The sequence below is a fragment of the Boleophthalmus pectinirostris genome, unplaced genomic scaffold (assembly GCF_026225935.1).
Source record: "Boleophthalmus pectinirostris isolate CB_2022bp ecotype Guang Dong unplaced genomic scaffold, ASM2622593v1 HiC_scaffold_3, whole genome shotgun sequence".
Lineage (NCBI taxonomy): Eukaryota > Metazoa > Chordata > Actinopteri > Gobiiformes > Gobiidae > Boleophthalmus > Boleophthalmus pectinirostris.
The window spans coordinates 28,086,126-28,329,918 of record NW_026571299.1 but is presented as its reverse complement, the minus strand read 5'-3'; the positions used below and the strand labels follow the sequence as shown (position 1 = coordinate 28,329,918).

The window sequence follows — 243,793 nt, the reverse complement described above, 5'->3', positions numbered from 1 at the left end:
AAATATTTTGTTAATGTTGTCATAATAGTACAATTACTAACAAACTCCATTTTGAATACCTCATACTCAATACCGATTCTGATACCACGATGATAATAAAAAACTTTACAGCTCTTACAGCTCTTACTTTACAGCAAAAGTCACAGTGAATGTGACTTTTTTGTTCTGACATCTCCTCAAATGAGTGTTTTACTTTGATACTAGTTTTAGTATCAATTAGCCTCTGATTTCCAATACTTTTGACAACTTTAATCAAGGTCATACAAATGTATCACAAATGATTTTTTAATAGATTTTTTTTACAACAATTATTAGAGCCCAGACTTTGAAAGATGACGACAATGAAAGAAAAAGTAGAGACATATATATATTTTCCCTTTTACAGCACATAGTAGTTAGTAATGTTCCAGCTCAGCCTGTTCATTCTGCAGTACAAGGACAACTGCAGCAGACACAAAACTAATGTAGCCCTGTTCCAAAGTTTACGTCCCATATGGAAGACATTACCCCCTCCTCATGAAATGGTGCTGAAAATCTCATCTGCCAACATGGTTTTACCTGAGGAAGTCCTGCGTTCTGCCTTCTAAAAGTGACACGAGAAAAGAGGAGAGAGAGACAGGATTGAATTTATGATTTATTCTTCCCGTACGGCTACAACTGTGTACGTGCAGCAGGAGGTGGAGGAGCAGAAGTAGTAGGACTAGTTGTAATAGAAGCGAGTACAGTGCAAGTAGCCATAGTGGTAGTATTAGTGTCAATATAGTAATTATTAGCAGAAACATAGTAGGCCTAGACTAGCTGTAGTAGCATTTACAGTAGTAATATATATAGTATAGTATAGTATAGTATAGTATAGTATAGTTTAGTATAGTACATGGTATAGAGCAAGTAGTGGTAGTAGAAGTACCAGTAGTGGTAGTATTAGTGTCAATAGTTGTAGTAAGTATTTGTAGAAGCATAGTAAGCCTAGACTAGTAGTAGTAGTAGTAGTAGTAGTAGTAGTAGTAGTAGTTGTAGTTGTAGTTGTAGTTGTTGTTGTTGTTGTAGTAGTTGTTGTTGTTTTTGTAGCAACAGCAGGTATAATGCAAAAAGTAGTAGAACAACAATAATGGTAGTAGTCAATAGTTAAGTATTTGTAGAAACATAGTATGACTAGACTTGTAGCTGGCCTGAGTCATCAGAGGTATAATACTCCCTACGACAGAAGCATAACCAGGCACTGGACCAGACTGTGTCTAAACTGGATTAGACTGTTTTGACGTGCCTCTGCTTCCAACTCTCAGACTACTTGAATTTATCCTACAACAGTAGTGTAGTGTCATAGTGGTAGTTAGTAGTAGTAGTAGTAGTAGTAGTAGTAGTAGTAGTAGTAGTAGTAGTAGTAGTAGTAGAAGCAGCAGTACATGGTAGAAAGAAAACACAAAAGAGGAAATTACGCTGGAAGCTGGAGTACATGTTAAGATTTCTCCTTCACACATGTTCACAGCATGTTTCATTGTTTACATTTTTAAGACAAAAGCAATTTAGTTAGCGCTAAGGGAAAGTATAGCACAGGAGTTTACGTCTGCGCAGTATCAGTACTTGTAGTCGTAGTAGTCGCAGGAAGAATACAAGTACAAGCAGCACTACTAGCTGGGAATGTATATAATCAATAAGATAGAGTAATGGCTACAGCTCAGTGGTAGTAGCAACAGTAGTAGTAGTAATAGTACTATAGAAGCACAAATAGTGGAGGTCATAAGTTGTAGTAATAATATAATAGTAGTTGTAGTAACAATAGTTATTCTTTCAATAGTTATAATAATGGATGTAGCAGAGACAGCACGCAGTTTGTAGTTGTAGTGGCAGTAGTAGAAAAAGCTTATAATAACAGTAGTAGTAGAAGTATTATAAAATATGAATGTAACAGTAGAGTAACAGTAGTAAAAGTATCAGTTGTAATAGTACTAGTCGTAATAGTAGTAATAGTAGTAGTAAATATATGAGGCGTGTGGTAAGATAAATGGTGCGAGTCAGAGGCAGTAGTCCAGGATCTGAAAGTGTTGAGTGTCACTAGACCATAGAGGAATGTGAGTGGAACGGCCAAAGAACCTCAAAAAGAACTGAGTACAAAATAGAGGAAGCTCAGCGGGCTTATATAAAGACTCATTTATTATCAAAACTAAAATAATACAAAAGATTATGTAATTAAGTAAAACAAATGAGAAATAACACAATTCTTGTAAACAGCTTAGCTGTAAATATATTTTGGTTTGATGTATAGAAGTGATGACACATTTATCTATTGTATAACTTCAACTGAGTATAATTTCAGGTGTTTCATGTTTAATTGTTATTTTTTAAATATGTCTCATGCTGTTGCAAAATTCTGAAATTTCTGAAATATCAGAAATTCTCCACTTCATCTTGGAAAACCTGCTTTTTTTGTTTGTTTTTGTTTAACTTTTAACTTTTATGCTTTTAAATCTTTGTGAATGAAAATGAATCACTAATGAATAAATCATAAATTTCCCTAAAATATGAATTCTCTATTTTGTACATGAAATGTAATAAATGTTTTAAAGTGATAGTATCCCAAAAATACATATTGTTTTCCTGTTAAAACATGACAGGCCCTACCACTGAAATGTGCTTAGCCCATACGCTGTTGGTAATACACTTCTGTCTATAAACAACAACAACAAATATCCCACAATAATGTTGTACCTCATAGGCTCGCAGTAGATGCTCAGCACCTGTTTATCTAATACATAACACTTATAACAATTATTGTAGAATCGTAATACTGTCAAATATAAACAAAAGCAAAAAGGACAAGCTTAACGTCAAGTATAAAAAGTCGCATTTTCTTATGTTAATATTACAATGTAAAAAAGCACCCACAAATTAGAGAAGTTTGATCTTTGTAACAGAGTTTATGAGAGATTTTTGTCATTTTTGCTCACTGAAAATTCAATACAAAGAAATGCAATTGTGTCCAGCACAGATACAACAATAAGAACATGTAACAGAGCAACTGATGCAATGTTTCAACTTTTTGATCTAAGTTTATCCAGCTTTAGCTCTTATTACCAACATTTACCAATACTGCTTTTGGCAGCATTCACACTCAGGGCATGTGTGAATTTTGGATGTAATTGAGTGATTGGTGGTGGTTGGAAGAGCCGATGGTGCAGCCCTGCATCTGTCAGTCTACCCCAGGGCAGCTGTGGCAACAATAATAGCCTACCACCAGTGAGTATGGAATGAATAACTTTGAGTGTATTGAAAAGCACTATATAAGATGAATGCAGTATTACTCTATCCTTATATACATACTACTCTGCTGAATATAGTCCATCTGATCACTGTACACTTCTAAGTTTTTAGTTTCTTGTTGGGTCCCTTTTTGCTCGGTGAAGTTTTCTCCTCTCCAGTTGTATCCTGATCGGGGTGAGGCTGTGTGGAGTCGTAAATCTGTTTGAGATTGAGAGTCTGCTGATCCTTATTGTCCCTCTGGGCTTGCCGTAGCTGGCGTTTCAAGGTTTTCACTCTCTCTCTCAGATGGCCATTCGCTTTCTCCAAAACTCTGACTTGTTGGGTCAAATTCTGAACACGCTCCTCTTCTTCGAATAAAGCCTTTTGCACGGTAGAGCACAGCAACTGCAAGAAAAAAAAAATAAAAAATGAATTCCTGGATTCAAGCTCACTTTTACCTGGTGCCATTTTGGAGACAGTTGACCATTCAAAAGATATTATTATAATGTTATTAAATTGTCTTCATTCTGAAACCCATGGATAGTTACAGATTACTTGTTAAATATAATACCAGCATTTTAAAATAGAGCTATATTTAAACAGACAAATAAACAAATCTGTGAGTAATAACACAAAGAATATTTTGAACTTAGATTCTGATAGGTGTGGTGAAAAAAGCGAATAACAGATTTGTATAGGAATTATCTTCTTCTGGGGTTTGAATAATCAGCCTGCCAGTGAAGAGGAGAAGATGGAGAGGTTGAGGAGACTGATGGTACTACTGCTGGGGTGAAAATGACAGGAGACAGATTTAGAACAGATATATACTGCATGTTCATATAGTCCTTTTCCTTTTCCACCTTCAAGACACTCAAAGCACTTAAAATCAACGTTCACATACTGTGCACAGGCACTGGGGATGAGGTGGGCTTAATGTCTTGCACAAGGGCACAACAACAGTACTCATCTGAGGGAGCTGGAAAAGCATCGCTAACCTGCCAGTAGGTGAATATGACCTTATGTCTGGGGCGCCAATATTCAGATCATAGATTCTTTGGAGAGAGTGTCTGTATGAATAGCTTTAAAGACAATCAGTGAGAGGTAGGGGTGTAACGATATCCAAGTCTCACGATACGATATCGTCATGGTATGAACCTCACGATACGATATTTATTGCGATATCATGGGAAAGCTCACGATATGGTGGGGAGGCTCACGATTAGGCATGTTACAATATCCAAATCGCTTGGTACGATATTTTCATGATACACATCTCACGGTATAATATTTATTGTGATATTTTGTGGAGGCTAAACAACTACAACTGTTAATATGCTACTTTTTCCTCTTAAAATGCCTTGACAAGACTTAATCCCAAGAACTAAGACGTAAAAGTGTTTACAACTGTTATTTCTTCATGTAGTGTGCACTGAAATGGAGCAAAGGATCATGGTCTATGTAGTTTGATATACTGTAAAAGTTCCACGATATTATTGTGAGAACTTTCAGGATACAATATCAAATTTTTCGGTTATTGTTACATCCCTAGTGAGAGGTAAAGGCTGTGATTGGTTAACACATGGAAACATTTTTATATAGAATTTTGTACAATGATTCTTGTAAAACTGGCAGAAATAAAGGTAAGGCACAGTATTATTTTTTGTCTGATGCCTCATACCAGCTATCAAAGAGAGAACTGATAAACTTGATTGACAAGTTTTAATAAAATGAGAATAAATCAATACAAAATAAAGACGGATCTGCACATATCGTAACATTTTATATAGAATTTAGTACAATGATTCTTATAAAACTGGCAGATAAAAAGGTCTAGGTTTTCTTTTTTTTTTTCATCTGATGTCTCATGGCAGTTACCAAAGGAATTACTAATAAAGTTGATTGACAAGTTTTGATCCAATGAAAACAAATCAATTTAAAAAGTATACATAAATATGGATCCAGGTGATAGTTACGTATCTTTGACAGAGCATGAAGTGTATTTTATAAACCTTTAAATAGAGTGGAGGATCCCTGTCAGTGCACATTGTATTCACTGGGCCGATGTCAGACACAAAGTAACTTTTATCACATAAAACTGGACAGATTCTTGGAAAACCTGATTTCCTCTGGACGTGCACTTTGGGAATCCTCGCCGAGCTCCATCTCTGCCAAAAGCTGTAAGTCCTCTCAATCCACAAATGTGAAAATAAATGTGGTGTGTTTGTAGAGGTGTTACTGTAACTGTCCGTTTTACAGCTTCAATGGAGACATATTGGAGATTTTTTTTCATATTATTTTTATCTGGCATTTACTGACGATTTATTATGTGCAGATCATATTCCACATTTTGGTGATTTCCTGAGCAATCCGCCTTAAATTCAGCACTATACTATACATTTGCTTCTATTGCAAAACTTTAGTCTAATCTGATACTAATACCTTTAAAGTTACAACAGCAACTACCTATACTGCTACTACTCGGTTGGTCCTACTACTACTACTACTACTACTACCACCTTCATTTGCTTCTACTGCTACTACCTCAAATTGCTACTACTACTAACTTCAATTCCAACTACTACCTTCACCTGCTTCTACTACTACCTTAAATTGTGACTACTATTACCTTTAATTCCAACTACTACTATTAACTTCAAATGTTACTACTACTTCCTTCAGTTGTTACTACTACTACTACCTTCAACTGCAGCTACTACTACCTTCATTTCCAACTACTACTACCTTTAAGTGTTATTATTACTACTACTACTACTAACTTCAGCTGCAACTACTACTGCCTCAATTGTTACTACTACTTTCTTCAATTGTTACTACTCCTACTTTCAACTACAGCTACCAGTACCTTCAAGTGTTATTACTACTACTACTTTCAACTGCAACTACTACCTTCATTTCCAACTACTACTACCTTCAACTGTTACTACCACTTCCTTCAATTGTTACTACTACTATCTTCAAGTGTTATTACTACTACTACTACTTTCAGCTGCAACTACTACTGCCTCAATTCCAGCTACTACTACCTTCAATTCCAACTACTACTACTACCTTGAATTGTTACTACTACTTTCTTCAATTGTTACTACTCCTATCTTCAACTACAGCTACTACTACCACCTTCAAGTGTTATTACTTCTACTACTACCTTCAACTGCAACTACTACTACCTTCATTTCCAACTACTACTACCTTCAATTGTTACTACTACTTCCTTCAATTGTTACTACTCCTACTTTCAACTACAGCTACTACTACATTCAAATGTTATTACTACTACTACTACCTTCAATTCCACCTACTACTACCTTGACAAATAAAGGTAAACTCAACTACTCAATTACTACTACTACTATTACCTTCAAATATTACTGCTTCTACCATGTTACCTGTTTTTCAGGCAAATTATCAAGTCATGATTTGATTTTGTGAGAACATTTCCCCATCAAAATATATTTTCATTTGAATTGCATTATTGCTAACAACAGAGGACCACTTTCATAACAAAATCTTTCAAACTGCTTTTACTTTTAATGCCAATACTAATAATACCAATAATCCAAGTACCTCTACTTTTATAAAGAGGCATTAGTTTCAACAACAGGTTTTACTAATATTATGTATTTTCTGTATACTTTCTGTAGAAAAAAAGTACATGGTGCTAAAGCTTTATTATGAAACCTCTCCCCTCTCCTCCGCTCAGGGCATAGTCTGCTAACTGCATTACCACGGAAACATAAGCTGCTGACTCCTGACACATGTTCTCACTTAGGTCCCACTGAGATCCAAAAGACCAGAAACTTTATAATGCGGCGCTCCGAGCAGCTAGAGCCAGTTATGGTGAGGACACGCTGTCAGATACTACAACAGTCTTGGTTTTGTCAAGATAAGCCAGGACAAGGTTTGAATGTTGTGGTGAGATTTGGGAAGTGAGTCTAAAATGGTTTGTTTAGTTCATTAGTAACAGGTGCCTCGTAACCTGCAGCCACAGATGGTCGGCCTGTGCAGGTTTATAGAACCATTTGGGAGGGCGAAAATTTGAAGGTGGAAAATATTTGAGCTTTGAGGAGGTGAAATCCCACATGATCAGAAGTCTGAGCAAAGACAATTGTGAAATACAGTGGCACAGTACAGTGCCTGAGGTAGAGCAGTGGACTTACCAGAAGACAATGGTTTGATTACTGATCTGGCAAGTCAAACTCTACAGTATCTCCGGACCAGACCAGGGGAGTCTAAACTATGGGGCCAAATGCAGCCTTCTTGCCTTCTACTGAATTGGCAAAGTTAGATATACTCAATTATGATTTAAAAAAGAATGGTTAAAACCCTCAATAGCAAGTATTAACGGTGCGCCTGGTAACTTTTCACCTTTTTGTTTCTATAGATATGTCTTTGCTCTCCTTTGAATGTTCCACAGTATGACATTAAACGGCTCTACCTTACATTTATTCAATTACAGGTGGATTTATAGCTCAAAAATAAACAGGCATTCTGACTGTCAGCGGGGTCGCCTCCCCACTGATCTGACTTTGGCCCGGTTTGGTCTCCATGATGATACAACGGGTTGATGCCATAGTGTGAAACATTTCATACAATGCAATAATATCTCCATACTGAAAAGCAAGTGGCAGACCCTCCTCCAGAAAATGTTCCAGAATGCAACTTTAATGTAATGTTCCATGCAATCATTGTGTAGTGGCATGGATAAGGTAAAGGTACACTTCATTATCCCACCCCATAGTGAAATTTGTCATCTGCATTTGACCCATCCTGCAATACTACTGCTGTAGCAACCTGTCTGGAGCAGTGGGCACCACAGTGCAATGCTGAGGGACCCACCTTAAGCCAGGCTTGGTCAGGACTACCATAGATGGAAGATTTGACCATTTCCTGGAATGACCCTGGCTACCTTGGGAGTCAAACCTAGAAACCTCTTACTGTGAGGTGAGAGTGCTTGACACAGCTCCATCTGAATGATTCACAGTGTTGTTCTGAATCAAAAGGAGCTTCTAAATCCGACTTTCCTTTGTGACGAACCAAAGTATGTCCCAGTTGTGTGTCTCTTCTATTTGTGTTTTGATCTGCAGCCCTGGAAACCCCTGAACTGTACTCCAAATAAAAACCCCAAATGATTTTTCTTTCCCAAAATCCTATATTATTTTGTGACTACTTTTAGACACCTGGATTACCACACAATGATATCATGCAGTTAGATCAAGTGTTTGAGCTTTGGGGAGACAAATATGCAGGATTACTCAAGAGTGACTGAAACCAAACTCTCAGTATGTTTTATGATAACAAAACAGTATAACAGTCAGATCATAATATAATAGCCCCATTTTATCTTTTGACCCTTAAACTTGGCTCTGTGTGAGAACAACTGTCCCACTCCTCTTTCCAAACTAAATTAGAATCTGCACTGGGAACGAATATTTGAGTAATCACAAACATTCAGACACAATCACTGCCACATGCATGTTTAAGACAAGCTCATAAAGTCCATTAAGAAGAGAGGAAAAATGGTGTACAGCGCTAATGAAGCTGCTAGGCTTGGAAAGCATCCCTGCAGACAATGGAGCGCTTTAACTGCCACTATAAATGTCTCTTTTAAACCAATCTTGGAAAGAAAGTGGAGTGAGATTGAGTTACTTAATGCTATCTAATACACAGCAGGTTTTTTGTATTTTGAAGGAAATGCAAGATTAAGTGTTCAAATAAAATGAGATTGGAAACAGTGAGGTTGGATCGAGAAGAGTAAAAAGCTTAGCTATATTTTTACAATGAAAGAACAGACAGTACTTTATAAGTCATTTATTTATATTAGGCATTATATTGTGGCTAACGATAGGGAGGGGCTATACTGACAAAAATGTCAACCTGAAAAGTGCAATAATTTTTTCTGGTGAAGTGTCTGTCACATGCTTGTCTCTATGGAGAAGTTATTGCTTTGCATGCAATGCTCCAGAGTATGGCTAAAACCTGATCTATCTTGCAGGTGTTTATAATAGTAAAAATACCTTGAAATACATGCATTCTTACTGTGAGCAGGATCACTTCTCCTCTGGCCTGACCTGCAACTTGACCTGGTGGCACTACCTGCTTGTATCCACGGAGACTGATAAGATTAATTAGAGGGTATTGTGCAAACCTTTTTGGAGATTTCTATGTTATAAAGTTGTTCATGCATCAAAACCATGCATGCAGAGGTTTTAGATGTCATCCATGTATGTTTGAGTAATCTAGCAATCTTTCCCAGGCCTTATTTGAACCCTCCTCATGATCAGCTGTAAGACTGTGTCCAGTGCTCAGCTCACAAGCCTACATCATCCATGCTCCTACATGGACTCAAAAATTTGTGTCAAAAATGAAAATTAAACTTACTAACATTTACTAATGCAAATGTGTTTTCAGAACCTCAGAGAAGTGCAATGACCCCCTTCAATAGAACAGTGTGGAGCATTTCAGGCAAATACCATCTAAATAACATAACATATCCTGCAGGTGGGGGACCCTCCTAAACTGGCATATCGCTAGATTGATATGTGTGGCACTCTGAACTGAGTTCTATCAATCTGGGAACGACCCTCAGAAAATGCAGATCATCATGACGACTATTTGAATATGATTGGTTGAAGTGTCACAATAGCCAAACAAGTGAAAAAGTCAAACTTTTGTAACATCCATTTGAGAGAAAAGCACATCATCTTCCCTGTCCACAAATATCCTGTATTGATGCTATAGGCCTGTATTGTCTGTCGGCGTCTCCATATTTGTTTTGGTTAGTTTGGGTGCTTCACCTTTAGCTTCTGCAAAACCTCAGTGCTGTCATTGATCATTAGCACATCAGCTGCATTGAAAATGTGAACCTGACAAGCAGGAGTATCTTGAGAAGGATTCTGAGAGTTTGTGAAAAATATTGTCAGAATCCATATTGCTGTGCAGACTTAGGACCCTCCACCAGCAGTTATATAGTGCATGCTTAAACCCCTTGCATTGACCTGAGCTGCTCCTCTTTGTCCACTCCACTGGAATCACATTCTGTTTGTGTTTAGATCACAGGAGATGACATCAGGACACAGAGCGTTACAATGACGTCATAGCACAATTATAATCACCGTTTTGACCAAAAGAGTGGAACAAAACCTGCTTCATTTCATTTTATATGGACTCCACTGTTGATTGCTAACAGACAGAACGAGGAGATAAGGCCAAAAAGTTTAGATTCATTAAACAAGACAAGGCAAGACTGGAAGCCATTTGGAAGAGGAAACATACAAGAAATGCTAATTCTGCTCAAAATGTATTAGATTATGCATCAATCTATTTTTTTTAGAATATTTGGACAAAGAAGCCTAGTATGTAAAACATGCAATTATTGAAAACAAGTAGAATTGTTTGAGCCATCGTTTCCTTTCCAGACTGAAATAAAAGCCATGTAATATTTTCATTGCAAAAACTGTGAAGGGGCTTGCATCTCTACAAACCTGACTCTCAATTCTCCTTGCTTGCTTCCATGCAAATGCTGTTCCTTTGGCTATAATCTTCCACAATATAGCATAATGTGGCATCAGTTTAACATAGGCTAGAAAGTAAAAAACGTTAATTAGAAAGTAGTAAAGTTTTGAATTTGAATGAACAGAGCAGAGCTTTTACTGGATTACCACCTAATGGCATCGCATGGTGGAACAGTGAAGTGTTTTTAGATCTGAAGAGGGTGACAGCTTTAATGTGTGGGATTACTGAAAAGTGTGAATGAAACAAAACATAACTACAAGTATGTTTTCTTGACATAATGTGTAAAAGCTCAAAAAAGCACATCATATATGACCTTAAACCTCCTCTTTTGTTATTGAAATCAGCATGGCACATTGTTTGGAATACTCTGAACTGACCCCATAAATGTTGCAGTAACACATATTAGAGCTATAAAACGCCACGGTAACTAGCCTGGGGTGGTCACATGATCTCAATTATTTCCATATTAGGATGTTTTGGAGCAGAAGAAAGTAATCCACCAACTTCAAATAACAAGTCACTTCATCCCAGCCAATTGTGGTTGAATGTTTTGAAATTTTTCCGTTTAATCCTCGTCTGTGCTTTGACCGAAAAGCGTTTTATGGTTTCCATTTAATTTAAATATTTGGATTGTTTGGAAAAAGGAAGTGCTTTGAACAATCTATTTAAAACATGAATTCGCTACTCCATCAGACTCTCTACTCTACATCCTCTGCTCCATCTGCCCCTCTCGTCTGCATCCTCTGCTCCATCTGCCCCTCTCCTCTGCATCCTCTGCTTCCTCTGCCCCTCTCTTCTGCTCCTCTGCTCCATCAGACCCTCTCCTTTACTCCTATGACCCTTTACTCTACATCTTCAACTCTAACTCCTCTGTTATTGTAACTGTATTGTAGCTTCCTATTTTAGACCATATTTCCAGGACTTTTCACCACTCAAAAGAAAGGATTTTTTTGTTTTAAATTGTTAATTGCCATGGCAACGGTCATAAATTCTGAAACCTGTGGATCCTAAAAACCAAACAATATTTTCTTTTTGTCAGTATGGTCCACCCTAAAATGCAGCTTAGACTTCTACTGTTATATAATAATGATGAAAACAGTTACCCTGGTGTCCTCCTGTGCCTCCCACTCTGCAGTGAAGCTGTGGACCTGGGTCCCTTGGGTGCAGTTGGAGAATTGGAACAGACTGGAGAACATGCGGTGATTCTCTGGAACATCAGGGAAAATGGCATCCTGGAAGTTTACTCCATGAGGAAGGATGTTGTAATCCTCATCCATTCTGAATGAAAAAAAATCTGTCAATCAAATCATTACCAAAAGAAATGAATGCCTTGTACAAATAAATACAAAATAAATATTGGATAAACAATATTTTGAAATCAATAATGATCACGTCAACCTTTTATTTGCACAAGGGGGAGCTATCTTATTTTGTTTATTAGGCCTATTTGAACATTAGAATTAATGTTTTGTTTTATGAGAGGTACTAACTAACAAGGGCTTAAAGGTAAAGAAATGTAGAATGTCTATATTTCTTTACCTTTTAGCCCTTGTTGTGTTGTTGTGTTGTTGTGTTGTGTTAAATAAGAGAAGAATATTGACTGATTTAATTTGTTTCAAATGCTTACATCATAGTGGTTAACCTCAGATACACTTTTTTGTGGTGATCAGCATTGTTGGGTACAGTTTACTTGTATCTGAAGTCATCAGAGTTCCTCAGCCATCTCCCAGTTCACAAGGGGGAGTTTCCAGTCTCCAGGGAAGTTGATCAAGTCAGAGGTGAGAAGTATCACAGTTACCAATTACCTATAATGCCCCATTACTGCAGTTAGACTCACTCTGGGTCATAAGGTTAAAAATTCAGTCAGTGTAAATATAAATGTACTGCTATTGGTGGTTTTCACATTCTGAAATTTAATACTGTCAAACTTCCAACTGGGGGGAAGATACAGTTTTTTTTACTGATTGCAATGTATTTTGCCATGAAATATCCAAAAGGTAAATGCACAAATGTTGAAACTGAAAAACTCCCTATAATAAAGATAAATCTGTATATTATTCTTCAGTATTCATTTTAGCTGCCCTCATCTGTATTAAATATTATTGGCCTACAGAATGCTTTAATGTCATCTGAAATCCAGAGGCAGGGCTTTTCAATTCTGCCGTTTCAGCTGAAAATCAATGGACCTATTTCTATTATTAGGCAATTTTAGATCAGTATTTTGATTTACAATGAACAAAGTGTAAAATAATGACATCTGCAGGTTTTAATAATGCAGAACAGAATAACATGTGTCCTCTTTAAGACTCTGCTCCAGTCACAGCATTTATTTTTATGTCAGGCTGGTTTTGACCTTCAGGTTCCCTCCGCTCTGTCTCACTGTGTATCAACAAACGCACGCCACACACTTCATCCACGATCAGGACGAGACTGGGCCAGGACTCCCCCGGGACCCCAGATGAGCTCCAGATGTGCATGGTCCAAGGTCTAAACCAGAACTAAACCAGGACTAATCCAGAACAAAACCAGGATTTGACAAGGACAAGACTATAAAATTTTATATCACCTCAGAAAGTCTACAGTAATCCAAATCAAAATCACGTCTGAACTCGGACTAAACCAAAAAGGACAGGACTATAGAAATATAACACCACAAAAAGCACCACATTAAATTTATTATAATACAGGACTAAATCAGAAAACAGAACTAAACGGGGACTAATCCAGGACTAAAAGAGGATTTAACAACATCAAAAAGAAACCAAGAGAAACCAAAAAGGACAGGACTATAAAACCAACACAACCCCATAAAAAACACCATATTAAATGTATTATAATCCAAAACCAAATCAGATCTAAATTCAGACTAAACCAGAAGACTAATCCAGGACTAAACCAGGATTTAAGGACAGGATAGTAAAACCAATATAACCCCATAATATAACCACCACATTAACTATATAATAAACTAGAATCCACAAAATCAGATCTGAACTAAGGCTAAACCAAGTCTAATCCAGTTCTAAATCAGGATTCAAAAGGAAAACTATAAAAACCATATAACCCCATAAAATAAACCACCCTATTGAATTTAAAAAATATCCACGAAAAATATGATCTGAACTCGGACTAAACCAGGTCAAAACCACTAATTCAGGGCAAAACCAGGTTTAAACAAGGACAGGACTATAAAACCCATATAACACCATAAAACAAACCCACAAAATCAGGTCTGAACTTGGACAAAACCAGGTCTAACCCCTAGTCTAAATAAGCACAAGAACTAAAACCAGGATTTACCAAGGTCTACACTAGAATTATGCCAAAACTACAAAAAAACATATTATAGAGGACTGAATTTGGGGTTTATTCAATGGTTTAGTTCTCAATGGGGTCCAGATGCGCTGGTTTTGAGGCCCCCCCATCACCCTTTCTTTCTCTTTTTCCTCTCTCTCCCTCTTTCATTCTCTGTCTCTCTCTCTTACTCCTCTTTATTTCTCTCTTCTCTCTCTCCTTCTTTCTCCCTCAATCTCTCTCTCTTTCTGAACACACGCTTTACATTAGAAACGGATAAACGGAACATTCAGAAATCCCATTGAATCTTTGGCTTGTAACTCATTGGAGCCCCGAGACATGGGCAAGTCAAAAAAAAGTTCATTCTATTCTTAAAAAAATGTGTTTAGGGTGCACTATGCGCTAACTTTTTGGTTGGGGGTCCATCACCAATTTGGTTCTATGGAGATGCCATTGCTCTGTCTGGAATGTTCCACAGTATGACACTAAACAGCTCTACCTTGGTGGTTTCATGGCTCAAAAATACCTAAACAGGAATTCTGACTGTGAGGTCTCTTCTCCACAGATCTGACCTGTAACTTGCAGGGGTTACAGGTCAGAGCCCCCCCCCCCCGCACCATAACTCTTAATTTAAGCAAAGAGACTTGTAATTCCATATATATTGTGATGCTCCACAATATTATTGACGATACGATATCATGATATTTCGGTTATTGTTACATCCCTAATAACTTGGTCTGGTCTCCATGAAGATAGAAAAGTTTAATGTCATACTATGAAACATTTGATTCAAAGCAAAAACATTTCCATAGAGAAAAACATCTGACAGACACTCAAAAAGTTACACAATGCACTTTTAAATGAAGGCTAAACCAGGATTTAACCAGGTCTAAACTAAAGATATCCAATGCATGTCAATAGCCACACATTGAACAAAATACAGAATACATATTGCATAGTGCTTTTGTGCTCTATAGTTATAATTCAATTCAATTCAATCTTTATTAAGAACACATGATATCTGGTTCATAGTATAAAAAAAAAAAATAATAAAAAAAACAATAGTAAGAATAAAAAGATAAATACAGTGCATGTTATAACATATACAGACAAGACCGCCAGTGTCTCCACAGCTTAGAGGTGAATCTGACAGAGCTCCTCACAGGACACACTAGAGCTTCAATGATTTGATTACTCAGATTCACAGCTCTACACATAAATGAATAAATACAACACCTGATTATGACAGCACAGGGTCTCACATCACAATTTACAAACATTTCACTGGCGCTACAAAACCTTCAACTTTCAATAATATTCTCAAAGAGTCGTTATACGCCACTGTCAAACTCTGCAAACTCTTTTTCTTATAGTTACGCCAAAGATGCGCAGTATACAAAGGTGAGCAAAAACATTTAATGCAATTTTGACATCACTGGAGCACATAGAGAACTTACAGACAAGCATACTGGCCTGGCCAGAAAGCTTACACTGCTGCCTGTACATGTCTCTATCATCTGAGAGGTCACTGGTGACATAATGTCCAAGATATTTAACCTCATCTGTGAGTTGGAGGGCACTCCCGCACAGAGAGAAAACAGGAAAGGACAACTTTTTGTCCTCTTTTGTTTTAACAATCATTGCGTGACTTTTCTGAGCATTGTACTTAATGTCATATTCAAAGCCATACTGAGAACAGATATTTAAAAGCTGCTGCAGACCTGCACTGTAAGGACACAGCAGTACTAGGTCATCTGCATACATTAAATGATTATACAGATAATCACCAACAAAACATCCAATTTTACATTAATTCAGCTGCACAGACAGGTCATCAACATAGATATTAAACAGAAGGGGAGACAGGATTCCACCCTGGCGAACTCCATTACTGACCCTAAAAGAGTCAGAAGTAGAATCACCCCATTTCACCTGCATGGACTGACAGGTATACCAGAAAATAAGTATTCTAATGAGGTACCCTGGAACACCTCGGTTTGTTAATTTGTTGAATAGTTTCCCATGATTAATCCAATCAAATGCTTTAGAAGCATCTAAAAAACACATGAATATAGTGAACCCCTGGGAATTATATTTATCCAACATCTCCTTCAGTGCAAAGATACATGTGTCAGTGCCATGACCATGCTTAAAGCCAAACTGATTAGCTGTAGTGTACAGGTATGGCTCAAGTCTGGTTAACAGAATCCTCTCTAGCACCTTTGACAATGAGCTAGTGCTATTGGCCGATAATTGTTAATGTCACTAAGTTTACTCATTTTATTTTTGACAACAGGAACCAAAACAATAGACAGGAGAGACTCTGGCAAGAGGCCATGGACCAGGAACCCAGTAAAGCAGATGGCTAGGAGTGGATACAGCTTAGCACTAGCAAACTTCAGGTGTTCAGATGTCACCTGGTCTATCCCACTGGATTTGTTATTCTTTAGTCTACGGACAGCATCAAATACCTCTTGTGGAGTAACTATAACCCCTAACTATAATGTTAGTGTTTTCCTCTAAACTGGATATAACAAAAGTTTAATGTTTCAGTTTGTTCCACTGTTGTGATTAAAACAGTCCAAAGAGCTGCACCTGTGAGTCTGGGCCAGGTCAGCTATAATCACAAATGTATAAAATATTCCGCTACGTGTCATGTATGCTACTGGTGCACATGTAGTGCTGAAGCTCCAGCGTGCACTTCTTGCATAAGTAAGGCTTCTGTTTCCCCTGAACATGTGTCTTTAAAACAACAGAGGATCGTTCCCATTCAAAAGCCCCCAGGGAGTTCAGCTCTGAGCTATTCTGGTGATGGATCGAGAGCGTTTTAGCTCCAGACAAAAGTTCATGGACTTTTTTCTAAAAATAGTGAAAATGGTGAGAACTTTCTGATCGTTAGTTAAATAAAGAGTCTGCCATCTTCTTGTCTTTGTCAATATTCTATTGCATTTAAAGTTCCACCATAGGGCAATTTATCCATGAACACAAGCAGGTGATGCCATTCCCAATTATAGATCATAACTGTGGAGAGGTGAGACTCCTCACAACAAGAATACATGTTTTTGAAGATATTTTGATAATATATTTTCGCAATTACAAACACCTGTAAATAGGAATTCATTGAATTTTAATTTTGATTCTGTCATTTCTAATCATCAAAGATCATCTTGGTTGTTTTTATTTTAATGGTCTACAGTCAGTTAGTAAAAAACATTTCATATTTTTTGTGAAAAATGCCAATGATTAAAGTCTGTATCATTTATGTTCATAGTAATATGGGGAAGATTAGGGATGTAACAATAATAGGAAATATCGTGATATCGAATCGTCAGGGTTCTCACAATAATATCGTGAACCATCACAATATATCGAATCAAAAGTCTCTTTGCTTAAATGAAGAGTTATGATGCAGCAATAGACAAAAAGACAGAGGGAACTACATAAACCATGATCCTTTGTTCCATTTCAGTGTAGACTACAAGGAGAAATAACAGCTCTAAGCAGTCTTAGTCCTTTGGATTAAGTCATGTCAAGGCATTTTAAGAGGGAAAAAGTAGCGTATTAATAATTTTGTTAGCCTCCAAATATCGCAATAAATATCGTACCGTGAGATGTATATCGTAAAAACATTGTACTGAGAAATTTGGATATTGTTATATCCCTAATCATGAGCCTTCCCACCATATCGTGAGATTTCCCACGATATCGCAATACATATCGTATCGTGAGGTTCATACCGTGACGATATTGTATTGTGAGACTTGGAAATAGTTACACCCCTAGGGATGATGCTAACTGTAGGCTCTGCTCTGTCTAAAGCTCTGTTACTCAACCATGAAGAACTGATTTATTTGGAACTACAACAGTTGAGCTGTACAGTTGAACAAGTCCCTCTTAAATAAAATTACAGTCACAAATAGCCAGCATTAACAGTTTTTCAGTTAGTTACTCTCACCTTTTTGGTTTAAAGGTGCATTGTGTAACTTTTCTGGTGGAAGGACACTTACATGCTTTTCTTCATGGAGATGTTTTTGCTTTGTCTGGAATGTTTCATTGTATAATATTAAACCTTTCTATCTTCATGAAAACCAAACCAGACCAAGTTACAGGTCAGATCTGTGGAGAGGAAATCCAGCACACAGTCAGAATGCTTGTTTTTCTAAATATTTTTGAACTATAAAAGGTAAATCTGTTTAATGTCATACGGTGGAATATTCCAGGCAGAGCAATGACATAACCATACAAATAAGCAGGTGATGGACCCCCAACCAAAAAGTTACAGAGTACATCTTCAACATCTAACACCTAAACAAGACTGTGAACTCTCTTACATTGATTACAGACCCCTGAAAATGTGTTGTTTAAATCCATTTTATTTGCTTTATTTCTTTTCATACTTCTGGAAACTTATCAGGTTGTTTTCTAATGTGTATATTTTGTCACCGTGGTAACTGCTGAACATTCCTTCAAAGATACACATGCAGTCACCTCAGCGTGATGTCACATCAAAGTATCATTAAATCCATGCTATTAAAACACTGATGCTCTCCTCCTTAGTCTTTCCCCCACAACAGCTTGGCCCCAGAGTTTAATTTTTCAGTCTGACAAAGATACAAAGTGTGGGAACCATTATCTCGTCTCTGTTCAACATAATTATCTCTTAATTGTCGTCTGCTCAGTGTTTGGCTCTTATCTCAGGATGTTTTCTGTCAAAGTCTCATTTAAAAACAGAGAGGGCATCCAACTGTTAACTACAGAGCAGACAAACTCATCCCCGGAGCAATGGCAGTCAAAATAATGAGTCTAAACAGGTCCAGAATATAATGGATGATGAGATAAAAAGAAAACATGATGCACTTGGAGAGGAAAACACATGCATTTTTTTAACGATACACTATGTATTTTCGTCACCTGCTTGTCTCTGTGGGGATTATTGCTTTGCCTGGAATATCTCACAATATGGCACTAAACATATCTCAGTTGAGACAAGCATGGTGGAAAAAGGACAAGTTACAGGTCAGGTCTGCGGAGAGGCAAGCCCACTCACAGTAAGAGACAATGTTTTTCAAGGTATTTTTCAGCAATAAAAACATGTCTAATTGAATAAAAGCAAAGTAGATAAATTTTATGCCATACTGTAGAATAATTTGGGATACTAAAACGTGAATAGATTAAGATTTTACTTGACAATAATTCCAATGAAAGACAGGAGATATATCAAACAACTGATAATATCGCAATTATTGTTTTAAAGATTTGCCGAATAAGAATATGGAGTAACTAAAAATGACCTGAAAAAGAAACAGAAGTTTTATCTTCCAAACAAAAGTGATACTTTTGCCCGTTTGTGGTTAATTTTTAAGACAGGCTGGTGCCATCTAATGCCTCCGCTCAATTTCATTTCCCTCCAGTGACTAGATCAGGAATCAGAATACACTAGCCCAGGCATGTCCAAACTATGGCCTGTGGACCAAATGCGGCCCTCAGACAAATTTTTCTTGGCCCTCGGGCTTCCAGGTGAACTGGTCCAAATTACCTTGCATCAATTAAAAATCCACTTTTTACTGCAAGTTTTTTTTGAAAATCTACCTTGATATAGCTAATATTTAATGTTTAGTGTGCGGTTTTCAGGATCTTAGCATGAATAAAGACTGATGGCTCATTCTAACGTGTTAAACATGCACATATTTCAATTATTCACTGTATTCAGCACCAGTCTACGACCCTCAATCAGCCCTCTGCTTCGTCTGTGTTTAGATATGTGGCCCTAGATGAAAACATTTTGGACACCCCTGCACGAAACCGGCCAGTCAGCGAAGAGCTGTGAAGCCATGACGTCAAACTCCAGCACCTGTCTGGGTCCCTTTTGTGGTACAGCACAACAATAAACAAAGTGGTCAAGATGAATGTAAACGAAGCCATACATTCTGTGTTGGCAACGATTCCCAAGATCGAGGATTTAAAGGAGAATGTTTGGTGAATTTTATCAAGGGGAAAGATGGTATTACCCTTCTTCCTACAGGATTTGGTGCATTATGTACGTCACAACCAAATAGCAGCGATGGGTTAAATTTTTAAAAAAGTACCCGCCTACTGTCGAGCAAACAAATCCTAATACTGCAAGGTTTCCACAAAGTGAAACCGGCTGATGAATCAGACTAGTTAATTTTGTGATGCATTCACATTTTGAACACTTGGTAAAAACTGTAAATGTCACATTTTTATACAGCACTTTTCCACCTTCAGAGCACTGAAGGAATCACTTACCCATTCACACACATATTCATACACCAGTGTACACAGACACTGGGGGTGAGATGGGTTAAGTGTCTTGCTCAAGGACACAATGACAGCATTCATCTGTGGGAGCTGGAATCGCACTACCAACCTGTGGGTCAACGGATCTGACTGCTCAACCAATGATGTTTTATGCCGCCAACCTTTGCATCACTGAACAATCACTCCAACTAAGCATTTTCCAAATGCACTTATTGCTTAACAAGATAAGGCAAAAAAAATTTAAGATATTCATTTTTGTCAATAACACCCATCCCTAACTGACAGTGATTTGACCTTTCAGCCCCTGGGTCTATAAAGCAATGGCCTGTAGAAATTAAAATGTATATATATTGAATCAAGTCTAAGAACCATATACATTACTTATTTCCCCATATTGTTTTATCCTTATCTGTCATTATAGCAGCTCCAGGCAGCAGACCTGTCAGCACCATTCTTTTTATAGACCCGTACACTGGTGTCTGAGCTGGAGGGGAAACAAAAGGTGGTCTGCGTCTGGCTCTGTAATTATCCCGCCGTGGAATGCAATCGTTTCCTGCATCATTTCTGTCCAACACACTTTAAACATGAACCTTGGCCATCTCATGGTTCTGAAACTGGAGACTGAAAAAGTGTGGCATAATTTAGGCCAGGAATAGCAGAGGGTTTGTGATGAGAGGAGCCGAGAGCGTGGGAGGATATGGTCAATCCCAAAGTTTCAGAAAAGTGCTGACGACTTCAACTGGGGACCACTTTTCAAACAGTACATTATTCGGTTTTGAAACTATTGGACATTTTGGTATTTCACAATAGGCTGAATAAGGTAAAGTAATATCTGTGGAAATAAACTAAATGTTACACTGTTGTATTTTTCCTTTCTTTTAATGGTACTATATTATGCTAAACTGACTCTTTAAACCTTGTTGAAATGTTTTTACCTCATCAAAAACATAGAGTTGTTTTGTTTCATTCACACATAGCTGAGGAACCCTTTATTATTAGTCTGTCCACATTTCCAAACTTCAAAATGCTCTGTTCCACCTTGTGATATCATGGAGTGGGAGTTTTCAAGTTACCAGCTAAAGTTTACCTAAGTTCAATAGAGATTGATTCTAGTGAAGGTGCATGGAGTTAAAAAACACAGTAGAGCACTTCCTGTATTACCTCATGAGAAGTGGAACATGTCCAAATGAAACAAAACACAACTCCAGGTATGTTTGGGATGGGGAAACAATATTATAGGATAGATCAGAAAATAGCGTCATAAACTTTCTTCATAGAAAAATTACTCCACTTTTTTTTTTTAACTTATACTACATGAAATACCATACAATGTCCAAAATCTGTTAAAAAATCTTAATAATGCAGTATATCAGATCTGTAAAGATGTGGTTTCCTCTTCAAGATGCTCTGTCTAAATTTTCTGTTGGGGTTTTCCGTCAGCTGCTTGCTTGTCTCTGTGGAGATGATATAGCTTTTACATGTAATGTTCCACAGAGTATGGCATTAAACTTCTGCCACTTGTATGTATTCAATTACAGGTGTTTTGTTGTTGTTGTTTGTTTGTTTGTTTGTTTATGTCATTTAAAAATCCTTTGGCAAACATGCATTCTTACTGTAGTCACATGTGATGGAAATTTATACTGTGGAAAGAATTCTCTCAATCTGTCTTTGTGTAAATTAATGTGATTTCCTGAGGCCAGACAAGTCATTAACATGTGTAAAGACTCATCAGACACAACTGTCTCCACCTTCAGCCCTTCGTTGTCTTAGCTGTTTTCAAATGTATGTTAAGTTGACTAAAATCAGCCTCTGAAACAAAAGTCACTCTGCTTTGATATGTAAGTAAGTTGTATTTCTGTATAAAAACTCAGACAACAGAGACTCGGGGCAAATGTGGTAGGGACATACTGCTGGTGAGGAGAGGCTGAGGGTCTCTGGCCAGGGCAGGCTTAGGCCCTGTCCATATCTAGCCTGATTCATCAGCCTGTTTCACTTCGTAGAAACCATCTGACCTCGCAGTATTAGAATTTGTTTGCTCAACGGTAGGCAGGTACTTTTCATCATTTAACCAATCGCTTCTATTTGGCAGTCACTTATGTAATGCGCCACTGACGGGGCTAAATGGTATATTAATCTTTTCCCAAATCCCGATTTAACCAATCGCTGCTATTTGGTTGTATGTAATGCGTCAAATTCCGTAGGAAGAAGGGCAATAACGTCTTTCCCCTTGATGAAATTCACCAAACATTCTCTTTATTCCTGCTTTAAATCCTCGATCTCGGGAATTGTTGCCAACACAGAATGTATGGCTCTTCGCTGATTGGCTGATGCCCAAACTCGCACTTCAGAGGCTTTTGCCAACCGTCTAGTGTATTTTGATTCCTGACCTAGTTGCTGGAGAGGAGTGAAATTGAGCAGAGGCACAAGGTGGAGCCAGCCTGGCTAGTCCATATCTGCTCTAACAAGAATAAATCTTTGTCTGTATTTCAAAAACGAATCAGGCTTCGCGAATGGATAAATTATTTATCATCAAGAGATACATAATTTTTTTCCACAACACACATCTCCATAGATCTGTGTGGCCTCCATGGAGATAGAAGTTACATAGTGCACCTTTAACATATTGTACAGCAGTTATATTCATGTTTCAGTGCTTTCTGTATTTCTTCCATAAATGTAGTGCAGCCTGTTCATGTCCTCTCTACACCTTAATTGCATGAGACAGATGAGAGAAAACAAGGGTTAGTTCTGCCTCAAATCCAGGGCATTTTCAAAGTGAGTTTTTGCTCCTGGGGCTGATACCTCCACATCAACCTTTGGGGAAACTTTAAATATGCTGATTTTTTTTCTTTTCTGGGAACCACCGCCTCATCTGTAAACCATTAGGGTCCAGTAACATGCAGAACGCCATGCAAAACTAGCCAAACTGTAATTGTTTTATGCACTTTAAATATAGGCCCTATTTGGACCAGATTTAGAGTTATTCTGGGTATGCTTTGTGTATAGTCCTGGTTCAGTCCTGGTTCAGTCCTTGTTTAGTCTTGGCTCAATCCTGGTTTAGTCCTGGTTTATTCTTGGTTCAGTCCTGTTTCAGTCTTGGTTCAATCTTGGTTCAGTCTTGGTTCAGTCCTGGTTCAGTTCTGGTTGATGAAGACTGAAGATTTAGTTAAATCTTTGTTTAGTACTTTTTCAGTCTAAAATTGGTCAGTACTGTAGCCAAATTGCAAAGATGCTGTTTAAACCCATTTTAGTCCTGCTTTATTTTTTTCTATATTGGTCCTGGTTAAAGTCCTACATTTAGTCCTGGTTTAGTCCAGGTTTAGACTCAGTTTAAGGTAACTATTTTTTCTTGGTTTAGTCCTTGTTAGACCCTTTTTTATACACTACATTCATAGTTTCTGCTTAGTCCTGGTTTAGTTTTGCTTTAATCCAGCCCTCAGTTAGTCCACTATTTAATTACATCGTCACTATTTTTAACCCTATAACCAAATAATCAATCATAATTAATTACATTATAGGAACTTTTTAGGATATAGGTGTGCAGTGACTTGTATGCAGTACAAGTATTTACAGTATTAATATTCATGTTTGGGTGAAAAGAATGTTGTCAGTGAATCATGTCAATATCTTCTGAAACAATGGGATGGGGCTGTCCTCATGTGCTCTGGAGTCGAGCTGTGAGACAAAACTTTCACTGCCAAAGTCTAGTTTCTAAAAAGCCAAGTGGATTCAGAGCCAGTGTCTTTTTTTTTCTAATGTTATTTCAATGAATGAGTGTTGTTTGATTTGGTTAAAAATTGTGCTAAATGGGAGGAATAGGCTAGTTAATACTAAAAGATGACTTAGCATTTAGATTCAGTAAGATCATAGAAAGGTCGATGGATGATGTGACAAAACTGCAGAAAAACAGAAAAGCACTAAAATAATTGTTTAATTACTAACTATCTCTAATTATAATGTTATAATGTGTAACCCACGTGGCATTGCCCAATTCCACATTAATGAAATTAAAATATGGTCTGATCCTATGAAAAACTAAAGTCATTCCATGTATATATTTTTTTATTTACATTTTCTCCTATAACAGTAATAGTAGATAGATTTATTTTGGATCATTAAATGGTCTGTCTGTTGGTGTTTTACAGGCTCAATGTGATGATGTCATACTTCCAGTTGGGGGGGGGGGGATTACTATTGATTACATTGTACTTTGTCATGAAATATCAGACAAATTCACAAATGTTAATCCTGATCATTTCTATTACTTAGTAGACCCAAGAAATCGCCATATTACAAACCACCTGCATTAAATTGTATTGGCCTATATAATGTTGTGATGTCATCTACCCATGGGCCTAGTCTTACAGCAAAGTTTTGGAAAATAATTACTCAAATGCCCTCTATTGTTCATTCAAATCTGTTTTTCTGTGTTTCTTCTTTTCATCTAGATTGCATGCACCAAAGTCACCAAATAGGCCAAAAGTTAATTGCTAACTCTGTTACCTTTTGCGTAATTGTGAAGGCTTATATATATTATCTTCAGTTATCATTTTATTTAATTTAAAATCAAAGATCTGTCACTTAAGGACTCACTTGAGAAAGAAGTAGTAGCTGTTGTTCTCCGTGACGCTGTAGGAGAAGCAGGGGAAGTACCCGAGCCCTGTCACGTTAAACCGGGATCCCGCGGGCATCTCCAGCATGCTGCCCCACGCCTGGTCACACAGCAGCTCAATCTCTGCAGAGTACAACAAATCTGTGTCGTGTTGCCATGGAAGATAGTTATACACGCTGTACGTCTCCTTGTGCAGCGCTAAAACTTTGGCAAAGACGATGATTTCAGCCAGCTCGGCACGGCACGACTCGGTTTGGGGTCTCCAGTCGTGCGGGAGCTGACAACCCCAGCTCCCATGCACCACAGCCGGGAAAAGAGCCAGGAGAAGAGCTGGTAAAGTCCACATCATTATCCGATAAGAGAAGAGACGTTTGGAGCGAAGGGGTCCAGTGCGCAACGGAGCTGGAGACGGATGGAGGATGAGGAGACAAAGGCAAAAAGATGCAATGTTTTACTTACAACATCTTGCTTCAAAATTGGCTTTATTCCAGACAATTTTAAAGTGCGAAACATAAACGAACTAAAGTAAAGTGTCCCCAAAAGTCTATGCGCCCTAACTCCCTTGTTCTTCGACTGTGCGCCCTCCTCCACTCCACTACCCGTGATTAGTGGATTCAGTCATTCAACGCAGCATCCCTGAAAGAACGAAGGTGAAGTAAAAAGTACAAAAAAAAAAAAAAAAAGCTAAATCAAAGAAAAGAAAATGTAGCATAAGGTTGAAAAGGTTTAAATGCGGGTTTACGCATATGTCTCTTTAATTTCTTCAAGTTAATGAACAGAGAAGCCAGCGCAAACAATAAACCAGCAAGTAACAAGACGTGGTCAGTGTCGCCCCCAAGTGGCAATATTTATGCGGTTGTTAGTTGTTTGCCTTGCCAAAGCCAAATCCAGCAGCTCTGGCATATAAGATCATCAAATACAACACAATTATAGATGCTTTATATCTAGACTGGAGTGCAATTAAACGCGATGAAAACACTATCTCTTTTCTGAGTATGGTTGGATAGTCTACTTGGCAACATCTTCCCACTGGATGTTAGAGGCAAAGTGGATAATTGGTGTTTTTCTTTGCCGAGACATCGTAGCATCCCTTGTCATTTTATACAATGCATGATGTCCTTTAGACAAAATGTGACAGACAGGATTTATTGTTAAATTTTATTACAAATTAAAGAAAAAAATATATACTTTTGTAGGCCAAGAGTGTTTATTTATTGAGCATAAACGTAACCTATAAACGACCAGGCAAAGTAAGAAATTAGTCAATGTTCTCAAGGTTGCCTAAATGCCTAGGCATTAATTCACCCAACTCATATACTCTCCATCGGACTACAATAAATACAACATACAGTAGACCGCTAGATATAGGGCCAGTGGCGCAATGGATAACGCGTCTGACTACGGATCAGAAGATTCTAGGTTCGACTCCTGGCTGGCTCGATCTTTTTTGTAACCTACCTTCGAAAACTGAAGGAGTTTCTAGATTAAATTTATGTATTTCTTTATTTTTGTTAATTTATTTCAAAATAAGCACGTGTAAGCAAGCATATATTTCCACATTCATCACATATTTTCAAACTTCTGTTTTTAAGCCTGTATTATATTTTTAGTGGGTTAACTGATCAGTGAGCTCATCATGCTAGGCTAGTTATGCTACATTATCCTCGTGCACGTTGACATAATCCCCATTACTTGAGGGCCTACACAGGAAATCTTAGAAATCAAGCAGGTAAATTGTCAGACTTTCAATGCTGGATAAGTGACCTGAATTACTGAGTGTGTCGAAGTAGCGAAAACATTTATTTTTATTTCTACAATATTAATTCTCACCTTCAATACAGTCAAACGTGACTTGTTCAACTTCAATGCAATCAGTGGATGCAATGTGTTGTGGGGTTGGTAACAGGAACAGAACTATAGTGCAAATTCTGAGTGCCTGAACTTGTGTGTATTGTGCTGTATGAGGGTCCTAAACAAGAAGACACTTGTTCCTACCTACTGCCAAAAAAAAAGTCATTAAGATTCATGTGTCCTTTTCAAAAATCAGGAACATTTGTAGGTGTGGCTTTCTCAGGTGACAAACAGAAGAAGAGAGTGGACCTCAACTCTGCTGGACCATTCACGTGTACTAGTTACTACTAATACTACTGCTAGTGCTACTACTACAATAAATATTACACTAGAACCACTATTACAAGACAATATGGTTCTATTAATTCTAACTGAAATGCTGTTAATTACCTACATTTGTGAAGGAGGTACATTTTGGCAATTCAAGCTTCTTGTTATTTTATTTGCTTGGTTGACTGAGGATATTTGCTTATATCTACTTAGTATTGGTTTATTATCATTTAGAAATAACCATGTTTTTGGCCTTGTTTTTTCCAGCTCTGATCAAAAAGTCCTCTGCATCTGACTTCCTTCAGACCAAACGTGAGAGGCGAGATGCGGAGTGTTATTTTGGTGACTGCAGCAGAGAGAGCAGTGAAGTGGACGAGATGCTCAACACTGGTCCAGACTATGTGAGTAATACAATAGTGTTTATTTAACAAACCCTCAAATGGAATTAAAATATCTCAAAACCAAACAATACTTTTTAAAAATTCATTTTTTTAATTTTGGCCCTTCAGCAGAATAAAAATACCTCAATGTTAAAGAAAAACACTTAAGATGATCAAAGACTCCATTGGCTGCAGAAATGTACAGTTTGTTTAAATAACCTGTACAAAAAAAGAAAAATGTGGCTTGCTGCAAGTGTTCCAAACAGTGAAAACAAGAAGAGAGTGCTCTTGGAAAAAAAGAAACGAAATCCAGGCAATCTAGAAAAGTAAAAGTGGTACAAAGAAAAGTAAGGTATATTCAGATTCATGCTTAATTCTAGCTAAGTCCTAATGAAGATCTTTTAAGTATACTATTCCATGTGTGACTTTTACTTTTTACTTTTCTGGAGTGTCTGGTTTTCTTTTGGCTAGGGTTTAAAAGCCTGTTGACCCATTTAAAAAAAATTTTTTTTTTTATATTGAGTATAGTTTAGCAATTTGTTGGTCATTCATGCATGTCTATTATTCTTACATTATTACTCTATATTTTATGGAAAAAGAAATCTCCCACACACTGTCTCACTCTTTTTCATGTCATTTATTACTTGCAACATTTTAGTCGATTACCTTTGTCAGGTATGTCAGCTGTATATTGTATGTTGCAAAAGAAAATGTCATTGGACAATTTAAATTGAATTTAAATTTAAAACATGTTTATTATGTTTCACCTCTCATCCAAGTAGCTTCTTTAGTTCTGACAGGATGACTGAAGAAGCTGCTTGAAATGGTGAAACATATTCACTCTCAGAAATCTTTATCCAGTTGACAGAAGTACAACTTCTTTTGCCATGGAATTATACCTTGACAACTGGAGGATTATACTGACATAATTTCTGCAAAACACAACCTAAGCAATCCGATTTTTTTCCAGCTCCCTAACCATGATGAAAAAGCCTATTCCTATTTAAATTATGCTGGCATTCAAATTAAATGCATTCAAATTGTTTGAAATAATAAGTACACAAATATTCAACATTGTTTTAAATATTTTCATTTATTACAACTATTGCTCCTGTCACACCTGCTAATATCATAATGTGTCATAATGTATCACTACAATCTAAGAAGTCTTGAGTAAAATTTTTAGCATATACCCGTAAAAAATACTTTCTACCTCTGAGTCATCTGTTTTGATAGAATTAGTCATCTGTAATGTCCAATCAAAGTGCAAAATATCTTGTGAATCTCAGTGTTAAGTAGTTTTCTGGCTCCAACCCAAAGCTGCAGTGATGACCTTTTAAGAGTGAGATGTTTTCAGGTGAAAGTGAAACTCAATCACTCGAGTCTAAAGACATTTACTTTGAGCCTGCATTCCTCCAGTCTGAGCAGGTCTGTGGGGAGGGCATTAGCACCAAAGTGGACAATATCAGGTAACCAAGAGAGAATACAGGAGACTTGTGCAAGATTTCAGTGTGTTTTTGTTTAATGTTTATTCATAGATTTACATAATACCTGCTAATGACCAGATTTTGCACAGTAGGGGAGACAAGATAACAGCTGAATAGCATGGGGGGGATGCACACTCCACTCAGAGATCAGGAGTCTAACCCACAACCTCCTTACTGAGAGGAGAAGACAGGATAAATCACTAATCACTACTCCCACTGACCTGACACATTGAGGAAATCATGGACACGCCCCTGACATTCCTGACTCCTCGTAGGGCCAGTGGCGCAATGGATAACGCGTCTGACTACGGATCAGAAGATTCTAGGTTCGACTCCTGGCTGGCTCGATCTTTTCCTCTCTGACAAGCCAATTTTACTCACATTTTCCCAATTCTTCCTTAATACACAAGTTACCAACATTTTGAAACTCTTAAACTAGCCTGTCCCAAAATCACTGACAAAATAGTTACAATATTGTCATTGATTACAGGAAGAGGCATCAGATGTACAGTATGAAGGACATGAAAGCCAAAACATGATTGTAAGTACAGATGTTAACAGGTTTTTTGTGGTTTCATTAACACTTCAACAAAAGAGGTGGGGGAAGTAGCATTGACTGTATATAAATGGACAAAGCTAGCCGCCACGTTCCAAATAGGAAGTGAGCATGCAGGTGCTTCTGGCCCCATTGAAACCGTCACCCCTCTCTCTGTAACTGCTGCTGTCAGGCTCATCATTTTGGTCTTAAAATGTTTGTATTAACCCGCTCTACATTATCCTGGTGTTTTTTTTCCTGCTATTTTGTCTATAAATAAATCCCAATTAGTAGTATAGAACTTTGCTCCAAATTCACTCTTATAACAGCTAGCCTTGTGAGCTTCATTTGAATGTAACCAAACTCTATGGGTGATGTCACATTCCCTTAGTCCACTTATTTATACAATCTATGGGAAGTAGTAAAAACTCAAGTAAGACTCCCATTACTTAATTTCTGAAGTACAAGTACAAAAGTGTTTCAGGAAAAATAAATTACTTCCTTTATATTGTGGTAACTTGTTTCCAGGAGGAGACTTCAGATGTATCGGATAATGGAGATGCAGACCCAAACACAGATGAAAACGATGGGCAGATATCTGTAAATGTAAGAAGACTGAAAGATTTTTACTATCTTTACTTTCTATATTTATTTGCAGTTTAAAAAAGCTGGATGCAGTCAAACTTCACAAGTCTAAGCAAATAACTTGTTATATAACAGAAAAAATACAATATTGTGTTATACTATTAGAGTATTTTATTAAAGAAATAAAATGTTGTTTGCAGGTGGAGATATTTACAGATATTTACACTCATGATCCTGTTGCTGGTGAAAAAGTGAATGGACATGATGGACAGAAAGTGCATGTAAGAATAGATTTGCTGTTTTCTATTTTCTGTTTGTTAACCTTTATTATTCCCACAGCAACAGATTTGTGTAGGCCTATATAGTTATTTTTAGTTTTTATGTAGTGAGACAGGAGATAGTTGTAAAGGAAACATTATGAACAACAGCACCCATTTGTGTGTACTTGCAGCATGTTGAGCTTGGAGCTGTGGATGGATCTGGGATGTGAAGGCAGAAGCTGACCACAGACAATTAAGAAGAGAAGAAAATTTTGCCTCCTAGAACAACAATTCTAGTATATGTTTTATCAAATCCTTTAAAAATAATTATTATATTTATCCAGTACAACTACTGCATTATTTATTACCATCAGCTAACATAACACAGTTAGCACATAGAATGAAAGACTTTTTATGTGGATTTAGTGCTATTACTATCTCATTATTTAAGTGGTCAAACATTACTATGTTCATATGTATGTATGTATGTCTTTTTATGTGTTTTTACACAATTACACATTTCATTCAAGTATATAAACAGTGTATTAACAGGTGATTACCATATGTGCCCAATAATGTGGGACAAATAAAGGTGTTCTTATGTTATATTTGTCAGGAATAAAATTTATGTTATTTGAGGGAAACAAGCTACAAATTGGCTGCTATGTCACTTGCTGTTGACACTTTTGTACATTTAGTAAGTGGGAAAAATAGTGCCCATTCGAAGACGGCCTTGTTTTGTGACATCATAGATGTACACTGACCTCTAGCGGCGGTACCCAGGGTTACAGTAATTAATTAATATAAAATGTTGATAAATAGATACACATATTAAAACATAATTTAACAAACAGCAAAATGAACAGATTTTTTTGTTTGTTTTGTATTTTGATATCTCAAGAACAGAATACTAACAACAGTACTTTCAATAGTCAGTACAAGAGGTTCTATGGTGCCTTTGTAACACATAGGAACCTGCACTTGTACTCGCCGCTAAATTTAATATTATTTCACGAGTGATAATTCAGACTCCTACAGTTACATTGTGAGATATATAAGAATACGGATATATAATTTATAGTGTTATTTAAAGGACACTGTTACTCACTAGAACAACATTTTAAAATCATAAAACGGGTTTTGAATTGCCTGCAAGTGTTTGAATTTCCAACATCCTTGAAGCCGGCGCCGACAGCCTTTTACCTCAGCTTTAGCATTAGCTCTGTCAACGAACATTAGAGTTGCGTCGTCTGCTAGAAAAAATATTCCACAATGTAAGTATATGTTTCATTGCAAGTACTTTATGTAGGCAGGGTATGTTTTCATAAATGCAAGGTCGTATGCGTTAGTTTCTGCGTAGTTTCATTGCACTAAATCTGGAAAAAAGCAACGCCCCAAACTTTACATTCAACAAGTGCTAGTTAGCGTTCATAGCGTAAAGGCTAAAGCTAAGCTAAAAGTTATATTTTTAGATTTTCACGCAATCGGTTGTCTGCCAATGTAGTCAATACAGATGACTCTGAAGGTGTGTACAAGTTAAACATAATGTCATGTCATATTTTCTTTAATATTCAAAATAGTTCAATAGTCGGAAACTTCGGCTAAGGCTAGTTGGTTAGCATCTTATCTAGCCCCATTTACTCTTTGATTTACTAGCTTCCTCTACAAAAGGCGTTTATTAGGTCATGATCTTATTAGCTTTTGATCTGAAATAGTCGTGTAATGTCCTAATAAGCTATTTTTTAGAACTTTGATTCATTGTGGTGAAGCTTGTTCTAGTTAGACGCTTAAAACAGGAAACGGTCAATGGAAAACTGACTCAACTAAGTTAGCGGTGTAGTTGTTTCACGTTATATTCTCAAATAGTGATTCTGATTACTCATATAGTAGCTCTCAGACCATATTTATTCATTTGATCATTTCATTTATTATTTAAAGACAAAATGTGTAGTATAATCATTACATTTTAACAGGGATGATGCATTAGGCGTAAAGTCACATTTAACGTTACGCCACGTTACCTTGTGATTTTATGATTAAACCCAATTACTATTATAATAGTTTTGTTGACATTTCTAATTCATTGTATCCTTTTTCCCTACGTATTTTCTAATGGTCTTGACTGAGGTCACACCACCACAATCAGACAACTTCTGTAATGTTATAATGTTATTGTCGGGACCGAGACATTTATTAACAGTAAAATTAGTAAAATCGGTTCTAAAATTGATCTCGCATACATTTTTATACCATCGGATAAATTTAAAGTCTCTGCTACTGATATCACTGACTGTGGTTATGTGTTTACAATCGTCTTTAAAAAGTAGAACATATTGTATTATAGTCCAGATAAATAGAAATCCTTTTTTAATTATTTATTTATTTATTTATTTATTAATTTACAAATGTTAAAATTAGAATTTTTGTAAACTTTGCCACAGCTTAAAATGTGAAGGATAAAGATAAATTAATGCTACAGCAGCAGGACTGGTATTGGAAATTATATTCATAATGAAAAAAAGTATTAATATTAGTAAGTAGTAGTAGTGTCTTGAATTACAATGTTCTACTTTTACTTTACTACTGTGCAATGAATCACTACTGTGAAAAGAATGTATAACCTGTATTTAACTGTATTACATAAACCAAACCAAATGTGTTTTAAATGACATGTCTCCTGTCATCCTGTAGATGATCAGTTTTCATGGCCTGATTTCTCCTCCACACATTCTCACGTCACGCATTCTCATGTGCTTTTTTTTTTTATTATTCTTTCATACTCGGGCAGTGTACACTTATTTGTAACAGATGTAGATAATAAAACTACAAAACAAAAGAAAAGATAAAAAGTAAATCTTTTGTTTTATAAAAAAAAAAATAAATAAATAAAAAAAATAAAAATAGAAGGGCAGCATTCTCCGTTGCTTTTGCTGCACAAATGTACAGGAAACAGGAAACAGGGGTGTGTGCTTTTGGACCTTAGGAGGGTCTCGGGATCTGAAGGAGGTGGAGGTGAATGTTGAAGCACTTCCTCAGTCTAAACAAATCCAGGAGGAATGTCGTGAGATTCTTTAGCAGAGGAGAAATATTAGCACGGACTCAAAGAGCTAATGCAGGGATCATGTGATCTCAGAGAGGGGGTAGAGGTGGGATTTGTAGTAGATCTCATAAAAATGGGCAAAGTATGATTTCATTAGTTTAAAACAGTCAAACTAGTCTAAAAAATCATTGTGTTTATGAGTCATAATTGAAATAATGGTTATCTGATACCATTATTATGCTGTCACAAGATAACCTGTAGAGGAAGTATACAGGACTGAAGAAGAAAAGTCTTTTGGTTAATCTATTTTTTTAAATGCATGTTTAATCATGCATTTTATGAAACTGCATCCTTCCTCTGTTTAATACAGGAATCTGCCTAATCTGTACAGCATTGGCATTTATTAAGGGTGGGCAAAATACATAAATGCCACACGATTATGGATCCATGATGTTGGATCCTAGACAAGATGAGATTTAGACTTTGCAAAATGTTATATACGTGTGCAATCCCTCAGTCACCCAGGTTGCTAGAACCTAAATGTTGCTCAGTGCTCACACATTATTTTCCGTTATACAACATTAAATACCAATTATTTAAAAATGCGTACTTCAAGACTTTTTAAACACAAGCACTATTCATATAAATGTTGAGCAGTTACTAAATCTTCTTTATTGCATAATTTTGTGAAATGAGACATGGCATTGCTAAATGTCCTGTTATGATCCAACCTAAATCTTTAAACTCCTTGCTCCATACATCTGAGTTATGAAGAAGGCTAAGTGTGATTACTCAAACCTTTTCATATGAAACTAAATATAACTATGCATTGTTCTGAGAAATCAGGCAAAAATTATTTTTTTTTCCTGATTAATTTACCACATTGTTCAATTAAACACCAATAAATATGACTTTCAATCTTAATTTTATGAAGAAAAACTTGAGTCAGTGCTATGTAACACATAAATAGTTAAAATGCTCTTAATCCCTGAGGACTGGCTGTTTGGCTTGCTAAGTAAAACTCCTTAAACTGATTATTTGAAACAACAGAATCTCATTTTCATTCTAAATTTGTTGAATTGCACCTCCTGAACTTCAAATGTGTTTGATAAGACAATATTATAATAGACTCTTAAAAAGTAAAATTGGCATCATCAAATTAAATACATCAATCAACAAAACATGTGTAACTGTAAAAGTTTTTCTCTTAAAGTTTCAGTTTTCCTTCTTGCTTACTTTATGTGGTTCTGGATTGCATTTCTCTCAAAACCTGGACATAGGTCTTAGTTAAGTCCAGCCCTTTTCTATGAGGCCCATGATACGACAGCAGCTGTTCAAATACTGGGTGGAGTGAGCTTTTTGTTGTTGGCAGCAGCTCTTTGTAATAAGTTCTCTTTATGAACTTATTACAAATGCTCTAATGACTGGTCCTAAATGGTGTTTGCATCATTGTTATTGTTTTGTTTTCAGACAGAACAATGTGCCAGTGTCCCTCTCTTGAATGTGAACAGGAGCGCTGACTAGAGAATAGGACAAAAGAAAATTTCCCTTTTGCTCTTTCCAGTTTTATTATTGTGCTATTAAAAACAAGTGGCTTTCAATTAGGGCTAGGAATCACAGGGTAACTCACAAGTTGATACAATACACAATACGATATGATATTATCACGATATGGTGATAAATGTGGTAATTAATATATTAAAGAACAAAATACATTAACAACAGTATTTCTTTGCAAAGCCACTACCTGCTCAGAGTTCATATGAAATACTGTACACCCCTTTCAATCATTTAAACAATGAATATGTATTGCATAAACAAGTTTCCTTTCTCTAAACAGTAAACAAGCTACAAAACTGTAAAAAGGTGCTATAGTTATATCAGTACTGCAGCCCACAATTTCAATACTGTATCACTACATTTATTATGCTGAGTTATCTTAATATTTTTGCACGCCATTACCTTCAATGTCCTCAACATGAACAATACAGACTTCTAATCAGTGTCACTTCACATGAAAATAGTCCGATTTAAAAACATTTTAAAAACATTTTAAAAGTCTGAACTCTGCTTCAAACCACATGCTTTTACTGACAGAGAACTGTAGACCACTCCATTAAAAATTTGATTAACCGACCAGCCAGAAAGGCTGATTTCAAACTCAATAAGATAATGATAAAAGGGCGAATTAGGGATTTTTCTGACAAACTTTGTGATTGTGATTAAATTTATGATAGGATTCTGTTCAACGTTCACATTTTTCAAGAATTTGCAAGAAGACTGAACTGATGAACAATTACAATCATTGTGGTACTTTACCGCCTTTCTGATTTGTCGTCCGTTCAAATTGTCCATTGTCCATATAGATTTTGATATGATATTAATTATTAATTGAGCAGCTCTAGGGGGAATTAATAGTTATGGAGGAATGTTAAATTTGTTCAATTTCTTTCTCGACCCCTCTATTCTGTGTTTCACATGTTTGATATTTCTGATGCTTTCTCGTGGTCTCCCTCAGGTCTGCTCCAGCTCCAGAAAACCCTGCTGCAGCGTCCAGCAACAGACGCCTCCAGCAGACACAGGCCCAGGTTGACGAGGTGAGTCACAGTGCACTGATTTAGGGATGCATGATCTGGTACTGGTATCGAATATCAGCACTGATCCTGAAAAAAATGCTGACTTGAATATCAGCTTCCAAATATCTGTTCAGCCCATATTCCGATTGGTCATAGAAATCAATGTGATAAGACTATTTGTTTTTACTGGTCTGGTTCTGCAGCTGAGAGACTAATAAGAACTACATAACACATTTGGATGAGTTGTGTCTGTTATCATTATAAAGGAAATAAAAGCTGTTTTCGGTGGTATCGATTGTTATCAAGTATTGGCAGAATCAAAATCTGTATTAGAACCGAAAAGGATGGTGATCGGTGCATCCCATACTCACACATTATAATGTTTTTACTGTGGACCTAAAATTGTAATTATAATGAAATATGTCATAATTTAAGCTTAATGTAATTCCTTTTCACACCAAATGCCACCAAAACTATATCTGGATTCAAATAGGTATTTTTGAATAACCACTTTTCCAGCAGATGGCATGTTGTCACCAATTATAGTATTTCTTTTGTGTGCAAAGGGTGCCATCAGTATTTGCTAAATTATAATCACATGAACCTGCAAATTCCGAGGATGTTAGACTGTAGTCCTGTAGATGGCATTGTTGAGCTGTAGTGAAAACGTTTTGAAGAATGACATTTGAACTAAAGCAATAAACACTGAATTACAGTTTTTAACACTAGATTAATAGATTTTTTTTAAGTACAAAGTTTACAATTACAAATACATTGTTTTATTTTTTTGTCAATGATATAATATTCAAATTTTGCATATCTTCAAAACACCATTTGCAGTATTATCAACTTGATGTCCAACTATAACTCAATTTCCTTTGTGTATTTTGAGTATATAGCGCACCTAGACTGAGAACCTTTGGTATTGTCCAGCTCAAATGTGCCCCTATATGAACTCACTTCCCATAGCATAAACAGGCAGTTTGTCCTCACTGACCCTGTGTCCTAGAACATTTCTTCGTGCCCATCCCCCTCTACTCACATACCCCTCTCGATCTGTCGCTCTGAGGCTGAAAACCTGTTGTGAAGTCTTGTTATTTGACATGAGGACTTTGTTATGTTATGTTATGTCTCATGCAGGTTTGTGTTGTCACAATACTATTTCAAATTGATTTCACTACCAAGGAAAAGATACTCGGTACCCATTTTGATTCATCAATGATTATAATAAATAACAAATTTTATAGAAAACTGTTTTTCTTGGCAGTTCCAAGGTAGTTCAACGGACTTATTACTAAGTAATCAGTGTAAACAATAGGCCCTAGGGTGTGTTAGTTTCAGTGTAGTTTTCCTAGGGGTGGTTGTAATGAAAAGCACCACGTTTTGTGTAAACTTTGGATTAATAAGGTAAATAAATAAAATTAATTCACACTTCACTGTGATTAGTTAATTCCAGCTGTCACTCGCTCAGAGCCTTTCAGAGCCTTGTTTTGAGCAAATGGTTGCATTAAAGAGTCATAGGGAATCAGCATATAAAAAAAAAAGATCGCCACTGAGATCATAATTACATTTTTATCGTCATATCTCCCAACCCTTCAGATGGATATAAGGCAGGGACTCTCCAAGCCCTCTCAAGTAGCTTGCTATATTTGATGAGTGGCCAAACATATTTACTCAAAAAATGTTATAATATTGGAAAGATAATCCAAAGCGGACCAAAAATATCACCAGATACCATATTACGCCGAAAGGTAGTGGTGAACTTGAAAGTTACCACTACATGCATCACAAGGTGCAACAGGATGTTTTGTAGACCAACTAATAATAAAGGATTAATCAAACGTGTGATTGAAACACTACTCCAGGTTTTGTTTTTGAAGAGGTAACAACATTATAACATGACTTGCAGTGCTCAAGAGTGAATTTCACATAACAAAAGACCTTTTAAGATTAAGGACCACAGTAGCTTAGTAGTAGCAATAAGCATAGTAGTCAGAACTTTGTTAATGTTTATACAACTATTTATTAATGTTTTATTCTGTATAAATGTGTTTAAATATTTAGTCATTAACGTTTGTTTTGTTTGACCTGTTGCAATCCAAATGCACTCTTGTTAGTCTTGGTTTAGTTCTGGTAAAGTCCTGTTTTTGGCCTAGTTTTTGTAGTTGAGTATCCCTCCCTACACTCTGAGATCACTCTTGCATAACAGCATCGGCATTACAGTAATATGTCCACCATCAATACTTAAACTCCTACACCCTTCTTTCTCTCCTCTCCTCTCCACTCCTCTTTCCCTCACCCCTTCTCTCTCTCTCTCTCTCTCTGTCTCTCTCTCTGTCTCTCTCTCTCTGTCTCTCTCTCTCTGTCTCTCTCTCTGTCTCTCTCTCTCTCTCTCTCTCTCTCTGTCTCCCCCTCTCTCTGTCTCCCCATTCTTGTTGTTGGCCTAATCCTGTACTTACACGGCTCAGCTTCAATACAAATGTTGCCTACTTTTCTATTACACACATAGCCCCACCCACTGAGGGACTTTAACCTGAATGGAGCATTCCGATTTGCCGAGAGAGCTTTATGTAATCTCTATGGTTATGCAATGAAGGCATGAACCAAACGACCAAATGAGAGCGCGCGAGAGGGAGAGCTAGAGAGAGAGAGCTAGAGAGAGAGAGCTAGAGAGAGAGAGAGAGAGAGCTAGAGAGAGAGAGCTAGAGAGAGAGAGCTAGAGAGAGAGAGCTAGAGAGAGAGAGAGAGAGAGAGAGAGAGAGAGAGAGAGAGAGAGAGAGAGAGAGAGAGAGAGAGAGAGAGAGAGAGAGGGAGGGAGAGGAAAAAAAAGGGGAGGGAGAGAGTGTTAGTAGATCAGTGGAACATGTAGGGCATCACTGAAAAGGCTACTGGGCGACAACGTGACTGCTGGAGAATGTTTTATGAATCATTTTAGATTTATGTTTATATTTTTTGAATATTTTTATCAAATAATTTTATATTCTAATTAAACCAACTAACTGTCAAGATTCTCCCATTGAAAATAAAGTTTTGTTTTAAACTTGCCTGACATTGTTGCAGTTTGGTCGAGAATGACAACAGTGGAACAAGGCAACAGATCCAACTTTTGTTAAATCGTGTTAAGAGAAAATCAGGCAATTGCCTCCATAAATGTACAGAGCACTTCACTTCGCACGTTTTTCCAAAACAAAATAAACTGTGTCCGAATGTCCATATTATTCTCTACTTACGGCACTTTAGGAGTCACGCCATTTTTAGTGGTGTTTGAATGTCCAGTTGATGAAAAAGTAGTGCACTCAAAATTTCCCACAATGTACCTTGAAAAGTAGTGGATATCTGTGGTCACTAGATTGTCAATATAGACCACAATTCTTTGCAAGCCAGAAAAACAACAGCGACATATATTTAACTGGACACAAAATGACTGAAGCAGATAGAAGTGCTGGTTTATTGCCCTGTTGATTTTGATTATGAAAATAACACTCTTAAATATGTAGTTGTGTGAAGGTGCTAGCAGTTGCCGCTTTCCTTAGCATGAGGTGTTAAAAAGACAGGTCATTTGCACATCTCAGATAAAAAAGCAAATTATCCAGTCCTCTGGGATTGGTTTGAACCACTGGTTAACCGGGCAATCACTACAGTGGGAGCTGGGTCAGATGGTTTCTCTGGAGTTTGTGAAAACAAATATGACAAGAATTCATCTTGATGCCTAGTTCAGCATTAAATGACAGCTACACTGAGATATCCCTGCAGATAGGGCTTGTGTTTAATGCAGTGTGTATGTCTAACCTGCTCCTCTTGTTTCAGGTGGTGGATATAATGCGTGTGAATGTGGATAAGGTTTTGGAGCGAGATCAAAAGCTGTCGGAGCTGGACGACCGAGCGGACGCACTTCAGGCCGGAGCGTCACAGTTTGAGACCAGCGCCGCCAAACTCAAGAGGAAGTACTGGTGGAAGAACTGCAAGGTCAGTGCATTTAAACTCCAGCAATAATGACAGTGAGTACAAATGAATGATATATATCGGTTTTAATATAGGTATCATCTGAATGAAAAACTAAATATGCTAATATTTTGTCTTGTATCTGTATGCCCATGTGTCATTCCCTGTTTGTCCTCCATGCATCAGATTTGTCTTTTTGATGAGACTAATGAGTAAAAATGTAAATAGAAGAGCAATTGCGCTAAAAATATGGAAAATAATTTAATATCTTGGATAAATATGTTTTTGTTTATAGTTAATTTATTTCTATTTAATCTATATAGTACAAAAATATATTAAAAAATACTTTTATTTGCCTTGTCATGGCTTTAAAAAGATAAATATCGTATCTGCAATGATCATTTATTGGTCATATTAAGCAACTGTCAAGTATTGGTATCAGTGGGGAAAAAAATCCATATCAGATATCAATAATGAGTGTCCTAGGATTAAATGACACAAGATAGGCTACCAGTCTGTGGCCTCTGGGCAACACATGTGGTTAATAGTTATTTGAACAGTCTAGTCATGGGTTTTAGCTTCATGTCGTATGTATAAATTGTAATTGGACATTGCTAATCCACTAGCTGCCGTATTTCAAATAGGAAGTGATTATGGGCGTGCTTCCTGCTCCACTGACTTCAATTCACTTTGTCTCTCTCCATAAAAAGGTCCTTATTTTGTTCTTGAAATGTTCGTATTAACCCGCTCTACATGATCCTCGTGGTTTTATTTCATTATTTTGTCCGTAAATTACTTTTTAGAACTTACTGGAACTCTGCTTCAAATTATAAGAGACGGAGACACAGAGAATTGGGCAGCATTAAAAAAAAATCTGGTATTGAATATCAGCATTAAGTAAAGATATCAGTTGATACAAGTCAGCTATGCTCCAAGCTTCTGCCTCCTGCCTCACTTTCCTTACTCGTGGCTAATGAGTTTTTCATGTTCATTTTTGAGGAGCTTAGAAGGGACAGTTTTCCGAGGGCGGTGCTCTTTCACTCTCATATGCTTTTGTCGGTTGCTGAGGAAACACTAACCATCTGTTTGTAACTCAATATTTTCAGCAGAAACTATTTCAGAAGTTGCTTATAGTAGTTTTTCCAAGCTTAATGTTCTTTTGGTAAAACATCTTGCAAGTAATTTAGAGAAATGCAGACAACGGACAGGCCTTCATTTGGTTTGAGAATTTGTAAAAAGCCTTTATTTTATGAGGGCAGTTTGTACTTCAATCAGTCACCCCTGATGTGAAAATCATGCAGATTCCAGAATTCCCATTTCTCAAATTTGAGCAAACAACTTGATGCTGTGTTCATGAAAAAGCGATTTGCCCAACGCCAGATGAGAGCAGCAAAGCATCCAGACTTTATAGCATTCTACAAGGCCATATTTTAATAGACATAAGGGAAGCTAAAATTAATACTGTTATATTATGCTATTTTGTGATCAAAGTTATACTGTTGTTTCTTTCTTAAAACACAATTTTCTCACAATTTTTTAACATAGACTCTGCATATTTAGGCTGAGTTCTTCTCTCTAACACAAAACACTTTGTTCTACCATCCCTACTGGACAAGACATACAGCTTCATTGCATTACAGACAACAGAGCGTTTTGAGCTTTGGGGATGTAGACAGACTCATAATTAAGTGTACTCAAACATGTGTGAATTAAGCAAAACACAACTAAAGTTACATTATAACATGGCTTAAAGTAAATTTTGCATAATATCTGCCCTTGTAAAATGTATTTTTATTGTTGTTGTAATGCAGTGAGTTCTTGGATCTACTCTGTAATAGAAATGTTCAGGTTCAACATTTGTGTCTATACTTTCTGGATATTTCATGCCAAAGCACAATGTAATTAAATAGGAAAAAACTGCCTCTTGATTTGTCTGGCAGTATGACATCATCACGTTTTAGAATGAAAAACACTTGTTTGGGGATGGTTTTAGATGAACATTTTGTAAAATGTGTTTGGGCATCTTGGATCACACTTATAACTCCTAACATAACAATGCTAACACAGTTGTTTTAAAAGGCCAGTATCAGGCTAATTTCAGATTTTAATGTTTCGTCATCACAAACAGACCTGGAGTTGTTATTTTTTTTAATGTTTAACCCACAAACCCCTCATATTTGGGCTGAGTTCTTCTCTCAAATATAAAACACTCCACATTACCACATGACATGACAAGGTGGAACAGAATGCTCTACTGTGTTTTTAAGCTCCATACCAGAGTCCTGCACGGGTCCATTTTTGGAGACCTGCACCGACCTTGCACCCACCAGTGCAGTACAGCACCACACCTGCCCGTTAACCCGTGATTATATCAAAGTTAAATCCGCACCCACCAGGACCCGTTAACATTCCACTCATTAACCTCTGGGTCAGCGCATTATTCTGACAGCCCAATAGTCCAAAACTAAACCAGGCCTGGACCTATGCTGTGTTATTAGCGGATTATAAATATATACACGCCACAACCGCCAAGCCAATCGACTGAACCTGGACTGAACCTGGACTGAACCTGGACTGAACCTGGACTGAACCTGGACTGAACCTGGACTAAACCTGGACTAAACCAGGACTAAACCAGGACTAAACCAGGACTAAACCAGGACTAAACCAGGACTAAACCAGGACTAAACCAGGACTAAACCAGGAGTGCAGCCGCCGAGCCAGTCACCACCTCTGATGGGTTTTATGTAATAAATATACTTGAGTTACTCTCTCAGCCTGGTGTGCCATCGTTCCGGGAAAAGACTGGGAAATGGCACTTGTTTCCAGGGCAACAATCCTCCCGGGCGCGTGTTAAGTATTTTTCTCCCATTTGTCGTTCATTGGATTCACCTGACCCGCCTGTGTGTTATCACTACCCACCTGTAAAATTCCAGAACGTTTAAGACTGCCCGTTTCAGCAACTATTTGTTGGTACCCGACCCGGTGCAGGACTCTCCTCCATACACCTTCACTAGAATCATTTGGGTAACTTCAGCCGTGGAATTGCCAATCTCTACTGAACAAAAGGTCAAAGGTTGAACACTACCTTTTCATGACATCACAAGGTGGAACAAAGCATTTTGAGCATTGGAGATGTAGACAGACTAATAATAAAGGGTTGCTCAAACCTGTGTAAATGAAACGAAACACAACTTCAGGTGTGTTTTTGAGGAGATAACAACATTAAAACATGGCTTAAAAGCTAAATTTGCATATTAATATCTAATTTTTATTTTTATTTCTATTTTTTTTTTTCCTTGACAGATGTGGGCCATCCTGATAGTTGTAATTCTGATCATCGTCATCATCATTATCAGTGAGTATATTTGATATGACTTGAGTTTTTCTTTACATTTTATATCATAATTGGCATGCTATTACTTAAAATTATAACTGGTTTAGAACCAGGTACAAACATTTAAACAAAAATGCATGTGCTCTACTGTACGTCATTATTAATTCCAGCCAGGCTTCTGATCGTTTTTAATTTCCTTTTTTGTTTTTCAGTCTATAATTACACATAAACTCCACCAGGATGCTAACGACAAGTTGGGAGTCAAAATTCATCATTGGACACATGATCACTGCCCAGCCCCCATTTCCTCTATGGGGTCTTCATTTCCTTTAATTTGAGATTGCTTTGTGTACAACCATTTTCATATTGACTAAACATTTAATCCTAAATGTATAACCAAAGAACATTTTGAATTTCTAGGTAATCATTTTATTTTAAAACTATATCTAAATAAACAGTTTACGCTAAGCAATATTTTCATGTACACAATGCAGTTTCAATACTAGGAATGCCTAATTGTAAATTCTCATAATATTTTTCTTTGCATATTAAATATTTGCCTTAAATATGTTCAGTAGTTAAAGAGAAGTGCCTTGGGTGAAATGCTGTTTTCAAACAAAAATTGTGCATAAAAAATAATTTTCTTAAGTGCCAATTTTAACAAAAACTGGCACAAATTCAGGTTTATTTCATTGCAATTTTTAAAGTTTGTTGCTATGGAGAGGTTATTGCTTTGCCTGGAATGTTCCACAATATCCTTCTTTCATTTTTATTTTTATTACAAAGAATAGCATGACTTCTTACTGTGACTTGGCCTAATGGTGTCTTTATGGATATAGTTTAATGCTATGCTGTGGAACATTCTACGGAAAGCAGTAACCTCTCCATGTCGACAAGCAGGTGATGGACCTTCCACCTTAAAAGTTACATAGTGCCACTTTAAAAATTATTGTAGACAAAATGTGCCTTTTATGTGTTTGGATTTGTTAACAATGATATGAGTTTTATTATCAGAACTGTAAAGCTGTCTTTGCATTTGAATTGGAAGTGCCTACAAAATTCCTGTGAAGTGCCATAAATTACAAATAGTAAAAATCTTAACATATTTCACCATTGTTTATATCATTAATAGCTTTGCCTTAATCACAATTGGGCATACAGAAAACCTTTGTATACCAGTCTTGCATTGTTCTTCACTCCACCTCCTGCCCAAGGAACATGCCAATGACCCTTCCTTCAGCCCCAAAACTAAACTGTACTATTTTTTTTCCCCCACTTTAAGCTTTTATCCATTATCTATTATCTATCCTTACCCAAAGCTGAAAACACCAAGCACATTCTTATTTCAGTTTCCAAAGTGCCTCTTAACTCATTGTTTTAGCCTCATCTGAACTGCCTCACTCCTTGATGCACCAGCAGAAGCTAATTTCTTGCTCTCTGCTAGAACCATTTTGTTTTACATGCTCAGAAATCAGGGCTGAATTACTTTTACTTGTTTTTGCATACACACATTCATTTGAAATGTAAAACATGAAATTCCAATCCAAATGCCAGAGTAAAATCTATACTATAAAACAATTTAGAGACTGCTTATATGGATTAACAGCAGAATTGTGCTCAGTGCTTCTTGTATTTTTATTTCTAAGTTTAGAATGATTAAACTAATGAGTACTGATAGTAGTTCTAGTAGTAATATATTGTGTAGTTTTGCATGTTTGCTGCTTTGCTTTCCGGATGTACAGAACGTATGTGAGTAATGACAGTGCCTCAAACACTGGATGATTTCTGTTTCTTCCAAAAATAATGAAGTATGTTTTTGGTTTTTAACTTTGTATAATTTTAACCATTGCTTAATATTGTTTGTCAGTGTTTTTGCCATACACACGAGTTGAATTTTACTTTATAATATCTTAGAATTAAAAGTTATTGTAAGTCTATGGTCTTCTCACTGGTAAAATTGCATTTGGCTAAAATGCAATTTAATTCTTACAGTCTTTTGGTTCAATAAATAAATCTTTTCACTCAGTGTGTGTGTTTTTATGTAGTTAAGCCCACTGTAGCGGTGGTAGTAACAAAGGTAATGTAATAGTCTCCAGGGTCTTTTCCCAGTGGGACATGCCTGGAACACCTCCCCAGGGAGCCAGGTGTTCAGGAGACTTCCAGAGCAAATTCAGAGCCACCTCAATTGGTTCCTGTCCACATGGGGGAGCATTGGCTCTATTCCGAGCTCCTCTTGGAGCCCTCTTGGAACCTTGCCATGCTTTTGTTGTGTTTGCAGCTATTTGGACTCCAGCCAAAGACACATTTCTGTAACAATAAGCCAATTCTAATTCTGTCTTGTCAATTAAACTTGTCTTCTTGTCCACTCAAAACGTGTCAAAAACATTTTGATTAAGATGTCTTAATCTTTTAGGATTTCATCTCACGATCCGGATAATAAAAAGCAACGCTGTGCAGTTTTTCATGCACAAGTTGCTCGCTGTCTGTGCACCACCGGGACAGCCCCCTGCAGATAGCGGCTCCCGGCTCATCTGTGGCCGACGTGAGGTAACATCGACTGGACTGGGATGAGTCAGAAGCTGCGCAGTCTTCACACGGAGCGGGTTTTAAGTTCTGTGTAGTCTCACTAAAACCTAGGCATTTCGTCCGAGTGGGAGTGGTTCAACCAGTAGGTCGCTGAATTTGATGAATTAAAATAAATAAAATAGCTAAATAATAAAATCCAAGATGATATGTTTAAGGACAGGTTTAGAAATAAAGTTTAGATTAGTTTGTTTGTATTAATTGTAAGTTAACTACTCTTTAAAACAGGCAGTTATTCTTCTTTGCCTCATTTAAACTAATTTAAAGTAAGTAATTTAAAATTGTAATTTCCCCTTTTGTTTGCATTATGGCTTTTTATTGGCTGCAGAATCGGAAATGAATTACTTTTACCGCTCTTTAATCAAAGCATTATGTAAATCATGCAATCTAACATAAATATAAAAGATAAGAGACCCCATCAATGGTGCTATAATGTTGCAACCACTCAATGCATTAAAGTAAGGCAAACAACAGAATTGAAAAGAAAAAAAAAAGGTGAGATGATGATTTCTAAAATATGTTCAAAACGAGCTAAATAATGTATAATGGGGCTTTTAATACATTCCTATTTTTAATCGCACTTTTTTTTCTCTATATATTTAGCCCAAATGCCCCTCCCCGGTTGAAATGCCTGGGTTTTGGACTGCCCCATGTGTTGTGGCTGTGTTGTGTAACATGTAAATCCACGTGAGCCACTGACCGCACCGCCGTGCCAAACCCCACCCACTCACACCTTTTCCGCAAATCACAGCCCTTCTTTGAGTGACGTCAGACCAATCAGCGTGCAGCGGGAGTGTCAATCATATGGCGGTCTCACGTTGCATGAATGTGTCCTACGCGTAGGAATTGGTGATTTTAGCGACGTGGCTACTGACTTTATCGCATTTAATTGCAAATCTGACATCGTTCGGATACGTGTAAAGTTTGGGAATTGTTGCGGACACACCTGCGCTGTTTAAAAGGTAAATCGCGCTTTGATTATTGGTGTTTTTTGTCGTTCTTGACTAGCTATTTCGAGCTTGTTGGCTAGCTAACTATACCTCGCCCAGTCAATGTATGCACTTGAATAAATGCAACTTATTTCCATCTAATCTCAAGTATTGTAGCATGCTTTGTGACACTTTTAGCCTGATCGGTAGCTGGACTTTTAAATATTTTTTGTTCATTTAGTTAGCACGCGGAGTTGTAGGCTAGTATGCATGGTTATGGTTGCTAGTGTTAGCTTACTACATAACATGTCAGAAGTGAAGGGACTTTCTACAACAAGGGAGAGAACTTAACTTATTTGTTACGTATTGTATTTATTGTCGATTCCCACTTAATAAAACCATTGTATTTGTGAAATCGGGAACAGTCTGTACTTTTTTTTGTTGTTGTTGTTACAGGTATTTTTAAATCTGGTGTGTGTATTTTCACGTTCACGGGTTGAGTGACTGCGAAATTTCGGGTTTAATTTGGTCGATTGTTTTGCTTAAATGCCTATTGTTTAACCAAGACTGTGTTATATAAACGCTTTAAGACGCATATTAGTTTCATAGTTGTTTGTTTAGATTATGCAAGTGTGAGAAAATGCCTTCTCCTTATCTGTGTGCATTGCTTTGTGCGTAGTCGTAAACTCAACTAGTTTCTGTGAGTACGCATGCCGCCATTTGTTTATTAACCTTTTTAAGGCTTTTTATGACCAAAACTCAGTCAATGCATATGAAACTAACTTGACTTATCATTCTTTTTCACTTATAGTAGCGTATTTATCTGTCTACATTTCTTATCTTTAGGTTCCTTCTATTATTGAACACATTGCGAAAGAAAGGACTCACTTTGTCCTCATCTGACCCCATGCTTGTTATTTTACCACATATTACTTTTTTGTGTGTGTGTCAGTCTGCAATCCAGTGTTTGAGGTCATCCAAACCATACATTTAGCTATGACATATTTACAGTCACCTAGTGGTTTATATCACTGGAGTGAACTTGTTGTTGTTGTTGTTGTTGTTTTAACTAGTTTTCTGGAATAGCTGGGTCTTGGATGATATCACAACATTCCTTTGGCCAACTGATCAGGTTCAGCACCTTTTCCCTTTTGAAATTTCTAATGAAAATACTGTGAAATCAATTGAGAAATCAGTATGGAAATCTGGCCCTTCTCCCCCAGAATTTAAATTGTATTGTATTATAGATATTTTTTTATTTTTATTATTTTGGCAGAGAGCCCAATGAGAGTACTAGACCTTTTCATGGCTGCCCAGACTATAGAGACAGAATGGTATTAACTGTACAAGACCATTTCAAAACATAAAAAATGGGTGCGACTATACATGTCACACCTGCACCTGTTTATGGGAAGATGACCTCATCACATCGTTCCACAATCTGTAAACTACCAATTAATTCATTCTTTAATTACTTGGCTGCAGAACTACTTTATGCAAGTCATTAACAAATACATCCAGTATACATTATTCATTTTACTACTAATTAACCATGCAGAGTGTTTTTGTTTGTTTACATTGCATTGTATTCTCTAGCATGTTATGCATCCTATTCAGATACAGATTTTGTTGTAGTTTTTTTCTGTTTTAGTTTGCTCTGTTTATTGAACTTTATCACATTTTTAGGAGACCATGTTTTGGTCTATAATAGTGTTATTCATCATGATACAAAGATTTTAAACTATTCAAAAGAAAAGGCTCGATACGCTCTACTCTACTCTCTAAGGACGGACGATAGAATGTAATTTTCAGCACAAAGTCATAGTTACCATGCGGTGTACTGGTGTTGATAAAGTTAAAAATTACACTCATACTGTCAAAGTTTGTAATGTTTATGGATTTTTTTTCAATATCTATACCTGCTAAATTGAGTATTTTAAAGATTAATTTAGGTATCTATATTTAGTAGTTTAGTCATTACAATATATTTTTCATAATTATCCAAACCGCACATCGGCCTAGATTATCCAAAATGGTTATTACACAACTACATAAACTTACATTTTTATTTTCCTGTTTAACTAGTTCACACTGTTCACTAGCAGTTGGACCAATCCTATGCATTCCTTATGTGCTAAGGGAGCATTGCCCTTGAAGCCTATAGAAGCGGCTGGTTACATTGGGTTATTGAGTTCACTGTGAATGGGGGAAGGGATACGTTACCATCACATGAACGTTAGGCTTGTTGCTGTCACTATTCCTGCTACATACGTGCCTGGGTATTTGCTTCTCCCAGAATAAAGGAATATGGGCTAAGGAGCTATTATTATTGTTGCTTCACTTTTGGTATGTATTTTGGTCCATCTGTAATGTATGTAATGTGCAGTAGTTGTATAATCTGGTAGTGGTTGCTTGAGGATATGGTCTGTTTTTTTTTTTTTTTATTGCAATTGGTTGACCAGTATGTAATAGTATAGGCGGTTGTAGAAGTAATTGTAGTAATACGTGTTTTTTGGTGCAGATTGGTGAATCTATTTTTTCTTTTCAATGTTTGTTTTTTTCAGATAGGACATAATGTTTTTGTTTTTTTTTCTTCAATGTTGGCATGGACTTAGTGGTGGTGGTTGTTGTTGGAGTGGTAGTAGTGGTAAAATGGAGGATCTAATTTCAGTTTTGGTGTCTATTTGGATAATGGAATTGTTTTGTCTTGCATTGTAAGCATTATGTAGTAGTAACTGGTAATTGTGGTTCCTTTACTCACACGCAGAGTTATGAGTATTTTGACCCGATTTGCCCTCTTAAAGCGCAGTCGCAGCAGCAGTAGTTGTAGTTGTAGTAAGCAATTACAGTGGTGAGAAGACATGCATGTGGAAACATGCTATGTTGAAGTATTATTTTTTTAATAGAATTATGACAATGACTTTAACATGAAGTAAATAAATGCATTTGTTTTTAAGAACTATTCACATGTTACCATTTCAATTCTTGGCTTCTGAAGACTTGTGATATATTTAGGCCCACCTCTTCTGAACAAAAACAGTCCAAATTTGCAGAAATGTGGAAATGGCAAACAGGATTGAAACTTTGTTGTTTTTCTCCATTTTAATTAGCAAAAATGGGGAAACACATTTATTCATCAGGGAAATGAATTTGACAGCTTCTAGTCTGAACTCTATGCTCTTTAATTCTCTCTATAGCTCCATCTCAGGCACCTCCCCCAAGCAGAAACCTGCATGGAAAAAAAGGTTATACTGGAATGAATTTTATGTATAGTGAGTGTGCTGGAGTTATATACTTACGTGTGACTGTTGCAGTTCTTTTCCCTGTCCTGTATTTATCTGACATCAACCTCCGGCCGCGGGCTCCGGCTGCGGGCTCCGGCTGCGGGCTCCGGCTGCGGGCTCCGCTGCGGCTGCGGGCTCCGGCTGCGGGCTCCGGCTGCGGGCTCCGGCGCGGGCTCCGGCTGCGGGCTCCGGCTGCGGGCTCCGGCTGCGGCTCCCGCGGGCGATTAATCGCACGAACTCATACGATTAATCGCGATTTTAAAAAATTATTTTTGCCCAGCCCTACTTTTTATTAACCCATGCTGCATCCGGCGTCAATGGGTTAATGGAAACACTTGTTGTTTGACGTTGGACATGCTTCACACATCACACATTACCCTGCAAACATATGTTTCATTAGAATTGCTGGTGCACAATATAAGCTGCAGAATATGACCTGAACATGTGAGAAGGGATGACTGGTGGATATCAAGAGTCATTCAGACTAAAGCTAATTACTTTGTTAGATATTTTCTTTCACTAATAAACCGACCACAGATTGGTTCAAGGTGTAAGCTCAGTGACTGAAAAGGGATGTATTTCAAAGAGCCCCCATACCAGTGTGTGATACTAACATTTCAAACTTGATTTTGGTACTGAGACTCTGTATTGAATATTGATTCTGATGCCATGTTGATAATAAAAAAATAAAAAAAAGCACAATTCACACAATAGAATGTGTGATTTTCACCATTAGATCATAGTGTTTTTTTTTTTATATTACATCTGTTCTGTATATATATGTTTTTATTTTACTGCCAGAACTAAATAAATCAAAATCACATTATACTTGTTCTGATAGAGCTCATGATCCGCTTAAAGCTATTCAGGAAAGGTCCATTTGTGTCCTGTGAATGTGACTTTTTAGTATTAGTTTTAGTATCAATTAGAATCTGATTTTTGATCCTTTTGACAACCCCAGTCTGACCATATCCAAACTCAGTGTAACGTCCGGTGCTCTACATGTGGGAAAAAGTACAAAATGGTGTAATTTGATTACAGATGCACTGTAACTTTTCTGGCAGAGGGTCAGCCACATGCTCGTATCCACAAAGATGTTTAATGTATTTCTTATTCTGTAAAGCACTTTGAATTACTTTGTGTACGAATTGTGCTATACAAATAAACTTGCCTTGCCTTGCCTGTTGTTTTGCCTTTAATGTTCTACAGTATGGCAATAAATGAATCTGTCTCCCTGAAGACAGAGTGCACCACACCAGGCCAAATAGGGCATTGGGATTTTGGTTTTCTGACAAGTGTTGAGATTTATGTTTTCTGTTCAAACTTATCGTAAATTTTATTTATTTTTTTTGTAATTTCTTCTATCAACTGACAAACTATCCGTTTGCATATTATATCAAATGAATGTTAGTCCATATCCAAACTACAGGGTTAGCATTTTTTATGCAGTATAAAAGGGGTTATTGTCTGTGGTATTATGGTACTTAAATTGGAGCATTTGCTAATCGCATCCATTCATATTTCATATTAGATTGCAATGTATCTTGTAGCCCTTAAGCCAATTTACAGGCCAGATCTGTGGAGAGATAAGAATGGCCTTATGTTATGCTTAATAGTTGCTTCTCGAGAACACATTGGAATATTCATCCATCTGTGGAGATCGGGTCCAGTCTGTTCTTTTGAGGTTCAGTGTTAGCCTATTGACTTTATACTGAAATCGCCAAATGCTTCACTCAGGTCTTGTTATGTAATAAGTCTGCTGCACCAGTCACAGAGCAGAGGATGCTCAACGCTGCCAGAACTAGAGATGGATTATTAAAATATTGAGAATGTTGTGAAATTGCTTGAAAATATGCAACATTTGTTTATAGTGAAGTGCTATTAGTTGACTCATTATTTTGTTTATTTACTGAACGGCACAAGGGTGTGAGTTCAATAAGCACATTTTTACCTATGAATGCACTTTGCTAGTACTTTTCTATATTTCAGTAGTTTCTGCATGAACTCCCTGCAGTTGTAGGTGTGTGAGTGCAGTTTGGATGTACCTGGTTACTTTATAGTTTTGAGAGATTTTGCCATGCCCCTTTTTTAGTCGACTAATTAAAGATAAGACATGTCCTGTCGATCAGTCAGCCAACAGTTTGCTCAGTTACAGCCCTACTGCAAAAAGAGTCGATTTTAAAAAATGGCAAATAAAATAAGGCTACAGGGTAGGGCTGTCGTGTCCATGCGGAGTGGAGCTCTATGCCGGTCCTTTTGCCTGCGGTCACCTGATGGTCTACGCAGGCGCACCTTAACCCAGGACTAACCCAGGACTAACCCAGGACTAACCCAGGACTAACCCAGGACTAACCCAGGACTAACCCAGGTACGGGCAGTGATGGGTGGAATGTTAACGGGTCCGGGCGGGTCTCTAAAAAATGGACCCGTGCAGGACTCTGGGTCGGGTCACTTTGGTCAAGTGCGGTGATCGCGCTGGGCCTCTTAGTACCGCAGTGATTCATTTTTGCGGTTATCGTGACAGCCCTACTACAGGGTAATATTTGTGCACTTTTTGGGGGTAATTTTACTGTCAATTTTAGGGGTGCAACGATATCCAAGTCTCACGATACGATATCAGTGGTATGAACCTCACGGTACAATATTTATTGCGATATCGTAGGAAAGCTCATGAATTGGTGGAGAGGCTCACGATTTGGAATGTAATATCCAAATGTCTCTGTATGACATTTTCTTGATATACATCTCACGGTACGATATTTATTGAGATATTTTTTGGAGCCTAATAAAGCTGTTAATATGCTACTTTTTCTTCTTAAAATGCCTTGACTTAAGACTTAATCCAAAGAACTATTATCTTATAACTGTTATTTCTTCTTGTAATCTACATTGAAATGGAGCAAAGGATCATGGTCTATGTAGTTCCCTCTGTCTTTTTTTTTAGCTATTGCTGCACTGTAAATCTTAATTTAAGCAAAGAGACTTGTAGTTTGATATATTGTCATGGACCACGATATTATTGTGAGAACTTTGATGATACAATATCACAATATTTCGGTTATTGTTACATCCCTTGTCACTTTATAAATGTGTGATACTTAAGCACATTTCTGTAGGACTGATGTATTTTTGAATATAACGATAACAATACTGAGGCAATACAAGAGATTAATTTGTTAATATAACCCATCTTTGGAAAGTAGGCAGTATGTTCGCAGAGTACTGGCTAATGCGTTCTTGGCCTCCTTTTTACTGCAATTAGTACACAATGGAATTTTTTCATCAAGACAATGCTAACAACTAGCATGCTAACAGTGCATCTGCCTTTACTTTACTGTAGTACATTTTAATATTTAACATAAGGCTGAACGATCGGGGAAAGATGTTTGATTGCAATTTTTTAGATTTGATTTTACGATTTTTATATTTTAACAATAAGATTCTGTTTTAAACTTGACATTTTACACATTTTCAGAAGAATTGACAAACTAATACTAATGTTTGTACAAATCTCAACTACAGAGTTAGTGGTTTTATGAAGAATAAAACAGGATATATTGTTAGTGGGGGAGATTATGGTACTTCAAAAATGGCAACTTTTGTGATTTGCTAATGCATACAGTTATACTATGGCGATTCATCTTGAAGCCCTCATTTAACTTTTTTTCTTTCTGTTTCCAGGTCCCCCTCAGCCCCCCTCCTTATAATGGCACGGCTGTACTGGTGGCTGCTGAACATATGAAGACCAAAACCCACTTCTCAGTCATTACCTAAAAAAATAAAAAGATCATGTGTGACCAGAGCGCAGAAATGGCGAGCGGGGACGGAGGGCTGGACGGGGAAGATCCGAATATCACCGGAGAGAAGAGTGGGTCACCCAGGCAACAGCAAGAACAGGAAGAGAATACGGCAAATGGAGGAGATGATGAGGAAATGACCAGCGGATCACATGACCTCTCTTCTTCGGCCAATCATAGTCCAGGAAGCATGACTGGGTCAACTTCAGCATCAACGTCAACAAAGAGGTGAGTGTTCTGATTTACATTGGCGCCCCTAGTGAAATCTAAAACGATTAACTTTGTGCTGTAGTTTTCGAGACGCAAGACACGACTAAGCAGTTTTCAAGCAAGTGATGAATAGACTAAAGAAAGAAGAAAAACTAAGGAGCATTAATGAGTGTGAGAACTGAACTCGAGGGGCAGATCTTTTACTTCCCATTTTGGAGCCCATCCTCCTGACTAGGGATGTAAAAATATCAAATTTTAGTTCAAAGCAGGAAAAAACTGAGGCACTCAAAAAGTACAAAATAATTAAAAGGCTTTAATACCACATGACAGATAAAGTTAAAATCACGCCAACACATTTCAGCCCTTCGGCCTTCATCAGGTCAAAATTTTAATGATATGATTATTTTCACAATACAGAAGATATTTTAACATAAATGTGTAATAGCTAAATTGTGTAGTCAAGTTCAAAAATTTTCACAGGATTTTTCTTCATGTGCACAATCTGGCTCAAGCTCTTATCCTATCCCGAATGAAATTTTTCATTACAATTCTGGTATATAATGACATTGACAGATAAAAAATATGCATATCTTGGAATTGAAATTATTTATATTTATTTAAAATAATTTATTTGTTGTTCAGTTATATTGTGACTTATACAATCACAATCATTGATTCACCAAATAATCTTGACGTCCTGGCAGTTAGACATATTATTTTCCACATCACTTAAACCTCACTGTTATTGCTGTTGTCATGAACGATTTAACACAGCTATTATAAACACTGTGTTAACAATAACCTTGTTAAATATTTTTGGGCTAAAACTTCTGGGCAAATATGAGCAAATAAAGTTGTAACACCTAGCATATGCAGTTTAAGTTTGTCAAGAAGAGACTGTATTAGAACTGTAACATTGTGTAACACATGGTGTATTTTATGGTTCTTCTGACTCTGTCCTCCACTCCTCTGTCCTTCAGCAGCAGTGAGGCGGCCGGGCGAGGGCAGGCACACAGGGAGGTGATGATCACTGTGGCTGAGATGAAGAAGAGACTTCCTTCTGACAAACGCAGCCGCAGTAAAGCTTCCACTGTGGAGGCTCTGCACTATGCCCTCAACTGTGTCAAACAAGTACAAGGTACTACTCACTTACATGCACAAAAACTCACCATTATCAGACTTCTGACTAAATTGTAAAATTATTAAAATGACATTCAAACCACACAATCTGTGTAATTGGAGAGCCCATGATCAGAAAATCACATTCCGCACATCTAGTATTTTCAAGATTTCAAACTGTGAACAATTAAAACGCAACACTCAATTAACACCACTAAGAGTTTAAATAACCACTAAGGTATTCAGAGTGCCACTAGATGTAATCCTGGAAATTTATCAGGTCTGATTTGTGGATGAACATGGTCTAAATTTAGATGAAACCATAATAAGCTAGTTCTAAATAAAGGACTAAAACATGACTATATTTGCTTACTGATTTATTCAAACTGCAGATATCCCCCATGTCACCAGAGTGTAACTTCAAGCATTAATTACCCACTTTTGCTTGCACCTGAAATCCAAGGATGAGTCCATTCAATTCAGTGACAATGACATTTTCCATACACACCTGTACAGTCTAAAGTTCTACAACATTAGTACTTTAATACATAGACTATCATCTACTTAAATATGTGAGTTACTTCATCACAAAGTATCATCTTTTATTTCTCTAGCCAACAGTGAATACTACAAGCTGCTGATGCGTAATGGTCAAGACGAGAGGCAAACAGCCACAGTGTGTACTCTGGAGGAGCTGGAGAGAGTCACTTCTGAACACACTCTAAAGAACACGGTACAGAACCAACTAAAATCAAGTCTACATAAGCTCAGCTTTTACTGTTTACATTTAGTCTGCTATTATACTGTACTAATGTTGTTTTCACACGTTACTGCACTTTGTGGATCAACCCCAGTACGTACTAGATTTAGTTATGTTTACTTTGTCCTTTTTCACATACACCACATTTTATTCACCGCAAACATGCACCATGTGCCACGTGAGGCATCAGCTGATCTCCAAACTTCGTATGACAACGCGCTTCAGACAGCTCCATGCACACACGCTTGCCGATACAACTTTTCTTTCACCTGTGGCTGAATACACTGTGAGGACTGTATGCTGGTGGTAGAGGAGAGAAAGCTTTTTGAACCACAGACTGACTCAGGCTTATCGGTGCACAAACAGGCAGGAGACAAGTCCACCGATATTAACTTTCTTCAAATTTCCTGGTCAGTTGAATGTGTCAAACAGCAACTCTGCGGTGCCGATTCCTTTTAAATAGGCCTATATTTTCCAAGCTTTTTTTTTTTTTACCAAATTCCAAGCACTGCTACCTGCACTGCTACACGGCCACTGCAATTTGCATAGAACAGCCCAAAGTAGTGACAGTGTGAAAACAACCTTAGTTACATCTCATTTGGATACAAAACAAGAGGCCTCTGAAAGTCCTTATTTATCTGGAGTTTGACAGCCTCTCCCGTACGTATGCATAGGGCAGGACAGAACAGAGTAAATCAGGATGTTGATACAGTCAATTATCCAGGTGGGATCCGTTGCCAAACACAAATTAAATGCAATTTCTATGAAACGCTATGGATGCATTGATAATTTCAATTTGATATTTTTCCAGTAGATTTCAGTCCTGCTATTAATAATAAAGGACAGATATTTTTCAGAGGCCTATTGTTGCTGTCCATATGGCTCCTTTGGTTTACATTTACTGCAGTGTACAGTGTGTGAGAGCCTGCCCCGCTGTGTGATTGCTGTGTGTGCGTCTCTTTTGCTTCCCCCACAGGACTCGTTTGTAGTGGTCTTCTCTCTGGCCACCTGCCGCGTGCTCTATGCCTCAGAGCAGGCTCCCAGCATCCTTTGCTGCAAGAGGAAGTTCCTGGAGTCGGCGAAGTTTGTCGAGCTGCTTTTCCATCAAGATGTGAATGTGTTCTACTCTCACACAGCCCAGCCACACCTGCCACCATGGAGCAACTCCCATACAGGTGAGAGAGAGAGAGAGAGAGAGAGAGAGAGGCAGAGAGAAGGATGGAGGGAGAGAGAGAGACACAGACAGACGAAGATGAAGATAAATAAATGGGAGAGCTGGAGAGAGGATGAAGAGAATGGATAAGGGAGGGATTGCAAGGGGATGGGGTAAAGGGGCACTTGACAATTTACTAGCTGGACTCTCCAACCTTTTAAACAAGGTAAAACATGCTGCAATATAGGAATGGGTGATATTGGCTCCAATATTGGTGGAGTTTAACTGATATTATTAATTTTCACATTTGTAAAACAAAAAATTAAAAAGATTATTTGTGACTTTTTTTTTTTTTTTTTTTTTTTTTTTTAGAAACTGAAAAAAATCTGTCAGCAGTTAAATGTGATATTGCACAATTTATTGAGCTTTACTCATTCCTCTTCTGTTTGTATCTGCAGCTGGAGTCTTGTTCGACTGTGCTCAGGTCAAGTCCTTCTTCTGCAGAATCAGGTCAGTACTTTTCTGTGCCAAGTATTGACTTGCAAATGGATTTTTGTGAAGGTAAATTCCTAGGGCTGCATGATATACCGAGACGATATACCATCTGCATTTCCACATCTATTATAATGTATTTGGTATGTTGGTTGGAAAGCCTAATTTCTGTGAAGTATTGTTTGTCTTTTGCATAATTCTTTCACATTCTACACAAATTAAATCTGTCTATAGTGTAAAGATGCAAGACTGACATGTTTTAAATGTGCCCAGTAACAATTATTATTTGAAAAACTGACTCGCAGATTAAATTATACTAAGACTGGATGAATTTGTAATGACATTGAATCATTTTCTACAAACCAGCTCCTAGGGACTCTAAATCACAGATGAGGTGTGCTGTTGGGTGTTTGTAACTAGATTAGATTTGATTGTATTAGACTCAATCAATAGTTAAGTAGCATGAAGTACAAGAAGTACTCCAGCTGCAGTGGTTATAAAATGGGGGTAGGGGGTACAGTGTAATACTGTGAAGCAAGTACTAGTAGTAAAGTATATATATTTTTAAAATCTAATATCTAGAGATAAAGAGGGACAAAATTCATATTACTCACTGTATAATGCCTTGGCTTATCAGTCCAGTTTTTTCCTATTTTTAACTTTTGTAATTTCAGAATTAAGTTCACAGTGCATTTTAAAAAATCCAGGAGAATTAACATTTGAGAGCAGGTCACAGCTAAACTAATACAAGAGTCACATTCATTACAGAACATGTTTGTGGAAGTCTAAACTGCAGGTTTCAGATACAGTAAAATTCAATAAATTATGTTTTGTTGTTTGAAGAGGCCATTACATTGCCGTAAATGACAGCAGTCTTTACATTTAGGGGTGTCAAATTATCGCGTTAATTGCGATTAATTAATTACAGTCATATTTAGCGCGTTATGTTTTTTAATCGCGTTAATCTCATTTTTAATCTCTAACTTTAGTGTTTCTGTATGCGAGTTGCTTTATTATAAAACCTGTTTTTATGTGTTGTTGGGACAACAACACACACACACACACACACACACAAAAAAACACATTTATAATTTTTTTTATTTCGGTAATTCCACTCATTGCCGGAAACCCACACAAAACGCGCGCACTAAGAGCGATGTGAATGTCATGTTAACGTTGGCGGCGTCAGTCGCACAGTGGACGAGGTCGTAGAGCCAGTAGAACAGAGTCATCGTCATTAACCTGAGAACGCGCGGACCACGTTTCCTTCCGTAGTTACTGCACGGACACCGACGTGCTCCCGTGAGCCGCGTGTGGATTGTGTTTTCTCGCGTACGCTGCGTAAACCGCGCTTCCTCCTGTGCGCCTCTAAACCAGAACTAACACCAAGACTAAAACCAGGACTTGTCTAAACCAGAACTAAAACTAGAACTAAAACTAGAACTAAAACTAGAACTAAAACTAGAACTAAACCTAGAACTAAACCAGGTCTAAACCAGGTCTAAACCAGGTCTAAACCAGGTCTAAACCAGGTCTAAACCAGGTCTAAACCAGAACTAAAACCAGAACTAAAACCAGTGATCTCATATATAAAGCATTTCTCTATCAATAATATTTTTAATATGGTTAAGGAAAGACTGGACTTTTTATTGTCTTTAAGTAGACAAAAGTTATTATGTTCAGATTTCCTCGTCTTTGCTACTTTACAGCAAACAGTTTCTTATTCATGGAGACTTGGGCTCAACAGCCAATTTGGAGAGATTTGTTAAACAATAAATGACTTTATATATTTTTTGTTCTATATCAGTCTTTTGATCTGCCACAATAATGTAATAATGAATTTAAATGAAAATACATCAAATTGAAGGCTTTTCTCAGCAATTTTTAGGTGAGATTAAAATGAGATTAATTAGATTAATTAATTACAGATCATAATTAATTAATCTTTTTTTTTTATCGCATGACAGCACTATTTACATTATTTGTATATATATTATTATTATATAGTAATGTATTGTAATGTATTCATGGATCTATAGGCAGTCACACTTGCTTAGTTCACTTTTTTATACAGTTTATGTTTGTAATCAATAGTTGGGTAAATCTACAACCACAAGAATTGTTTAAACACTTTTAATAGAGCACACCTGACTTATTTTCTTTATGTAATTTCTTTAAAAGTTTATGGTATTCTTTTTGCATTATTTAAGATGAGGTAATTAAACCTGGTCACAAAAGTAACATTAGAATACTGTATTGTCTAATCTTTAGACAGCAATACAGTAATGTTTTAGACTACAGTGTTTTAGACTTTAAAACTTAGTGATGGGTAGATGAGGCCTCAAGGTGCGTGTAACACATTTCCAACACACTGTTGGTGTGTTCTATAACGCCATCTGGTGGTTTAAAAAAAACCCTGCTTCCTATGCAGAGGCATTGACACAGCGCAGGGCTTGTTTCATTCAGACATGTCAACACTCATTTGTGATAGTTGCAGTCTGATATTCCAACAAATGAAAGACCTGACCAAGAAGGTAATGCAATCTTGTGTCATTAAAGCAAATCGCAGCCTATTGTAGAATAAAGTACACGTATATGTGATACATGACAAGATGACGATGTTAAAATAATATAGTTATTTCAGTAAATCTGTGATGAGGTTCATGTGGGACTGATAAAAATGAGCCCACACTGAACAGGCCTATCTTCTGTTTCTCTGTGGTTCTGTCATGATGAACAGACACAGCGACAGATTTGAGCCTCGCGCTCCTCGCTCTAAACGAGCTGCCTCAGCGTTCCTGACACAAACAACACCAAATGATACAGTAGATGTATCGGTTATGTGACTTTTCTTAAAGCGATACACACAGCAACACAGCTCGACACAGGTGTGACTTGCTGAGCTCGACACATGTGTCGACTCGTTTGGCTCATCACTAGTGTAAGTCTGCAGAGGTCTGGCTGTCACAGACGTGCCATTTGCTCTGACTCAACCCTCTCCATTACAAATGCATCGTGGCTCATGTCTGGACCATGTGAAGCCGGGGTTTATTTGGCTCAAAATCCCACTTCAATAAATCGTCATTTTAAAGATGTTTTTAAAGTTTTTAAAATATAAAAATTACCGCATGTCAGGTCTTGCACTAGTTTTCAGACATACATTATTGATGTATTTTTCCCCATTATGATCTGGTATTAAATACAAATTCTCATTCTTGTCATAGTGCAGTTCTTTATCTGAAAAATGGTAACATGATTTGGATATGATTTGGAGACCACCGTAGTGTCCTTAATGAATGGGAAACACAAACACTGTGGCCACTTAACAATCCCAGTTGTTTAAGTAATCTGCCAAAAAAAATGCTCTTACAAAACCAGAACTACATTTGAAAAAAAGATTCAAAGGATCATGGCCAAACTATGCTTTGTTTATATTTGTTTGTTCTAGAGGAGGGAAGGATCGCGAAGGCGAGATGCGGTACAACCCATTCAGGATCACTCCGTATCTGCTGAAGGTGCAGGGGACTGGGGCGGAGGAGGAGGAGCCCTGCTGTTTGGCTCTGGCCGAAAGAATCATCTCTGGATATGAAGGTGAGACTGAGCAACTCTGCTTGTTCATGGACATGCTTTGCCTGTAATCAGTGCCATTAAAATATATTAACATTTTAAAATGCAGGATAGATAGATAAAGGTAGCGTCAACTTTTCTCCATGGAGATCAGGCCAAATTACAGGCTAGTGCAGAGGCGACTCTGCTCATGTAAAGAAAGCTTGTTTAATACCATAACATTCCAGACAAAAGTAATTACATCCCTTCTGAGACAAGCTTGTGGCACACCTTCCACAATAAAGTTACATGATTTTGAGTCAAAGTGGCACTGTCATTTATTCAATCTAAATGTTTTTCAGCTCCTCGTATCCCAATGGACAAGAGAATCTTCACCACCACTCACTCCCCTGGCTGTGTGTTCCTGGAAGTGGATGATCGGTCAGTTCTACATTAGTACTTGAATGGTTTGATATTTATAGTTCATTAGTTAATAATTTTAATTTCTGGTTTCAGAGCGGTGCCGTTGTTGGGTTACCTGCCTCAGGATCTGATCGGGACCTCTCTGCTCACCTCTATCCACCCAGATGACCGCCCACTCATGCTGTCTATGCACCGAAAAGGTACAAGCACAAAAAATAAGAGAAATATCCTTAATAAGAGATTTTTTTTTCCCCCCACATGTAGTTGTGCACAACTAGTTTTTGCTCATTGCAGATATGTTGTAAAATGTGGCTCTTGGTTAAATGTGTGCTGTATGAATCGAAATCATAAAAGTTTTTATACTCTAAATCAGGAAGTGAGATGTTGCTCTTAAAATTCCCATAATGGTAAAACCTGGCTAAACCCTTGTCTCCTGTGCACAGTGCTGAAGTATGCAGGGCAGCCTCCCTTTGAGCACTCCCCTATGCGTCTGCGCTGTCAGAATGGAGACTATGTGACCCTGGACACCAGCTGGTCCAGCTTCATCAATCCCTGGAGCCGTAAGGTTGCCTTCATCATCGGGCGCCACAAAGTCCGAACGTAAGCACCTCATCAATGTTTTCAATTCCTTTCACTTTTTGCTTTTGCAAAAACCTAACTGTTGATGCTTTAGTATGTTATGTTTTCACCCCAATTTACTATTAACCTGGCTCCTGCCAGATTAATGTGTGTCACTCTAATGTGTAGAACACAATTCAGTCTGGAACGGCTCTCACTGAAGGCGATCTGAAAACACAGAGCATCATGATGACTATTTAATTTTTCAGCTTGTTCTGCTGTTGAGGCACTTTAATCGGATTCAAACGTTTGTTATATCCAGTTGAGAGAAAAGCAGACATCTTTCCCTTCACAGCTGCTTACCGTCTGCTAGAGATGCGCAGATGGGCTGTTTTTTCATCCGCAACCGCGACACAAAACTCATCATCCGCCCGCTGTCCATTTTGCACCGAAGGTTTTCAAAACCGCACCCGCCCGCCATCCGCCGTTTGATTTTAGATTTTAGAACAATCATACAGCAAACAAACTAAGGAGCCTCGATAAAAATGCAAACTCTGTAGCTCATTCATTCCAGAATTCGCTCAGCGTGTATGTTTGCATTCTTAATTGTCCGTAACAACCCCAAACTTACCTGGTTTTCTTGCACAGCTAATTAATTGACAACGTTTTCCGACTAGGCTATTTTTGAACCTTCTTGCCTTCGTGTTGGATGTTGTTACATTCTGAACATTCTGCCATTGCACGATGTTATTTCAAAGTCATAGCCTCACTCCATCGGTCTTTCTTTAAGTTTTAAAAACCCCGAGTGGCAGTCTGCGCTATAATGTCTGCGTGTTTTAAAATATAACTGATATCGAAACAAAATGGACAGATCATCTCATCCAGATGAACCTTTATTGAAATCAGGAAATGCCCTCTTTATATGCCAATTGAAATAGGCAAGAAAAAATATGCATAACTAAATAAATATGGCCCTATAGCCACTTATGTGTTGGCAAACAGCTGAAATAAATTAGAAATAATAAAATAAACTGCATATAATATGTGCCTCGTAAACCTTAGGCTATCAATAACCCGACACAACCTTAACCTTCAGAACATAAAAACGAGGTCAAATGGGCTAATTAAGGATATGACGTACACTTCATACTACAAGCATAGACAATGAGACTCGTCTTTTCAGATGTAGGCAACAATACTAACAATAACTTTTTTTTTTTTTTTTTTTTTTTTAACTAGTTAAACCGCCACCCGCCCGAATTTAATTAAAATATAATTTTTCGTCACGTCATCCGCCCGACCCGCGGATTAACCGCGGATACCGTGGTTGTAACCGCAATCCGCGCATCTCTACCGTCTGCATGTTTTTCATACAAAAGAAATTGACAAAATTTGGCTGAAATGTGTCTGTCTGCATTGCCATGTTTGTTTTCATTCGTTGGAGTACTTCGCCCAGATAGATTTTCATAAGTTTGTGACCTCAAAAATATTGCGAGAATCCATCTTTTTTTTTTTACTATAATAAAGTGAAAAATATCAGGACTGCCCTGTTCTGGTTGTTTGGTAAATTTGAGTTTTGTATGGTACCATTTAAGGAACTCTTGAAAAATTGTAAAAGGTCTTATTGTCAATTTTTCAAGAATTCTTCAACTGCAATGCAATTTTACTGTACTAAACATGCTATACTATAAACATATAAATAACATATAAATGTTTATATTAACACACAATGCCAAGCTTTGTTTAGAAAAGCATGGTATGCGTAGTGCATCTTTTTTTTTTTAAGTTCTAACCAGAAAAATTGGTAGTTTATGCCTCACTGACTGTGTATAATATGTTGCATTTTGTTTTGTTTTTTATTAAAGGCTTTTTTTCTAAATTGTAGGAGTCCCCTGAATGAGGATGTGTTTGCTGCCCGTACAAATGATGATCTGGTCCCTTATGAAGAAATCAAAGATCTGCAGGCCAAGATCTACAAACTCTTTCTACAGGTAATATTTATTTTTAGATACACAAAGACAAATATCAGTTTACACAAGAGTTGCAGTTTAAAGTTTATTTAAATGGAATGAGAATTCTACAGATTACATTAAGCACATCTTATTTCCAAAGTTTTTAATACCATCTTTCTTGTCGCAAAGTATTTAAAAAGATAATTAAATATATATATATATATATATTTTTGATTTTTTTTTTTTTTTCTGTTTTAATCAGTGCAAAATTGGAATAGGTAAATGGATTGATACTTTGAATTTTCTTATATTTTTTTATTAAATACAAGACAAGTTCATCTCTTGCATAAATGTATTACTTAAATTTACATTGTTACAACATCTCTTCTTACCATGTTTTTTCTGAATATTCTTTAAAATACCATCTGCCTCTTTCCTGCTTAGCCTGTGCACAATAACGGCTCGAGTGGGTACGGGAGTCTGGGCAGTAACGGCTCTCATGAACATTACATCAGTGTGGCGTCTTCCAGCGACAGCAATGGAAACCTGTGGGAGGACTCTCACAGGGAGCCGGTGAGACTGTTACAGAAAGTACACTCAAAATAGTTGATCAGATTTGTATATTTTTGTCCCTTCTGCAAAGATTAAGAGTCTTATAATAATAATAATAATAATAATAATAATATAATATAATATTAAAAATAATTTGTGCCTTTTCAGTAGTAGGTTTTAATGATGGCTTCATCTGAAATAATCATGCAATTCATCGCATTCAGAGTGGAGAAAAAAAAGTTGCTCAGTGTCTCCCCGTTCTTTTCAAGCCAACAATTACAGTAGAAACACTTAATTTCCAACTGTGCATTTCAAATAAATATTTTTAAGGCTTTAACCTTCTGTGTCTTGTAGATGACGCTGCAGCAGCTGTGTGCAGATGTGAACCGGGTGAAGAGCTGGGGGCAGCAGGCTTATTTCGACTCCACCCATAAAGTCACAGTTCTTGGGAAACCAGCCACAGGTATTAAACATACAGACTGTTCTTTCATCAAAAGTTCATTTTGGTCTTGCTTCTTAACACAAACAAAAGGAAAGGACTAATTAAACAAGGGCTAGACTACAATTAAGAACCATCTATCCAAAGATGTGACATTGAGTTTAAAATTTTTATCTCCGTTGGGAAATTCACTCTAGGTAACTCATTATACAGTAAAGTGCAGATGGCAAGAGCATGTACATGTAGTCAGATATTAATATAAATTAATCAGATTTTTAATATTATTAAAGCAAAAGTATCTTCAACTCTAACTTTCTTTTGACTTGGGACCGATGTAAAGCGTAACCAGAAACGAACTCCAGATTTAAACAAGGACTAAACCTGGTTTTGACTCAGTAATATAATATTTTTAATTATAATTTTATTATAATTAGGGCTGGGCAAAAATTTTTAAAATTAATTGCATGAGTTCGAGTGTGATTAATTGCGATTAATCACATGTTATATGCAAAACCAATTAATGAATTAAAAAGTGGCATATAGCGCACTTTTTTCAAATGTAAACGAAAGAGCCACACATTTGTTGTGCAAACAGCATTTCTTTCAGAGGGGAACTCTCAGGGCCTTCAAGGTATTCAGTGAAGGCTCAAGAAAAAATACTGAATGAATTTTTGTAATACTAATACATTTTTTCAATATTTTTTATGCAGTGAGTAATAAACACTATACTACTAATAATTTCTAGATCATTGTTATAAACTTGGACTAATATTTCTTGGGAAACAAAGGGTTAATATAATGGAATGGAAATGGCCCAGTCACAATTTTTCTTCCAGTGGTATCTGGGTAAATCAGTGACTCCCCCTGCAGCACTGAACTAAAGAAACACCTGCAGGACCTTCGGTGGCCGGAACAAAGTTTGAGATGACAGTTGTCGGCGATAATTAATTTGTTAATGCTAAATTAACGCATTAGCATGCCCGGCCCTAATTATAATATATTATATTTATTTTATAATATATTTTAATAATATGATATATAATATATATATTATATTTATTTCATATTTATATGTATCTATTTTATTATAATATTATATTATAATATTATAATAGCAGCAAATCTGCCTCCTGCTACATCAAACGCTGAGGTTCGAGATCCAGAGGAGGGAAGGAAACAGGCCCACATCCCCTCCTACCAACAAATCAACTGTGTGGACAACATCATAAGGTCAATATCCTCCTCTGCTCCGTCTAACCCTCTCCTCTGCACCCTCTGCTCTGTCTAACCCTCTCCTCTGCGCCCTCTGCTCTGTCTAACCCTCTCCTCTGCGCCCTCTGCTCTGTCTAACCCTCTCCTCTGCGCCCTCTGCTCTGTCTAACCCTGTCCTCTGCACCCTCTGCTCTGTATGTCCCTCTCCTCTGCACCCTCTGCTCTGTATGTCCCTCTCCTCTGCACCCTCTGCTCTGTATGTCCCTCTCTTCTGCACCCTCTGCTCCATCTGACCTACTCCTCTGCACCCCCTGCATCCTTTTCTCTAAAATTGATGTTACTGTCCTGTCTGTAGGTATCTGGAGAGCTGTACTGGGTCTGCACTGAAAAGAAAGAATGAATCAAATTCTTTAGGCTCTTCGTCGTCCTCTACTTCAGAAGATGATAAACCTACAGGAACTGCTGACGCTGCTCAGGCCGCCTCTGATGGTAAAAGAACTATGTCACAACTGTCAGTTTCTAGTTAAAAGGTGCCATTTTGAACACATGTGGCAAATTTAATAGCAGAGCCCCTGCTGACCACTCTTCGACCACCTACACTCAGTGTGATTAATTAATTCACACTGGAGAGAAGACATGTGTCTGTCAGTTTGCCCCACAGCAGCTGTGACTACAGTGTCTTGCCCTTACTTAGGTATGTGACTGAAATATATAGTTAAAGGTGCTGTACCTTTTTATTTTCTTCTTAAAAATATAAACCCGTAACATCTTAGTTATTTATGATTAGTTTATAAGCAGTTTTCTAAACTTCTAGAAGCCACAGTGGAGTTTTGTCATCACAATAATGCTAACAAACATAAGCATGCTAACGGTGCACTTCATTATTAAATGCAGACAACAACCAGTGGCCTTACTTTTATCATTAGAGCTGCTTTTATATTATATCTGTAATGAAGCAAAATAAAATAGAACACAAAAGAAGGTACAGCCTTAAGATTTACTTTCAAATGCGCTTTAATACCGGAAAGCAAGTACTAATAGTACTATATTTTTTTTAAACAATATTTGTAATAGAAGGATTTGACTTGTATTTTCATAAATCTCTTCCCTTCTTTGTCCCCCCCCTCCCTCAGTGGTCCTGGACTCTGCTGTTTCGGTCACTCCCTCCGCCGCAGCAGTAGTGGGTGCTCCTCTCACAAATCTCTCATCTCTCTCCACTAAAGCCATGAGTGTGGTGTCCGTGACCAGTCAATGTTCCTACAGCAGCACCATAGTACATGTACCCCAGCCAGAGTCAGGTCAGTACTGTCGGTGTGGATACCGGGTCCATACTGGAAAATGTAATAGATCATGTATTGGTTCCCTGTCATCTTATATTCCGATTTAATTTAACACAGTACATTTTTTTTAATCAACTTTAACATACAAAATGGGTCTCATTTCGGTATGTATTTTTTCTAGGGATGGCCCTTTTTCTTATTTGCCTATGTTTACACATACATGTAACAAATTATTTTATAAATTTTGTTTTTGTTACGTTTACAAAAGTGAAAAGATCACAAATTGATAAAAATGTGTGGCCCTTGCTGTGGAATTAAAACTTAAATATTGGTATCTGTTAATGCTTAGAAATTCCTGATTTGTTGGCCAAGCCATGTGATAGAATTTGTCATCACTACCGAACCACTAGGTCATACATTAACATATGTGAAGAAAATTTTATGCTATTGTTTGTAGTGTGAGTTCACTAACAAATGTATGTGTAAAAATCCACACCTATGCCCCACAAGAAGTGCTTTACTTGGAGCAACAGCTAAAAAAACAAGAGGACCATTTAAGTATAGACAACAGCAGATGAAGTAGTTATTTAAATCTCACTCATCTGTTGCTCTCACAAATTATTTGACTAATATCCAGATACATTAAAGAGTCCATATAATACAATTTTCAGATCTATGTTATGTTTCCTCATCAAAAACATACCTGGAATTTATTTTGTTTCATTTACACAGGCTAAAAATTTGTGTGATTTATGTGTTAAACATGACTTTTTCTCTCAGACAGAACTCCCTGAACCACCTTGTGATGCCATGTGGTAATACAGGAAGTGCTTTACTGTGTTTTGAAACTATAGACCTTCACTAGAATCATTTTGGAAATTCCAAGGTTGAAATTGACAATCTCCACTAAACAAAACGTAAAAGGTATTTGATAACTTAAACTACCGCGTCATGACATCACAAGGTGGAACAGAGCATTTTGGGGTTTGGAGATGAAGATAAATAATAAAAGGTTACTCAGATGTGTGTTTTTATATTTGTATTTTTGAAGAGAAGGCAGCATTGTAACATGGTTTAAAGCTCACAAGAATCTGTTTTGTTCTAAAACAGAGAAATTAAAATGTCCTTTTATTGCACAAAATTTTCAGGTGGTGAAGTGAAACTGGGGTGGACTGTACAAGCGCAGCCAACCACAGTGCTGCTTTAATGTTGGTCATTTGGCGTTAATTATTACGGTCATAAACAAAGCAGATTTACAATTCTGTTAGCCTGTCCAAAATATTGTAATTGTGATGATACTATGAAAATTGGACATCATTACATCCATAGGTGTAACACTTGTTTGCTCTGGCTCCCCCCACAGAAGCCACAGCATTGGAGGATGCACCAATGGGCAGTGAGCCAACTGAAACAGCCCCACCCCCCACACGCCCCGCTCCCTCTACGGCCACGGAGGAGCGCCGGTTTGTGGGTCTGACCAAAGAGGTGCTGTCGGCTCACACACAGAAGGAGGAGCAGGAGTATGTGGATAGATTCAAACACAGGATCCTACAGAGTCCATACAGCTCCTATCTGCAACTGGACAACAGTTCCATGGCTCATTCACACCATCCAGGTATTAAGTCGTATATTATACTGTACTATATTATACTAAAAGATTTTAAAACATGTTTTTCTAATTATTCCTTGGTTTGGTGGGTAGTACCTGTGCTAAATATGCATCATAGTTCTACATCAGTTAAGTGGCAGTTTGTGGAGAAGAAAGCTGACAAAGTAGAGCTGACTTCTAAAATTGACTACTGAAATTTTGCATATTGATGATATGGGTAGAGATAAATTCTATAACTTGAGTATTTTTATTCACATTTTGTGAGTGTGTGGGATTTTTCTGTTGGCAAGCTGCACATGTAATGTGTTGCAGCTACAACTATACCATCTGACATATTTAAAAAAATCTTTTAAGTGGCTTCTAAGTGAGTGATTGGGCGCGCTCTTAAGTCTCCAATCCCATCAAAAAACGACTGCGACACCACCCGCAGCGCACGCAAACACGCACAGAGCAGACAGCGACCACACAGCGAAACACACTCACAGCCACACTCATCACTCCACGCCGACGAGGAATGGAACGGAGGAACCAACCGAAAAAGCGAGTGCAATGTGCCACTTCTAGCCACAACTGAACAACTGAGTCATTGCGAACACGCCAACAATCCAACGGTCCCAGACTCCACCCTCCCTACACGCCACAACTGAGCAAAGCCCAGAGTCACCATGAACGTGCCAAACAAAGTCCCACTGACCCATCTAACTGTTGTGTTTCGTTTAAAGTCGGGTGCTGTTTATTTCTGAAACAAGTTTGAAAATAGACCATTCAGTAACAGTGCGCCTTATAATCCAGAGTGCCCAATAGTGTGGAAAATATGGTAACTTGAGACATGACATGACAGAGTCAGACCAATATGAAGAGTGGGTGTTAGAAAGTCATTTTGAGAAATCAGGGAATCTGAATGTGTGTTTGCCTTTTTCTTTGGTACTGTTAATATGGAGATGTTTTTCCTTTTAGGTTAATGTCAGCACTGGTTTCTACGGCCCTATACTGGGTCGGCCTGGTGTCGCATCCTTTTGTTCTGTTTGGCCAGCTCATTAGGTCCAGCTTTGTTACTTTGTTTTAGGGCATAGGAGGGGTTTTTGGCATACTTAAAACTGACTCAAAACTTACAAACTCCACAATTTTTTTTTTTTTTTGCAACTTTATTTTTATTTGCTTAATAGAAAATATAAAAAAAAAAAGAAAAGAAAAGGTAACAACATAAAACAATAGAGAACATGAGGTATTGGGAGGAGTATTACCAGTGCAAAGAAAAATATGCATTGACCAACATTATAATTTCAGTGTCATAAAAGATTATTCAAATTCCATAGCTCCTAAATGAAATCCACTTCCCCCAGAGCTTCTTAAATTTAGTGGCCTTCAATCTGATGTTATGAGTTAACTTTTCCATGAGGTGAATATTCTCTACAATGTTTATCCATTGTCGTTGATTTGGAGCAACCGGGTTAAGCCAAAGTTTTGTAATGGCCTTTCTAGCTGCCGTCAATAAAATCTTTGTTAGATAAACGTCCTCCTTTTGTACATAATCTGCCATGTCTCCCAAGTACATAGCAGTGCATTTGTTGGGAATGTTGTATCCCAGGACTTTTTGAAGCAGTTTGTTGATTTCCAACCAGAAGACTTGGATCTTCGGGCAAGTCCAAAAGATGTGTGAGTGGTTTGCATCCAAGTGACCACAGTTCCTCCAACAAGCCTGTTGGATTCCAAGATGTTTACTTTTAATATGGGGTGTGATGAAGAATCTTATCAAGCATTTCCAATTAAATTCCCGCCACTGCTGTGAACTTGTACAAATTTGGAGTGATTTACACATTTGATACCAATGATCTTCTGTAATCAATATTCTTAACTCCTGTTCCCACTTTGTTTTCACATATAGTGAAGACACATTCAGATTCTCCATCAAACCATCATAAAGTTTTGACACAATCTTACTGTTTTTATTATGATGGGCACCACACATTATTTCAATAACTGGATTGACCTTGCCCAAAGACCTCTTCTTAATCTCTGTGTTGTAATAATGCCTTAATTGTAGGTATCTGAAGAAGTCCTGATTGTTTAGATTAAATGATTTTTTCAACTCCTGAAAGCTCTTTACCTCCTCATTTTTGATAATCAGGCAAAGAGCTGTTAAACCTCTGGCCATCCATTGTTTGAAAACAGAGTCATATATCCCGGGCCTAAAGTCCTTGTCTAGGGCTATCCATCTCAACATCCTCTGACTATTCTTTAGGTCTAATTGTTTCATTAGAGAGAACCACATTTCCAAAGAAAATATGGTTACCGGGTTAAGTTTAGTTTTAATTGTGTCAGGTATACTGTTCTCTCCTAGCAAAGTTTGGACAGCATAGCCCTGTATGTTGGTCTCAATGTTCTTCCACCCCGCAGAGTATGAATTATCACACCAGCGAACTAGAGGGCGCACTTGTGCAGCTTGAAAATATAGTTTTAAGTTTGGCAGAGCCATTCCACCTCTATTTTTGGGCAGCTGCAAAGTGGAAAAACGTATTCTTGCTTTTTTTCCACCCCATATGAATCTTGAAACCATTTTATCCCAAACTGCAAATTGCTGAGCATGAATTTCTATTGGGAGGGATTTATAAGTATAAGTATAGTAACCTAGGGAGTATATTCATTTTAATTACGCTTATCCTGCTACTAAAATCTAGTGGGTAAATTGACCATCTGCCCAAGTCGTTTCTGATAGTGTCAGTCAGAGGGTCATAATTTATTTTGGAGAGTGACTCGGGTCATTTTGGAATATTCACACCCAGATATTTTATAGATTTTGTTCTCCAATTAACATTAAATTCCTTTTGAATTTCCTCACTAGGTGAGTAATTGAATTTGATCAGTTGAGTCTTATCGATGTTCAACTTGTATCCAGAACATTCATGGATTTTTCTTATTACTTCCAAAAGCTTTGGGAGAGAATTGTCCAGGTCTCTCATGTATAACATGACATCGTCAGCAAACAGGCTAATTTTGTGTTCATTTTCCTGAATGAGTATACCTTTTATTCCATCCTCTTGCCGAATTGCCTGAGCTAATGGCTCAATGTACAGAGCGAAGAGGGTGGGGCTTAACCCACCCTGGTTCCTCTACTAAGGCAGAAGCGGTCTGACAGAGATCCATTTACTTTTATTCTAGCTGTAGGACCTTGATAAATTGTCTTAATGATTTTTATAGAGTTTTGGTAAAACCCAAATCTTTCTAACGTCTGGTATAAGAATTCCCATCCCACCCTATCGAAGGCCTTTTCCGCGTCCAAACTTATGAGGGCCGCGCTAAGATTACTGCTTTGTATTTTATGGAGTATATGGAGTGTTCTCCTAATATTGTCTTGGGTTTGTCTACCCGGCATGAATCCACATTGATCCTCATCAATCAACTCTGTAATGAATGATTCTAACCTTCTGGCAATAATTGAGGTATATAATTTGTAATCTATATTTAAAATTGAAATTGGCCTAAAATTGGAGCACTTCTCTCTGTCCTTCCCAGCCTTAGGTATTAAAGATTCAATCGCATCATTCCAGGATGGGGGAACCTGTCCCTCCTTTAATGTCCAGTTAAGAGATCTTAATATTGGGTTTAGTTTTTCACAAAATTTTCGGTACCATTCCGCTGGAAACCCGTCCCCACCTGGAGTTTTGTTGGCCTTCAGTCTTCCAATGGCCTTATTCAATTCCTCCATTGTGATTTCTTTGGTTATCATTTTGTTTTGGATCTCCCCGATACTGGGCAGGTCTAGTGAATATAAGAAATCTCTGATCAACTGTTTATCTACTGTCCCTTCTTGTGAATAGAGCCTCTGATAATATTCTTTAAGAATTTTCCCTATGATTTCAGGTTTAGTTCCCAAAAACATATGAGGGGGAAAGCCTCGCATTTATGGAGGGCCCCCTACTAGAATCAGCGAATAACTCAAATTGAGCTTCACTCATTCCAGTGTGCGTTATTAGCAACCCCAATGCAGAGCAATTAAACAAAGAATGAACAGTAACTTGAGGAAATAATTGGGTCTATTTAGAGACGGACAGTACCTATAGTTCCGGTGTATGGAGCTACACCGGTCTATGTTGAAACTCTTGAAGTCGGTCGCGCACTCGTTGGATGGCTCCGCTGTCACTTCGCCGTATATGCGCATGTTGGTTCTCCTTGCCCTCGATAGGGAGTCCTCTAGCTTATCTGTTAGCTTTTTCTGCTCCTCTATGGACTGTCTGAGAGCGCTGTAAGCCGTCGCAGCCCAAGTTTCAAGCCCCTGTACTCGATTCTCAACTTCGTCCAGACGCTTGTCGTGGTTCTGCACCGCTAGCTTGTTAGCCGTTAGCTGCTGGTTAGTTTCTTCTTTTAGTTTGTTAAGGTCTTCTTTCAACTCGCGTCTGAAATTATCTTTGAATTTGTTAAAGTCTGCTTTCAGATCTGTGCGGAGGTCCCTGATCTGTTTGCTGATATTTTTAATGCCCTCGTGAAGTGACTCTGTCTCGGTTGCCTCGTCATCTTCATCCGTGTTAGCATGTGCCTCGTCTTGTTCCTCCGAGTTTGACTGTTCTTTAGGTGCACGCATTTTTACCTTTTTCTTGGTCCCCCCGCGCATGCTTTCAAAGATATTAGTAACCGTCGAACTTGAATTTAAGGGGGAAAACTGCTCTGCCCTGAGGAGCTCAGGAATTAGTCAGCCATGTTGCTCCGCTGCCAACCGGAAGTCCCGAGACCAAACTCCACAATTTTTAACAATATTAAAACATTTTTCCCAGGGGACTACCTCCGACCATTCAGTGCTGGAGGGTTGAACCGCTCTCGAAGAGGGAAGCCCCGTCACAAGCGTCCCAAACCTCAGGGGTCTTCTGACAGTTACGCCTCTCCTGCCGGACCTCCACGTCGCCTCCCTGACTCCTCCTGGCCGTCCTCTGAATCCTCACAACCGCAGATGGTCCCCCCCTTTGGCCACACCACACAACTACAACCCCCATTCTTTCCTTTAATGTCGCACCAACCTACAGGTCCCACGGAACAAAATATTCGACCACAAAACGTGCAGCAACATCAAACTACAACTTTACCCACTCCTACAGTCTTTCAACCAGAGCAAAGTCAAATGAACTACAATTTCAATGTTATGCAGACTCCGAATATGCCGATTCAAATGGATACAATCCCAAATATTCACCCAAATTTCAGCAATATTCAACCAATTGCTCCTGCTCAGAGTATTAACCCTTATGTAGCACCTGTCATGGCTGTTCTGCTCCCCAATTACCCCACGTTTACCCCAGGATACCCCTCCATATACCCCATGTCCGCCCCCTCCATGCTGCCTCAGGCCCCCCTCACCATGACAGGTTTCAACCCAGCATCAGTGCCCTTCTCTCAACCTCCACTCTTCCAGAATCAGGGAGGACCGAACCAGGCTCCACCGCAGGTATGGAAGTCAAATAAAAATGGACAAGTGTACATTCACATTACATTACTAATTACAATTACTTACTACCAATATTATGAGGCAAGTGATTGACTGATTGCCCACTTTCATGAATAGGATAATAAATGTTTGAAAGCTTGCTAGGGGCTAATCAGCCTTGTGTAAGTATATATTTTTAAACTATAGGGTTAGAAATGTAATGTGATATTACTATTGTTTTTATTGGTGAAAAATTGCTATATGTGGTAACTAATGGTCACAATACCTATAACTTTATAAACCACCAAGTTTCTAAAATTAAAGTTCTGCTAAATGTTGCAATAACTTAGAAACTCTAGGTACGTACACATTAAAATGTTTTCCTAAATAAGTACAATGTGAAAATGTGCTTTAAATATAAAACCATTAATATTTGGTTAATCATGACACCCTCTCCGCCCTCTTACGTTCCTCTCCAAGGTGCCGCTGCTCTGTTCCCCCAGAGCGGGCTCCTCTGTGGGAGAGGAGGAAGAGACTACAGGGCCCAGACCTCTCTTCTCCAGCTCCAGGTCCAGTTCTCCTCTTCAGCTTAACCTTCTGCAGGAGGAGCTGCCCAAACCCAACGAGAGGCCGAATTCCAACCAGCTCAGTGAGAGCCTCCACGAGCAGATCAACAACCAGGTCAGAGGCACTATAAACTCTTTATATGACACAGGATTCAATTCAGTTTATTTGCAGTATAAAAAAAACACCTTGTAAAAAGGGTGTGGGAACCTCAGAGTGCACAGCATTCATTCATCCATTCAAATCCAGTCACACCATTAAAACATTATTTAGTGAAATGTATACAGTAATACTGCAGTAAGCACTTTATAAAGTGTGTGCTGTGGTTTAAAGTGATCATGGCCTGTGGGAAGGAACTTCTGCTGTGACGAGATGTAGTGCATTTAATGACACAGCTCTTGGGGTCAAAAAGACAGCTGTGTGCTGCCTGCCTTCTAGCTTTTTAACCTCCAAACCAAGCAAATGATGCACCAACCTTGCTTCAGTCTAGTCTAACTATAAGAAGCAGGGAGTTTACAGTCACAATAAGGTTGAGCGTTGTGAAAAGCTCGCTATAAACTCATTGTGAATAATTGTTAATAGGAATGCACTAGCAATCTCAACAAAATCAAGAAAAATGTTGGACCACTGCAAACCATTTAAAATGAACAATTTGCCCATTGTCCAATATTCAAAATTGTGTTCTCTCTATTTATATCTATGTCTATCGAGATATCACGATTGCACACCTACAGTATATATGCACCAGGGATTTAAAGGTGTGTTTGTGATCAAATAAAAATCATTCACACCTGTATGTGTTTCCAGGGCGATGGTCCGAGTGACTCTGGTAACCATGACGCTCAGTCCACTTCCTCGGAGCTGTTAGACCTGCTGCTCCAGGAGGACGCTCGCTCTGGCACTGGCTCCAATGCCTCGGGCTCTGGATCGGGAGAGTCTGGAGGTTCCCTAGGCTCTGGGTCCGGGAGCGGCTCTAACGGCACCTCTACCTCACACACTGGTACTAATACTCATGTTACTCTCATTGATTTGATTTCTGAGGTAACTGTTTTAAACCTTTACTTGTAATTGAGGATTATTCTAGCCATGTAATGGTAACTTGTAGGTTTTTAAATGTAGCTATTACAGAGTACATCTGAGATCCAAAACACTATTTCCCCGGCTTTGATTGTCCAGATTTGAGAGTGTATGATTTTAAAATGTCATTTTTAGCTTTTAAAATTTTAATTAAGTTAATTAATGTATTTATTTTACAAAAGACTGATCTAAAATTCCATAAAAGTTAACTAGTACTTTAGTAAAAGAAAACAACAATGTAGAACATTCAATTTAAAGTAGAATTTTAGAGCAGTATCTGTACTTTTTTCTATGATAATAAGCTGGTTTGTATAGTGAGGATTGATTGATCTTTACCATTCCTCACTTTTTTACTGAAGATTTTATCCAAAGTTCAATAACGTTTTCATGTTGTGCTGAATCTGTATCAACTTTCCATTAGCATTCAATTATTTCTCACCATTTTGTCTTCTTCTCGTTCTCAGGCAGCAGTAACAGTAGTAAGTACTTTGCCAGTAACGACTCTTCGGACACTTCTCGAAAAGTGCGAAAGAGCCAGGATGCTCCACCAGACCCTCATGGGTTTGAGTCCCGCGTGGAGAACTCTCTGTGGAGCATGATCCAACACACGCCTGAACACGTCATGATGACATACCAGATACACACCAGGTCAGAATATACAGTAGCCTTCAAATCTACCAGACATGCACCTTACACCTTACTTTACGCATTGCAGCAGCGGTTGTTTTAGTTTTGAGAATGCTTCATCAGTGGTAATCTAGACTGTTTTTTGTGATCAATGTTTCGGCTCCCATCCAGAAGCCATTTTCAACAGAACTGTCTTGAGCCACTAAGAATTAATCTTTTGTAGTTCAGATGTTTTCTGTGGCGCTCAATGGCAGAATATTACATTAATGATGGTGTATCAGTAAATTTTATATTTCAGTGAAAACACTTGTTAAAAATCAAGAGATTACTTCATGATAACATCCCAGATGTTGTACATTATATGTAGTCTTTCAATGGATAAATCACAGACAAACAAAAAAAAAAACATGTTAAGGAACAGTGCTAGTAAAGTGTTGTCAACATAATCATGGGATTAATTAGACTGACTTCAAGAAGTGCAATTTCATGAAATGTAACGTACTCTATATGTTTTTAAATACAGGGACCAGAATGAGGTTTTGGCAGAGGACCGGGAGAAGTTGAGGGCACTGCAGCCACTTCAGCCCTGGTTCAGTCAAGAGCAACGAGAGGAGCTCGCTGAGGTGCATCCATGGATCCAACAGCAGACCATACCCCAGGAGATAGACACACAGGTGAGACGAGACCTGGACCAGGACTAAACCAAGCCTGGAGCAGGTTAATACTGAGACTGGACCAGGACTGAACTAGGACACTACCTCGGGAGATGGACATACAGGTGAGAATTGGACCAGGACTAGAATTGGATTCTATCAGGACCATACAGCAGGATATGGCCAAAGACATGAGACTGCGACTGGAACTATACTGGAATTGATCCAGTACTATGCTGGTACTGAAACTGGGACTAGGCCAGAACTGAACAAGGACCCTACGCACAGGTCAGAAACTGGACCAATAATGAAAGCAGGACTAGATCAGGACCAGGATGAATCGACTCTTAACCATTAACTGCAGCAAGATTGACACATCATTTTCAAGTAACACCATTTTGCTTACTTTGCATTTTTTTAAGAAAAAACAAAAATGGAAAAACATGTAATTTGGGAAATTTTGTGCATGATTAGACGATACTAAACTTGGACTCTATAAGGACTAGGCCTGATCTAACCCAGCTCACTAATGAACTACATTCATACTAGACAATTTATGAATGCACCATCACTAAATGTCTTGTTGAATGTCGGGCTAAAACAAGTGAGTGTGAACCTTATTCTGTACTACCCCAGGTCTATATCTGTTTAACCAGCCTAAACTAGAACCAACTGACTTCATGAGCACTATATTTGATCTAACCTCCTTCTTCTCTCCCAGGGCTGTGTAAGTTGTAACTCCAGCGCTGCTCCAGGACCCCCCCTCTCACCTCACGTCATGGCCCCAGACAGCTCCTCCGTCCTGGACACTTCCTCCCAACCCGCCCCCCTCATCCAGGACTCCTCCGAGGACACATGAATCTCCAACCAATCATCCACTCAGCTTTATACCAGAAATCTGTCTTTTTCATGCGCACAGTGTCCCACTTCTGAACATGTGACATAATAAAAATGTTTTAACAGAGAAAGGCCGGCCATTCAGAGACTATTTATCAGAATCGACTGCCTTTTTGGGACCATGAATACCATACCTCTAAATGCTATTTAAAATGACCACATCCTCTTACCGTGAAGGAAGTCTTTTCAAAGTAAAGGTTTTCTTGGTAAGTTTTGTGGCTTTTATTTTGAAGCACTGTGGACAATCCCAGTCTTGTGTATATAAAATGACTGGAAGACAAAGGATTGTGCTGGCCAAGATGCGGCGAGATTTGCACGTTGTTGTAAAGTTTTGCTGACTTTTTGTGACCGATACTCAATAAACAGTTGCTGCTCATGTTTTATTCTGTTAAATATTTTAAATTTCAATTTTATTGTTAATGTTTGACTATATATTCTTTGCTCACTCATGAACAACAATGGAAATGTCAATCGTGCTACACAAATCTAACTATACAGCAAACAGCCAAAATATTATGACCATCGTGACTACTTTTTATAGGGGAGCAAGTGAATTTTTTGTCATCAAAGTTGTTAGAAGCGGAAAGGTGCACTATGTCATTTTTCTGTTTGAGGATTCGACACCTGCTTGTCCTCATGGAGATGAGCACTTTGCCTGGAATGTTCCACAGCATAGCATTAAACCTGTCTATTTGCATTTAGTTATGTTTTTATTGCTCAAAAATACATTGAAAACATGTATTCTTACTTGGAGAGTGGACTTCCCTCTCCACAGACCTGACCATACGCCATCTCCTACTTGATTACATAGCTATACAAGTTTATTGCCATCCAGTGGAGCATTTCAGGCAACGCAATAACCTCTCTGTGAAGACAAGAGGGTGACACACACTCAGTTACATAGCATATCTTTGAGAATGTTTGCTTGTTTGGTAAATTATGTCTTCACGCTTGGGTCAGAGCATCTCCCAAAACTGCAGCTCTTGTGGGGTGTTCCCAATGGTCAGTATTTATCTGTTAGAGGTACTGTAGACCTGGTTTGGACCTGGTTTAGCCTTGATTTAGCCCTGGTTTAGCCCTGGTTTAGTCTTGGTGATATGTAGCTCTTGAAGACTGTTTGATTAGTCCGACTTGTCTTGTTTTAGCTCACATGGTCATAATGTAAGGGCTTATTGCTGTATATAATCATAGTATTGTTTTCTACCTGGTCGAAAACCTCACTTGTTCACTTGGTGTAATTGTATCTTATTGGAACACCATCCCTTTAGACTGTGGCTGACAGAGGCTGTATAAATGTGAGGGCGAAAGATGTAAGCTCGCTGGCCATTTTATTAGGTCCTCTTCTAAGTCAAGAGTGATTAAACCTGGACTGAAAAGGACTGAACAAGGTCTAAGGGTCAGTTGTCATGATTTGGTCCTAAAAACCTTAAATACATTCTATACCTAATCTGGACTTAGTTTGTTTCTGTTCCAGTTCTGGTTTAGTTTTGAGTTTACTCTTGGTTTAGTACCAAATGTGAAAGTGTGAATGCACCTTTTTATTCTTTTTTTTTTTTCCCCCTCATTCTTGCTACTTAACCTGGACTAAAACTCAGCCCTGCCTTCATTATATCTGGACAATATTTTTCTTGTTCCTCCTTTGCTAAATTTATTCAATAGTCCCATTTAGAAACATTAGAACAAACGTACCTAAGAAAGTGGCCAGTGTTTTGACATTTGTTGCTCACTTTTCTTGTATTTTAATGAACTCCTTTCCTGTTTGTGCGAATGTGTGTGAGAGCTGCTTCCTTTCAAACTGTGTCCAAACAGGGTTTTCTACCGTTTTTAGAAATATAACACTACAATGTATTTTATATAGAAAATGTTCACAAAACCATTTCTTTGCAAATGTGTAAAAAGCCATTTTGGTTTCAATTCAGGGAGTGTTTTGTGACAAAGGAATGAATAAAATTATGTGACATTCAACAGATTTTTTATATTTTTTTACTTTATTAAATTTGTTCTTAACTATGCTGCGGGGTCAGTCACCTGCTTATCTCTATTCAGATTTTTATTGCGTTGTAATGTTACACAATATGGCATTATTAAACTGATCTATCTTGCATTTATTCTAATTACATGTCTTTTCATTGCTTGCTTGCCAACGATCTCACCTGTAACATGTCCTGTTAGTATTGCCTGGCTGTCTCCATGGAGATCGCCAGTCCAAGTTACAGGTCAGATCTGTGGAGAGGCGACCTAGCTCACAGTAAGAAGTCATGTTTTTGAATGTATGTATTTTTTGGAATAAAAAGCAAATGCCCAATCGATAAGATAAAGGCCATACTGTGGGGAACATTTCAGGCAAAGCAGTATAATCGCCATGGAGACAAGCTGAAAAGTTAACATAGTGCTCATTATAAGCAGGAGAAGTTGAAAATTGAATAGGATTATGAAGGCCTATTTACTTATAGATATTTTAATTTTGACCTTGTGCCTTTGTAGCCAATAGTTACAAGAAGCAGAGTTAATTGTAGGACTTTATAAGAACTACAACTTCACATACAACAAATAGTTAAAGAATGATTCAGGTTTAGTAACTACTTAATTAAAGAGTAATGTTAGAAGGGATTAATTTGAGGTTACAAAGCTTTAATCATTCATTAAAGGTCTTTTATTACACGGAATTGACTCTTCGTGATCTTTAAGCCATGGTATATTTTTTGTTACCTCATCAAAAACAGACCTGGAGTTGTGTTTTGTTTCATTCACACGTTAGAGTAACCTTTTTATTAGTCTGTCTACACCTCCAAAGCTCAAAATGCCCTCTTCCACCTTGTGATGTCATGAGTAATGTCATTATGGATAAACTCTAATTAAAATAAGGCAAATTAAAGTGGAATATACGTAATACAGATTCTCGGTTATGTTATGAAACAGATTCTTTAACCACGCCCACAGTTACAGCACTCCCAACAATGCTATGTCCACGTGTTGTTGACCTAGATGCAAACACAAGCTCCAAATGACTTCCAGGTGGCGCTAAGTGCACAGAAACAATGTGATGTGTCCTCATAAAGCGTTCCATTCATATTTTGGACATGTGGCAGCATAATTCAGCCTTTGTATGAAGCAAGCTTTATTTATTATGACAAAACACATAACAAAATAATAGACCAAATGCAAGGACAGAAATGCATATGACATGATTTACAGGCTTAGTTTAACAAGCATAACACCATAACTCATTGTTTCTCACTGTGGGACGCGTGCTCCTTCAGGATGTACTTAGAAAGCTCTTCAGTTTGTGGGTTTACCTAATTTAGAGTCCATTTCATCCACTTTTATGTCCTCCTTTTGACCATTTCTTGTTCAGGAATACTGTGGAAATGATGTAGTCCACTTTTAGACCTGGATTAAATCTGGATTAGACCTCTGAGAGGCCTGTTTATAGACTTGATTTAGACCTTGTGATACTCTGAAGGCCAAATTGTTTCTTGGTATGTTTCTTTTTCTGGTGTGAAAAATGTGAGAGCCACTGCCCTAACTTTAATCTCTAACTGTTAATTAAGTAATTAAATTCATGATTTATTAGATGTTCATGATGAATAATGAACCAAAAAAAAACAAAAAACTGTCCTGTAGATCATAAAAAAGATTTAAGATTTTTCAAAAGATTTATATTTTTCAAGAAAGCATTTTTATACGTAAACAAAAAAAAAAAATGTGCAAATTTGCATATATTTACAAAGTAGGATAACTTGTGTACAGCATAAAAATAGCAAGAACTCTGAACAATAATTCTGGCAAATAAAACATTGTTAGGACATTATAAAAATCAATTATAAAAATCAATTATGAAATTACAATAGGTCCCGTAGGCCTAAATCTATATTGGAAAATAGACTAAATGCTATTAAATAAACACTTAAACATATGCTGAAATTGTAGCATGTTTTCGAAAGCATACATTAAAAATCACCAATACGTTTTAATAAGTTTTTGCCTTTAACATCTTCGTTGCCCCAAAACATAATGAGAAATACCATTTACATATATAGTTTCAGCTTTAGTTAGCAGTTAGCATTAATGTTAACTTAGCAGTCTCTTTAGCAAAAAGATCTCAAACAATATTCGATGCACAATAAGTTCAAAAGCCTAGAGCAAAAGTCTTGGTTCAGTATTAACCATGTATCAGTTGTAATGCCTTTGTAACTTTCTCTGAGCTCCTCCAGGTGGTGCTCAAACCTTGTGGAGCCTGGTCTACAGTTAGTTTTAGCATGAGAAAAACTACATTGTCAAATCTCAAACAAACTGAAATTGTCCTGTAATTCTTGTGCAATTTATTTTTTTTGGTATTTTGCAGATTTTCAGTCTGTGGCGTTGTTTTGCCTCTGGACCAGCCAGCGACTCCAGATGTGTAATCATTTACGAAACTTTTCCATTTCTACATCAGAGAGGGAGGAAAAAACAAAAACAAGATACTCAAAAAAAAAAAAAAACAATAATACAAAATAAAAATACAAATCTCTATAAAACTATACAGATAAGAGCAACAATTTTTAAGGATAGAAAATTAGCAGAGAAATGCTCTATCTGTCTATTTAATTTTACATTTAGGGGAAGTTTTTCATGAAATATAATGGGAAAATATTTGTACCTTTGTCCAGGTCGATGACTTTAGGCTGTGAGTTCCTGTGGGCCTTCTCCTTCAGCAGGTTGTTTTTGTAATCTGGAATTAGAATGATCTCAGGTGATTAAAATCTTATGATGCATTATTTAATCACATTTGGAGAATCCATCTTTAAAAATAAGGCATATATAAAACATACAAAAATGATTCAGTCTTCATTTTGCCTATCCCTGCACTTACTTTTACTTGTGATTCTTTGCAAATAAATACATAAATAATACAAATCAGCTGCATGTTTGATCAGAAATCAGTGAATTTTTTGTTTAATATTTTGAAGTTGGTATAGAATAGAGTTGTGGTTTAAAATTAACAAAATGCTTTTCTTTCTTTCTTCTTTTTTTTTTTAACAAAGCATGTTTCCTTAAAGATACCATGTGTAATCAGACTGGCCAACCCACCCCTGTTGTATTCTCACATAACAGTACTAGACACTATCTACTGCATGTTACTTCAGACTGATAATGTGGCAGAAGAAGAGCAGAGAGCACAAGTGAGTCTGAACACAGGTGAGGGGTGAGAGAAGGGTTAGCAGGTTTCACATCTGCCATCTCCTGTTCAAATAATCAAGTAAACCTGCAGATGGGAGCTTTAAACTCACCAAACAGTGGCTCTTCTCTGATGGACACAGTGACCTCAGACACCTCCATCTCCAGCTCCTCTGAAGTGCTCTCACTTCGACTTGACCTGGAGACAAAAACAAGACAACAAACATTTAATAAGACAGCACTTAAGAAGGAGCATCAAAAAAATTGCTGTTGCCATAGATATCCACCACTAGATATTATTAGTATGATCGCTAGTATAGATCACTATCAGACTTTATATAAGAAGAAACCCAAGTAAATACATGTTTTTTGAAGGTGAACTAGTCAGATAAGTAGATTTTTGACCTGATATCGGAATGAGATGAGTGCACATTTATGTTACAGGGCTTACCGTGTTGAAGCTTGTGGATATGGCTCTGAAAGACCAAAAAATATAGATTTGGTTAGATACTTTGGCATTCATTTTTCAACAACAACTACCGTATTTTTCAGACTATAAGTCACTCTGGAATATAAGTCGCACCAGCCAATAAATGCATGATGAAGAAGAAAAAACATATATAAGTTGCACCAGACTTTAAGTCTCACATTTTGGGGGAAATTAATTTTATAAAATCAGAGACCAGAAACCGGTGTTTAATCTTGAAAGTCAAGTTCTAGTAATAACAATAGAACAGAGAACAACAGACCGTGAACGTCACATATGAACAGTTCTTCAGATAACTATAGCACAAACAACAGAACAGAACAAGTTTACCAAACTCTCCATCTCACTCCAAATCACTAAATCCATTCAATTCTTCATCCTCGGTGTCACTTCTGAGCAACTCAGTAACTTCCGGATGTAAACAGAGCGCCTCTTCCTCTACTGTGTAGCTGTCGTCAGACTCTGCATCAGTTCCAGTTAGAATTATTCCGGTCTTTCTGTATCCCAACAGGATGGTTTCGGTTGTCACTGAAGTTCAGGCTTTGTCGATCCGTCCAGTGACTTCCAGGAAAGTTGCATGCCGCCAACTTCCGATTGCCATGAAGCTGTGTTCTCCATCCTCGCTTTCCGCCAGTCTCTCACAAGTTTCTCACTCACTCCAAACTTTCTTTCTGCTGCTCGATTACCCTTTTCAGCTATATATGTATATATATTTCACTACTTGGAGCAGGACAGCTGCTCTTTCTGCAGGAAACATGCGCAGTAAAAAGTGAAGTGACAGTGGTACAGGAGTAATAGGAGCAGCAGATACTGGCACACAAGCCTAGAGTCTCTCACGGCTGTCAGTGTGAAAATTTTAATATATAAGTCGCACCGGAGTATAAGTCACAGGACACACCCAAATCATGAAAAAAAGTGTGACTTATAGTCCGAAAAATACGGTACAACTACTCCTACTATTGTCATTGTGATATTAATCTAAAGTCAATCTCAAAATATTTAGTATATTTACTAGTATTACTACTGCTACTACAACTGCTGCTACTACTCACCTTTCTTCTTCCGTCGGCGCGTGATGAGGATGATGATGAGCACAATGAAGGCCAGCAGTAAACATGAAGTGAGGGCGTATCCCACAGGAAGCAGGAAGTAGTGTTGCCGATCAGGTAGGATCACGTTTATGACCCGCGGAGGTTCAGCCTCTGTCGACCAAAAGGGAGAAAAACATCAGCTTTGAAATGATAACATGCAGTAACAGTAATACTCCAGGGAATACCAGGAGAAGCAGTGGGACAGCAGTGGCTCTAGTGAAAACCGTTGTTGTGTCTTTAGGCAAGACACTTCATCAACTCACCTTGCCTAGTATGAATGCGCTTACAGTTATCAGTTGCGAAAAGTGTCTGTAAAACATCTTTGAAATCTATAATAACTTATTCAATGTGAAAACCCAAAGTTAATGTGCTAAAAGATAATAATGTTATATAAGTTTTAAAAAGGATAAAAATAATACATTGAAATTTTGTCTTTCTACTGTTCCATCATACCAGGTTTCAAATGGTTTTATTAAATAGTCTTCAAAATGCCAAGCCACCTCAGTCACTTCCTGTTTAAGAGACACTAGTCTAAGTCTAATAATGACACAGTCTGAGTAATAGCTGGCATTTTACTGAAGAAAGAGAGAAACAGAGAGACGGAAAGAAAGAGGGGGAGATGAGGAGAGAAAAAGAGGGAGCGAGGGCACGAGGGGGAGGAGGAGGTGGGTGCAGCTGTGGACTCAGACATTTTTGAGACCCAAATGAAGTCCAGATCCGGTTTTGCTGAAATGTACTTTTCCTGGCACAAAAATAAAGAGATGAGACAGACCAGAGAGACAGAGAGAGAGAGAGAAAGAGAGAAAAAGAGAGACAGAGTGAGAGAGGAGGGGGATATCCAGAGTGGTGTACAGTCAAATGAAGCTGACAGAAACTTAAGTGAATATGTTGAGGAGTGGAAGATGGTAAAATTATTGCTTGTTGTGACTTACAAAAAGTATCCTGCTGTTTCAACCAGTATTAGAAGTACTAGGAGTTGTAGTAGTGGTTGTACTCATGCTAATAACAGTAGCAGCAAGTTAGTAGTACTTTTAAAGACAAAACTGATGAGTAATACTAGTGGTAGTAGTAGCAAATGTTATAGCAGATGTAGGGAGAGAGATATATAAAAAAAAATATATGGTAATACTGCAATTTTACTGAAGACATGCAAGATTAGAATTTCAAGAATTTTGTCCGTAAATAAAACTGTTACTAAATTACGGCAAAAACAGCTGATTTAAAGGACCCACATTATGCTGTTATAATTGTTGTTTCCACATCACAAACATACCTGGAGTTGTGTTTTATATATTCAGAGTTTTTTTTTTTCTCAAATTGAAAACACTCTGGTCCACCCTGTGATGTCATATGGTAATAAAGGAAGTGCTTTTAAACTCAATACGCCTTCACTTCTTTATCTCAATCATTTGGATAATTTCAGCCCTGGAATATATAATAAAATCTACTGAACAAAAGGTAAAAGGAGCTGTTAACTTGAAAACTACCACTTCATGACATCACAAAGTGGAAAAGAGCATTTTGAGTTTTGGAGATGTAGACAGGCTAATAATAAAGTGTTACTCAAACATGTGCGAATGAAACAACACAAACACCACGTATGTTTTCGATGAGGTAGCATTCTAACGTGACTCGAAGCTCACAAGAGTCAATTTTGTGTGAAATATAGGACCCTTAAAAATAATCTGTCTAGTGTAATCTCCCAAGTATGCAAGTAAGTGATCTTTCTGCACTTTTGTGGTCAAGTTAATGCTTCATTCACATTTTGATCCTCAACCAAGACTTTCATAGGCACATTCCTGATGCGTTTTGAAGTTATCCTTTGAATATTGTTACAGAGAGCAAAAACAGAAAAGAAAATTGAGATATACATTTTTCCCAGTATTGCTCACCCCTAAGCAGATGTTGTAGGTGAAGTGACAAACAATTCTATCTGTATATTTGTATCCAGGAATAACAGAGTCTGATAAAGTAATCAGTGTTGCTCAGAAGTAAGACTGTTAAAAATACATTTGTAGAATCCAAGACTATTGAAGTCTGTTCAAACTATTACTGTCTGAGCTGATTCTCTTGAAGGATTTAGGTCCAATTTATTGCACATGTCCTTCATACAACAGAAAGGACTCTCATGAGACAGTAGCAAAGTTTCTTCTGATTCTTGTTCTTGTCATCATTTTATTATCTATAAAATAAGGCAAAAAAGGTCAAAAGTCCTCAAGATGTCACCTATAAAGAGTGCCCAAATGATGTGTGCAAGTAAAGGGCTACTTACTTCTCCTTTAGACCTGCTTTTGTTCTGGTTTAGTCTGATCTAGCACTCTTTTACTTCTGGTCTAGAGATAGTTTAGTCCTGCTTTAGTCTTGATTTAGTCCAGGTTGTGCTAGTCCTGCTTTAGTCCTGTTTCAGGTTTATTTTAGTCCTGTTTCAGTCCTGATTTAGTCCAGTTTGTGCTATTTTAGTCCTGATTTACTCTTGATTTGGTCCTGGTTTAGCTCTGGTTTAGTTGTGTTTTAGTCTTGGTATTGTCCAGATTGTGCTATTTTAGTCCTGGTTTGGTCCTGGTTTAGTCTTGATTTGGTCCTGATTTAGCTCTGGTTTAGTCCTGCTTTAGTCTTGGTTTAGTCCAGGTTGTGCTACTTTAGTCCTGGTTTAGTCTTGTTTTAGTTTTAGTTTAGTCCTGTTTTAGTCCTGGTTTAGTCCAGTTTATGCTATTTTAGTCCTGGTTTAGACCCGGTTTAGTCTTGATTTGGTCCTGGTTTAGCTCTGGTTTAGTCATGTTTTAGTCTTGGTTTAGTCTTGGTGCTATTTTAGTCCTGTTTAAGTCCTGGTTTAGTCTTGATTTGGCCCTAGTTTAGCTCTAATCTAGTCGTGTTTTGATCTTGGTTTAGTCCAGGTTGTGCTGTCTTGATTGAGTCCCCCTCTTTGTATAGCGTGTGCCCAGATGTTGAACAGATGATGCATGCACGTGTGGAACTGAGATAGTCCTGGATTAGACCTGGTTTAGTCCTAGATTAGTTCTAGTTTAGTCCTCTTTTAGTCCTGGTTTAGATCCGGTTTTATCCTGATCTAACCCTTTTAGCATTTTTGGTCCTTATTTAGTATGGGTCCGGCCTTTTTTTAGTCCTCCTCTTTCCTACAGTATCTGCAAATGATGTGTGCCTGTGTGGAGCTGACGTAGTCCTGGTTTAGTATTGCTTTAATCGTGGTTCAGTCCTGGTCTAGTCCTGGTTTAGTTTTAGTCCTGGTTTAGTCCGTCTCTCTCCTTTAAGCCCATGCAGCTGCTGAACAGATGATGCGTGCATGTGGAGCTGAGGCAGTGGAAAAGACTGGACTGAATACAAACAAACCTGAGACTGGGGCTTTTAAAGAGGCAAAACACAGAGACAGACCAAACAGAAAATTTGGTTTCGACCTGGTTTAGTCCTGGATTAGACCTGGTTTAGACCTGGTTTAAACCTGGTTTAGTCCTGGTTTACCTCTCAAACACAATTGCTTGAGGGGCAGATGTTGAAGAAATACACTTAACCAAAAATATATTACGTAGGTCAAGGGTCATTCTTCTTCATGAACCCAGTCTAAATCATGTTCAGTCTTTAGTTCTGCTTAGTTTTAGTCTTTGTTTGGTCCAGTTTTAGTCCTGGTTAAGTCCTCGAGAATGTGAGATCAAACACAGAGGCCAGGGTGAAGAGAAGAAAGGAGAAGTTAAAAGTGACATGTAAAAATGTAATGCTGAAGCCAAATCAAACAGGGGTGGACTGAGCTACCAGGACAGAGAGATAAGAGCAAATCCTATACAATTACAATCTGGTAGCAGCAGCAGCAGCAGCAGTGGCACTAGTAGTAGTAGTAGTAGTAGTAATAGTAGTAGCAGTAGTAGTGGTAGTGTTTGTAGTAGTAGTAGTAGTATCAGTAGTAGAAGTAGTACTGGTAGTTGTAGAAGCAGTAGTAGCAGTTGCAACAGCAGCAGTAGCAGTAGCAGTAGTAGTAGTTGCAGTATTAATAGCAGCAGCACTAGTAGTAGTAGCAGTGGTAATAGTAGTAGCAGTAGTAGCAGCAGTGGTGGTAGTAGTTGTTGTAATAGTAGTAGCAGCCCTAGTAGTAATAGTAGTAGTAGTAGTAGTAGTAGTAGTAGTAGTTGTAACAGTAGCAGCAGCAGTAGTAGTAGTAGTAGTTGTAATAGTAGCAGCAGTAGTAGCAGAAGTAGTAGTGGCTGTTGTAATAGTAGCGGCAGCACTACTAGTAGTAGAAGTCATTGTAATAGTAGCAGCAGTTGCAGCAGCAGTAGTAGTAGTAGTGGTAGTAGTAGTAGTAGTACTAGTACTAGTACTAGTAGTAGTATTTGTTGTAATAGTAACAGCAGTATTAGTAGTAGTAGTAGCAACAACAGCAGTAGTAGTAGTAGCAGCACTAGTAGTAGAAGCAGTGGTAGTAGTAGTAGTAGTAGTAGTAGTAGCAGTAGTAGTTGTTGCTGTAGTGGTAGTAGTAGCAGCAGCAATAGAAAGTAGTAGAAGTAGTGGTAGTCATAATAGTAGCAACAGTAGTAGTAGCAGTGGTAGTAGTAGTGGTGCAGCCCATAGATTAAAACTGAGCTGGAGGTCCAGTGAAAATAATAAAATGGAAGAAAACAGGAAATAAAAACTGACATAAAATTCAGTGTCTTCTCTGTCAGCACCAGTGGGTTTTCCATTGAGATCACAAAGTGTTGGCATTGTTCAGGCACAAAAGGCGTCATTGTCGACAGTTGAAAGAAGTGTAAGCCGCAAGAGTAATGTGGCAATTTTTTGGTCCATTCCCTCACAAAAACGATAAGATTCAGCATTTGTGGATCATAAGTTTGGAAATGTCTTCAAAAGCAATGAATGCCCCATAGTTTTACAGTACAAGCCAATGAAGAATACAGCCAATCTATGGGTTTCAAAACGATGAACAAATGCCAAAGCCATATAAATTCAAAACATATATATTGCTTGAAAGGTGAAAAGACCTCAAAATGGCGCCTATAAACAGGAAACTGAAAACTATGACTGCGTGTGAAAGGAGCAGTAGTCAAACAAACAAAACTACATTGATTTTTTAAACTTGCCATGAGAGAAATCATGCCAAAAGGAGATAAGACTAAACCCCACACTCTCAGGGGAGGAACTGAAACTTGGGGTCACTAAATCTTGGAGGAAATAAATTAGTCACACACCACTTGCTAAATTACCCACAATTCCACAGTACAGTACGGTAATGAGTGGGAGAGATTAAGAGATTCAGAGGAAGTCGACTTGGCTCCTTCTCTCACCTCTCCCACCCTCTCTCTTTCTCTCCCTCCCTCTCTCTTTCTCTCTCTCTGACCTCTTTTCCTTCTCTCCCATTTCTTCTCTCTCTCTTTTAACCACAAATATCCCCTTATCTGAACTAAACAATTTCCCCACATTGGTACATGAATGTAATTCCGTGTGGCAATGTGGACTTGAGAGATGTGGACTTGACAATTTTGTCAACTTGAGACTTGAGTTAGAAAAAGGACTAATGGACTAAGATGTGGGACTTGGGACTTGGACTTGAGCTCTGTAATTGGAGATGGCTTCATGCTTCTCCCCAAAAAATTATTTTGTTCACTGTTTTCTGTTTATAGTTAAAGTACTTTTAATGCAAAACTTTAAAGAAAAAAACTGGAACATGTATGTTTCTCCCAAATTTACAAAAATATAAAATTGGTATAAATACTTGAAACTTAAAGACTTGGACTTGACTTGAACCTGTGGGCCATAGACTTGGGACTTAACTCTTCAAAAATGTGAAGGGAGATCCACTTCACTTGGCAGAGAGATAAATAGACTGATAGATCTGATTGCCAATATAACAGCTGGTCAATATGTTGGGCCGATATTTGGCCTTTTTAGTGTATTGGCTATCGACCTTAAATCTCCAGAACAGATCGATGCTTTGTTTTGACCCACCTGCTGCCTAAAAATACACAGAAAGCTTTATTTTAACACTTTAGTGTGAAGACATAACTACACAAAGCGTGACAGCATCATTCTCTTATAGTTTTGTGGTTAAAAAAAAGGGCTGTAACTGAGTTTGTTGTAAATTATGATTACAGAATTTGGACAATATAATCCTACCCGGCCCAACATATCGACCCAAATATATTGGCAGAGCTTATCGGTCATCGGTTTCACTGGATTCTAACCATCAGTATCAGCATCAGCCATGAAAAAAACCATCAGTCCTTCTCTAGTTTGAATCTATGGCAACAGCCCCAAATGACTCAATTAAATTAATAAACTCATATCTTTGGAAAGGGGAAAGGTCCTCACAGAATCTGTAAGAAATCATTGTCTGAAACCCATGAAAACTTTATATGTATTTTTATCCTTATTTCAAGTGAAAAATATTGACACGGCAAAACAAGGTCGAATTTTTTCAACTGGGCCAAGGTTTTTAGAGTGAAAATGTTTCGCCACTCATCGCTTCCAATTGTTTACAGTATGGACTATCTGTTATAATCTCATATGACTGTAACTTCTTCTTCTTGTCTCTCATATGACTGACTTTTAAAATTGTGTTTACAGCAACATGTTTAGAGTAAGTAAGTATAACTTGTTCCACTGGCCGCTCTTATGTCTGGAAAAGGAAGCACTGAAGACAAAACCAGACATTTCCCCAAAGACCCTCGACATTAAACTTGTTCAGATGTTTTCAAAGTGAAGAGTCTAAGAGGAGCGAGTCAGAGGTGAGTGGAGAGCAGGGAGGGACTCAAGTTCAGAGTGAAATGCGCTGACTGTGCAGAAGAAAATGTCAAACACACAAAAATGTTCAGAGAAAGCAGGTTTTTCCCACTGTAGAGAAACAAGAGGGTCAAGACATAAGCAACAACACATGTGCTTATTATAAAACTCACTTGCAAACCACATCAATACTGTGACAAAACTGTGACAAAATCTGGACTAAAGCCATTAAAAGCTTCCCGTAGTAGACATAAGTTACACTCTTTCCAAGTTGAATCAGACGAAAAGCAAAACATTATGCATTATGCTGCTAATGTGCTGCTAAGAAGCCATTTCAACATGATTTACTTCCAACAATTGCCATCAGAGGGCGTGATTTTCACAGCTGTGGACATTTCCAGGCAAAGCGATAACATCTCCATGGACGCAGAAGCAGAAGCAGAAAAGTTACACAGTGCTCCTTTATCTTGTATTAATGTGGCCCTTACCCTTGTCTTCGCTAGGCAAAGCTCGGGCTGCCTGTGTGGGCTGGACCACTGCAGGATCCACCCTGAGCTGGAACTGCCTCCTCTCGTGCAGACCGCAGTAGTGATGGTGAAGGTGACAGGAGTATAAGCCCTCGTCTGTAGGCTGCAAAAACAGAAGAATTTCAATGAATGTAATGATCTTTGAGTGTCCAAAAAAGCGTTATTTAAATCTGATCCATTATTATTATGTTTGTGCTTAAATTGATACAGGCCCATTTGAGGATTTTTTTTTAGCTTTGGTATCTGTTCAATATGTTGAAATCCACCAATATTGTTCTCTACATTGCTCTAGTCTTGGAAATAAATGAGCAATGAAACCAAAATAAAAAGACAACAAATTATATTACTACTATATTCCAGATGTAATTATTTGTACAAAAGTGAAAAGTACTCAACTACAAATACTTGTTGCCCTCACGATAGATATATGTATATGATAACAACATGCCAAGATGATCTAAATTGGACCGTCCCTCATAATCATACTGTGTCTATGTGGGAAATAATATCTGCGTTTTTGGAGGGTGGGAGTTGGAAAGTTGTGGTTAGAAGAATCTGAAAGCGAGACTTTGAAAGCAGTGGGTGGATCTCTTTCTCAAAACAACAGAGAGAAATATGCATAAATCATACTGAAAATGAGACCATATGAAAGTATACATTATAGGGTTATTATACATTCTATATTAAACAAAACTGGAAAAACTGTGCAGTGTAGCAGTTTATAGCAGACCTTCACCAAGGCACTGTCCCTCTCCTGCAATGTTAGAGGTTAGAATTCCTGTCTCACAGCAAAGCATGAGTCTTCTGTGTTGAGTTTGCATGTTCTGCCTGTGTATGAGTGTCAAAGAAGGTGTTACATCTTGGTTTAGTCCTAGTTTAGTAGGCAGATTTTGTTTTAGTACTATGTTCTAACTTTAATGTACATCTATGTTTCTGTTGTTAGAAACCTCTTAAAAAGCCTTAAACGGACAGTTCAGAACTTTGGACATAGGAGCTCATTTCCTAGTGAGCAAGAGTGTTGGAGACATGTGGTGACACTTTTTTTAAATATTCCATCTAGTCCTTGTATTTGCAGAGGTTGCTGGTGCTAGGCTAGTGCATGTCAATGGCCATAGTTATCCTGTCTTACCCACTCCACAAAACACCCAAAGCAAATCTATTATTACGCCAGACTGTCGATGTAAACGTCTGTGTTGATAGAATAATGTTTGAAATAAAACTAACCTTGCATCGCATAAATGGTCGCATGTCCAGGGACTATTTTCTCATATATCAGTCCGCAGCTGCCGAGCTTTCTATCAGGAAGTACAACTCACTGCTGCTGCTCAGACATAAATCCTTCAAATGCAACGTTGGTTTTACTTCTTAAATTATTCTATCGACACAGACATTCACATGGACAGTCTGGTGTAATAATAGATTTGCTTTGGGTGTTTTGTGGAGTGGGTAAGACTGTTTTCAGTGGCAGAATAACTATGGCCATTGACATGCACTAGCCTAGCACCAGAGACCTCTGCAAATACAAGGACTGGATGGAATATTTTAAAAAGTGTCTCCACACGTCTCCAACACTCTGGCTCACTAGGAAATGATGCCGTATGTCCAAAATTCCGAACTGTCCCTTCAAGTTAGCAAAGTTTCTGCAAGTTTAGCTCCTTTCCATATCTCTGTAATAGTTATCATAGCAACCAGTCTAAATATCCAGGATACTCTGATTCCTCATGTACACAGAGATGTGAGTGTCTTGGTTTCTCTGAGCACATGTATACACCAGATCCAGAATACTGTCATAACCAGGATAAGACTCATAATTGGAATAAGACTCATAACCAGGACAAGACTCATAACCAGGACGAGACTCATAACCAGGATAAGACTCATAACTGGGATACTCACGCACATGTAAACGCAATCAGTGTCATTTTGTTACAAATGGAAAAAGATGTGAAGCTAGCAATAGGAGGGGTCCACAGCATGCAGCGCTTTGTTGTGATGACGTTTGCAGCTTCGTCAGCTCCCACTGGATACCGCAGTTTTCTAACTCTGAGACCTCTGCTTATTTGCTTCATTTGTGCCAAATTTAACACATAGCCAAAATGCCTAGAATCAAGTATTATGTAAGAACAGACTGAGCTAGTGGGTACAGCTATTACAACCCCTTTCTCTTCCCAGGAAAATGCTTGTATTTTTGTTCAGTTATATTTTCCAAAAAACATTTAGTTAAATCTTTCTGGTGGAGGGCTGTCTTTTCTCCATGGCAATGTTATTGCTTTGTTTGGAATGTTTCACAGTATGGTATTAAACCTTTCTATCTTCATGGAGACCAAACTAGACCAAGTTACAGGTTAAATCTGTTATTGTTTTTTTTTTTTTTTGCTTATACCTTATACTGTGAGCAGGTCTGTGAGCCCACAGATCTGACCAATAACTTGGACTGTGGATTTTATTGCAATTAAAAGTTAGAAATTCACTTAAGAATGTAAAATGAATATTCAAGCTCAAAATGGCAAAAAAAAGCTAAAAAATAATGTTAAAAGTTGCATATTAAAAGTGCTTAACCACCTGCTAAATCAACTGTATACTAGCTATATTAAATGCTATATTTAATATATTTATATATTTCTTTAATTTGAACTACTCCACTCAGGGATGTCGGACTGGGCGGGTAAAGGGTACTGTTTACTCAGGGCCCAGTCCAGACAAGGGCCCCTCTAACATGATGGTTTAATTTTAGTTTTAGTACTAGTTTAGATTGGTTTAGTCTTGTGGTAGTTCTGGGTTAGAACTGGTTTGGTCTTGTGGTAGTTCTGCTTTAGACTTGGTTTAGTCCTGGTTTGATCTTACAAGGGTACTAGTTTAGATTGGTTAAGTCTTGTGGTAGTCCTACTTTAAACCTGATTTAGACTTGGTTCAATCTTAAGGTCGTCCTGGTTTAGACCTGGTTTAGTCCAGGTTTAGTCTCATGAGAGTACTTGTTTAGATTTGTTTGGTCTTGTTTAGATTTGTTTGGTCCTACTTTAGACTTGGTTTATTCCTGATTTAGACCTGGTTTAGTCTTGTGGTACTCCTACTTTAGACCTGCTCATACAACGCAACAACAACACACAGACATCCAGAGGCCACGCTTCCCTTCATGCACCTTTCTCACTTTTTTCACACCTGACCCGTTTTCATGCCTGACTACTGCAGCTTTGTTCACTTGTAGTCTTTTTCCCATTAAAGATAGCATGGTTGTTGTTGTTAACTTTTTCCAAGAATTTGTAATGTCTTCAAATAAAAACTAGGCTTCCCTGTGCCATGTTTGAGTTTAAAATGAAAGCATATGGTTGTTCTGTCCATGTGAGTGGTAGGGGCTCAGCTACAGATCTAGGAAACAGTAAAAAATGGCTTGAAGACTTTTACATATGTCTTCCGTGTTGAAAACTGAAAACATCTTCAGCACTGAGCCCAGAGAGCCATCAGATCCCTCTAGTTTACACTGAATTATGAACTCTATCTTTAACAATGCATCTCTGGAGTTAGTCTTAGATTTATGGAGATTTCTGTCTACAACCACAGCTCGGGGGACAGAGATCTGTTTCCTGGGAAGAGTTTATTGTATTTGTGTGATGATACGCTAGAAAAAAAATGCTTTTGCTGAAGTGTCTGTAGCTGCCAGTTGTTTTTCCAGATGTGGCAGTGATGAAAATACCAGATGTTTACAGACAGACTAATAATATGGCTTTACATGTGGACCACTGCTCACGTGTGTTAGCTGACTGGTAATATAGGGGAAAAAATTACACACATTTAGGGGTGGATGACAATCACAAAAATGAATCTCTTAATATCCTGGTGGGTGATGGTTTATGTTTTGCCAAAAAAAAGTGAATGGATTGTAAAATTAACCACCGTTTAACGAAGTGCAGATGTATCGCTTTCTACCCTTTAAAAATTTTACATTAGCTCTTTTTGGTTGGTGGTGTGATTCTAGCTCCCACAGATGAATGCTATTGTTGTGTTCTTGGAATGAGTGACATTTATAAAAACATGTTAATATATTGTTTTCAGCAAATATAGCATTTTCAAAAGAATAAAAGGTGACATGGTGATCTAAATATGTGATATGTATAGCAATGAAATACCCCCTCTTTAAAAAAAAAAACAGTGTTGTCTTCATATATACAAGGCTGTTTCTCACCTGTAGGTCTGAGATGGTGAGAGAGAAGTCCCCCTCTGAAAAGGCGAGGCTGCTGATGTTCATTTTGCGTCGCAGAAACAGTGGTCCATAGCTGCGCTGTTCTCCAGAGGCATACAGGTCCACCAGGCGATCTGCCCTGTCATGGAGCACTCCAGGAGACTGCCGGTCCCAATGTACCACCTGAGAGGAGAGACCAAGATAGACCAGAAATAGACCTGGTTTAGGCCTGGTTTAGATTTGGTTTAGACCTAGTTTAGACCTAGTTTAGACCTGCTTTAGACCTGATTTGGATCTGGTTTAGACCTTGTTTAGTCCTTGTTTAGACCTGGTTAAGACCTGGTTTATACTTGTTTGGAGTCTGGTTTATACCTGGTTTAGACCTGGTTTAGATCTGGTTTAGCCCTGGTTTAGACCTGGCTTAGATCTGGTTTAGACCTGCTTTAGACCTGATTTGGATTTGGTTTAGACCTTGTTTAGTCCTTGTTTAGACCTGGTTAAGACCTGGTTTATACTTGTTGGGAGTTTGGTTTAGACCTGGTTTAGACCTGTTTGGAAACTGTTTAGACCTGGTTTAGACCTGGTTTACACTTGGTTTAGACCTGGTTTACACCTGGTTAAGACCTGGTTTATACTTGTTTGGAATCTGGTTTAGACCTGGTTTAGACCTAGTTTAGACCTGCATTAGATCTGGTTTAGAGCTGTTTGGAGCCTGGTTTAGACCTGGACCTGGCTGATTGTTAAGTATGTGTGTCTACATCTATACTTTTGTCTTTATGTGTGAAAGTGTACAGTAGTAGTAGTAGTAGACCTCCTGACCTGCTGATCCTCCTCGTCAGTGCTCCAGTCGGTCCAAACGCTGCGTCTGTTGATGCAGGGCAGAACCACAGTGCTCCCCAGCAGCACCACAAACACAGCCTTCTGCCCGTCCCAGTACCTCTGCTCTTTACGCCCTGACACACAGACACAAACACACTCTCACTATGGACTGAAAAAGACTAAGAATATGTTTAAAGTACGTATGACAAGTTAGACTACACTCACTAAAGCACAGTAAACATAATTTAGGATTTTACAAAAAATCTTGTTCTAAAAAGTTTGTTCTATCTTTTATTTTCTTTATTTTGTTCAAGTTTATCATTTTACTTCCTGGTTGTGCATGCTCTGCAGATATGACCTATGTAGAGTAGAGTTTGCACATAACCCTGTTCTCGCAAAATGCAGGTCAACTCCCGGGTCAGGCTGTATGTGTGAATGGGACTTTGGATTCTCTTTGTTCTAAACATGACGAGAATATGTTTGATGAGTTAGTGATTATCTCCTTACGTGATTTGGTGACGTTGAGCTGGACCCTCACAGTCTCATACAGGTGACAGTACAGGTGGTGCAGGTTACACGAGTACAGCCCACGGTCATTCATCGTCACGTCTATGTTGGGAACAAAAAGCACAAAATTCAGTAAGTTATTCAGGAAAGTTATTGACTCAGTGTTGAGTTGGCACAGTATTGACAAATATGCCTACTGTAAGAAAACTGAGATTGAACTTAACTTAAGAACAAGAAGATAGTGTCTAAAATTATTTAAATATTTAGTTGTTTATTGAGATACTTCTCCATCAGGTTCAGAATTATGAGAAATTAAGATCTTGCCATAGCGATTAACAATTTAAAACAAAATATTATATCTTTTGAATGGGAAACACTGTTGCATATAACAAGAAGCTAACATATAGGCTTACTGATCTGAAGAATATTGGTATTTTAAGATTTGATAAAGATCTTATTAATTCATGGTTAATTGCTATTAATTGAAAAGGCCAGTTCCCATACCGGGAGTCGAACCCGGGCCGCCTGGGTGAAAACCAGGAATCCTAACCGCTAGACCATATGGGACCTGAGCCCCTGAGGGATTTCTCACTCTGTATAAAAGACAGTAGTGTAGAGGGGGGGTGGGGAAGGTCACATCAGGACTATAACAAGCCTGACACAAGAATAGCCCTAAACCAGGATTTAAATGATTCTCAAAAGGGGCTAAAGTTTGCAATTCATGATTAGAATCAATGGGTGATATCACTACATCTTGAATCTCTATAGTTCAAATTGAGCTGGAGGACAGCTAAGAATTCTGTTGAGGCATTTGCTGTGTAACTGTTAAATTGCAGATTTGTTGACGTGGTATATGGTTAGTATCTCTGTCATTACTGGGCCTATCCACATGAAACATAAACTGGTGCTAAATTCAACATTTTCTCTGGCAGTATAAATAAACAATGTTTAAAGAATGTTTTGGAAGATTCTGTATAACAATATAATTAAAACAAGAACGTAATACTTAACAATATACTAGTAAAGGAAAAATATTTTTTTGTCGTTAGGGTGTAGTTGCAGTGTGATGCAAAGCCTAGGGGAATACTCAAGACAAAATGGAGCTGCAAGATTAATTGCAATTGAATCAAAATCAAATTTGAAGGGACGCAATCAGCAAATCACAAATCTTTCTTTAAGTGCAATAATTTCCTCTACAAACAAAATATCTGTTTTTATTCTACATAAAAACTGCTAACACTGTAGTTTTGATCTGTACAAACATGTTCTGAAATGTGATTCTTGTATTAGTATGTCAGTTAATTTCAGTCTTCCAGTCAAATCTTCTGGACATATTTAAAATATCTTATTATTAAAACACAAATCACAAATATTTTCCCCAAAATAGTCCCAAATAGTCTTAGATTAACGACTAACTTGAGTAACAGAGCTTCAAACAGAGTAGTACTTTTAGTTAACTTCCCACCCCCAAAACACCAATAAAAGTACCGTAATAACTGAATCAAATGCCTTACCTTTGATGACAAGAGAGAAGTTCCCGTCCTTAAAAGCCTTCTTGCTGAGGCTGACCCTGCCCAGGTTGTACGAGTTGTAGATGCGCTGGTCTCCTCCAGGACCTGAGAACATGTCCACCACTCGCTCCATGACGTAGTCCGGACTGGCCCGGTACATGTCCCAGTGCAAAACCCTCTGCCTGTCCCGAATCCTGTCCCTGGTCCAAACCATACGGCCACTCACACACTGCAGTACCACCTTGGAACCAGCAGGGGCACTCATGTTGTAAGCTGCCACCACTAAACTACTGCTGCTGTCCGACTGGGCCCAAACTGGAAAATAGAGAATTAGGAGGTATTTTGGTTTACTTGAGACATTGGTAAGTCCAAGTTAAGACTAGTTTAGCCAATTTTAAATTATAGTATATAAACTGGAGCTGGAATATGTGTAGAGGAATGCAAATTTAGAAGGGTCAGATGGAGAAGATGATGCGGAGAAGAGGGTCAGATGGAGCAGAAGCTGCAGATAAGAGAAGAAATTCAGATGGAGCAGAGGATACAAAAGAGAGGGTCAGATGGAACAGAGGATCCAGAGAAGAGAAGAGGGTCAGATGGAGCAGAGGATGCAGAGGAGAGTATTTCATCAATGAATTAAGCTGTATTTTTGTAGTATATGAACTCAGTACTGATACTTACCTGCAGTGATGAGACATGCTACTGCAACTGTAAGAGAGAAGAGGTAAACACAGTAATGACTTAAACAGATTCAGACAAAGCCAGGTTTTAACATTTCCATTTGAAAACACCTCAGCTATGCACATGGTGTTATGGCAACACTGGAGACGTCACACTATTTTTACTTTTTACTTGTTTTCAAAGGTTTGTAACTGCAATGATCTAGTCCTACATGTGTCAACACAATGGTATATAAAAGTAGGCCAGATATTACACAGAGGTCAACAACATTTGGGACAGCTGGTCAATTCAACTTTCTATAGTTAAACTACAAAATGGATTGAGCTCAACTATCTTTTAAAGTACAACTGTTAAGCTTATTTTTAATTGAAAACTATATATGTAAGTAATTTTACATTTTTACATTTTATGGATCCCAAGAAGATCCAAAAAATTAAATTTACTTTTTAAAAACTCTTAAAAGCTATTTAAGACATTTCTCAAAACAAATATAATGTCAGGTATAGTATGTTTTATATCTGTTGTGGTCGTGTTTGTGTTTTTGGCTCATTTACTCATTAACTTACAAAATAAAAATGTACTTTTACTCCTGTTTTGGATCTTATCTCCTTACACTTCAAATCTAGGCCATAACTTGCCAGACATCAATCCATCATGAAGAAGAAGATAAAACTCAAATGAGATTAAAATAAAATACAACAACAGCCCTACTCAGTCATGGAGATTGTGCAGCTCAACCTGACAGAAAAATAAAACGTGTAGTTAAAGATGTTATCAGAAACAGGTCACTATTTCTTTAATGTCTTCCATGCATCTTGAACTAGGCTGATAAGCCAGTTTACTCTATCCTTTGGTGAACTTGTGACCCACTTTTTAAAATAATAAATCCAGCTAATAATTTAATATGAAAGAATAACAAAACTGCAAAGCTACTTACTGTGGATGAAAAGCAGAGTTTGCAAAATCATCTTTCCTCTTTCTGTCTTGCAAATAACGTTTTAAAAATCCCAAATAAACACGTGTCGTCCACTTTGTAAATGTCCTGAAAAATGCTTAAACATAAAACTAATTTGTTCACCCATTCGCCTTTGGTCTAAACGTTTCTATAGTTTCAGACAAAAGAAAGACACGTCGCGACAGTCAAGTGTGCAGGAGCGGGACCGAACCTAAACACAGCCCGGACAGAGCTCACTCCGCCCGAGTCCAGCTGCAACCCGACACCGGTACAGAACCACGGAACCGAAGCCCCCTCCCTCCTCTGCTCCACATGCATTCTTTATAATGAGAGAGAGGTAGAGAAGGAGGATAATTTCATCATATTTAAATACAGTTAGGTCTGTAAAATGTTTACGAGAAAGCTAAAATGGTTACATCATCCTTTAAATTGTTAATGGTCTGATAAACTTTGTCGTTGCTAATGTTAAATAAACTAGTTCTATAGCTCTGTTGTGCCCCCTAGAGGTCAAATCATGTATAGCGTTTTATGTTTTACTCTTTGCCAAGCTGTTCACTTTTGACGCACACTCTCCGGAATAGGACGGCAGAAATAATTACTGAAACAAGATATTGTGCAATTTTTAGTGGGAAACTTTTATTAAACAAGAAGGCAAAAATTAATTCACTTCAGTGTATTCGCTAAAAGGATGTAGTGTAATAGGCCATTTACACAGGCGACAGACTGATGGTGCTCATAGTTTACTTCAGAAACATGAGTAAGAGACTTGATCTAATCACTGTCATTACCTGCTCCTGCCGCGTGAAAAATGTAGTTCCCATACCGGGAGTCGAACCCGGGCCGCCTGGGTGAAAACCAGGAATCCTAACCGCTAGACCATATGGGACCTTTATACTTGCAGTAATTGTCTTTGGAGATGAAAATCAATGAATGTATTGATTTGTAAATATTTTGTATGATATAAAACAGTAACGATAATTAATTACTCATTGCATTTATATAGCACCATTCGAGACATCCAAAGCGCTTTACAGTTCATTATTTATTCATTCCTCACTTAGGGGTTCCATACTTTTGTAACCACAGCTGCCCTGGGGTAGACTGATGTAAGCGAGGCTGCCACCGGCTCCTTGCACACATTTATGCACACTCCACTTTCTTACTAGGCAAAGTGTGGGCGAAGTGTTTTGCCTAAGAACACAACAATAGTTTTTGCGGGTGGCACCCCACTGTGGCACCTGGAGTTTCCAGTGGTCTCCCATCCAAGTACTAACCAAGCCCAGTAAGAGCCGTTTGCTTTTATTTAACGTTAGCTATCTCCAATACTCATTCTGACAACAAAAAATACATAATATAAGTACATATGGCTTGGTCATATGACAAAATAAATGCTTTAGCCTTGTATAGATTTTTTATTTTATTTTTCCTTTTGTAAAAAAGTAAATATGGCTTTCAATAACGTAATAAACATACACAAGAAAGCCTTTAAATCAGTTCAAAATGTGTGTAGATCCCTCAGTCGTCCAGGTAGAATCCATGGCAAAGGATAAATTCAGTTTGTTCACTAAGCAAAGTTGATTTAGGTCCAAAACGTTTGGCAGCTCATCCAAGTGAAGAAGTATCATGGATGAGCTGCGAAATGTTTTCAACCTAAATAAAGGTTTGTCCAGTTGACAAAATGAATTTCTTCTTTGTCAGTAAATGTATCTTCCTCCAAAGTCTGAACTCTGCTCCAAACCACATGCTTTCTGACTGGGTCTGGACCTTTTGTTTTTAATAACTGTAAAGCATTTTGTGTAGCATTTTTGTATGTAAATTTTTTTTTGTAAATAAAGTTTGATTGATTGAAACACTAAAGAGGACATAAAAAAAAAAAAAAAAAAAACACTTTGTGCTACATTTCAGATGTATGAAAAGTGCTATACAAATAAAGTTTGATTGATTGATTTATATGTATATGTACAAGTCAAAATAAAATAGAAAAATAAGTAAGTAGTCTCCATGTCCAGAGATACGGTCGTCGAGATCCCCGCCTTTGACCACCGCCCAGAACTCCTTGCACCGGCCCCATATGGATCCTCCCACAGGTGGTGGGCCCACGGAAGGGCAGCCCCATGTCACTCCTTAGGGCTGTGGCACTTGCAGTCGAGCACCCACCCCAGGCCTGGCTCCAGGGTGGGGCCCCGGTGACACCAATCCAGGCGACGTATCTGGCCTTGTTGGTGCACTCAACATAGGGGCTTCTGAACCGTTCTTCGTCTGACCCATCCCCCAGGACCTGTTTGCCTTGGGTGACCCTACCAGGGGCATGAAGCCCTCGACAATATAGCTCCCGGGATCATTCGGACACTCAAACCTCTCCACCACGATAAGGTGACAGTTCAAGGAGGGGGTTCAAGAAGGAGAGGAGGCAGCTTAGGTGCTCGGGCATCTGTTCCGGATGCCTCCTGGGCACCTCCCTCGGGATTTGTTCTGGGAATGTCCCAGGACATGCTGGAGGGACTATGTCTCTCTGCTGGCCTGGGAATGCCTTGGGGTCCCCCCGGAGGAGTTGGAGGACGTGTCTGGGGTCAAGGAAGTCTGGGAGTCCCTGTTTAGACTGCTGCCCCTATGACCCGGCCCTGGATAAGAGGAAGAAAATGGATGGATACCTAAGTAATAAAATGTAAAACCTCTGCTATATACAAGAGGTCATAGGAAGACAGTACAACAAGGATATGATGATTGACAGGACATCGTTACATAAGGGTGACTTGTTGTACAGTTGTAGGGACTATTATCTGTTACATAAGGGTGGGTTGTTGTACAGTTGTAGGGAGTGTTATCTGTTACATAAGGGTGATTTGTTGTGCAGTTGTAGGGAGTATTATCTGTTACAAAAGGGTGGGTTTTTGTACAGTTGTAGGGAGTATTATCCGTTACATAAGGGTGAGTAGTTGTACAGTTGTATGGAGTATAGTATAAGTGTATCTGTCACTGTTTGAGCAGAGCTTTTACGAGCCTGTTGGAGAATGAGTTCCTCTGTCCCTTTATAGTCTGGTGCAGTGGGTGAGTTGTTGTACAGTTGCAGGGGGTATTATCTGTCCCACTATAGTCTGGTGCACAGAGCAGGAGTGAGCAGTTTGTCCAGTGTCCTCCTGTCCCTAAAAGTAACAAATGTCTTCAGCTCACAGCTGATCACGTGACCAGCTTTACGGATCAGTTTGTCAGTCTGCCCAGTGTCTCTTTCACTGGTGCTGCCCCTCCAGTAAACCACAGCCAAGTATAGGGTGCTGGCCACCACAGACTGGTAGAAGATCTCCATTGAAAGGGACATTCCTAAGCTTTCTCAAGAAATAGAGTCTACTCATGTCCTTTTTGTACACAGCATTACTGTTGTCCCTCCAGTCCAGTTTGCTGTACACCTGGACGCCAAGGTACTTGTAGCAGTCCACTAGTTCCATGTCAGGGTCCCGGATGGTGATGAGCTCTACTGATGTCCTCTTTCTTCTGAAGTCAGTCACCAGTTCCTTAGTCTTGTCAACGTTCAGGAACAGATGGTTTGCCTGGGACCATTGCACAAAGTTTGCAATCAGTGTCCTGTCCTCCAGCTCCTGTCCATCTCTGATGCACCCAACCACTGCAGAGTCATCACAGACCTGCTGTCAGGACCCGGAGCCGTACTGGAAAGCAGAGGTGTACAGAGTGAACAGAAACCGAAACAGGAATGTACCCTGGGGCTCCTACATTACTGACCACAGTATCAGACAGGATGCTCCCTGTCACACGTACTGAGGTCTGCTTGACAGGTTGTCAGTAATTCAGGAGACAATGGAGGAGCTGACACCCAACCTGAGCAGCTTCTCACTCATCAGAAAGGGCTGAACTGTGTTAAAGGCACTGGAGAAATCAAAAAACAATATCCTCACAGAGCCCTTAACACTATCCAGCTGTGAGTGAGCAGGCTGCAGAAGACAGATTACAGCATCTTCCATACCTAAATGGCACTGATAGACAAATTGCAGAGGATCCAGGGAAGGTGCCACCAGGGATCTGAGTTGAGCCAGAACAAGTCTCTCAAATACTTTCATACCAAGAGACGTCAAAGCAACTGGTCTGAAGTCATTAAGTCAAGATTGAATATACTTCTTGGGCACTGGCACAATGCAGGAGGTCTTCCACAGCACCAGTATCCTTACAAACTTCAGACTCAGGGTGAGGAGAAAGTGCAGGATCCCAGTGAGCTGTGCTGCACATGTCCTCAGCACACGAGGGTTGACTTGGTCTTAGATGAACTTTCTCCAGCTGTCTTCTCACCTGGGCAGGTAACAAAGACACTGGGCTGGGCTAGTTTGTCTCGTTTGCTGTGTCTGTCCCTTGAAAATACCAGATTTTGTGCCTCTGTTCTTCCAATGACATTAATTATATATTATAAATCAGATGATATGTCCCGACAGTTACTCTCTAAGCTACTCTTACGTAAATAATGCTTTTCCCTAAGACTTGTGGTGTTCCTTCCTCACCTTCCAAGAGCCTCTCATTTCTCAGCTTTGGCAGTCATATTTGATTACTGTGTTGGATATTGCAATAACACAACTGATTTAAAAAGTAAAACTGCTACTAGTTTGTGTATGAGCATCAGACAGAGACACAACACGACTCTGAGCGAAGAGAAAAGAGGCAGGGTTATCATCACATGAGCTAAAATCATCACTAAATGTAAGAAATCATGTGGAGAAATAAAGTAAATAATGTAAACAACAAAGTAGCAATCTGAATATTTTCTATGCAATTTTAATACTCCTTTCGGTATTGATACACCAATACTTCAGATTGATTTGCACAGCCCTACACAACAGTTTGATACAAAAAAAAAAAACTCTAAACATGTCATTTTAGCAGTGCAATAAATATTAAAACAGCTGATGAACAATGTTGGTAAGGTTTTGTCAGACTATGTCACATATTATGACTACTACAAAAAGTTTCAAAAGTACTCAAGTATTTACCAGACTGTTACAACACATATATTTATTGGTAATGGATTAAGATGATTCCATGTATTTGATTTTGGAAGATCGTATTATTTTTCTATGCAGCTAACCAAGTTAAGCCAGGTCACAATATTGTTTACTTTCAAATATATCAAAAACACTCTCTCATTAGCATATACAGTTCCGTCGTCATGGTACACGATGTGATGTCACATCACATCGGAGGTGTATAAGGGAGAGTTGTGTTCAGTTTGTCCACTTTCGTCCAGGACGGCAAACAGATAGCAGCATATCGCAAGCTCTCCTCAACTTTTACAAGTCATCAGCCCAAACAAAGCTTCATCTACCTGTTCACATCGGATACGTGGTAAGTAGTCGCTGTTAGTGGTCACTGTAACTCTGAAAACGAAACATAAATGAAAAAAAAATCACACTGGACTACTCTGTCAACATGTTTTGGTCAGTAATGTTGTTTCGACACATAATTCATGAGTTTTATGATTGTACTAATTGTTACTTCAAAATAATATGACTTAAGTACATGTACATAGTGTTTCAAGAAGTTATTCAAGTAAGAGTAAAAGGTATTTCTGAAAACTAGTTCACAAGTAAAGTTAATTTTAGAGTAAATGTTTCGACATAACATCTGATTTGCAAATTGTAGCTTGGAGTGATAAAATATTTCAAAATGCACATGGTGTATTCAAAGGCCAGATTGTAGACAGTGTTATTAAAACACCGTAAAACATGTCTATGTGTTGTAGTAGTTTAAAGTGCAAAATATGATCTGGACGTTAAGCACAGTACATGTTGGCACTTAAGTATGTTGAGTTTAAATGTATTTGTATGTTTTTACAGATATCCATGCACAACAGGACAATGAACTCAGAAGATAAGGTGCTGGATCATATGTCAGCCCAAATTGAAGCCATATTGGCAGACCATATCAACATGGACACTGATAGAACCACACAGTCCCCTGACTCTCCTGCCAAACCAGGGCCCTCTAGATCACACGGGCCTTCTCCGAGGAAAATCTTTTACTCTGCTCGAGACAGTCCTTACTCCAGACTGGAGAGCCCTCTGCAGGTGGCAAAACAGGCCAAAGGTGTAAGAAACTCACCTAAAGGCAGCACCCCAACGGCTTCTACATCAAAGGTAAACTCCCATCCCACACAGACAGTTAAAACATTATATCAACCTTAAAACTGTAGTTATGATGTGTTTTTTAACTCTAGAAATTATAATCCATTAAACAGTGCACCTTTAAGTTATGCAAATTTTTTTTTTTTAAGTATTTGTGTGTTTTTACAGATCCAAGAAATGAAAACGCCGCTTGAAGAGTTGGCAGAGTATGATGACGCGTTTATAGCTGAAATTGAAGCCATTTTGCATGACTTTATCAGAAAGACAACTGAGGACACATGGCCACAGGGTTCTCCAGCGAAACAGGGGCCCTCTCCATCGAAGGTAAACTCCCATCCCACACAAACAAGTTACACATAGAAACAGTGCTATTCAAACTTTTGCTAGGAATTTCTTTATATCAACCATAAAACAGTTGTAATAATGTGTTGGTAGATCATTTAAAGTGTTTTTTTTTTTTTTTCTGTAGGAGTTGGATCCTGTTACAGAGGAAGAGAAGGAGATGGCAGCTGAACTTGAAGCCATGATGAACGGCTTTTTAAGTGAGGACACTGAGAGCAACTCACGAGCACTGGACTCTCCAGCAACACCGGGGTCCTCCAGATCACACGGGCCTTCTCCAAGGAAAAACTTTTATTCTCCTCTAAACAATCCTTACTCCCGACCGGAGAGCCTTCTGGAGGTGGCAAAACAGGCCAACGGTGCAAGAAACTCGCCTAAAGCCAGTCCCCCTCCACCCTCTGCATCGCAGGTAAACTCCCATCCCACACAGACAGTCACACATAGGACACAGTGCTATTCAAACTTTAGCTGGCTTTCTTTACATCAGCCACAAAACAGTATGTGTTGGTAAATAATTTTTTTTCCCTAGAAGTTAACTTTTGGTGCTTTATAGTTGCATTGTGTAGCTTTTCTGTTGGAGGTTCTGTCAAATGTTTTTGGAGATGTTATTTCTTTATCTGGAATGTTTCACAGTATGGTATTACACCTTTCTATCTTCATGGAGACCAAACCGGAACAAGTTACAGGTCAGATCTGTGGACAGGCAACCCCGCTCTCAGTCACAATGCCTATTTTCTGGGCATTTTTGAGCTACAAAACTACCTGTAGTTTAATAAATGTGAGGCAGAGCTAATTAATGTCCTACTGTGGAACATTTGAGGCAAAGCAATGACGTATCTATAGAAACAAGCGGGTGACGAACCCCCAACCAAAATGTGACAGTGCACTTTTAAGTTATACAAATTAAAACAAAGTATTTGTGTGCTTTTACAGATCCAAGAAACGTCGATGTCGTCGGACTATTCGACAGACACCGATGAGGACGCGATGGCAGAACAAATTGAAGCCATGTTGGACGGCCGTATTAGTATGGGCACTGGTAATGAAATTCCACCAACATCTCCTGTGGACTTCCAGATGCCATCAGCATTGCAACACCAAATTGCTGAATACTATAGGGCTCAGAATTCAATAAAAAATTCTGCCCTGGAAAACACCACACCGTCACCAGTGTCCCCGGTGACAGCAGGCCCATCTTCACAAGTTGGACCTGCCCCAAGGAAAAACTTTTATGCTCCTCAAAACAGTCCACCGTACTCCAGACCAGCTGCACCAACAGGAGCATTGCCTACAGCTCATCACGTTGAGCCAACAACATGGATGGTCCACTCCAGTCCTCCAGAGAGAGTTGTACTGTCTAACACGGGGAACAGTCAACCAAACTGGAGCCAGTACCAACAAGTGCCTGGACCATCTACACAAATGGCAAATCCACAAATGCCATGTGCAATTGTCAGACCCTCAAATCTTTGTCCAGTTACAATCAATGGGAGAACAATGTTCCAGATAACCGGACCAATAGCAATGGCCAGTAATGCAGCCCAAGCAACAGTCAGTCCTGTCAACAAACCATACATCAAAAAACCTCCTAATGCCTTCATGCTGTACAAGGCTGAGCAGAGGGAGCTTATTATGCAAGAATTTAACATAACAAATTCGGCAGAGGTGAACAAAATCGCCGGGGCAAGATGGAAAATGCTTGCAGACGATGAACAAGCCCCATATTTCGAGCAGGCAAGACTGGCTAAGAGGGAGCACGAGGCCAAGTTCCCAGGGTGGTCCGCCAGTGATAACTTTGGGCAGAAGAAACGGAAAAGCAATGCAACACCTGCAGCTTACACCCACCCCGCAGCTCCAGCAGGTCCCACTCAGCCTGTATGGAACTACCGTGATATGATGGCACCACTGGATTATAATCAAACCCACAAATACATGGACATATCAACCCAACAACAGTTCCGACAGCTCCCTTTCGGACTGTCTACTACAGCCCAGAAATGATGGTGGGTCTGACCTACCAGCCAACAAATATTAGGTAAACAAGTACACGAGGAAGGCAAGGAGGCAAGGACATGTGATGAACATGTTATGTTGTAAATAAAAGTTTTCTGTCAATCAGTCTTTGTGTAAATTGATGTATTTCTACCTAAGATCCAGACCAATTATTATTATTATTATTATTATTATTATTATTATATATATTATTATTATTATTATTATTATTATTATTAAGGCCCGAGTGCCATGGGTGGCGTAGGGCCTATTGTTACTGTTGCACTGCAGTTCGACGCACTTCGACGAGTGATAATTCGGACAAACTGTGGCCGATTTCACTCAACTTAATCGTTGGTGGACACTCCGACCCTGAACAGATTCATATAAGAAAATCTCAAATGGGTGCAATAGCGCCCCCTAGGGAAATTGCATGGAAGTGCAAAAATTTACTTTGTCGTAGACATACAAAATTTGGTACACACATTCGTGATATGGTCTCGATCAAAAAAGTCAATTACGCCCCGATGCCATTTCCTTTTGTGTTGCCATGGCAACAAGCCAAAGATCAGTCCTCGCCAATAGGACGCCTGGCAAAAAGTTTGGCGTAACCAAACCAAATTTGGTACACAGATGCATCATGGGAATAGGAACAAAAAAGTATATTACGCGGTTGCTAGGCAACCAACAGGAAGTCCGCCATATTAAATCAAACGTGCAACCTGGCGCTGAAGGGACAATTTCCTGTCCTTGTATTTGAATGAACTCGTCCTTGGGCGTTTGACCCAGACTCACCAGAATCATTCTGTATCATCTAGACAAGTGGGACATTAAAAGTTGTTAAAAGCTTTTTAAAAGGTCAAACAGTGTTGCCGTGGCAACAAGGCAAATTTTGGGTTTGTTTTTGGGGCTCACCATCAAACTTCGACGCCTGATAATTTGCACAAACTGTGGCCGATTTCACTCAAACTTTAATAGTTGGTGGACACCCCGACACTGAACAAATTTATATAATAAAATCTCAAATTGATGCAATAGCGCCCCCTAGGGAGATTGTATGGAACAATAAAATTGTACTTTTTCGTAGACATACAAAATTTGCTACACACATTTGTGACATGGTCTTAATGAAAAAAGTCAATGATGCCCACACTCCATCCCCCATCGTGTTGCCATGGGAACAGATCAAAAATCTGTCCTTGCCAATGGGACGTCCTAACAAAAACTTTGACATACTCAAACCAAATTTGGTACACAGATGCATCATGGGAATAGGAACAAAAAAGTATATTGTGACCACGCCCCCCTGCCAAACCGGAAGTCCACCATCTTGGATTTTTAAAAAAATCAGCACATACAGAAATTGAGAAAAATTGTACAGTTCAATTAAGGTTAAGGTTAGGGTTAGGTTAGGGGTAAGGTTTGGCCTAAGGTCTGGGCTACAGTTAGGAGTTCAGGTGCGTTTCGGGGTTAGTGTTAATTTGGGAGTTAGATCAAGGGGTAAGGTGCATTCGTGGAGCACGGCATGTGCAGGGCTCAGTGTGGTCGAGGTGCGGCGTGGCGTGGGCGCGGCGTAGGCTCGAGCGAGGGCCGATCATCGCCGCTTGCGGCTATATTTATTATTATTATTATTATCCATCCATTTTCGTCCGCTTATCCGGGGCCGGGTCGCAGGGGCAGCAGCCTAAGCAGGGACTCCCAGACTTCCTTCACCCCAGAAATGTCCTCCAGCTCCTCTGGGGGGACCCCGAGGCGTTCCCAGGCCATCTGAGAGACATAGTCCCTCCAGCGTGTCCTGGGTCTTCCCCGGGGCCTCCTCCCGGTGGGACATGCCCGGAACACCTCCCGAGGGAGGCGCCCAGGAGGCATTCGGAACAGATGCCCGAGCCACCTCAACTGGCTCCTCTCGACGTGGAGGAGCAGTGGCTCTACTCCGAGCTCCTCCCGTGTGACTGAGCTCCTCACCCTATCTCTAAGGAGCGCCCAACCACCCTGCGGAGGAAACTCATTTCGAGCGCTTGTATCCGCGATCTCATCCTTTCGGTCACTACCCAGAGCTCTTGACCATAGGTGAGAGTAAGAACGAAGACTGACCGGTAAATTGAGAGTTTCGCCTTTCGACTCAGCTCCCTCTTCACCACAACGGTCCGATACAGCGACAGCATCACTGCAGACGCTGCACCGATCAGCCTGTCAATCTCACGTTCCGTCCTCCCCTCACTCGTGAACAAGACCCCAAGATACTTGAACTCCTCCACTTGAGGCAGGGACTCTCCACCCACCCGGAGAGGGCAAGCCACCTTTTTCCGGTCGAGAACCATGGCCTCAGACTTAGAAGAGCTGATCTTCATCCCAGCCACTTCACACTCGGCTGCAAACCGCCCCAGTGCACATTGCAGGTCCTGGTTCGATGAAGCCATCAGGACAACATCGTCTGCAAACAGCAGAGATGAAATCCTGTGGTCCCCAAACCGGACCCCCTCCGGCCCCTGACTGCGCCTAGAAATTCTGTCCATAAATACAATGAACAGAACCGGTGACAAAGGGCAGCTCTGGCGGAGTCCAACATGCACCGGGAACAGGTCTGACTTACTGCCGGCAACGCGAACACAGCTCCTGCTCCGGTCATACAGGGACCGGACAGCCCTTAGCAAAGGGCCCCGGACCCCATACTCCCAGAGCGCCCCCCACAGGACATCACGAGGGACACGGTCGAATGCCTTCTCCAAGTCCACAAAGCACATGTGGATTGGTTGGGCAAACTCCCATGAACCCTCAAGCACCCGATGGAGAGCTGGTCCAGTGTTCCCCGGCCAGGACGAAAACCACACTGCTCCTCCTGGATCCGAGGTTGGACTATCGGCCGGATTCTCCTCTCCAGTACCCTGGCATAGACCTTACCAGGAAGGCTGAGAAGTGTGATTCCCCTATAATTGGAACACACCCTCCGGTCCCCCTTCTTATACAGAGGGACCACCACCCCGGTTTGCCAGTCCAGAGGTACTGTCCCCGACCGCCACGCGATGTTGAAGAGGCGTGTCAGCCAAACACCCACAACATCCAGAGACTTAAGGTACTCAGGACGGATCTCATCCACCCCCGGAGCCTTGCCACCAAGGAGCTTTCCAACCACCTCAGTGACTTCAGCCAGGGTGATGGATGAGTCCCCAGCCTCAGCTTCCTCCTCGGAAGACGTGACGGTGGGATTGAGGAGATCCTCAGAGTATTCATTCCACTGCCGGACAACGTCCCCAGTCGAGGTCAACAGCTCTCCCCCCGCACTGTAAACAGTGTTGGTGAAGAACTGCTTCCCCCTCCTGAGGCGCCGGACGGTTTGCCAGAATCTCTTTGAGGCCGTCCGATAGTCCTCCTCCATGGCCTCCCCGAACTCCTCCCAGCTCCGAGTTTTTGCCTCCGCAACCGCACGGGTTGCAGCACGCTTGGCCAGCCGGTACCCATCAGCTGCCTCAGGAGTCCCACGAGCCAACAAGGCCCGATAGGACTCCTTCTTCAGCTTGACGGCATCCCTTACTTCCGGTGTCCACCACCGGGTTTGGGGATTGCCGCCGCCACAGGCACCACAGACCTTACGCCCACAGCTCTGAGCGGCCGCATTGACAATAGAGGCCGAGAACAGAGCCCACTCGGACTCCATATCTCCAGCCTCCCCCGGAAAGGATGCAAGAAAGGAAACAAGAATGCAAGGCTGCAGAATGAAAGGACACAAGCATGCAAGGAGGCATGAAGCATCTAGAAGAATTAGTGCATTTAAAGACTTTCCAATTGATATCATAAACTAAAATTTTAACAAATTACCTCTCACTTCCCATCTCTCCTAAAGTCAAAGAAACTAATTTTAAACTTTGTTATTTTGTAATTTGTTCAGGTAATGATTTTTTTTGTAAGTGTTTTAATATGGACACTGATAACTGCACATTTTGTAACAGTCAAGCAGAAACTTTTGAACACATTTTTTTTTGGTGGGTGGTGGAATAACTAATGTAGCCTATAAGGATCAAAAAGGGAGTCATTTAAATTCTTGTTTATTACTAGCCAAACAGATTATTCATAGACAAATTCTCAAATGTAAAACCCTTGTTCCAAATGTATCTAAATTAATTTTCGCAGTTTAAATGTACCTTGTGCCTTGTATCATAACAAGTGTACCTTGTCCCAAATCAAGTCTAAACAAGCTACTGTAATGAATAACTTTATGCAGTCAGATGTATGACGGCTTGCATTGTATATCATCTTTTGTGTACAGTATTGTGTATTTTGCATTCTATTTTTTTATTTGTTTTTATTTATTTTATTATTATTTTTAAAAAGCTGTATCAGCTTTAAATGTTTTGCCTACTGACTTAGGCTTACTGGTAACTATTACCTTTCTAAAAAGTTATATGCTTTGTCCCGTTGGTTTTAGGCGGAACGTTTCTTTTGCTTTAGCTCACTACCGGAACTTTTATGTGTCACACCTTAGACATTTCCTCCGAAACAAGCGAACTCATTCAAGGGTTTGGAGGTAATTTAGCAGAATTATTTTCTGTCCTTTGCATGTTCATTATACTCTAAATTTTAACAAAAATGCGGCTAGCAGTTATGCTGTCTAAAAACCCATTGATCGGTGTTATGATTTGTTATTTTTTGTTGTTCTTTTGAAAAGCTGTGTCAGGATGAGCTAACATGCTACTCTTGCTAACATGAGCTAAGCGAGCTGTCGGTGAAACGGCAAAGTTTGAACAAGACTCCTATAACCCGCTGCATTTACATTTGTCATCGCTGTAATGTTCTCTGGGTAATGTAATATTTATATTTCAGGTTTTCGCCCAAACATAAAAGATGTTTCTGACCAGATCGGAGTATGACAGGTGAGTCCAGCGAGCCGCAAACTGCTTTGTCATTTACGACCAGTCTATAAAGGAAAATGTAATCAAACCTAAGATACTTAAGTATTCATTGTATGTCTCTATATATGTCTTATTTATCGAATTAACCATTGGGGTTGTGTACTTTGGGAACTTAGGGGTAAAGTTTTTGACTTGGAGTTGTTTTGGTTTCACTTTCTGTTTTATATTCAAGTAGGAAACTACACTGTGTTCAGTATTCAAGTGTCTGTACTGAGATATTGTATCTGTTTTCAGAGGTGTGAACACATTTTCTCCAGAAGGAAGATTGTTCCAGGTTGAATATGCCATTGAAGCAATCAAAGTAAACACAGCAGTCATTTTGCAGTATTCACATCAGTTATTTCTGCATTATTTCTGATAAGTGTGTCAACACTGTTTCCCTCCCTATGGTCTTTTGTAGCTGGGCTCCACGGCCATCGGTATCCAGACATCAGAAGGCGTGTGTTTGGCTGTAGAAAAGAGGATTACTTCTCCGCTCATGGAGCCCAACAGCATTGAGAAAATTGTGGAGATTGACAGTCACATTGGTAGGTGGAAGTCTACTTTTTTTTTTTTTTTTCAAAAGTATATAATTGATGATCATTCACTTATTTAGTGTAATTTGTGTCATGCAGGTTGTGCGATGAGTGGATTAATAGCTGATGCCAAGACGCTCATTGACAAAGCAAGAGTGGAAACGCAGGTATGAATTTCAACGATATTTAGTACAGTTATTTCTGATTTCTTTTAAAAATTGCCCAACACTTTGTTCTGAACTTTGTTCAGAATCACTGGTTCACGTACAACGAGACGATGACAGTGGAGAGTGTGACTCAGGCCGTGTCCAACTTGGCCCTCCAGTTTGGAGAGGAGGATGCAGATCCTGGTGCTATGGTAAAAGCTTTAATGCACTAAACCTTCGCTTAACAGACTGTTCATTGTGGTAAACAAAATCTGAAAATGTAGATTAAACCCAATGGCATCACATGATCTGTGTTCTAATCATTATTTATTTTGTGTGGTACTGACATCATGTGACTTTCCTCAGAGTCGACCGTTTGGTGTAGCACTTCTTTTTGGAGGAGTTGATGAGAAAGGACCTCAACTGTAAGTGCAGAATATATTTCTGATATTAAAATGAATACTTGTCCATGATGCATCACTTACTTCAACTAGATATAATAGACAAAATGTCCCAGTTGCATGCAGATTTTGCAGTTCAGTATTGAATAAATAATATGGACCTTGTTGTTGTCAATGGGGTAATAAGGGGTAAAGTAATTGGGTTTAATATTTGTGGATGTCTCTTTTGATTCAACTATTTTATCATGTAATTGATTCAGAATTAAACCATTTTTATCCCCACATCTAAGAGAAAGGCATCACTTTGTTCTACTGTCTGACAACTGCAATTATTTTAACCATTTTACCAGAACTATTAAAACTCTGTCTTTAGGTACCACATGGACCCTTCAGGGACATTTGTTCAGTGCGATGCTCGAGCGATTGGTTCAGCCTCTGAAGGAGCTCAGAGCTCTCTACAAGAAGTCTACCACAAGGTAAACCACAGCCCTATATATAACAACAGAACTGTAGTTAAACTTAGACAGACTTTATTTATTCACAAGGAATAGTACTTGGACATTGTAGCAAACACAAAATTCTAAATAATTAAAGTAGTAAAATGTCAAAAGACTTCAAGTAAGGCACAAATATTCAGATTTGAATGTGTAGAAGAAAATGTATGTTACTTGCCTTTGATCAAGACATTGTGACATACAGAGTAACTGTACAGATGAAATAGTGATTTGACATGACATAAAGTAATCTATTACACAATGGTGAGTTGTTGTAAAGTTGTAAATTTCCAAAGGTGAGTTGCTAAAAATGTTGCCACAAACTTAAATGACAAAACTTTTTTGTATCGAGCAAGCATTCATCTTAACATCCTTATGATTTTTTTATCTGTTTATTTTAATATACTTACTTTACTCTTCCACATCTTTTCCAGTCCATGACATTAAAAGATGCCATCAAGTCTTCTCTCACCATCCTAAAGCAGGTGATGGAAGAGAAACTCAACGCCACAAATATCGAGGTACAATTGCTAAAGTACTCTCTACTACAGATTATTACTATGAACGTTCAAGACTTTCGGTATACTTTATTCCAGGGATCTCCAACCTTTTTCCTCCAGTGAGCTACCTTTATGAAAAAAAAGCCAGAGAGCTACTAATTTTAGCAGTGGCAAAATTTTTGAGTACACAAAGCCTTAGATGAGAAACAGTTAAATGGCTATGAAACATAAAACATTATCTATTTTTAGTGCACAGTTAGGCATCAAAATTATATATATACAGTTATTAAAATATTAAAATAATATAATATTCTAAAGTTGACGAGATCTAAAAAATAATCTGACAGTTTAGTTCATCTTTAAACATAGTTTTAGCTGTAATGGTTTGTAGCTTTATAGTTTTACTGTTCTTACACAGCCACTGTTTATTATTTTTCATGCCTTTTTTATCTTAAAGTCCCTATGATGGGTTAGACTACTTGATAATTGTGTTCTAACTTTACAAAAACAAAAAAATAGGTAAGTTTTTTAGTAGAGTTAATCATTTTACAGGGGCAGGAGATATGACTACAGATGTCAAGTATATATTTTATAGTTTAATAGTATCTTATTATATTATCTTACATTTATTGCATTTTTTTTGCAATCTGCATTGTAACATGAAATTTCCCCATTATGGGATAAACAAAAGCTCTCTTATCATATATTTATGTAATTATTTGTTTTCTTAGCTGGCAACAGTGGAACCGGGGAAAACATTTCACATGTACTCCAAGGAGGAGCTGGAAGATGTGATCAAGGACATCTAAATCAACTTGAGGCACTATGTTTTGTACCACGTGAGGAGTCCAGGCCTGAAAATCAAAACATTACCACCACTTTTCCACCAAACACTGTACATTTTTACTGCAGCAGCAACAGTTTGTCCTGGTTTGTTTCTCTATAGCCCTGGGTAGGTCGTGGATATGGGAGAAAAAAGGGGTGGGAGGGAATTTTTTTGTTATGAATCAGTACAAATATTAAAACTGTTTTCAAAAAGATAAAAAGATCTGGCTATGTATTTTTATTTTTATTCTTAAGTTTAAAAGATGGATTGACCCATCGGTATTGAATGTGAGGACATGCGCACTCCTCTAACCCACAACATACTTAATGAAAGACAAGAGACAGGATAACCACTCTGCCACAGTAACATGGGGAAGATATGCACACTCCACTCTAAAATATATTTCTTACTCTATTGAAATTTTACATACAAAATATACTTTTTAGAAGATAAAAGTTTTAAAAATCAACTTTTTGTGGAGCTCAAATACAATTTTGAGACTTTCCATACTTTGTACTAGATATGTGACTCTTGGTAATATCTGTTTACATTTATTTGTGGCCAGTTTATCTAGATACATATAAAGTAAATTTTCAGTATTCACACTGATCTGCTCAGGGACTACTGGTGTAAATTAGCATCCATACTATAACCTGGTAATAGCTTGTTTCTTTGTCATAATGCAATAAATCCATGACCATACCAGATAATAAAACTTTCTATACATTTCTAAAATGGAAAACCCTTATTTGTTTTACATGCAGTGTTCCCCATTAATAAAAAAAGAGTATTGTGCCCCCCAACCTAAAAACAGACTGGACTATACACTGGCATTGCAAAATCACACTTTGTTACACATTGCATGATCACATACATTTAAAAGTAACTATACTGGACAAAAAGGACTACTCAATTGAGTCCTTATTAAAATAAACATAATTTAAAATCCACAAACTGTAAAAGATTAATTTATTCCAATTAAAATTATTTGTAGTACCATATTCTCCTCAAAATCCACGGGAAACACTTCTGTCAATGAATCAATGAAAATCTATTAGGGTCCACTTCATTTTGGTTACCTGGTAAGCAATCTGTAAATCATCAGATGTTCTCGTTTCATACCATACAGAGAAAGTCATGATTTTCTTGGTATAGGATAATTTACAATAAGAAAATAATTTTGGTTTGCCAGGAAATCATTTTGCTTCCAGTAAGCTCTATGCATAAAATTTGGTAAATTTTGATGACCTAGCATTTTAAAGGGTTCTTAAAACTCCCCCCTACTGCATTGCTTTCATAATCAAATTTTCTGGATAATCTCTGGCCACAGCTGTCTGTTGTGAGTGATCTGTGCAGTCCTTCCACTAGAGGCCGCCAAAACAACACTAAACCCTTTACATCCCCAGAGCGCACGATACCGTTTGATCCAATCACATTCCGCTTTTTTTTTTTTTGGCCCTAACCAATCCTGGCTCTTGCTCTCCGCGGATGGATTTGTGGATGGAAGTTTGTGTGCAAAGAATCTCGCACAGATGAGTTCTTCTCGTGTCCGAAGTTGCGTCTAGTACTTCTCGTAAACATGCGATTCGTGTCTTGCGTTTTGGCGCTTGGTGCGGTTTTCTCAACATCTTTGACGCTCGGAGCGGAATTTGACGCCAAGGATATTGCAAAGTTAGCGGATTTTCGAAAGGATGAGAGTGCACGAAGTTTAGGGGCAAAACAATCGTCACAAATTCGTCAAAAGTGGGAACGAAGGAGAAGCCTTACGGGGTTGAATGATGAGACTTGCACGACTTTGGATGGAGCCGATTCAGTTCTTCAAAATAACACGCATACCGTAAGTAAAAACATGCACATTTTCGCCTAATTCACGTTCAAAATAAAGATGCAGAGCTGTGTAAATGTGTCCAGTGGCTCGACTACAGATGGGATGATGATTCAGATGCCCACATGGAACAAGGCAGAAAGGGATTTTGCACCAAATGTTCAAAAATCAAGATTATGAAAGCAAGCTATGGATATTTTGATTTGAAGCCAACAACCAACGTGATTTATGTCTTGTGTTATGTAAGTTTAGGCCTAGCTGAAGAGAAGTACAGCCTCCCAAATATTATCTAGCCCTCAACAACATTGGTTAGTTTTTGGACATCAATTAGGATACCTCTTGCTGCGAAAATGAGAAACTGGCAGTTACTTTAGATTTTTTTTTTTTTTTAATACAATAAAATAACGACCAGAAGTACCACTGGTATATTTGATAATGAGTTAAATTTTCTGTAATGTTTTCAGATATACCTGATAAAATTGCTACACATCAAATTAAATAAAAGTTTCATCAATTGAATGCCAAATAGATTAAAGGTGCACTATGTAACTTTTAGGGTTGAGGGTTTTCCACCTGCTTCTCTCACTGGAAATTTCATAGGTTTGCCTGGAATGTTCCATAGATTTTACCAATAAAAACACCTGTAATTGAATAGATGCAAGATGAATGAATTTAATGCCTTACTGTGGAACATTTAGACTAATAACGTCTTCATGGAGACAAGTGGCGAACCTGCAACCAGAAAAGTTACATAGTTTAATTTAAAAATATGTTTATCTGTAGGAGTAGTCTAAAGCCACAAGTGTAATATTTTTACCGATCTTAAACCTGGATAAATAGATTGGTCTGTGTGTGGAAGGGCATTTGGGTTGAAATCTGTGGGGCAGTTATCTGTATATATGTCTTTTTACAAACACGTGTGGTGTATGAGTACTTTTCTGTAAATCGTTGTTTTTGTTGAACTCCCGTGAACTTGAGGTCTTTCCAGTGCAGTTTTGGTCAGAGACATGGTCAGATCTAAGTAATGTATAGTTAGATATATTTCGGCAGTACACTGCTACACCCCCTTTGAGTCAACTAATGGTAACTCAGGGCTTGTCTTTAATCAACCAAGCATTTGACCCATCCTTCAGTGTAACTGGGGTAACTTGTCAGGCGCAGTGCTGCGCTCAGGGACCCATCTCTAGATCTTGGGCTACACTTGGTCAGGACTGCCTTAGCTGGAGAAGTTTACCTATTGTGCATGTTTAACGCAGTCAGTATTCCCTAATAATCACCTTTTTGAAATGATAATGTATTGATACTTTACAGCATCAGCATTACTTTACATGTCATCAACATTCCCTGGGGCTGTGGTGATAACTGCAGGCACTGCTCTGTCTGAAACTTTGTTAGACTGTAATCTGATCTTTATTTCAACACAATCTGCCCAGAAAGAATTGACTATTTTTTCTTGAGTTTTCCAGAACTGTGATACGCATACATGTAGAACACCCCCAGCATGATTCTTCAAAAAGTTTAAACCGGGTATGTCAAACTCAGGCCCGGGGGCCATATTTGGCCCACGATATAATTATATTTGGTCTGCGAGATCATATCAAATATGTATTAGAGCTGCCGCGCCAGTATCGTGCTAATATTACAAATCCCAGAATGCTTTGCAAATGTGTTGCTGCATTTTGTTGGCTTGTGAAAAAATAAAAAATTAAGTAGTTCAAAAGCTACAGATAGGCTATAGAGACATTATGTAATATTTTGTTATTATTTTATATTATGCTTATTCTGGATTCAATGCAAAACTATTATTAAACATTTATTTTAATAAGAAAAGGTTTAATTACATATCTCGAAAGAAGAGAAAACATGCAGATGTTATTAAATTTTTTCAGTAAATATTTTGTTTGGCCCACGACGTAGTCCTAGTTTTTCATTTTGGCCCTCTGTGAGTTTGAGTTTGACAACCCTGGTTTAAACCGTTTATTTACAGTGGTCCAAAATTGTTTCTCACTTAGTTTATAAGAGGCCAGAGTGGCGTTTCATTACCACATTAAAACTAATAGCAGCTAGCATGGTAAATGTGCACTTCCTGATTATCGGACAATACAATTCTTTATAATAGGATGCAAACTGCATTCAGGCATATTCTGACCACAATAAGAGCTATACAGTATATCTGTTGAGCAAGGCAATCCTTGCTCAAATACACAGGAAAAAAAAAAACATCCAACACAGGCCCTTTAAGTTCTATGGTCATTTTTGTTTTGGTACACTATGAATGGAGGGTTTATACAGTAAAAAATAAAAACGGCAACAACACTGAATGAATTATAGTAGTAGATTATCACTTTATTCTTAAAATGCAACTTAAATGAGAAGGTTGACTGCTTCTGTGATTGGGCTTAAAGTATCAGACAAACAAAGACTTAGATGTGTAGTGTTTTCCTGTGCCCAAAGGGGAACTGACCTCCTGCTGAGTCCAGTCTGTAATCTCACAAACTCCTGTAAGCTTTAATGAACAGCCAACAGCAAACAAAAGCAAACCTCATATAATAGAGCTATTCATTACACATACATTACAAGGCAATTTTCCGTTGATGTAAGGTATTAAATGCTAAGGGTTTAGTCATCATTATTTTAATATGACATATGGTTAATTACACCTAAAAGTGATATAGAGATTTAATGATCCAAGTTTTTCAGTCCAAATATATCTAACATTTACTTTTTATAACTAGATGATGTCGTAGTTTCAGATGTAGGGCAGGCAGCTATGTAACTGTATGGAAGATTGACAGTGAATTGTTTACCCAAAATGTCAAAATCAAAGTGGATGTGGTTACATGCACACTCAAAAACCTGATTATTATGAGATTTCTGGAGTTAAAAGATTATTACAATTAAAATGACATATAAACAGCAAAACCACATAATTTCTTTCTAATCACAGTTCCTCTGATTACTCGCATCAATTTGTGCAGTTTGTATTTCCTTTAAGTAATTCTGGAGGTTCAGGAAATTGGATATTAGTCAGATTTTGGTGAAGCCAGTGTGAACGTTCTTTGACTATTTCAAGAAAAATAGTTTTTGCCTACATTTGATTCCACAAATTTTGTCAATGTTTTCTCACAAAAGTGTATTCTAAATTATAGGCCTCTGTTGCTTTCTATGGTGTCACCAAAATGAGAATGCTTGAGAGTGAATCATGAGTTTTTCCTTTTCCATAAAAATACACTACTTCCTAGTACTTTTCTATGTAAATATTTTATTGTTTTGCATGAACTCACAGGCAGGTGTAGTCTTGTGAGTGCAGTTTGGAACAGATACACAGAGATAGGCTCCCTTTTTATACAACTAATTGGTCGGCAGGACTTGTCTTTTTTAGTCTGCTTCAGCCCTATTATATTAATTAGTCAGGCTATTTCATAATTAAAAAATTATGTGATGTTAGAATCTGCATTTTTTTGTCAGACGAAGGGAATTGCTATTTCAAAGTTTAAAACTGAAGTCAGAACCTTTACCAAAGAAGTTACGCAATAGTTAGTTGTAACCAGTTGACCAGAGCTCCAGAGTAACACATTTAGATTTTTGGTGTTATGATTCTGAGAAAGTAAAATGTGGAGAAAGAGTTATGTAATGTCAGAGTTTGGACATGATGAAGTGTTCTTGGAGAGCATTCCTGTCGCGCACCAGGCAGACTTCTGTTCTTAGAAACGGTATAAGACAATATGGATGTGTCATGGTCCATTTATTTGAATAGAACCATTTATTTTACAAAGTGGCTTCCAAATTAAAACAAAATCAAGATCCAGTCATTTTAAATCTTCAGTGGGTCTTTTTAATCAAGAGTTCCACATCTAATCCAGTGTCAGTAAAACATGTGGTTTGGATCAGAGTTTACATTTTGGAAAAAAAAAATTGAACTGTTTTGTGTTATTAATGGCCCCGATAAAAATATGTTCATTAAATTAAAGGTGCCTGGAGGTGGCACGTCACCTGCATGATTCCATGGAACTAGAAAGTTAAAACTGTAAACCTGCTCACAGTAAGGATGGAATGTATTTCTATGTTTTTCAGTGTCACAAACAACCAAAATGGAAATATTTGTAATGAAAAATTGTGATTCATCAATACAAAAACATGTGATTAAACCTTTTGTCATATCACCAAGCTCTACTAGGTAAAGTAAAGGAAATGAGTAGAGACCAAATGGAATAGAGCCAAAAATAGGATATTGTAGATTGTCATTTAGTTGATTAATTGGTTGATTGATCGGTTAGTTACATAAGGATTTCTACAGAAACAGTGAGCAAAGCACTAAATGTTGAATCTGAAGAGAAAGAAAAGCTCCTCCGTTTACAAAATACAGAGAGAGATAATTCCCGGGGAAGTGTAGGTGTAGTCGTGTGAGTGCAGTTTGAGTCATAGAGATGAAAAGTTTTGAGAGCATTTGCCCCGGCCCCATTTTTAGTTGACTAATTGTTCAGCAGGATATATCCACTACGGTCCTATAGAAGAAATGTAATTGTAACTGTAGTTTTTCTGTTTTCAGTGCTAATTACATCATCATCTTTCTGACTGACATCATCTTTTATATAGGCCCTTTCTCTGCTGTGCTGGTATAGGCGCTTTTCTATAGATTCTGGTCAGTGTGTTGTGTAAACATGACCAGGGCCAGAGCTTTTTCAGATCCAGAGTCTGAATAAAGAGTCTCTGTGTGTGACCTCTCTGAGACCTGCTTTAGACCACAGCACCGCTGATCTGCGCACAACTCACCTGGGTGGGACTTTATCAGAAACACTACACTGTAATGTGAAGAAAGTAGTCCATCCACAGTACTGAAATTTTGTAATCTCATCTTTGTGGTAATTTTTCATCATTCAGTGCTTCTGTTTAATGCAGTGCTATATTCAAACAGTTTTTCCACCCACTCGTCCTATTCATGGTTTCAGCTTCCTGATATTTGCAATGTTTGAAGATTTTTTCCATTCAAAAGATGTAATATTTTGTTCGAAAATGTTCATCACTATGGCAACAGCATCCAATTGGAGCAGAGTGAGTGACAAGTGTATTTACCCAATCACAGTGAAGTATGAGCTTTCAGGATAACTAAAATGCTGTACTTTTGTTACCTTCAAGAGACATGGCTGCCAATGTGCCCCACTGACCCTCACGCTAGAATAGATTAACACTCAACACAGGTCAGGTATCCTACACAAGACATCCAGGCATTAAAGGCCCTGTATTACACAAACATGACTTTTGTGAGCTTTAAGACTGGTTAGAATGTTGTTATGTCACCAAAAACATAACTGGAGTTGATCACACATGTTAGAGTAACATTTTTATTATAAGTCTATCCTTGTGATGTCATGTAGTGGTAGTTTTCAAGATAATAGCTTTTGTTTTGTTTTTTTACCTTTTGTTCAGAAGAGAACAGAGAGCAGTTCCAGTGCTAAAATTATCCAAATGAGTCTAGTGAAGGTGTATGGAACTCAGCCTAAATATGCAGGGTTTGTGTGTTAAACATATGGAAGGAAACAAAACTCAACTCCAGGTATGTTTTTTGATGAGGAAACAACATTGTGACATAGATCAGAAAATAGCATATTATGGGCCTTTTAAAACCAATGCAATCACACAGATATGCTCTGTAGTACACTGTGATTATGTAGGATAGGCAGCCCACAAGTAAACGACTCAAAAATGAGGCAGAAATCAGGTTTTCAGCATAACATTTCAAAATCAATTGTTCTTGGAGCTTTAGTAACTAGCTTTTTGTAAAGGAATGTACAATTTATGGAGGCATTTGCGAGGTGACATGTTCTAACTCTTAATGGTGAATTTGCTGGCCCCTGGATTAGTGAAAGTGCTATTTTTACTGCAGGAAAGTTGTTGTTCTCACTGTTTTTTCCACTGGAGTTTTTTATAGTTTTCCATCAGACCCTGCTCCCTGTGGTTCAGCTGTACAGTCTCAGGCAGAGCTCACCTTGTAAACATGCTCCCTGCCAAAGAATGAACCAAGGAGCAAAGACTTCCTGGTTCAGACATAGAGGACTGAGGGAAGAAATGTCACTGAAATATTGTGTTTGTGGGGGATACATCAAGAATGTGCTGCCTGTAAATATCTTGGTTGAGGTTCAAATGTTACACAAAATGAGAATGGACTATTATATGAACCAGGAAAGGAAAGACTATACATAATTGTATCCTCTTGTTTGGAAGATTACACTAAACACAATTAAGTCTCATTTTGCTGTCACTTTTAATGGTTCTATTTATGACATACACAATGCTCTAATTTTGCACATCATCAAAGCCAGATAATTGCGATTTTATAAATTTTTCAGTCTGAATCCGGTGGAGAATTGTTTAAACTTTTAAACACCATTGTTTTCAGTAGATTTTCAAATAACATGATTTTTTTTTTTTTTGAAACACAGTGTTCTTGAATTTGTAGTATTTTTGAATGAATTCGCAATCTAGCCAGTGTGAATAGATAAATGTCATTTGAGGTGTTTGAAGAGGTCACTGGCAGAGATTGACTGCTATATAATCGCTACTCAGTCCCCGAGCAGCTGTGGCTACAGAAACAGCACCAAATATTACTGACCTTCAATTAATAATATAATAGGATGTACTTTGAGAACCTTGAATGGTACAATACAAATGTGCATGTCTTGTTTGTATGTTTAAATATATGTTCTTCAGTATAGGTTGCTAGTTTTTTTTTTTTAACCATTTGTAAGTATTGTATGAATTGAATGTATGTCTGGGGAAGAATGACTCAACGCAATTACCTAGTTGAGGATAAATATAATGTTTGTGTTGTGAAATTGTGAAATGATCAGCCCTGTCGGTGTTGTCATATTACATTATGAAACACCCAATTATTCTGTTTTAATTTGGGACAAAAACTGTCCACTAAGATATGTCATTCTTGTTGTAGTTGAATCTTCTTCCTGTGTCTGGGTGTTGGGTACCTCTATTTTATCCCATCAAACAAAAATGATGCACAGTAGTAGTGTAATCCTCCAGCTAAATTCTCCTCTCCTGACCAGGGACCAGGCTCAGTTCTGGTCCACTGCTCCCAACAGATTTTGCACCTGCAACGACATCGGAGAATAGAGCAATTGCAAGAGGGCAAATTACTTTACAGAACACAATCAAACAATAACCTCATCTTAACCTCAATTAATAACATTTAATCTGGATGTGTAAATGAGTCCTGAGAGCGTGTTTTCTTGGCGCTGCGCTGTTCTTTGGTCCTGCTGAGCCTGGGACAGTGCATTTGTCCTGTTCACTGGTCATTGTTTTGTCATTGAGTTGAATGTAGGTCACTCACACAGAGCAGCAGACAGACCAGTTACTGCAAATGCAAGGGATGGTTCATTAAAACGCACTAATGACTTGGTTTATTATAGGTAAAAATGTATAAAGATATTCGTGATTTAAATGAGGAAGGATGTGGATGCATGGACAAATTTAATCCATCTTAAATAGCAGCATGAAAAATGGGAACTCAAAGCCACTGGGTCTTGATAATATGCACGTAAACCTCTGAAGAACTAAAATCTAATAGAATGTAATATTTGTATATTAATAATTATTTATTTGAGTTCAGCTTCTTAAAGTTGAATTCTGTAACTTTACTCGTGGAGGGTTAGCTACCTGTTTGCCTCCACAGCATTGTTATTACTTTGCTTTGAATGTTCCACACTATGTCCTGTTACTTGTCTATCTTATATTCAATTATATGTGTCTATATTCTTCAAAAGTACCTTGAAAAACATGGATCCCTACTGTGAGCTGGCTTGCCTCTTCACAGATCTGACCAGTAACTTGGCCTAAAGACCTCAGCTGCTTGTCTCCCTACAGATCAATAAGTTTAATGCCATACTGTGCAATGGGGAATGTCTCCCAGAGAAATAACAACATTGGATTAAAAATGAATTTCTTAACTATAAACTATGCATATTTTTGAAGACTAAACAAAATAATTTTTAAATTCATTTTTTCTAGTTCACGTTCAAAGTGCGGACCATGGGCTCCCTGTCATTGGCCTGGGTTGGAGATGGATCAGGGGTGAGTGTATTCAATTCAATACAAATGTAAAAAGACTAAAGAATAAAAACTGGACCATTTAAAGTCCTGCGGTTTTGCTCTCTAGGTGCTGCTGGTGCTGACCACATTTCATGTCCCTTTGTTTATGCTGCGTTTGGGACAGTCCAACCTCTATAGAAGGTGAGAAAATGTCCAAGTTTGAGCTCCTCCATCCAAACCACACATTTTTTATTTTTAATGAATATCAGTGGTTAATAAAAATATTATCAAACATTAGGGGTGTAACGGTACATGTATTCGTGCTGAACCATTTTGGTAAAGGTCGTTCAGTACTGTGTAGGGCAGTGCACAAGTGAATTTACACAATTTGTGTGTGTTTACATTCCATCACTACATGTGCAGCTACACGGAAGGCTCGGCTCTTTAATATTCACAAGGGAACCCGTCCGTGATTGGGGTGCAGTGTTTCCTGCAGGACTTTATAGTTAGGGCGGCCACCTTGACAACAATTGCCTCCTGCCTTGACTATGTCCCTCTGAACCATGTGAATACTCACAAAACTACTGTTGTCCCACCCCGGTCCTCACTTTTGCATTTCGCCAGCATGGAATCTCCCTGCCAGCGGATCTGCTCTTACTGCAGACAATGTGGACAATTAGTTTTTTCTGGATTAAGTAAAACTTCATCCTGGAACTGTTAGTGCTGCGCTTTTCTTTTTGAAATGTTTTGTTTACTGTTTACAAGGAATTTATTTTTTATAATACTTCCTACATTTGTTGCTTATTTGACAATATTTTCTTTAACTTATTAGTATTACCAAGCAGCACTTTGCATTGATTTTATTTTCCCATTTGTATAAAGCAAATGGTATTGTTTCCATACTGTACTGAAAATGAACCGAACCGTGACCTCAAAACCAAGGTACATACCTAACCGTGATATTTGTGTACATTACACCCCTATCATTCAAATATTAAGGGTGTGCATCTTGAGTCTGACGATACGATAAATATCATGATTCGCTTGTCACGATTCAATATATCATGATATATCCTGATACTAAAACAATGTCTGATATATTGGGATTTATCAATTACTTCTAATAATACAGTCAGCTACACCTTGAAGAGAACTAAGTTGTATGCAATATTATAAATGTTTTAAAATAATGACAGTGAAGAGAACAGTGAATGTAACTAATTAATTTTTGTGAAAAATATTTTAAAAATCGGTTCGGGATTATGAAGTATCACAATATATTTTGAATTGATTTTTTTCTTTCTTTCACCCCCAACAAATATTTATAGATGCAATTTTAAGGTGCTGTTAGACCCACAAACATAATAATCCCCAATGTAGTATAATTCAAACCTTCAAACATAATAACAGTTCTCCACCACAAACGTAATAACCACATTTAGTTTGTGGTGGGAGTTTATTACGTTTGTGGGGCTTGAAGGTGCATTTTGTAACTTTTCTGAGGGAGGGTTTTTGTGGAGACAAGCCCATTGCGCTATGAGGCTAACAGGTCATATCTGTGGAGAGACAAATCTGTTCACAATAAGCATTTTGCTGGAAATAAAAGCACATATAATTGAACAAGTGCAAGGTAGATAAGTGAATGCTAACTATACTATGGAACATTCTAGACAAAACATTCACATCTCTATCTCAAGTGACAGACCCTGCACCAGAAAAGTTTTGTTGTGCACCTTTAAGAGCCATTTCTAGACTAATTGTTATTATCTATGTCTAACCATAATTGCCAGGCCAATTACTGTCTTTTTTTTTTTCAGTGAAGATTATGGAAAAACATTTGAAGACGTCACTCATCTCATCAACCACACATTTATACAGACTGAGTTTGGCATCGCTATCAGTCCTGACCACTCTGGCAAAGTAAGAAGAAACACTTACCCCACCTACCCCTCACATCTTCATCCTCTACTCCAGCTGCCTCTCTCCTCTGCATCCTCTGCACCATCTGACCCGCTCATCTACTCCTGTCTGCTCCTGTCTGCTTTTGTCTGCTCCTGTCTGCTCTTGTTTGCTCCGCTCATTAAACGTCTTGTGTGTTCGTAGGTGATTCTGACTGGTGATGTGTCAGACTTGGGAGGTTTTAAACTCTTTCGGTCACATGACTTTGGTTTGACCTTTGAAGCGATTGACTTGCCCTTCGAGCCCCTTATTCAGATGCTCTTTAACCCTGCGGACTGCGACGTACTCCTGACTCTCAGCATCACGGTACCAAATGCTGCTAATAAAATAATAAATAAATGTTTTATTAAATAGTTAGGTCCACAATTGGATAGATAGTAGGCAGTATCTCTCCTTCTCTCTCTCATATCAGAGCATGGGTAGAGCCAGTATTTCTTCATATGTTATATGCTGGTTACAAAAAGGAATGTCCAGAAATGTTTAACTGCTAAATCATAACTTAAAAATGACAAGGACTGTAGATGCGAGGAATATTAAGGAAAAAAATTATCTTTGATCTCAATATCGTATTTGGATTATCCCAGTGAAGATATTAATGATCATTTTTATTCAAATTGTGCTAAAATTTACCTGTAAAAGCCATGGTTGAGATTCAAATACCATCTCATCTCAATTAAAGACAACAGGTGTACTTTATACTATCTAGTGATGTCCTCTTTAAGTTGAATGCTCTGTCCCCATCAGTTGGACCTGTGGCTGTCTGAGGACTTTGGCGCCACCTGGAGGAAGATCCATGACAGTGTTTGCTTGGTGCGATGGTAAGATTTCAAAGTTTTTCTCCATACACCAGGTTCATAGTTGAGTAATCATGATGACAAACTTTACTTGCTTTGAGTGACGTTTGCTTTTACTGGTCAACATAACAGTTGGAGGAAAATACATTGACAAAAATGGTTACCCATCTTTAATCTTTTAGTTTAAATAAATGTGTAATATTTACTATATACATAATTCTCTTGGAAACTAAAGAGAACCCTTTTTTACACAGGGGCCCAAACAACAACATTTTCTTCACCACAAACCATAATGGGTCATGCAGTAAGTCAACACGCACTTTAAAATGACAATAGTAAATGCATACATTGCTTTATTGGTACTTCTTATTCCTCCTTTAGATGACAAAGGGATGCTGGAGCTCAGGAGGTCATCTGATTACGGCAGAAGTTTCAAAATCATCGCCACTAGAGTTTACTCCTTTGTTTTGGGTGGACGTTTTGTTTTTGCATCGATAATGACTGGTTCGGTAAATTTTATTTTAGTCTCATCTTGAAATAGGTCTTTCATCTTGTAGTATTTCTTGAGTCGATGCTTTTGTCCATGTTTTTTTATTGATACTAAAACTGGCATTGTTAAATATCAGCAGAATATAGACTGATTATAGAGTTGATAGATTGGTGCCCTGTCACTAGTGATTCAAAATGGAAATAAGTGTAATGAAGCTAAATATGCAGCAATATGCTTAGATTGTTAGGAAGTAGTTAGTTCCGATAGGCATGACAGGGGGATTAGATCATCAGGGACATACATGTTCTGTCCATATCAAAACAAATGTCTGCTTACAAGGGAAAAAAAAAAGGAAAAAAATATCATGGGACTGAAAAACATTGCTGTTTTCTACAGAATCAGTGAGCAAAACCCTAAACTCTGTTAATCTGATGTGAGATACATTTCATTTTATACAAAATAACCAAAGAGCTGCTTCATATATCACTAAAATAAACAAATCTGATTACACAGTCATGTTTGGTTCTGGGTCAAGATGCAACGAAGAGAGTGGAGACCAGACTGTTATCCCTCTGTATAAAAATACAGAGTGATATTATTCTGGATTGGCTAGGCAAAAAAACCCATGTGTAATATAGCAGTATATTTTGTGTTTATATGTGAACTCTGGGCTTAGACTGCATGCAGTGCAACTCCGGTCCAGTGGCCGTGAGTATTCTGTACAGTAAAAGTAGTGAGAGGAGCTCAGACCACACACTTGCATGAATGAATTCAGTTGGATTCTATTTTTGCCAGACGCCGGAGCGACTGCAGCCTTTACCCTTAATAAATAAAATGTTATAATGTGAACACGTGGTCTCATGTGCAGCCTTCAAAGGCAGTGATCACAACTGCACAGCTGGTCCTCATGTCACAGACTGGTCCGGCACCCAGCTCAAGCTAGACAGGGTGCAGTCTGAGCCCGGGGTAATATAAAATTGGTGTAAAGCTCTATATGATCAACTATGATTTCAGTGTTTTTAAATGCTTCTCTCTTTAGGGCACAGAGCGGATGATCCATGTATCTGTAGACGGTGGAGATTTGTGGAACTCTGCTCAGCTTCCCACAGTGAACCACGAACAATTCTACTCCATTCTCTCAGCCAATCAGGAGCTGGTGTTCATGCACGTGGACGACCCTGGAGGTACAGACAGGTTATCTCCATGGATAATGTTCTGACGTGTGGTTTTATGCCACCTCCAGAAACGTACACGTATTTTTTTTGTTGGTGTAGTTGCAAATATATTGTGGCCTGAATCATCATAATGTTGATTAACTGAATCATCTGGATGTTGATTGCTGTATTGTCAGACTCTGGAGTGGGGACAGTCTATGTATCTGACGACAGAGGGACGGTATTCTCAAAGTCTCTAGAGCGCCACCTGTACACAACCACCGGGAGTGACACGGACTTCACTGTGGTGTCTTCACTGAGAGGAGTCTACATGACTAGTATCCTCACTGAAGGTAATCATAATGTCTCACCACTTACCACAAAACATATCTCGTACTGTAAGATGGACTGACTCTGACTGGTAATGAGCCTTCATAGTAAAATATTGTGTTGAGGTAAGGGCCCTTTAACCCAGTGGTTTGATAGAATTTAAAATATTGAATGTAATTAACTATAATAACTATACCTAACAGATGGAGAGGTAGAGACAGTGATCACGTTTGACCAGGGAGCAACATGGCAGCCGCTGAAAAGCCCAGAGAACTGTGACTCTGAAGCATCTGCTAACAGACCACACAGGGTAAAACATAACAAAAACCTCCTTTTACGTAGCAATATATTGTAGTTAAATATTTATCAGGACAAGTTTATGATACAAATATTAGATCAGTGCATTTGATTTCTTACACCCTTAATAACCTTTTTCTTACAGTGCAAGCTCCATATCCACTCCACCTACAGCACCAGTCTGAAGCTCAATGTACCCATGTTACCGCTGTCCCAGTCCAATGCTGTTGGACTCATCATTGCACACGGTAAGGCCTATTATGCTTTTTTGTATTTAATATGTTTAACTGTAAACAGTATTTCTAACTCTAACTCCATCCGCTACTTACAAAATATGAGTAAGACAATTATTCCGTTAATATAAAAGTTCAGTTTAGTATTCTAGCTTATAAATCTTAAATTAATATTCTGAATGTATTTAGACTCATGTATTTTACTGTGTATTTAACTCTGTGTATTCTGTAGGCAGTATTGGAGAAGGGGAGTCCATTTTGTCTCCTGATGTTTACATATCTGATGATGGAGGATATTCCTGGTTCTTCGCTCTAAAAGGGCCTCATCATTATGCCATTCTGGACTATGGAGGGCTCATAGTCGCCGTGGAACACACCAACTCCCCTGTCAACCAAATCAAGTGAGTCTCGCAATTAGTCATAATAACTACACTATAATTAAGTTGTTTTTCAAGTTTGCTTAAAAAGTTTGACTCTGGGTCATTCTATGTGGAGTTTGCATGTTCTTCTTGTGTTTTGGTGGGTTTCCTGCAGGAACTAGGGTTTCTCCCATCAACATAAAAATGCATAATTAGATAAAATTCTAGCTTTAGTACTACTTAACCATATAAATATAGGAATACACCAAAAGAAATAGAGTTAGGTCTGTAGTGTCTGTTTATTAACAATTATACTATGTCCCCCTCTCTCTCTTCTCAGATACTCTGTAGACGAGGGTCAGTGCTGGCACTCCTTTAATTTCACATCAGAGCCATTTCACTTCAGCGGTCTGGACTCTGAGCCTGGCTCCAGATCCATGAACTTGAGTCTGTGGGGCTACAGGAATGACTACAGCCGCTGGGTCGTCATCACCATCGACCTGCGCAAGGTGCTCAGCAGAGATTGTGAGTGTGCCTCCCAGGGGTGTGGGGATTTCAGTAGTGATTATTCGTACTGTACAAGCTATTATTGCCAGACCAGCTAAGATCACACGCTTTTACAATACCTTACAAACATTATTTTCTCTCCATGATTTCTGATGAGAATGACTGACAGGTGGATTAACCAATCAGAGAAATGCATGGGTCGTTTATGTTGAAACAAACATGGCAGATTACGAGTAAAAAAGAAAAAAAACAACAACACAAGACTGAGAAATGGTGCCAGTTTTTACAGAATCTAATTTAAAAAGTAGTCTAGCTCTGTATGATGTAATCTCCCATTCAACCAGGTTGCAGACATTCCAGCTTCAATCTAATCATATGTAGCTGTTTCTTCTCTGTTTTTGTGCAGGTACAGAGGAGGACTTTGTGCCATGGCTCTCTCACTCAGACCCCTCCGGACCCTCAGACCAATGTGTTCTGGGGTTTAAAGAGACTTTTTTGCGTCTGAGAAAAGGAGCTGTTTGTTATAAAGGCAAAGACTATGAGACTGAGACTAAAATTGCCCCCTGCCCCTGCACCCCCAATGACTATCACTGGTATGTTGCCCATTATTGCTAATAATACTGGAGTGATTCAGTTTGTGTTTTAATGAAGTTTTCAGTAGTTAACTGCTATAGTGTGGAGTATTCCAGGCAACTTTTGTGCTTTTTCTATGCTAAAAGTTGGGGAAAATATTGCTTTGTCATGTTGTCCATGCCTTTTAACATATATTTTAGGTTGTAAGACATATACTATACTTCAGGTCAGAATTAAAAGCTTAAGTAATGCATAATTAGAAACTTTTTTGAACTTGTTAGCACCTCCTATTTACAGTTAATAACCTTGACTGTTCCCTCATTGGCTGCATTAATCTTGTACAGTGACTTTGGCTATTACCGCCCGGACAACAGCTCCGAGTGTGTGGAGCAGGAGGAGCTGAAGGGACAACCACTGGAGTTCTGTTTGAATGGGACCACAGAGCAGCTGCAGACCAGCGGGTGAGAACCAGGCTTCACTACTCTTACTGTATACGACCCTAAGGTGCTTTACCAAGAAGTTTCCATCTGTATGTTTTTGTATATGTGTGTATTTTTTAACTGGTAGAACCTCCGCCCCCCGTCCCTTCACCTGGCCTTTGTTCAGACTCACCTGCCCTCTCTGGTCTTTTTTTTTTATCAGCCCAAAAGCTAGCACACTACCAAAGAGCAATAAGTTAGATAGCGTCTGGTAGTGAGAAAGCAACAATTAGTACATTTTACTTACAAATGGTAGCTTTAAATTTTGAAGGAAATGAACAAGCAATGAAAGCCATTTGGTGTAAAATACAATGAGAAATAAGAATGGTAGGAGTTATTAGTTTGCTTTTATACACTTAAATTTAGATATTGACATTTTAATTTGGTGATTTCAGGTTGACTTTTAATAAAATAAATTAAATCTCATATTCTAGTGTCCTGGGGATAGAAGCAGCTAATGCCACTTTAAATGACGATGTGGACAGCCTGTAGCAAAAACACAAAGCAATAACATAAGGATTACACCACCTGTAGTTTTATTAAATCCTGCTGTCTCGCTCTTACATCTTTAGTCCCTCAAACCCCCTTCATCTTCATATCGAGGTGCTGTCCTGGATTTTACAATCTTTAAAATGTGAAAAAACAGAACTACTTCATTTTAAATGGTTTGCAGGGGTCAAAATTTTTCCTTAGTTTGGATTACTGAAAAATAAATTTGCTTTAGACATATTCTGTCCTTATTTCATCTACAGGGGCAAAAAAAATCTTGGTCAAATAAACAAACTGGGTACAGGCCTTTTTATATTTGTGTATCTTTTGAAAATATTTTGAAGGTACCGGAAGATTCCTGGGGACCGTTGCATTGGAGGGTTCCAGCCAGAAAGGAAAGAGACAGACCTGAAGAGGAAGTGCATCAATGACGCCCAGCAGCCAAATGCTCTGGTCAGATCTGACATTTCAACTTTTTATAAACAATCAAAGAAAGGTGGTGTAACTTTTCAGGATGTGTGGCCCCTAACATAAGGCAGAAACAAAACAAACTGCTAGAATATCAGGGTTGCCAAATTTTGAGAGTGAAACCAAGCCTTTGAAAAACAGCTCAAAACATACAAACTGTTCTCCATCTGTAAACTAAAAGAAATAGTCTATTCTTCAAAAGAACAATAACAACTATTCACAATGGTAATTATGGAAAACACCAGCCCACTGTTTATATGTTCTGAAATACTTAAACGTAAACCATTTAATTAATTTTCAACCTGTGTAAATAAAGCAAAAAATAATGAACTACAACAAAATATCCATTAGTTTATAAAGTTCTCTGTCTCTCATTAGTGTGATTAACAGGTGGACAACTGAGACACATTGGATTTCTACAGAAGAAGAAAAAATTTGTTTTAAATGATATGAAAATGTTTGTGAGTCGTATTTGAGAGACAAGCTACAAATAAACGTCTGTCATAGATACATTAGCAGCAATGTTTGTTTTGATATAGACGGACCATGCGATGTCCCTGATTAGCGAATCCACCTGTCAGTCGCATCCACCTCAACTCGAGGAGATTCAACAGTGACCAGATGCACATTTTAGATTACATTTTAGTATAAGTACTGGTGAAGATGGATTCCACGCAGCTACTTAGAGAGACAATAAGCAGCTATTGGAATATCCCAAAGTTGGATGATTGTTTGAAGAGCACACCAGCTTGTCATAGTTGAGCATTGTCATATTTCACAGGTTTAATTTTATTTTTTACTATTATTCTATTTTTTACAGCCAGTCTCCAGTTCCACCAACACTGCCCTCATAGTTCTGGTTATCATAGCGATTCTTCTGTCCAGCGCTGTCACTGGAGTTTGGCTTGTCAAAAAGTACATTTGTGGAGGAAGGTGAGCATACATTTATTCAGAGGTAAATATTTTATATTTTTACTTGTTTTTATTTAATTCTTGATGTTTTTGTTGCAGGTTCCTCGTGCACAGATACTCGGTGATGCGGGACAACGTTGAAGCAAATAAAATCGAGGGAGTGGATGATGTGGACACAAACTACATGGAGACGGGGAAAGCACAGTACAATGAAGACTCAGATCAGGTATTAGATTTCATACATGTAACTTCAATTATTTATTTATTTTACAGGGACAGTGTGCATTAATCAGCATTACTGTAAATGTGCCAGAATTAGCCAAAAGACAAATTTTCATCTATTGTCTCTTGACAGATACAGTAAGAGCAGATCAACCCCTTTAAGCCTATGGTTAAACACAGTGTACAGTAATTGTATTATGTAACAATTAAAAGAGCTATATTAAAACATTCAGACAGACAAATTGACAAATCAGAGAAGCTGTAAGATTACGACAAGGCAGATTTCATGAGTTAATGTTAAGTGTCTAAAGGTTGTTTAGGGTTAGGTTGATACTGATAACGGTTAGCCAATATTTGCAGTTTTTATCGGCTAGTTGAGTTTGTATTAAATTCAAGTTATATACTTCGGGGCACATCGGCCATGAAAAACACTCATCTTGGTCAACATGTTGATTTTGTAAAAGGTTTTCAGGGTTCCATTCTCCATTGCACAATGAGTGGTACTTTTTGACACAAATTTTATGTTGTTTTAGTATTAAAAATATTTTATAGAAAATATTTAGCTTTAGTTTGCAAAATGTTAAGCAAATTTAAGAGGAAATTTTAAGAGGAAGCATGTTTTCATTTTAGAAAGATTGATTTGGAAACCCTGTTTACTATTTAAGCTATTTTACTGTTCACTTGTTTCTAGTGTTGGACATAATTTGTACCTATTCTGTGGATCACATTGTAATATTGTTGCCATTATTTTTGCCTATCTTATCCCCATCTGTTTTCAGGACCTGTTAGCGTAGTACGGCAGAATCTTAACTCCGGTCTACAGCTCCTGCGCACATTAACATCTGCTTTTGCTGTTCCTTTGGAGAAGACTGGACTGAATGTTACTGTATAAAGAAGAGGAGGAGGAGGCTAGGTGGAAAGTGGATGGAGAGGTAGAGAAGAATGGAGAGAAAGAGGAAGAATGAAAAAAAACAGGGAGCTTCCAGGATGAGCAGCATAAATGGTACAGAAGAGGGAGGGGCTTAAGGACAGAGCAGAGTAAAACCCTTTGGAGATCTTTCTGTTTTTATGTCAGAAACAGCTGAACAATATTGAAGCAGAGAACAACGACAATAGTTTCCATCTCCTTATTTTTAAAGTGCATTTTGAGGATTTGCATAAGTAGCAGGAGGTGGAAACATCTAAATATCTCATTTAGAACCCTGAATTTGTATAAAAATGTATACGCTTGATTCAGGTGGAGTGTGATTTATGAGCATAACAAGTGGAAACGCCATCGATATTTTCAAGTCATTACATCAGGCAGTTTTATTGATGATAGAATTTTTTATTTTTATTTTTCTTGGAGGGGAATTTTACCTTGTGTCCTGATATGAATTTTATTTCAAAATGTTTATTGACTTTACAGAACTTATTTTCTGTTTTTAAAGATGCACTGTGTAACTTTTCTGATTAGAGGATCCACTACTTGCTTGTCTCCTTAGTGATGTTATTGCTTTGCCGTCCTGTATGGCAGTAAAAGTGTCCATCATGTTTTTCAACGTATTTTTAGCTCTAAAAACACAGGTATTTCAAATTATCAATGGATGGATCTGTTTAATACCATACTGTGGAACATTACAGGCAAAGCAATATCATCTAGCATAACATCTTGAGACAAGCAAGCAGTGAACTCACCACTCGAAAATGTACATAGTTCATCTTTTGTTTTATTGAGTGTGGTAGACCTTTTAATGTATGATTTTAGGTTAAAAAGGAAATGCAACTTTTTATGAAGCGTGAAATGTGATCCTCATTCATTTCCAGTCTTCCACTTGTGAAGAGTACAATTTTTTTTCAGCACAGCTCCAGACTTTAGGTCCTGTCTCTGCTCCTTTTTGAGTGTGTGAACTTGAAAGACTTGAATTTTTGCCAAAGCACTTTTATTGTTTCTGATTTTCGCGGTGAGGAAGAGAAATGAAACTTAAACTCAGTCCAGTTTCACCGTAGTGTTTAAACCTTTACTTGAACTTTCTGCTTTTAACAAGGCCCAATGTAGGCTATAGTTGTGAGAGTAGCAATTTAAGTTCTACAAAATCAATCGTTACAATCATATCCTTTTTACACATCTTGAATATTCATTTGAATGTTTTCAATTTAACACCCTGGTATTAACATTATTATGTGTGGTGGGTAAATACTGTAATTGTATTTAGACAAATCACTGATTAATACACAGTTATGTGCAATATTCCTTTCAGAAAGTGTCAAAACCTTCACAATGCTCAATGCTGTACATGGAAAAAACTCACTTTGGTCACATTATCTATACAACTTCTAATGCTTCTAAATGCAAATGTTTATATCATACAGCCTCATTATACTTATTTTAGGGCAGAGCTGAAAGATTTGAGGGAAATAAATGTAACTTTTCTGTCATTTGAAAAACAGTTAGAATAGAATATATTTATTGCCATTGAACATAAACATCGGAGACAACATATATACAACAACATACAAATACAAATACAAGTAGCAGTAGCCCTTGTAAAATACAGTACATTATAAAATATCAGTCAACTATTAATTTCTGTGACTAAGGTGTTTAAATTACAGCTGCACTCAGTGTTCACATTGCGACTTTATAGCACCTCCCTGAGTGGAGAAGCACAAACTGCAGGTTCAGAGAATGGGTCAGAATTGAATGTTATACACTTACTTTTATTTGTATGTAAAATACTGCTAGTTTTTAATCATGTTTAACAGCATCCATCTGAATAAATATTTTCATTAAGAAACATTAGAACAACAGTGCGATAATCTCAAAGTGCAGTTGTTATGTGGACTTTGGTTTCCTCTTTTGTAAAAATTGTTACAAACATCTCAAGGAATATGCAGGTAATTTAATTCAGTGTTTTGTAATGTCTCAATGAATATTAAAGATCATGATGTCCCAGATCCCAGGGTCTCAGGCCCACAACTAGACCCTCTTATTTTTAGTGAAAGGGAGCTCATGTGAGTTTTGGGCTTCCAAAAACTACTACTCATTTTGGACTCAAGTTGAATTACTCCTGTGTTGAAGATAATACTCCCAGTAAAATAAGCTATTGTGATAAGCTGGTCATATTCTCAAGGATGTTTGGTGGATTTCTGTTTTCAGCCATTTGAACTGAATAGAGATGTTTGCACTGTAACTACAGATCTGTGAAAAGGTTGCATCTGTCCGTTCTTATCTTAGCAGACTTTTATGTTAACTTTTATTTTAAAAAATAGGGGCCATGAGTTTTTGTCTTTCATTTCTTTCCTGTTTCACTCTTTTGTTTTTAAAATGTGGGACCTGAGGTGAACCTCTCTGCATTAAATAGTTTTATAATACAGTGTTATTGAATGGAAATATTTAATCAGAAAGAATAATACATCTCTTTTACAAATAATGTCTCTGGGTCATTTATAAGATATGCCTCAAACTAAATAGATAGATATGATGATTCATAATAAAGTGCATTTACGCATAACTGAAATCATAAAATTTAGTATTGAAGAAAAACTCACTCTCAACTCAAAGATGTGAAATTCCTTACTTCATAGGCTAACTAGAGTACATATCCATGTGCACATCCACACAAGACACAGTAGGTTATGTACATTGATGCATGGCATAACCAGTGTCACCATAGTATAAGTAGAAAACTATTGGAAACAAAGTTAGTTTACACGAACACATTAAATGTATAGTACTTTAATGAATAGTAATAAAAAAAATATTATAAATGTAGACTGCTTACCTCTCACTTTCCCCAAGATTGTTTATTTTAAAAAATTAAAAATTTCGTGCCCGCGATGCAAAAATTAGCAGCAGGTGGCGCTCTTCTCTCGAATCTCCCGGAAGTTTCATTTTTGAATTTGAAGCTAGCTGTCATTAGCACTTGAGGACTACAAATGTTAATTGGTTGTCTTTTACACTTATTTAAGTAATATTTAGACTATTATAAGTATTGGTGCAACGATGTAGCGAATCACGGCACTACGGTAAGGCTACGTCTCCATTAAAGAAAACTAATGTACTTTTATGTTATTGCTAGCTCGTTGCTTTGATAATGTTAGCCCGTTAGCCTCCGAGTGACACGTTTGATAACTTATGAATTTGTGTTGAACAGCTTTATTGAGTTACCTAAACCTAAATGTGGCAAAATACATAGTTTATTCACATTACATAGTAGTTTTATGTCAGAATTGTGGCAATAATTTGGTCTAGCAAAAAGCTTTAATGTAAATGCTATATGTGAAGGCTTTATTTACATGTGCGCTCTGACGTCTGCTCTCCAGAAAGGAAAATTCTGCACTTTTGTTCGTCTAAATAATTAGCTTTATTGCTCACACGTATTGACTAATTTACTTGTTTAAATTGTGCAGGTCTAAGTTTGTTAATATCATGTTGAAATAACGAAATAATGAATAGTTCGGTTACGTGGCTGTGTGCGTGACGTTTGTTAACCCGTGCGTAAAATGGCATTCGTCAGGAAATTGACAGCTGCCTGATATTTTCCAGACCTTTTTTAGGGTACTATGAGTTCCCTAACCACGCAGCTTCCTGCACCAGCCTCATCATGCAGGACTTTACCTGGGGAAGGCAATCAGGTATGCATAAAATTACAATTTAAGTGTTTAGATGTAGTGTTCAGGACTAATGATTGTTTACGATCGTTTACGCAGGTGCAGCCTAAAGCTCCGCTCCTCCAGATCCTGCGTGTCGCTGGCGCACAGGAAGAAATCTTCACTTTGAAAGAGGTCAGTTCAAACATAAAAGTTGCGTCATAAAATGTGTCTCTAATTGCACTTTTGCAGACAAATTTTTAACTCAAATCATTCCACCTTGCACATTTTAAACTCTTAAAAGTATATCATGCATTCAAAACACTTTTGCAGAGGTCAAAACTACCCTTGGGAGGTATATTACTTCAATAACATTGTGATGTACTAAATGCAAATACTCTTGCCTATTGTTGAGAATCCTCTTGTGAATCATGTTGAAAGAAGAAAGTACAGTGATGAGAATCCACCACCTCCCCCAAGATTCTTGAATCCAGGAGAATTAAGCTTTTGCTCCTTAAGATTTCATGTTCTCATTTTTGTACTTGTATCTTTTTACCTTTATTTTTTATATTTTTATTTTTTAATTACATTAAAAGTAGAGAAGTGATATTAGTTGAATATAAGAGATGTAGCATTTTAAGTGTGATGTTTTGATCTTTATTTCTGTACGAGTGGAGTGAAGGATGTTACCACATCCTGTTAGCGTCTCGCAGCAGGTCTCACCTTAGCAAATGTACGTAAGAATTTTTTGTGCAACCTTGCTATTTTGACCATTTTGATTAACTTTCCAGGACTTTCCATGCTATTTTGATGAGCTTTGCATTGTAACATCATATCTAAAGGTGCAGTTACATGAGTGTGGAACTCATCAGAACTCTCACAGGTCAACTTGGAACTCATGTAGTACATGGAGATCCTGCTATTCAAGTTTCTCACCTGACCATTGGTCACCCCAGTACCAAGGCTAGTGACTTCTGACAGAGTGACTCATGACAGGCCACCCCAGTGCAAAGATCTTTGGTTAGAGAAGAGCAGGTTTCTCACTCACGAAGTGTACTTCCAGACCATGGCTAATAATACAATAAAAACACCAATAAACACATTTTACTCTTTTAGTCATTTTTTTCCATTTTTCCATTTGAAGATGACAACAAGGTTTGCATGGTTATTTGATCTCGTGACACTGAATTGATTCTTGTAATTTCTGTAAGGTTAGTGTAGTTATTATTATTGTTATAGTTAGACCTGGGGTATCCAAAGGTCAGGCTTTTTAACACCTATATTGCATTAATCAGTACTTGACATGCAGTAATTGAATGGCCTGGTTTGAAGGTGTCACAGTAGTCAAGGAATGAAAGCCTGTGACATACCATTCTTTTAAATTAGAGGCAACAAGTCCAGAAACTAATGAGACATTCACCCTTAGAAAATATTTGGTCAAACTGGATATTGTAGTGACATTGTACTGGTGCTGCAGGCAAATTAACTTAAAACAATCAGTAAAAAACATCGATCACACAGATTTCTTTTGCTGCAATTTATTTAAACTGTTTGTATTCCCTGTGTTTTATCCATGTGCACAAAGCAGTGGATACATGAAAGCATGATGTTCCTATTCTTTGTTCAGGTGATGCATTACCTGGGCCAGTACATCATGGGGAAGCAGCTGTATGACAAACAAAGACAGCACATTGTCCACTGTCAGGATGACCCTTTGGGAGAGCTACTGGAAGTCGAGAGCTTCTCCGTCAAAAACCCAAGGTGTTCATTTCAACAACTTCACACAACTTAATATTACAACTAATACTCCTTTTCACTAATACTCCTTTTCATGGTTCAGTTATAGAATTATATATTATAAAACATGTCAGTTTTCATTTAAAATTAGTATTTAATTTTTGGAATTTAGCCAATCATTTATGCTTAAAGATTTAAAAATTCCTTCACCTCCTGTGCCACCGATGCCTATCCCAGAAGGCTACAGATAATGCGAATGTCACAATTATAAGAAATTTTGAATCGGCATAATGTATACACAATAAAAGTACTCAAACTAACCAAACAAAACAAATCTTAAATCAATTCAATTTGATAATTGCATTATAAACGCATAATAAATATGATTGTACAAGTGAATAAAGGTTTAAATTAATTTTATCTAATAGTAATCGCATCATTAACATTTTATGGGTCTTGAATGAACATGTGAAACTTGAATGACATTTTTTATTGTAATATTAAAACTTTTACACAGCCCAATTTTACAGTCAGCAGTCAATGCAACAGCAATTCATTTTAAGTCACTGAGACATAATCAACATCCTAAATGTAATTATTTATCATTTACAGCCCTGTGTACGAAATGCTGAAGAAGTACTTAGTAGTACTAGGTATGTACCCTTAACTTTTTTTAATGCAATATTTCCCACTCTTTAAATACGGGTAAGGTAGAATAGGGGCTAGAAGAAGTGAAGATTCCTTTTTCACCACAGTAAGTTCAAATGTCAGTGTGTATTCTTTCCAATGCTTTTGCGATCTCACAGATGTTTGGGAGGGGTCACAGTTAGCCCATAGAGTGTGCACTGTTGTATTAAAGGGAGGGGTTGTGCTCTTTCTGTTACTGTCTCGTCCTAAATGCAGACGCTGCTGAGAATGAGTCTGTGCGCCGCGAGTGTGTAGGGGGCGGAGTGGAGGACCGTGGTCAGGTAAAACGAATGTGGTGCTCGGAGAAACAGAACCCCAAGAACCTCTCCTATCTCCAACACACAAGAGAGGACAGATGAAGCTACTGCTATAAGCACAGCTATGTCTAAACATGCTCTGAACTACAAAACTGGCTAGTTTGGATTTTGCTTTAACCTGGTTATTTTTAAAGTGAAAGTTCAAAGTTGTTTTTACTTTCTTTCGTCATCAGTAGTCAGCATTTTTTATTTGGTTAGGATAGTAAATGCACATAAAATATAACAAAATGACAGATTCTGTTTAATGGAATCCATCCATTGCTGTACAGAAAATCCAAAATTATATAAATTCTAGTCTTACTCAGTCCAACCCAAATGTATCACAGGAAACAGAAGTGGATAGCAATGAAATGTAACTATGGTTGATGACCACCAAAGGGTGGTGCTGAAACCACTGATTGATTCCCTGCTCATACAGTCTAATATTTACTTGGTTTAGGTTTGTAATTGAGCAATTTTATCTAGAAGTAACAGTGCTTTCACTTGAATATAATTTTTATTTGGTCTTTCCATGAGTAAGTGTGTTAGGTTGACAATCTTTGATTATCAGTTTAAAAGCATTTCAAATTGTGTTTTACCTGTGTGTAGTTAATTGTGTCATAAACAAATTTTACTTTCATAAAATATGATTTTTCATTTTCTCTAGATATAATTTCTTTTAAGCGTAAGGGTAGAGTCTGCCCTCTTGTGTGTGGAGCTGGAGGTTGCGGGCTGCTGTCTCTTGATGCTTTGTACAGAGCTGCACCGTCTCTGTACAGCCCCGCCCTGCTGAGCGCCACCCTGTGGTGAAGCGAAGCGGTGCGGGGGGCAGAGTCTGTCTCTGTCTGTCCCAGAGTCTCCTTCTCTGATTTAGCCGGACCCTCCACTGCTTCAGATTCAGACTAAAGCCCCAAACTAAAAACTACTGCCCCCAAACCTCCCTCCTGCCCTGTCCTGCCCTGCAAAACGGACTACTGTACTGCAATAATGGAGATATTACTTCTAGTCTACTTTTAGTTTTCTGACTGTATTACAATAACAAATCTATGTTTTTTTGTGTATTTGCATTTTGCAAATTTGCATGCTTTCAATATGCAGTGAATTTGCTTTGAATTGATTTCCTTTGTTTTTATTCACGGGTTTAAGCTTCCTGTTTATAAGTGACATTTTGAAGACTGTTTACCAATTCAAAAAATATAATATTTTTGAATTGCTATGGAATCAGTACTAGATTTTCATCATGCTAAAACCCATGGATACAGTTCACTGGAACGGCTCTGCCAGTTTTGGCGGATTTGAAGTTAAATCTTTGGAAACTGAATAGATTACCTTTTTAATTCATGGCCAGTCAATTTTTCCTTCTTCTTCTGACATGTGTGCACATTTTTAGAGGAATTGTGTGTACTTGATTTTAAACATTATTTTCACCATAACAAAATTATTTAGGTATTTCCCCTTCCCCCATCTGCCCACCCCTCCATTCCCTTCCCTAGTACCCGCAGAATCATAATCATATTTAAAGGCGGTCTGTAACAGGAGCAGTGTTTGGTCCGAGTGCCCAGTCCTGGCTCAGTTTCTGATTGTGTCTTTCTACTTCCTTTTTAATTCCTGTGTAGGGCTGTGGGGGTGTGGTCAAAGCAGAGGGTCCTCTCCTGCAGACCCCCTCCCAGCGGCGCCCGCGGGACCCAGATGATGGTGAGCTTCTGTTTGTCTCACTCTCTACAGCATGAAGTCTGGTTTCCATTTAATCACATTCAGTCAGCCTGAGGGGATGTACCTTACCAGATCAGGCAGTGAAGAGCGAATATAAATAATGATCTACTGTAGAGAAATTCAAGCGAAAATCTGAACATAATTTTATACCATTAAAATACCGTGATCTTTTTGTCAAAGCTAAATAACCTATATGATCCAGGGCTTAGCTTTGACAAGAAGAGGCTGATCACTGATCACTTTTAATACGTGCCCTATAGTTCTATAAATTATTATAAATACAATTTTAAATTAAGACTATACTTTGGTTAAAAGCACAGGAAGCACAGTATATATGTTCCTGATCTCTGTTCCAACTTTACAATACCACCAGCCTCTCCACAATAAAATCCTAATATAAGGTTGATACCACAGGGTTGATTTCTAATACTACCTCTTAACCATATATCCCTCTCTCCCTTTCTCTCCTCAGACTCGTGTGACGGCCTCCCGCGCTCTGCCTGTAAACGACCCAAACTGGACGTGTCTCTGGATGACTGGGACCTCTCCGGGCTGCCCTGGTGGTTTTTGGGTAATCTCCGGAACAACTACAGCCGACGGAGCAACGGGTCCACGGACATTCACACTAACCAGGTGAGAGGCATTTCAGAAACGCAAATGGGGTCCTCCTATGGTCCTGTAGTGATTAGTGGAGATGGGGTGGAGTCACTTTAAATAGATATTGTTAATTAGCAATTTTGTCAGTTTTGTTTTTGTGAGTAAAATTGGATATTTCTTATGAAAATACAATATAATTCTCAAGTGCCTTCTCTTGCTCCATTGGAGATTGTAACATTCAATATTTTTGCAGCAAATGTGCCTTTTAGTGTGAACTATCACAGGTTAAAAGCCTGTCATTGGTATGTTCATGGAATTAAAATGGAAAGCCCTTATTTGTTTTTAAATGAGGAAATGTTAATTGAAGGTTAATTGAGAGAAAATCATCAGCCGTTGTCCTCCAGGCTAACAAGATAATGAAATATGACCAGTAATATGAGAGACTGACTGTTCTTTGACTTGTAGCTGTCTCCTGCTCAGGAGGAGGACACGGCAATCGTCTCAGACACTACAGATGATCTTTGGTTCCTGACGGAGGCAGAGAGCGAGCAGCGCAGTGTGGAAATGAAGGAGGCAGCGCTGGAGGAGTGCAGTGGAGATACAGACCCTCCCCCTGACGATGAGGAGGTCGCCCGGGACGACAAGGAACACAAGGAGGTACAGTCATCAGAATTATTCCCACTGAACTGAAAATAACAAACAATAATTGTGTCAGCAGTGTCCCATAGAAATTTTGGTAAAATATTTTTTGCTTGCTAGTGTAATCTGCAGCTGTCAATAGGTGACATTGTCCGGCCTCAAATATTGTGATTTAAAATGTTCAAAATATAAAATTATGATCCACAGGTGTCATAGACTAGAACTAAAGAGCTTACAAGATCTCTCCTAGTGGTGCTGTACAATGGGCTGATGGTCATCTACATATGTTAGGCAGTTTGCTGGTTTCTGCACTATGAGATAAATGATTTGCTGAATGTCACTCCCTACTCTACACCTCACCTGTTCATTTATTGAAACTGCATCATGTTTAAATAAATCCATTGAAAATGATGTGAAAGTTTTTTCTAAGTTTTATTTCAGGTTTAATTTGCTCAGTGCTTAAATTCCTTCTTGAATTGTGTTAAATTGAATTCTCTCCCTCACATACAGATGGAGGAAGACCCAGAGGACGACTCCCAGTGTCTGAGTGATGACACAGACACGGAGATCTCCACGCAGGTTTGTACTGGAACTGTCTTTAGTGTTATTACTTTAGTATTATTACAGTGTTACTGATATTCCAAATACTTAGTCTTTGACTGTGTGTTTTATCAAAATGAGATCCTGTTGTTTCAGTAATCAGCACTGTTGGGCAAGTTACTTTAAAACTGTAATGCGTTATTTATTACTTATTACTGTCATTTCAAAGTAATTCGTTACATTACAATATTACTGCATTTAAAATGTAAGGCATTACATTACTATTGCATTACTTTAAGTTACTCTCACCAAAATAACTGCGAAAAAGCTGAACTTTTGAGCCGTATATGGACTGAACCAGGACTAAACAAGGTCTAAACCAGGACTAAACCAGAGCTGAACCAGGACTAAACCAGGACTATAACAGGACTAACCTCAGACTGATTCCAGGACTGAAGAGGAGGACTAAACCAGAACTGAACTAGGACTAAAACAGGACTCACTGTCAGGATGGGCTCGAAGGTGACCGCAGGAGAAAGGAGCGGCTTTGCTCCGCACCTCATGGAGGTAAGAGCGGCTGTCGCCCGATCGCGCTTTATGGACACCCTGCTGCGGGGGCTCATGGTCCTGATTTCAGCAACTATTTGCGGGTACAAGACCCGGTGCAAAACTCTGCTACAGTGCGTAACTTCTACCTTCCTTCAACGTGTCCAGAAGTCCAACTTTTTGTGCGATGGTTTGCATCGTCCTCTGTCTTTTGGGTGTGAGCGCAGGAGACTTTGTCGGTGCAGAACATTTCGTCGACGTTGTGGATTTTGTCGGAGAGAAAACTTGCAGACATACAGCACTTCAGAATCACACTGCTAGAGATTGAACATTTATTTAAATTTGGCAGCTGAACACATTCTGTACTGTACTGTACAGGAGACAGGAGTCCCTTAGCCGATCAGGACACAGCGGGAGGAACGCAATACGTGTTCATACACTAAAAACAAAAGGCATGCAAAATTGCACAAAAAAAAATTCTAAAAATCAGCGAAACAGCGAGACCGCGAAAAGTGAATCGCGTTAGAGCAAGGGAAGACTGTAAGCCAGGTCTAAACCAGAAGTGACCCAGGTCTAAACCAGGTCTAAACCAGAAGTGACCCAGGTCTAACCAGGTCTAAACCAGAAGTGACCCAGTCTAAACCAGTCTAAGTACCAGGTCTAAACCAGGTCTAAACCAGAAGTGACCCAGGTCTAAACCAGTCTAAACCAGAAGTGACCCAGTCTAAACCAGGTCTAAACCAGAAGTGACCCAGGTCTAAACCAGGTCTAAACCAGAAGTGACCCAGGTCTAAACCAGGTCTAAACCAGAAGTGACCCAGGTCTAAACCAGGTCTAAACAGCGTAGAGTTCTGGGTTGATCCTTTCGCCCGCGGTTAACTGAAGGTCTATCCGGCCGCGTCTCCGGCGTTTCACCGCTGCTGATTTCACGGTGATTTTAGCGAATTTCTATGAAGAAAAACCCACCACTTCAATCCAGGTTAAAAAAGCATTGTAACGCGCGTTACTCACATTTGTACCGAGTAAAATATTACAATTTTTCCCCCTGTAATGCCTTACATTACTGCGTTACAGCAAAAATCAACGCATTACTGTAATACATTACTTTTATAATACATTACTCCCAACACTGGTAATCAGTGTGGCGTTTTTTATAGAGACTAGAATCTAAAGCCAATTCTCTGTCATTAAAAGCATGTGGTTTGGAGTAGAGTTAGAATTTTGGAACAAGAAACATAGCTTTGAGTTGAATAGCAGTTATTTAAAATCTGTCTTCTGTATGGTATTTCAGTTAACACAAAATGCCAAATTTATTTGTTTTTAATAAGAAAAAATAAATTAACTGACAACTGAGGGATTGGAGAAGGCTCATTTCATTTCACTCTGCGATTACTGACTCCTCCCTCTTCCATCAGGATGCCTGGCAGTGCTCTGAATGTCGTAAGTTCAACACACCTCATCAGAAATACTGCGTTCGCTGTTGGGCCCTCCGCAAAAACTGGTACAAGGACGTCCCTCGCCTCGCCCACTCCCTTTCTGTCCCTGACATCCCAGCATGCACCTCTTCTCTCTCTGCCCACGACGATGAAGATTATGACAGTGACGCAGGCATTGACGTTCCAGACTGTAGCCGAACCGTTTCCGACCCAGTAATTCTCCCCTCTCACTCCACCGAGGATCGCCCACTACCACCTCCAGGCTCCAAGGGTAAGGGGCCGAGGATGTGCGCTCTACCCAGGGACCAGCAGCTCTCGGTAGGGGACGGAGACAGCCAGGAGAGTCTCGACATGGATGTGGAGGTTAAGCCCGAAGCACTATTGGAGCCTTGTAAGCTTTGTAGGGTAAGGCCTCGAAATGGGAGTATAATCCATGGAAGAACAGCACACCTGTTAACTTGTTTCAACTGCGCAAAAAGGTTACACAAATTCCACGCACCATGTCCAGGATGTGGTAAGATTATACAAAAAGTTATCAAAATGTATGTGGTCTAGAATTCTATCCCCCTTCTAGGAATATTTGGCCCTACAAGTAATTTTAATGGACGTAAATGGGCCTAGAGCAGGACAAAATCAGGTATAAATACTATAAAAGACTAGCTCGGGCTTCAACTTTAAAACACATTCTGGACTTACCCAGGACTGAGCCATTTCTAAACAGAGTATAAACTAGATAAAAATAGGTCAAGCCAGTTCAAACTAGAGCAAAACCAGGACTAACCCAGGTCTAAAAACCTAGGAAGTACTTACAAGTACTTTCTCTGGATTTAACCAAGATTAATTGCTAGCACCTCCAACCGTCCTAAGATAGTCCTGGTTTGGACCTAATTTTCACATAACGGAAACTGACTAGTACTAAAAATAACTCATGAACTAAACCAGGACTAATCTAGGTCTAAAACAGGACTAGCCCAACCCAGAGATACAGCGGCACTAAACCAAGACTCAAATAACAGCTCCATAAAAGGACTAGATTGTTTTTAAACTAGGACTAGTTCAGAACTAAACCGGGACAAAATGGTGTTGGAAGAGGACTTTTAATAAAGGAGTAAATAAAAACTAACCCAGAACCAATGCAGGACTAAACCAGGACTAGCACAACCCAAAACTACAGCAGGAGAAAAAAAAGGTCTAAATTAAAGTGACACTAAACCAGGTGTCAGCCAGGAACTCACAAATCACAAAACTAGGACTGAAGTGGCTCTTAAAATTTCAAGACTTAATCTAGACTTGGAAGTACTAAAAACTTATTCCACTAAAAGCACTCGCACCACTGTTTGAGAAGCACTGCTGCAGAAAATAATACTTAAAATCTAATAGTGCATGTGGCTCCCACAAAGCAACCAATGTCCACCTAACTCCCCGCTCGCGCCTTAGAAAGTATAGCACTTCTTGAAGCTGGTTAATTTTGCATTACACTGCCACTCATTGTATTGTTGAAACCAAATGTTGATTACGGTGCCACATGTGAATACTGGCCACTTTATTAGGTACAGCTCTAAATGCTAATAGTAATGTATAGATGTATCAATTCTCAAATTGTCTACATACAACTATATTATTATATAGTTGTCTGTAGACAATTTGAGTATCAGAATTGAGAAGAAAGCTGAGGAGATTTTAAAGGTACTGCTCATCTCCATGGAATTGTTATTGCTTTGAACATTAAGAACACCTCTCAACAGATCTGAACTGTAACTTGGCCTGGTGGCATTTCTTGTTACGGTTTAGATATTTGATTAAGAACCTAATAAAGTGGCCACTAGATGTAAATTTACTACAAATAAAGGGATTCAGATGAACAGACTATTTATTTATATGAAGCCAGTATCGCAGAGTATTTTGTGTGACCATTGCATTGTACATAGAAAACCTATTTGCTTACATATATATATAGAACTCTGCAAAAAATGTCTACATGAGTTAAAGGGACTTGACTTACTAATATTAATCTTTATTTGATTAGATTTCAGATCCTCATTTAAATTTTGACTCGATACATAAGATAAGAAAAAACTTGCTTTAGACTACAGAATGTGATTTTCAACATTACATTGTAGTACTTTCTGTTATATTTCTATGCGGCCTTATATCTGTGTAATCCCTCAGTGCTATAGGTAGGTTCCATACTAGCCTATGTGCGCTTATACTTATTCTGATACAGCTCAAGATCATTCTAAAGCTATACAGGAAAGGTTAATTTCTGTCCTGAGACTTTTTAGTATTGATAAATGCGAAAAATTAGTATTTAGTTTTGATGATGTGATCTTCTATATTTTTGACAACCCAAAAATCTCTAGTATTCAAGATTAATATTCAGAGTTGAAGTCCTTTTAATATGTAGGTGTATTTTTTTGCACTTGAGTTTGTTAAATGCACCTATTGAACATGACATTCAAAGCACCTGCCTAATATAGATGGTTATATGCCGTAGTTATGTCTGATTGGTGAACTAGGGTTGCCTTTTGTATATAGCTCTTTACCCTCTCTCCCCATACATTTCTTGGCTATTTTAGCAAGAAGAAAACAGAGCAACAGATGCATTTCCTGTACATACGATTGTTCATGTAATATTGAATGCAATGTAAGTAGGTCTAACAAAGCTGTATGCTGCAACATAGAGATTTGAAGCAGAACTCAGTAACTTTTTTTTTTGTTTTTTGTGTGTTATTACTTATACTGGGAATTGGTGCCCTTTTTTATTTCAGTGGAAGTTCTCAATAACGACAATTTAGACCAACGAGCAGTATTTACGTTGCACTCTATGGCAAAGATTTTTTTAATACATCCATGGTAATCACTTTCTACTTTTTGCATCCCCATTGATTCTTTGTTATATCTTCTTTTCTCTTAACAACAATGAAGCAATATGACAGTATGCAATCCAGTATTTATATAGATCTGTTACTGTCTGACAACCTGGAGAAATTATTATAACTTTCGCCACCTTCTCATCCTATTGGTTAACCTATGTCGTGCTCTGAGTGAGTGACAGGCGGAGCTAACCAGTCGCGATGAAGTGTGGACTCTCAGAAGAACTAAACCGCAATATACATTTTTATAATTTTTGCCATATTACTCTTTATTCACCGCAGACAACTCCTTTTTGGGTTATGAGCATTTACAGTATACTTTTGGATTTAACCATCAACAAACAGTTAAAACTAAATGACTGAGTTCTGCTGAAAATCTGTCAACTGAAGTGAATGTTCTACAGTGTAATCTCTAACCTATTTCTCTTGTAAAAATCGAAAGTAACCTGCCTCAAAATGCAACTTATTAGTGATTGAAATGTAACCATGTATACTGTTGCCAAGCTCTCAATGTGCCTGTAAAAAAAATCATAAGTATTTTAATTATTTTCTCTTTTATGGATCTCTGCTTTCTCCATGGTCACGGACAATTGTGCTGTGTTTAATTTATTTATAATTATCTTGTTTTAATAGAGCCTCATTGTTGTGGTTTATTTCAGCGTTTCACTGCCAATTGTAATGATTTCTTTGTGCTTTTGTTTTTAAATTTATCTTGACCAAACTTTTTTTTTTAGAAGCAAATGAGAAAGTGATGATATTTTGATTCTATGAGTAATTTTTGCTCTTACTTGCGCTTCGTCTTGCCGCCACTAGATGGAGCTGTTTTCTGATGTTATATGCACATAATAGCATGGCCCTGTTTTGACTTGAAGAGTGTTAAAGCTATTTATGCTAAAAAATAAGATACATGCCTGAGAAAACCACCATTTTTGTGAATTCTAGTAAGATTTACTTCTTTCAAACCTCGCACTAAAACTACACAATAGCCGCAAAGCTACTGAAGTGAAAACTGTAGTTTTCGTTTTGTCAACAAATAAATATAATTGTATATCAATTAATGTTGTTTTTGTATTATTATTAATTCATTTTCCCATCACTCCCATCAGAAGGTTAACCTAGCTTTTCTTTTTTTTTTTTTTTATAGTTAAAATGTTTGCAGTATCACTGTTTCGAATAAGTCAGACTAGATTATATTAGTGTACACTGTAAAGCACAGTTACATCATACACTATAAGCAAAGTCTGTGCTCTTGTACTTGTTCGATACAGCTCAAGATTATTCTAAAGTTATTCAGGAAAGGTTCATTTCTGTCCTGTGAATGTGACTTTTTATTATTGATACCTGCTTAAATGAGTATCTAAGTTTTGATACCGGTTTTAGTATTGCTAGAGGTCATATCTGCTTTTCAATACTTTTGACAACTCTAGATGATGCTTCACAGAATGCAAATGTTGGTTTCCATTATTTTTGGGAGCATTACTTTGACTTGTGTTCATTTCCTGATACTGATCCTTGGCGCTTCAAAGCTATTTCCCCATCACAGCCCCTTTTTTGATTCAATTTTTCCTAGTATGTAACACAAATGATGTATTCTCTGAAGGAATGTTAAGTTTTGTTTTTTCAGCCTTTCGTGTGTTCCATAGAAATGTTGCCACCATAGGAATGTCTGTCCTGGATCTTGGTGAGAAGTAGCTTGAGGATCAACTTTTTTCCATGTTCAAGACTGAGACCCAAGCACCCATGAGGGCATCCAATATGCTCCAATAAATGCCCCAGCCTATTTTTTCCTATGTATTTGAGAAAAATTATTTGTACTGTATTCGCAGCTCTTGAAGTCAAAGTAAGTCAGCTGCTTGTTGCCACATCTATTTATAAAGCATTTCATTGTCAAATAATCAGGAGGTGTGGGTTAGAGTGCTAGTTATTGGCTTTATCGTCCCTGCAAAACTTCGCTCTGGTCTGGTGAAAAGTACTTATAAACTCATTGCAGTAAGTGATTAGGATGCTCTGAATGCAAAAGGTAAGTGAGGACTAACTTTGGATCACTGCAAAAGTATAATTTGAACCTGTTCTGTTTTTCACTTTTTTTAGACAAAAAAATCTGTAAATCAGGGAGAGCACCTTTTAATGTCAACTTTTAAGGTAATTCAGATAATTGTAATTTACATGTTTTAATTTTATATTTGTATCTCCTCTTATGTAATGAAAGCCCTCAGTTCAAACTCTTAAACGTCTGAGTAACTGACATGCACAGTTGTGTTGTCTGAATACAGTGTCTTTGTGTCTCTGAGCAGCTGTCCTCAGTCCTCACTGCAGCACCTGCCCCTCTCCCTCTCTCCTCCTCTCTTTCTCCTCTCTTTATTCCTCTCTTCTTTCTTCTATCTTCTCTCTTTGTTTTTCTCTTGCATGACCTCATAAATTTATATTAAAAGGGCCAAATATTACTCTATTCTCTGATCTTTGTTTTAATGTTGTTTCCTCATCAAACATGCCCGGAGTTGTGTTTTGTTTCAGTCACACATGTTTAACACACAAACTCTGCATGTGAGTTCTTCTCTCAAACTGAAAATACTCTGTATCACCTTATGATGTCATGTGGTAGTACAGGAAGTGCTCCACTGTGTTTTGAAACTCCATACAACTTCATTAAAAACCATGGATAATTTCACAGTCCTGGAATTGCCAGTCTTTACTGAACTAAAGGTAGTAGTAGCTGTTAACTACCACTAAAACTACCACTACAAGACCTCACAAGGTGGAACAGAGCATTTAGAACTTTGGAGATGTGGACAGACTAATAATATTACTCACACGTGTAAATGAAACAAAACAACTCCAGGTATGTTTTTTGAGCATGTATTATAACATTGCTTAAAGCTCACAAGAGTCAATTTTGTAGAATAGAGGACCTTTAACCTTTTGTGTTTCTTGTCTTCAACAAAATGTTTGTTTTCTTATGCTCTATTCTTTTAACTTAAAGTGCATATGGCAGGTTAGATTACTAATTTCACTAAAACTCAAATAACATAATCATATTATAAAAAAAGTGTAGCCTAGTTTATTTATTTATTTTTTTAAATTATGGTGTTTGTCACATCCTTGACCACATGCACCATACCAAACCAAGTTGTATTTAGAAAAAAAAAACATGAAACCTTTTCATATGCACTTAATTTTCCTTTTATTGTGGTGCCGCTCCTGATGGAATTAATTACTAACTGTACTATTTTTATTATATTATTATTTATATATATTATTATACAATAGCTAATCATTTTAAGAAATGTAATTCAGATTTGTTGGTTGAGTGTTTTTCTTAAATTGCTTTGTGTTGGACTTGTGTAGCAGACGGCCTTCGTTGTACTATGATTGATTTGTTCTTCTGTCTGAGCTCATTTACTTTTTTCTGTTGTAAAGACCTATTTTTAAACTGGAAAGTCCTGAATGAGACTAAACTAAATGTAATGTCATCTGCCTAGATGTGGAAAAAAGTGAATTTTCATTATTTTTTTCAGTTGTCCCCCAACCTGAAGGTCGATTCCTGCTCGGACCAAGTTCCGTTGTGTCTTTAGGCAAGACATTTAACTCATTGCCTGTATGAAAATGGTGTGTGAGTGTGTGGTTCGAGGGGTCAATGGTGCAAACTGTCAGCCTTGCTTCTGTCACTTACCCCAGGGCAGCTGTGGCTACAATAGTGAATGTGAAGTGAGTGAATGAATAATGCACTGTAAAGAGCTTTGAGTTTCTTGAAAAGCCCCCACACCACAACATCATCAGGTGGTTCTTGAACCCTTGTTGAAATCCCCCCAATGCCCAGAGCATCTACTGAACGGACTCCAAACCACCAACAACTTAACAAGAATTAAGCTGTGTAAATCTTACTCTATATTTAACTTATTGGAAAGTCCCATTTAACATTTCCAGTTATAATAGATGACACACGCAGATAGAAGAGGATGCTTTCCATCTCCATCTGATCCAGTGAAGGGCGTTAAATGGAGACTAATATTGTAAACTGGCAGACAGAGGCACGGCAGTTTCCATAGGGTCATACATTTGAATGTTATCCCTGTTGGTATTCTGTGCATTGAGTATAATTATAAGGGCTGTACTGTCTGGACTATTGCTTCAACTTTACAGATGGAAGGCAAAATAGAAATAATCACTTCACTAATTGGGTGACAAGGACTACTGATGAAAAATTGCCTCTGTTTTAAAATTCATATTTCACTGATGACAATCCAACAGTTAGTTTGGAGCAAAATGAGGTGTACATCAAATCAAATGTATCTTGATTACGACAGGGGTAAATGCAGAAAGTACTGAACCTCGTCAGATTATTGCAAAAAAAACAACTTCTCAGTGGAGACCAGCAGGTGGTGCTACCAGTTATAGGTCAGATCTGTGGAGTGTTGTGCCTGTTTTTCTAAGGTGTGTGTTTTATCTGATAAATAAAATACCAAGTGATCAATTGCAGATATGTTTAGTGCCATACTATGGGACATCTTCAGCCTCCACATCTCCATGGAAACATGCACAGTATACCTTTAACTTCACCATGAAAAAACTTTCTTGTCTAGATAAAATGAAGCTTAAGTATTAATGTACCTTATGTTGAGATGCTTCTGATGAAGGTGAATGGACTTAAAAACTGAAGAAAATAAGCACTTCCTGGATTATACCACCTGATGACATCACAAGGTAGAACCAAGCGTCTAAATTATTATTCAAATACTATTCTAATATGGCAAAACTCCAAAAATATGTCTTTGTTGTAATTAAAAATATGCCTACAATCTGAAAACATAATGTAGTTTCGGTGAGTATTTCCACTCAGTGAAAGCTTACATAAGAGGCCTGGCTGCTCTGTCAGAGTTATGTCATTTATGATGTTACTGCAGTCCTCTTTTAATCTCTCAATACTCCCATTCATTCTTTCACATCCACCTGTGCCTCTACACAGACCTACACTTTTCCTTAAACCTTTCTCCAAACCTCCATAGTGTTTGAGCTCTTAGAGGGGAACAGTAGTCGTTGTCCCCGGGCCGCGCTGCTCCTCTCTGGGCCTTTTATCGCGCAGTAATCCCCGACTACAACAAACAGAATGGTTGGCATGTGCATTTGCAGCTGTTGCGTAGCTTAAGTGCAAGTGGTGTCGCGTTCAAAAACTGTGCCCTTCCCTTCCCTGGCATCTCCGCGGCGCATAGTGGGCGTGCTGGGGCAGAGATATTCACTGTAAATAACTGTCTGTACACTGCTCTGATTGTTTGGATGTGGATAGTAAAATAGTCTGGATATATAGGAAGAGATGGAGGTTGTGTTTTTGAATGTAATGTTAAAGTGTATTATAGGGATTGGGATCTGGCTAAATCCTGGAACGTGTAACATCCGTCCGGTTTGATTACAGCTCATTTACACCTTTGAGTATGACCGCAATTAACATCCAGGGAATGACTTAAATAGTGCTACTGCGAACTCTTATTGCTTACCAAGGTTCATTATGTAACTGTTTTTGCTGTCTCCATGGAGATGTTCTTGATTTGTCTGCAATACTCCACAGTGCGGCATTGTGTGTCAATCTCCTTGGAGACAAACATGGGATGCCACCGGGTCAACTTGGAGGGCAGATCTGTGGAGAGGCAAGCCCGCCCACAGGAAGGATTCTTGTTTTCCAAGGCAATTAACACCCCTGTAATTGAATTAACGCAAGATAGATACGTTTAATGCCAATAACATCTCTATGGAGAGAAGCAGGTGCCCATACCCTCTCCCCCCAGTAACACAGTAGAGATAACAGCAGCGCTAATGTAATGTTTTCTGTTCTCCCTGTCTATAACATCCCTGTGTAACTTCAAATCAAACATGCACTACAGCTTTTATGGATGTAACGATATCCAAGTCTCAAGATACGATATCGTCACGGTGTGAACCTCACGGTACGATGTTTATTGCGATATCATGGGAAAGCTCATGATATGGTGGGGAGGCTCACGATTAGGGATGTAACGATATCCAAATCTCCCAGTACGATATTATCATGATATACATGATATACATGATATACACGGTACGATATTTATTACAATATTTTGTGGAGGCTAACAAAACTGTTAACTGTTTTTCCTCTTAAAATGTCTTGACAAGACTTAATCCAATGACTTAAAAGTGCTTAGAACTGTTATTTCTTCCTGTAGTCTGCACTGAAATGGAGCAAAAGATCATAGTCTATGTAGTTCCCTGTCTTTTTTTTTTAAGCTATTGCTGCACCATAACTCTAAATTTAAGCCTAAGACTTGTAATTCGATATATTGTGATGATCCACGATATTATTGTGAGAACTTTTACGATACAATATCATGATATTTGGTTATTGTTACCTCCCTAACAGCTATAGACAATCCTCCAGCTAGGAACTTCTAACCATGAACCTACTAAAGGTTTGGACACACCTTCTCATTCAGTGATTTTTTTTCTTTATGTTTACAACTTTCTACATACACTTTCTACATACACTTTATACGGAAGTCTTTTAGTCCTTTATGATCTAAGGCAGGGGTCTCTATCCTTTTTCCTCCAGTGAGCTACTTTAACAAAACGAAAATGCCAGAAAGCTACTACCATTTTAGTGGTCACAAGAAATTCAGCATAAACTATATAAGAGTCACAGTGAGCCTTAGACGATGCAGTTAAATATCTATAAACATAAACCATTATCAATTCATTAGTGTACAAAATTATGCATCAAAATGATACATGTACAATTGTAAAAGGCATTAAATTAATCAAATTTTACTTATTCAGTACAATATGTGTAATTCAGAAATCCCTTGGCGAGCTACTTGGAAGAGGTTGTTGAACTCCCGAGCTACAGGTTGGAGACCCCTGGCCTAATGTATATATAAAAAATGTTTAATAACTCAAATATTTTTTTATCTTTTATGTTCAAATCCTCAAAGTAGTCACCATTTGCTTTGTGGACAGAGCTGCAAACCCTTGGCCTTCACCTCACAACTGTGCCTCGTCAGGGTCAAGACACGTTCAAAGTGCAAACCAGGGGTCAAAGAAAAGAGTGAAGGAGCTTTTTTAAAATCCAAATTCTAAAACAGGTTTTGAATTCATTTTGAGTTATTTTTTGTTTACTACATATGTGTCCATTCAATGTTTTCATGTCTGTAACTAATCATGGCAGTAAAGAAGAGACAAAAATGAAAAAGTGTGTCCAAACTTTTGACTGGTAGTATATATATACCTGGTTTAGTCTTCTTTTAGTCCTGGTTTTTGTGTAGTGTAGTGTGCAGTCCGTCACCACACCTTCCATCCACCTTCCATCGTGTCTTGAGCCAGACCCAAACACAACCGTCCAATGAGTTTTTTTTCAGTGATGCATCTGAAACAAAGGCGCTCTTTGGTCATATTAATTTCTTCCTTCTTGTTTTCCTTGTAAGCAGTCATATTTGCCTTGTTATGAGTAATACACTTGTCAATCACCTCCCTCTGAACTTGGTGAGAGTCACCAGAGACCAGACTCACATACCTGTAAAGTATTGGAGAAGTGTATATTCTGGATCGCAGGCAGTGACCTGGCTAGTAAAGCTTCTACTATTACAACTCCTACTCCTATGTCTTTATATAGTGTAAATAAGTTGGACTCCTTCAAAACAAATAGGTCAGATGTTTGTCGTGACAGTCATTCCTCACATAGAAGTTTGTGCTCTTATTTTGAAAGTGTCTCCAGGTTTTTTTTACTAGGATGTCTATCTTTGCTTTTGTTTGACCTTCTCCTGTGTCAGCGACAGAATTAGCCCCAAATACTCCATACAGCGGAAGAATGCCGACCTGTCTGGACTGGACACTTGGAGAAAGTAAGACTCAAAATTTGTGGCGACAGAGACTTAAGATGTGAGTTATGTTCAAAAGCACAAGGATGTTGGTTCAAATCCAGCTTGGAATCAAATTCATGCTTGATTATTTGGATCTTTGGGCAAAACACTCCAACTTACCCTTTAACCCTGTTTCCACAAGCCCTCAGACTTCTGTCCTCTGCTACTTTGAGTGGTGTCGATTGATTTTCTGTCAGATAAACCCAGGACAGATGTGACTTTCAGTTTAACTCTTACATTTATTTTGTACAGCCAATACAACAGTAGCTAGTCGCCTCACGGGGCTTCACAAAAAACATTGATTTGTCGGTGAATGTTCACACTCAGTGTAGGCTGATCCTCGCTCAGGCACTTGCATACTACATGCATTTATTATGTTTAAAATGTGAAGCAAATATATTCTCTGCATTTGACCCATCCTTCAACCAGTGCTGCTGGGGCAAACTGTCAGGAGCAGTGAGCTACTGCTGCATGTTTTGGGGTTGATGCCTGGAGGGAACCCACATAGACACAGAGCGAACATGCAAACTCCACACTGAAAGACCTGGACATGGAACCCAGAACCTTCTTGCTGTGAGGCAAGAGTACAAGTCACTCAGCTACTGTATCAGGGTATGACTAGGTAGGATGCACTGTGCCCATTTCAGTCATGTTAATGACCTGAGAAAGGGCATCTGGTGTAATGATGTACCAAATTACCAAACAGGGTATTTTCTATTTGAGAAAAGCACACAGCAGAAATATACATGGTTTGTGTTAAACATGTGTGAATGAAACAAAACACAATTCCAGATATGTTTGTGATGAGGAAACAACATTAGAACATAGATCAAAAAATAGTGTAACATGAACATGGGCCCTTTCAGCATATGGAAAGTGAGATTACTCATTGAAACCTGCCTGGCCATAAGGAGAACATGCAAACTCGACACAGATTGGCCTCATATAAAGTGACTAGAGTACATGCCTGCTTGTGTACAGTTTATTGAGGAAGTATAAGACTCCAGTGGCCTCTCCTCTGTCACTCCTCCGTGTTGTTGTAGCTCTTTGGATTTCCTGTGGAGCTCAGATGACTGGGCTCAGGTCAGAGATGATCTTGGTCTAACCTGGATACCCCCCTTCTTCTCCCAGACCCTCACACCCACACACACAGGCACACAAACACACACCCCCTCCCCTCTCCTCTGCCCCAAACACCGCCCCCTGCACCCCTCCCCTTCTCAGCTGTCCCACAATTTGCCGCTGCCTGTCACTTTAAACTAGGCAGACTGAAGTGTATACAAATGCACATGCTCCAACACATCACACACTACACATATGGTGGGTCAAAATAAACCAAATAGATTTTTTTTTTTCTTCAGCACATTTTTTCTGTCTTTGGCATTTGCATCCCTGATCATTTCTAGAACCTGGAGACAACCTGTTCTATATAGATACAAGTAGGAATTACCTTGGAACCTACTTGTCCTGATATGGTCCCAGGTTAGTCCTGATGGAGCCTGGTCTTGGTCTGATCGACTAGACTAGTTCCTGGCCAAGTTCCTGGTCAGGTTCCTTGTTTAGTCCAGTTTGATGCTTTTTTTTTGTGAGTGTGTGTGTGTGTGTGTGTATTTATTAGAAGCTCCAGTAACTGTACCTGAGAGCCACTGGAAATATTCTACTTTTCAAAATGACATCTCTAGCTCCCTCCATCACACTAACACTTTCAGACAATTTGATTTTACAATTTGATGCTCAAGTACACAATGGTAGCAATGCTGTTACCTGGGATCAGTCCACAATTTGCCTCAGAGATGGCATAAAAAATATTTAACTTGAATTCATTTAGTACATTTATTCATGTCCTAGACATCAGAAAGGTTACATAGTGCATATTTGATGGTATTACGTGTAACCAGGAGGCCAGACACAAAACTGATATATCACAGTAGTATTGACTTTCCCTCCTTAAACATGTTTTGCATTTCTTCCTAAAATCCTGCATAATTATGTAAAGTACAGATGTCTGCACTTTAAAGCCTTGAGTCATCTTTAAACGCAGCACAAGTGTTCCACACGACCTACACGCTCCAGGCCCACTGCCCTGAGCCTCTCCCCCATGATGAGCTCACATGACAGGGCCGAGCGAGGGCAGAGACAGGGCCCTGCTCGGGAGCCCGGCTCCCTGTGGACTCTAAAGATGCACCTAACACATGTCTGCTGTAATGTTTCCTCATCACAAATGTATGTGGAGTGGTAATTGGTTTCATTTGTGCACTTGAAAATGAAAGTAATTTCAGTGTTATTATATAATTATTACCCAAAATGTATTGTATACTTAAAATTTTTAAATATTCCCACAATATAAAATACATACTACTCTTATTAATTTCAGTTCAAAATTGCATTCACACTATCTCTTAGCGCCATGTTGCTAATAGCTAACAGTTGAATGCTGCTAATTATTATCTATTTCACACTGCTTCATGTTCCAATAGAAAAAAAAAAATAATAATAATAACAATAATGCCAGTACAAATATTGCTGCATTAAAACCAGGGACATTCATGACTAGTTCCTTTTTTATTTTAGTCTGTATAATCACACATTCATCAAATCCAGACATTTTCACTCCAGAAATCATTTTGTATCTGATAAAATGTGTCCTACTAACTTATACCAACACATTTTAGGTCTTGTTTTACAAAATATACAAATGTAATCTGTCACTTATTTATTTTTTTCTTGGAGGCAAAATGCATGTTTAATATGACAATAACATGAAGTGAGTAATAATCATATTTGTATACATTAGTGGTGATAACGGGCTCAGATGACCCCGAGTGAGTGACTGGCACAGAAGCCTGTGTAGACCCCCTCCCCTCTCTCTGGACCTCAGAGCCTCCTCAGGACTACACTGGGGCTATTGTGTCGAGTCCTGCCATTCGTGTCCATCCATCACGAACCACACGACAGAACTGCCCCCAGACCCTCCAGACCCCCTCTCCACAGGACCCCGCTCAAAGCTTTAATCCAGAGCCAAGATTATGTAGTTTTCTAAATAATTGCTTTGGCGCCTTGTTTCAGACAGTGCTGACAGGATCTGCATAAGGTCATAACTCGTAACAAAATACATACTTCATGCATGGCCTTTAAACTTCTGTTATAGCAGACAATGTTATGATTGACCCCAAAGGCATCACAAGGCTGCAAATTTAGCAAAGTGGTACAGAGGCTGAGTTGCTAGCTTTAAGGTTCAGTAAACAGTAGCAGTAAGGTTCTGGGTCTGACTCCTGGGTCTTTGTGTGTGGAGTTTGCATGTTTCTCCTTGTTCCTCTGGGCACTGCGGTTTCCCCCATCATCCCATAACATGCACAATAGGTCAAATCCACCAGCTAAGGCAGTCCTGAACAAGAGGAGCTCAAGATCTGGAGATGGGTCCCCTGGTCCTGACAGACTGCCCCTGTGACCTGTGACAATTATGTATAATGGACTTTAAAAACATGGAAGACCTGTTTATTTAAATCATACAGTCCAAAGATACAGCGAAACCACTTCAGAGGTGTTTTGTTATGAGCATCGTGTGAATCAGACTCATTTGAGACTGAAGTTATGTTGGATCAAATGCAACTATGTACTTTGGCTCAGCGCTAACAGCAGCCCATCTGAATTAGCCTCTGATCTAACTGTGAAATATATCCAAGGCTAAGATAGTTAGTGCTCTGGGTTAGACTCTGTGTGCTTCTGACATAGTCCAGGTTTCATCCTGGTTTAGTCTATTTAAATCTGGTTTAATAGGTTAGGGTTAGACTTATTTCTTGATTTGGTTCTGGTTTACTCCTGAACTTGGTAAAATGAATTCTTCTGATATTTGCCAGTTCACACATTTCTAATGTGTGATGTGTAGAACTCAACTGAGTGTGCTAACAATCTGGTGTAGGCCAGGTTTTGTTTAATTTAATCCCCATTTTATATTTTACTTAATCCTGCTTTAGGTTCAGGATTTATTCTTGGTTCAACACTGGACTAGTCTGAGTAAAAGCTTGGTTTAGTTCTGTAAGATCTAGTTTAGACGTAGGGCGTGTTCACACTGGACTTGGTTTGGTTTTGGACTTTGGCCCAGTTTAGTCCTGATGCCTTGATTTGGTCCTGTTCTAGTCCAGGTTTAGTTCTAGTTTTAGTCCTAGAACAGTGCCATTTTTATGTCCTATTTTATTCCTGATTTAGTCCTATTTTGGAGAAGGTTTAGTTCAGAAGAAGTTTAATTGTAGAACTGTTTCTATTTGAGACCTGGTTTAACACTTATTGAATTCTTCTTAGTCCTTGAGTCCATATTTACAGCTAACGGAAGCCAGTCTGAATTAGGCTCTCATCTATTTGTGCGATGTGTTGTGGAAAGATTAGCGCTGTGGCTAAGGCTAATTCACCACTGGGCTCTGAAAGGTCAGGGCGGAGTTTAGATGACTGGAATATTCTGGTTTAGATTCTGATTGCACCGTAACAGGAGCCAGCGCCAACTACAGGGGACTTCCTCCCACATGTTTCACATTTTGTTTGGGCACGTCGCTGGGTGAGGGCGTAAATATCTAAACATGCATTACACAATAATTAAGTCACTATTTAACCATGTTTTATACTGGAACAAGTCAAAATGTACATAAAGCTAAACAAAAAGAAATTACTTACAGTATAATCAGAAGGTGTTCTTCTAGCCAGGCCTGATGTGTGTGTGTGATTTGTCTTTTGGTCCATATTGGACGCTTCTATCTGTCTGCTTGACATTTGTGGCTACAGAAGTAGAGTGTGACTGCAGAGTAAATGAGTACTGAGAAAATGGGATGAGACGATGGATGAGATGAGTTCAGAGACACAAATGACAGTATACACTTAGACGATTGGAACACAAACCCAAAGCCACTTCAATGGGTTTGGTTCACTGACTTGGCCAGAGTATAAAGTACACTTGGTATTGTTCCCATAGTGAAATTGGTCCTCTGCATTAGACCCATCTTTTAAAGCTGCTGGTGGAACCTGTCAGAAGCAGTGTGCGCCACAGTGCAGGGCTAGGGGACCCATCTCCAGATTTTGAGCAAGTCTTGGTCAGAACTGCATTAACAGGAGGATTTAATCGATTTCATAGTGCTTGTTTTGGGTTGATGGGGGAAACCGGAGTGCCCAGAGGAAAGCCACCCAGACACAGGGAGAGCACACAAACTTTGCACAGCCCTGAGGATCAAAACCAAAACATTCTTGCTGTGAAGCATAAGTGCTAGCCCCTGAGCCACCATGCCCCATCATGTTTTAGAAACTGGCAGTGGTCAGAGGAGCTGTAGTCACGGATTGGCAGCCATGCTTCCATCAGTCTGCCACAGGGCAGCTGTGCCTAGAGAAATCTGCCTCTCCAGTGCATGGAGAATTTCCCCATGAACCACACTGGCCTTGGTTTGACTCAGCTTTAGGTATTTATAGTTATCAGATGTAGGTTAAGTACTTTCATATTGGGTTATCACAGGGAATCCATGAGTAAATACGGAAATGATATTACTTGTTGGGCACTAGTTTGAAATCCAGTATAGTGTTATGTGACCTACTTTAGACGTAGCAACCATCGTTGGCCTGCTTTATGAAGAGGCAGGGCCCAAACAACTTCTTGCCATTGCACTGACGGGCTCCTGGTGAAGTGACAGCTGTCTGCCCCCCACTTACCCCCTAGTACCTCCCCATCTCCCCCAAAACCAATGGACTCCATGGACACTACAAAAAAGAAATACAGAATATATGAGTTAAGAAGACTTGAACTTGACTGAAAAAAAAAAAACTTCATCTAAGTAGTTCTAACTAGAATAGATTTACTGGTTGAAAGATATTTGATTTTTAAATGAGAGGTGGTTTAAGATGCTAAAAAATGTACTCAACACTAGAAATATACCATCAATATTTTGAATGATCACATAATATTTTAAAATCAGCAAAAAATGGTTATAACTGTATTAATCTATATGAAAATGTATTTTAAAAATCTCCCATACTATATTCTGACTTCTAGTAATTTGAACGGGCTCATATCTTTTTGCAGTGTAGAGTCATAGAGACACAGGCCTGGATTAGCTCATTAAGTCAGGCTTGTTTGATCCTGGATTCTCTTCCACAGCAACAGAAACACGGGGGAAGTACACACGGACATGACACACATAGTCCACATACAGCAAAGAGAAACTATTGATTTAGAATGTAAGTGGCATTAGTATTATGTAAATTACTTGTTCTGATCAGGGAGATGGTATTTTAAGTAGTTGAAGTTGTACGCCTGGATAATGTGATTAATTGCATGGGCATTATTACATTTAAAAATTTATTGGATTTCCATTAAAATAAAAATGAGGGCGGGTTACATCTCCATGGATATTACTTACAACTACGCCTGATGGCATCATCTGCTTATCTCTGTCCAAGCGCTCAAAATACTCTATTCCACCTGCTGATGTCATAAAGTGCTAGCAGCTACTGTTTTTAGCCTTATTTGGAATACCTTCTTGTTTAATATCCCTATAATGACTTATAATTATATGCAACCTATTGCTTTAGATGACATCACAACATTCTATGAGTGTGAGTTTTAGCTTCCTGTTGTATGATGCCATTTTGAAGACAGTTGACCATTCAAAATCTTTGAATTGTGAAGGCTACAGTCATAACCTTTCATTATTCTGAAACCTATGAATAAGCCAATCATATTTAAAGGACCCATACTACACAATCTGATAACGTTGTTTCCATGTCACAAACAGACCTGGAGTTGTGGTTTTTTTTCATTCACACATGTTTAACACACAAACCTGCATATTTAGACTGAGTTCTTCTCTCAAACGGAAAACACTCTTTTCCATCTTAGGATGTCATGTGGTAATATAGGAACTGTTCCACTGTGTTTTGAAACTCCATACACCTTCACTAGAATCATTTGGATGATTTCAGCCCTGAAATTGCCAATCTCTACTGAACTAAATGTAAAAAGAACTGTTAACTTGAAAATTATACATTACATCACAAGGTGGAACAGAACATTCTTGGAGATGTAGATAGACTAATAATAAAAAGTTCCTCAAAGATGTGTGAATGAAACAAAACACAACTCCAGGTATGTTTTTGAGGAGGTAACAGCATAATCACATGGCTTAAAGTTCACAAGAGTCAGTTTTGTATAATATAGGACATTTGTAATACAGTGAGTTTTAGGGGTTAGTCAATCATAGAAATGGTCAGATTCAACATTACATGGTAAAGTACAATGTTATCAGAAAATCTGTGTATGACATCATCACAATCTGAAAAACACCAAATGAATGACTAAGTCCCACTAGTTTATAGGTGTATTGTCCATATAAACCCAAAGAAGTGTAGTTCAACATCTTAATAGTCCAGTGTCCACTGTGCGTCTAAGCTCTCCATGTAATCGTATTGACTGACACCCACAGTGGCAGCAGCAGCCGTAAAAAAGGTCCATGCAGTGAAGTGTGTAGATGAGCCACAACAGCTAAACGCTAGCTCAGGTTTCTTCAAAAACTCAGGCTAATTTTAACCCCATGATCCTCGGGGTTTAAATGCCAGTCCAAACCATCCAGGACCAGTTGTTCTGCTAGCGTCCCTCCACTTCACAACATAAGGGAACTTATAGCGCTGCTCTAGCTTCAGCTTTTCAAGAAAATTATTTCACTATTTCTCAAGACAAACTTTGACAATTATGGAGCTTTTCGAGACCAATCCGTATTTTTTCCCCGATCAGCGATTTTATGAAGGGAATGATAACTTCTACCAGTCCAGACTTCCAGGTAGGCATGGGGTGTTTATTGTGAGAAATTTAATTATACTGGACAAACTTGGAAACATTTTAAATTCAAAATTACTTACTTTGTCATTTGGCAAAAAAAAAAAAGAAAACTTGAATGTTTTAAAGCTAGTCAGGTAATTATTAGAAATGGTCAATGTTATGATTTTGTGTAGATTTTATATTGTTGGGATTTCAATTAGATTTTCCTTGAATTTTGCTGCTTTTTGTGAAATTGACAAATCCATGTTATTACTGATTTACAGGCCAGCATTGTAAATAAGAATTTGTTCTTAAGGTTTTAAATAAAGGTAATTTTTTAAAAAAAGTCTGGAGTCCTTATAAATTATAATAAAACATTTGGAAAATTATATATTGAAATTACCCCAAGAAAATCTAAAAGTGTATTTATACAGCGAAACTTTTAATCAGTTTTGAATCAATACTGACATCCGCCCTTCTTCCAGGGGGCTTCGACCAAACCGGCTTCCAGGATCGGAGCACCATGATGGGCTTGTGCGGTCCGACGGGGGTGCCCCAAGTCGTGGAGGACAAGCCATCTCCGAACAGCAGCTTGTCCCCTCACTCTGACAGCAACACACCCCACTGCCCGGGACAATGCCTTCCCTGGGCCTGTAAGCTTTGTAAGAGGAAAACCGTCACCATGGATAGACGTCGAGCGGCCACTTTGAGAGAAAAACGGCGCTTGAAGAAAGTGAATGAGGCTTTCGATGCTTTGAAGAGGAGTACGCTGATGAACCCGAACCAGAGGCTGCCCAAAGTGGAGATTTTGAGAAGTGCCATCCAGTACATCGAGAGACTGCAGGCGCTGGTGTCGTCCCTCAATCAACAAGAGAATGAGGCGGGACAGCAAGGAATACACTACAGGCAAAGTCAAGCACAGCCCCGAGTGAGTATGAGACTAGAAGATAGCACATATAAGAATCCATTAAGGAAATTTGACTTGTACACAATTTGGATGCAGCCTCGAGTGAGTATAAGGCTAAGGAAATCAGACATATAAGGGTCCAGTGAGGAAACTGAATTTGTATACAATATGGATACGGCTCAGGGTGAGTGTGTGACTTAGGAAAAAAAATAACACAGGTCTTATGAAACAGGACACATGCTTTATGTATCCAAGGAGGCAATATGAATTTGGATGCAGCCTAGAGTAAGTGTAGGACTTTTAAGGATCCAATTAGGAAATTTGACTTTTATACAGTTCCTTTGCAGCTCTGACTATAGGACTCAGAATAATAAGAATTTAGGTAAGAGCACAAATGATGTAAGGACACAAGAAGGAAAAGTCCCTTTCTATATATGATTTGGATGCAGCCTAAAAACAATATATGACTTAGGAAATAGCAATCTAAGAAGTAAAAGGATATAGAAAACAAGGATCCAATAAAACAAAGTGACTCGTATGTATACAATCTGGATACAGCCCAGAATGTAGGGCTTCAGGATATAAGGATCCAAGAAGGCAAGGCAACTTTTATGTAATGTTTAAAATGTTGGGAGACAAAAATATAATGGATGGATGTAGGAAATATAACTCCAGAATCCATAGAATAAGGTGACTTTTTCAGAATTTGGATGCAACCTGTGAGCAGGACAGTAGTAGATTAATATGGTTCAAAATACCAGAAAGCTTACTTTCTGTAAAAAGTTCAGTAAATTAATAAAATGAATTCAGTTTGTTTCTCTAGTGAGTAGGACAAAGGAATAAGGACATAGGAAGTAGGATACAAGGTGGCAAGGTGACTTATTATACAATGCAACAGGGATGCAGCCAAAAGCCACAATGGAAGAGATGGCAGTGGAAGAATGTGAGTTATATTTAGTTGAATGGAAAATGGTTTAACACTTGTGGGGTGATGAGGTCGATCAATTATGGTTTAGACCTATTCTAAGAAATTACAAGTGCTTACTAGTTTTCAACCCTTCAACAGTTTGATTTATTTTTATCATGTTCTTGTAGTGTTCGTGGTAGTCTATTTTAAGTCCTGTTCTAAATGTGATAGATTGTAAAATGGGAGAAAATCTGACCAGAAATGTTCTTAACTTTAATTGTAGTAGTAGTACTTGGTATAAGATTAGTAGCAGTAACAGCATCCAAATGTGTTTGTGTGTGGTAATGTTTGTTTACACTGTCTAGAATAGGGGTGCCCAAAGTGGGGCCCCCGGGCCAAGTCTGGCCCTCTAGGGGTTCTGATTTGGCCTGTGACAGGGTCCTGAGATTTGTATCTATTTTGATAACATTTTACACAGAAAAGTCTGTTGGGATGAAAGAGAATCATTTAAGACAATTTAATCATAAATATCTTTAAAGACTGACTTTTAATATGAAAAACAGTACTACTAGTAGTAGTATTAATAGTACAAGTCCTCCAATGATAGTCATAGTAGTAGTAGTAGTAGTAGTAGTAGTAGTAGTAGTAGTAGTAGTAGTAGTAGTAGTAGTAGTAGTAGCAGCAGCAGCAGAGTAATAGTAGTAGTAGTAGTAGTGTTATTTCAGTGTGTTGTGGTATTTCCTCGGTGTTCTGACCGTGCCTCCTGTCTCCTCTTGTCTCCGTCCGTCTGGTGTGAACAGGTGTCCTCCTCGAGCGAGCCCAGCTCTGGGAGCACGTGCTGCAGCAGCCCCGAGTGGAGCAGCACCCCGGAGCAGTGCCAGAGCTACAGCAGCGAAGGTCAGACATGTGCAGGCTTTATCACTGTTAGCATAATAGAGCACAGACACATTAGCATATCAACATATACGATTCAGCAACATTTTTACAGTTTTAGTTTTGCACACAGTTTCAGCCAGTCGTAGCAGTACTGAACAGCTATAATGTAAGCTGAAGGTTGGTGGTTCAGTTCCTGCATGCATTATCAATTGCAGTGCAGTGGTACGGTGATGCTCATTACACTCTGCTACTGGCTCCTCCAACAATTACCAGTCACTCATGCACACAACACATTCATACAGGCAAGTGTCTTGCGTAAGGACACAGCAACAATGTGGGGGGGAATCAATCTTCCAAATTTAAAATTTGTTGATGAGAGCTCCACTGATTTTGTACTTTTGACACCAGTACCAGTAAACATTGTAATTACTGGACTCAGCTCTTGAATGAAGCATTACTTTATTAGGTACTAGTGAGTTAGGACTGTTCTTGGTAACAAGACTTTGAGTAGGCTACTTACTTAACTGTTTCCAACCATTTCCTCCAAGTATTTATGGTCCTTCTTTTCCCCTCTAGATCTTCTGAGTGCGGCGGACTCTCCAGACCAGGGGAACATGCGTGCGCTCTCCTCCATCGTCGAGGGCATCTCTGGGGCTGACGGCTCGGTGGCTTTCGGTGACATTCCCAAATAGAGCCTCCAACCGAGACGACCAGGCCACGGGCAGCCAGCTAAACCAACACCACACTTTTAACAGGGCTAATTTATTTATTTAAACAATTTGATGCAAAATATTAAATTATTAAGTTATTATTGAGGTTTAAATTATGATGCTAGAGTATTAGCTGCTCAGTGGTCTGACAGAAATGATAAAACATAAATTCCGATTGTACTTTTCACAACTTTCTATGCCACATTCTTGTACTCACCAAATGCTCCATAGTCCTGAATTGATGATGACAACAAATTAAACTTCCATAACTTCCAGTACTTCTTAACTTCCTAAACCTAATTTTAAAACACATTTAATCATAATATTTTGAACGAACTGTAGCTTTTGTCCTCACCAAGGTGCTCCCGTTAGTTTGTTGTTAGCGCCTTTCAGCTAATAATAGAAATGCAATGAATTGACAGTGTAGCTTAGCCAGCAAAACTGCTTTTTAAGGTTAAAACTGTATTTAGCCAGGGGCGTGTCCAGAGTATTTTTGTACCGGGTGACGTAAGGGTGGGACCGCTGCAAGTTAAGTCAGTAATTCTTCAAAAAGGAAATTGAGAATCCAACATTAACATTCACAATTATTGAAAATTAAATAGTTTAAGCTTATTTATTCCTCATATTTGTTTTGATTTGGTAAAATTCTACTGAAATAGGGTCTCAGCTGTGGTGGTCTTTGCTATACTTGGCACCCGAGACATGTCCCTACAATTAGCACATTTTAAAATCAAAATGACTTTCTATACTTTGTGGACAATTGCGATGCTAAAAGACAATAACTAATCAGTAACATGTAGACTTTTTGTCAAGTTTTAATGCAGATTCCTGGTTTATTTCCCGACTTTCCATAGAGAACATGAATGTGGCGTGATCCTCTTTCCTATTTCCTACCTAATTCTGTGGTCCAGTCAAAGTCAAAATCCAAGGACGTTGCATGAATAGTTCCTGGAGAGAGTGGATTCTCTTGAACCCACATTGGAGATTTTTTTCTTAATTTTTCCTTTTTCCCAAATCTTTCCTTTTTTCCGTGTGTTTTTATTTTATGCTTAAAATAATTCATGAGTTTTATTTCTGGGGCCAATAATATATTATGTGTACCATGGCAGTTTTGACCAAGACCTGCTTAATTTAAAACTGGTAATTATTATTATTATAGTGATGTAAATACGTTCCCTTTTCTACAGAGTGGTTTGTGCCAGTTTATTTTTTAAGTTTTGTTAAATTATTTTTGACTTTTATATCTAAGATTGTTGTGTCTTTGTAGATGTTGAATTGTTGAAATGATATTTTCTGATCTTGAAATAAATAAAGACCATTTTCGATAAATTAAATTGCCTTGTTTCTAGTGGTTTGACGGGAATGCATTTTATATTTAACTATGAACTGTATTGCATTTATACTTACTATACACTGGTGAGGTAGAAATTGGCGAAAGATTTCAATGATAGAATTGGCTTTAACTGTTCACAAGAACAAATTTGGTCAATATTGGAAAATTCTTTTTGAAAGTTTAACGTGTGCCCTAATCATGTACATAATGTAATATAATGTTGATATTCCAATTTTGCCTTTGCTGATACACCAAATATAAAACGCAATATAACTTTACAAACAAAAACATACAATCTCTACTAGGGTAAATAATTAAAGGTGCACTAAGTAACTTTTATATTTCTTACTTTGCTTGGAATGTTCCACAGAATGACAGTAAACTTGTAAACTTTACTTGAAATGTAAGTGGCTTGTGGCATCACCAGTTTGTCTCCATGGAGATAGATATGTTTAATGGGGCTCTGTGGAACATTCCAAGAAAGCAATAATATGTCAGTGGAAAGAAGCAGGTGGTGGCCCTTCATCAGAAAAGTTGCACAGTGCACCTTTAATTGCTCTTTACAAAATATTACACCATTTCTCTATGTGGATCGCATGTGCTTAAAACTGAGGTTGCCTATTGAAAATATCTCAGTTTTATTTTGTTAATTAAAATGTCCTAGTTTTATATTTAGTCAATTATTCATCATCATTGTGTCTAATGATAAATTTGGTTGAAAAAAAAAAAGCAATTTAGATGTTTGGCAGAACATTGCAGCTCTAATTTCCTCCAGTTAACTTCTTGATGGCGTATAGAAGACAGTAGTGTGTAGTGTAGTTATGATCCAAGTTTGCTTACTAAAATAGATTAAAGGCCCTATATTACACAAAATTGACTCCTGTGAGCTTTGAGCCATTTTCTAATTTTATTAACTCATTAAAAACATACCTGGTGGTTGTGTTTTGTTCCATTCACGCATGAGTCTATTAGCCTGATTCATCAGCCAGTTTCACTAAAAAAAAACGTCTGACCTCGCAGTGTTAGAATTTGTTCGCTCGACAGTAGGAGGGTACTTTTTATCATTCAACCAATCACTGCTATTTGATCGCGATGTATGTAATGTGCCACTAATGGGGCTAATGGTATATTAAGATTTTCCCAAATCCCTTTAGGAAGAAGGGCAAGAACGTCTTTCCCCTTGATGAAATTCACCAAACATTCTCTTTGTTCCGGCTTTAAATCCTCGATCTCAGGAATCGTTGCCAACACAAAATGTATGGCTCTTCGCTGATTGGCTGGTGCCTGAACTTGCACTTGCGGGGTTTTTGCGAACCGTCTAGTGTATTTTGATTCCTGACCTAGTTGCTGGAGAGAAATGAAATTGAGTCGAGGGACTAGGTTGCGCCAGTCTGGCTATGAGTCTATAGCTCAAGCTGAAAATGCTCGATTCCAGCTTGTGATGTTATGAAGCGGTCGTTTTCAAGTTAACAGCTCCTTTTACCTCCAAATGAGTCCAGTGAAGGTGTATGGAGTTTAAAAACACAGTGGAGCACTTGATGTATGGCATCACAAAGTGGGACAGTGTTTTCTGTTTAAGAGAAGAACTAAACCTAATAAAAATAAGCAGGGTTTGTGTGTTAAACATGTGTGAATGAAACAAAACTCCACCGCAGGTACAGTGTGTTTTTGATAAGGAAACATCATAACACAGATCAGAAAATAGCGTAATATGGGCCCTTAAAAGAGATATAGAAAACATAAGCCCAGTTATTTATAAAACAGCTTTACTTATGTTGATATAGTGTCATAAATACAGTACACTTCTTTTTAAATAGCCAAATAATAAAATCTTGATTTGTCAGCAGTTTGTTTCACACCTGGAATAAAGACACGGTACTCATAGCTGCCACATAGCACATTACACCTTTTAGACACTTTAAAAAAAATAACAAAAATAAGAAAATAAAATCAAACTTGTGTACACCCATCCAGCACTTCACTAGTTCGTAATGCTGTGATCTGCTCTTCGGGAAGTGACAGGAAGCAGTCCATTTATGTCCATCCAAGAGCTCCATGACAGTGGATTAAAAGTGACCGGGCAAGTTGAGACATGCCCAACGATCTTCAAGGCTGCGTCCAAATTCTCTCACAACATAGTAGACTAAATACTGAAAGCCTATATTCTTAAACCAGAGGCGTCGGTATGTTCAGACAATTTACACTGGCTTTCTTGTGGCAGAAATTCACTATTTTTAGAGCTTTTTTATTTATTTTTTTAATCATTTGACTAAATCTTCATTGAGATTCTGAATGTCTTATAAAGCACAAAGATCAGGGTTGTGAGATGACTTTTAAATAGAAAACGGTAGATTTTGGTGATATTAGATCAACGTTTTGTCACTTATATTATTAATTGGAAATATGCTTTACAGAACTTTAAATGGATTTGTTTTCAGTTATTAGTCACTTCGGATTAACTTTTAACCTAAAACCACAATGTTAGGACTAAAGCGTCATCAAAAGTATTGAAAGATACTTCTCGGTACTAAAAATCAAAACTAGATATTCATTTCTCTGAATCATCTTGAAGAATTACAACTATAAGACCACAAGGTATAAAAAAGAAAGTTGGCCTATCATTTTGTGTTGGAAATGAATTAAAATGTCTCTTAGTACTGAAAAGTGATTTAGAAAATTTTAGGCTCGTAGTCACTAGAGTGAATTTGAAAGCAGCCTTGATCAAACACGCCGCGCGCTGAAAGATCTCCATAGCAACCGTCCAAACAGGAAGTGACAAGAACCTATACAAAATGTCCGCCCGTCTCTGTGAGCAGTGATTTCATTGGCTGAAGTTGAGCAGCAGTTTACAGTTGTTTGAGAGGAGGAGGTCGGCGGAGCTACAGTGTTCACACGATTCATTCACAGTTGAAAAATAAAAAAGTCACATGGCTGGGGTTTGTTCTAACGACGCACAACTTTCTGGAATATTCTTTGTGCGTTTTCATTCACGCAGACACACTTCAGATTAAAGGATTCTCACTAGAACTATAGGCTACATAGTGTGGTACCATAGACAGCAGAGGGACAGTGGAGCACGGAAGTTTTAGTTTGAGTTTATGAACCAGGAGGAAGGTTTTTCACTCTATAAAACTATGCAGAATCTACATAAGTTCAGTTACTGCCACTTGGTCAGTAGTGAGGGGTGGTTTGATTTATAAATACCAATATATTGATATCCAAGAGTATACACAAAATGCTGTTTTTTTAAATATATATTTTATATTTATCTACTCTTTAATATTTAGATCAGTTAAAGCTAATTATAACTGACCTATACCCAAATTCTCTCTTTTTATAGCAGAGGAATTTCAATGCATTTATCACTATTGGCCAGGTCATAGATGAGAATTGGTTCTTAATCTACAGATAAAATTACATACATTTTTAACATAGTGCTCCTGGGCAAGACACTTCAACCACCGTGCCTATGTAAGGGTGTAATGTGTGAGTGAAAAACTGACTGTTGGTTGGAAAGGCCGTAGGTGCAACTTGGGAGCCACACTTCTGTCATTCGGTCCCAGGGCATCTGAGATCACAGAAAACCAATATATATATAATTCATAAAATATTCTAACAGCTTTTTGTCCAGCGCACTATTCCTCTGCGGTCTATGTTTGGTACAGAAGGCGTGAGAGGCAGAGAGAAGGAGAGGTAATGGCTACATAGTGTTAAAACAGGAAGAAAGAGAAGAAAGAGATAGAGAGATTCAGAGGCAAAGAGGAGAAGAAAGTCTCAAATTGGACCCATGAACCTGTGAAGAGTCCTCCCACCATTTAACACCACAGCAAAGACACAGTCAGAGAAAGCAAGAGAGAAGAACAGTCACTATCAATACAGGGCATCAGGGTTCATACAGCAATAGTATATCATTTTCCATAGATATTTCCAATATATATATTTATATATAATATTTCTATAAAAAACATAAGTCATCCATTTTATGTACAGACAGTAAAGGAGTAATACCTTGCATAACCGGTCGAGGGCGATGTGCAGTGGGCTCTGAAAGTGTTCAAGTCCAAACCACTTCTGGTCACATGTTCGATTTCCGACCAATCAGAGAGGAGCAGGAAGTGTAGACAGGCTGGTTTGGACTTATTGGGGTGCCTCCCATTTCTGTTTCCTTGCCTCTTCAGACCTCAAAACCTCAAATCCTTTTTTAACAGTCAATCATGGTCATAAAAAAGAACAACAGAAATAGACAGGATTTGTTTTCATAGACTTTTTGAAAATTAGTGTTGAAAGTTTCCTGTAGGCTAATCAGGAGATTCTTGACCATATTTTCAGATATTTTTTGCTATATCTGGATATTCTCAATATATTTGTTTGATTTAAAGTAAATTATCTTTTGGAAATTCGTTACCACAAAACTGCTTTTAAACTTTTAATATTAAAATGTCATATTTATGGAAAAAAAAAATACATGAGAATTTCAGTTCTGAACCAGATATCTCCATCCATTTTTGAGCTCCACTGAATCATTCCTCAGTGGGCGTGATTGACAGCTGAGGAATTGAGGAGTTGAGAATTCGAGGAGGCAACTGAACAGAAACGGGATGCGCCCATTTGTTTCATAAAACTGCAGGACCCTTCTTCAGTTTGTTATCTCCTGCAAAGACTGAATCCTGAGACAATGAGAGATTTTGGATTTTCATGACAAAACTACACTCGTACTAACAGTGTGCTTTCTCTTGACTCATCAAGTGTGGCATTTTAAGTGAGAACGTCTGCCTTCGTATTTACATCTCAAGTTATTCGTGTTAAGTGTGATAGAAAAAGACTGAACGTGGTTTAGGTCTAGAGTTGATTAAAAGTAGAACTTGTATAATAAAATAAAGCATTATCTTAAATACTTGGCTTAACTTTTACTTCCACCTGTGTGAATTCATACAATGTTTTTATCATCTGAACTCCCTGCAATGAGAAATCTACAATAAATCAATCTGCAATGAAGTACTCAGTAAGTTGTAATTAAGTACTACAATGTACTTTCACGAGAAACAGTCATACTTGCAATTTTTTTTTACACCTAACAACACAACGAGCTATCAAATCGACTCCCAAATATTTAAAGGTAAAAAAGGTTACTTCGTTTTAAAGTTTACTGTGTCTTAATATGCTACCTCTAAATAAATACTTTGCCAACAATATTTCTAGGTTGCAAACAGTTATTTTAAGATATTTCATCACAATTGTTCTGATTTTTGGTGAATGGAACAGGCATTAAGCAGCAGATAATATTGATTTGTCCAAAAAAGGATCCTGTAGTTTTGAGAAACAACCTTTAAGACGTCTAAAAAACAGGAATTGAACCCACAGCCGAGACAGGATCTGGGACATAATCACAACACCACAACACTGAGGCGACTGGGAGCACTGGGGTCAAACGAACTGTACATAGGAGCGCAGCCAGCCAGCACTCGCAAAAGGTCGGAGTTCAAAGGTGAGCCGCGGTATTGCACGTGTCCGGTCGAGAGGTGAAAGGTCGAGGGGAGGAGGGGGGGCCCGGGTGTGAGGAGGACCGCCCCGGGGACCCCCAAAAACCTCGGATTTGGCATGTCACTCTCAGAAGGCCGCAAGCATGTGTCCGTACAGGTAATGACAATGCACTGCAGAAGAGAGGCAGTGGAGAAGTTTGTGTTATGAGGACGGTCGATTATGGAAAAATAATATCTATATTTCTAAATCACTATTTTTCAAAATAACAGATGATGTACAGTAGGGTTGGGCGGTATCCAAATTTTGATACCGTTAAACCTTCTCAGGATTTTACCGGGGTATACAGTATTACATGTACTAACAGAATGTTTTACTACGACTTTGGTAAACTACAAAGCTGCACTGCTGTACGGTCTATGTGTATGACCTGCAGACTTATAATCTCTGAAAAGTCTCACATGAACCTTCTCGAACACGATACACGCACAGAACAGACTCACCATTAACAGCACATCCTCTGTCGCAGAAAGAACACATATATTCCACTGGTCGTGTCCTTTAGTCCGACAAAAGCTGAACGGCATCAGCGCACAAGAAGCGAGCTGTTTTTATCAGCGCTTTGTAGTTTATGTAAATAAGCCATGTGGTTTTAAGTTTCATTTCTGTAAAACGTAAACAAATGTGCGCCTGAAACCAAAATGCTGCCCAACTGCAGAAGTAGGCTACTAGGTTTTTTTTTTTTTGGACCAATTCGCCTGTGGCTGGACTTGTCATCTTGTCTTGGTCTCCCTTATGAGCTGTCACGTCAACAGAATGAAACTAATCGAACGTTATCTCCCCACGCAGTTACAAGAAACATTATAGACACTATTAGTTTTAAATCGTGATAGCATTAAAGTGAAAATACAATCACACATTCATTTGTGCTGAGCAAACAAATGCAGGTATCAATAAATTATAATATTATATTAGGTCCTTACACGCTGCATATTTTTTTAATGACAGTAATGAAACTGATACCGCTGCTGCTTTTTGATACCGCGGGATACTGTAAAACCGTATTACCGCCCAACCTTAATGTACAGTATTTTCCACAAAAAAACTATGCCTGGCCCGCCAAAACCACACACTTTGACAATGCTAAATCATTTGGGTCTGAAACCATATAGGCTCTATTTAAGTTTACGTCACAAACCAGGAAGATGTTTGGAAACATGCGATGACAACTTCCAGCGGGCTCTGTTCATGGAAAAATTTGAAAATGGCCCAGTTTTCTTCATCCATATGTCATTGCAGCATTCCTTTATGTTTGGCTAATCAACAGTTACAACCACACCTCAGTTTTCATCATTTCCCCACTGACGGGCAACTCCGAGTGCACAGGGTACATGGATTAGAAGAGATGAGGCGCCAAATTCAAGATGATTCCAAACAGCACATACGTATGCAGTCTTCATTTTACCTCTGATCACATTTACTTTCAATGGGTTTGATCACAGTTGGTTGGCGAACCCAGTGTCGGGAACTACACCGGAAGTTGTCGGCGCATGTTTCCAAGCATCTTCCTGTTTTGTGACATAAGCGTGAACAGAGCCTATCATGTCTCTCCGTTAGGTGTGAGTGACAGGTGGATCAACCAGTCAGAGACTTTTGGTTATTTTTAAGCACCTTTTTTGTATTTTACCTAAACAAATTACAATATATGCCTCTCTTTACTGTTGGTAGGGATCAAATTGGTCACAAATAGGGAGGCCTGGGACATTTTCTTGTATAAAACTGGTACAAATGAATGGTTTTTGGATAAATCTGCTGGGACAGCAGACACTGGGCTCAAAACTGGGACTGTCCAGGGTAAATAGGGACGTCTGGTCACCCTACCCAAGTTAGGACGGAGCTTTGAAGTCCATTTCAGACCCTTCTGCTTTTGGATTATCATTGGATGAAGTAAGTACGATTAATTCAGAATCTGAATGAGTGTTACACAGATTAGGTTGTTTTGTTATCTTACCTGTTAGCATTAGCGCTCCTGTTAGTTAGCAGAGAGAGTTAGCATGAGTAGGTCCTCACCGCCGAGGGGTCAAGTCTCGGAGGAGCTGGAGGCGGGGCTTAGACAAAAAGGGGCGGGGACAGAAAAGCAAGAACACACCATGCAAACATTAAAAACAAAAACTAATATAAAATCACAACATGCTAGTTTAGTTAGTATGCTTAACAACATGCCTAATACACATTTTCTATTTTTTGGAAAACCTTTCACTAAAATAATGCAATAGAATTAATTAGACTTAGACATGCGTGATGTCTGCAGGCTTTTGTGCATATGGCAACATTTAACTACTGCTAGATTAAAAAAGGTCTTAACCATGTCTAAACCAAAACCAAATCAGTTCTACACGTGGTCTGCAATCAGATCCAAACCAGGACTAAAATAGACAAAACCAGAACTTGAATTCGTACTTTGAGGCTGCAACTCTCTCTTATGCATAAACCTGGATTTAACCAAAGCTAAACCAGGACTAAACTGTGACTAAACCAGAACTATATCATGTCTAAACCAGGATATACAGAGTCTAAACCATTATCAGGACTAAACCAGGTCTTTGGTTGATACCTTCAGGCATGTCTACAGCAGGGCTTAATCAGGACTAAACCAGGACTACACCAAAACTAGACCTAAACCGTAACTAATCATCAGTCAAACCAAAACAAGACTTAACTTGGAATAAACTGGAACTAAACCAGGGCTAATCCAGGACTAAACCAGATCTTTGGTCTTACCTTCAGGCTGCAGCTGTTTCTTGTGCATATGCAGGTTCACATTGGGGGGCATTGACATGGAGGGCATTCTGAACCCAGCAGGTAGAGTCTCCATAGACCCAGCCATCATGCCCAGACCGGAGCCCCCCTCACGGGCCCGGAACCGTTTACGCCACGAGGGGGAGCGCCGGAACGACTTATCATCTCCTGACTGAGGAGAGAGAAAAATAAGGTATATAAATTAATTGAACTGAAATTAAAACAGATCAAAACTGAGGCATAATTACAAAAAACTACACAGGTTGATATCAGGAGTGAACTACGACTAAAGCACAACTAAACCAAACCAAGGCTATACTCAGATTAAACTAGAAGTATACCCAAATCAGCAAAATAGAGATAAAATAAACAGAAAATATGAATGTTTTCAATGTAATACTGAGTGGTTACCTCCTCAAGTCGGCGGTCTGTGCCCAGGGCCAGTAAGTTGTTGAACTCTCTTTCCAAAACCTGACGAGCCTGGAGAGTAAAATAAAATATAAGCATATGATTACTTTATTTATAGTATGTACTGTACGTGCACAAGATTTTATTTGGTAGTTACAGATTGACCGATATGGGTTTTTGGTGATACAGTTTGTTTAGAAACCAGAACAACTGATGGCTGCAGATATTATTTTTTTCCAATATTCTGAGCCGATTTTGATAATTTCCCCCAAAATGACATTATTGACAAGTGTGTAGTATTAGTATCTGAGTGTACTGCATGGGTGTCTACAGTATTGGAGTAATAGTAGCAGCAGTAGTAGTAGTTTTAGTACCTGTGTATTCTGCATGGGAATCTGCAGTATGAGGGCCAGGCCACTGTAGTCGAAGGTCTCGTCCAGGGCCAGCAGAGCTCCGTGGACTCCGCTCTCCAGGAGGTTCCCACTATACTCCCTCAGACCGATGGACTGCACCCAGTGGATCACCTGCTCATTGGTCCACACCAGAACGTCTAATGGGACACAGACATATACAGGTCAATTTAAGGCTACGTCAGCATGTTTTAAATACTAATTCCTATAACCTGAAGTCACTGCTCTCACAGAGAACAAAGTCTACAGACCACCAAAGGAAACCTGCATAAAAAAAACAATAACAATATACAACTCAAATGATAGATGGCTCTTTTTATTCTCCCAGAAGCGTAAAAAACTGAACTTGTTCATTTTTAACGGTTTGCAGTGGTTCACTTACCTTATCTATTCCTAACATCCTAATTATTCACAACAATGAAAGCTTTTCACAAATTTCAGAGACTTGAGTGGAGTTTTGCCATAACAATAAAGATAAATGACTGGCACGCTAACAGTGCACTTCCTAGTTCACATGGAAGATAAAAAAGGCTTTATGATTAGATACAGACAGCACACAGAAGTCCACATGTTTGGGGGTCAAAACTTTTTTTTTTGCAATAAATCTATAATGGGGTCAGATTTCACTGTATTATATGAAAAAAAGTGGCGCAGTAACTTAAAAGATTTCATTACGTTGCGTTCAAAATGAATTAGGACTGGACAAGTACTAAAAGCAGTATTAAATAAGTCCTAAGCTAGAACTAAATACAACTAGGAGCATCAAAGGAATCCAAAGACCACTACCAGGCCGCGCACCACATTTTGAGAAGCACTGCTCTAGATAAAGAGATTATACCCATATCGTGTCAGACTTATGGCACACTCCTTTGTCCATTTAAAGTGCAGCTGCCCGGGCTTTGGGACGGGGGGCACGGGAGGGGGGCACTGGGGAGTACACATTAGGTCTGTGATGGTCCAGGACAGCTGAAGGCAACAGCAAAAACCAGCTTCAAACTCAAGGTCAACAGGGCAATCCGCTCTATACAAGCGTGTGTGCAGAGCCTTGGTATGCACGGCTTACCATCATACAATTTTAGGCCTTTTTTCATTTGGCGCACTGACAGCTCCGACCGCAGCTGTCCACGAGCTTAAGGCTAATTGACGCAGTGGTAGAACAGGGAGGAGGTAGCACACATAAGGAAGATATGTTTAAAGGGCCTGTATTATGCTGTTTCCTGATCTATGTAATAATGTTCTTCAAAAAATACCTATATAAGTTCTTCTCTCAAACAAACACTTTTTTCGCCTTGTAATGTGGTGATATGATAATACATGAAGTGCTTTACTGTGTTTTCAAACATACACCTTTACTAGAATCATTTGGATAATTTCAGCTCAGGAATTGCCAATCTCAAGTAAATAACTTCAAAATTACAGCTTCATGACATCACAAGGTGGAACAGAGCATTTTGGGCTTTGAAGATGTAAAGTGTTACGCAAACACATGTGAATGAAAGGTAGGCAACAGTATATGTCATGTGGTTTAAAGCTCACGTGTATGGGTAATACATGAATTACCGATACATATCTTTTTCATCATTCAGACCCTAAATCACATTATGGTAATTGTTATTGCACAATACATTATAAATTGACTGGTATTGTTTTTTTTAATGTTTTTTAATGGCTAATGCTGTTTTATTTGAATCTAAACGACTCCATGGCAAATAAGATCTGCTAATATTTTGTTGGCAAAACTTGTTCTTAATATACCAGTTAAGCCGTTAGCAGTGCATTACATACGTCACGACCAAATAGCAGCGATTGGTTAAATAAAAAAAGTACCCGCCTACCATCGGGCGAACGAATTCTAACGCTGCGAGATCAGACAGTTTCTACGAAGTGAAACCAGCTGATGAATTAGGCTAGTTCTTGCCACCTTACCTAGTGTTGGTGGTGGTTGGAGGGACCGATGGCACAGATTGGCAGTCTCGCTTCTGTCAGTCTGCCCCAGGACAACTGAAGCTATGTTAATTGCTTACTACTAGTGTGGCGTGAATGAACAGTGCATTGTAAAGCACTATGGGTGTTGTGAAAGGTGTCATATTAAAAAAAAAAAAAGTAATCCTTGACTAGACTAGGACCAAACAAATCTACACCAGGACTAAACATGAATTAAATAAGAAAAGAATTAGCTTTTCTGTTTAAGCCAAAACTGTTTAGTGTAATATAATAGTGAATGTGACAGTTTGAAGAGCAGCGTTTACCCTTCATGTCATGGTGAGCGTCCTCTCGTCTTCGGTCCAGGTCTTTCCGGTCATAGTTGAGTCTCTTCAGGCACATGATCCCATACTGCAGACTCGCCCTGTACACAAATAACCAGGAAACTATAGAAACATACAATATGCACTTTTACAACATAAGCTAAATGCTACAGGTGAAACATCAGTGGTCCTAGTTTTTATGGTTTTGGTTTGTACAGTTGACTTCAGATTATAATTGTAAAATACTAAATTTCTTCTGAGCCACAAGAGCATCCCATATCTTACTTTTTTAGAGTTGGCAATGTTTCTCTATCCTGCACTATAGTATATAAGTGTTATGTATTATTATTATTATTAAAGAAAATAATGAAACTAAACTAAACTAAACTAAACTGATAATTAAACCCCGATTTTTAGCTGACCTGTGGAAGCTGTCGACCATCTTGAGGTGGCTGCGCAGGTCTTTCTTGGTGAGATGGTCCAACATTCGAGCGTCCACTAAACACTCCATGAAGTAGGACCTGTACTGAGGCAGGCCTAGGCTCGGCAACCACTCGTTACCAATCCACTCGTGATTCATGTCCCCGTACGCCAACGTCTGGAAACAGATCAGTGAAAAATACTGTCAAAAATAACGGAGCGTAACACAGATCGACAATTTATCTTGATATATTTGTGGATTTTCCTGACAATTTTGAGATGACACTTTTAAATTATTATTCAGTCATTAAACTATTCGAAAACAAGCCTGTACATGGTTGAGGATCAAATATCTAACAAAATGAAATGTGAATGGACTGTAAAACTCTTAGGATGCATTCACACTTGTCCTTGTTTGGCCATGGTTTGGGTCTAGTTTGTTCTAATTTAGATTTGGTTGAACCCTCAGAAAATCTTAGATCGATTTTGTCCTATTTTTGCTGTCTGTGTTTCCAGTGGATCCTTGACGAGCGCCAGATTATATTACACTATACTCACTCCACTGCTGCTTTATCCCAGTGGCACTCACTTTTTTCTGAATTACTAGATTTGTTTTGGTTCTCTTTTAGTCCTGGTCTAGTCCTGGTTTAGTTTTGGGTTTAGTTTCACTCAATCTTGTTGTGGTGATTGCGCAAGAGTTTTAATATGGACGATAAACTTGATATACTAAATTTGCATATCTTCAAAACAAAAAATGGGATACTACCAACAGAAAGACAAGACAAAGACTGGTACAGCCTAAAACAATCCATGTATCTAAACAAACAGTCAAGAGAGGTGCCCAGAGTAACAGACCCACCTGTGCCCAGCTGCCCTCTTCATTCTCCTGAGCAGCAGAGAGAACGGAGAGAACAGGGTTAGAAAAAAACATGCAGAATCATGCTAGTGCCTTTCATATTAACAATACAAAAAAAAGACTAAACTAAATATTTAATAATAAAAGACTAAAGAAAATATGTAATAATAACAATAAATACCAGTTCCAAACTTTATATGTACCACTAATTGTTTAAAAGTTATTATTAAAGGCTGTATTTCAGGATGAAGATATTGCTCTGATGCACATAAACTCTGATTGAGCAATTTACTATATTTTTAGAAACGTAATCTTAGCTTGTTTATTTCATAATATTAAAAACTGTTTCCTGGTGCTTAGTGTTTTGTAAAAATGAAAATGTACATATAATCAACGGGACAGTCATTAATAAATTCAGAATCATATGATAATAACAACAGATAGTAAAGTATTAAAATAGTAGCATTTAGATAGATTAGATAGTTATTTGTGTTTTTCATTACAGAATACACTAGCTTCAAAACACAATTATTAGAAAGTCATTGCACATTAGTAATACTTGTAAGAATGAATGAGTGATATAAAGGAGGGTGTTTTCCGGGACATATTTAGTGTTCAGTGCGGGAGCGTGCCCGTGCAGCAGGGGGCAGTGTTTCCGTGTGGTACAGAGGGGGTGTCCCAGATGGTACTGACCGCTTTGGTGTTTGACGCCAGGTTCTCCATCTCCTCATGAGTCACCCACACATTTCCGGACGACTGCAATAACAACAGGGGAGAGTGCGCAAAAACACCAAAAGTATTTTCACTCAGGTCCCAAAATGTCCCAGGATGCAACAGTGAGGAGGGGAGGGGAGGGGGAGACAGGCTAAATATGGTAACACTGACATGCAATTTATAGTGCCATACACAAATATTGGTACCCTTAATTTCACATATGAATAAAGAGGGCTGTAAAGAAAATATTTTAAATTCTAAGATCTAGATCAAATGATTTTACATTCACATTATTATTTTATTAACTGTTAGTGAATAGAGAATCACTTTGCATGTCACCTACTGTGCAGCACTTTGGCAACTCTTGTATGTGTGTAAAAAGCACTATATAAGTAAAGTGGATGTGGATAAATTGTACTCTAAAAATCTGTATTCATTTTGTAATATATTGTTTTAAAGGTGCATTGTGTAACTTTTCTGGTGGAGGGTCCGTGAAATGCTTTTCTCCATGGAGATGTTATTGATTTGTCTGGAATGTTTCACAGTATGGTAAACTTTCTATCTTCATGGAGATCAAACTAGACGAAGTTACAGGTCAGATCTGTGGAGAGGCAACCCAGCCCACAGTCAGAATGCCTGTTTTTCTAGGTATTTATGAGCCATAAACTAGAGCCCTGCAATCCGCAGGACCCGATGCAAAACAGTGTGATGCCGGACACATTTTGAAAACTCACTGCGGGCGCGGGCGCGGGACTACACAACGCGGGGGCAGGCGGGTGAGATGATAAACTGCAGTCCTGCAAACTAAATATGAAAGTAAAATAAAATATACAAATGATGAATGTAAGCATACCACACATAATTTGTGCTGGATATTTCATTTGGCATTAATAAAAGCATTTTAAGCAGCAGACCGTACCCCCTCCCGTACGCCACGTGAACCGTCCCCCCTCCCCTACACCGCACGGACCAACCCCCATCCCATCCGCCTTGCGGACAGTCCCTCCTCCAGTACGTGACGTACGGGCTGCGCCACTAAACCAGAACTAAGCCAGGACTAATCCACATCTAAAACAGGTCTAAAACCAAGACTAAAACAGGACTAAAACAGGATTTATCCAGAAATGAACCATGCTGCTGGACTGCCCACCGCGTCTCCTCCCATACCCAGCCCAATTCCTTTCTGCTTCTCCTTGTTTGATAGAGCTTAAGAAAGCAAACGTTCCCATCTTGCGGGACTTGCGGGCAAGACAAAATATCGCAGATGATTCAGAAAATTCTGTCCCGCGCAGACTTCTACCATAAACCATCTGTAATTTAATAAATTTAAGATAGAGCTGTTTAATGTCATACTGTGGAACATTCCAGGCAAAGCAATGACATATCCATCGGAACAAGCAGGTGATGGACTCCCAACCAAAAAGTTACATAGTGCACCTTTAAATATTAAGAAAATTGTTAATAATCTAAACGCAAAATAGTTGATGCTGTATGTTGTAATGTGTTATGTAGTTCATGTAAATCCAGGTGTCAAGAGCAGAACATCTTTGAACCAGGACTTGCATCTCTGAAGTGTTCATGTTCTGATTTCAGGGGGACAAAAATCTATAGGAAACACTAATAGATCTGGGTTAAGTCCTGGTTTAGTCCGTAAATCACAACTGAAGAGCTGCACAACTTAGTAAGGTCTTGGAGCTCAGAAAATGACAACACAAAGTTATCCTTATCAAAATGAAAAATGATCAAGGTGCCAATATTAGTGGAGGACATAAAGTGCTGTGCATCAAACAGAAAAATAAACAATTTGAGAGTGAACTGATTCAAGGTGTAAAGTTAGTATTTAAGGTTGTACTTTTTTCCAGCATTGTGGGTAAAATGTCAGGCTCTTTTAGTAACCTTTTTGAGAGTCAGCTAAAATGAATATAATATCTTATAATCATTAGGGTCAAATATGTATTTTTCCTTCTTTTTCATAATGAGTTAGAAGGTAAATTGTATCTGATGTAAATGCATACTGAGCAGAGCAAGATTAAGTTTGCAACATTGTGCATGAAATGTCAGGCTCTTTTAGTAACCTTTTTGAGAGTCAGCTAAATTGAATATAATATCATATCATACATCAAAATGTATTTTTTCTTCTTTTTCATAGTGTGTTAAAAGTTAAATTGTATCTAATGTAAATTTGTACATTGGCATCCAACATTCTGTCCATTGTGGTCATCAGCTGTAGATTTTAAATGTCTTGTGTCACCTGTCTTTATTTATTCATTGAATCTATATTGTTTTACTTGTTTAAAATATATCCGGCAGGTTTTATTGTTATATTTTTACTCATTTGGAAAGAGTTAGCACATTATTCAACATCAAGATATATAACAGAGCTCATTTTCTTTTGCTTCTTTACTATGACATCAATTTCTGCAACTTGAGACTACATTGTTCAGTACCATGTCAAATCTAACTGTAACTTAGTCCCACACAATGTTGCAACCACCATTATCACAGTCAGTTATAGTGTATTTGTCAGTGTGTGTTACCGTTCTGGAAGTGAGGGGTGCGGAGGGGCTGGTCAGGGACACCATCTCCTGAATGGCGAGCCTGAGTTTGAGTCTGTGCAGAGGGTTACTGATCCCGATCTCCCTCTGGATCTCTGTGTCGGACAGTGCGGACATGATTGCCCCACTCTTCACGTTCGCTCTGCAGGCAGCCACGTACCAGGCCGGCATCCCCACCCACAACTGAACACAACACACACAGAAAGAGAAAATAATGTGTAGAAAGTGTTGACATAGACAGCAATGATATTAGCTTAATACACAGAAATGTATATGGCTCCGCAGTAGATATATTGTATGAACAGCTCTTGGGAAGTGCGCATTAACAATCTAGTTGCTGTCAGCTTTATTGTGATGGCAAAACTCCGCTCTACTGTCTGAGAGTTGTTAAAAGAGCTCCTCTATGTAGCAATTTGTCACAGTATGTTCATGTATATTTTAATGTATTTATGCAATAATATAAAACTCATTCAAACCTCCAGCCAGGACACAACCGTTGGACCGTCCCACTGAGCGAACGGAAGCCCTTTTTTTCTGGCATCTTCTAGAAGCTCATGTCTGACAAAAACATAAAATATCATAATAAACCGCATCTGTAATATTTAAAAGTCGTCAGTTTAAAGAGAGATTTGTACTTTTTCTTCATCCTGCGATCCCTCTCTGCCTGAGTGCCCAGTTTGCCCAGAGTCATGGTGTCACCAACGCCCATTTCAAAATCTGAAAACACAACTGTTTTCTGTTAATATCAGGTGTAGTCAGAGGTGAGTAAAGTAGACCATATTTAGTGGATTAGTCATTACATTGTTTTCCAAATTTCTGCATGTCTGCTTAGTGCTGCTGCTACTAATGAATACTGATTAATAAAAAAAAAATCATTATAAGCACTATTGTGTGTGTGTGTTTTGGTATCTACCTGTTAATGCAGACAGCTGTTGTCCTTCTCTTCCCACTGAAGGCTCCATTCGACCCTTCTCCTTTTTCCCAAACAGGCGACCGATGGAGGACTTAATGCCTTTTTTCGCTTTGCTGTAACAAAATAAATAAATAAATAAAAAGAGTGATTACACGTATGATACTAAAATAAAAAAAAAGACTGAATTAACATTTAATAATGCGTATAAAAATTCTTGTTTAGTCCTGAGTTGCTTACACCTCATTTAGATCTGGCTAGTCATTTTTGTCGAGAAATGTTGTGATTTTGTGATAATAACATTTGAGGTTATCCCTACTTATTTCAGCATGTGAGCCGCAGTTTGATGCATTCACATAAGTTGGTCCTAGACTTGGCTTTGGTCATATCCTTATCTAGTCCATCAATTAGTCCCAAGTTTGATGAGGTGTGTAAGTGCAGCCTAAATGACAGATATGCAGTGTTGTGAAAGCTGCTCACCCGCGTCCGTCCTCCAGACTTCCCGTGAACTGAGCGAAGTTTGTTTCGAGTCGTAAACTTCGAGGAGACGAAGGCGGCGACGTTTCACATTTGATTGTAGCTTTGTCCACTTCGACCGGAGACTAAAACACAGAGGGAGGGCAGTGGGGTTAAAAATATAGTAGTAGTATTAGTAGTACTAGTATAACAATGATGGTAGTAGTGAACTAAAAATATGTCAGTTGTTTGATACTTACTGCTACTTTCCTGCGATGTTTTCTCAAATCACTCGGCTGAAAGAAATACACATCATAATAAGAATACTTAAAATGTGTACTCAGATAAATTGCTTAATAAATAGTTACTTGAAAATGATCAAGAACGAAATATTCCTGTACGCACAATAGCTTTCTAAAATTTTTAGTATTAAAATTAAAGCAATATTTGTATTCATTATCTCATCTGGATTTTAAACATACTATTTGGTAATCAAAATGGCTCACCCAATATTGCTATTACTATTACAACTACTACTACAGCTACTTTGAACTACTATTACTACAAATACTACTACTATCACTACTACTGTTACAATAACAATATCAACAAATACTACTAACTAATACTACTACTACTACTACTACTACTCAGAGGTGGGACCAAGTCTTTGTTTTGCAAGTCTCAAGTAAGTCTCAAGTCTTTAACCTCAAGTCTGAGTCAAGTCCCAAGTCGAGTTTCAAGTCACTGGCCCCTAAATCCAAGTCAAGTCTAAGTCGTCTGCTTTGAGCTTCAAGTCATTTCAAGTTGTTAAATCGAAGTACCAAATACAGCTTAGATTTTTGCAATTTACTGACTTTTGAGAAAAATTGTACTTAAAAAAATCTAGTATATTTATATGAGTATTTATAGAGTATATAAGTGTTGTAGAAATTAATATTTTTTTTTTTCCTTTTTAAATGTCTTGACAAGATCTTAGTGTCAATCATTCTGATCAGAATAGAAAGAATTCAGATTTAAAACTGCTTCTCACAAGTCACAGGCCTCAAGTCCGAGTCAAGTCCTGAGTCACTGACCTTCAAGTCCAGGTCGAGTCCCAAGTCTTAGTCCATTTTATCAAGTCAAGTCTCATGTCCTAAAAATAGTGACTCAAGTCTGACTCGAGTTCCAAGTCATGACTCGCAAGTCCCCACCTCTTCTACTACTACAACTATAAGTACTACTACTACTAGTGTACATCTACAACTACTATGATGACTACTACTGCTATTACAACTACTACCATTATTACTACAACAACTACTACTACTATTATCCTGGCTGATAGTTTGGTGTACCAGGGTCATGATGCCGAGGTGATGCCCTGCGTTGCGTGTGTGGTGTTTGGGCGTGGAGTGCCCGCTGGTGGGGGGTGACGTGGAGGAGGCCAGGGACTGCGCTGTGGCGGAGGTGGGCAGAGCGCGCGGGCGAAGGGTCACGTTCAGACCGTCCATACTGCTGCTGTTCACACGAGAGTCCAGACCCTCTGAACGGAGGTCTGCAGACTCACGCTCCACCTGGATCATCCTGGAGAGAGGGAGGAGACGGGGAAGGGAGGTAGAGAGGGGCAGGGTGAGGGGGAGAGAGAGAAAGGGTGGAAAGAAGGTGCGGAGAGAGAGGAGCGAGGGGAAGAGGGAGAGTGGTTGAAATGTGGAGTGAGAGGGAGATAGAGAGGAGGGACAGAGGGGTAAAAGAGAGCGAGAGAGAGGGACAGAGGGGGGAAGGAGAGAGAGAAAAGGAGAGGACATGGGCAGAGACAGAATGAAGATAGAAAGGGGGAACGACAGAGAGAGAAGAAGATAGAGGGGACAGGAAGATTGAAAGGAGAGAGAGTGAAGGGAGAAAAGAAAGAGAGAAACAGGAATGAGAGAAAAAGAAAGATGAGGAGAAAAAAAAGGGTGAGAAAGAGAGTGAAAAGAAGGTAGATGGTATAACAGAGTGAAGAGAGATAAGGACAAAGAGGAGGAGGGGAGTAGATTGGTGGAGAGAGCAACAGAGTGAAGAGTGAGAGGGAGGGGTAACGGGGTAGAGAGAGGGGGGAGAAGGAAGAGGGGAGGGAGATAAAGAGAGGGATAAATAAAAGAGAGGAGGCCAGAGATAGAGAGAGACAAAGAGGGAATAATCAGTAATCATATTGGTGATGTGTCTTACCCTAGGATACAACTAAAACAGTCCAACTACCCACTGATCCAATAGCGCATAACTCATAAACTAACAAAATGCACAATAAAAACAGCAGATGTAAGCCCACATAGATTTAGAGGTTTGGTCATTTTCTGTGCGGTGTTTTGAAATACGAGCCATAAAAAAAGAGAGCTCGGGGGGAGTTTAATCACTTCCGTTGCATTATGTCATACTCAGTGCTCTCAAGTAAATTAAATAAAGCAATACATTTAATCTTGTTCCTGCTTTCCACACAGCTGCTTTTCTTTGCAAATGAAATGTATGTTATGTCTACATCATTGTTTTACTGTATCTGCCTCGTCTCCTCCTTGGTTTGGCCTTGACCTGATTTCGCTGCAGCAGATTCTGTCATGTTCTGCACAGTGTCACCTGATCTCTGCAGGGATAGAGGATGACAGGAGACAAACCAGTACCAAGCCACTAAAAAGAGACAAAACCAGGACTAAATCAGGACTAAACCAAGACTCAAGAGGACTAAACCAGAACTTAATCAGGACAAACAAAACAAAACAAAACAAGAGTAAATCATGGCTAAAAAAAATGATAAAATGGAACTAAAAAGGGCGAAACCTAACCTGATTCATTAGCCGGTTTTACTTTGTTTCACTTTGTACAAACCGCCTGACCTCGCAGCATTAGGATTCGTTTGCTCGACGGTAGGTGGGTACTTTTTATCATTTAACCAATCGCTGCTATTTGATCGTGACATATGTAATGCGCCGCTAACAGGGCTATCTGGTATATTAAGCTTTTCCCAAATCCTGTAGGGAAGAAGGACAATAACGTCTTTCCCCTTGATAAAATTTACCAAACATTCTCTTTATTCCGGTTTTAAATCCTCAATCTCGGGAATTGTTGCCAAAAAAGAATGTATGGCTCTTCGCTGATTAGCTGGTGCCTGAACTTGCACTTCTGAGGTTTTTGCGAATCGCCTAGTGTATTTTGATTCCTGACCTAGTGGCTGGAGAGAAATGAAACTGAGTGGAGGCAATAGGTGGCGCAAGTCTGGCTAGGTGAAACCAGGAACAGTTTCCAAATTAGAACTACACTTGCACTAGAACAAGAATAAACAGAAAAAAACTATAAACCACAGCTAGACCCAGGGGCATGTGAAAACTGGGGTGGGCTTCACTGGGGTGGTCCAAGGTGGAACGATAATTATGAGAATTATGGTCTAATATTACCTCCAATATACAGCCCCAGCCTCTTTGTGAGCGTTGACACCAGGGCCAGTCAAAGACTAATGCACACTAGTACAACCAGGACCAGAAAAGCACTCAAATCTAGGACTTCTCTTGGACTCAATCAGGTCTATATCAGACCTAATCCAGGCTACAACCATGGCTCACTCAACAATGATTAAACGAGAGTGAATCAATACTAAACCACAAATCAATCAGGATTAAACAACAGCTAGGGCTAAACTCAGGATAAAACACAACTAAATCTGAGCACTAAATGAGCTGTGTCAAAACCAGGATGAGGACCAGAATTACACTTTTTAATATTTTAATAGCTCTACAATAAGTTAAGACTAAACAAGGACCAAACCAAGCAGGGACTAAAAAGCACGACTTAACTAGCTGTAAGTCTAAACAAGGACCAAACTAAGACTAAACCAGGGCTAAAGTCTCACCTGATCTCTTCATTGATCGCGTCGAGTTGCTCCTGTAACATTAGCGCCAGAGTCTGCGCATCCGATTGGCCACTGGGGGAGAGGAGGGCGGAGCTAACATCGTCGTCCATGTCAGACTCTGCCTCCACGTCGCTGCCCAAGAGGTGAGTGACAGAGCCACGGAGGGAGGGGTAATCCTGGCCGAAAACAGCGCACACCTGAGGAGAGGAGAGGGCCATGAGCGGAAGTGGGATCATTTATAGAGAAAAACAGGTAACTTTATGGGGTACACCAGAGGATAATTTTAATCCTATTGACTAGTGACCAAACTAGAGTTAAACATTATTAATACAGGACTATAATCTAAACTACAAACAAAACAGAGACTAAAAATGGCCAAATTTAAAACTATTTGGGACTACTGGGACTTGACTAAGACTAAACCAGGAAATAAACAGCAATCCTCAGACTTTCATGTCACAAAGTTAAAGTTTCTTAAAGCCCAGTCTAAACCAGGTCTCCTCCATTATTCAAATGATTTACACATTTGATGATTTGTCTACATGTTTCAGCCAAGACCATAGGAAACACTGAAACTTTGTAATACTGTGATAGTTTCCATGGAACTGTATCACCAATAATACTGATAATGTTTTATTAAATGCTGCACAAAAGCCACAGGAGACCATGGCTAAAAATGGATAAATATGGAATCAACTAGATTTGGACACTAATTGACGGAGGTGGAACCAAGTTGTTGTTTTGCAAGTCTCAAGCAAGTCTCAAGTCTTTGACCTCAAGTCAAGTCCCAAGTCAAAGTTAGGTAAGTTCAAGTCGGGTCTCGAGTCACTGGCCCATAAGTCAAGTCCTAGTCGTCTGCTTTGAGCTTCAAGTCATTTCAAGTCTTTAAACCAAAGTACCAAATATAGCTTAGATTTATAATATGCAATTTATATGAATTTTAAACTAAATTGTACTTGTCATGATATATTTATATATGAGTATTTATATAAGAGTTGCAGAAATGCAATTTTTTCCTTTTTAAATGTCTTGGCAAGATCTTAGTGTGAATCATTACGGCCAGAATAGAAAGAATTTAGATTTCAAAACGTGCTAAATAAAAATTACTTTGCCATAAAGGATCATGTTCCATGTAGTTCCCTTAGTATTTTACTGTATTGTACTGTAGTACATTTGAGGATACTACATCACAATACTTCAGTTACATCCAAAGTAACAAACAGAGAAGTGGGAGGGACATGTTAAAGTTTGTTCCTCACAAGCCTCAAGTCCGAGTCAAGTCCCAAGTCATTTACCTTCAAGTCCAAGTCGAGTCCCAAGTCTTAGTCAATTTTAACAAGTCAAGTCTCAAGGCCTAAAAATAGTGACTCAAGTCTGACTCGAGTCCAAGTCACGACTTGCAAATCCCCACCTCTGCTAATTAATACCAAAACTAAGGATGAAAATAAAGATTATTTTAGTAGTCAGCAATTATTTTTTCATTAGTCCAATAGTGAAACAGTTATTTCTATTACACAAGATTTGTAATTACATTTTTAACCAAGTAAAGGTCACGATAATATAAGGTAACTCAAGGCTTCTAGATGGTGAATATTTACATTTGTATTTAATCTAGTCGCTGTCTGTAGGCATGTATTTTAAAGTCTGTATATTCCAGTTAAACACAGCTTTTTAAAATATTTGTATGTGTATCTGGTGTACCTAATAAAGTGACCACACAGATAAACACATTGATACACATGTACAGGAGACACGTATGGAGTGGGGAGATGGATGAACATTGAACTTACATCACAGCATGTCCATGGCGGCAGTGAGAGAAGACAGACACAGGTTAGTACAGAATGAATCGCGTGACGAAAAACTCCTCTTCATTATTGGAGCGGCTCTGAGCGTCGACAAATATTAGCAAAGCAGATGTGAATGTGGACAGTTAGAAAATACATCTGAGCAGCAATGCATGTTTGTACTGACAGTTATCTGGCAGAATTTCACCAAAGTATTCATATTAGATTCATGGACAAATTTGAACTATTACCAAACTGAAAATAAAACTAAACATAAAAACTACAAAACAGGAACGAACCATGGATCAGCAAAAGCCAAGAACATTTGTGCACTATGTAATATTTCTAGTCGAGCGTCTGCCACCTGCTTGTCTCATGGAAATGTTATTGCTGTCTCTAGAATGTTCCACACTACAGATTAAACCTATATTTCACAAGGAAGACAAGCAAGTTACAACACTATGCTACATTACAGTTCAGATCTGTGGAGAGTTATTGTATTTTTGAGCAATAGCGACACCTGTAAGGAATAAATGCTAAATGGATGTTTAATGTCATACCATGGAACATTCCAGGCAAAACAATATTAGAATAGTTGTGCAGTGCACCTTTAATAAATGCATTTTGTATAACACAATCCTTAAAATACATATCTTATCTAAGCCACCCTGAATAGCTGACTATGTAACTTGTAACTATGTAAATGTGGATGTATTCTGTACAATGTATAATGTATGTATAATGTATACAATGTATTTGAGTAATTTGATAATGATTTGTTTTTCACTATCATTTGTTTGACATTATACATAAATAAACATATATAAACACATTAACTGTCCCTTAAACTTCTATATTATGCCAAACTGACTTCTTGTGCTTTGAACCATGTTATGATGTTGTTTCCTCATTCAAAACATAACTAGATGGCAAAGGCCTCATTATGATCACTTCAGTACTCAAATGTCCCTTGCAATGTAGCTAACTATCTATGACGTCAGTTACTGTTCCAAGCCTGATTTAACATGCTCCTCCGTGATAAACCATGCATGTTACCTTGTTTGGGTCGTCTCGGAGCGCAGTCAGCCTTCCTTTCTGAGCACGTCGGATCACTGTGGTGCTGTAGTGCCCCTCCTGCCCCTCCACCACAGAGAAGCGCAGGTCACTGGCACTGCCCAGGTGGGACCTTCAGCAAGTACACAGTGATAGATTATAGTGGTGTAATAATGTGTCAGGTCAAAATGAACACTTTTCCATACCCACCATTACCATAAGACATAACTTTTTTGTTTTAAGTCATTCTATCCTGAAATGATCTTTAAGACTTGCTGAATTCTTATCTGCATAAGACATCCATATTTTATCTCCTCATTGATTTTTCCATAGAAAATAATCAAAAGATAAAGCATGGATTTCTTGCAAGAAATATTACAATTTTCATTTAAGTCAACCGAGATTTAAATGACATTTTTTTGTAAAAAAAAAAAAACAAAACACTATAATGTGATAAATGTGTTTACAAGTAGAGACCGAGCAGTTTAATGGGTTGTTCCACAGTGCTTTGTTTTGCTTTTTCAGTACTGTTTGTGCTAAAGCATCTCTGTGGACATTTAGCACTACTGTTACAAACATGCTGGATTTTGTCAATAATGGTTGCTTTTGTACATTTGTTCCCGAGTTCTACAGCAAACAAAATAACATATTTTTTTTTTAATCTCTCAGAAGGGTGCTTGAGGGCCAACTTTACTAAAATACTACAACAATTCCTAATGTACCACAATATATAATGTACAATGTACCTTGGATGTGTCCCATCACCAAAGGCTCCACTGCGACGTTTCAAATGATCGATCTCATTCCTGAGCTTTTCAATCTCTCCGATCAACCGCTCCTGAGGGATACAGAGAGTTTAAGGACACAACAATTATAGCACTTAACAGTACACAAACCTACAACTACAACTAACTATAATGGAAGTACCCCTGTGTGGTCTATACATTCTAGAAAGAGGTGTGTAGTGTTGCCAAAATGTGCTTAAGATGTGACAACTCATACAGAAATGAAAACAATCTGTCTGATTTTTTTGTGTATACACTACTCACTGTGAGTAGCCAACAAACTCATAAAAGTGGTATACCTTGAAAAAAAGACAAAGCAAAACAAAATCTTTAAGGTACTTGTTATTTAAAGGCAAACAAGTTGTAATAGAACTTCTCAAAAAAAAAAAAAAAAAAAAAAAAAAAAAAAAAGGCTTTATTGATGCATTAATTTAAAAAGTTAATAAATAAAAGGTTAAGTAGTACAAGTAAGTGTAACTCATAACTTCCATAATTGTCCTTAGAGTTTTGTGGTTTTATATATACAATAACTGCACATTATGAAGTGAATCTAACCCTTCAAACTGATGCAAATGTTCCTACATAAATTAAATATTGAATGTTTGCTTTATTGGTTTCATACTGACCCTGGTGTGATGGAACTCCTCTAGCTGCTTCTGACAGTTTTCCAGATCCTGAATCAGGGAGTTCTGGAGTAAAAACAAAACAAATATATGTCTTGCTGAACATTTATACAATTAAGAAAAATAAAAAATATTCATGTTTAGTTGTGATTAGAACCTTGTCCTCTAGAGCAGCCATGCGTTCCTTCAGATGCAGCTGCAGCCTCTCATTGGACTCTGTGAGGAGACGGTCCACTGTGTCGGACAGGCGCTTGTTATGCTCCTCGTTCATCTTCTCTCTCTGACGAGCCTTAAACACACACAGCAACAATTAGAATCCACTGAATAAACTAGGGAAGAAATAAGACATAAGACTTAAGACATGTCCTGCTGATTGATTAGTTGAGTTAAAAGCAAGCATGGCTAAAGCTCCCAAAACGATTACGTATCTCCATGTATCTGACTCAAAGTCACTCATAAGCCTACCCCCACACGGGAATTAATGCAAACACAACTATTATTTATGCAGAAAAATACTAGGAAACAATGTATAAAGACAGATTAAATTTTGAATTATTAGTTTAAGCTTACTTTTTACATAGGGATACCACAGATACCAAATCTTAAGATGACTCACTCACTTGACTTGACTAAAGACCTACAGACCAAGAATAAAAATTACATCATTTAATTTCTACATCTATCAAAGGAATCAAATGAGACTGTCCTTAACTCACTGATGGCCTAATACAGCAGGTTTGAAAGTAATAAATACGACATAAGTTAAATTGAAGGATCAGGGAATAGTATATAACAGAATCATTTCAGTAACTTTCTCCTTTTCAGATTTTTTAAGAGACCTCAGGGTTTCTGCAGGCTTAGTACGCTGTAAATATTAAAAATTATGTTAAAGTTGAGGTACCTGATTTTCAGACTGTGAAAGTAGAAAGTAGTTATTTAACTGTAACCCGAGGCTCTAATTCGTCACTAGCTCTCACAAAACCATTCGCATATCCCTTGTATTTACAGGCATGAATTTTTCAAAAAAGTGCAGCTGTTTCACATGACAAAGCAAAGCAGAGAAGACCACCCAAACGAAAAAAATGTTAGGCCCACAGACGTAAAAATCACCTCAAACATAACAGCAATTTCCCACCATAAACAAACATAATGGCCAAGTTTTCCATGTCCATGAAGTTACTACCACATCACATTTGTAAGATTTTTTTAGGCATTTGACCAGTTTCACCTTTTCAAATTTGTCCTGGTTTGGTCTAGTCCAGGTTTAGTTCTGAATTTGTTCCCCTTTAGTCCTAATTTTGATCTGGTGTGTACAGGAGTGAACGCAGCCTAACGCTACAATAGAGCACTATGTAAGACCAATGAATTACTGTTTCCATTTTATGGTTTACCGCTTTGTCCCAGAATGTATAAATTAGCAACAATTACTTAATTAAAGTCATTTACTCTACTAAAAACAATGCTCCTTTTTGATTGGACATGCTATGCCTATTAAGTATTCATCCTTCATTTGAATAAATCAGACCGTAACAGAGCCACATCTGCCTCCTCACAACACTGGGGCTAAAGCGAATGCTAAATATAGAGATGGGGAAACTCAGAGAGAGGCAGAAATTAGCCTAGCGTGAATTATTCAGGGGCTAAAGATAGCAGCCAATCAGTGATAAGGCTGACAGGAGCATGCTGGAAATGATATCAGAATTATAAAATACACTGGTCTACCCTGAGTAAGTCCAAATAATAATAATAATTACCAATCTGTGCCACTGACCCCTGTGACCACCACCAACAATAGATCTTTTCCACAACGGCTGGAAATTCCCTGTTGTAGGTTTGTGGGGCTTCCTGTTAGAGGAACAGTTTGGAATTTTGGACATGGGACATAATTTCCTAGTGAGCCAGAGTGTTGGAGATGTGTGGAGACACTTTTTAAATATTCCATCCAATCCTTGTATTTGCAGAGGTCGCTGGTGCTAGGCTAGTGCATGTCAATAGTTATCCTGCCACTAAAAATAGTCTTACCCACTCCACAAAACACCCGAAGCAAATCTATTATAACGCCAGACTGTCCATGTAAATGTTTGTGTCGATAGAATAATTTTAGAAGTCAAACCAACCTTGCATTTGAAGGATTTATGTGTGAGCAGCAGTGAGTTGTACTTCCCAATAGAAAGCTTGGCAGCGGTGGACTGATATATGAGAAAATAGTCCCTCAACATGTGACGATTCATGCGATGCAAGGTTAGTTTTATTTCAAACATTATTCTATCGACACATACATTTACATCAACAGTCTGGTGTAATAATAGATTTGCTTTGGGTGTTTTGTGGAGTGGCAGGCTAACTATGGCCATTGACATGCACTAGCCTAGCACTAGCAAACACTGCAAATACAAGGACTGGATGGAATATTTAAAAAAGTGTCACCACACGTCTCCAACACTCTGGCTCACTAGGAAATGAGGACTTACGTCCAAAATTCCAAACTGTCCCTTTAATGGTTTTCTATGGTGAAATGTCTATGGAAATGTCTCACATATTTTCCACCAGCTTCATAAATCTGCCCCATCGCCAAATCGCCATTCAACAAGGTCGACAAAGGACATATTCTGTCCACAACTATCACAGTAATAAAGATGAAAACTTAAAGGTGAACAATGACTAGCATTAGAGAACTACTCCTGAGCAAAACTAATGTTATGGTCATGAATAAAACATAAGTAATAAATAATTCGTTAAAAAGTAACTTGTGAACTCAGACTGATTCTAGAATTAAAATGAAAGATTTCATGATGTAGATATTAGCATAAACAGAGAGATTTGTGTAGTTTGAATGCTACAGATGTTCACAGATTACATGTCTAGCATTCAAACTGCACAAATCTGTCTATGCAAGTCTCTACATCATGAAATCGATTTTTTATTTTAATTGTAGAATCAGTATGAGTTAACAAGTTACTTATGTCTTATTCATGACCATAAGGTTAGTTTTGCTCAGGAGTCATTTACTAATGCTAGTCATTGTTTGCCTTTATGTTTTTGTCTTTCTTACCGTGATAGCTGTGGACAAATTCTTCATGGACAGAATAAGTTGACCTTGTTAGATGAAGATTTGGTGATGGGTAGGAGATTTATGAATATGGTGGAAAAGACACGAGACATTTCCACAGATATTTAGCCATAGAAAAGCATTAACATAAGTGACGTTTACCATACATCGCAACATTTCTGACGTGAAAAAGGCCTATCACTCACACTCGACAAACTACGCGAAGCTATTCTCAAATTGGTATAATCCTAGTTTAGTCTTGAGTTTAGACTTGGTTTAGTTCTGGTTTGGGCTTGTATGCTTTACTGTTTGTTTTCTACTGGATTTAATCTTGTTTTAGTCAAACTTACAGTAAATTTGACCTCTGTAATTCTGGTTATAGCCCTGTTAACCTAATACCTGGTGTTGTCTTGATATAATGGTTTGTTTTGTCTAGGTTTAGTCCTTGTTTAGTCCTTGTACTCCACTGATTGGGATGATTTGTACATGCACAGAGGAGAGATAGTGAATATATTAAGCAGAAGGACACAGACCCTCCCCAGCTCCTGGTTCTTCTCCTCTAGTTGTGACTCCAGCTGTCTGAGCCTCTCCTCCACGTTGCCATGACGCTCCTCAGCCTGCAGGGGGAGACACACACATATACAGTATTGCCACTTTCAATTTAGTCAAACATCAGAACAACCCAGCACTGTGAATAAGAAATAAAATAAAAATCATAAAATATTAAAACAAATGATAAGAATACAATCGAATTTGAATATTACACTTTTACATTTCATGAAGAAGACTTTGTATTTACATGTAAACATATAAACATACTTATATTTATTAGATTTTATATATATTGTTCACTCTCATAATATTGAAGTACTACATGCAGGACCAGGATCAGCGTTTACACTCTGTTCCTGTTTTAGTCCAGGTTTAGTTCCAGGTTTAGTCTAAATTTTTACGAGGTGGTGGGTGCAAGTGTATGTCTGCAATTAACGATTATTTAATTATTTTTTTGATCAATCAAGGTTTGAAAGTGTATTGTTGATGTGTATAGAATAAAAATAACAATTGTGATTATTAAAGGGCCATACTACGCTATTTTCTGATCTATGTTGTACTGCTGTTTCCTCATCAAAAATATCTTGCATGGTGTTTTATTTAATTCATGCATTTAACACACAAACCCTGCATATTTAGCAATTGAGTTCTTCTCTCAAACAGAAAACACTCTGTTCCACCTTGTGCTCGACTATGTTTTTAAACTAAAAATAATTTGAATAATTAATTTATTTATTCAAAAGGAAGCCACTTGAACATCTCGTTTGCGATTGGGTCCTCAACACAATAACAGAAAAACAGCAATTACAGAAAAGAATTTCAGATCTAGAATTGTCAAACTACTGAACAAAAGTTAAAAGGTAGCTGTTACCTTGAAAACTACGACTACATGACATCACAAGGTGGAACAAAGCACTTTGAGCTTTGTTTTTTTGTGTGTGTGTGTAATACAGGACCTTTAAAATACAATTCTAATTATTTAAATAAATCAGTTAGTTATGGTGACTCACTTTAAGCGTTGCTGCCCTACTAAACATATCATTTGCCCTAGTCTAGATTAAACACAGGCCAATAGGAAATTGTGATCTGAAACCAGAGTAACCCAGTATTTCTCTTGATGTGTGTGATGTAGTGATGTTCCTGTGACCTTGGAGAGTGCTGCCACCCGCTGGGCGAGCTCTGCCTCAACCTCGGGCAGTGTCTCGGCTTTCCTCAGAGTTTGTGCCAGTCTCTGCTCCGCCAGCTCCAGCAAGTCCTGCAACTGACGCACCTTCTCCTCACTCTGCAACAAGAGACACATACACAACAATTATTCACTCACCAACCACTCTGTGCATGTGTTTCAATGATAAAAATTACGACTGTTGCCATAGTGATTAACAATTTAAAACAAATTTAAAAATTCACAGGGAAGAAGCCCTTAAAATGTAGCATATAACAGGAAGCTGCAATCCATGAATAGGAGACATAGACCTATGTGAAGGATTGTTCAGTCCACCATCAGCTTGTCTCCATGGAGATGTAGCTTTGCTTAGAATATTCCACAGTATGGCATTAAAAGACCAAGACATCTATGTTGTCTTACCTTGCATTTATTCAATTGGAGATGTTTTGATTTCTCAGCATTACCTTGGACGACATGCATTCTTACAGTGAGTGGGCTCTCCTCTCCACAGATTTGACCTGTAACCTGCCAGTGATGCCATCTGCTTTTCTCCATGGAGCTAGATATCTTTAATGCCATACTGTGGAACATTCCAAGAAATAACATCTGAATGGAGACAAACAGGTGGCGGACCCTCCAAGAGAAAACAGTTACATTGTGCATGTCTGACTGATCTTTTTTCAGTCTGGTCAAGTGACTTCCTGTTCAAAACTGCGAGTGGAGGATGTAAAAACAGAAAAATAGCAAATCTATTTTATATTACCCTATTTTCTAATCTATGTTATAATGTTGTTTCCTCATCAAAAAGATGCATGGAGTTGTGTTTGTTGTGGTTGTTGTTTAACACAAAAACCCTGCATACAGTATTTAGGCTGAGTTGCTCTTAAACTCTGCTCCACCTTGTAATGTCAAATAATACAGTCAGTGCTTCACTGTGTTTTTAAATTCCATACACCTTCACTGGAATTATTTAAGATGACTTCAGTCTTTGAAATACTAATTTCTACTGAACTAAAGGTAAAAGGAATTATTAACTTGAAAACTACCGTTACACATACATAATAAACATGTGTAAATGAAACAAAACACTCCAGCTATGTTTGAGGCGGTAACAACATTATAACATGGCAAAAAAAACTCACAAGAATCATTTCTTTGTAATATAGGTCTTTTAGAACAGTAGAGGACAGTAGCAGTGGTAGTAGATGGCGTAGTGGACATTGTGGTGTGATGGAGGGTATGGAGGATTTCCTTGAGGATGAGCTGAACTCTCAGTCACCCTGAACTCTAGTTGAACCTGTCAGATCATTTTTGTTCTATTTTTAGACTTACATCTTCTTTTCACCTTGTAAATCGCATAAAAAAGTACAGTGAAGTAATTTTACACTATAGGCCGTAAAATAAAACATAACTCTACCACCTTTTTTATGGTCTCAGTGGACCGGCTCCTCCTTTGGACAGAGGAGGGTCTCTCAGTGAAGTAGCCAATCACAACAACAAACTCTATAACAGCAAGAACAAAATACTATGATAATGAAACTGAAATACAAAACTGATACAGAAATGAAATATAATATTTACCAAAATAAAAGCATCTTAAACCACTTAATTAATTTCTATTATTTCTTTCATTTCTTAAAGATGCACTGTGTAACTTTTCTGGTGGAGGTTATTTTATCTGTTTGTCTCCATGGAGAGGTTACGGCGTCACCTGGAATGTTCCGCAATATGGCAATAAACGCATCTTTCTTGCATTTATTTAATGAAAGGCGTTTATTGAAAAAAAATATTATAAATTAATGGAATTTTACCAGACGTCCCCTGCCACAGTTGAGCTCCACAGAGGGGATAGAAAGTATATAAGTGTAAAATGTACAGATATTACATGTCTGCTGTATTTACTATATTTACTGACACTGTGTTGATAAATAGTCCTGTACCTGTCGGTGCAGAGAGTCCTTGGTGGCCAGCTCATTCTCCAGTTTGTCGTTGAGGTCGTGGATGTGGGTGGTTTCTCTCTGAGCCGCCAGGTAACGCTTCTCCAGTGTGGTGATCCTCTCCTCCATGTCCTCTCTCTGCACAGTAAAATAGATTTAAAATTTTTGCTACTATGTAACTTTTCTGGTCTCCAAAGAGATATACAAATGAACATTTTGAACAAAAAAAAAGTATCTCTGGAGACAACAGGGTTAAGGTTAGATTAAGGGAAATTATAGGGAAATATAGGGAAATTTGTCCTCTGTATTTGACCCGTCGTTCACAGTGTTGCATATGGGGATCTAATTCAAGATCTCCAGATCTTGACGCCTGGTTAGGACTGCCTTTGCTGGAATGTTTTACCTATGATGTATGTTTTGGGTTGATGGGGGAAACCCACCCAGACACAGGGAGAAACAAACCAAAAAAAAACTCTGCACAGAAAGGTCTGAGCGACCTGGGAATCAAACCCAAAAACAGTCTTGCTGTGAAGCGTGAGTGCTAGCCACTCAACCACCAACAACTACTATGACTACAAACTACAACAACAAGTGCTGCTCCTCCTCTCTCACATCCCTCTCACCTCTCTCTGCTCCCTCTGCTGTTTGATTGACAGCTCCTCTGTACGGCTGAGCTCTCTTCTCGTGTTGGTTAGCTCCGCCTCCAGTTCGGCCACTCGTGCGTTCAGGGAGGCCGTGTGGTCCCGGCTCTGGGCCAGGTCTTTGTTGGCCCGGTCCAAAAGTTCTTGGAGCTCAGAGACTCTGCTCCCATCGTCATGGGCATCTATTGAACCATTTGGAAGTCTCTGTAAAAATAAACAAAGTTATTCAGGTGCAAGAGATTTAGCATGTAGCATTTAGCTTGCTTTTGTTATGCTCTGCTGAATATTCACTTATTCAGACTCTTCTCTTGACTTCTATGGTGATGTACCTCCAACAATATAAATGTAGGGTAAAATAAATAAACTTAATTTCATACAACTGTTTGAAAATTGTTGAAAACAAGTTCTGGAAATATTAATGCTCCTAAATGGATTAAAATTTTTGTTTGAAGTCATGAATTGCAAATCAACCCACAACTGTCTCTCATATTGTGCAGCCCTAACACACAAAAGCAAAAAACAAGCTAATTAACCGTGTATATGTTCGATTAAAATGATCACAGTGGCCACCATAATATTTGTGTCCCACAGTCAAACCAGATGAAAACTGACATAAGACAGACATAAATAAACCAAATCAAAAACACAAATGGTAAAGAACAATCACACAGTCTGAAGACCTTCCATGTTGGTTTGGATCCATCTGCCGAGTCTCCGTCTTTCCTCTGCCGCGCCAAGTTCAGCTGCAGAGAAAACACATACAAAGGAGTGAGAGATGCCTTCAAGTGCTGTGAAAATAAAAGTAAATACCACTTGTTGAAAGGCCTGTCACAAATTTTGAAGCATGATATATTTTAATAGAAAAAAATAACAATAAACGATAATACTGAAACAACTTTATGCAACTGACACAAAGCAGGGTAATGCAGAATAGACAGATCTGAAAAATGAAGCAATAATTAGCCACAGAAGTTACTTACTCAATCCTTATCCAAATCCAAATCTTAAGTAAATGTACACACGATAAAAACCAAGTCCAAGTATATATTGTTCCAAATTTATAATAAAGATAGTCAATATAGTAATTATCATGACAGTTTTACTTGTTGTGGTGGTAGAAAAATAAAATAAATTGGATAACTTTACACTTACTGAATTATTGAATATTGGGTATATATTGGTATACTCCATAGACTCCATAGTATAAAGAAGTGGACTAAGTGAGTGTGCCCTCACCCACAGCCTTCCACAGCATCCAAATGAGGCCAATCAAGACTAGCAGTTACAGTAATGCAAAAGCCCTACCACCAGGACCACAAAAGCATTTGATCTAAAAGTGTAATTTCCAATTCATAAATATAAGAGGTCATCATCTCCATTGCCTGTGACAGCATAAAACTAGTCTGGTTTTCTTTATCGAAATTGAGTTTCCCAAAGGAGAGACACGCTCAGAGGCAAAAACAACATGTCCAATCAGATTTACACAGAGAAGAGGGCAGAACTGTACGATCAGCAGAAATGAACAGGCTTTTAGTTCAAATGCTTTCGGAGTCTGCAAAATTATATAATATGGCCTTATATAGTTTTAATAGAACCTTCTGGCAAAAATACACATTCAGTATGATAAGAAACTAGTGTTGTCAAAAGTATCTGATACTAACTAATACTAAAAGTAGTATCAAAACTACAGATAAAAAATAATCATTCACAGTAAAGAACCTTTCCTGAATAGCTTTAGAATGATTTTAAGTTGTATCAGAATAAGAGCACATGGACTAGTATACGCCCATGGACACTATGGAACCTACCTGGATGACTGGGGGATTACAAAGATAAAAAAAAAAAACACATAGTAATATAAAAGAAAATTCTATGATTTAAAGTTGAAATTGAAATTCTATTAAAGGTTGTATAGAGGATTTTTTGTTGTTGTTTCAAATTGTCAATGAAAGTTCAAAATAGAATTATAGAGAAGCAGCATCCTTGTAATTATGATGACCAAAAAAAAAAAAAAAAAGAAAAAAAGAAATTCCATCAACTGTGGATGTGGTGGGGGCAGATAAATATCAGCCAATACATAACAAGGCTACTTCTTTATCTATTGGCTGTTAGGTTGTCAATCAAACTCTCTACATTTCTACGTTTCTGACTTGCCGACTTGCTGGGATTGCGTGGTTTATGTTCGCCTCTCATGCACTGATGCCATTTACTCAACCAGCACAGCGGTTCTTGGAGTCTTTTTCGAACTGTAGCTTCCTCTCGGTTTGCACAAATTTTGTTTTAATGGCAGACAAGAATTCATGATCAGTGCACCGCAAAAGAAAGTCTGTTTTTGATGTCACTGAAAGAAGAAGAGAAGGGGAAACGGAGCGAAGCGCAACATTTAAAAACGGACAAACTGCATTTCTCTTTCCTTGGAAAATCTTCTATAGAACCTTTAAGCATTGTTCTAAAATGGTTCATCGTGGTATAAGAACTGCTACTGAATCTCAAAACTATTCTTTAGTAATGAAATTGAGTATTGTGACACCACTAAAAGAAGAGACTAGAGCGGTGCTGCTATATCTAAAATTCTCTCCCATAGAAAAAAAGGAAATGAACTGCACTGACATAGGGAAACCACACTAATTGCTCTTTTTGAATTATCTGTGAGAATCGGGTTTGTTTCCACACGGTTCTAATCCAGCAATGTCTCTGAATATTAAATATAAGTGCCTCTCCTTGGCAGCTATATCCGTATGGCTCGCATCCAACAAAAAACCTTTTAAATATATAGAAAATATAGTATCCAAGTTATGTCACTGCACATAAAACCAGAAAAGAGAAAAATGGAAAAACTAAGGACTAAAGCAGTTTTAATCAGTCTAAAAAGTGTAGCTAGCATTAAGGTTTTCTGTGCTGACAAGAAGAATTTTATTGCAGTAATTATCTGATTAAATGTAATGGAAGGGCTTTAAAAACATGGAGGAGCCCTTGTGGATTACCTATAGATGTGGAGAAGAAGTAACGTTGGGAGCCAAACTATGCAAGATTACTCAAAGATGCGCGAATATAAAACATAACTCCTGTTTTTGACGAGGAAAGAACATTATAACTTGGAATACTGGAAAAATTGTTTAATATAAGGTAGGGCAGTCTTGTGTGATGTCACCAACTACTGGAGATTACAGAAACCACTAAAGGTAGAACAAACTTAGATGGGCATTTTTGACAAGCAAGCTGCAAATTTGAGCCAAAGATGTTCATTTTGTCTTCTTATTTACTTTAACTTCTTGAGTTCTTTTTAAAGACAATACGGTAAAGTGTATTTACCTTGTTGACATGTTTCGGCTGCTAACTGCAAGTCATCTTCAGAACTGTCACTGGTGTTGGTGGTGACGTGTCGTATATCAGCTGTTGTTACTTCCTGTGGGCGTGGCCAGCCTGATTGACCTGGCAGGTCGCTCAGACTGACCACTCCTCCCGTTGCCCGGTGTTCTCTGGAGAAGGGTGTCCCAGGTGTGTGAAAGGAGGAACGCTCCATTATTACAGTTAATGCTGTCCGTGCCTCGTTTCCTGATTTCACTGGCCTCCCTGATCCAGCATTTGAACTTGCTGTTTTCCGATCCAATGACCCGAGCCCCGTCCCAATCCATAATGTGGTTATTTCTTTTACAGTGGTCTGATATGGCAGTTTTTAGGTTTTCCTGTTCTGCTCGAGTTTGTCAAAGTATTTTAGAGAAATAAAAACACCTATAATTGAATAAATGCAAGATGGATAAGTTTAATGCCACACTGTTGAAAACTCCAAAGTACACCTTTAAAGTAGGATTGTCACGATCCGAACACGTGATCAGAAATTGGCACCAATCATGTAACTGCGGACTCGATACGGACTCGGACGTTATGGTCCGATCAGGTATCGGATAAAAAGGACACAACAGTTTTTCTGAGGTGCGGTATTTGCTCAGGAATGTCGAGTTAGTGGGCCGTGCCGTGCTTGGGTGCTGTTACCTCGGGTTCTGTGGCCCGTGTTAACACCTGTCCGGCCGATGGTGTCATTGAACGGCGTTGTTTGTTGCAAACAAAATAAACAGTGCTGTTGTGCAGCAAAGATGGTGCTATTGGCAAAGAGTGTCTGTCCAGTGGCGTGACGTGTCTATTGAGCGGTGAGACTGATGTTGCGGCACACGCTCCGCTGTGGGTTTGTGGATGTGGGGGCGGCCAGGGGAGAGAGGCTGTGGGGCTTCTGTCATCTCATTTTTATTTGGTAAGATTTTGTATTATTTGGATTTCATAGACGAGTCTAAATGTTTCAAATGTAACACACAGGCAAACATATAATATCAAATATAGAAACTGTAGATTGTGCAGAGTCTAGTCTCAGGTCTCATATGATTCTGGTCTGGTTCCTGTTTTGTCCATTTCATTAAGTTTACTAAAAGTTACACATTCCAAGACCAGACTGTGAAAAGTCAAGATTTTCAACAATGATGATGAATGGTTTGAAAAATTAATAAAAAAAAAAAGTTTTGGACATTTGATTTTTCACGAGTTCAGTCAAATACTACACATGAAATCAACACAATCTGATCCCTCATACATCCTGCTCTTAGTTCATTTTATAATTCTTATAGAAGTATCGGATTGGGACTCAGTATCGGCAGATACTCAAAATCAAAGGACTCGGACTCGGACTCAGACTCAGGGGCAAAAAAATGTGATCGGGACATCCCTACTGTAAAGTACAATAAATATATAACTACAGTTTCAAGCTTCATTCAGTGACTGTAGGTACACTACCAGTCAAAAGTTTAGACTCATTCATTGTTTTTTAATTATTTTCTTTCTACTACTTCTTACAACAAACAGAAGATGTCAAATATATGAAGCAAGACAAATTGATTATTTTGTACAAAAAAAAATAAAGTTGAATAACTCAAAGCAATTGTTTGTCTTTGACTAGGACACAAAGACGACTGAGTTGCAGTGGAAATGTTGTAGCAAAATCAACTGCAACAAAACTTGAATTTCCCAAAGGATCAATAAAGTATCTCTCTCTGTCTCTCTCTCTCAAAGGGTGGCATTTGAGGATTTGATAATAAAATACAGAAAAAAAAAAGCCTTAGTATTAATTTAATGGAAAAAAAAAAGTAGTGACCTAAAATATAGTTAATAATGGAAAAACTAGGTAATCCATAAAACAAAGCCAATTCATAATTCATAAAAAATATAAAACATTTAAAAAATGTAAAAGAAACGGAAAAAAACACCTTTAAATTAATGCTTGAATAGCGTAATGAAAAGATGTGTTCAGACAATACGTCAGGCAAAATGCTGTATATTTACAAAAATCTATTTCCATCGCTCATGTTGTCGTGCTGCCCTTGCTCGTTTCTCCTGTTCTCCAAGGTCTTACACTGTCAGAACTACAGGCCGCTCTCAACAGCCACATTTATGCACGGAGACTTATGACTAGTCTCACAGGCTAGGCTCACAGCAAACACAGTACTCTTAAGTATCATGTATTCATATATACTTCATGTACTTCATATACTCCATGTACTGTGTTAATGTTTGTGCAGGTGTGGAACAAGCTCACATCAGACAGAGATTTTTAACTCTGTCTCTCTGAACCTGCATCAAGACACTACAACGCAGGACCTCCTGGAGGACTATTTAAAAGTAAGATTTTCAAATGGATTCCTTTGGTATGATCCAAGTATTTATCTGGCCAAGTCACTTTATTTAGGAATTTAAAATACTCAATACAGTATTATATTTTGATTTAATATTCACATTATCTTTAACTTTGACAGGCCACAGAGCTGGAGTATAAGTGTGACTGTGGTTGGCAAATGTCATGCAGATCAACTTTTCAACACTGCCCAAGTAAGTGGAACAAACATTCAACTGAATGAAACAAGTGCCTTCTCCTTACTAACTATTGTTTACATTATGTCCTTGCATTCTGATGCTCCACCTGAACAGGTTCAGGTACACGCCCAGATACCAGCTGGAGAAAGTCAATGATGCCGTCCACATAAACAGAGACCTGGTGGTGTCGTCAAACAACGTAAAGTCAATTGTCCAAAGATGTAGTGAAGGAACTTTGGAACTTTCTTAGTAACCTGCCATTTGTGCTTCATATAGGATTCTGGCTGTTTCAGTCTGGTGGGGATCATTTCCCACTTTGGAAACTCAGCCAACTATGGTGAGAAAATGATTTATTACTCAACACTAGGAAAATGTCTTAATGAAACTTCAACTCTCATCTTTACTGTGTGTGTGCTTCTATAGGACACTATGTGTTTGATGGCAAGACCTGGCTGACAGTCCCCTGGAACCGAGCGATGGGTGGCTGTGCTATGACGACCTCAACGTGCAGAATGTCACTGGGCGAGATGTGTGCAGGAGCAAACAGATGAGTGCTTATATCCTTTTTTACCAGAGGGTGCACTGTGACTAGAGCCTGATGCTCTAGAGGGCTGTCCAGAGTTATTGTTCCAAATACTCCAATCTTACTACTTACATTTGAACTTCTATTACTTCCAATCATACTGCTACTACATTACTTTTTCAATAGTTATATTGGATATTAGGCTATTAGGCCCAAACCACCATGAAGTGTGCGCACGCGGAGTCCCAGCTCTGAGTGCACACACACACGCACACACACACACACACACACACACACACACACACACACCCACACACACACACACACACACACACACACACGCCAAAACACAATATTGTTAATGTGGGTGTGAAGAACATTGTCAGTAATGATGCAAAGGACAAATGGACAGCAGCTCCTAAAGAAGCCCGAACAGAGGAGAGCTGGAGCTGCATATCAACTGTTAACAGCAGTAAAAGTAGTATTATTGGAAGTAATAGTAGTAACAGTAATACTGGAGTATGTCCTACAAAAGTATTGTATGGATCTTTGTTCACACAATATAATAATTTTCGGAATCAAACTAACAACGGGCAAACGGACAAATGAACAATAAACATAAATATAAAAATTGTATAATACTTGTGTTTTAGTTTTTCCTCCAGTGGTGCAGAAAAGAGGAAGCCACAGTGTGTGCATCGGCCATGTGAGTAACTTCCAGTAACTGTACCACAAAATGATCTTGTTTGTCACTTCATCATCTCATACTGGACAAAGGTTTGTATATCTGAATTATGCTGCATTACCATCATTTGAACTGGATGAATATTTTATATTCTAGACAGCAGCATGGGAAGTGACAGGATGCACCAAGGTAACAATGCCACCCCACATCTTTTGGACCAAATAAAAATAAATAAAGGTCCCCAGCCAACTTGCTCACCGTGGATGCATGACACTGCTCACGATGATGCCATACAGATTTATGTCAAAAAACCCAAACTATCCCTTTAAAGCTGCAAATTTCCCTAGATTTCAATAAATCTGCCAAGAATAACTAGGAACAGTAGATAATGTTATTCAAACACCATATACACAGTAAAAAAAATATAGATTTAGAGTTAAGTCCCACAATTAAGGGACCATATTACACATTTTTCTGATCTGTTATAATGTTGTTTCCTCATCCAAAACATATCTGGAGTTGTGTTTTGTTTCATTCACACATGTTTAACACACAAACCTGCATATTTAGGATGAGCTCTTTTCTCAACCAGAAAACGCAAGAGCTCCACTGTGTTTTTAAACTCCATACACCTTCACTAGAATCATTTGGATCATTTCACCCTGGAATTGCCAATCTCTACTGAACTAAAGGTAAAAACACCACTCCAGTTAAGTTTTTGAGGCGGTAACAACAATATAACATGGCTAAAAGCTCACAAGAGTCAGTTTTGCCTCATACAGGACCTTTAAAGAAAATACTATCTGGAAAGTAGCTCTGTTATTGTTTGCAGTTTGTGAATAAGTGTATGCTAATTTATGGAGGTGGTTGATCAAAAGAGTCAGACTTGAGTTGGACACTTGAATAGACCAGTCCGTCACCTCAGACTGAGCAGGACAGGGAGCAGCTGTTTGGACCCACATTAAACACATACATTTACATTTATAAGCGCAGGACACAGGGCACAGGGCACAGGACACAGACTGAGAGGAGCCCCCACCTCTTGTGTCGTGGAGGCTAACTGTCCCTCTAAAGTGGCCACTCGCTCCAGAGCCACCCTCAACCGCTCACGCACCTGAAACACAAGAACAGGATTATTTCATAGGTTAGTTCTGTTGTAAATAGTGTAGCTAGACTTGCATCAAAAACTAGTATTGAAACTATACACATTTGAACAAGTATTGGTTCTGAAAAAATGCATAAAGGACTTTTTTATGAGCATGTCTCTGAGCATTGTCCCTTCAAATAGACTAAACACAAACATTTTATAGTGAAAATGACACTCACCTGTCAACATTTTTTGTTTCTGTTCTTCCTCTGGTACCAAAACATTGCCTACTTCCCTACCATGTTATGTAATTTCTGCTGACAAGAAGTTAAACTCTGTTCCTTTTTGTTTCATGTGGATGGGATCAGTAATTACAGATATATCAGCAGAAATCTGGTCCAGGCATTAGCATTTTGACAGTTCAACACATTGACCACTGAATTTTGACCTAATCCTAGCAGGTTCTTAAAGAAGAGATGTAGGTGGCCACAGATCACTCCCAATACAACTTCAGAGGGTAAATGAGAAGGAGGAACTATAGCATGATTAAAAGCTCTGAAAAGTATATTTTGCCTAATAGGTCAGCTTTAAGAATTTGATATAATCTCATGTAAATATAGCCTGTTCTACATGAGGCTTTTGTATCAGTATGAGGGTGTGTTTGTTTCTCTCACCTTCTCGTCCAGGGCTTTGTGGTGTTCAAACAGAGACTTGAGAGCTTTGAGGACCTCCACTTCGCTGGACACGCCGGAGGGGGGCGGGGCTTGTCTCTTCACCACAGTCATTCTCAGACTGCGCTCGTGACGCGACACCAGGCACTCCAGGTGCTCCAGCAGCAACTGAAATCACACACACACAAAATGTGTTCAGTAAATTAGACTTAGAATATCACAAAAATACACCAGTGCCGTGGTCATACTACTGATTTTATATTAATAATTTCCTCTTACATAATAGATGTCACTTGCATATTTTTCAAGAAGTCTTTCAGAACAGTATAGTATATTTTATGCTCATGACGATACAATAAGCAACAAATTGTTATTGTGTTGAGCAAAGTATAGTTTATGTTGTTTTTAGAGAAGAATGTCAGTTTGGTCTTAAAATGTTTATGTTAATCCACTCTACATGATCCTTGTGTTTTTATTTCCCCATTTTCTCCATTCCAATTTCTAATACAGAACTTGGCTCCAAATTCGCGCCTATAAACAATGTACACTATGGGTGATGTCACACTCCCTTAGTTCACTTCTTTATACAATCTATGAATAAGAGGGAGAATTTTATACTTCCAGAAGCCACCATAATCTCCTTTATTAAGGGGAAACACTACCAGTAACTACGGACATACAAAGAAAAAAAAAATACACCACTTGGGCTGAGTGATACGACCATAAATTAAGTTGCAATTTAATCCTATCTACTATATATATATATATATATATATATATATATATATATATATAGTCATATTGTGCTTTGCTGTTAAATGCAGCACTATGCACTAAACACAGACACTCTCACCCTCTCACTCTTCCTGTTGCTCAGCCTCTGTCATGTCTGAGTGAATGGCAAGAGGACTTCATCAATCACAGTGAATATGATGTATGTAACAGCTGAAGGTAAGGTATACTTTATTGATCCATGAGGTAACCAGGAGCACTGAGCTACTACAGTTTAGCGCTTGGGGACCTCGTTCCAGATCTTGTGCTAGTCTTGGTCAGCACTACCTTAACTGGAGAATTTTCAATTTTATTTTATTTTATGGTGCATGTTCTGGGTTGATGGGGGAAAGAGAGTGCCTGCAGGAAAACCCCCTAGACACAGGGAGGAACATACAAACTCCACAAAGAAAGTTCGGAAGTGGAACCTTAAACCTTCTTGTTGTGAAGCATGAGTACTAGCCGCTCATCTACCAACAATGCTGAGAAGTTTGGCAAATGTCACATGCTCAAATACAGGCAAGAAACTCATAACATATGCCCTGTGCATGGGAGCTGTCGGCTCTGCTTTAATTACTGGGCATACGCAAGACCTGATCCTTACTGACTTCTATCCAGCTGTATCTGTGCAGGTGGAGAGAAGGAAAGAGCTGAAATTGTTGTAGTTTATTTTGAACATGCAGAGAAAAAAACTGTATCAAGACTAGGGATGTGGAAAAATATTGAAAAATCTATATATCGTATAGTTTAATGTGATGATACAGTATTGATATCAGGGACTGCTGTATCAATATATCAACAAGAGTATTTTTTTGGGTATATTTTACAAAATTTTTCCACAGTGTTAAATAACTATATAAATAACTATATACATATTTTAGGCATTCAGTTTCCTTATCATTTGATCAAGATATGTACACTTTTTTTCACATTAGTCTTTTATTAAACAGAAGAATAATCCCACCCGAGTGTTGTTCCTCTCGGCCTTGAGCTCAGAAATCTCCTCTTCTTTCTCCAGAAGCTGCTCTCTGCAAATGTTCAGCTCCTTCGTCAACGTTGCGAACTCCTAAAACACACAAATAAAGACAAGGTTTAATACACAGATGTAACATTTTATCGACAACAGATTTAAATGAATAGATCACACAGAGAATGGGTTTTAGGGACCATAAACCCATCCACAAATGAAAGTACTATTTTCCATTTTGAATGATATAACAGCAATTTCAATTATTTTTAATTATACGGACTTATAGGGACACTTTTCTCTGCTCAGATGTTATTGCTTTGTTTGGAATGTTTCACGGTATGGTATTAAACCTTTCTATCTTCATGGAGACCAAACCAGACCAAGTTACAAGTCAGATCTGCAGAGAGGCAACCCTGGTCACAGTCAGAATGCCTGTTTTTCAAGGTATTTTTCAGCTATAAAACCCCCTGCAACTGAATAAATGTAATGTACAGCAGTTTAAATTCATACTGTGGAACATTCCAGGCAGAGCAGTGACATAGAAACAAGAAGACAAACAAACAAGAAGGCGATGAACCCCCTACCAGAAAAGTTACATAGTGCACCTTAAAGCAGCTAAATTCCACAAGTTTATCGTTTTTCACTTTCTTTTTCAAACTTTAGTCATCCAACTTAATTTCTAATTTTCAAACAAACTATCAGCGACTGAGGCTATTAAAGCAGCTCTCTTAAGCCAGCTCCGACCACCAAAAAGATCTATTGACTAAAAGGCAATTAGCACTTAGCTTTACAAATAAGTACAAGCCAAGACAACCTCATTTACTACAGAGCTCTCCACATCCATCACACTATACGAGACAACAGTGAGAATCTGATCGACGTTTGGCTTGGTTTGAACCTCTTTGGTCAAGTCCAATCTATAGGGGAAATGTTGGAATTGTCTTTAAAGTAGAAAAACAAATTCAATGGTGTATAATGATGTTTTTCTGTGAATTTCTGTTGCATAAATCACTGATAGTCCTGGTTTAGTCCTGGCTATGAACTATGGAGTTGGACAACTAGAAAACATACATTATTAGGTAAAGATGTCAAAATTATTTGGTTAAGCAATAGGGGTGTAACGATATCCAAGTCTCACGATACGATATTGTCACGGTATGAACCTCATGGTACGATATTTATTGTGATATCGTGGGAAAGCTCATGATATGGTGGGGAGGCTCACGATTAGGGATGTAACAATATCCAAATCTCTCTGTACGATATTTTCACGATATACATCTCACGGTACGATATTTATTGCAATATTTTGTGAAGCTAAGAAAACTGATAAATCACTACTTTTTTTTTTATCTTAAATGTATTGATAAGACTTAATCCAAAGAACTAAGACTTAAAAGTGCTTAGAACTGTTTTTTCTTCTTGTAGTCTGCATTGAAATGAAGCAAAGGATCGTGGTCTATGTAGTTCCCTCTGTCTTTTTTTTGAGCTATTGCTGCACCATAACTCTTAATTTAAGCAAAGAGACTTGTAATTCAATAAACCGTGATGGTCCACGATATTATTGTAAGAACTTTGACGATATCACAATATTTTGGTTATTGTTACATCGCTATTAAGCAATGATTGTGATTATACAGGTCACTGAAACTACAATATAAAATAAAATTATAATAAAAATGGAAACTGTAAGTTTTGAAAGTGAATGTAAGGCATTTCAATTCAATCTACATTTGAAAAAAATAAACATAAATGTATGGGAGTTTTGTTTTGGTTCATTCACACACGTTTAACACATAACACTTTAATCCCACATGGAATTTAGGTTCTTCTCTCATATGGAAAACACTGTTCCACTTTGTGATGTCATGTGGTAATCATACACCTCCACTAGAATTATTTGGATAATTTCAGTCCTGGAATTGCCAATCTCTACTGAAGTAAAAGTAAAAGGACTTAACTTTTAACTTAAAAAACTACAGCTTTATTACATCACAAGGTGGAACAGAGCATTTTAAAGTTTAGAAATGTAGACAGAATAATAATAAAGGACTACTCAAAATAAAAACTGAAACAAAACACAACTCCAGGTATGTTTTTGATAAGATAACAGCATTATAAGATGGCTCAAAGCTCAAAAGAGTCAATTTTGTGTAATATAGGACCTTTAAATGTTTAACTTCATACACTTATTTAACACGGCAATTTTCTGAATTAAAGTGAATAAAGAATTTCACTGTTTGGTCATAAATTGTTGATAATTGTTAAAAACTGCAGTTCTTCTTCTCACAATAATCATAACACTAAAAGGTGATATTGTCAGTCTTGTGGTTTGAAAGTCCTCGGAAGAACAACACAAAGATATCCACATGCCTCACCATAGATTTCATCAGGGAACTACACACTGAGCGTTCAAAAGGCAAAAGTTATAGGGAAGCACTACCTGTGATAAGTTTTAAAGTCATACATTTGTGATATATGATGAAATTGAGCATAATATATTTCCATGGCCTATATCCACTGCTCGGAGTATTTCAAAAAGACATGAGTCACAGAAGAGCAGAATGTGGGGCATGGTCTAAAAGAGGCGTCTAAGAAAGTGCACTGCCCCCAGGCCCTGAGCGGGACTACAGCCAAGAGAATACAGGACTAAACCAGGACTTAACCAGGACTGAGCCAAGACTAAGCTGGGACTGAATCAAGACTGAGCCAGGACTAAGCAGGGATTGAAACAAGATTGAGCCAGGACTGAACCAGAACTGAACCAGAAATGAACCAGGGCTGAGTTAGGACTAAACCAGGACTGAACCCGGAATAAACCAGAACTGAGGCGGGACTGAGCCGGGACTGAACCAGGACTGAACCGGGACTGAACCGGGACTAAACCACAACTGAGCCAGGACTGAGCCAGGACTGAACCAGGACTGAACCAGGACTGAACCAGGACTGAACCGGGAATAAACCAGAACTGAGCTAGGACTGAACCAGGAATAAACTAGAACTGAGCCAGGACTGATCCAGGACTGAACCAGGAATAAACTAGAAGAATAGCAGGACTAAACAAGAACTAAAACTAGACTGGACATGGATTGAACCAGGATTAAACCAGGATTGAACCAGGGCTAAACATGGAACCAAGACAAAAGCAGAACTGAACTAGCACAACTACAGTCAAGAATATAGGACTAAAGCAGGATTGAACCAGGACTCAAGCAAGAGCGAACAAGGACTGAATCCAGACTCAACCAGGACTGACCTAAGACCAAAGCAGGACTAAAACAGGTCACCTGAACCATGGGACTGGACCTGAACTGAAGCAGGACAAAATCTGGACTAAAGAAGGACCTGCCAGGACAAAACTAGGGCAGGATGGAAAAACAGGACCGAACTAGGAATAAACTCAGAGCAAGAGTAAATTAGACTTACTGTTTTATAATTTAGGATATACAGTCATTTTGCCCATTAGCGGAATCAGGAGAAGGTATTCAAATATATTCAGTCCCAAACTTTGATCTTTTCTTTCCATAGAAAATCCCTCATGTTGTAGCAAAACTTCAGCTCTGATCCTTGTTACTGAGACAGAGATCCCATCGAGCGTATCTCTCAAAGTGAAGTGGAGACAGAAGAGAGACGAGAAAACGAAGAAACTGGGTCATTTTGTTCATTTGAGTTCGTCTGATTTTTACAAAGACAAGACAGAAACGCTGAGACAGAAATCCACCTAAAATCCACATGTTCGAGACTGCCTTGGTTCAGTAATCTGGCTCAACTGGCATTTTTCAAATCTTTCTCAGACTGTCATAGAGGAGCTTTCTGCAGTCATATGTCATTGCCTGATTTTGACACCTAGTTTAATCTTAGAAAGAGAAACAAAAATGATTGTATTTGACTATAATAAGATATCAAAGCAGCTGTTTTACTTATAAAGTCAAATTTTACTCAGCTCTGCTCCATTTTTTGTTTATTAACAGTGTAAAAACAAAATCTTCATGAGCTTTAAGCAAGTCTTTATCAGTTAAACATTTTCAACTCCAATACTAAAGTTGATTGAATTAATTTTGTCCAAAGTATAGATAGTATAGGCAGATTATTTGTTTGAGTGCGTAAATGATGAGAAGAAACCAGTATGTCTCAAACTCCAGTAGCTGGACATCCACTCATACCTGATGATACACCAATCCCTGCCCCCAAGTCTGAAATCCGCTGAAATCCCCCAGGACACTGACATGATACCAGACAGGACACTGGCTCTTTCTGCAGGAGACTTGCGCAGTAGAGTATGAAGTGAAAGTCTGACGACTGATGCCTCTCTATATATACACTTGCGCCAAATTATCTGGGCATCCGCAGTTTAACGAAATTTACCACCTGTCTCCTGTCTGTCAATCAATCAGATTACATGATGTTTACCTCTTAACCAATCACCTCAGAAGCTGGTGTCTGATGTTATTTTTACACTGAAATTAATCACTGTATCACCGTATCGAAAATGTTTTGCGTCCAGACAGTCGTTTCTGTGTCCGCAAGCCTTCCCTATCCACACAGTTTTGTGCATATTTGTTTACATTTTACAGAAATTAAACTTAAAACCACATGGTTCATTTGCATAAACTAAGCGCTCTTGTGCCCTGATGCGGTTCAGCTTCTGTCGGACTAAAGGACACAACTCAGTGAAATATATGTGTTCTTTCTGTGTCAAAGGGGTGTTCTGCTAATGGTGAGTCTGTTCTGAGTAAGTAGTTCTAGCTCTGCTGTTTCCTGTTTCTCTCTGGTTTGTTTAAACTGTTTTCTGCAATAGCGTCACACGACCGATGGCACAAACCAAGCGAATCACGCAGGCACAAGTCACAGTGACGTGGTCCGATAAGGATGCAACTACAGCTCCTATGTCAGCGTATCAACATTTTCAGGCATCCACACAGTGCCGGATCAGGTCCATACTCAGAGGCACCAGATCATTCCGCCTCTAGCCATTTTTCATCACATTAGTATGGACGAACACTGCATCCACAACAAAAACGACTCGAATATGCATTAATGTGAATGGGGCCTTAGCTCATGAGGAGATAATATCCTTATGACAAACACCCTACTTCTTCAAATCAAATGGCTTACAGAAATATCACATTTTGCAGTCAGTCTGCACCAGCGATCTTCTATAACGCGACTTCTCTCATCACGCTCACTCGTCACACACAGCAATACTATTCAACACAATAAAAGAGATGAAGTGCCAACCTTTTAAAAGAACTATTGAAAACTGAAAAACCCATGTTTGTAGAGGTCTAAACTATCAACATGGAGACACATCAAGTTCTCTGCCAGGAACATTATAAAATGATCACTTTGAACTTTGAATTAGGGATGGGCATGATTAGTCGATTAATCGATAATTGATCATTAAGAATTTCATCGATTACGTTCATTTTAATCGACAAACTGAATGTAGATTGCTGTGCGTAGCGTGACCAAACAGGGGTCCGTACATGTAGCTCTTTGCACTCAGAAGAAGCGACCAGCCTGCAACGTACTGAAGTGCAACGATGACTTGTACAAGAAATTCCACACTTTCCGTTGCGTTCGGGACAAGTGTGAGTCCATGTGGACAGTGTACAAAGCAGCACATATGTTTCGGTGTCCAGTGGGAAAAAGTTTTGCCAGTTGAGAGTCGCGCAATGTTGATGACGATGCCCCACCTCCCTCCCCCCGTACGGTGTCCTGGTTTTGACAAACCCAAAAATATGGTCACACTAACTTGTATTCCACTGAGTCGTGTCTTTTAATCCGACAGAAACTGAACCGCATCAGCGACACAAGAACTGTAGTTTTATCTTCGCTTAGTTTATGCAAATTAGCGATGCGGTTTTAAGTTTCGTTTCTGTGAGAGTTGCGCAAAACTGAATTAAACACATTATAATGTTAAACGGATTGATGTGGCTCTAGAGTCGTTATGTTTATATGTCGTAAAGTTTAATTTATTATGCAGATTAGTAGTGCAGATAGTAATAATGATGATGATCATTTTAATATAAAAACATTAATGATTAATTGATAATCGATCGTTAATTCTTCTGACGATCGATTAAGAAAATTTCATCGAATGCCCATCCCTACTTTGAATCATTTTGAAGTACAATATATTACTACAGAAATATATCATCTTCAGACTACTTCATATACTCATATACTTAGAGTATATTTATATACGTAATACCTTTAACACAGTAACTCCAAAGTAACTACTCATATTGTAAAACGAGGCCAACTACAGCTCATGTTATCATATAGGCTTAATACGACAAAAAATACTGTTACTAAATGTAAAGAAAGCGTACACATAATTACTGAGTCTGAAAAAATAAAATGACATAAATAACATATATGATTTGCTAATTGCCTCTATTCAAATTGTAATTATTTGGTCGCGATACATCTTGCAGTCCTTTCTGGTGCCTCTTCCTAACACAAAGTGAGCTAGTGGTGTTTGCAAACCTCGCAGAGCCCAGACTTTGTAAAGGGATTTCTACCCTTCACTTCCTTAAGCAGTTTGAGCTTAAAGGATGAGGCAGAGACAGAGGGAGCGAGCACAGGCTGCAGGACCATGTGCACAGAAAATATGAAAATACAAAAAAACAGAACATGAACAGTCGGCCATGTTTGTATGGGCTCCAAATATGGTTGTACTTCTGTGTGTGTGGGAGAGTCGCTCTGCTGTAGAGGAAAGTTTGTTAACTCAATACTTTAAATTGAGTTTTTCAAATTAATATCGGCAATTTACCTATCATCGAACAGCGGGGTGGGCAATTATTTTTTCCATGGGCCATATGAGAAACAGAAATTATTGTCGAAGGCCGGCCCAAAATGCTTAACTCAATTCGGTATAATATTAATTGTATTTCTTTATAAAAAGCAGCAAATAGCAGAGTTTTGACACTTTGGTAAGACTGATAAGAGTATGACTAAGAGATTATGACTAAGCAATGAAAAAGTGAGGTTGCCTTACAAAAAATGTCATAAAAAACACTTAAATAAAAGCAATGCAGCTTTAGTCTATGTATGAGGTAAAATTATAAAAAAAAAATATTTTGTAATTCCAAATGAGTTTAAACGGTGCGGTCAGAGTCAACCAAAGAGCCGTATGTGGCCCCGGAGCTGCACAGTGCTCAGGTCTGCAATAAAAGTTTAAGTGGGCTATAGGAGTAGTTAAAGGTGCATTATGTAACTTTTTGGGGGTCTTGTTTCTATTGCTATGCTTGTTTCTATGGCTATGTGATTGCTCAGTCTGGAATGTTCCACAGTATACAGCTCTGCCTTACATTTATTAAATTATATGAGGTTTTATCTTCCAAAAAAGGAAAACAAAACAAAACAGAAAAACAGGAATTCTGACTGTGAGCAGGGTCGCCTCCCCACAGGTGTGACCTGTAACTTGGTCTAGTTTGGTCTCCATGAAGACTAGGGATGTAATGATATTAAAATCTCATGGTATGATATTTTCTCTTAAAATGCCTTGACAAAACTTAATCCAAAGAACTAACATTTAAAAGTGCTTAGAACTGTTATTTCTTCATGTTGTTTGTACCAAAATGGAGCAAAGGATCATGGTCTATGTAGTTCCCTCTGTTTTTTTAGGGATTGCTGCACCATAACAATGAATTTAAGCAAAGAAACTTGTGATTCGATATAGTTTGATGGCCCACGATATTATTAAGAGACTTTTGATGATACAATATCACCATACTTTGGTTATTGTTACATCGCTAATGAAGACAGAAAAGTTTAACACCATACAGTGAAGCATTCCAGACAAAACAACAATTATCTCCAGGGGGAAAAGCATTTGACAGACCCTCTGCCAGAAAAGTTACACAAAGTTGCACCTTTAGTGTTAAATTTGTGTTGCCTCAGTACAGTAGATTGTAAAAACAGCTTTTATTGACAAATTCAGGGCGCTGTGTGCTGGCCGCATCTAATTATAAAGAAATGTTATTGATTGTGACTCTGTAAGTATAGAGCTGGTGCAGTTAGCAGGCTGGGAGCTGTTAGAATGACCCATGATACTCAAACTCCAGCAGGCTTATGCAATCTTTTCATCTTATGTTTATACAAAGGATGTTGTTAAAAAGCTTTTTCCTTAGAACCCAATTAATGAATTACGTTCATTTTTGGTTGTTTACATTCAGAATACAGTATCAATATGGAGCTTGAAATTTCCCCAGAGGCATATACACATATATTTTTTTTATTTTTTTTTATTTTAGAAGTGAACACTGATTTCTTATGTCCAGTATCTCTTGCCATTTTTTTTTATATTTTCTCAACAGCCCGGCAAAAAGTATCAAGTCAACTTCCGTTATCGTCTTAAGCCTGGGACAAAAATAGCATCAATTTACCCCACTTATATTCACAAATGCAGAAGAAAAGCACAGAGAGAGAAAGAGAGAGAAGGACAGAAAGAGAGAGAGAAAGTGAGCAAGAAAAAAAGAGACAGAGAGTGAGAGTAGAAGGATGAAAAGAGAGAGAGAGAAAGAAAGAGAGAGGAAGAAAGAGAGCGAGAGAAGTATGAAAAGAGAGAGAGAAAGAGAGAGAGAGAAGGAGAGACAGAGAGCTCAAAAGAGAAAGAAAGTGAGAGAAACAGACAGCGAGAGAGAGAGAGAGAGTGAGAAGAAGAGAGACAGAGAGATGGAAAGAGAAAGGAAGAGAAAGTGAGAGAGACAGAGAACGACAGAGTGTGAGAGAAAGTGAGAGACAGAGAACGAGAGAGAGAGTTGACTGGGTGAATGAACAAACATAAAGCTGGAAACTCAGTGTATTTAGACCAGAGAAATGTTGACCCAAGACCTGGTTAAGTCATGGTTTAAATCTGATATATTTCTAATTCAAACCTTTTAAATCATGGGACCTAGATGAAGAAAGAAAGAAAAATTACATTAAATTATTTGTGTGAATGAAGACAGATCACTTTTAGTAAAAAAATACCTTGAAAACATAAATTTTTACTGTGAACAGAGGCACGTTTCTTGATTTCTGACCTGTTATTTGACCCAGTTGCAACACCTGCTTGTCTCCATAAAGATAAAGTCATAAACGTATAAAAAGACATCAACAGTGTCACAACATCAAACATACAAGAAATGAATGAAAAGGAGCACAAAGAAGAGTCATCTTATGTTATCTGCCCCCTTTTCCCTTTTCAAGACAATACATCAACACCGATAGTTACTTTAAAAAGATAGACAGGTTTAGTGGAAAATTCAGGGAAACACGAGCAGGTCGCCTCCACGAAAAAGTTACAGTGAACCTTTAATTCAACAACCTCCACCCAGATACAAGAACAAGGAAGAATAGAATTTCAAAAATATTATAACATTTAAACAAAATCTGGCATTCCGTTATTAGTAAACAACAACTAAACCAGGGCTTAATCAGAATGAGGTCTAAACCAGGACCACGCCAGGTTTGAATCTGGACTATACTAGGACTAAAACTGTTTTAAACCTCCATTGCATTTGTTGATATTGCAATAACTTAATATTAGCTCAGATTTCTTCCTTTGCCTACCTTGTGCATGTAGGTCCTAAACCGGGTCCCATTCTGTCGGTGGCTCTTCACGGCACATTTCATGATAGAAGCTGAACATATCAAACCAAACCAACAGCGTAGCCATAAAATAAAGATAAAGACAATTCTACATTAGCCACGTATTCTGATTCCGTCCGAAGAGGAATGTGGTCCGATACTGAAGAGAGAGAGAGAGGGATTCTTTGCTCGTTCTGAAGCTTCCCTGAGGAATTAGCACTCATATAGTGAGGCTGCAGAGCTCGAGCACAGAGAGGGGCAGAGGGGAGGGCAGAGGGGAGAGCAGAGCGTGGAACAGGACAAAAGGAAAGCTATAGGAATCCTATGGAGTACTGCGAAGTATTAGAAAAGGTGTAGTGTGTAACTATGTCTTGGATTTGGCTGGAATGTCCAAAAAAGGGTATTAAAAGTTCTACTTTTTGGTTGGGGGTCTGTCACCTGCTTGGTTCTATAGATAAGTCATTGCTCTGGCTGGAATGTTCCACAGTATGACATTAAGCAGCTCTAATTTACATGTATTCAATTACAAGTGGTTTTATAGCTCAAAAATACTAAGAAAAACAGACATTCTGTCTGTGAACGGGGTTGCCTCTCCACAGATCTGACCTGTAACTTGGCCTGGTTTTGGTCTCCATGATGAAAGAAAGGTTTAATACCATAATGTGAAACATTCCAGACCAAGCAAAAACATGTCCATGAAGAAAAGCATTTGACGGACCCTCCATCAGAAAAGTTACACACTGCACCTTTAAGCCATGTTATATGTTGTTACCGCCTCAAAAACATACCCAGAGTTGTGTTTTAATTCGTTCGCACTTGTTTGTGTAACCTTTTATTGTTAGTTTGTCACCTCCACAGCACAAAATGCTCTGTTGTGATGTCATGAAGTGGTAGTTTAAGTCAGCAGCTACTGCAGAATAGATTGACAATTCCAGGGCTGAACTCATCCAAATGATTCTAGGGAAGGAGTATGCATTTTAAAAACACAGCGGAGAACAACCTGTATCACTACATGACATCACAAAGTGGAACAGCGTGTTTGCTGTTTGAGAGACGAACTCTAAATATAACCCTAAATATACAGCATTTGTGTGAAACAAATGGAACAACACATAACTCCAGGTATGTTTTTGATGAGGAAACAACATTAAAACAGAAAACAGATCAGAAAACAACATAATATAGGCCCTTTAAACTTGTCTACCTTTATGGAGACAAACATGTTAAGAAACTAAGCCAAGTCAGGTCTGTGGAGAGGTGACCCCGCTCATACAATGTTTTTCATTGTTTTCATTTTTTGCAGAAAAAAAACATACATCTTAGTAAGGGTGTGCAAAAAGTATTGAAATATCAACATATCGTAGGGCTGGGCGATATGGATAAAAAAATATATCTTGATATATTTTGCTATATCTCGATATATGTTCAAGAAAAAATAACCCCCTAAAACTGAAAACTGCAAAAACAAATCTGCCAAATTCCACAAGGTCTTTTTTTTAAATTGAAGTGTAAGAGGTCGGCAGTTCATATAGGAACATTTAAGATTACAAAAAACCCTAATTACATAAATCATAATTTAACAGTAAAATAAAAGAAATATTACATATTTCCTTCTTTTCATTCATAAATAAAACAACTCAACACAAGCTCATCTTTGCTTTAACTCTGTTATCCAAACCATAACCATAACCATGAACCAAGAAGTTCAGGATGTTCCTTATTTTAATAGATCCATGTTATTATCCAGCAGTAAGGAGCTCTGAGGTTTAATCCCACAATCCACTGCAGATCAAACCCAACGTTTCCAAACACTATTGTACAAGTGACACTGCAGCAGATTATTAATTAAAATATTCTGCATAAATACACTTTACATTGCTAAACTTTACAATATATAAAGCATAACAACTCTAGAGCCACATCAGCCCTTTCTAGATAATAATGTGTTTAATGCAGTTTTGCGCACGTGTGTTTACATTTTACAGAAACGAAACTTAAGCGCATGGCTCATTTGCATAAACAGCACTTCTCATACAGCTCAGGTCGTTTAGCTTCTTTCGGGCTAAAGGACACGACTCGGTGGAATATGAGGATGTGCTGCAGATGGTTTTGTCTGTAAATGGTGGAAAAGGTTCGTGGTGCTTGAAGCTTTTCACTGGCACCAACTTTCGGCGTTCAGGGCGGTAGTGAGGAGTGAAGGAGACACGAGCGAACAACATCAGGGAGGCGGGGGCGACGAGAGAGAAGGTAAACAAGCGAAGCGGCGAAATCAGAATTGAATATAAGCATTATATCGATATATACGATATGTCAGAATTCATATCGAGTTTATAAACTCGATATATTTAAAATATCGATATATCACCCACCCGTAATATATCGTTTCATTTAATTTGCTGATTCAGTATCGATATAGTGGGCTGCTGTATCAATATATCACCAAGAGTATTTTTTTGGTATATTTTACTAAATTATTTTGTTACAGTTACAGTTTTGTTGCTTGTTTCGAGGAAGGAAACTTATTTATGTGACACATTTGACATTTTCACTGTTTTGATGATTATAATATTTGTGTTTCATATGAACTTTGCACAAGAAGTGGTTTAACAGAGACTTTTAGTATCACAGCCATGATATTTAGCCTTTTTTTTTTTTTAACCGTATCGAATCATTTTGAAAATATGTATCGACGTATTGATATGTATCGTATCGTGGTCTGTGTATCGAAATATGTATCGTATTGTGGCCTATGTATCGAGATATGTATCATATTGGCAACTTCTGAATGATACCCAGCCCTACATCTTAGTATTTTAGTTTGACCAGTTTTAAATATTGTCTATATATTTGAGGTTTAACATCCTGACCTCCTCCTCAAATCCTTCTGGACATCATTCACAATCTGGTGTACTACATAAATATGGCTTTAGTTATTTTTGCGACTTTATTAGTCATCCTTATAATTTGTGAATGCAAAAAGAGTTTAAGATGAGTCAAAACTGCTAAAGGCTCGTCTTCCACCATGTTCATAGTGTTTACACTTTAATGAACTAAAATCTACACTACAGAGAGAAGCAAGAGAGAAGGAAAAATAGTGACACAGGGAGCAGCAGAGTAGAGAGAGAGAGAAGAGGAGAGAGTGGGGGTAGATGGAGATAGAAGAAGAGAGAGGGGGAATAGTAGAGGGAGGGAGAGAGAAGAAGAGAGGGAGAGAGGAGAGGGAGCAATGGTGAGACAGGGAGAAGCAGAGGAGAGAAAGAGAAGATGATGAGAGAGGGGGTAGATGGAGAGATAGAGCGATAGAAGAGGAGAAAGAGAGAGAGGGGGGAGAGAGGGAGGAAGAGAAAAGAGAGGAAAGACTGGGAAGCGGGAGGACAGAGAGGGAGGGAGAGAGAGAGGAGAAGGAGAAACAATGGCAGAGGCAGAGGAGAGAGAAGAAGAAGAGAGAGAGAGGGGTGAGAGACAGAGGGAGAGAGAGAGATGCAAAAAGAGGCAGGCAGGAGTGAGAGAGGGAGGAGGGAGGGAGAGAGAGGGATGAGAGAATATAGTTCAAACAGTGGAATAACTGTGGGCTCTGTTGACTCACATTTAGAACTAATGCCAAGAATTAGCATGAAATTAAACGCTCTATTTCCTCCCAATAAAACACCCGTCGCTGCTTAGTTACTCTACACAGATTTAAGGCACACTTACAGCAACAATGTTGCAATAACTCTATTATTATTATACTTTTATACTTTAGGTTAGGTCAGTGATTTGTGATCAATGGTATAATGTTGTTTCCTCATCACAAACAGACCTGGAGTTGTGTTTTGTTTCATTCACACATGTTAAACACACACACTGTGCATATTTAGGCTTCTGAGTTCTTCTCTCAAACAGAAAACACTCTGTTCCACCTTGTGATGTCATGTGATAATAGAGGAAGTGCTCCACTGTGTTTTTAAACTCCATAAACCTTCACTATCATTTGGATAATTTCAGCCCAGGAATTATCAATCTCAACTGAACTAAAGGTAAAAGGTACTTTTTAACTTGACATCACATGACATCACAAGGTGGGACAGACCATTTTGAGCTTTGGAGATGTAGGCAAACTATAATCAATTATAAAAATTACATACAATTACTCAAACATGAATGAAACAAGAGACAGCATTTTTTGAAGACGTAACGTTATAAAATGGCTAAAAGCTCACACAAGAGTTAAAGAGACAGTTCGGAATTTTGGACATAGGGCCTCATTTCATAGTTAAAGTGTTGGAGACGTGTGGAGACACTTTTTAAAATATTCCATCCAGTCCTTGTATTTGAAGAACTGTTGATGTGAATGTCTGTGTTGATAGAATAATGTCTGAAATAAAACTAACCTTACATCACATGAATGGCTGCATGTTGAGGGACTATTTTCTCATATATCAATCCGTCGCTGCCAAGTTTTCTATCAGGAAGTACAACTCACTGCTCCTGCTCAGACATAAATCCTTCAAATGCAAGGTTGGTTTTACTTCTAAAATGATTCTATCGACACAGACATTCACATCGATAGTCTGGTGTTATAACAGATTTGCTTTGGGTGGTTTGTGGAGTGGGTAAGACTGTTTTTAGTAACAGGCTAACTATGGCCATTGACATGCACTAGCCTAGCACCAGCGACCTCTGCAAATACAAGGACTGGATGGAATATTTTAAGAAGTGTCTCCACATGTCTCCAACACTCTGGCTCACTAGGAAATGTGGCCCTATGTTCAAAATTCCGAACTGTCCCTTTAATTTTGAATAGTATAGGACCTTTAAGGCATAACCATTGTTTTCATATCAACATAATACAATGAAAAATAACCTGGGACAAAACCGTAAAGCACTTTTCTAATCTAGGTATGCAAACTTGCAATGGTGACTAACAGATCCATATACAAACTAGACAAGATATAAGTACTGATGCTGTTTATTGATGTAATCTTTTAAAAGAACATATTTTTTTAAAGCAGAACAATTTTAGAAAAGTTAAAAAGAAAATTAAGTGTTTTGTTACCCATTGTTGCCTATGTTATGATACAAAAACAAATTCTCAGTTTTGATAATAAGACTCAGCTCAATTCAGATACCATAAAGCATAACAGACAATAGGATGTAATTTAGTTTATTTAATATTTCAGTGTTGTCTTATACTTGTTCTGATATAGATTCAGACCATTCTAACAAAATGCCCCGTTCTGTCCTATTAAATACTGACTCCTGCTAAAATTAGTTATTTTCCATCCATTATTTTGTTGTTTTTACCAGTTTGGCATGCCATTATCTGGCTGCACTTGGCTCTGGTTTGAACAGATTTCACCGCAGACAGAGACAGTTGAGTCAGAGGAGCTGGAGTCAGCGTGAAGCATCCTCTGTTACCGTGACAACCTCAGCATCAGCATCAGTTCTAGAGGGGAACCGGTCTGACACACATAAACAGGACAGGGACAGTGGGGAGACAGCGCCCCCTACTGACTACACCACCCACACACAGGAGGAGCTGAGGCTATATGGGTGCTTGGAATTGCAACATTTAAAACACGATAATACATGTCTAAGGATCTTTAGCACAAAAAGTAAACATGAAGGTTCATTTTGACAAATAAGTGTAATCGAAGCACAACTGTTGGGCCCTACTACTAGGCTCAGACTGTACTACCTGTTTAAAGGTCCTATATTATGTATTATTACAACAACTTTAGTACACAAACTTTTATATTACTATGGGCCTGTACATCATTAAAATCAAATCAAGTCTACACCCTTATGAAACTAGAGAAGGGTCTGCCAGCTGCTTTCCTCCACGGAAATGTCATTGCTTTGTCTGAAATGTTTCAAAGTATGGCAGAAACCAGACATGTCAAACTCAGGCCTGGGGACCAAATTTGGCCTGCAATATAATTATATTTGGCCGGCGAGATCATGTCAAATATGTATTAGAGCTGCCCTCCAGCTACAAATAGAATATAGACAGATATTATTTTATATTATGCATGTTCTGGAATCAATGTTTAAGCAAAACTATTATTAAACATTTATTTTAATAAGAAAAGGTTTAACATTACATATCTTAAAAGAAGAGAAAACATGCAGATGTTGCTGACATTTTTCAATAAATACTTAGTTTGGCCCAGGACTAAGTCCCGTTTTTTAATTTTGGCCCTCTGTGAATTTGAGTTTGACACCCCTGGCATAAACCTTTCTACTTTCATGCAGACCAAACCAGGCCAAGTTACTGGTCAGATTTGTGGAGACAAATCCCCTCTTACAGTCAGAATGTTGTTGTTGCTCAAGTATATCTGAACAATAATGCCACCTGTAATAGAAGACTTATGAGGTAGCTCTGTTTAATGAGCAATAACATGTCTAAAGAAACAAGAAGGTGATGATTTTTTGAAAGATTATACACGGTGAAAAGTAAAAACATTATCAACATAACTGGTTCAAGTTCTGGTTTAGACCTGCTTCTCTCTTGGTTTAGTCTTTAGTTTTGACTCTCACCTCTGTCTGTACCTGTCCCCAGTGTCTTGTCTCTCTCTCTTTTTTCCCTCTCTATCTTTCTATGCTCTGTTATGTCTTGTTCATTTTCCCTCTACTTTTTGCAGCATGGAGAATCTCGTCTGAACCTCGAAGTCACAGAGAAGCCATTTTAAAGTGAGACATGACACGAAGCAAAAGATATTTTCTGTGCAGCCACCACCACACTGCAGAAAAACAGCATATATATGTAGTGGTAGAGCAGTAAAAATGATGTTTAGTTCTATGAAAAGCACTAAAAAGCCACTAAAAACTACATTTCTAAGTAAAAATATTGTACAGTTTCATGAGTCATTGTGTCTACAACAAGAATACCAGCTGATTCTTATCCTTACAGTTTGAATAGAGTGTTTTAATAAGACTGATATATATTCATGGTTAGCTGCTTAGTTAAAAATTTAGGGTCAGATCACACCTGCAAAAACATCTATGGGACAAATCCAAGAACTGAACCTGTACTAGACCAGGACTAAACTGGATCTCTAAGCAGGACAACATCTTGAAGCAGCAATAATGGCTATTTTTTTTTGGAGAATTCTAAGATGTTTTGATGTGGTTCTCTCATCAAAAACATCTGAAGAGTTTCTAGATGTCATTCGTGCATGTTTTGAGTAATTTTGCCATCTCTCCCAGGTCCTATTTGAGCCCTCCTGTAAGACTATGAGCAATGCTCACACACAACAATTCTCCATAAATACTATATTTTCAGGACTATCAGTCGCACTTTTTTTCATGGTTTGGATGTTTAATGCAACTTATATTCTGGTGCAACTTATATATTTAAATTTTCACACTGACAGCTGCAAGAGGGTCTGGGTTTGTGTGTCAGTATCTGCTGCTCCTATTACTCCTGTACCACTGTCACTTTGCTCTACTGCGAATGTCTCCTGCAGAAAAAGCCGCTGTCCTGCTGCAAGTAGTGAAATATGCAGCCAAAAATGATAATCGAGCAGCAGAAAGAAAGTTTGGAGTGAATGAGAGAGAAACTTGTCTGAATAACTGTTCATAACTTGCCTTTCAACATGAAATGTCGGTTCCTGGTCTCTGATTTTATAAAATAAATTTCCCCTAAAAAGTGCGACTTATAGTCTGATGCGACTTATATATGTTTTTTCTTCTTCATTACTCATTTTTATGGCTGGTCCGACTTATACTCTGGAGCAACTTGTAGTCCAAAAAATACGGTATACAAAAGCGCGATACAAAACTGTAAAGCAACTACTTGATCAACTGGATGCAATGTGCAGAGGTTTCATGCTGTGTGTGTTGGGATATCGCTCTGAAGGGGGAGTGACTTAGCTTGGACAGTAAATGAAAGGGAATTGAGAAGGAAAGAGAGACTTATAAAACATGTTAATAAGTTGATTTCTGCGAATACACCATTTTCAAAACAACAAAATGTGTTAGCTCCGGATATTCCACTCGAACATGTGAGAATAAAACTCCATCTTTGTTTTAAAACCCAGTGAATACAGCATTATACAAGTTACTATAACAAAAGGTATAATGATCTGTTCAATATTATTTCTCCTCCTTCTGCTGCTACTGCTTTTCAAATGGGCTTTATAGTAATCCCACTATTAAGTTTTTCGCACTCAGAAATGATTATGACATTGATGGTTAACAACAAGCGCCAAACAGTATTAAGATCATTTTGTATTGTCCAGTGATCTGATCCATTCATACATAGAGCCACACGTCTAGAATCCATATTAGATGAGTTTATCACACGTCACACAGACAGTAAACAATACGAATCTGTGTGACAACAATTACAGCAGATCAATGAGATTTAAATGGAGCCCAGCGTCTTAGTTCTGTCCATAAATCCACTGAACACTTGGATTATTGGGCATTAAATATTCACAACGCTGTTCCTTATGTGCGTCAGCTGACAAATAACACGAGGATTTTATGATAGTGATTTTTATAGTAAATAACTGTTGCAAATGAATAATACCACTGCAGTAACAGAAAGTAAAGAGAAGAGAGAAAGAGAGATGGGTGGAGAGAAAAGCAGTAGCAGTAATAGTAATGTAGAGGTTAGAGATGTACTGATATGGGTTTTTTATTTTATTTATGTTATGTGTTTATTTCAATCATAAAGTAGAAAAAGACATCAACTGTGTCACAACATTAAACATAAAAGAAATTAATGAAAAGGAGCAGAAAGAAGAGTCATCTTATGTTATCTGTCCCCTTTTTTCATGGCAGATGTCAATGCAAAAAGATTAGAATCCAAAGCAATTAACGGCTGATTATTTTCCAAGAATTATTGTATTCAAATTTTCCACAAACTCACCCAGAGTCGTGTTGTTACCTCATTAAAAACAGACCCGGAGTTGTGTTTTGTTTCATTCACATGTTTGAGTAAGCTTTCATTATTAGTCTGTCTATAACTTCAAAGCTCAAAATGCTCTGTCCCACCTTGTGATGTCATGAAGAGGCAGTTTTATTCAAGTTAACAGCTACCTTTTAAGTTTTGTTCAGTAGAGATTGGCAAGTCCAGATCTGAAATTATCCAAATGATTCTAGTGAAGGCGTATGGAGTTTACAAACACATTTGAGGACTTTCTGTATTACCGCATGACATCACAAGGTACAATACTACTGTTGCAGTTTGCGACAAATCAGTTTAAATATGCAGAATTTGTGTGTTAAACATGTGTGAATGAAACAAAACTCCAAGTATGTTTCTGATGAGTAAACAACATTATAAAATTGATCAGAAAACAGCACAGTATGGGCTGGGTTCTGTGCAATAAATAGTTAAAATAAAGCTTTGTGTGCGGTCTTAACCAATACGCTAAAAAAGTGCAAATACATGTACTGAAATAATATCGGCAAACTTTTAGATCGGTCTGTATCTTGTGGTTGTAGCCTAGAAGTAGCTCCAGAGGTAAAATTACTGTATGTCAAGAATAACTTTGAAGTCCGATATATTGTTGAAGTAAATATAGGCATAAAAAAGTATTCTAAATGTACAATACTGTTAAAAAAATATGAGCTTCAGAAAATAAATGACAGATTATGATTGACAGTTAAGTAGTGAGTTTGTCTCTATAATGAGTCATAGAAGTTCATAATTCAACCTTCTACAGTTCAAATCATATCATAATACAGAAAAAGAACCAAAAACGTCTAATCAGTACAAAGAAAAAGACCCAAGATAAATACTGACTCCCAGAAATGATTGTTCCATTGGTCACGTACTGAAGTTGATATAGTAATTTCATTCATTTCATTTCATTTATCTATTTATTTTAGGCAAGTAAGCATTTTATGTTCTTTTACAGTGAAACAGAGTATTATCTGTATGACATTAGTGCAAAGTCATACACCCAAAAAGGAGTGGGAAGAAGAAGACTTATTTAATCCCACCCCCCTCTTCGAGCATAATGAGCTTTCTTTTGCATTCTTCAGACATTTTACATCAGACCATGTGAACTATTTACAAGTGAGGACAGTGAGTAACTGTTATATGTTATATGTTATGTTAAAGCAATAAACCAGCACTATAGAAGGCAGTATTGTTCTAATACTCTCTCTCTCTATATATACTGTGACTAGGGGTGTTCAAAAATATCAAGATATATTGTATTGTTTAATGTGATGATACAGTATCGATATATTGGGCTGATTTATCAATATATCACCAAGAGTATTTTTTTGGTATATTTTACTAAATTATTTTGTTACAAAGACACAGTTTTTTGGCCAGGCTGGCGCCACCTAGTGCCTCCGCTCAATTTTATTTCTCTCCTGGGACTAGGTCAGGAATCAGAATACACTAGATGGTTTGGAAAAGAGCTGTGAAGCCATGACGTCAAACTCCAGCGTCTGTCTGGATCCCTTTTGTGGTACAGCACAACAGTAAACAAAGCGGTCGGGATGGATGTAAACTAAGCCATACATTCTGTGCTGGCAACGATTCCCGAGATCAAGGATTTAAAGCTGGAACAAAGAGAATGTTTGGTGAATTTTATCGAGGGGAAAGACATTATTGTCCTTCTTCCTACAGGATTTGGGAAAAGCTTAATATACCAGTTAGCCCCATGAGCGGAGCATTACATACATCACGAATAAATCGCAGCTATTGGTTAAATAAATAGTACCTGCCTACTGTCGAGCGAACGAATCCTAATGCTAAAGGTCAGACAGTTTCTAGGAAGGAAACTTGTTTATGCGACACATTTGACATTTTCACTGTTTTGAGTTTTAAAATGTTTGTTAAACCACTTCTTGTTCATGTTCATATGAAACACAAAGACTTTAAGTATCACAGCGGTGATTTAGCCTTTATTTTTATTGACCCGTCTCGAATCGATTTGAAATATATTATATTGCATTGAAAGCTCACTGTATCGACATACATATCATATCGTGTGTATCGAGGTATGTATTGTATCGGCAATTTGTTAATGATATCCAGCCCTAACTGTGACCAGACCATATGTTTATATAACTTACATGAATTTATGAATATTTTGGCATTGTTTGAGATGTGTATCCAGACTATTCCAGAGTTTTACACCACGTACAGACTCAGACTCACTTTTCGTGACACTATCTATTTACAGTGTTATCCATCCTCCAGTCTATAGTTTGTGTTTTTGTTGCTTTGATATATTTGTTTTAACCTTCATAAAGTGTCCAAAAAGTCTGTTGCAGTTCCCCGGCCCCACAAGGCTCCACAGCACAAAACATTTAGGTTTGGCAAGACTATTTTTCCATCCCTGTGTGTCTTGGGTCCTCATTGTAACTCCTCTTCCTCTCTTCCTCTCTTTTTTCTTCCTTCATCTGTTACCTCTCTGTTTCTCCTGTTCTCTGCAGTCTTTCCTTTTTTCATCTTCTCTTTCTCTTTTCATCCTCCCCCTATACCCCCCCTCTATCTCTTTATCCTTCCCCCTCTTCCCTCTATTGCTTCTCTTCTTTCCTCTTCCTTAACCTTATTTTTGTCTCTCTCCTTCCCCATTTTATCCCCTCCTCCCTTTCTTTCCCATCTCTCCCCTTTTCACCCTCCTACTTCTACTGTCCCTCTCCTCTTCCATCTCTTTCTCTTCCTCCCTCTCCTCTTTGCCCTCTTTCTCCTCCTCTTCCATCCCCCATCTCCGGTTACCTCTCTCTCTCTCTCTCTCCTCCTTCCTCTATTTCCTCCCTCTCCCTTTCATCTTCACTCTCACCACTCCTCCTCTCTTTCCTCCTTTCCTCTCTCTCCTCCTCCTCCTCTCCCTCTCTCCTCAGCTTGTTTCTGCCGACTCTACAGCACCTGTGTCAGCTCTGAGCCCTCTCTGTCCTCATCACTCACATCGTGCCTCCTGTCTCCTCTCTCCTAGCTCCTATGTCCTCGTTTCCTTCTTCCTCCCTCCTTCAAAATGTCCTCCTCAAGGTTCACTCGGCCCCATGGGAAATCCACACAGGCGGGCCACAGTCTACAGCTGCAAATCCATGGATGTTTTTCATAACTCATCGATACATTATTTATGGAAGGTAAAATAAAGTGATGAATAATTCAGCCCTTTAAAACTACTTCTGAACACAGTAGTTTTGGTACTGTTTCTAGTAGGGATGGGCATGATTAGTCGATTAATCGATAATTGATCATTAAGAATTTCATCGATTACGTAAATTTTAATCGACAAACCGAATGCAGGTTGCTCTGTGTAGTGTGACCAAACGGAGGCCCGTACAAGTAGCTCTCTGCACTCAGAAGGAACTAGCAAACACAAACAGTCAGTCCGCCTGCAACGTACCGAAGTGCATATGCGTATTTAACGATGACTTGTACAAGAAATTACACACTTTCCGTTCCGGTCGGGACAAGTGGGAGTCCATGTGCACAGTGTACAAAGCAGCACATATGTTTTGGTGTCCAGTGGGAAAAAGTTTTGCCAGGTGAGAAATCGCAATGTCGATGACGAGGCCCCACCTCCCACCCCCCGTACGGTGTCCTGGTTTTGACAAATGCAAATATGGTCACACTAACCTGTATTCCATTGAGTCATGTCTTTTAATCCGATAGAAGTTGACCGCATCAGCGCACAAGAGCTGTATTTTTTATCTTCGCTTAGTTTATTTCTTAATCGATCGTTAATTCTCTCGACGATCGATTAAGAAAATTTCATCGAATGCCCATCCCTAGTTTCTAGCATAAGTTTTAAAAAATGACAAATGCAAAATAGACCAGCGGATATGGTGTGGAATCCTTCTGCAGGAGCATGGATGAGTGAAGCAGCGTGAAACAAGTTAAAACAGCATGAAGTGAAGTTGGTTAGTTGTGTAGCGAAGGCGGAGTACCTGGAAGTAGAGATGGTAAGACATAAATCTGTGGCCATAAGCTCTGCCGATATTTCTGAGAAGATATATAGGGACGATTTTTATTATTTTCCCCAGTTTATGTAATTTTAAAGGACTACAAACTCATCCACAAACCTGTTTTACTACAAAGTGGATACGAGAGCTGTGTAAACACGTTTTGTGCAGTGTCCTCTTCGCTGAAATAAAGCGTTGTGGATATTCTTTGTCTGAGGTGTCTGAGATTTAAGACTGATCGATACACTCAAAAGTGCAAAAATCAGTCTAATATATCAACCAACTGATATATCTGTCAATATCAAAATGATTGTGACAGAAAAACATCACAATTTTATGATTATTCACAATTACTGGTAGCCTGATTCATCAGCCGATTTCACTTCGCAGAAACCATCTGACCTCACAGTGTTAGAATTTGTGCGCTTAACGGTAGGCAGGTACTTTTTAATCATTTAATCAATCGTTGCTATTTGGTAGTTACGTATGTAATGTGCTGCTAATGGGGATAACTGGTATATTAAGCTTTTCCCAAATCCCGTACAAAGAAGGGCAATAACGTCTTTCCCCTTGATAAAATTCACCAAACATTCTCTTTGTTCCGGCTTTAAATCCTCGATCTCGGAATCGTTGACAACACTGAATGTACGGCTCTTCGCTGATTGGCTGGTGCCCGAACTCACACGTCCGGGGTTTTTGCGAACCGTCTAGTGTATTCCAATTCCTGACCTAGTCGCTGGAGAGAAATGAAATTAAGGGGGGGCACTAGGTGGCGCCAACCTGGCTAAATTATTGGTACCATGGTTAAATAATAGTAAAATCCTTTCTTAAATTTCATTCAAAAGATCATCATTCCTGTACTATGTAACCAGTTCTATTAAATAAAAAAAGTACGATACACAACATAAACAACCACATGAAAGGGTTTTTTTTTTTTTTTTTTTTAGTTCCTCTGATTATATTAAAACCTATGTTATTAGGTTCTTTTCTCTAACCAAGAGTTTGTTTATTTTCATACCTGACAGTTTCGATTGCTCATTCCCGCTCTTCCTCAAGAGTGGTCACGTGATACTGCTGCAGGGTATCCCCAGGTTTGACTACCCCAAAAGGCCTTTTTAGACACTTAAATGGAAATTAAGACCAACATTGCACCCATTAAGTGGGTGAAAAACACCAGATCCAGTTCAAATAATGACCAACCAACTACTGCACTATATCTAGAATCTAAGGGTGTTTTCACACCGACAGTATTTGGTGCGCACCAAACGGTCCATTCGAACCAAAAGTGGTTAGTTCGGTTCGTTTGCGTTGGTGTGAAAGCGTCAATCGGACTCGGACCCGAACCAAATCAAGCGGACCGAGACCGCAAAAAAGAGGTGGTCTCGGTTCGCTTGAATCCGCACCAAATGACCAACTTTGGTGCGGTTCCTCTGGTGTGAACGCGAACCCGGGTCCAAACCATAGACAGTATGGACAAACGGACTATTCGAAATGCATCATGGGAGGGACACGCGTCTCCTCTGCCTGAAATGACGCGCTGTACGACTCCAGCGCAGTAACAGATTGTTGTCAAGATGCAGCCGCGATTCATTTTCGAATTATTTTACCAACAATGGCCAATACAGAGAATGTAACACACGAAGATCAGAGCAAGTATCAGTGTGCGAACGTGTGGCTCCAGAGTGAGTCAAAATTGGGGGTGCGCACCCCTGTTCGGGACCTACACGCACAGAGACGACCCGGTGTTCCCCGTGATCACACAGCAACCAACATTTATTTTAGGCTTTAATTAACCAAATAATTTCATGGCAATAGGCAATCGCCCATTCAATTGATACAACTTAAAAAAGTCCCTGTTTTTAGCCTAGTGTGAGAAATACAGTCGGACTAGATCCAAACCAGAGTCCTGAACCAGCGGGGCAGCTCCAGTTCAGGCCGGGCTCAAAGGAGCTGGAGCGGGGAGCCTCGACCTGAGGAAGCCCTTTCCCCGGGAAGAACCAAATGCGCGGAGGACGGACGCTCAGAACAACATATAACAAACCAAACTGGACTCACGCTTCTGTCCGGATGCTGCACCACCTTGGAACCAGCCGCGGTTCTTGAGCGCGGAGGACCGGAGCAGCGCGCCAGGACCTGTAGTCCACAGCGCATTCTTGCTTTTCCCGCACAGAACCAGCGCGCAGACGACGGAACGTACCTGCTCGGACACAGTCCATCAAGCACTGGTCTTGCTCGCCACCGTTTGGAACCAGCACATGGAGGACAGAGCCTCCGGACCATCTGACCAACGAACTTGTAACAGACCAAGGACCAGACCCCAGCCCCGTCCTGAGGAGCTGCGCGCTACTTTGAGCACTGTTGGCTGCTGCTGTTACCCGAACTCTGGGCTGATGCGGTGAGTTTGTACAAAGTTCTACATGTTGCTGTTTTATGAGTTCATGGTGATAATTTGAGATAAGGACGGCCCGTGGTATTAACAGGAACATCGGTGTTGATAACTGGAGTATCGCTGTTTTACCGGGGAAACAGAGACACGTGAATCGAACCAGTTTTGGTTCGTTTGCCGGTGTGAACGCGGACCACACTGGAGTGTATTTGCTACATAATAACAATTTTATTGCCTGGTGCGGACCAAATAATCGAACTAGCGGTGTGAAAACGACCTAAGAGCCACTGTGGATTAAACCTACACTTCCTCATGATCCATATCCAACGTCTTCCTCCACTCTGCTGATTGTTTACTCATTGGCCGCCAGAGCTAGAAACCAAAGTATTGTTTACACATACTCCAAATTACACGTTCATTTATGTTACGTGATTTCACGTTGTTGTTTTTTTTTCTCCCTCCATTTAACATTGCACTGCAGCCCAGTTGAGTATACAAAAAACTAATGAAATTGAAGACCTTTGTGAAAAAAAAATAAGAGTTGGACAACACAATTTAAGATTTTTTAAGGCCTTAATTTAGGAAGAAGAAATTTAAAACCTTTTTAAGACTTTTAAGGCCTCGTAGGAGCTGTTCCTACCGATGGAGGCAGGAGGACAGCGACAACAAAACCAGCAAAACCTGTATAAATCAGCTGATCAGACACATCACAATAATATCAAGTGAAGAGCGCTAGTGAGCAGTCGGAACTGTCAGGTATGAAAACAAACTCTTGGTCTGAAAAAAGAAGCTAATAATCGGAAGAGCAAATGAACCTCACTGGACTATATTGAACCCTGTATAATTAACCGAAAGATCTCAATGTGTGTAGATGATTCCCACCAAGACACAGGGAAACTCCACCAAGAAAGACCCTACATGGTTATATGTGCCACTATGTTTAACTGATTAAAGTCTTATAACCAAGCTCATAACCAAACTAGCTGAGAGATGTACAGCAGTGTGTTGAGAGTAAGCCTGATCTCCTTTGCGTTACCTGTAAAAAAATATAACAAATTAGACAGAGTTAAACGTGAATATTTCTGTGATAAGTGGGTCAAATATTCACAGTGCAATTAATAAAATCTAAAAGTATATGCTGCACTGGGACGGTCGTGATGGTATAAAATGGTGGAGGTCAGACCAGTGCCCTTCACAAAATGCTGTGGAGGAGGAAACTCTAAACCCCAGAAGAGAGAGAGAAAAAAAAAAGAAAGGAGGAGGAGTAACGAGAGCAAAAGAGAGAGAGAGGATGAGGGGGAGAAAAGAGAAGGGTCAGGGGTGAAAAGAGAGAGAGGGGGAGGAGGAGAAAGAAAGAAAGGGGGTAGGGTGAAGAGGGGACGAGAGAGAAGAGGCAGAGAAAGAAAGGAAAGAGATGTGGGGGTGGACAGAGACAGAGAGATGGAGGTAAATATGAGGGATAAGGGAGAAAAAAAGAGACAGGTGAGGGGGATAAACAAGGGTGGGGTAAAGAGGAAAGAAACAAGTGTGCAGAAAGAAGGGAAGGGGGAGGAGTGAAGAGAGGGAGAGGAGAGAAAAGGGTGGAGAAACATGGATAGAGATATAAAAAAAAGAGAGAGAAGGAGAGTGAGAGAAAGGACAGTTAGACATAAGAGAGTGATGAAAGGGATTATAAAATGATGATAAATAGAGGAGAAAGAGAGAGAGAGAGAGAAAGGGGTGAAGAGAGGAGATAAAAAGGGGCGAGAGAAAGCAAGAGAGAAAAAATGAGATAAAAAAAGGGGGAGAGAGAAAGAGAGACAAAGAGAGAGAAAAATAGAGAGGTGGGGGGAGAAACAAGGGTAGAGAGAGAGGGAAGAAACAATAGATGAGAGAGATAGAAAGAAGAGGAAGGGGGAGGAGTGAAGAGAGAGAGAGAGAGAGAGAGAGAGAGAGAGAGAGAAAAGGGTGGAGGCAAGGATGGACAAGAGAGGAGAAAGAAAAGGAGGAGATACATGGATAGAGATAAAAAAGAAAAGAGAGAGAGAGAGAGAGAGAGAGAGAAAGACGGCAAAAAGACGTAAGAGTGAAGAAGGAGAGGATTATAGAATGATGATACATAGAGAGAGAGAGAAAGGGATGGATAGAGGAGAGAAAGGAAGCGAGAGAAAAAAATGAGATAGAGAAAAGGGAGGGGAGACAAATAGAGAAAAAATAGAGGTAAGGGGGAGAAACAAGGGTAAAGAGAGAGAGGGGGGAAACAATAGAAGAGAGAGACAGAAAGAAGGGGAAGGGGGAGGACTGAAGAAAGAGAAAGAGAGAGAGAGAGAAGGGTGGAGGCAAAGATGGTCAAGAGGGGAGAGAGAAAATAAGGAGATACATGGATAGAGATAAAAAAAAGAGAGAGAAGGAGAGAGAGAGAGAGAGAGAGAGAGAGAGAGAGAGAGAGAGGAAGGACAGTTAGACATAAGAGAGTGAAGAAAGAGAGGATTATAGAATGGGGATACATAGAGAGAGAAAGCAAAAAGGGGGGAGGGGGCAAAACAGAGAGGAGAGAAAGAGAGAGGCGAGAGAAAACAAGAAAGAAAGAGAAAGAGAAAGGAGAGAGAGAATGAGGAAAAGAGGAGAGAGAGGGGGAGATAGAGAGAGATTGACTGAACCTGAAGCGTTCTATTAGTATTAAAGAGGCAGTAGCTGTGGTTTGTGTGCAGCGTTCTATTCCTGAACACTGGACAGAGGCTGAGAGCAGCACAGCCCCTCACACAGTCACAGAGTGTACGATTAATTATGGATCAGGAGAGACACAGCTGCCCATTCACTCTCCCAAGGACTCAATGAACACACAAGAATGAACAGGGAGGGAAACAAGCTTAAAGACACGCAATCAAAGTCTCGTTCAAAATGAAACGCTTGTAATAAAGTACACAATTAGCATATAACAGCAGAAGTGTAGCAGAAGTAAAAGCATACAATTGAAGTTCACTTATACTAGTAGTAAAGCAATTTTGATACTAAGAAGCAGAAGTGGGATAGCCAGGCGGGCACCGTCTAGTCCCTCCTCTCAGTTTCATTTCTCTCCAGCAACTAGGTCAGGAATCAGAATACAATAGACGGTTCGCAAAAACCCTGGAAGTGCGAGTTCAGACACCAGCCAATCAGCGAAGAGCCATACATTCAATGTTGTCAACGATTCCTGAGATCGAGGATTTAAAGTCGGAACAAAGAGAATGTTTGGTGAATTTTATCAAGGGGAAAGATGTTAATGCCCTTCTTTGTACGGGATTTGGGAAAAGCTTAATATCCCAGTTAGCCCCATTAGTGGCGCATTA

General features: G+C 38.4%; 9 protein-coding genes and 4 non-coding genes across 19 annotated transcripts in view; 8 read left to right on the top strand and 5 right to left on the bottom strand.

The window, feature by feature from the left end:
- Positions 1 to 2,886: 2,886 nt before the first annotated feature.
- ccdc3b (coiled-coil domain containing 3b) lies at positions 2,887 to 25,540 on the bottom strand. Its single transcript, XM_020933903.2, has 3 exons — positions 24,937 to 25,540; positions 11,874 to 12,048; positions 2,887 to 3,642 (listed from the first exon to the last, which is right to left on the bottom strand). Exons 1-3 carry the CDS (start codon positions 25,302 to 25,304, stop codon positions 3,358 to 3,360), a joined length of 828 nt encoding a protein of 275 aa, XP_020789562.1. The 5' UTR covers positions 25,305 to 25,540; the 3' UTR covers positions 2,887 to 3,357.
- Positions 25,541 to 26,322: 782 nt separating this feature from the next.
- On the top strand, positions 26,323 to 26,395 carry trnar-acg (transfer RNA arginine (anticodon ACG)). Its single transcript has one exon. It is a non-coding gene; the product is annotated as a tRNA-Arg (tRNA).
- Positions 26,396 to 29,217: 2,822 nt separating this feature from the next.
- Positions 29,218 to 29,290, top strand: trnar-acg (transfer RNA arginine (anticodon ACG)). Its single transcript has one exon. It is a non-coding gene; the product is annotated as a tRNA-Arg (tRNA).
- Positions 29,291 to 31,441: 2,151 nt separating this feature from the next.
- vamp3 (vesicle-associated membrane protein 3 (cellubrevin)) lies at positions 31,442 to 45,243 on the top strand. The gene is made up of 5 exons (XM_020933881.2): positions 31,442 to 31,597; positions 35,882 to 35,960; positions 39,747 to 39,905; positions 43,188 to 43,239; positions 43,431 to 45,243. Coding segments are annotated over exons 1-5 (309 nt in total). The 5' UTR covers positions 31,442 to 31,595; the 3' UTR covers positions 43,448 to 45,243.
- Positions 45,244 to 46,605: 1,362 nt separating this feature from the next.
- per3 (period circadian clock 3) lies at positions 46,606 to 80,312 on the top strand. 4 transcript variants are annotated; one of them, XM_055160897.1, is made up of 23 exons: positions 46,606 to 46,763; positions 53,696 to 54,039; positions 55,005 to 55,159; positions 55,755 to 55,873; positions 56,877 to 57,075; positions 57,512 to 57,563; positions 60,994 to 61,136; positions 61,454 to 61,532; positions 61,608 to 61,714; positions 61,958 to 62,114; positions 63,958 to 64,063; positions 64,469 to 64,597; positions 64,931 to 65,039; positions 66,134 to 66,245; positions 66,583 to 66,716; positions 67,361 to 67,525; positions 68,871 to 69,122; positions 73,886 to 74,550; positions 75,010 to 75,210; positions 75,901 to 76,093; positions 76,635 to 76,818; positions 77,321 to 77,471; positions 78,172 to 80,312. In XM_055160897.1, exons 2-23 carry the CDS (start codon positions 53,804 to 53,806, stop codon positions 78,307 to 78,309), a joined length of 3,786 nt encoding a protein of 1,261 aa, XP_055016872.1. In that variant the 5' UTR covers positions 46,606 to 46,763; positions 53,696 to 53,803; the 3' UTR covers positions 78,310 to 80,312. The 4 variants fall into 4 exon arrangements, with proteins under 4 accessions (XP_055016872.1, XP_055016870.1, XP_055016871.1 ...); XM_055160895.1 differs by having other exon boundaries at positions 66,131 to 66,245; XM_055160896.1 differs by having other exon boundaries at positions 55,002 to 55,159.
- A 1,129-nt stretch (positions 80,313 to 81,441) lies between these two features.
- On the bottom strand, positions 81,442 to 101,359 carry LOC110168452 (matrix remodeling-associated protein 8-like). Its single transcript, XM_020933895.2, has 12 exons — positions 100,962 to 101,359; positions 100,025 to 100,051; positions 99,350 to 99,661; positions 97,836 to 97,937; positions 97,329 to 97,462; positions 96,513 to 96,692; positions 92,294 to 92,435; positions 85,044 to 85,193; positions 83,956 to 83,980; positions 83,618 to 83,703; positions 82,987 to 83,058; positions 81,442 to 82,773 (listed from the first exon to the last, which is right to left on the bottom strand). The coding sequence occupies exons 1-12, from the start codon at positions 100,990 to 100,992 to the stop codon at positions 82,751 to 82,753; spliced, it is 1,284 nt and encodes a 427-aa protein (XP_020789554.1). The 5' UTR covers positions 100,993 to 101,359; the 3' UTR covers positions 81,442 to 82,750.
- trnae-uuc (transfer RNA glutamic acid (anticodon UUC)) lies at positions 98,331 to 98,402 on the bottom strand. Its single transcript has one exon. It is a non-coding gene; the product is annotated as a tRNA-Glu (tRNA).
- A 434-nt stretch (positions 101,360 to 101,793) lies between the features above and the next one.
- Positions 101,794 to 101,865, bottom strand: trnae-uuc (transfer RNA glutamic acid (anticodon UUC)). Its single transcript has one exon. It is a non-coding gene; the product is annotated as a tRNA-Glu (tRNA).
- An 11,979-nt stretch (positions 101,866 to 113,844) lies between these two features.
- Positions 113,845 to 117,441, top strand: psma5 (proteasome 20S subunit alpha 5). The gene is made up of 10 exons (XM_020933877.2): positions 113,845 to 113,954; positions 114,251 to 114,300; positions 114,574 to 114,640; positions 114,740 to 114,866; positions 114,954 to 115,021; positions 115,105 to 115,212; positions 115,367 to 115,425; positions 115,775 to 115,877; positions 116,330 to 116,416; positions 117,127 to 117,441. The coding sequence occupies exons 2-10, from the start codon at positions 114,272 to 114,274 to the stop codon at positions 117,202 to 117,204; spliced, it is 726 nt and encodes a 241-aa protein (XP_020789536.1). The 5' UTR covers positions 113,845 to 113,954; positions 114,251 to 114,271; the 3' UTR covers positions 117,205 to 117,441.
- Positions 117,442 to 118,731: 1,290 nt separating this feature from the next.
- Positions 118,732 to 139,759, top strand: LOC110168402 (sortilin-like). Of its 2 annotated transcripts, none has more exons than XM_055160984.1 (20): positions 118,732 to 119,058; positions 127,066 to 127,128; positions 127,214 to 127,287; positions 128,904 to 129,006; positions 129,190 to 129,351; positions 129,790 to 129,863; positions 130,094 to 130,143; positions 130,221 to 130,348; positions 131,369 to 131,513; positions 131,681 to 131,836; positions 132,017 to 132,123; positions 132,256 to 132,358; positions 132,576 to 132,744; positions 133,043 to 133,227; positions 133,616 to 133,802; positions 134,127 to 134,243; positions 135,095 to 135,203; positions 136,039 to 136,151; positions 136,230 to 136,356; positions 137,132 to 139,759. In XM_055160984.1, the coding sequence occupies exons 1-20, from the start codon at positions 118,801 to 118,803 to the stop codon at positions 137,144 to 137,146; spliced, it is 2,445 nt and encodes an 814-aa protein (XP_055016959.1). In that variant the 5' UTR covers positions 118,732 to 118,800; the 3' UTR covers positions 137,147 to 139,759. The 2 variants fall into 2 exon arrangements, with proteins under 2 accessions (XP_055016959.1, XP_055016961.1); XM_055160986.1 differs by lacking the exon at positions 118,732 to 119,058 and adding an exon at positions 119,165 to 119,288.
- A 442-nt stretch (positions 139,760 to 140,201) lies between these two features.
- On the top strand, positions 140,202 to 153,042 carry mdm4 (MDM4 regulator of p53). 3 transcript variants are annotated; one of them, XM_020933790.2, is made up of 11 exons: positions 140,202 to 140,360; positions 140,881 to 140,969; positions 141,045 to 141,119; positions 142,552 to 142,685; positions 143,274 to 143,314; positions 143,565 to 143,629; positions 145,261 to 145,339; positions 145,830 to 145,990; positions 146,435 to 146,611; positions 147,104 to 147,172; positions 149,095 to 153,042. In XM_020933790.2, the coding sequence occupies exons 2-11, from the start codon at positions 140,898 to 140,900 to the stop codon at positions 149,668 to 149,670; spliced, it is 1,449 nt and encodes a 482-aa protein (XP_020789449.1). In that variant the 5' UTR covers positions 140,202 to 140,360; positions 140,881 to 140,897; the 3' UTR covers positions 149,671 to 153,042. The 3 variants fall into 3 exon arrangements, with proteins under 3 accessions (XP_020789449.1, XP_020789448.1, XP_055016369.1); XM_020933789.2 differs by having other exon boundaries at positions 146,420 to 146,611; XM_055160394.1 differs by lacking the exon at positions 149,095 to 153,042 and adding an exon at positions 147,584 to 147,697 and having other exon boundaries at positions 146,420 to 146,611.
- A 14,280-nt stretch (positions 153,043 to 167,322) lies between these two features.
- On the top strand, positions 167,323 to 172,250 carry myog (myogenin). Its single transcript, XM_020933876.2, has 4 exons — positions 167,323 to 167,676; positions 168,140 to 168,582; positions 170,269 to 170,365; positions 170,921 to 172,250. Exons 1-4 carry the CDS (start codon positions 167,589 to 167,591, stop codon positions 171,034 to 171,036), a joined length of 744 nt encoding a protein of 247 aa, XP_020789535.1. The 5' UTR covers positions 167,323 to 167,588; the 3' UTR covers positions 171,037 to 172,250.
- A 7,644-nt stretch (positions 172,251 to 179,894) lies between these two features.
- Positions 179,895 to 243,793, bottom strand: part of ppfia4 (PTPRF interacting protein alpha 4) — a 119,336-nt gene continuing 55,437 nt past the window's right edge. Inside the window, 28 exon segments of the mRNA XM_055160866.1 lie at positions 179,895 to 179,973; positions 180,647 to 180,836; positions 181,076 to 181,144; positions 181,447 to 181,622; positions 183,732 to 183,829; positions 184,151 to 184,326; positions 185,008 to 185,034; positions 185,698 to 185,760; positions 188,256 to 188,456; positions 188,750 to 188,831; positions 188,909 to 188,990; positions 189,187 to 189,299; positions 189,664 to 189,785; positions 189,900 to 189,935; positions 190,977 to 191,205; positions 193,499 to 193,695; positions 196,342 to 196,471; positions 197,085 to 197,176; positions 197,750 to 197,812; positions 197,904 to 198,035; positions 201,329 to 201,412; positions 202,495 to 202,629; positions 204,453 to 204,617; positions 205,073 to 205,294; positions 205,771 to 205,833; positions 213,194 to 213,268; positions 213,916 to 214,080; positions 215,648 to 215,749. Coding sequence (XP_055016841.1) covers positions 179,915 to 179,973; positions 180,647 to 180,836; positions 181,076 to 181,144; positions 181,447 to 181,622; positions 183,732 to 183,829; positions 184,151 to 184,326; positions 185,008 to 185,034; positions 185,698 to 185,760; positions 188,256 to 188,456; positions 188,750 to 188,831; positions 188,909 to 188,990; positions 189,187 to 189,299; positions 189,664 to 189,785; positions 189,900 to 189,935; positions 190,977 to 191,205; positions 193,499 to 193,695; positions 196,342 to 196,471; positions 197,085 to 197,176; positions 197,750 to 197,812; positions 197,904 to 198,035; positions 201,329 to 201,412; positions 202,495 to 202,629; positions 204,453 to 204,617; positions 205,073 to 205,294; positions 205,771 to 205,833; positions 213,194 to 213,268; positions 213,916 to 214,080; positions 215,648 to 215,749 — 3,348 coding nt within the window. The 3' untranslated portion in view covers positions 179,895 to 179,914.

What these genes read in the sequence shown, in the direction of transcription:
- LOC110168402 (XM_055160984.1), top strand. Translation starts at nt 118,801, where the DNA reads ATGCGATTCGTGTCTTGCGTTTTGGCGCTTGGTGCGGTTTTCTCAACA. An exon ending in TCCTGACTCTCAGCATCACG is followed by an intron (nt 129,352 to 129,789) that starts GTACCAAATGCT and finishes TGTCCCCATCAG; the next exon opens with TTGGACCTGTGGCTGTCTGA. An exon ending in TCCCCTGTCAACCAAATCAA is followed by an intron (nt 132,745 to 133,042) that starts GTGAGTCTCGCA and finishes CTCTCTTCTCAG; the next exon opens with ATACTCTGTAGACGAGGGTC.
- per3 (XM_055160894.1), top strand. Translation starts at nt 53,804, where the DNA reads ATGTGTGACCAGAGCGCAGAAATGGCGAGCGGGGACGGAGGGCTGGAC. An exon ending in ATGGAGCAACTCCCATACAG is followed by an intron (nt 57,076 to 57,511) that starts GTGAGAGAGAGA and finishes TTGTATCTGCAG; the next exon opens with CTGGAGTCTTGTTCGACTGT. An exon ending in CCCAGGAGATAGACACACAG is followed by an intron (nt 77,472 to 78,171) that starts GTGAGACGAGAC and finishes CTTCTCTCCCAG; the next exon opens with GGCTGTGTAAGTTGTAACTC.
- ccdc3b (XM_020933903.2), bottom strand. Translation starts at nt 25,304, where the DNA reads ATGATGTGGACTTTACCAGCTCTTCTCCTGGCTCTTTTCCCGGCTGTG. An exon ending in AGCTACTACTTCTTTCTCAA is followed by an intron (nt 12,049 to 24,936) that starts GTGAGTCCTTAA and finishes TTTTTCATTCAG; the next exon opens with AATGGATGAGGATTACAACA. An exon ending in AGGCACAGGAGGACACCAGG is followed by an intron (nt 3,643 to 11,873) that starts GTAACTGTTTTC and finishes TTTTTCTTGCAG; the next exon opens with TTGCTGTGCTCTACCGTGCA.
- mdm4 (XM_020933789.2), top strand. Translation starts at nt 140,898, where the DNA reads ATGAGTTCCCTAACCACGCAGCTTCCTGCACCAGCCTCATCATGCAGG. An exon ending in GAAGTACTTAGTAGTACTAG is followed by an intron (nt 143,315 to 143,564) that starts GTATGTACCCTT and finishes TCCTAAATGCAG; the next exon opens with ACGCTGCTGAGAATGAGTCT. An exon ending in ACACGGAGATCTCCACGCAG is followed by an intron (nt 147,173 to 149,094) that starts GTTTGTACTGGA and finishes CTCTTCCATCAG; the next exon opens with GATGCCTGGCAGTGCTCTGA.
- LOC110168452 (XM_020933895.2), bottom strand. Translation starts at nt 100,992, where the DNA reads ATGATTTTGCAAACTCTGCTTTTCATCCACA. An exon ending in AGCATGTCTCATCACTGCAG is followed by an intron (nt 99,662 to 100,024) that starts GTAAGTATCAGT and finishes TCTATTTTCCAG; the next exon opens with TTTGGGCCCAGTCGGACAGC. An exon ending in AGTCATCGACCTGGACAAAG is followed by an intron (nt 82,774 to 82,986) that starts GTACAAATATTT and finishes TCTCTGATGTAG; the next exon opens with AAATGGAAAAGTTTCGTAAA.
- psma5 (XM_020933877.2), top strand. Translation starts at nt 114,272, where the DNA reads ATGTTTCTGACCAGATCGGAGTATGACAG. An exon ending in ACCAGATCGGAGTATGACAG is followed by an intron (nt 114,301 to 114,573) that starts GTGAGTCCAGCG and finishes ATCTGTTTTCAG; the next exon opens with AGGTGTGAACACATTTTCTC. An exon ending in ATGCCATTGAAGCAATCAAA is followed by an intron (nt 114,641 to 114,739) that starts GTAAACACAGCA and finishes GGTCTTTTGTAG; the next exon opens with CTGGGCTCCACGGCCATCGG.
- myog (XM_020933876.2), top strand. Translation starts at nt 167,589, where the DNA reads ATGGAGCTTTTCGAGACCAATCCGTATTTTTTCCCCGATCAGCGATTT. An exon ending in AAAGTCAAGCACAGCCCCGA is followed by an intron (nt 168,583 to 170,268) that starts GTGAGTATGAGA and finishes TGGTGTGAACAG; the next exon opens with GTGTCCTCCTCGAGCGAGCC. An exon ending in CCAGAGCTACAGCAGCGAAG is followed by an intron (nt 170,366 to 170,920) that starts GTCAGACATGTG and finishes TTTCCCCTCTAG; the next exon opens with ATCTTCTGAGTGCGGCGGAC.
- vamp3 (XM_020933881.2), top strand. An exon ending in CACAGGCCCAGGTTGACGAG is followed by an intron (nt 35,961 to 39,746) that starts GTGAGTCACAGT and finishes CTCTTGTTTCAG; the next exon opens with GTGGTGGATATAATGCGTGT. An exon ending in ACTGGTGGAAGAACTGCAAG is followed by an intron (nt 39,906 to 43,187) that starts GTCAGTGCATTT and finishes TTTCCTTGACAG; the next exon opens with ATGTGGGCCATCCTGATAGT.